Below are 252,304 nucleotides of genomic sequence, written 5' to 3' on the forward strand. Positions count from 1 at the left end.
ACGCAGCTGGGTTAAAAATCTATTGTCATCTGACTGCAGAATTCACACAGAGACATTTTGGCTGGTGGCCTCCAACAGCTGGCCCCGCTACAATCAGGCCTTGTTAGCTCTGCTGGAGGGGTGGAGGCTATTTTTGTGCCCCTGTTTCCCTGGCTGGGATGCCTGAAAGGTGTCAGCATGTTGTGCTGGCCCGTCACCGCCTCGGGAAGGTGAGGTGTTGATGGATCCTACCCTGGGTGCCACCGCCACCATGGGACTGACACAGCTTGGGATGGCCTGAGATCCCTGAAGAGGTGGGTGAGATGATCACAGAGCATTTGGGATGGGAAAAGTGAAGAAAAGACCCTCTGCAGGAAATGTTTTAAGGCTGGTTGGTTGCTTGGTGATCTGCAGCAGAATTCCATGTGATTGCACGCTTGGGCTGCTCCAAGGCATCTTCTCTTTTGGTGTCTGTCTCTCCACTGATGACCTGATGGATAAAGCACTGTTTATCCTACATTTCCACCAAAACTGCACTGAAATGGGAGCAGGGAAGGTGGGATTTGGTCTCCTGTGGAGCTCAGCCCATTGAGGTACACACACAGCACCAACCAAGATGGGCAGAAACACACAAGGGGTGCCAGGGAGAGCAGACCTGGAATGGTCTCTGTGCTGTGTTCTTTAAAAACAAAGCAACCTCGTGGGTCTTTCTTCCAGAGCCAAAACCAGTTTCACAAGCACAAGGGTCCAAGATAATCCTGTTTAATTAATTGAGTCACAAATTAGCTGTTGTGGCCATGGAACACAGCTATTAAAAATCCCTGAGCAGTGACAAATCTTCTTCAATCTGATGTCCTGATATCACAGGTGCTGTGCCCTGTCCTACTTTGCATAAACTCAGGATTATATGGTGCCTTGGCCTTCAATATTCCCATCCTAAATTACTCCCAGAGCTACTCCTCTGAGGAAAGGTGTTTCCAGCTCACTATATATGTTAAACAAATTTCCATTTGGAAAAAATGGGGATGGAAAAAAATGGAATTCTTTGTTCAAATTAGCTAGAAAAGACTTGAAATTAATTCTGCAACTTAAAGACTACCAAAGTTAGAAGTACTTAGACTAGGGAATAGCAGTAGTTGGCATGTACTGGAAAAGGGACAAGGAAAAATCCAGCAAAAATAAGGAAGTTTTATAAAACAAAGAGCTATCCTGAAGCTCAGATACTAAATCTTTATCAGAAATCATTACTAAGGTCATAACAACCAAATATGGATTAAATTTTCTTTTTCCTAAATGAATTAGCCCTCCTCTTCATTAAATAATTATGGAGGATATTACTGCAGTATCAAGAAGGGTCTTTCTCTAAGTCAATGGATAATTCAATATGCAATCTCCATCAGTTCCTATGTTTACACATTTCCTTGCCAAGATGTCAGTGGAAAAGTGCCTGCCATTGTTTCTGAATATCAGCTATTAATTAAGTTGCTTGGATTTTTCTTTGAAGATAAAGTTTGCTCATAACAAATGAAATATTCCTTTGAGACTGAGAAGAGCTAGCATGCAAAAAAAAATCAACCCTGGTTGCTGAGACACAGGATGCACTGCATTTTCCCTTTCCTGTGTGTTCTCCCATGTATTAAAAAGGCAAAAAAAAAAAAAAATCCATCAAACCCCAAAGCTGAATAATCCACAGAGAACAAATTAATTGAAAGGCACCAACCATTTGTGCCTTTCCTCCCTGGCCAGTGATGTCGTATGTGGTAGATCCTTTAGCACCACAGTTAATTGTTTATACTACAAAGTCAGCCTTCCTTGCTGGCTGGGATAATCTTGCCAAGTGGAATTACAGGCCTGGTCCCCTGCCAGGCTTTGCTGCCAGATTTCATTATTTAACTGTTTCTTTGTGCAGGCCTGGCTTGTCACTGGGGCTGGCATCAGCCACTGGGGCCACTTTTGTGCACGGGGCTGTGGGAACAAAGTGAGGGACCCTGCAGTATAAAATATTACCAAAAAAAAGAGGCCTCACTCCCTCTTCCAGCATGTTAAAAGAGGAAAGAGGAGCTTGGAACTCACTGCTAAGAGAAACATGGATTTTGCATTAGCATCCTTAATTCCTTGCAGGACTTCCTAGAAGGTGGCTCCTCACTGGACATCTGGCTGTGGGACAGGTCCCCCTGCACGGTGTGGTGCTTGCAGACAGACAAAACAATTTATGGCATGAAAAATGCCCTTTGAAGAGCACAGAGGCCTGCATCCCACAGTCAAAACATGATCCTGGTGCCCTGCAGAAATCCCAAAAAGCTGCTGTGTGGAACCAGAGGGTCTCCAAGAGCTGCAGGGTTCATCACAGATGTGGAGTGAGTGAAAACTGCTGCCAGCTCAGAGGAATCCTCCGTGGTTTTAAATTGACAGAAGGGGGGAAAATTCTGATAGAAGGAACTTATGGGTGGCCAGAAGGATTTGAACAAACATTTTGCTTGTTAAGAACACAAAAAACCCACTAATCAGATGCATTGTGGGATGGATAAACAGAATACAGCAGGAGCATTATTTCTGCTTACTTCCTCAAACTTCACTGGCATTTCAAAAAATTCAGGGCAAAAAAAAAAATTCAGGGCAAAAATTCAGGGCATGAGGTTCCGCCTGAGCAGCTGAAAGAGAAGAAAAATCTTTTTCCCACTTCCTGCATCCTTTTATCACTGTCTTCCCCTTTATTTTCTTAACACTTTCCTTTGAATAACACTCAGAAAATAAAATCTTCAGTGGTTCAGTGAAACGTTTAGTGAACACCATCCTGAGAGTTGCTGCTGGTGCTGAGCTTTTTTTCCCTGGGCTTCCAAGGCCTTGTTGTGGTCTTTATGTTTCTGAAGGAAAACAGCACCTTTCAATTTATTTCTGCCTTTCAAGGAAATAAGGTGGTGATTTCAAGCCCTTTAAACATAAAGGGGAGTTTTTAAAATTTTTACAGAAACAACAAAGAATGGCTGAGGAGGACAGACAGGGATGAATGCAGAGACAGGAGCCAGGAATTCCTGCATTCTGCATCTGATTCTGATCTCTGGAGTCTTTAGACATAGTTCTCGTTGCTTGGTGGCCCTCCCTTTAAAACAGCACTTTTAAATTTGAGCAAAAGCCGCGCAAGGCAAACCATTGTGTGCTGAGGAGGAATTCACTGAGCAGATTACTGGGAGGTGGCCTTACAAACACCTTGTGGGGTGGCTGATTTAGCTCAGGAAAGGCAGCTAAACGGCCACAAAAAGGCTATTTCAGCTCACAAACTGTGCACTTTGCTTTTGCCAGGGCTGCTGGAGCCTTCTCTGGGCCTGAGAGGGTCTGAGGGCTGCTAAGGCCCGAACTTGTGCAGGCCGCAAGGCCTCATAAGCCTGGCACAGGAATTAATAAATGTGTCACTGCTGCTGAGTCCCCCTTTGTGAATCACTAGAGCTGCTGAGGACAGGAGCATCTGGAGGCTGAAGATTTCCTCAGACATCCCTCATGAGGGGTCATGCACAGTGGGGTAAAGCTGACCCCTCATGAATGCTCTTGAAAACCAGTGGGTGCTCTGGGGCACTGCAAGCAAAGGTTCTGACCACAAAATAAACATTTTAAAAATGCACCATGACTTATTATCATAAGTTCTCCTACAAAGGAGTGTGGCGTTTCGGCTGGGGCTCTTGGGAACTTGGAGCAACTCAACCCCAGGTTGTATGGGAAGGGTGAGGGAGGTGGGAGATGGAAGATGATATTTCCAGAGCTCTTGTGTAGGCAGGGAGCTGAGCTGCAGCTTTTCCAGCTCCCTGAACCATTGCTTAACCTTGAGGCAATTGGTCCTGTCATGGTCTTGCTCCACAGCTGCATGCACCATCAGGGAGCTGTAAACCTTAGAATAAATCTTAGAACAAACCTTAGAACATACCTTTCCTTACACAGCAAGCTCCCTCTGAGAGTTTGCTTTAAAAAGGGCCTTAAAATATCTCTTGCTTCATCTCATTGCACCTCTTTCACCACCCATTCTCCATCTCTCCCTTCCTGAAGCTCAGAAAATGCTGATTTTCCCAATATCAGTTTTCCTTAACTTTTCTCATTTTCTCTTCATTCTTCCCATCACATTTCAAAAAATTTCTACCCTCTTTTTGCTGATGCAAGTGCTCAGGAGCAAACCTGTGCTCCCCATTCTCCCATCCCACCCCTGAAGGGTGCAGCCACAGCTTCCCTGCCATTTCCAGGAAGGATTGCCACGTCCCAAACCACAAAAACAATTTGGCAGACAACCTGGCAAGGCAGACACTGTGCCTTTTCTTTGTAGGTCTCATCCAGGCTCCCCCATCCCCTCCTGCCTTGCCTGCAGATGGCAGCTGCTGTTGCTGCAGGAGGAGATATTTCCTCCTCCTCTCTGCCTTGCCATTAATCTCTTCTGGAAGTTGTGGCTGCTGCTGCTGCTGCTATCTTTGGTGAACCCAGGAGCAACGACAGCTGTTCCTTCAATGAGCCTTCCCACCATCAAAGGAGTCTGGGAATCTGTTCCCAATTGTGGACTGGAAGAGGCTGTGCTCAACAACTTCACCACTCCCATTTTTTTTTTTTTTAATTTTTTTTTTTTGCTCCCTTTTAGAAGAAGGAGGTATCAAATAACTTTCCATTTTAAACCATCAGGAAAATTACATATCCTCTGCTTCAAGCGTATGACCCTGGAAATCACAGGGCAGGAGGCCTCAGGGTTGTGGCTGTCTAAATGTAAATTATTCCCTGCCTGACTCCACAGTTCTGGAGCTGCTGGATGTGGCACAGGAGCGGCACAGCATCCCAACACTCCCGCAACCAAAGACCTTCCATGATGAGCCCCACGGCTCCAAAATTCCAGTTTGTGTGAGGCTGTCCTGGAGCAGAGCTGGGCAAGCAGAGGCACGCTCTAAATAAAGGAAATTTGAATTGGAAATACTTAAATGTTTCACATTTAAGCAAATCAGGACCTTTTTTTTTTTTTGATGCTGGTTCCTCAGAACACTCCTGCTAGCGTCAGCTCAGAGTGCTTGCACGTGCACTCTGCAAGGTTGTGAGTATTGGAAAATCACAGAGTGGAATCACAGGATCCAGGAATGGAAAATCACAGAATGGAATCACAGGATCCTGGAATGGTTTGGATTGGAAGGGAAATTAAAGTTCTGCTCATTCCAATCACTTTGCCCCATGAGCAGGGACACCTTCCACTGGCCCAGGCTGCTCAGGTCTGACCATGAGGTTAATCCCATCAGTCATGGAAATAATTCATTGTTGCTTCCATCACCTTTCTCTTATTTATCCATGCTAGAGTATGGTTTCCAGTTGTGAGGTTTTTTTGTCTGGTTGCTTGGTTTTTTTGTAAGTTGTCTCCCTGGGTGTATTGCCTGAGCCTGGAGCACACTAAAACATATTATCCCTTCACTGAAAACAAGAGAAGCAGCTCTGTTCCAGGAGTATGACAGATACGGGTGAGGTGCTGCCACAATTCACTCCATTAACCTTTTGAGAAAGATTTTCAAGATTTATTTCGTTCCCCTGCTTCTGTTCAGCTGAAATATCACATTCAGCAATGTCACAACACAATAACTACCAAAGGAAACCAAATGCCTCTGTGGGAATATCCAGGGCCTGATCCTTGAGCTCCTTCATGTGCAGTGACACATTCTGTCCTTACAGATGGCTCCAATACTCTTCAGAAACAACACACTGGGTTTTGGTTTTTTTTGTTTTTTTTTTTCTTCCCCCCTAAGAATAACGAGCTGAAATTTTTCTCCTGTGCTGAGGAAGTCGCACAACTACAGCCCAAAACTTGTTTAGGCAAGCTGTAGAAAAATGAGGTTTGAACTACAGACAGAATAAATAGAACGAAAGTGAAATGACAGACAATCTGTTTCAGTGGATTTCCCATACTACTTGTTTACTTTTTTCCCCAAGTTATATGCTCTTGCTGTTTAAATATCCGTGGAAGTGGAGCACTTATAGCTGAGACCTAATTCAAATGTGCTGCATAAAGCAGAAGGCTGGAGATCTGGAGCTCTGGTTGTGTTTGGCAACAGGTCACTCAGGTAGTTAGCTTCAGATCTGGGCTATAAAACACTGAATTCCTCAGTTTGCTTTTTCTATTGATATTTGCAGGATGCTTCTCCTTGGCTTCAGTTTCCTAAAGGAGGTACAAAATTATGTCCCAAAGTCTCTTTCTTCTTCTCTGCCATCATTTCCTTCCTAATCCAAACATTGTATAAGGGTTAATTTGAATGAGCTGGACTTTTAATAATTTTCTTATAATTTTTTAGAATTTTCTTTATAATTTTCTGTATAATTTTCTTGCATTTTTGATAATTTTCTCATAATTTTTATTCATTTTGTATGCGACCACGAGCATGAAGTTATCCTAATATTGCTGAAACAGAATCTCAAAGTCTGTTAATACAACAACCCCATTTGGCACCAAAATGAGCTCAAGGAAATTTTGCTGTTTAGGAAGTTTGGGAGACTTGAATTTTTTTTTTTGGTATGCCTGGATTTTTACTAATGCTGACCTCAAATTCCACTTTTCCTGAAGACGAATCTCTTTCCAGCACATTTTCCTTGCCCTCTTTGGAAGTGCAGATAAATTTGTTAAATTAACACATGTTAATGTTGTGTGGGAGAAGGGGATCAAAAGTACCTTAAGACTGAAAAGTGAGACTGAGATAAGAAATCTGTTGGAATTTTTTTTTTTAATTCAGATTTTTTTAATCCCTTAGGGTGTTTAGTTTCCTTCTGTTAGATCTTATTGAGACATTTCCCTTTAATCATAGCTTTTCAGGCAGCATCCTGCTTCTAATATTTACTTCAACCATTCACCCTTAAAAACAGCTTAGCTGAAAGATCTTTTTAGAACATATCTTTTGAATCTTCTCACTCAACAGAAGCTATTTCTGAATTACTACTCTTTTCCCTCTGGGAAGATATTGTGGTCTGCAAAGAAAGCAGGATTCCAGGGCATGAAAAGAGTTGTCTTCTTTGTAGCTCTGCTATTTGTAGGGCGTAGTATGTGCATGTATTTAGGGTTCACCCTTTCATTCTGATATTTCCATACCATGACACAAAAAATACATATTTTCTTGCTCACTCTCCTTCCTTCCTTCCTTCCTTCCTTCCTTCCTTCCTTCCTTCCTTCCTTCCTTCCTTCCTTCCTTCCTTCCTTCCTTCCTTCCTTCCTTCCTTCCTTCCTTCCTTCCTTCCTTCCTTCCTTCGTTCCTTCCCTTTTCCTTTTCCTTTTCCTTTTCCTTTTCCTTTTCCTTTTCCTTTTCCTTTTCCTTTTCCTTTTCCTTTTCCTTTTCCTTTTCCTTTTCCTTTTTTTCCTTTTCCATCTTTTTTTATTTCCATTTTTCCCCTTGTCTTTTTGCTTCCCTTGCCATTCATCTCTCAGGTCCATCCCTGTCTCTCCTTTTCTCTCTCCTCTTTCTCTTGTTCTTTCTCCCGTTTCTCTTTCATCCATCCATTAACAAGAATAAAAAGTCAGAGGAAAAAAAAAAAAAGAAAAAAAGAAGAGAGACTCAAAGCACTCTTACACCCCCCAAACCCTCCCAAATTACAGTACAACACAGCTGAAACTTGAACCTGGTTAGGGAGAATATATAAACTTTGCAAGTCTAATATGAAACAGATTCTGAGAGCTTTGTACTTAACAACTACTAGGAAATTTAATGTAAGAAATATTTAAGAACAACATGAAGATTTCAAAAGCAATGTTAACCTGATCATATTTTAAAGCCATTGTGTGATATACTATGATAAAGGTTCTGTATGTTAGTCAGGATTTAAGTTAAATATGCATTCTAAGGCTGAAAGCACAATCTCCTTACTGACTCATCCTACATTATAGAACTTCATTACTTAATTTCAGTTGGCTACTAATCATAATTTTAAAAGCATTAGGAGATTGACAATCTATTTTCAATGTAATAAAGTCAGAGTTAAATGGCATAAGACCAAAGCAAACCAAGAAAATTACAGTGTGAGAACACTAACTTTTCAATTTCCTTTTCAATGCAGAGCTTACATTGCCCCGTGAGCTTCACCACACATTTTTCCTTTCACAATCCTTGCACAATTCATCAGGAATTACAGTTCTGGAAGAGAGCATTTTTCAAGGGAAAGAACCAGGTGACTGGACAGGCTGTGAGCGTGGAGGTTTCAACACCCTGCTTTCAACACCCTCATGGTTTTGGGGTGGATGGGGAAGAGCTTGAGCTCTCTTGCATCCCTGCCACGTCAAGAACGTGAAGCAGAAGGAGCTGCACACTCATTGCTCTGCAGGAAAAAAGCAGAATATTATTCTTGTCCTGTTCCTGGAGAGGAAAATGAGACCCTGAGAACAGAATCGAGCCCAGCCCCTCTCACTGTCACCCACACTGGAAATCCCCACCCTGAGCAATACGTCCCCAGTCACTCTTTCCAGGACTGAACAAGATGATGGCAGCTGCAAAACTGTCAAAGAACACAAAAATAAGGTGATTTTGCAAAAAGCAAGAGAAGATTGTCTGATTTTCAGTGTGTGGTGGGAATGGTATTCTATCTTATTTACTCAGACTAAGAGCAAATCAGAATGGTACTTTATTATTTTATTTTACTTTATTTTACTTTATTTTATTTTATTTAACTTTATTTTATTTTATTTTATTTGACTTTATTTTATTTTATATTTTATTTTATTTTATTTTATATCTTATTTTATTTTATTTTATTATTTTATTTTCTCAGAAACTAATATTTTCTTTACAACCAACACCTTTCCTTTATCCCTGTATCATTTTTGACCCAATCCTCAAGGTGCTCAGCAGCCCTGCACAGAGTTCAACACTTGGTCTGTCCATTTCAGCCTGTGCTGATTTAGCAAGGTAAGCCTGTGCTGGAGGCAATTTTAAAGCTTTTTAATCTTAAAATGCTTGATTTCTTAGACACAGGAAGAACTGCTGTTTGAAGCTGATCCAAGGAGGGGGAGGAGAGACCTGGCAGATGTCAATTTGAGCCCTGGTAAAAAACAATCTCCTCCAAGCAATCTAAGTCATCAGGCTAATAGTTACTCAGTCTGATCCTGCAGGGCCTTGTGTTTTATTTCTGTTTGGGTCTTCCTGAGATAAGGCTCTAAAAAGAAAAAAGAAAGAGAAAAAAAACCACAACAGTGGAAAGCAAAACACACGCAGGCAACCGTCTGCAAATTTCTGGCACGATCAAGGCTGCAGTGGAAATAAGTGATGCACTGACATTTAGTGTGTCTCAAAATTACTGTGAGAGGTGCCTGGTGTTAGGACACGACTCCACACAGCCCAAAATGCCCAGGTTTGAGCTCAGTGGCTGCAGCTGGAGCAGGAACTCGAGGGACATTGGTCAACATTCTACATAAATAAACTATTCAGAATAAAGAGAAGCAACCAATGCAGGATGGTTGTGATCTGTGCTGCTGAGACCAGCACGTGGCTCCCTGAGAGACATCAGCGTGGCTGATTTTTGTTCTGTTGGGTGGGAAACAGTCCTTTCCTGTTTGGTGACATCAGGGAGTCCAGTCTTGGAGACCATGGGGAAAAAACCAAATAAAACCCAAAAACCAAAACCAACAACAACAACAAAAAAAAAAAAACCCACAAAAAAAGCCCACAAAGAAAACCCCCAAACCAAAAGCAAAACAACAAAACAAACAAACAAACAAATCCAAAAAACAAACAAAAGAAACCCCAAAAACCCCTCAACCCCCCCCCAAAAAAAGAAAAAAAAACAAACAAAAAAATCAACAACAAAAACACCAAAAACAAACACACACACACACACACACACACACACACACCCCCAAAAAACCTAAAAAAAAATGCCAAACCCCATCTAAATTCAAAATCTTAACTCCACCAAACTACCTGGGAATTTTATCCTAGAGCACCATGTCCAGAAATTTGGTATAATGTAGAGCACAGGGTGTTACCAGCTCCTTCTGCAGGAAGGGAACAAAGTGTTTTAAAAAACCCCAGTATTAAAACACTGCCTCTTTCTTCCAGACACAAGATGCCCAAGTTCATAATTTCACTTCTGATGAACTGTGGTTTTTCCTGACCACATCAAGCACAAAGCCTCTGGGAGTTCTCGCTGGGTGATGGCACAACCCAACCACACTTATTCCTTTGTGGAAAAGATGCCCCAAAGATTTTTCAGACAGTTTTTTATATTTTTAAGAGAGACATGTGGGTCTGTTGGTATGAAATAACATCCAAATACTTGTTAATGATGTTATTTCATGTGAGTACTTCCACTGGCCTTTAAATGATACCTACCAGCATGAGGCAGGATGCAAAGACTAAAATCTGTAACCTGACTTGGCACAGGTAAGATTTGTGGTGAAATCAGATTCTGAATGTGTTTGCAGCTGCACACAAGGTTTTCCACTCCCAGATTTGACAAGTTCTGGAGGGAACAGACTTCAGGAGTCTTCCAAAGACTCTTAAAAAATTAAGTCTGAGATTTTATATATTTATATATTATATTATATATTTATATTCATATATAATTATATACAAAATTATATATATATTTTATATATATATGATTTTATGTATAACTATATATTATATATAAAATATATAATATATTTATATATATTTATATATATAAATATATAATATATATAATTATGTATAAAATTATACATAAATATATAATTATATATTACATATTTATATATTTATATATTTATATGTTTATAAAATATTTATTCTATATTTATATATTTATAAAATGTAAAATATATGAGTATTTATATATTTTATATTATATATTTTATATATATATATATAAAATATATGTATATTATTTGTCTCAATCTAGTCCTTGGGAGCTAAATCCAGCAAAATCAATTAAAATCATTACACACTGAAAAAGGGCATGAAGAGCAAAGCCTGACTCAGTGGCAGGGCCAGGGAGAGGGGGACACAATGAGCTAATTCACAGTGCTCACGTGCATGGATCCAAATTCCTACCAAAAACATTTATGTTGTGGGTTTCGGAATAAAGCATTCTCTGTTTTGTGAGAAATAATAAATTGGGTGGCACAGGAGCACTCGCCAAACCTGACAGATCAGTGACTGCTCCCTCACAGCAACATCCATCTCCCGCAGAGTTTGAATTTTTGGACAAAGAAAATACCACTGAGGGAGAAAGGGAAAGTAAATCTGACCCCACCATCCTGCTTTTAAAGCTTGGAACCCCTCAGCTGCACCATCCACTGTCCCCCCTCTGGAGTGAGGGGGTGGAGGAGGGAAGGAAAACCCTGTGGGAAAAGCACTTCATGGAGTGTGTTTTTCTCATGTCTCCTGCACAAAGGCAGTGCTCCTTATAACCAAAAATCTTTGTGATGGTTTGGCGTCCATCCACTGCAAAAGTTGTGAAAAATAACGAATATCACAGGAATAACAACAACAACGTCAACAACAAAAAACCCCAACAAAAACATGTAGGAAAAACAAGGAAAATAAAGCCACAGCATCGTGTTGCAGATGTGTGGATAAAAGACCCACCACAGCACCTGAATTTTAATTCACTTCACCTAGAAATGCACAACAGTGCTGCAGTTTTTTTACAGGCTGGAAGCAAAGCTGCTGGAGATATTGCTTCCACCCACTGGCAGGGAGTGCAATCTGTGTTTTTTGATCTTATACGTTAAAATAAAACAAAATTCTCCTGGCTTCTGGAGAGGTAGAGCTGGTGCTAAGGTTAAGCTAATGCTGTAGCTCTTACAGCCCAGGAATACATTCCTTATTTGTACTCGAGCCAAGTTCATTCACTTATATTTTCACTAAAGCCACAGTCTTTTGAAGATGTTGCACTTGGACTTCCTCCCTGCCAAGTTTCTAAATTACAATGTGCTCTGTCCATGAGAAAACTGAGGAAGATTTATTAGAACAAGGTGCCAGAATGTTTCTCCTGCCCCACATCAGTCTGGGGTGGAAGCAGCACATGAAAAGATGCTGTCAATTCTTTTTGTTACTCAGATATATAAAAGATTTTTTTTTTTGCCCTCTCCTTTCCCAAAATAGGTTGTAAAAACATTGAAAATAACTTCAAAGAGAATGTTTGCTGGCCTCTGAGATCTCCTGGTGCACTTCCATTCCTAAAGAGCAGCTGCCTGCATCTCCTGCCACTCTCTTGTTACAGGCAGCAGGAAGATTCACCAGTGAAATGCAAATTATCATTGATGGCTTCATTGATGAGAGTTTGACTAACTGGGAATTGGCCAGATGGGGGAAACAAAACCAGAAAATCAAACCCAAACTTTTTGTTCTCAGTTGGATTGGAGAAGAAAAATAACCCAGGAGGTGAAATCTATCAGAATGTCCACTGTGTTCCTGTTTTGGGGTAATGTGAGGGAGAACTTGCCCATTTTCCGGCTTTCTTGTTGAAATGCTGTGAAGGATCTCCAGCCTTTAGGAATGCCTTAGGGTAGAAGCTGTGCTGGGTTTGTTTTCAATTTCCATCTGTCAGAGGTGGGGCAGTTCTCTCCTGTTCACAGGGCAGTGTTCTTTATCTCTGCCACAGCCAATCCTCCCTCCAGGAGCTCTCTGCTGCCCATGCGCCCATTCATTATTAATCACCTTCTGTCCATGGTCCATTCATTATTAATCACCTTCTGTCCATGGCCAGGGAGTGTCCCTGCAGGGCTGATCCAATCCCACCATCCACGGGGAGATGCCCCGCCCAGGGAGGAGCCAAGCATTCCTGCCTGGATCCAATCTGAGCTTTGGGACACCCCAGCAGCCTCTGCCCCTGCACTGCCAGAGGAGCAGCTTTCTGCTGCCCTGCGTGGCCAGAGGGAGCCCAGGCCCATCTGCAGCAGCCCTGGAGCTGCAGAGGAAAGCTCCCCCCTTGTGCAGTGGTCCCTGCTGCAGCAGAGCCACAGCTGGCACTGCAGGAGGGCTGAGCCCCCGTGGGATGGGGCTGGGACACCCCCTGGCCCTCAGGGGGGCAGGGACTGTGATCGCTCTGGCTGTGGGTTGTTTCCTTTTTGTACTATTGCATTTTTTATTTTAATTTTCCTAGTACAGAACTGTTATTCCTACTCCCATATCTTTGCCTGAGAGCCCCTAATTTCAAATTGCAATAGTTTGGAGGGAGGGGGATTGCATTTTCCATTTCTGAAGGGGGGGGTGGGGGAAGGGGTCCTGCCTTTGTGCAGTGGTTTTCGCTCGCCAAAATAAGATTTTCCCCAATTTGAGATTTCCAACCCGAAAGGCAGGAGTCCTTAGCAGAACCTGTATTTTCACACCCAGAGAAGGCACAAACCAACGCTTGCACTGCAGGTCACACCTCACGGTGCTGCATGATATGGTGTACCTTCCGAAATGGGGGCAAGGCAGTTTTTTCATTCCACCCTCCTTTTTCATTCCATTTCCATTCCTTTTTTCATTCCCCTGGGTTGTTTGTGTTGATAACTAACCTTTCACAAAGTTGTTAAAATACCCATAAACACCACATGGTGCTGTTGGTCAATACACACCATGACTGATATTAAGAGATTAAAACCGACAATAATTTGGCTTGAGACAGCACATTGCCCCTCGTGTGGGATGTAGAGATAACCCTGCACAGGCAGCATTTTGAGTGGGAAGTTGGATTCATCACAGACACCACGCTTCATTAGTGATCCCTTCTTCAGCAGAACATTCTGCCTTTACCCCTGACAAACGTGACAAGCTCCACCTGGAAAGGAGAGAGTCTGAGTGTAGGACGCAGGAAGGAGAAAGAATTCAGATTTTCAAGGGACACAGGTCAGAACAGTGTGTATTGCATGTCACACACACAGCTTTCACCCGAGGGCACAGTGGCAGCACAAACTGAAACCCTCTGGAGAGAATACAGAGGGTCTTTGAAAAGCTGGAATTGTTAAACATTTGTTCCTAATCACCCAGATGACTTCACCCACTTTCCTAAACACAAATTGTGATTATCCTCTTCGAGCCAGAATGGGGCTCCGTGATTTAATGCAAGCTGGTTGGTGTCCCACAGCACAGTTGGGTTTGAGAGAATGAGGATTGAGTTGCCTCTCAAAATGTCAGCAGGTAAAATAAATCTGCCAGGAAATTTATTAACAATTGCCACTTTCTCCTCCTGGGTCGTGAAGGGCTGAGTGGGGCTGTCACAGTGTGAGCATGCATGCTGGATGTGAATAGTTCCTTATTACCCTATCAGCATCATGCAATAGCAGAGCTAGGAAAATCAATTTTCCTTTGAAATATTAGAACACAAGCGCAGGCAGTGTAGCAGAGGGAGATTTGTCACAATTTCACAGAGGCCAGTATTCCAACCTGTTTGTTTGAGTTTTGGTTTTTTTTTTATTTCTCAAGGCTGAGCTCTGCTCCCAGGTTTTGAAATAGATTCCCCTCCTTTTCAGTGCTTTATTTTGGTACATTTTTATGTTCTGCTTAGAGAAAGTCCACAAGGTGATTTCGAAATCCACTAGGAGAGATCACCAAAGTCTTCCCTCAAAAGGGTGAAAAGGGTGAATTTTTTCTCAGCAGCATTAGCACATCAAACACAGCAAATGACAGAATTTCTGTGTGCTGAAGTGCAAATTGTTCGTTCACTAAAATGGGGAGGGGGAGGAGATCCAATTTCAGAACGCTGTTCCTGCAGACCATAAATGGGGAAAAATATCAGTCAATGAATGCCTAACTGCCATGAACAGCTCCTGAAATGGTCTCAAAGAGTTCCTTTAGGCAGGCATCCATTGTTAGGCAAACTTGAGCAGATTTCCTTGATTTGGAGGTTTTTTGGAGCCCTGGGAGAGCACAAGACTCAGGGCTAGGCTGGGGGGGTGTGGGGGAGCCCATCAGTAAGGTGCCATCAGAGAATTGACGTAACCACAGCTTTATGCCCCATCTCACCTCCTTCTGCCTGCCTGCAGCTCCTTCTGAAGGTGTTCCTGGAGGAAATATCCTGATGTCCATCATCAGCCCCAAACAAATCACCCACAGCTCTCCCCTTGCAGGAGCTCCAGGATCAGCAGGGGTTGGGTTTTGTGCACACACAGAATTTCCCTTCGGGCATCTCTCCAGGCCATCCAGCAATGCACAGAGGTTATCTCGGTGAAGAAACACATGAAAAACACACAGGAAGGCACATGCCAAGCTTTGGTTCTGCCCTGTTTAAACTGTGAGCTCTGGAAGTGCCCTGGACAAGGGATGTGTTTAGTTGCAGCTCGCCTCACATTCTCCACAGAGAATCCTGACAAAGTTGCAAATAATAAATTATCACAAACATCACAAATAATAAACCATCTAACAAATTGTCAAATAAATGAAGGTCCTTGAATGATAAAATATTATTTTCAGGCTGTGCTAAGGCAGCAGTGGCCAGGTTAGTTGTGTCCCATGTGTCAGGTAGGTTTGGGGAGGGAAATTCTGAGTGGCAGACATAAGGAAGGAAAAGCCAGCGTACAACATTCACACACACACTCAATGGTACCCAGCACCACAGGTCTCAGTTAGAAGTGTATTGAGTAAAACATCATTTTTGGAATCCAACAAAATGACATTTATTTAAAGGTAGCGCATATTAGACAAGTAATATTATCTTTACCTTTACCGTCTTTATTTTACCTTTACCTACTTCATCTCTCTTTCTCTTTCTCTTTCTCTTTCTCTTTCTCTTTCTCTTTCTCTTTCTCTTTCTCTTTCTCTTTCTCTTTCTCTTTCTCTTTCTCTTTCTCTTTCTCTTTCTCTTTCTCTTTCTCTTTCTCTTTCTTTCTCCTTCTCTCTGTATCTAATTATATTTTTACTTAAATATCTACTGGGAGTCAGAAAGAATGCAAAGTGTTTTTAAAAATATCACTGCCTTAGTTGTCTCTGAGTCCCCAGTACTCCCAGGGCTGGTTTGGATGATGAGCAGAGCATCTTTTCCACCACTTGGGTGAATTTGAAGGAGTCAATTCTGTATTTGCTGTTAACGAACACAAATTTTAGGGCCAGACTTGCTGCAGAATTCAATTCTGGTTTTAAACCTCCTCCTTTCTCTCCTATTCTTTCTCTGGTAATAAACTTAATGCATCAATATGGGCACTGAAATTCAGAGAAATGGATCCAGGTGCTGCCTATTGATCTGGACCAAGGGACAGAGAAGGAACCTGAGCCTTGATTTTCAAAGTCTTTGGAGGAAATTTCATTACCAGATCCTTTGTCTCACTCCAATTTCAGTTCTGCCCCAACATTAAAGACATGAACTTTTCTCTGGTTGGCTGAAATATTTTCCTTTGTCTCATCTTTGCAACCACCTCTTGCTGATGGGCAGGAAAGAGTTTTCCATGGCATTTTACGCCCAAAATTCACAAAGGAATCCTTTCTGGGATTGGTGACCCCACTCTGACTGTGCTGCACCAGCCAAACCGTGGGATACACAAGATTAAAGCTGATTTTAGCTGCAGGCATGCATTTCCACTTTTCCCTTGTGCATCACATGGCAATTCACTTCTTGCTTGCCCGTGCAATGCAGCATGGCTGGAGAACCAGTCATGTATTAATGATAAGTATACATATTTACATGTCCATCCAAATATAATTAATACATAATTCAGAGTATAATATTATAGTCATATGAGGGCATGTCTTCATGCAGAGCCCTGGAGGGAGGCCTGGATAAGTTCTTCAGGTTGAAAAGGAGATATAGATGCAAATGAAAAGAAAATATCCTTGTAAATACATGGACACATTTGCATGCACTATTTACAGATTTATGGAAATCCACGGATCCAGGAACACCTCCCTCACCTTGAGATACAGGTGGCACAAGGCACAGGCCTGAAGGGTGAATGGGAACATCTGTTTTCAATAGGCTGGGAAATTGGGATAAAGAGGAGGCCGCATCCTCCAAAAATGTGAGAGACCCCAGGGGATGCCCCATGGCCTCTCCCTTTATTGGAATAAATCCAAAGGGCTCCTGTGTCTCCTTTTTGGACACAAACCTCTGCTGTTTGTGGGTTAATTTTCCTGACAGGTGTCTTTCCTCAGGGGTTCAGGCAGTGACCTGGTGCGTGGAGGGCAGAGAGAGACACCCTGGCTCTGTGAATTTTGGGTCTTCCCTGATTTTCCCTGCCCTTCTCCCTGGTGTGCTGCCCACACCTTTGTCCCCGAGAAGACGTGCAGGGCACTTTTGGCCAGGCTGCCACCACTGCCAGAGTTACAGAGTCACAGAATGGTTTGGGCTGGAAGGGACCTGAGGAACCAGCTTGTCCCTGCCGTGTCACCCTCTAGGCCAGGCTCCTCAAAGTCCCACCCTGCCTGGCCCTGAGCATCCCCTGGCATCCTCTGGCACTGTCCTGGCATCCTTTGCATGGCAAAACATCCTTTACATGCCAGGGTCTTCATTGCTTGGCTGCAAATATTTGGATGGTTCCGTTGTGGCAAGCTCCTTTTCCCTGCTGACACTGGGAGGGAAGGCTGACTGCAGGTGTTTCTTTTAAAATTTTAATTTAATTTAATTAATTTTAATTTAATTTAATTAATTTTAATTTTAATTTTAATTTTAATTTTAATTTTAATTTTAATTTTAATTTTAATTTTAATTTTAATTTTAATTTTAATTTTAATTTTAATTTTAATTTTATGTAATTTTAATTTTTATTTAATTTTGAATTTTAATTAAATTAATTTAATTAATTTTAATTATTTTTAAATTTAATTTTAATTAATAGCTGTAAGAACACAGACGCTGTCCACAAAATAGTAAATTGCGTTCCTTCAAATCTGTATCTTGCTATTTATCTATTATTTTTTTTTTTAAAGGCCTTAGCTTTGTTTCCTTTTTCTCTAATGAAGTTCAGGGTCAGCAGAAGTAAAACCTTAACTATTGGAAAGTGCAGAGGTAGCAGCAAATTAAGTGGGTGGGGGAAAAATGCTTTTTCTGAATGCTCAAGTCAGGGATTTAAAGAGGAGATATCAGCATGTACTACGTGAAAATCCTTGGGCCTGTCTGTTTCTCTGGCCCAAGGTGGTGCAGGTGTGCTGATCCCTGTTAGTGACTCAGATTTGTTCCACTCTCCCCTGAAATGCACTTAAAAAAGTGTAGGTGGTCTCCTATGGAAATGGCGCTAAGCTTAGACCTTAAAATAGCCACAATCTTCATTAAGGAATTATCAGGGACCATCTGCATCTGGAATTATTTTTCTTCCTGAGCCTTTTAATAGACTTGCGTAGATTGAAGAAAATGCAGGTTCCTGGATCAACACAACTCTGCAGAAAGGGACGAAGTTATACACAGGGCTGGGGAGAGGAAGTTGGGAAACAAATCTGTCGAGGAGCTGAGCATCACCATGAGCCTGAACAACTTCAAATAAACAACAAATGTGGGAAAAAGTTTCCCTCTTTGAATGCATCAGGGTCAGAGTGCTGGGGAGTTTGTGGGATGAAAAGTTTACGGGGCCGGTGGAGGTTCAAAAGTTGTGCCCAGATGCAAAAAAAGAGAGAGAGGAGGTTCTGGCACCCAACGCCACTTTGTGGAAGGTGAATTAAAAGACCTTAGGTATGAAATGCTGGTAGAACTGGTGCAGCATGAACAGGTAAAATTGTGTACAAAGGAGATTTATTTGTTCTAGTAAGCTCAGGGATTGCATTGTTGGTAGGGCCAGAGGAACAGAAAAGTGGCTGGTTCTGCTCTAGCCCTTGAAAGAACTTCAGGGGATATCCAAAAGAGGAAGCCTGATGTCTTCATTTGCTCAGTAAAAACAAAATAATGTGACTAAAGCAGAATAATGAGGCAGAAACAGGATAATGAGACAAATCCTGGCATCGAGGGAGTTTTTACATGGTTTCTTTTTCTAACAGGGCAGAATGGAGCACAAATCCTCTGCAGTTAACCAGCATTTCACCCAAAGAGGTCGAGTTAATACAATCCACTTGCATTAGTGCTGGGCACGGGCCAGGGACATTTGGTAATCTCACATCACAGGATTTTAGAGAGAGAAAACACTGAAAAATGCACAGTGTCCTGCTCCAGAACAATCTTCCAGCCACCTGCACTTCAGGCAGTTCCTGAAGCAAGTGTGGTGCCAGTTTTCTGTACATTTGAATTTATTTATTTATTTTTTTTAATTCCAGGAATACATTGTTTTCCTGTGTCCACAAACACTTCCAGCTTACGAGGTTTCTTGTGGTTCCACAGCTTGTCTGCGTGTTTGTTAAGAATTTATTGAGCCTGAGAGGCGGCTAGGTTCATTTGATGCCCTCTCATGTTCTCAAAAACACGATTCTTCCACATCAGGTATGGTGAAATGCAGTCTGTCCTGTCAGCTTCCTGTTGCCTTATGCTGCTTTCCTCCAGTTTCAAAACTGCAGGGTTTGGTTACTTGCCTTGCCAACATCTGATTGATCTCATTGCTGCTCCCTGCAATTTTTCCTTTTCTGCTGTTATTGAAGACAGAGGACTAAAAGTACTTGGAGCTTCAAGCTGGAAATTAACATGGATTTATGCAGTGTCAGAATAAGGGTTTGACTTCTCCAGCTTTGCTTCCCTCCAATTTTTACTCTGTGAAAAACCTTTCAGGTGCCTATGTTACAGCATTTTTTTTTCCTACAAATTGGATATTGTTAAGTTTTAAAATTTGCTTTTCCAATGGTCACAGCTTACCCAGTCAGGGAAGGCATACCTCTGACATGCACTGAAGCAAATTATCCAGATTAAAATGAATTTCACAGAGGCAAACCTGGAGTTTAATGTTGCATATCTAATTAAGGTTCTGTGGTCATTTTGTCCAGATGAAAAAAATTCAAAATCAGCCACAGCATCTGGTTATTCTTGGGTTGTTTTCATGGGATGTTTTTCCATGCTATGATTAAGGCACAGGAAGCGTTTTCATAGTTTTAAAGCTAAGATGGAATCTGGTGTCTGGGACCTTCATGCAGCAAAAGGGTTTAATCTCTTTTTAACCACTTAAACAGAAATTAAACACATCACTTCCAAACTGCCCTGTTTGCACACCCCTCCATCTGAGATTAATTCTGTGAATTTCAGGGTGATGGAAAAACCTGTGAGTATTCAAACGTTCAGTGGTCTTAAATGCACGTGCCTAGAACCTGCTTTTGGCTGTTGAAATAAAACCTGCACAAATTACTCTTCTTATCAATAAATGGCGTAAATGCTTATCAAAGCCACCCCTCCATGGTCCCTGTGCCGCCACGAGGAAGAAGAAATGCTTGTGGTGAAATTTTTTATCTGTTGGTCAAACCTTTTCCCCCAGGAGTGATGAAAATCTGCCAGGAGGAGCAAGTTCAGCCCTGTGTCCTTAAAATATCAATATTCACATTTTAGAGACAGATCTGAAAAACAGCTAACTGGAAATGACAGCATCAAAAACTCTAGCTGGAAATTGTAGCATCAGATTGTTCCAATAGTGGCTCCTACTGTTGCTTTAAATGAAAATCAGCCTGGCACTCTCCATTTGCCATCGTGAGGCACAGACAGAGGGCTGCACTTGTAGTTTTGGACAACAGACTGATAACGCTCAGTTTTCCTGAATTCTCATTTCTTTGTGGGGGAAAAAAAAAAAAAAATCAGAAAATCTCAAATGACAGAAATTCTCATGTCTTCCATCTGAAAAATAAAACAAACCCAACTTAGCTAAATGTCCAGTCTACCAGCAGAGCCAAGCTTCCCTTTGGTTGCTTTAGGACAAGAGGAAATGGCGCCAGGGTGGGATCCAGTGGGAAATTAGGAGCAATTTATTTCTCCCCTGAAATGCTGGTGAGGCTTTGGAAGGGGCTGCCAGGGGAGGTGGAATTGTTCAAAACACATCCCTGGAGGTGCTCAAAACCAAAATTAGGAAGGTGTGGCACTCGTGATAAGGATTATTGGGCAAGGGAGAAGGTTGGACTTGAGGATCTTGGATGTCTTTTCTAACTTTTATTCTTTTATTTCCAACTTTCATTCTTTTATTTCCAACTTTTATTTGTTATAAATAGTCTCAGAACATTTTATTGTGAGATTCTGTGATAATAAGGTCCGGCATTCCAAGATGTAGCTGGTCTCCAACATACACCAGTTAAAACTTCAAAATAAGTTTTGGCTTGATTCTGTAATTGCTGTTTTCTCTCATTTCCTAATTTGTTTAATTTTTGCTTTTCCTAATGTCATGCAACTTTTAATTGGACGGATTCAGATTTTTGTGGGTTTTTTCAGGTTTTTTGGTGTTTTTTGTTTTCAGTTTTTTGTGGTTTTTTTAGTGTTTTTCTACCCCCAGGCTGGAGAACCCACCTTGAGCTGCTGAGGGAAGCCAGGTACACCCTTCCTGCATGGGGAATCCTATCAGGAGCGGGACTTTTATTATCATTTATTATTACTTGGAAAAGGGGGTTCCCAAGGAAATGCTTTATCCTCGGCATGCCAGTGTCACAGCAAAGGAAATTGATGGGGGTTTGTTGGTTTACAGTTAAGAATCAGACAGAGTTAAGGGATAAAATTTCAGATATTTCCGTATTTAATAGGGATTTTTATGGTGCAATAATTTGTCAGGGTGGAATATGCCAAAATGCACACCCATGGTATATTGTGTGTATAAATTTATGGACTTTGCAAATTAACATATCTGACAAGGATTCTCTAATGAGAGGTTTAAATGAATGGTGTGACATTCCTTTACTCTAAAGTATTCTCTCCTTGATGGGTTTAATCTTGGTTTACAGAAGATGTTCCAGACAGGGCCTTGATTTCTTAAATTAGCTCAAGGATTTTTGGTTTTTAACTGTGAGGTTTTGGGGGTGTTCGGTCCTCTGGGTTAGCAGGATATTAGGACTGGTTTAAGATGTCAGGTTTAAAGAATTACAAGCGTGTACAGTAAGAATACTGAGGATACATGAAGGTGTAAAAAGATAAAAGGCAAAAAAATCGTCCTGGCATCAGCTTCACATCAGCTGTGGAGGCACCACATTGTCATGGGCAGTCCCAAAGTGGCTTGGAACACCCCTCCCCTTCCAACACAGGGTTTTCTCCGAGGAAAATTCAGCATCTCAGGGGTTTTGGGGTTTTGTTTGGGTTTTTTTCCTGGTGCGTTTGTGCTGAGGATATTGGTGTGAGGACTGGTTCAGCCTTTGCAGCTCCTCCTCCTGTTCCGCAGCCTCTTTCAGCAATTTAAACAAACAAAAAAAAAACAACAAAAAAGAACACCCAACAAAACAAACAAACAAAAAAAGACAGCAAAAAAACCCACCAAAACCAAACAAAAAAACACCCCCAAAAACCAAACAAAACATAACATAACAAAAACCCCCCAAACCCCCCCCCCCCCCCCCCCCGCCAAAACCCCCAAAAAACAAGAGTGAAAGAGATTCTCAGTTCACTGCTCTAACTGGAAGTTGCAGCAGCAAATTGTTTCAATAGTGGCTTCTACTGTTGCTTTTACAATTAAAATCAAGCCACATTAAAGGACAAAATTTGTCCTTTCAAACTCCTGTGGACACAATTTTTCTGCCCTGCCTCAGCATGCAGCTGACCTGGGGTCACTGAATGGGAGTGCATCAGGCACAGCAGTGAAAAATTCCAGTTTGTAGTCAGACAATTGCATCACAAAACATATTAGTGTGACGTTATCAGTAAATAGAGAATTATTTCTCAAATTTCCTTTTCTTTCTTTGACTTCTGACGTGCCCAGTTCTCAGTTTCAGCACCACAAATGTGCTAGGTATGAATATGACCACTTTGAAAAGAACAAGGGGAGAACCTTCAGAAATTGTTTTGTAGACTTGGCAGAGGAAAGATCAACATTCAACCATTCACAACAATTTTATTTTTAATAATTTGAAAATAAATGTCTAAAAAAAGGGTGGGAAAAAAGTGCCTAGATTCTGATTCAGGTTTGCTTGTTTCCATAAAGCCCAGGTGGATTCTGGCCTCTCTGGATATATGATATCATGTATCATCTATTATGTATTATATATTATATATTATGTATCATCTATCATCTATTATGTAATATATATTATATATTATGTATCATGTATCATGTATTATATATTATATATTATGTATTATATATTATATATTATATATTATATATTATATATTATATATTATATATTATATATTATATATTATATATTATATATTATATATTATATATTATATGTTATATGTTATATATTATATATTATATATTATATATTATATATTATATATTATATATTATATATTATATATTATATATTATATATTATATATTATATATTATATATTATATATTATATATTATATATTATATATTATATATTATATATTATATATTATATATTATATATTATATGTTATATATTATATGTTATATATTATATAATATATGTTATATGTTATATATTATATATTATATGTTATGTGTTATGTGTTATGTGTTATATGTTATATGTTATATGTTATATGTTATATGTTAATGTTACATGTTATATGTTATACATTGTATGTTGTATGTATATTGTATGTTGTATATTGTATGTTGTATATTATATAGCTGTACCATATGCCGCCTCAGAAGCCACAAAGGAACCACAGGGGTTTTGTGGGTGTGAACAGGTTCTGTGTGATGCCTTTGGTCCTTTTAACTCAATATGGCATTCAGGTTTGCTTTATCTTTCCTGGAAGTAGATATTTTTTTACTGTGTAGACAAAAGCAAATGAGGCTGGTGAGGTGTAGTTGTAGGGAAATTGTGCAGCTCCCTGGGGTAGCCTTGTCCAGGTTTCTCCAGAAGTGATGAATCCTGAAATCTCCCTCTGCACCACTGCTCACTGTCATTTCTGTCCAGACGGCTTTGCTCTGGTGAAACTCCAGCCCAAGTGGAGAAAATCAAATGGAAACAGGAATTCAAAATTATCATGAGATTTCACCTCACCGTCGAATTGCTGTGTTTTGTTCCCTTGGTTTTATGCTGCTGTTGCTTCCCCTTGAGTGACTGAAGAGTCAAAAATAGTGGATTGGGAAGGAGGAGGGGATACCTGAGCTGCCAGGCCAGGTTTTCCTCAGCCAGGTGGGGTTCCCTCATTTCCACACCTTGCTGATGTTCCCTCACTCTGTAGAGGAAAATTCAGGGCCAGCATTTCCCCCTGATGCTCTGGATCCACAGCTTTGCATGGCTGACACGCTCCTGGAAACAAATTCCTGGTTCTATTTCATGTTCTCATGCTTTACTTCCAGCTAGGATATGACAAATTAGGATTTAAGTTAATATTTGTGTTAAAATGCATAGGAAACCTGGCTGTATTTCCCACCTGTGACTGTTTGGGGTGTTTTATTCCCTGTGGTATGCATGTGGTATTGCCAGGATAAGTGATTTAGAGAAAATGGCAAAGGGTTCTGAAGGTTATTTTGGGCTTTGCTGAAAGATAATATGCAATATTGTGACAAATTCTGCAAACAATGTCTTTCATCAAAGTTCTGGTTAATGTTCTCTTGGGTGCTCGTGCTCATGACTTGAATGGGAGTCACAGATTACATAAAGAAGAGTGGAATTTTCTCTGAGTCACTAAAAGAGAGTTTAAAAAAAAAAAAAAAGGTTTAAAAGATAATATTTTTACAATTAGGCTTTTAAAACTTCTCTGTGAGTTTGTTTGGACTGTGGTTCGTTCCACCCCTGAAACCCTGAAACTGAAATGCCAAATTCAATAGAGGCAGGGAATCAGCTTGCAATCTGGGAAAATATTTCAGAGTGAATCAGGGTGAAGAGTCAACTTAAAAGCTTTACCAGGATTCCTCCCCAAAGATGATTTCACATGAAGATTGCTTTTAAGTGATTTTTTTTTTTTCAAAGGTAGGAGGAAGGATGGTTGTAGTTGATTACACTAACCCAAGGAATTTGATGCTGAAATCGAGACAGGCTGAACCAGCGTGACCCAACAGGATGCTCTGCTGTGATGTGATTGCAGTTAATTTCTTAGAATACGTTTAAAATAAGTTTTTAATCTGGTTGTAATGGAATGAAACCCCGGGATTTGGCTGGTGGGAGGTGCCTCTTGCAGTTTTGAATTAGCTGTTCCTATTGAACCAGTGATTTTAAATGCCAAGAAGTTCTTTTTGCTACTTGATTCCATGTGCTTTGATCCCTCTCCAGGGCTGCAGTAATTTGGATAAATCTGTGTTTGGAGAGAGAGGTTTCTGAGCATCCAACACATGCCAGAGTCCCCCTCATGGAGGGACTCACAATGGTACAAACAGCAAAGGAAAAAGCTTCATTCTGGTAATTTCATTTCAGAATGCAAAGCAAATAGAGACGAATCTGTGTAGAAGAGTGCCAGCTTCATAAATTTTTGCAATTGTGCTCTGCAAAGCTGGAAATGAAAATGAAATTGTGGGTTTTTTTCTTTAGCGTGTTTCAATGTTGTTTATAAATGTTATAGCTGACTTGTCAAGTGAATGGGGAGGGAAAAAAGATGTGAAAAATTCCAATTTGGGCAACTTGGAAACTCAGTTTGATTCCTGAGCATCAAGCTTTTTTGATCAACCTTCATTTATTATTTCTGAAGTGTAGGGGAAGTTCAATATGCAAAACAATCCTGCAGTTAAACATGAATTGAAAAGAATGTTTCTAATTTCAGTGGCTTTGTGCATTGGTAGTCAATAGAGACCAGATTTCAAATTGATATAGAAGAAGTGCTCATAATTTTAGTTGGCTGAGAAAAAAGGATCCTGACTTCTAAATTGTCTGCAATTGCCACATTGCCTGGAGGGGGACAGAGTTTTCCTTCCTGGAGATTTATGGTGTTCAAAAATTCAAGACATTTAAGCCCATGGGAGTTTTGCATGTTTAATAATAATATTGCTTCCAATCAGAGTAAATTGAGATGCAGCAAAATAGTCCCCTGTGTTTTCCATGCTACAAAAAAAATCTGTTTCTGTTCAGAGAGCTGCTCTGAGGGGTTCTCATTGAGACTCCGCAGGAAGACAGGATCTGAATCAGCAACACAGAAATAAGTTCTGTTTGGGGAACTGATGGAAGTAAGTTTTGTACAGGAAACTTCTTGAAATTATTGCAAATAATTGTATTTGTATTGCAAATAAACTTATTTTTCCAGAGTACTCTGGACAGCCGTGGAATTTCACTGATCTAGAAGCTGGTTTTGGGGTAGAGATGGTTTCTCTTTTATTCCTTATAAGTAGCTTTTACCATGTCTAATTGTCTGGCCTTGACTTCTTGTGCTTGCTCTGATTTTCCACATCACCAAAAGAGAATGGAGTGGCCTGTGAACTCCTGTTTGGTCTTTTTTGGACATCAGGCCGTTGTGTTATACGCAGTAAATTACTTATCATCTCAGGGGGAAACTCTTATTTGGATTTTGATCTTGGCCCCAAACTGAGATTTCTGCTTTTACATGGATTTGGAACATTTGGAGTTAGCAGGAAAGTGATTTCCCTCTCTGGGACCAAAGCGTGGTGCCAGACAGGGAAGTTGCTGATCTAAGTTTTTGATCTAACAGGGGAAGATTTTGATCTGAGAAGTTGTACATTCTTAGATCAAATCCTTATAAAATCAGGCAGCTGGATGCTGCAAAATTAAAAAAAAAAAAATTAAAAAATGGTTTTTGGTTTTTGTTTTTTTTTTTTTTGATTTTTTTTTTTTTTTTTTGTGGTTTGTTTTATTTTTTCTTTTTTTGTTTGTTTTGCCTTGGTTTTGGGTTTGGGTTTTGTTTTTCTGCTTTGTTTTTTTGGTTGTTTTTTTGGGGTTTTTTTGTTTTGTTTTGTTTTTTTGTTTTTTGTTTTTTGTTTTTTTGTTTTTTTTTTTTTTTATCCCTGTACTGTTTTTATAAAAAGATAAAAAGAGGGTGCCCCCTTTGTTCGATTTTTGTACGAGCACGACGGGGCCTCCGTAAATTTAACCTAAAAACCACTTGGCCTTGAGAGCTCATGAAAAACTTGCACTCAGATGATCCAGGGAGGATGCAACATAGAAAACACAGAGTTCACCAGCCCTAGATGCTCTCTGGGTAAAACACTATTTTCAGACAAAAAGCAAAATGATACCCAAGCTGCAGCACACTCAGGAGAAAGCAGATGATGTTTCTGAGTTTTTACAACAGACACGGTTCTTGGTAATTCCTGTGTTCAATTTGCAACACCCAGAACCTTGACCTGAAAGCAAAAGTCAAAATTAAGACAATTAACATTGAAGGGGAGACTGGCTGCAGGACAGTTTAAGGGTGTCTTTATTCCCACTGCTTGCTTTAAATTCTGCTCAGAATTAATCATTTGAACTTCGTTTTTCCAGGTGAGATGTGTGTGCCTCGGGCTGACTGTAATTATGAGGAAAATACCTGCTTGGGTTTTCTTTTTCCAAAACCAAGAATGAATAAAAGCATATTATTTTGTTCTTGCTGGAAGGAATCCTGGCAGATATTTCTCTGAGAAGTTGCAGCAATCTGAGTGCTGGCAGCAAAAGCTCCTTTCGTGATGCACTTTTTTTGAAAAGCTTTTATTAATTATAAGCATTTTAAAGAGATTGTTAGTATAACTCTGGAAATTACGGAGATACTTTTCCATGCTGGACTTGGCAAAGCCAAGAACCCAGCAGGACTTCTGTTGGAATTTCACCTCTAATCCTCTATACAGCTGGATTTTGGTTAAACAGATATAAAATTATACTATATTAATTATTATATATAATTATATCATTATAAGTATTATAATATTATATATAACATATTATATATGTATAATATATAATATATTATATATTATATACTATATACTATATACTATATATTATATATTATATATTATATACTATATACTATATACTATATATTATATATTATATATTATATATTATATATTATATATTATATATTATATATTATATATTATATATTATATATTATATATTATATATTATATATTATATGTTATATATTATATATTATATATTATATATTATATGTTACATGTTACATGTTACATGTTATATGTGATATTATATAACATGTAACATATAATATAATATATATAATATACATTATATTTATTATTATTATTATTATTATTATTGTTGTTTTGTTGTTGTTGTTGTTGTATAATTATATAATTATATGATTATATGATTATATAATTATATTATGTACAGAATGATAAAATTAAGGGGAGACTCTCCGCTGTGATTCCTTGATGTGCTCCAGCATTTCCAGGGACTGCTGGATATGGATGGTGATGTAAAAGTGCAAAGAAAAATGTTGATTAGGAGCCCAGGAAGGAGGGGATGGAGTTGGGAAAGTGAAACAGTGAAAGGGAATTGGATCTGGAAGTCAGTGGGTAAGAAGGGATTAGGAAAGGAGTGGGAAAGGTGACTCAGGTCCAGACTGGGCAACAAAAAGGCTGAATCTGCCATGGTATGGAAGGGGAGAAATGTGGATGATGAGGGCCAAAGGCAGATGGAAAACAAAATAGAATTTAAAAATTCAGGATATGTTATATTTTATATATGTAGGATATAATATTATGTTATTATTATAGGATATAATAATTGTATATATAATATTATTAATGTGTTTAATATTATTACATATAATATTACATTATATTGTAAGGTATATATTGTATCACAATGTATGGGATAATAATAATAGTAATAATAATAATAATAATAATAATAATAATAATAATAATAATAATAATAATAATAATAATAATAATAATAATAATAATAATAATAATAATTATATATATATATATATATATAATATATATAATATATAGGATAGGTAATAAGTTTTTGATGGTGCAAAGTTTCTTTAAGGACACTAGTGTTACTCATAGCATCTTGTATATTATTGTAGATCCTCCTAAACTCAACCTAAGTTGGCGTTACGGTTAAGGAATATGTGAAACCATAATCTTGCTCTAGATAATCAGAGCTGTGAGATTTCTAAACAAGCCATTTATCTGATGGGAAACTGTAGCACAGAGAGAGGCCCAGTTTTATCAGGGACAAAACCCCAACATTGCTCACATTAAAGCATTACTGTGTTACTGTAAAGGCTTACATGTCATGGGGAGGTTGTTACCACTCCATTAATTAAATGCTGAAATAATTAATTTGCCTGACTGGAAAAAAAAAAAACCAAAAAAAAAAAAAAAAACCAAAAAAAAAAAAACAACCAAAAAGCACACAAAAAACCAAAAAACCAAAAAAACAAAAAATCAAAAAAAACCCAAACCAAAGCATCCAACCCAGGGCAGGATCCACAGCCCCACAGAAAGAATTTCAGCTGGAACAGCAAAAGGAAACAGCACTGCTGTCCAGTCACTCAGCAAAACTCAGCCCAGGTTAATCCTTACTGTGATTTTCTTTTTTTCTTCTGAAACAGGAAGAGGTTGACTCTGCAGGCTACTCAGATAAAAAAATAAATAAATAATACTGATGAAATAAAAATAAAATAAAATAAAATATAAAAAATAAAAAATAAGATAAAGTGAAGTAAAACAAAAATTAACATAAAATATAAAATAAAATTAAGTAAAATAAAATAAATAATAAAGTAAAATAAAGTAAAATAAAATTAAAAAATAAAATAATATAAAATAAAATACATTTAATTTTATATTTTATTTTATATGTTATTTATTTTTATTTTATTTTATCATTTATTTTATAAATAATAAAATAAAATAATAAATTAAAATAATAAAATAATTAAATATAAAATAAAATATAAAAAGTAAAATAATGTAAAATAAAATAAATAATAAAATAAAAAATAACATAATAAAATATTAAATAAAATAAAATATAAAAATGTAAAATAAAATAAAATAAAATAAAATAAAATAAAATAAAATAAAATAAAATAAAATAAAATATACTGATAAAACTGCATGTGCAAGCAGAAAATACCACTCCATTGCCATGGAGATGGGTCTCCTCTGGCCACTTCACCTACTCCTCCCCCTGCTTATTTCTGCTGGTGATAGATATCTGTTTCTCTGGGATTTTTTTCGTCACCCACGTCACCAAAGCCTCCCATATCTGAAAATCTGGCCTGAAAAATCTCTATTACCTGTGTCCTGCTGCTCAGCAGACTAAAATACATTAAAGGAAGCCCTACACCCATTAGGGAAAGGAAGGGAGAGAGGGGGCAGAAAAGATTCCTGTCCCCAAATATAAACCTCAGGGAAAAATGGGCAATACTTTGGGATATTTTGTCTGAAATATCCCAACTTGTTTGTGCTTCCTCCTACCTTGCTCCCAGTCCTCTCATTCCTCCCCAGCTGCTGCCAGTGCTCAGCACTCAAAACCCAGGCAAGAATTTGGGATAGACTGTCAATGAAAGCATTACTAGTCTAGATACCAGGGATTAAATCAAACTGTTAAATGTTATTGATGGGCTAGGAGGAGTGTAACAAACTTCTCAAAATTAAAGGAAAAAAACAAAAAAAACCCCCACCTCTCCAAACCCAACAAAAACCGTTTGATATCAAAACAAATTAATCTCGTGGTGGGCCACAAATCAAACGAGCAAATTTAATTTGTGGGGAAAAAGCCCAAATGACACAATTTCACTTTGTTTTGCCTCCCATGGCCTCAGTGGAACCATTCCCTTTTTCCAGGGACCACCAGAAGAGACCACTGCTTTCCTCATCAAGCCTGTGCTGTGAATCTGACTCCCCGAGTGGCTCCTGAGAGTCACTGGCAGTTGTCTGCCTCAATAAATCTCTGGAAAAGGAAAACAAAGATGCATTGTTTGAACATGCACTGTCACCAAGGAGTAAATAAGCACGATTAATGCTTTACTTTAGAAAACGTCTGGTTTCTGTACCCAGGGAGAAAAAAAAAACCCCACCAAAACCTGGAGTGTATCTGTTGTTCAGCTGAAATGTAATAATACAAATTGGTTATAAAGAAAGCTGTTTATACAAGCCCCTCTCTGCCATTATTCCTTTCCTCTCTTCTCTGCTGTTATTTATTTTAAATTCCAGTTTAAGTGGATTACATTTCATCCGTAACCAGTATGTGACTACGTGCTGCCACAATGCCAGCTCCTGCTAGGACCTCACTGGGAACAGCAGCTCCCCACCCTCCTTCTGGATCTACAAGAGACTTTCCAGGGTTTTCCTTTCTAAAAATGATTAGGAAGGCATTCTGGTTTCATTACGCTGAATTTCTAAAGGGGTATTTCACAGCCAGTATCAAATCACCTGTGCATTGCACAAACCTGCTGTAAAATAACATCAGCCAGGTTTTGTGCTCAAAGATGGGCAAAAGAAGACATAATATATATTATATATGTATTTTATTATTTTGTATATATTTATTTTATTTATTATTATATATTTATTATTATATATTGCATTATTTATTATAAATTATATATTATATTATATTATATTATATTATATTATATTATATTATATTATATTATATTATATTATATTATATTATATTATATTATATTAATACATTATATATAATATATTATATATATTATATAGAATATATAATATATATTATATAATTATATATAACATAATTATAATTAAATAATACAATTATAAATTATATATAATTTATAATTATATATTATAGATTATTATATTATTATATAATATTTTTCATCATATAAAAATATTATTTATGCACAATAATAAAACCAAACAACGTTTTATAAAAGAAGCCTTTTTCTGGATGTCATTGGTACTCAGCATTGGTCTTCATGTGCATTACCTGAAAAGCAAAAGGAGAAAAAATTTGGCCCTCAGGCAATTTTCTGTAGAAAAACACTGCTAGCAAAGTATGAATAAGTCAATTACAATAATTCAAATACTTTAATTTTGAATTTTTTTCTTTACAAAAATAAAGAGAAATAAACCAATAATTTTTATGTGCTACAGTATTCCGTAAAACTGCTGTTGCCTATAGAGAGAATTTGAAATTAGTTCACTTTTCACACAGAACAGCGCTCAAAGCCTAGTGTTAACAATGAATTTTTTATGTTTTAAATTCTTCTGAGCTGTGGTGAAATGACTGACAGACCCTACTGGTATAACTGCAACCCTGGAAATATTTTGTTTTATTTTCCCCTGAATCACATGCAGAGAGGAGTTACTTTCACTCTCTCCCACGTTAGCCCCAATAAACTTTAAGAGCTTCCTGTTCTGATACTGTGAGCTGCTTGGGCTAAGTCCTGGGTAACATTTATCTGGTTTGGAGCTTTTTCTGAAGGCTCTTAAATGCTACATCTCGGGTCCTATTTCATGTATTTAATTTTAGGGTGTTCCCTGGGCCTCAGGAGCCTGACAGTGAAATTTTTAGTCACTCTGAGAGTAATCAGGAATTGTATAATCACTTTTTATTGCAATTTATATTGTATGTCACTTTATATTATGTTATATAAAGTGATATCATATATCCCTTTATATAATATATATTTTATATTATTTTATATTATATTTTATAACTATTTTATATAATATTTTAAATTAAAATTGTAATAACTTTATATTATATATTTTTCTAATAACTTTATATTTATATTACTTTATATTATATGGTCTCTATTTGGCCATGCCTCTTTTATCTCAGCTGAGTGACACCCAAGAGCTCCCCATCTTTAATTTCGTTTGGTAGGCTGGCACAAGGGAATTCAAACCAAAACTGAATTAATTTGGCTTGGCAGCTTGGATTTGGATTGTTAGGAGTAATAAAAGGAAGTAATAAAGAAAGTAAAGTAATAAAGTAAGTGAAAAAGGAAGTAAAGTAATAAAAGGGAGTGACAAAAAGGAATGATTGTCTGTGGGGCTGGAAGATCCGTGGGATCCATGGGATTGCCATGGAATCTGAGGGTCCTGTTTGGATCCAAAAGTTCTAAAAAAGACATTTTGTACGTCCAGTCATAAATAACTTCACAGGGTTGCAAGTGTTTACTGTAAATAAATTCACTCTGTCTAACTGATTCTTCTGGAGATCTGTGGGATTTAATCCTCATTGCTTTGTAACCTGTGACAGCAATATTCGAAACCTAATTGTTCTGTTTTTGTTATAACCAGGGTGCAGGGAGAGGTAAAACACTTCTATATCCACATCCAATTCTTCCCCTTGATCTGTGTGTGAATATTTTCCTTAAGTCCTTAGGACTGAACCTGGTGCCTCTCATGACACCAATTTTGCAAGAGGAATTTTCATTTGTGATTTTAGGGGCACACATTTAAGAGGAAGAATTTATTTTTCATACATTTATATATTTTTAATATGCATATTTTGGTTCTTGATACAGTCATGATTATTCCCTGCCTCAATCAATAATGAATATACACAGTAAATCAGTAATTTATTTAATGGTTTTATAAATGCTTTGATTAGCTCAGCACTGCCTTGCAAATAAAGTTCATGCTTGTGGTGGATGGAATGGGATAAGGGAAAAATTTCACAGTAAAACTGATATTTTTTTATCCTAAAGGTAGCATAACTATCAAAATTCTTGGTGCCAAATTGTTTCCTTTGCATAAAGAACTTCAGGATAGTTATTTGCAGAGGGAAAAAAGCCAGTGATGGGTGAAGGGACCTATTTATTCCACAAATATCAGTAAAATTACCCAATGTCTTGTGGGACTGCACCATTTTGGTCACTCTGACAGCAGAATTCCTGTTGGTTTAAACTTATTTTAGGTTTGCCAAGGGGAATACAACACAGATGAGGCTGGGGTGTGAAGGGCCCAGCAGTCTCCCTCCTGCAAAACATTTCCATTTTAAAACCTGTGAAAAGGACAGAATGCGTGCTCACATATTTCAAAAAACTATAGGAAAAATGGTGAGGGTTTTCTTGGTTTGTTTAGTTTGTTTTAGTTTGGCTTGGGTTTTTTTTTGAAGGTTGTTGTTTTGTTGTTGCAGTTTGGTTGGGTTTTTTTCCCCAAACTGTACACTAGAGTGCGATTATTGCAGGAGATGGTACTAAAGCTGATCCAAAATTATTCTGGAGGGGTTTGGTGCAGGCAGAGCACGCTGGCTCACCTGGAGCCTCCTCACAGAGCAGCAGAGCAGGAGCTTTTCCCAAGCAGGGAATTGATGCTGGAAAGGCCAGGGGGGAAGTGGGTTAGGGCTCCATGCACTGCCTCTGCTGTGTGTGGGTGTCAGCTGGGACACCAGAGACAGGGTGTGATATCTGTCAAAAATAAAAATAAAAAAGCTAAGTTTTAGGATGGGAATGTGCTGGTGTCACCTTATAGACACATCTTTGGGAACCCGCTGTGTCAGGTTGAAAAATTTAGCTGGGGGTGTGTATTTACTTTATTTTATTTTATTTTATTTTATTTTATTTTATTTTATTTTATTTTATTTTATTTTATTTTATTTTATTTTATTTTATTTTATTTTATTTTATTTTATTTTATTTTATTTTATTTTATTTTATTTTATTTTGCTTTTTGTTATTTTATTTTGTATTTGTCATCCGCCAGAGGTGGGGCAGTTCTCTCCTGTTCACGGGGCAGTTTTCTTTATCTCTCCCACAGCCAATCCTCCCTCCAGGAGCTCTCTGCTGTCCATGGCCCATTCATTATTAATCACCTTCTGTCCATGGCCAGGGAGTGTCCCTGCAGGGCTGATCCAATCCCACCATCCCACGGGGAGATGCCCCGCCCAGGGGAGGAGCCAAGCATTCCTGCCTGGATCCAATCTGAGCTTTGGGACACCCCAGCAGCCTCTGCCCCCTGCACTGCCAGAGGAGCAGCTTTCTGCTGCCCTGCATGGCCAGAGGGAGCCCAGGCCCATCTGCAGCAGCCCTGGAGCTGCAGAGGAAAACTCCCCCCTTGTGCAGGATCCCTGCTGCAGCAGAGCCACAGCTGGGGCTGCAGGAGGGCTGAGCCCCCCTGGGATGGGGCTGGGACACCCCCTGGCACTCAGGGGCAGGGACTGTGAGCACTCTGGCTGTGGGTTGTTTTTGTTGTTTGTACTATTTCATTTTTATTTTATTTTTTCCTAGTACAGAACTGTTATTCTCACTCCCATATCTTTGTCTGAGAGCCCCTTAATTTCAAAATTACAATCACACAGGGGGAGGGGGTTTGCATTTTCTATTTCAGGGGAGGCTCCTGCCTTCCTTAGCAGACACCTGGCTTTTCAAACCTGCTCAGCTGAGATCACTCAGGGCCCAGCCCTGGGTCCCTGCTCTGCTGGAGCTGCCTGGAGGTCACCCTATTCCCATCCCCATTCCCATTCCTGTCCCCATTCCCATTCCCATCCCCATTCCCGTTCCCACATCAGGGAATATCTCTGCAGACAAGGCAGAGATTTGCAGTGGAAATGTTATTTTGAGCAGATACCCTCATTACCACTGATGGGCTTAGCCCCAACCAATCCCTCTAATCCCTCCTAAAACTGCTCCTGCTCTTGGTCTCTGTGACATCCTGTGGCAGCCAGTACCACAAATATAACACCATGTGACAAAACCAGAACAGACAAAAATCTTGTCATCGTGTTTGGGTTTTTGGGGGTTTTTTTTTTAGCTCTTCTGAGAAGCTTTACATTTTTTTTCCCTGAAAAATTCCCTAGGTGACCTATCTAACAACTTTCATTTGTGACATGTCCCTCAGCAAACACTTCTTTCCCAGGGATTTTAAAGCTAAAAAATTACAGCAAATCTTTAGATGCTCATCCTTAAATGTCACAGTTTGCTGGTGAGCACAGCAGTGCTGGGTTCACAGTGGTGGACTCAAAGACCTTAGAGGTATTTTTCCATCAAAACAGTTATATTATTAAATAATATATTAAACAATAATATAATTAATATTATTTAATTAAATAATAATATAATTAATAACAATACAATCAAAGTTAAAATATTAATATTAATGCTATATTTAATACATTAATATTAATAGTATAATAAACTAAAATGATATATGTATAATAATGTTATGAAATTAGCATTAATTGCTAGATTAGCAGCTCATATAGATGATTTCTAGGTTTTAATAAAGCTTTTTGCATGATAATTGTTTCTGCAAGGAGCCCTCCATGTAGTTGTCACTTTAAGTAACATTTTGAGGACTTAATAACACACTTTGAAAGAATCAGTTTTGAGCTATCCCAGAATTCATTCTGTAGCTTATAAACATTTAATCTTGCTTTCCAGCTTCTCCTTCTATTGGGAGTTTATTAAAAACAATGAGACATGCCAAGCTCTCCCATTACAAAGTCAGTAATAAAATGTTGCATGTCCATCGTTGTCACTCCCAAATAATTCAGTAAAATGGGAAAGGAAAGCACTTTATTTTTTGATGAATTTCACTTGTCAATGCTTTGGAGACACTGCTTTTCTAAAAAGAAATGAAACTGGACTAATGACTATAACTGAGATTGCATTTCTCATCAAACAAAAAAGAATCAGAACATGAGGAGATACAAAGAAATCAAGGTTCCAGCCAGGTTTTCCTGCCTGTGATGGTTTTTAGCTCCACAGATCCCTTCTTGTACAACAGCCTGTGCTTAGGTGAAGCAAATCATCATGATTTGGGCAGAGAAAAATGGAAATTTTCTGTAAAAAAAAAAAAAAACCAAAAATGGGAAATTTCTGTCTGTAATGACATCTTATGTTCAAACTTATGGGCACTTTTGCCTCAGAAGAGCTGCCTGGAAAACAACTGCAATGAAAAAAACCCTCCAATTCATATTCAGCAAGAGGTGGTACCTGGAAATATTCCAGTTCGTTGCTTGCTATCTACCCCACTACAGGAGGAGAGTAGATATTCCCTTTTTTCTTCATGTATTAGAAAAAGAATTTTTAAATATTCCATTATTTTTCCTGTGATCTTAAAAACAAATAAATGTGCTATAAATAAATTTGCATGCAAATTTCAAGAAACCCATGCTTGCTTGTCTTTTTTTAAAAAGTGCTCAGATAAAACCATTTTGGAGTTTTGAGTGATAATCAGTGAATAGATATTTCTAGGTAAAGGTTCGTTTTTGCAATAATGCAAGGGGAAGTTGTCTTTAATGAGGAAAATGAGAAATGCTGTCATTTGGTTTCTGCATTTCCCTGGAGTCCAAAGATTATTTCTTTTCTGTCATTCCCTTTGACAATTTTTCCTTGGGCTGATGGTGCATAACTACATCATCAGGGGGCAAAACAGGATCACAGGCTTTTCAAAATTTGTTTTTCTGTATGTCTTTGTTGGGTTTTTTGTGTTTGTTTTTGTTTTTTTTTTTTTTTTTTTTTTTAATAGCAGTAATATACTTTAGGTTTGAAAGCACAGTCTCCTTTTTTAGAAAAAGAGGCAGGAAGTGTTTCAAAAGTAAAACAAACAGAAGAATCCATACGCTATTATCTGCCGGATACATGGGGTTTTTAACACTTATTGTTGTGCTGTTTTGGAGATGAACAATTTAAGTTTTCTGGCATGAGCAGTGAGCTGGGAGCTGGGGAAAACTGCCCTGATTTTGGTTCCAGTTGGGGTAAAGAGGCTCCCATTCCTGCTGTGCATAAAATAAAGAGCCCAGGACCTCTCCTGTGAAGATTTCAGAGCAGGCCCAGAGTGGCTGCATTTTCAATATCTGAGCCTTGCATTTCAGTGGGAGGTTCAAAGGACACTGATTTTTTTTTTTTTTTTTTTTAATATAGGTTTTAATGTAGAGTTTGGATTTTCCTTTTGGAGCATCTCTGGGCAGGACTTGGACTGCGAGGCCTGAATATGCAAAATCCCACCTGGGAAAGTGATAGGTGAATTAATGCCAAAGACATAATCAAGGAGTGACAGGAAACATGAGCAAGGTTTCACGTGTGGACCTCCCCAGTACCCCCAAGAAATGAGCTCAAGCTGTGGGCTTGATATGGATTCATATTTCAGCCCTGCAACAGTCCAAAGGCTTTCAGCTCCAGGGATTCCATTTGTGCTGTATCAAAGGCAGAAGTCAATTGAAAAAAAAAAAAAAAAAAAAAAGTTAGATCTGGGCTAAAGTTTAAATCTAAACAGTCACAGAGTTGAATGGGGCTGGAATTGGGAGCTGTGGCTGGAGGCAGTGTTCACCTCTAAATACAAATTCACTTTTAGTACAACACACACACACAAAAAGTGAGACACAGCTGAGAAAGAAGCTGCAGCTGAATGAGAAACAGATTTGCAGCTAGCACAAATGAAATTAAGGGGATGTGGGTGAAAGCCAGCCAGTGTATTCTGTTGTGAGACAAAATGTTTAATTTCCCATTTGTGATAACACCGAGGAGCTGAGCAGGGCTGTGCCATGAATGTTCCTTCACGCAGCACTGATTGCCAGGAGCTGGCAGTGCATGAAGCCTTCCCACTGCAGGCTGCTTTCCCCAAAAACCTCCTACCCCTCTGCCTTGACATTGCAGCAGCCCTCTTGAAAACTGCCAGATATGCCTTGGAAAAAAGGGGTCTGAAAGAGAAAATACTGGGATTTTTGTATTTCTGTGTATTTAGGATGCCAGCCACAACATGTGGGCAATTTGCAGTTAGAGTTCTGCATCTCTTTTAGCAGTGGGTGCCTTGAAGTTTCAGATTGTGAAGAGCAGAAGTAAAAATATTTGTTCTAAATGAAAACATTGTGGGACTTTCAAACTGGTAATTTTTAAGTGGTAGAGATTTACCTGACCCTCATTAAGGAGATAATTAGCTTTCAAGCCATAACCAAGAACAAAGGGTGATATTTACTTCATGTTCTTACTCCTGTTTTCTACCCCTCCTTCCATGTTACTCCAACTATTTTTTTTTTAATTACTTTTTTTAAACCAGTGATTAGACCAACTGGACTCGATACTTAAACAGCACAGGGTTAAAGTATAGCTTCCCTTATATTTCTGAACTTTCTTCCATCAAAATCTTGAGGAAGATGATCTCTAATTTCACTTCCTCAGCATGAAAAGCAAAACATCTGCTTGTCTTAGTTTCCCACCCCTGGCAGCTGACTTTCAAGGCAGCGAGTAAGCAATGACATGCCTAAGATTAAAACACAGAAATCTGCTGTGTTCATGCTGGCATGGGAGAGCAGCAGTGCAACAGGGGGGAAAGCACCGAGTTTCTATCACACTCATAATTACAGAGCACAGATAACAGCCTGCACTTAGCACTCTAATATACCCTGGCCCCTGCTCTGTTTTTTCTGGCCATCGCCAGTGGGAAGGGGATGGAAGCAGCTGGTTTGGGATTCCCCTGCAGTGAGCAGAGCCCAGCTGCTGCTCAGGGGTTTTTGTGTCCCCCCCTTTTCACACACACACAGACCCCAGACACCTGCCCAGAGCCATGGGGATGGTCAGGATGGAGCCACCAGAAGGGGATTTCAGCAGGAATTTGGCCAGAATTCTCTGGAAATGAACTTTTCAGTGTCCACAGAGCCCTAAAAAACAGGGAGCTTGGGATGAAGCTCCATGTCTTCCATGCTTTCCACATCTTAGCCAATATCTGGGCCCAGCAGAGGATATTTTCATTGAGAAAAACTGTGAAAATGACAGAATGTGTACTCACATATTTGAAAAAACTATAGGAAGAAATGGTGAGGGTGTTCTTGGTTTTTTAGTTTGTTTTAGTCAATTTCCCCCCTTCATTTTTGGTTGAAAGTTGGACCTGATGGTCTTGGAGGTCGCAATAATTCTATGACTCTTTTCTATTACCTGTTCCACTCACTTGCACAGTGAAATTGAGCATTTTTCCCTTTCTTATTAATTTTCCATGTTCTCTTCAATGGCCAATATTATTGTGATGATAGACATAAGAGGATGATCTTTCTATTTCAAGTTATTTATTTGCAATGAAGTTCAGCCGTACTTCACCTGTGTTCAAAGGCTTTCAGACAGAAATTAGGGATGGAATAGTGGTACAGCTGTTCCATTTCTTTTGTGCAATGGCTGTTAATTAAAAAAAAAAAAAAAGTTGATCTGGGATCCTCTCAGTGATGTCTTCTGAGCTATTCCTTGCTGACTAAAAACGTCCTTCTGGTCTCTTCTGGAGTGGAGAATATTCCTCCACTCCTGAGGGGCCTCTCTCAGTTTCCAAGAGCTCTCAAACATGACAGAGAGCAGCCTTAGGAGGGCATTGACTTGGATGAATGTGCTGTCACCCATCCCTTCTCCAGCTCCCCCCTTCACCAGGGAATTAATACAGGCAGGGGCTGGTCTTCATGCTCCACAATACAGCCAAAGAGCCTGCACTTATCCATCATAAAACTCTGTATTTCAAGAGCGTTGAGTGGCACCAGGAATAAATTTGTCTACCCTGCTCTGGTTTATTTCCTTATCTTGCTTATATGTGTGATAATCCAGTCACTCTGGAATTCTACAGGGTCAAGCAAGTAATTTATTAATTGTTTTGCTCTTCCTCCTTTCCCACGTGAATGGTTTCTTAGTTATAAAAATGAGACTTGAAGGCTTTTCTGGTTTTGCACTAATTTCTCCAGGTTCTTACCTCCACAGCTGATGGTATTAGCAGTGATAATAAGATTATTACTAATGATTTTGGTAGCTTTAACATTATGCATCCTCCTGGATCTGCCAGTACACACCAGCATGCTTTGTACTGCATAACTAACCTAGAATGTAGGAAAAATATATTTTAAACTCAGAGATTTTCCTCTTTATTTGTGTTATCTCCTCTGTTTTGATCAAAACCAGAAGCCACCATCAGTCTGAAAGGGAAACTGCAATTACCTATGCTAATTTGTAGCTGAATTGGAAAGTTTGGGGTTTTTTCTTATTATTCCACCATTTTCAATATGCAGGGTGGGTTTGGTGACATAAGTATTGTTCCTCTTCAGTCCAATAAAAATTCTTGATTTATGCAGCCATGCAGTGGGTTTAACATAATGATGGAATTGTAATAAATCCACAGAATAATTTCTTTGTCATTGCTGTCACATTACCTCTAGCCTTCTTATCCAGAGTAAAAATAGACTAATCATGTGAGAAAAGTTGATCTCTGAATTTTTTTTTTTTTTTTGCAAACCCAGAAATTAAAAGCTATGGATTTACTATATCCTCACAGGCTAAAACCCTTTGAATTCATGAGTGTTTTGGCTCAGTTTGCCTAGGCAACAAAACTTTCAGTCCTGACCTAAGCCACTCTTTCCCTCCCATTGTGATTTGCCATCCCTAATGATAATGTGAGTAGACAATCTAGGACAAAACAGGTTTAAATCCACTTAAGCTGTAAAAAAGAAAGAGAACCCAGGGATGTCTGGGCTGGTTTCTTCATCAGAGACAGAAGGTACACACCCATCACACAGCAAAACATCTGGACAGCATCAAACTATCTGGGTGGAGGGGGCAAAAGTCTCTGCTGAAGTCTTTCATGAAAGATTAAATCTCTGCCTGGTTTTTTCAAATACAGTTGTTCAAAGGTGCCTTAATTTCATGTTTCCAATTAGTCTGAAAACTTAAGTTACCCATTTTTAGACACGGCTATAAAACACAGATTTGGTTTGGCAACAACATAAAGAAGAGGTTTCAATATTTCATTTTCACTTTGAGGAGGAATGAATTCTAATCTTGAATATGGTGTTGTAGAAAAGCAGGTCTGCAACAAAACTCATGTCCCCATTGTGACGGCTTCACAAATGGCAAAAACAGAGGTAGGAACAAACGGAGCAATTTGATTTCTGTGAATGAAGAGGGTTTGACCATTATCCTGCTGTACTCAGAATTACACTTTCTTACATTTCTTCTCTGGTCTGTGATGTGGTTTCAGGTGTGGTTTCCCCTAGGGTGGTTTTATTTGGAGTGATTTGGGGTAGCAAGGAGAAAGGGAAGGCTCTGGGGTAGGGGTGACACCCAAGGCACACCCTGGGCTGCTCCCTTCTCTCCCAGGGACATTCCAAGGATTTGTCCCAGCCATCCTAACAAACTCTGGCTTTTCTGCTGATGGTGAGCAGCACTGGCAATGTGAGCAATGAGGCAAAATAAACCATCTGCCCGGGTCTGGTGTGCTGAGACCTCATGATTTTGCCTTTTGACCCAGAGGTGATTCTGTGTGCTGTAGGGTACCCTCCACGAGTGGCCCAATTTTTCTCAAATAATTTCAGTGCTCCTGCTTCCTGCTGTGTGGGTGTAAGCCCTGCCTATCAAAATTTTTCCCAGCTGTGAAGAGGCTTTGCTGCTCCTCCAGGAGGACCTGGACACAGCAGAAGAAAAGACCAGCCTGGCCATTCTTCCAGTGTGACCTTGGCTTGGGATGTTTAATCTCAGAGAGTTTCCTCTCCCCCTCACAGCCCCCCAAAAAGGGGATAATAATAGCTGCCCATATCATCAGGGGGGTGTGAGGATTAATGAGTTAATGCCTTTAGGGCTCTCTGCTGACAAGGAGCTGCCTGAGTGCCGTGACAGAGCACAGGAGCTGGCAGGGCAGGAGTTGTTCATCCACAGTGTTGATTAGGGGGGCAAAAAAACATCCAGGGCAGAGCAGACAACAGCCATAAGAGCTGAAGGAGCTGCAGAGGCCCAGCAAGGCTAGGAAACGGCTTCTGGCCCACTAGATGAAGAGGTTTGTGTTAAAAATTTCATCCCACACCCAAGGGGGAGGCCTTTGGCACACCCATGTGGCATCCTGCATGGGACAGGAGCAACTCAAGGCAGATCATCCAGGGAAAAGGGGCCAAAACGGTGAGAGGAAAGGGGATGGACTAGCAGAAGGAAAAAAGAGCCACATTCTCAAAGTCTGTAGCAACAGGAGTCCCCCAAGGGTTGTGCCTGTATGTGCCCAGCCCTCATAAGGGATTTTGGATGCTGAGAAGGTACCAGGATCAGTTTAGGTCCTGGATTAGACGCTGTGATTCCTACAGGCACAACCATGTGTCTTTCATTGCCCCACTGTGATTCCCTTTATTTTGCTTTTTCTGCTTGAAGTTTTTTTTCCTTCTTACCTCCTCCCCAGTAACTGATCCTAAAGGGAAAACAAGAACTGAATCCATTAGCAATCAGCAGCATGGAATAATAGTTTAAACTTCATGAGAAATTATTTATATGAAAAATCTCATCTGTCAGAGCATTTGATGTGAATTTCAGCTTTCGCAGTAGGCTTCTGTTGCTCAATTCTCGCAGTTACTGACACATTATTGTATCTGTGTGAGCATGGTCAGGACTTGAGGTGAGGTTCTGAGTGATCTAAAGGAGAACATTTGAGAGGTTCTCCCTAATGAGGGTACAGACTTAGAGATGGACAGGAGGGTTGGCAAATCTTTATGCTGAAAAAAACCCTCGGAATAAGCTGGTAGTGTGTGCTGGGACCCCAAAGCTCCGTGCCGGGCCCAGAGCCCAGAGCCCAGAGCCCCGAGCCCCGAGCCCAGAGCCCAGAGCCCCGAGCCCCGTGCCAGGCCCGGAGCCCAGAGCCCCGTGCCGGGCCCAGAGCCCCGAGCCCAGAGCCCAGAGCCCCGAGCCCCGAGCCCCGAGCCCAGAGCCCCGTGCCCGGCCCAGCCCAGCGGGGGCAGCAGGGCCGGGGCCATTCTGCCCCTCTGCCCCTCAGGCAGAGCCCACCTGCAGAGCTGCCCCAGCCCCGGGCCGGCCCAGCAAGGAGCCGCAGCTGCCGCAGCCGGGCCAGAGGAGGCTCCGGCACGGGCACGGGGATGGAGCAGCTCTGCCGGCAGCAAAGGCCGCCACGGCTGCCATCGCTCACCCGGGCACCAGAAGCTTCGGCCCGAGCTCGGGGCGGCCTCGCGGGGCCCGGAGGGGCCGCGGCAAAGATGGACACGGACAATTGCCGAGGGCCGCGGGGACGGCGGCCGGGGAATGGCTCCCGGTGCCGGAGGGCAGGGCCGGCCGGGATCTTGGCAATGAGGAATTGTTCCCTGGCACAGGGTGCCCAGAGCAGCTGGGGCTGCCCCTGCATCCCCGGCACTGCCCGAGGCCAGGTCTGGAGCAGCCTGGGGCAGTGGGAGGTGTCCCTGCCATGGCGGGAGGGTTTGACAGAGCTGAGCTTTAAGGCCCCTTTCAACCCAAACAGTTCCATGATTCTTCAATACCATTAGATTGTCATTATTAGCTCCTCCAGGTGTTCTTTTCCTGCTCCTTGACAATTTTTTCTGTAACTGCTCAGTAGGATGATGTCCTACTGCTTTTACTATGCTTAGTAAAATCCAGCTTGACCCAGGTGGGACTCAAAGGCATTTTTACAAAAAAACCAGAACAAAACCCAAAAAATTTTTAAAAAAAGCCCCCCCCCCCACCAAAAAAAAAAAAAGCAACAACAAAAAAACACAAACCCACAAAGAAAAAACAATCAAAAAAAAAAAACCCCAAACAACCCCAAAAATCTCCAAAAACCAAACCCAACCAAACCAACAAACCAAATACAAAATCAACCAGAAACAACCAAACAATAAAAAACAGCCAAAAAAACCCTCCAAAAACAATCCCCAATGAAAACCAAAAGAAAGAGAGACAAGTTTTAGCATTTGGCTTTAACGACAAATGGCAATTAGACAACTAGTACACTTACTCTCTTTCTAAAGCCTATAAAGATTTTATTTAGAAGGTAACACATTTTAAGGAAACTGTCCATGCTTTCACTGTGTTCTTGGTTTTGAACATCACTGTAGAAATGCCTCTGCCTCAAGGCAGGGATTGGCTACATCCATCCTGTTGCAATAAAAAATCCTTCTGACTGCAAGTAGGGCAATACCTGTACTTCACTCAGAAATTCTGCTGCACAAACAAGCTCATTTTATTCTAGAAACAAGGCAGAGCAAACCTTACTTCTTGTAGAACTGCCAAATCTCAGGTGAGTCCCCCACTTTTCATGCCTGAGACTTTATGTCACAACCAAGACGTTTCAAAAGGAAAAGTATTTGTGCCAAGGATACACATCTTCATGGCACGTACCACCACCAAGTGTAATTGCCCATTTTTGTGACTTTCTTCATCTGCTTTACAGCTCTGTGATTCATATCTCCAGGGATATGTATAAATTGCTTCTATCTCTAAAAAAAAAGCCATATGCATTTCAGCATTGCTATCTTTTTGCTCTGGAGACTTCATAATGCAAATAACTCATCAACAGTTGGGTTCCTTCCCATGTAAAGTGTGATAAGAAATGATTAATTCTTATGCCAGAGTCTTCTTTTACTCACATCACAATTTTACAGAAGTTTTGAAAATCATTTTTTTAGCTGAAGCTGTACAGGAACTTAAATACAGCACATAGACTGAGGATTAGCATTCTACCTTCACAGAATTAAGGTTGGAAAACACATTTAAGGTCACCAAACCACACACCCCAGTAATTGCAGGGGGAGATGTCACAAAGCTACAACTTATTTGGTGGGAATTACTGTCCTTATAGAGGAAAATAAGCTCAGGAGGATCCATCCTAATTCACAATGCACCCCACAGAAGATATCTTATCTGCACCCTTCTTCAGGGGCATGGCATGACCATCCCAATGCCCAAAGGTTTTGTGGTAAAAACCTGTGGATTTGTGGATTTTTCCTTTTCTTTTTTTGAGGAAAAATCCCCTCACTCCCATTTCTGTGTTGAGGGGGTGGGGGGTCACTTTTGGGGCAGCAGAGCCCCAAATGCAGAGTGGGTGCTGGAAGATGGGGCGATCAGCAAAGCTGGGGATGAAAGAAAGGAGAAGAGTGGTGACAGGGGAGGGGAGTGGCACCGTTGGTGTGACACAGGACACACTGAGCCAGCCAGGAGCAAGGTCTGGAGACCCTCTGGCCTGCAGCCAGCCTGGAGTTCTCCTGGGTGAGGCCTTTTTCGGCTCATCTGAAAACAGAGGCCAGACAGAACTAAGAGAATAAAAATGGATATACTTAATGAAGGGCCTTCAGGTACACTAAGGGCAGACGAAGCCTCCACAGGGTTACGCTCAAAAATGGACAACAGTCACAAGTTTTTCACACAATTATGAGTTTGGTCCATTTACATATCAGGAGTTAATCCTCCAATCACAGATTCAGGTTATGAAGTCATTTACCCCCAGTTTTGCTCCCCCAAGTTCACTTTTGTTTATACTGTCAGGGCCTGAGGCTGTAGGGTATCCTTGGACCACAGGCCCAGAGGAATTGTTTTGTCTGTGAAGAGAGTAACTAACACTCCATACGGAGTTTAGAGTTATACCCTAAAGCAGTACAGGATTTGAAAAATATAAAAACCAAAACCCTAAGGCATCAAGGGGGCTGCTGGCAGCCTGGGGGCACCTGTTGGACACAGCAGGGAAAGGAGCCATGGTGGCAACTGCCAGGGGCTGATCCCCAGCACAGAGCATCCCTTGTAACCCTCACACCCTCGGCCCCATGGAGCATCCAGCCCCTCCAAATAAGCAGGGCTTGGCCACAGGCACGAGAGTCCCAAAACCTGATCTGTGTGAGAGTGGCCGGCCGCTGGCTGGAGGGGTGCCAGCCCTTCCTGGGATGCTGACCCTGGGTCAGGCTGGGTTTGCAGCCACCACCCCAGCCCTCCCATAAATCCCCCCCTGGGCCAGCAGAGCCTCCCTGGCAGGGTGACAGCCCTGAAATCCCTCTGCCCATCTCCTAACAGCCGTGATGAGGTGCTGAAACACGGGAGCCAAAATCCCGGCGTTATTGTTCTCCAGCCTTGCAAGGGAACACGCCTTGGGAACATCTGGTGCTGGGCTGGGAATTAGGAGCAGATATGGGTTTACAATGGCCAGATTATTGCACATGACACCGCTGCCTGCAACAGGGAAATCCTTGTTTTAGCTCCTCCAAAAACAAAACAAAAAACACGTTAATTTATTTCTTTATTTTCCTAGCGAATGTGCGCCTTTGTCCGCATCCCATTCTGGATAAACTGGGGAAAGAATCAATTTTCCGTGATAAGCCTGGAATAAAAATAAATTAGGATTTCCTATATCCTGCAGAAATTACATGGCTATGAATGCCAGGGTAGCAGTTAACATTTGCAGTTCTCCCTCCTTCCAGGGCTGGGTCTCTTTACCACCAACAGCTGGGAATGGGAAAGATGACACACACAGAGCTTTCCTCTATTCTGCTTAATGAGTGAGTCTCTAATGAGAACAATTACTCTAACGAGTATCAATGGTCCCTGCAGGAAGGAAAGTACTGATTCCTCTTCTCTGTGCTACTACTTCTCAAACAAATAGGGTTAATAGAGAATCTACGTAATACTCTGCGCTCTTCCTAAATGGATTTGCACCTTTTTCTTGTAGGTTTCTTTTTTCTCTTCTCTTCTCTTCTCTTCTCTTCTCTTCTCTTCTCTTCTCTTCTCTTCTCTTCTCTTCTCTTCTCTTCTCTTCTCTTCTCTTCTCTTCTCTTCTCTTCTCTTCTCTTCTCTTCTCTTCTCTTCTCTTCTCTTTCTGTCAGGGAGATTTCTGAGTATTGGAGAATTTTCTTTTGTGGGGATGAATTTTTTTTTTTAATATTTTTGAGTTTTTTACAGGCATCATCAGCCTTGCTCTGCACAAAGACTGAATCTCTAAACTCTTCAGAATTGACGTCCTTTAGGTGCTTGGAGCTTCCCCCTGCCAAGACCTTATCTGATGTTGGGAAAGACTGTCTGACTCTGAGCAAGAAGTTTTCTTTGGAACAAAGGACCTGATATTTGTCCTGGAATTATTTTCTGCCTCTGCCTGGTGATTAGCTCATCTACCTCAAACTTTCCCAGTTTTTCCACCTCCTTTCTTGACAGCCTCCCTTGCCCAGCCAGCCTTTCCCACTCCCAACTCTTCCCAGAACCCCAGGGCTCAGGGAGGGATGGTGTTGGGAAACAGGAGTGAGTTGCCAAGGCAAAGTTCTTGTCACATAACACGTGTTAGATGTTCCCAGAACTGGGAAATGCATTGGTGCTGAGGAGCTCAGGAGCTGCACTGAGACCTGAAATGAGGTGTCTCCCCTTTCAGTGACCATCTGGCCCTGTGAGAAATTAAGAATTCTCCCTGAATTAAATTAGCTGGGATTTGTCTAGGAGCCTGTGGGAGACACCAGGGTGCGGCTGATACCTGTGGAGGTAATGCCTGTCAAGCCATGAAGGTTTAATGGAAGCAGTGAAATGCTCTGTGGCCAAGCTGAGCCTATTTATATGAATAAATAGGAATAAAACAATACAGTATATGCAATATGAAAACCTCAACCCTTTTAAGAGAAGGGTCAGATGAAAGCTGACTCATTTTTGCTCAGTTTTAATTGCTTTGTTCCAATCATGCTACTATCCCATTTATCCTTGCATTACCCGGTCCAAAATTCACCAACAGAGGATTAACAGTAAAATAAAATTCCCATTCTCACTGTCAGTAAAACCTGTGCCACAAAGAGTTTTCATGCTGACTGAATCAGAACAAAATTCCTCATGTGTGAACTCAGTGATCACAATTAACTCATAGCAGGCCCATCTTCCACCAAGGACAGTGGGAAGGAATGTCATAAAAAATTCCAAACAATGCATACCTTCTGAAAAGGATCACATGCTTTGGGTGAAACCCTGGTTTTTTTCCATGAAAATGCCTCTCCTTCTCCCACTCCAGGATTTTACGCTTTAGGAATAAAGGTGAGTTAATTTTTGAATGTTCAGATCAATTTCTGCTCAGGATCAGGTGAAATGGTGAAGAAAAGGGGTGTTGTGGAGGATGACTGTGGATGGGAGAGAAATTTAATTTGTTTATCTTGACTCACGGTGACCATCTACCAATAAGGGCTTCACCCACCGGGAGTGGCATGGAGCAGAATTTGGATTTTGGATTGTGGCACTGGAAAGAATCTCCACAATCCATGAGTGCAACTCCAGAATCAAGGAAGTTTTACAGCAAGCAATTATTCTTCAGAAAAGCTGTGATCAAAGCTGCACATCATACCTCTTCATTTTTCTACTGCATTTTAGTGACAATAAATTGTACAGTACAATTTGATGAGGAGGCAGGGATTTTCCAAGCACACAATGTCTGTGAGTGGCACTACTTCCCATGATATTTCTGTGGGAGTCTTCCAATTCCATCATGATCCTTTATTTTTAACTTTCAGAAACCTGATTTGAAGACACTTTGTAGTGCACTGCTCTATTCCAGTACAATACAAAACGGAGATAAAGAAGTTATAATGTCATTTTAGTTTTGTCTCCAGATTTCTTGTCAAGCATTATTATGCTAAGGAAGAAAAAGAAGACAAAGAAAGAATTAAAAAAAAACCTCAAGAAACTGCTTTTATATGTAATAATACAAAACTTTGATAAAAGATGAAATGAAGTTTCTGTTCAGGGAATAATTTTTAGAAATTACTACTTGGGTATTACATATTGCACAAAATATTAAGAAGCTCAAAGGTGGAATATTTCTCTCATGTTTTGGCCTACATGGAGGAACTTTCTTGAGCAAAGTTGGTTAAAATGAGCAAAATAATAATAATTTTTTGGGTTAGGACAAGTGTAAACTGCCAGAGGGCAGGGCTGGATGGGATCTTGGGAATTGGGAATTGTTCCCTGGCAGTGGGAGGTGTCCCTGCCATGGCAGGGGGTAGCACTGGATGGGATTTAGGGTCCCTTCCAGCCCAAACCAGCCTGGGATTCTGAGATTCTTTCATGGCCATAAACTGCTTGAAGACCCAGAGTGGACTTCTGGGAGTTGTTTTGGGGAAAGAAATTTCCTAAATGCAGAAGGCTGCACGCCTGCTGTAAAGCGTGGCTGATCTTGAAAAGAAGGTGGTAGTTTTAAGCTTATATTTCTTTAGGCTGCATTGAGATAAAATAGATGAAGATGCATTAAATTTTTTTCACTGTCTTTTCTGAGATGTACCTATACAAGAAACCTTGAAGACACAGCAGCTTTTGTAACCCTGAATTAAATGCACATAGTGTTTAGATGAAAAACAGGCATGCTGCAAGCTTCCCATTTAATTTGTGCAGAGCCTTCACTCCACCAGCTGGGTTTCTTTTCCTGAACATTATAATACTCACTAATGGGAGGGCTGGAGCCAAGAACAGGAAAAATAACTGGCCCAAACAAGCAAGTTATTTAGGCTGAGAAAGGGAAGATATAAATACCTTTTACTGCTGGGTGAGAATCAAGTCAGAGCTGCCTGGGATTGTCCAAGTGTACCACGAACTGACGGCCAAGATTTTGTTTCTTTTACCACGTGCATGCCAAAGTTCACCTGTAGGGTCTGGAACTTTTCAGGGGCTCAGGAGTTAGGGCAGGACTGGCGATGTGGATGTAATTCCTGTGGCAAAGGAAGCTCTGGAAGGGCTCAGCCTCCTCTCTCTCTGAACTTTCTGGCGAGCAGCTCAGGTCACGCCTCCCAGCGCACCTTTTACTGCTTGTGCACTTGGCCCGCCTGAACCCTCCTGCAGGCACACCAGTGGTGTTAACGGGGGTAAAACTGAGGTAACTCAGTGTGTTTTATCTCCTGCCTGGCTCTGGTGGCACCGGGGGAACTGACCCTGTCACTCTCTATCGCTGGTGCCTGCGGATGCTCGCGCGTCTCCGTCCCTGACCCATGGCCCTGCTGTGCCCTTCCCCTCGTGCCCACGGGGGTCTTATCAGCAGCCTCTTATGGGGGGTCCTGTGAAAGAGCTTCTGACAGTCCAAACAAAAAAAAAAATTCCCAGCTAAAACTCCTTTAGGACTTTTTCTGTGCACGAGAAAATGAGTTTCGCCTTTAAAGATGGCGATTTTTCGCTCGCTGCTATGTTTGGAATATTGGGCTGTTTCAATTTGCTTGCAGCAATAAGGTAAATCCTGGCACAACATTACTTAATTTCAGACATTTTCTTAAAATCTAAGGCTGAGTCATGTTTTTTAAGTGAGGAAAACCATGCAATTGCCTGTGCTAGTGTGACATCGTGGGTGTCGGAGTTAAGAGAACAAAGCTTCATGAAATATCTTTTTTTCCCCTTAAGAGTTTGATTTAAGGGAATTTATTAGGTCTTGCCTAGAAAAAGGTTAGATCTGGACTTGAATTAGACTCTGACTTAGAGTCTTGGCATGGTCTTTTCTCAAACCCTCTCATGAGAGCAGTCCAGTTGACACGGTGGCCACAACAATAATGCAAGTTGCTGAGACATCCTTCTCTGATCAGATGCTAAAAAAACCATGTATCTATTGCTCAGTGAGGAGTTTGGAGCTAGTTGTTTCCACTAACACCTTGTCATTAATTAATAAATGCTCCATACATGACTGAGAAAGCTGTGTCACTGCTGAGAAAGCCAAGAATTATCTCATGAGACAAAGTCTCAACTCATGCCAAACACATTTGCCTGTAGACTGTAGTAATTTAGGGCAGAAAATTTAAATATTCTAGACATGAAATTCTCCAAAGTAGTTTTTTCCATCTCATACCAGCTAACAATATATTAAAAATCAGTTTATTCACTGACTCAGAGGATCACTGTGCACATGCTAAGAGGTTTCACTGAAAGCAGGCTGGAGAAATCGTGATTAAACTCCTTGTCCCTGCTCCCAAATTGTCTTTTAGATAGCAGGGTTATCTGTTTTCTTCACCAGGAAATATGCTTCATAACAGACAGCCCAAGAACATCACAAAGCAGGTTCAGGCTGCAGATACCTCTGTTTACATCTGATTCATTGCTTTGTACACTTCTGCCCCTCTATTTTTTGAGGCAAATGCTTTAACAAGGCAGATAGAGGCAGCAAGAAAGTAGAGATAGGTTGTAGTTTTAATGAGGACCTGGAATAAGAACAAATAAAAGAATGTAAGCCATGTTTTGTGGTTTTAAGGGGGCTGATGAACTTGACTAGAGTAACAAAGAGTAGGTACACATGGTTTTCTTGATAGTTAAGAGCAACTAAATAGTGAAGTTGTGTGTGTGAATAAAGGTTCATCTGCATGTAAATAAATGGACTTTCAGTGCTGGTATATGAGACTGACACCTTTGTCATCTGACATTAGCATTGGCATGAACTTACATTCTTTTGGGAAAGCTTAAAAAAAATTTTTTTTTGGACACATAAACCTCTGGTAATGTGTCCTAGCGGTGGCTTCACACAATTTTTCACTTTAACTCATACGAAAACATCTCCTCAGACTTTTCCCCAACCAGCAGTTCTGTGGTGGGTTCACTCTAAAGCTCCATATCCTGAAGCTTGCTATAGTGATTTACACTCCAGAATGCTTTTCCTATTGTTTGGAATGGGATTTACTGTAGGAAAATAATTGAGAAAACAACCCACTGCTATAAAAATGGCCATGAAAATGCTGGCAATAGAACAGTCTTAAATTCTGCAGTTTGGGATTACCTGAAGGTTTGTTACACAAGGGGGTTTTTTTCCAGTCTTGCTGTGTGCATGTCCATAAAAGGAAAGGAAAAAGGAAAGGAAAAAGGAAAGGAAAAAGGAAAGGAAAAAGGAGAGAAAGCACAAAGTATTCTGGAATTTTCTTTTTTCTTCAAGTGCAGTGTGATCCCAATCCTACCTTATTTCCCTGCACCAGAAATGCCTCTGCTCGACAAAACAGAATTGAAATGGGAATCAAAACTGTGGTTTCACACCACGATTATTGGTATGTTTAGATTTAATATGTCAGCAACTCAGGGCTGAAGTTTGGCTGTCCTGTGGCAAAATCCCACCACGGTAAAACTGAAAAAAAACCAAAACTGAAAGGTTTTATGATGGAGGTATGGCTCAGATGCTCAATTTCAGTGCTGCTGCCTTGCTCAGGCTGGTTCTGAATGGCAGCTTTCATTCCTGGAGCTCAGCTCCCTGGATATCTGGAATTTCCTGCCAGCCCCGTGCTGCGGGGAGGAAAGGGGCTGTTAGGCACTCTTAGGTGGGGATTCTTTTATGTCAGCAGCATAAATCAGAGCAGCTTTGTTTGTGCTCCTGTATGGATTTGCTGTCCCAAGAAAAACTGGAGTTTTACCTGTCGCTTTCATTCCTGTTGTTTCCCTTCCCCAGGCACAGGTCTGCATTTTGCAGCTGGGGCAAAAAGTCTGAATTTGATTTTCCTGCAGTCACCCAGACTTTGGGCAATGGCATTTATGAAAAATTACTCTCAAATGTGTGAAAGGTGTCTGAGAGTTCCCCATAAATTTTCTGGGAGTTCTTTTAGGCTTCATCGTGCACCAAGATAAAGCACAGGTGTGACTTCCTGCTGTTCCTCTCCTTCTGCTGAGGACTTGGACCTTGTTCCTCACCACATTCCCCATCAAGACACTCTGCCTTGGGTAATCAAGGTCAAACTAAGGTTTAATTTCAGTGGGATTATTTTTCCTGACTGCTACCTCACCGAAACAGAAGTGGCTTTTCCACTAAAATTCTGTTTTCTCCTTGAAACATTGACTCTGGGAGACTTCCCTATAATTATCCACTTTCCACCCAAAATTGCCAGGTCTCTGACTTTGTCTGTCTCTTCAGCTGCTCAGATTTTTTTTTCAGATTGTTCCAATAAACTAACAATTGTATTATAAAAAGGTATTTTTGAACTTTTATTATTGCTATAATAAATAAAAGCTTTTTTTCCCCAAACTGTTGTTCTACCTCAGAACAAAATACACTTTAGAACACAACTTTTTCCACAGGAAAAGGAAGAAATGTAGTTCTTGTCACCTTGACCATAAATAGTGTTTCATCAGCACCTGCCCTGGTTTGGGACACCTTGTGTGGCTTGTGTTACCCAAATTCCATGTCTTCCCCAGGTTTATTAAGTGGTAGTGGGATTAATTGCTCCCCTTCCATGGAAACCTCTTCTGCTGAAGACTTTCTCTATATCTTTTGCAGTTTATATTGATCTATATTTTCTAGCTGGTCTAACTAGCATTTTCTAAATTTTTTTTACCATTTCCACTATCCCAGGTTGTTCCAACCTGGCCTTGGGCACTTCCAGGGATGGAAATGTTTCTCTGTAGAATCCAGCATTAGCAATTCTACTGGAAACATTTCAGGTTTAAAATATTTCCTAGATACAAAATTCATGGAGGGTTTATGCCAGTTTTGCAGGGTGAGAAACCCTAAAGGAGGGCAGAGTCCTGCTCTAGCTGAGATCTGTGGGAGTTTGGTGAAAATTCTGGGTTTTGTGGTTCCTAATCTGCTGAAGCACTTAATCCAAAGTTTGGGTATAATTGTACCTAGTGAAGAACTAGTGGTTTAAGAACTGTGTACTTTGGAAATATGTATGAACTCTTATCTCTGAAATTGTTTGTCCTAATGCCCAGACATCCAGAAAAATGCCTATTATAAGTAAATGTGATATCAATCATAGAACCCCAGAATGGTTTGGGTTGGAAAGGACCCTGAAGATCACCCAGTGCCACCCCTTCCATGGGCAGGGACCCCTTCCACTACCCCTGGAAAATGTCAAGGCATGTTTTAACTTAAAAATGTGAGGATTGAGGCATCTCTAAAATGACAATTCGCACTTTTCCCTGAGGGACAGCTGGGGACTTGCCTTCTGAGCTCTCCATGGGAACACCACCATTTGCACATCCTTCATTATTCCGGGGGCAGGTGATGAAACCTTCTGGCAGCAAAAGGACAAGGTGGCTTTTGTATGGAGAGCAAATCTAAGATTTTTGTCCTGGTTGTGCGCAGTGTGGCAGCCAGTTTGCTCTTTGAAAAGAGCCTGGGGCTGGAGAACCAGGGCGAGCCACATTCCCTCTCTCTAATTGGTGCAAAAAGCACACAGAGCAGCAGAAATGAGATGTTTTTTCCTGGGAAAAATATCCTGGCTGTGCCTCTTAACTTTTGCTGTCTTAACTGAAAAAAAATGGATGTTTTTTTGTCCTGTGCATGGGCAAGGAAGATGTGCAGAGGTGGCCCTGTCAGACTCTGATTAGGGACAAACAGCCTGGTGTTTCTTCTCCTGCGTAACTGAATTTTGACAATCAGCCATAACATTTGTGCAGGTTGGCAGCAGCTTTTCCTCATTTGATTCATTCCCTACTACTTCCATAATCATAATCAACCTGGGTTTTTTTTTTTTTTAGTGGAGAACTCCTCTTTCATCTCCATTTTCATGCTTGCCTAGAAAAACATACTCTTTTTAAACCAGATGTGATAGAAAAGAGAAATATCCTCCTGTTTCTAGTTTCTTCACTTTTCTTACCATTACGAAACGGATCTACTTGACTTCTGCAGAATTGACTAGTGATGGATTTAATTAATCCTAGCATTTAAATCACCCAAGCTTTAGAAATGTAAACAGCCTGAGGAAGGGAAGACACTCATTTACTGCTTTGTGTCGCTTGCAATGATTCCATTTGATTTCCCTGGTGGCCCCAGAGCCTCCCTGGACTCTTTCTCCCAGGCTGCTTGTGGAAAGGAGCCACCAAGCAGGAGCCAGAAGAACAAGAAAAAATGGTCAAGAAAAACTAACCCTTGAGAAAACAGACCTTTCCTCCAGTTTCTTTTCCCAGAGAACCAAAGTGTCTATCCACTTTATGCATTTCAACTGCTGACTGGGTTTGGTTTTTTTTTTTCTCAGAAAGGGAGGAAAAATCACTGGGCAAATCACCTGGCAGGTGTGACAATTCCAGGTGAGGTGCTATTTCTGTTAGACTTAGCAGAAATAGTGTCATGTGAGCTATCCTGCAGGAGCAAATGGGCGACAACCCAGTGTTTGAGGAAAAGGGAGTTGTAAGTGAAAAAGAAATTGTGAGGGAAGAGAGGCTTCCAAGCTTAAGCATAATGGGCAATTACTATCACAAAATAGAGCACTGTTGTGACAAAATAGCATGAATGATGTTGGGGCAATTTTGGATCAGTTGAAAACATCCAAGTATGAGGCAATATTAAGACCCAAACAGGGCAAACCATTTTTGCCCTGTTTGGGTCTTAATATTATCAACATTTTTTAGATCAGTTCTCAGTGCCAGTAAGTCTAATTTATGTAGTCCCCAATGGATATAAAGCACCACGGAGGAAACCCCAGAATGTTTTAATTCTGTTTGTGTGTTTTTCCATTGACAGGATCCTTCTCCCCTTCAGCAAACACATCCTCTCCCTCCAGTGTGGGATATTTCTCCCTCTCCCTGGTGCACATGCTCTTGCTTGCCAGAAAATGTTGCTAAACTGCTTCCATTAGTGATGCTGTAAATCACAAGGACAGCAGAGATTAGTCTGCACTTTTGGAACAGGGATAACATCCAGTTGGACACGCATCTATTGTTATTCCCTATGAGTATCATCTGGTAGCATCATACACATTAGTGAATTGTAAATTTTGTAGACATTCTGAGGCATTATTCTTTACATTTACATAGAAATCTTTATTTTCCCTCCAAAACAAGAACATTTTATGTTGAAATGGGGGCTAATCATGTCTTTTCTGAGATAGAAAGTTTTGATAAGAGTCTTATTTCTAAGAATAAAGCTTTCAAGAGAATAAAACAGCAGTCTGTTGGAACAGGGGTTTTTGGAAGTAAAGATTATTTAGTCATCCCAAGTGACTTTGTTCCAGGTGGGCATGCAATAGAGAAATAATAGTTTGGAAGGTGGAGAGGGCCAAAATCTGTATCAGCAGCACAGCAGACTTGCACAGGCCTGAGAATTTCAGTTATAATTTGTGATAAATTTATGAAACATCATAGAGATGCTGGAGTTATAGTTATTTATACAACTGAGATCTGGATTGCAGTTTAAATCACTTGGCTGATTTAAAGTCTGAGTAGGTCCCACTCTTTCTGCCTCTACATACAATTTAGTGAACATCCTTCACTATAATTAATAGTTCATCAATAGTCTTGGTTCTCTCAGAACACAAACAGGATAAGGTTTTCCTTATCTGCCCTGAGCTTTTCTCACGTGCTGAATGCTGCTCCCCATAAAGCTGCTGGGTGTTCTGGCATGGTGGAAAGAGACAAGGTCTGTGTTCTCATCTGGGACATGTCCACAGCTCCATTAGTGAGCAGCTGAGCTGCCCAAGTACCAACAGCATGGTATGCTCTGACCAGGAGTGTTTTTATGCTGAATAATTCTGTCTTCAAAATGCTCTGTATTTCTGTATATCCATTGGTGAGTGCATAAATTATTGGCACTGAGAACTAATCTAAAAAAGGGATGTGACAGACTTAGCAGAACTTATCATTATATCTTGCCTAGATATATTTTTTCCTGGTATTTGCTCTTCATGTTTGAAAGAGATGGTTTGACTATGAATGAACAAAAAAAAAATGCATCCCTGGCAGTGCCCGAGGCCAGGCTGGACACTGGGACAGTGGGAGGTGTCCCTGCCATGGTGGCACTGGATGGGCTTTGGGGTCCCTTCCAGCCCAAACCAGTCTGTGATTATATGAAAGTGAAGGTGATCAAACCAACCAGCCAAGACATGACCTGAAAGCAGCTGCATTTCAAAGGACTTGCTCTTCCTGGTGAGAAGAAGAGGAGGAAACAGTTTTTATTACTTCCAGAAGCCAGGGTGAACTCAGAGACGCAAATCTTTTCCATGCCTCCGGTCTGTGCAGGAGGGGTATCATTAAGTGATCAGACTGATGCCAGAATGTGTCCCTGGGCAGGCAGAAGCATGTTTTCTGCAGGGCAGAGGTTGGGGGGAGAACTCACTGAATCTCTGGGTGTGCTCAAAAACCCCTCTGGAGCAGGGAGCCCCAGCCCCAGGCAGGTCTCCAAGTGATGATGATAATTTCAAGTGCCATCTTTGGTATCAGGGTTTTATGTCCTCAGTAAATGACAAACAATTCAAATGTCAAGAATGCCTTATCACTGGGAAGTTTGTGGTTTTTTTTGTTTTTTTTTTCCTTGTCTCCTGGAGTTTTACCAATCCAATGATCCAAGTTGTCTGAATCAATCGTGAGAATTTGGAGGTAATTTGTTCCAAAGAGACAAGGATCAGTGCATTCCCTTGGCTCCTTATTAGCTGGAAAGGGTGGGGGAAAGAAAATGAGCATGTAGCTTAGTAGGAAATCAAAAATGGTCTGTGAGTGTGTGTCTGGACTGGCTTATTCATGACTGTGATACACTTGTAAAATATGCTGGTGGTGCTGCACAGTCGAGAACACAGCTTGCCAATGCTGTCAAATTACTATTTATTTCCTCTTAATTCCACTGGGTGTGACATTTATACATCCAAATGTCCAAATACATCTATCATTTGGTCGGAGGTTTTGTTAGCCCTGCTACAGCTCTGAAAGGTTATTTAAGTTTTTGCATGTGGGAATGACCAGCTGTGGAGGTTTTGGAATTGAAAAGGGTATTTCTACTTTTTGACCTGACTTGACTTCTTCTCTTTAAAACAAGTCTTTTGTGTTTTAAAACAAGCCCCCACCTTTTCTTTTTCTCCTGGAATAAACAGAGCCATATATAATGTTTTTCTCTTTTAAAACCTCCTGGTCTTCCTTTGGGGGAAAATACAGTATTTTCACCACTGAGTTTGTCAAAGGTAAGAAAATACAGTATTTTAACCACTGAGTTTGTCAAAGCTAAGTGTGGTGTGAATGATGTGATAGGCTCCTCTGAGTATGTAAATGGGTGATGCAGAGGGCGTCAGTGCAGTGTGTTTAGATTTTGTGTTTGTGTTATTTTGAAAAAGAGATGATGTGGGTTAATTGGGCCTGCACAAACCGGAGGGTTGTTCCTCAGCTGAAGCAGTCTGCACAAACATGGCCATTCACTGACATGCTGTGGCAGCTGGGGATGGGCACTGCCTGCTGCCCACTCAGAGAGCTGGGTTTGGAAGGAAAACCTCTTTTCCCGTGGCACAGCTTCCAAAGAGCCCATTTCAAACAACATAAACGATGATGAGATGCTCTCATAGGAAGTTCTGAATGTGACAGGAACTTCCCCAGTCCTTAATGAAGTAATTATCTCCCCTCCTGATGTCCCAGGAGCAGCAGCTCTTTCCCTGGAAATGTTTATAGCCAGGTCCTTGAGGAAATGTTGGCATTCCCTCCCACACTAGAGGGGGTTACACCAGTTAGTAACACTCTTCTCAAGGTGTTTCTCATTCAGATTAAGGAAACCTTGGACAGCCTTCCTGCAGCTCCTGGTGAAGCAGGAGGAGACAAGGCAGCTGCAGTGCCAAAGGTGGTTTTATTTCAGAGTTCTGAAGCTTGGTTGATGTTCCATCAGAAGAACCTGGGCTCCATCTGTCACACAGCCAAAGGGAAGGGAAGGTACCCTGTGAGGAGACAGGTCATGCTCGAGTCCCTGTGCTACATGAGACAGGGAACAGCTCCTGGAATTTAGGCAAAACCTCTGGACACGGGTGATAGCCTGACTGACTAAAACCCGCAGGTTCTTCAGTGCCTTTGGCCACACGAGCCCTTCAGGTTTGAAATGGAGCAAAAAAACTTACCACAGAGTACAGGTTAGCTGTGGGACACTGGTCATGTTGCACCTGGGGAGGATTTTCCCCAATTTTTAGATCCTGCAGAATGAGTATTCCTCCACACCTTTTGCCTTATGGCCTAGAGGTGTCATGAAAAGAGGTGCTATTTATAAAATAGCCAGGTAAACAATTGAGGCCTTATGCTCAAAACCTGTTTTTCAGTGTGGATCTCCCATGCCTGGCATGCAGATTTCACTGCAGTACAGGAGCTGAGGGGAAACTGCTTCTCCAGGCAGCCAAGTGCCATCAAACACATGTGAAGCCCTCTGACAGATGCTGGGAGAACTGGCCAAACGTGTCTGGAATGAGTAAAAAACAAGAGAAAAGGGGAGGGAAAAGAAACCTGGCTGGAAAACTTTTCTTTGCTGGGAATGTTTGGACTAAATAATGTAAAGTTGCTGCCTGAGTATGAGAAGCAGGTTTACATCACACTTTCCTGGCTTCTGGTGGGTTTCACCATGTTCAGCATTTTAAATCATTAGGAAGATGCTGGTTTTGTTTCCTTTTCTCTAGAAGATGATTATCAAAGGGAAAAGGAAGGAAGGAATCAATCATGATGAGCCTTCCTAGGCTTCAGAGAGAGGGCTCTGCCCCAGATGCCAGGGGGACAGAACTGGAGACAAACTGGAATAGTAACAGCCTCAGAGCACTAACAGAGCATTTATTCCCTCCATCACAGAGCAGCCTCACCTCTCGGTGACACTGTATTTCCACTGCTCACTGCTGTGGTCACGGAGGTGGAAAGGGCATTCACAGAACAAGGACATTGTTCCAAGAACAGGAAATCTTCCTGTCATCCTTGGACTCCACTTTGTCTTTCCTCCTCCACCAGCCATGTCTGCCCAGCTGCTTATCAGTCCCTCCAGAGCATCAGAGCTCCACTGTGATCCCATCTCTTACTCATGCTTTACTCATTTCCCAACATGGCAATTACTGCTGTTCCATTCAGCCTCCCTAAATCCCTGCTTTGAATATGAGGCCATTTAAAGTGCAGATGTGGATGGAAATTAATATAGTATTAATCCATACCAAGTACATGCAAAGGTATAAAATACTCTGTGTGTTCCAGGAGCAGCACGTTGTGTTTCAGATGTTTGGGCATCAACAACATCCACGATGCTGTTTAGGAAAAAAGGATGAAGTCCCAATGTGGAAATACTTTTCAACAGTAGCAGGCACAACTAAAGCTTCAGTCACATTTAATCACTGTTCCTTTTGCTCAAAGAAATGTGCACAGACCTGCTGTGGGTGCAAACTCTTTTGCAGGACAAAAACAAAGCCAAGAAAGCAAAATGGTTTTAAGATTCTAACCTGGGAAACCAATATTTACTCTATAACTTACTAAAAGACATGAGGTATCAATCCCTTCAAAGCTAAAAACCAAAGACCCTAGTCCTGAGGCAAACACCTGCCTGAAGCAGCAATTTCAGAACTGCCGTTTATCAGTTTAAAGATCTTGTTTCCAGACAGTTTTGTTGAGCAGCCATGCAGTTAGCACCTAATGAACAGCCTGAAAATGTCATTTATGGGGAAAATTTAAAAAAAAATTCCAACTAAGAAGTATCCATCACCCACATTTAGGCCAAGAGGATGAGATGCCATATAACAAATAAAGTCTGAACAACAAATAACAGCCAGGAAGAGGCCTGTCTGAGCTTCTTGGATGATAAAACCTTAACAGAGAAGGTTTTTGCAACACAGTTCCTCCATATTATTAACTTCAGGCACTCAGAACAAAAAATTTCATTGGGTTCTTTCACTGGTATTCCTACCTGCAGCTAAACCCCAGGGACTATTAAGAATTCACCTGGCAATTAGAACATCTTGGATGACTAGGAAATGTTTGAGTATCACAAAAATGCCATTATTTATTAAAAGCAGTAATAACTGGAATGTAAGTGCTCAACATAAAAAGTTTCCAGATGATTCTCTGCATATTTTGAAAAGTCAAAACCCAAGACTTTTTAGGAATCTCCCTTACCCCTCTTGAGGAACAGCTCCTTTGAAACCCAAACCTGAGTTGCTTTGATGCCCTGTTTGGAGCAGCATCCACATGTGAAGTTACAGAGCAGCAGATTGTGCACTCCCCATATGCCCTGCCCAGTCCAAGCTTCTGTGTGTGCACAGCACGGTTACAGTCCTACAGCTCTGCACTGCCAGCAGGATTTACTGGCCCAAATTGGAGAAATCTATCTTTCCTGAGCCCAGAATACAAAAGTTTGGATGGCTGCTTCTGATGGTGATTTAGATTCGCAGGTACACGTGAGACAACACAAAGGTCATAACTCAAAATCACTTTTTTGCCTAGTTGCAGGATAATTTGGATTGATGAAAATGAGGTTTTCAAACAAGAATGACAACAGGTAACATACCTTTAAGTGTGTTTTACTGTTCAGCTTTGTTCCTTCTGATCACAAGCCTTTCCAGAATACAAATACTGCAAACACACAACTCTCCCACATCCAACCAGTATGAAGCCACACAGGTGTCTGATACAACACACACCTGTCAAGCATTATTGAAGAAGTTGCTAGATCACTGAAAGTGTGCAAAATTAAGAAATATGTGCTAATGGGAGGTATCATTAAAAGTAATTAATCTTGACTACTGGTGAGCAAAATTTAGTTGCTTCAACCTTTGTATTACGACATGCAACTTCCTTATCTGCAGCTAACTGTTCATTCTGATAACTGAGAAATCTTTCCATGCATGCAACAGCAGCAGCAGAGTGTTTTCAATCCTTTTCTCAACATTTTGGAATCTCTAAAAATGAGTACATGTGGTTTTTTACAGAGAATAATCCAGGTGTCTCAGATCCCCATCTCTGCCTTATCAGCAGCTAATCACACATGACTACAATTATGGTCCCTGCCTTTATTTCACATCTTAACAACAGAAATATTAAGAGTTTATTTGAGAAATTACAAGTTTAGAAACAAACAGCTGAGTGTAACTTCGGTCAGAGGTCATATTTTTAGGATGAGAGTGGAGACATCACTTACAAATCAAGAGGAATTATTTAGGCAGCAAGAACTAAAAATACTTTGATAAACATCCCCTAGAGTCAAAACACTCTTTATTCTTCAAAGGGTGGTCTTATTGCTGTGGCTGATTTACCATTTCAGTGTTTCATTCAACAGGTCTACTGGACAAGAAATTTTGAAGAATTAGAAACAGCAAGCCTTTTCAACTGCATGGTGTTTAAAAAGGAACAAACACAAAGAGCTTCCCTGAAGCTCAGACACACACCAGACACCCTTCCATGAATTACTGCAGGAGTGTCTGTGCTGACCTGGCTGAACAAGCACATCTCATCTGGGTTGTGATCACTAATGCTGGTCCATCTGCAGGGGTGCCCACCAGGAGAGAGGTTATCCATCGTGTGAGAGGAGACTTGCTGAGGCTTCCCATCCTTTCTTGACACAGGATCTGCTGTTGGCTACCTGGGGACACTCTCCAGCTGCTACTGCACAAACAGGATGCTGAAGGCCATCACCACACAGCACACAGCCACGTAGGGGCTCTTCCTCTCACCTGCCAGGAGGGGAGAGAACCCAGAGCAAACAGAAATTCAGGCGTGGTTAAACAGGTTAAACAGACAAACCTGCTCCTAGTCCAGTGTAATTCTGCCACAGCACGTGCAAACTAGTATTGAACATTTTCCAGCTGGAGGAAGGCAGGCAGGCAGTACAGCTGCGTATTCACAAAGAAATGCAAGGGCAGTGGGGAAACTCGGATGCAGGACACGTTGTTTGATACATAAAAACAGAGTTGGGGCTGTTTGCTTTAAGAGAGGGACTTGTAAACATGGCAGGGAGTGACAGGACTATGGGGAATGGGCTCAGGCTGAAGGAAGGCAGCGCTGGATGGGACACTGGCAATGAGGAATTGTTCCCTGGCAGGGTGGGCAGGCCCTGGCACAGGGTGCCCAGAGCAGCTGGGGCTGCCCCTGCATCCCTGGCACTGCCCGAGGCCAGGCTGGACACTGGGACAGTGGGAGGGGTCCCTGCCATGGCACTGGGGTGGCACTGGGTGATTCTGGGTCTCTGTGCCAGGCCCACGTAAAGGCTTCCATCTCACTACAACCCACCTTTTCTGAGGTGCTCTTTTATGTTGCTGCTACCTCCTAGTGCCAAAGTCAGGGGGCAGGCAGTGGAAGGTTGCCGAGGCACCCCACTTTTGCTGGTTCTGCTGCTGTGTGTCAGCGGAGGTGCAGCTGGTGCTGCCTGGTCCCAGTACCTGCCACTTGCAGTGTGAATCTCCTGTGCAGGGTGTCAGGCAGCAGCCAGAGCTGTGAGCTCACAGCTGCCCAGACAGAGCCAGATGCCTTTTTTTTACTTTTTTAAGAAGACATAACATTGTTAGCATGTGGAGAGGGTCTGGTCCACAGATTTCCATGATAAAAATTGTCACAGAAGCTGCACAGACACCTCTATTTTCTGACTCTTTCAATTGGTGTCAGAGTTTCCCAGGGCAAACTGTGAAAGAAAGTTAATTTTACTCCACTAATATACTTTTATCTGTGGATGGAAATACACATTAATATACTTTTATCTGGTGGCAAAGGCAATCATGAGAGATCTATTCCCACCCATTTGGTCCAGGACAGAACTTTACAGAGGTCTATTTTTCTTGTTTTTCAAGAAAAAAAAAAGCTTCTCAGGTGGGAAACTGTAACACAACCAGGGGAACATCAGTAATGTTAATCACACTGGTACCTGCTTACATGAGCACTTTCTACATTAATTAGCAAGATGTTCTTACACTTACACTTTATTCTTCATGGTTCCACTGAATTCTGCTTGGAAAATTCAGCCTACAGAACTGCCAGGGAGTGTTAACACTGAAATGTGTCTTTCAAGTGAGAAGATCCCTGTTTCTACACACCCAGGAGTATAAAGACAGAGCTGGGGCTGTTTGGTTTAAGCAAAGTTCAATTTCCCTTTGCTGTGTGAGGTTTTTTGTCTTTACAAACGACCTTTTTTGTCTTTACAAAAGCCAAAAAACAATTACCTTATCAGAGACAGTTTTCAGAGAAACATTAAAGAAAAAAACACCAAGGCTCCCAAGTCTAGCATGGTGCAATTTTTATGAAAAAAAGCCTTTTCCTTTACCAGCAGGACCTTTAAACACACAGGGAACAAACTTTCCACAGTAAAAGAAAAATAAAATACTCGCAGTGACATCTCCCATACACAGGATTGACTGTCCAGTGACATTACAAGATTCTGTCATGATCTGGCATATATTTAATTAAACTTCAAATAACTGAACGAATTAATGTCTGCAGTTTCACATCTGTTTAAAATAAATTTTGAGGAAGTCCAACTCCTACGGTTCAGGGTATTACAATTTTCATACGGGTTATGCTTTTCTGCTCTTTATTTTCTTAAAAGAAAAATCACCATGTGGCAGGATTAAACATTATTTTGCACAACTTTGTAAATATGTAACCACTTGCCGGTGATTAAGATCTTATGTACATGTGAAAAGGTTGTTTAAACATACCAGGGATGTGAAATGTAAAGGAAGCCAGTAGACATTTTCATTTTTAAAACCTACACTTTCTACTTGCCTTTGTGACTAACACACATAAAAGGAATCATGTCCAAAGCCCTTTCTTAGTCTACAAGAAAGTCAAAGTGGTCGACTCTAGATGCAAGTTGCAAAAGAAACATAGCTAACTGAAAAAAATATCCTTGCACTTAACTACAAAGAAGATGGCAATGTAAGGTGAGGGGCTCTCTTCAGCTCTGACAAACCCTAATGCAGCTCAATTTTTTACATTTGTTTTCACTGGTATAGCTCAAAATTCATTTCTGACAGCTGCCACCTTCCCAGTATCTTTCAATTACAGCACTGAAATTGGTTCTGCAATGTCTATTATCTAAATAGGACAATATCTGCAATCATTTTAACAACCACTCTTCACCAAAACCCTGTTTTTTGTGTCAATGCTTTTCTGACATCCTGTAAAATGTTCTGCCTGGGAATGCAGAAAGGGAATCATAAAGGCTTTCTTTAGGTTCAGTGACAAGTAGGAAGCTCTAGAATTACAAGTTCAAAGTTTCTGCTCTGAATTAACAATGCAATTTGGACACTGATGACGGGTAAGTAGTTTGTTTTTTTTTTTCCTAAATTGTGGATATACCTTAATGTTAAGACTAAACTTCTGTTGCATATTCCAATTTCCTTCTCAAAATAAATTCAGGATAAGGATTAAAATAAATATAAAACCAATGTTATGGGAAAATGTCAAGAATCAGATAGAGCTGATCAGCCTGTGTGCAGATGTCACTTGACACGAACAGCTTTGTGTAATTCAAAAGTGCACAGAAGCTGCGCAAAGAAGGGAAAGGAAGAAAACCACATTTATGCTTAAAGAGAACCTTAATGCATTATGAACTCCACGTTGTTTTATTACTGTAAGGTAAATATCTGTGTTTTTTTTAAACAGTCCATTGCAATTTCAAACAGACTGCAGTTTATAAGAAATCATTGACTTCTTTGCATGTTATAAATGCACCCTTGGTTGCTTCACCTGGCAAAAAGTGCAAAAGACTTTTGAAAATGTAACATTAGATATATGAACTGACATGAGAAGATGCAGGATTTCCATTATGCTAATCTAAGAAGGCAATATCCTGCCCTTTATTTCATGGAGGTAAAAACTTGTATTTTTGAAGACAAAGGATGTGTATGGTTTTCATTGCTACATGGCAACATAATCCTAATAAATTGTGGTAGAAATAGGATTGATCTTAAGGATTTGAAGGAAAAAAAGCCAAAAAACAATTACCAATCCTGGCGCATTTCCAGAATATCCCCAACAGTCTGTAAAGATAAAAATAAATTCATTAGGGTCTTGGTTAATACATCCAAGTCAACTGATTCTCTTTATGTTAAAGTAATCTGAATTGACAGTAATTTATCAACATGATTCCCTCCTGAACACCAGAAAACAGCAGATACCTGCACATAAGGGTACAGAGTATGAATTACAGAAGTGGCAAAGTTGTAAGTCTAGCAGAGGTCTTTTTGCATGAAAAAATCCATTTAACTTGTTCTGTGTTCCAGATCTAGACTTCACCAGAACCCCATATTTATCTACAATACAGTATCCCAGACAGAAAGTTTTGTGAAGAAAAAAATCTTCCCAATTCTTCTGGTTCTTTCTTATTCCTTTACCAATGTTTACCTTGCTCATTTCTCTGCGGTGCTGCTTGCCCAGGACTTTACCTCTCACAAGTGAAACGGCAGTGGAGAAAAGCAGAATTCAACCCAGGGAACACCCAAAGGGATGTCACAAACCTGTAATTTCTCTGTGTAACTAAAATGATCTCCTACTGACAGCTCCAGAGGAGCAGGGCCTGCTTTAGGGTCTGAGGAAGACAAGGGGAACAACACCGAGGTGTCCTGTGTGAGCAGACAGATTTCAGCCCTTCAAAGCTTGTCTGCAGGAAGGTTTCCTTCACACATGGCACAGAACACTGTGGGAGCACGTGGAGAGCTGCCATCCCCCAGGCAGTAAATACAAACCCACAAATAATGTTCGGAACTCACACCCACAAAGGTTTGATTGTCTTTGCCCTTTTTTGGGCTCTGAGAGTTGCTTACTTCTAACACATCTAAATGCAGACAGGTAGGCTTGGGCCACTTGCTCCTGCTTGCTTGAGCAGTCAACGTATCTTTTATTTCTCTTCTACTTCCATTTTATGTGCTCTTTTATGGTCTTGCTTTACTTCAGCATCTCTCTGTCCATTTAGCAGCCTCCTCTATTTCTGAGACAAAGATTCAGGGCTGGGCAGGTGAAGACCAAGGGTGGCAGCAAGCGATCGAGGTGTTCAAACTCAAAGTAAAATGCTTTTTGACTTATGTACCCCTTGCTGATCATGAACAGCATTCCAATTCCATTTTTAGAAAGCAGGCATTTCCATCTGTGCTTCAGATTTTAGTTTTATCTCAAGCAAAATACATATACACACATACATATTTAGGTTTGACTATATTTCTGTACTGCCACAGCTCTTTTTTTCCTGCTTTTATGCAGCTCCACAAGCAGAAGTAATGATCCCTGCATATAGAGCACCACACTTTTCCAGGCTAAGAGGTCAGACAATAAAGTAACCTGAAGACATTTATGCACTTTTTGAAGATGTGTGCAGGTAGAAAGGCATTCATGTGTAATTCTTAAGTGCTCCACTGATAGCACCTCAGGTTCCCAGAACTGTTGCTCACTCTCTGTAAAATTACAATTTACAGATTGCATGCTGCAAAACCAACAGGAAAACTTCCACAGCCCTGCTTCTCATTTTGCCATCTCTCAAAAGCTTCCCCAGGAGCTCAAAGAAACAAAACACTAACATTCTGTCCATACGCTTTTGAAGAATCTTGCATGGGAAAAAGAATATTAACCATTTCAGGCAGCCTAGAAGTCTGTTGAATTTGCCTCACCATCTCAGCAAGGGTATTTTTTCATCTTCTCAGGGATTTGAAGTCACTACTGCACATTTCCTACAAAGCCCCCTTGGTGAAAACAGAAATTTTTCTGATGTGCCAGTTACAAAACAGAGGATGGGTATCACCAGCTGTCCTTAACAACTGCAATTAACAATTTATGAGCAGTGACCAGCCTTCCCACGATGACACCAGAACATCTTAAGAGGCTTTTGTGCTACTGGAACAGCTCATTACCTCTGTTTGCTCACACAAGCTGCTGCTGAGCAGAAGCAGACTGAATTCTGGACCTTCTGATAATGCACACTCTGGAAAAACTAGGGAGCTCTCTCTGCAGGAAAAGCCTGTGCAGAGCTCCTTACTGCTCCTCTGGTTTTTAGTGCCCATCCCAGGTCCACAAGAAGGACCTATTCAAATCAAAACCCGCTTATTACAGAAGTGATGCTGCCTTGAGTAACTCTGCTCCAAAACAATTCCTCCTGCAGCAGCTCCTTGGTGGAACTGCACCCTTTGTTCTTCACCCTTTGTGTTCTGCTCCATCCTTGCTTGGAAGCAGGTGAAGGTGTGGATCTGGCTTGGATCCCTGCTCTTTCTGGCACCCACAGCCCAAAAGTGCAGGTCCTGCTGCAGATTCCTGGCTCTCAGTGCTAAATGCTAAAAGCACTCATTGTGAAAAGTGGATGCGGTTACCTGGAGGACAAAAAACCCAAATAAATGGAACCTCTTAAGCAAAGGAGGAGTTGGTGGAGCCTGAGACAATGACTGCTGAGGCTGTGTGCGCTGCAAAATGCCATGTGTTCACCAGGAGGAGCCCAGTGCCACTGCAGGATGGAGTGTGAGACATCCCCAGTGCAACGCTGATGGAAAATCAAAGGGGATCTCTGCTGCACATGAGCTGACACATCCTTCTGGTTAGCAGGGAGGAGAGAATTACATCGTGGTGCACATTCTCCTCTAGTCAGCATGAAACAGTAAATCTCCACTTGCTTTCCCAGCCTTTAACACTGTTGCTCAGGACTAAGCACATGGAAACATTCAGGGAAAATGAAGGTTTAAGGTTCTCTTTGGCTTGGTAGGAAAAGACACACTTTGGCAGAAATGAGGGGGAGGAAATACAGAGTTATGAGGACGGGTGACATCACTGTGCAACAGCATCTCTCAAACAACAGAAATACGTTTCTTCACTTATTATTAACAGATCTAAATCCCCAACAAAGTTACCATTCGCTTAGAAATACAGTGAATAACTACCAACATTCCTCCTCTCCGTCACTTTGGTATTTTATTGCTACTTTTTTATGCCTTTTATTTGGAGCAGGAATGATGAGGTAACAGCATCTCTGCAGCAAAATGAAACATCACTAGAATTTGCTTTATCCCACATGTCCAGACATTTCCACTGGAGCATGGAGTACATTAGAAGAGAGAGAAAGGGGTTTAGCACCACATGAGCTCCATGTAAACATCTACCACACAGGAAACAACTTTCATTGCTTCCAGGCCAAGGTTTTATTCTTCAGTACAAAGTAGTCTACAGATATATATATATATATAAAACAAAATGGCATGTCCTACATCTACATAAATACAAACCTACACATCAAACGCTCAACTCCTCCACAGTGTCAGCACCCCTTGGAAACGTTTTATGAAGAGAGTTCTATTGTACTCCAGACAGATTTGCCTCAAGAATAAACAGAGTAGCTCCAGATTAAAGGAAACACTCCTTGCCAAGAACAGCACTAAAATTTTAATCAGTAAAATAAACATTCTTACTTCTTACTGTGTATACCTCATTGACTATTGTGTTATCTTCCACCACCAGACACCCAAACTCCCCTGGTCCCCCCACTCCCTGTCCTTCATGAAGTCATCCTTTCTTCCATCTTTACTTCCATCCAAAGAAACCTCTCACGTCAGTGACAATTTTGTGGCCTCATATAAAAGAACACAAGTGTTTTCATGTCAGTACTCCAAATTAAGAAATAAAAAAGCTGGTGTAATTTGGGTACCTTACACTGCTAAAATTAAAAAACATGAATAAAACAGCAACCCCAGAGGTTAATTACAACGAAGGTTTCCAGAAAACAAACACTCAGGTGTTTGGTGTTCTTGGTCACAACACTATTTAAAACTGGACACTTCTGAATTTAAATGCCAAAGTGATGGAAGACACTGAGGGAAGAAGAACATTTTATTTAACAGGAAATGACCTAATGGCAAAAGTGGAGAAGTCAAACACTCATTATCCAAAAGCCTGTCTGTTTTTCCACCTAGAATTACCTCCTGCTTCTACAAATATCATCTTCTTTGCACTAACCTGAGGTGACAGCATTACTGAAGTTCTGGGGACAGCCCCAGACATTTCTGTGTCACAAGTGCCCAATGGTTACTCAAAACCCACCACACTTAAATCACAGTTCTGCTGATCACAGCTAGCATCCATAAGACTAAAAACCAAAAAGTTAGGTTTGTAGAAGGTTTCAAAAACTCTTCTAGACATTCCCTCACCTTAGAGAACACAAAATCACGATTTGAACAGACCACACAAGAGGACTGCGTTGCTTATTTTAAAAAGTATTTTTAGTTTTCTTTTAGTTACAGATTATTGCTAAAGCTGTGTTTCAAACTTCTATCTGCAAAACACCTATCCTGAAAACAAGCAAAAAGCCAGTTTCTGCAGGCTCCTTATGCATCCTAGGAATCAAAAATAAATCATTGCAGCAATAGCCACACGTAGGAGAATGTTTTATTTCTGTCTCTCATTTCTGTATCTCTAATAAGCATCTAACAACAGAGCTACAAATCTAGAAGATTAATAACACAGTATTAGCAAGGTTAGCAAGCCAATAAATTCTTTCAATAAAATTTCAACTAAGTGCTTGCCAATACCTTATTGCACTCTGTTGTGAGGTACAAAATTAAGATTTTTATCTTTAAAGAGAGAAAATTTTCAAAGCAGGATCTGCATTATCACAGACCTCATCAAGAGATGCTGAAAAGCTGCAGTTGAACGCACACAGCTTGTGGATGTTAGAAATGAATGATCAGGCCACATACCCGGATTTATTTTTGTCCAGTAAGCTGGGAGCCAAGGATCTGATGTAGGCACAGGTACATATGAGCAGCAGGATCACAGTCAGCAGACTCTGGAAGTTGAAGATGGCAGACTGTGGAAGAGAATCAGGGAAAAACAAAGAATTACATCTCTGCAGTGCAGGAACTCCTCTCAAAGTGGAAATTCTGGAAAAAACAGGTGACTCCTCAGACAACACCAAAAATGAAACCTACAACGAGCCAGAAAACCTTTCCATCAATGGAATAGGGCGGTGGTAGTGAAAATAGAGGTGAGGACTGAGTGGCAAGGAAACCAGCGGTAGCCAAGACAAAAAATAACACAAAATGTGCAGTAGGGTTGTTAATATACCACTTTTTAAAAGCTACAGGCCAAATTCAACAGATTTGTACAAAATTAAGCCCACCTGAACTATGATAACTGATTACTTTTATTTTCAAACAACGTTCTGATTGTAAATTGAAACATCTTTACTGTAAATACACTTTCAGAACTGCTAGTTCTTTGGAAAATTCTGAAGAAATTTATGAAATTGTCTTAAGAAAGTTCTGTTGTTGACAGCAAACACTGATCAGCCTAGTGGCAGTGAGAAGAGACAATTCTTGAGAAACTGCTGCAATATCTGGCAATTTACTGAAGTGTGAAATAACACTAATAAGCAGAAACTGCAACCCCATAAACTTCTTTTTTAACCTTTTTTTTTTTTTTTTTTACGGTTTTTGGGTTTCTCTGAAGTGTCTCAACTGACATTCTGGTCAGTGTAACAGCACAAGGTGGTGTAAGAGGCAACTGCTTATTACAAAAAGCTTTATTTTACCTTCATGCTTCTACGCTCATTTGCAAATCTGATTTAGTGTGAGCTCAAAAAAAGCCAACCAAACAAACAAAAAATGTCAAGACAAATGCAAGAAATTCACTCTGTTGTTCTGGAATTCTGATGAACTTCTCTCTCCTGTGTTCGTACTGCTCAACCCAGCTGGCCGAGCAGTGGTATTTAATTAAAGGTAAATATTTAGCACTTAGGAAAGGGTAATACATTGGCATTTCCTTCTCCAAGCATATTTTAGGGCACATCAGAGCCTTCATTTCCATGCAGCCTGAGGCACATCTCTGTTGGTGTGCACGTGCTTTCTTCCTATGTCACAAAATTAGAATGTTTTGAATCTATGATGGTCAAATCTATCTAGCTAATGAGAATTATAAAAGAAAACCCCACTATTCTAGTTCAGTATGGCACTAACAGGAAATTAGGAGAGAAAAATGACAAGTTCTAGTAGAAGGAAAGCCACTGGAACACACACAATTGCTCCAATACCGAGATCAAAAACCTGGCGACCAAAACCCACCAAAATCAACAGCAAAACAGAATAAAATACTTTATCTTATTTAGAAGTCTCCATGGATCATATGGACTCCAGAACACGGACAGAGCTGCCAGTCTGAACACATGCTTTAGGTAGGGTTAGCTACCTAAAGCAGTTTAACTTAATGGGGTCCAACAGGCCACTCTGTGAAGAAGAATCATTAGAGGTGCTCTTACTCTGTACCCTGCATAGGAGGGATTTCAGCATCCCTGAAACCCACCCTTTCTGTGATGAGGGAACAGCGATCCCACATCCAAAGCCAGCCTTCCTGTCCCAGCCACGAGGCTGTGCTTGGTTTCCTCTTGCACCACAGCCTTCTGTCAATCATATTTAATTTAGCATTTCAGTCCAACCAGCCACCCCTTCTTGTGCCCCATCAGGTCACAAATAATGGACAGACTCTTCACCAAGGACAACACGCTGCCATGCCCAGCCTCTGGAGCCCTTGTGCTCAGCAGAAGTTTCTGCCAGCTCCAGCAACCAGGCAAGTCTCAATTCCCCCTGGCTCCTGCGGGTCTAGGAACGCGGCGGGGCCGGATCCAGGAGCGGCTGCTCTCAGCACAGCCAGATACTGCCTATCAACTGATTAACTCCGTCAGTCCTGCGGGACAGACAGACAGCTGCTCTGACAGCTCGCAGCCCCGCGTTCCCATGGACGCCTGCAGCTGCTTCCCGAGGCGGCACCGCGCGCTCCGGCACCGCAAAATGGCACAAGGGCACACTTGCTTCCTCCAAAGCAGGGGCTGTAAACGTATACTCATGAAATGTGCTATCAGCCAGCCAACTGGGGCAGTATATAATTGTATATAATTGTTCTTTGTTGGGGTCTTCACGTGTTTCCCCAGATATTTGTGGCTGTAATTGCATCTGCCCTTCCACGGAAACGCGCTCTGAATGACACGTTTATCTGCACACCCGCTTTCAAAGGGCAGATGTGAGCGTTCCAAAATTTGCCTACAATTTCTGGAAATGAGAATTTATCCCTGAATTAGACGGCTTCGCTCTCCACATCTGAAGTAATTCTCATAGCCCAGCTGAATTCACACAGAGCAGCAACCTACATCTGGCTGCTCCAACTGATGTAATTAAAAGCTGCTGCAAGAATTATACATGGCTCAGAATCCTTTTAAAAAACTGCATTCACATAGCAAGCTACTTGCACAATGTAGATGTGATGCTGTTCATTTGTTTAGACTGGGTTGCTCTGATGAAAATGTATTAATTTCAATTTTTGACTTGTGTTGACTGGCCTAGATCCTGTGAGCCTCACTCCCACTACAAAGAGATCTCAGCACATGGAGAAACTGGTGCTCTCTCTCTAGGTGTCCCCATGAGGGGGAAATGACAACTAACTTCATGAGACCTATGCTGCAATGCCAAAAAGAACCAGCACTGGCATTTTATTCTGGCTTTAGACAGTGCAAACTTTAATTCCACAGGCTGAAATTTTCTACATCTGCATTTCTGACATAGTGGGAACACCTCAGTTGCTCCATTCTGTCTCATTCCCCCAATGTCCCCTCCTGTGTGGAGCATCACCACATCACCTGCAGCACCAATGAGATATTGTATTCACCTGAACTTGAAAAAGACAATTTTTTACCAATGTCTTTAGAAATTTAAGACCATGGACTTCAGCTTTGAGAGCTACATGCCCAAAGGCTGCTTTAAATCCTTTCCAAAACCAGGCCTTTAAAAAAAGCCTCAAGATTATTTCCTGATCATAACATATCTCAGTGAAAACTCCATATAATAAACCATAAAGAATTAGTACTCCTGAAATTTTTATTGTGTTGGGATTAACAGCAGTGGCTTGTACTAAAATAAACACTCATGGGAATATACTGTAGTTGGAAATCCAGTGGTACAGCCAGAGTTGTCTGAATGTACTCTCATCTGAGTATAAACTGAAGTGTTGATTGAAAGTTAAAAGTTACCTGTGTGGCTGTGACAGGGAATCATGACAACAACTGCATAGCTCCTGCAAATCTCATCATAGACAATGCTGTCCCTCAGCATTAAATTTACTACACTTGGGCAGAAGAAGAGGAAAAAAAGCAGCAGCTCAGAGTTGTGGTTACCAACAGTTCTTGCACTTCACAGGAGTATTTTACTCAATATGCACAAATAACCATAAGAAATGCACTAATTCCAAGCACTTTGCTGCACTGACAGCACCCATAGACAAGACACTGTAATTTATCCATTTCTGCAGTTCTCACTCACTCCCTTAGCCCAACATCCTCTGCTTCAGACACGTTGTTGCTCCCTGTCCTTGCAGGCAGCACCACACTCACAAACCACCTTGGTTACTGATGCAAGCCCTGGGCAGCACAGCAATAAATCACACCCTAGGTTTTGATGAAACTGTCAGAGTCATGAAGGACCTGCTGATTTTCCCCTTATCTAACAGACTTTTGTTTAAAATAAACCACCCAGTATCGTGGTTCCAGGGAAAATGAAACGTGCAGGAGGAGAACACAAACCCTATGCTGCTATCCTTTCAGGCTGGTAGAAAGCCTAACACAAAAGCTCTCTGAGTTTATCTCTGCAGACTTAGCACTGAAACCAAAGCTTAACCTTCCCTAGACTTAAAAAGTATTTACAGAATGATTATTTTATCTCTGATTGCAGCGTGACCATGATGATTTTGTCCATCTGTGCTATAAAAGCAAAGGCCACTGTAGTGCCAGCAAGCTGCAAAACTTTGCCCTGTGGTTACTATTATAACAACCAATTTATGTAGGCAAACACAGATAAATAACTGGAATATTTTAAAGAAAGTACAATCTCTGTGTAATATGCTTCAGAATATTCAGTCTTTCTAGAATGTTTTTATTTTTTTTTCTCCCCAGTATAATAAAATTGATGAATAATTATGTTTTCTGTAATCAAATATGGATACCCAATCATTCAGCTGCCTTCCTCATACTGGAATATGAGCAAGAGCATACATCCTGAAGTTAAACTCTAGTTAGGCAAGAGGTGATAAAAATTTGATCACAGAAAAGTTAAATCAAGCTATGAAATTTTAATGAAGAGGTCCTTACAAAGCTGAAAGAGAAAATGCTTATTATCTACCGTTTCCAATAGACCCTGCAATTCTTATTTCGTCAGTAAAATCAAATTTTTCAGAATATAATATTGAGAAAAATAATAGGATATAAATCACCTAGTACTACTCCCAACCTGAAGGCTAAAGCAACTGGTAAAAAGTAATTAAAACATGCATCAAACTGTATTATTTTCCAATCTATTAAAAAAATAATTACTTTTCCCACTGCTGCCAAATGCAATCTGATCCAAACAAACGGAAAACAAGCATTTGTAAAATAGGCATGCTAATTAGCATAATAAAAAATTACAAAAAGTGCAAATTAGTGAAGTTTGAAGCAATTATTGCCAAAAGTACAACAAAACTAAGTTGTTAGTAAGTATCCCAATACCAGCCCGATGTAGTTGTTCCAGCACAAATATGGCTTTTTACTTTGGATTTACAGCATGTTCTCCTCAGTATTTCGTTTGCAAAGAATTTAAGTACTCTATTTAATGTTCATTCAGATTTCTGTCTGTTGTATTTTTGCACTCATGGAATGTAAGCTAAGGCTTGATTAGAGAAATAGGGAATTTTTTTCCCAGTCATTTTCGGGAGAAGCACATTGTCAAGTTTAAATGGCAAGTACAACTAACATGTATGCTTTCCAGTCAACTGAAGACTAATAATACATCTATTTAAACCAATCTCCTTGAGCAATTAAACACTTAATTAAACATATGGACACAGCTGCCCTCCCCTATAAAAAGCTCATTTGACTTTAGCACATTTAGGATTTTTACTGTAATTCAAATCCACAGACCAGCAGCGAGAAGACACCTCCAGGCAATGATGCTGAAATTTCACACTTGCTTGAATTCCTCCCTCTTTGCCCCAGTATCTAGTTTGAAAACTGAACTTTTGCTGCAAGCAGCTAGCTGATGCAGCATTTCACCAAAATATCTTACTATAAAAAACAAAGTGACTACTGAAGTCTTTTACTGGGGTCACTGTAGTGCAAAGGTGGGTATGTCCACATATTTACTAAACAATCAAAGAATAATGGTGGATATGTCAGTAAAAGCTTAAAATACCTTTACCCCCAGGCCTTTTCTGTACGTTATGCAGTTTTAAATTTTACAGAGATATTTTTTCCTCTTCTGTCTTTCCCCATTAGATAAACGCAGTATTTTAAATAGCCCCTTTTTTTTAAAGGAACTCTCCTGTCTGAAGTTGCACATCACACTGTTTAGTTCACCATAAATTTACTACTGAAACTGTAAAAAACAGTAAAACCTCTGTGTGTGAATGGAAGAGGTAAGAGTCATACTAAAGCACACTTTGAATCAGGTGACATCCTTACTATAATAAAAGTAGCTATAATAAAAATGCTAATTACTATAATAAAAATGCAAAAAACGGGAGTTTGGAACAGAAGTGCTACAGGAATGTGAACATGGCCATAGAAAGAAGTCTAACTTCTCAAAAAGTAAGATATACTCTAATTTACCTCAAAACTACAAAACAGATCTGTAAATACTTTATGTATACTATTTACCAAATTTTTTTTTTTTCATTGATAGTCAAACCATCTCTTTCAAACATGAAGAACAAATACCAGGAAAAAATATACTTAGTTAAAAAACAGTGACAAGTTCTGCTAAGTCTGTCACGTCCCTTGGCCCTGGCAGGTCCACAGCACCTCTGCAAGTCTCTTGTTTGGCAGAGGTTCAGGCGCATGGTTTGAGTATTTAGCATCTGGAAGACAGGTAGTATTTTTCACAGCTGTTCCCACCTTGTTTCCACAGTCACCAGGTTGAAAATCAAAAACTTTTGTTGAGTTTGAACGCCTGGCTCTGTGCATTAGCAGAAAAACATATTCAGAGCTGCAGCTGTTACAGTGAATGTGTGTGGTGTCTAACAAAAAAATTAAATTGTGGCATTCACTTTCTTATGGCACTCAGCTAAGAAATGGTTTCTCATAACCAGCATCATTCTGGGTAAATCTCTTAAAGCAGACTCACTGCATCCTGCTCTTCCAAAAAGAGGCCATCTTACCTTGTCACAATAATTTCCTCAGTTCAATAATCACAGAAATAAAACACTTACAATGTATTTTCACTTCATCCTCCAAGATGACAGAAGTATCAATACTAAACACTTGAGGTGAAATAAATTCACAATACAAAGATACTTTAAGACTGTAATACAACCTAGAAGATGTTTTTAAACCTATGTACCTTTAGGTCATGATAAATACAAAGCTGCTAGCAAATCTGAATGAGGATGGATTCATTCTTATAATTTTGAATAAGACAAACATAAAAATTAGTACTTGAAGACTCCTGAAAGCTCCTTTTTCAGAGCAGTGTCTTGGGTTCTGGTGTGTTTATATCCGACAGCTTGGTTGAAATAATATTTACTAATGAATGTTTTTACATTTGGCTCTATGAGCAACTCCCTTTCCTTCTATAAACACCACACTAAGAGAGCAACAAAGATTATGACAGAAATGTTTGTCCTTGTGGAAAGTTCCCAAACCAATTTTTGTGCAGTAATGTGGGGCCAGGATCCAGCCCCAACCAGAGGGTGACAGGGAAAAAGCCGTTTTTGTCAAGTTTCCTGCGCTTTTTAAAAATAATCTCTATCACCAAATTCCGAGTGTAACTTCACATTTCTGCTATGAAGGAAAGTGAAGACCACCCATCAGGAGGGGAGAACCTCTTCACTCATTTTAATATTACCTTTGGCTTCTTCCCTCCTTCCTACCATGCACGTGGAAAACTTCTGTCGAACTTCCAGATGCAAAATCCCAAAAGCTGTCAGGACAAACTGACTTGTGGAAGCCAGCAAACAACACACCTTCTCCTCCTAAATAAATGAGGGAGCTGTGCATCCCTTCCATTCCCAGCAAGTTTGGAATCCACTGAGAAGCTTCTGCTGGATTCCATAGATGATTAAAGTTAAAATAGTGAAGGGCTTACATATATATAAATATATATATATATATGTAAATTTCTTTTTCTGCTTGGCAGCAGCTGGCCATTCACCCAGCACAAGTTCTCATCTGCTTAGCCAGGAAGGAGATGGTAAGGGATCCTGGAAAACAATGGGATGAAAAGTTTCCAAGGGATAAAGTCCTTTGGAAATCATATTCAGAATAATATAGAATACTCAGAGTGCTGCTAACTTTCCAGAACTGCAGCTCTTACTCTTTGCACAAGGAGAATAAAGTGGAGATGTAGCTCTAATCTTTCCATTTCATGACACACAGACAGCAGTTGTTGCCTCTCTCACAGACAAATGTGAGCTCAAAAATTATCCTTTTTTCCCCTAAAGTGCCTTGACACCAGAGGTGGCATCATGGAGGACCCAAGGTCCTGGAGGGCTGCTGCTCTCTTGAAGAAATTCAAACATCACAGTAAGGCTGAAAGAAACTTATTTTCAACATGAAATCATAAGCAAACCATCCTTACAAGAATGTCTTGCTTCACACAAAGTAAGCAACAGGGACAAGTGGAGAAGATAATCCTAACAGAATCTCATACACTTGCCACAATCTTCTTAAATTTAAACATTAGCTTTGTTTTTAAGTTACCGTTATGTGTTTCTTACATATCTGTAAGAAAATATATAAAATATAAATGTCATAGTGATATAATACTAAATAATTAGTTTCATTTAATCATTACACTGAGCAACCCCAATGTCCCACCAAGTTCTCTTGCCTTTTTCTATCACCTCAAACCCTTTTAAGTACAATAAAAAAGAGCAAGGTTCTGCTGTAATTCTCTATATTCACCTTTCCATGGCACTGATTAGAGATCTCTTACTTTCTGCACATGTGTTTTAGATCTCCTGAGATAATTTATGCCTCTCATTAATGAAAAAACCTCCTTTGTTTTGTGCTTGGAGCCCCAGACTGAAGCAGGTTGCTCTGAAAGATCTGCCAAGGAATGCACAGGTGAGCAACTCCCAGCAATTTCCTGCTGGTGACAAGATCTGGAGCCTGGGAACCCTTTTTTTGAACTGAGCCATAAGGAACTTCAAGTGATATTGATCTTTTCTGTAAATGCACAGGAAATACAGCAATATTCCATTAAACTGCACAGCAACCCTGCTATGACAGATGATCTCTCCATGCTCATGGGAAAGGGGGAACCAGGTGATCTTCAAAGCTCCTTTCAACCTAAACCACATTCTGATTATTAGAAAAATGCCAAAAATTCCCATCTTTAAACAAGCTCTGTGCTGAACGTATGGACAAACGTACTTTGTACAGGAAAAATTTATGTTAATTCAGTAATTCTTTTGGTTTTCCTTTTAATTTTAAGTTCATGTATATGCCCTGCTCATACAAATGTCATTGATATATAAATATTTAATGTACAAACCTTGACTAAGAAAAAGCATTTCACTGCTCAGCTTTAACTGTGACAGAATGCAAAACCTTATTTTGTATTACCTGCACAGACTGGAAAAATGGGAAGAAAACAAGAAAAGAAAAAAAAAATGAAACCCCCAATTTGCCTCTTGATAAAGAATGTATATATTCATACACTTCTATTTTATATATATATATATATATATATATATATATATATATATAAGCACAGTCTATATGTGTGAGGTATATAGAAAAAGTATGCTATTAATATATGACACATAATTATTAAAATATTCAATTAAATATTTGCATACACCCAAAAAATAAGTATCTTTATATCCAAAAATAAGTATCTTTATATCCACAGATATTGGTAATACACATAATATATTCAAACATAGGCACAGATATTCTATTCCAGATGTACTTACCTGCCTTTTGCACATTTATAAAACTAGAAATAAATTTTAGAATATGTATTTATATGGTAAGTTATATTTCATATACTCAAAAATTAGAACATGTTGTGAATGTATGAACCTCTAAAAAGACCGGGAAAAGGCAATATATATGTAGACATACATATCAATTTTTCTATACACATACATATCTATAATTTATATATACACATGCATATATATAATTTATATATATGCACACACATATATATGCATCTGTATAATATGTAGTTTTTAATATAATCCAGTTTTCACGAGTAAATGGACCTGGGCCTCTGATGACACCCCTGAAAAGTAGCCAATGACACGGCTCAGCGCACTGCTCTGAGCATGACGTCGCCTAACACCACCGTGACGTCACGCAGCACAGAAATGACGTCAGGAAGCCGTGACAGAACCGCACAGCACCTGACCGACCTCGCACCAGCCGCTGATGCCCCGCACAGCCAAAAAACGAGGTTTTCTTCCTGCCACCGAACCCGTGATGCAAACACGCCCTGCACTACTCCCACCAAAGCCCTGAGGCGGCTCCGCTCCCGCGGCCCGCGGCTTATGGCATGAGCGACCTCTGTGGGCACCGCCCTGGCCGAGAGGCGCCGCTGGGGACCGTTCCGGGCGGCGGAGAGGCAGGGGAGCGGGGAGGGCCCGGTCCCGGCGCGGCAGGGCCGTGCGGGCCCCGCGCTTACCATCGCGCCGCGCTCCGCCACATCACCTTCCGGCCGCTGCCACGGGCGGAAGCGCGCACCGCGCGCCCTCAGAGCGCGGGGGCGGGGGCACGGTCGCCATTGGCTGGCGACTCCGCAGCGCGTCTCGATTGGTCGGCGGTGCCGGCGCGGGGCGGGACGGAGGGGCGGACGTGGCGCGGATTGGCCGGCGCGGCGCAGGAGGAAGTGGCGGCGCGGGAGGTAGGTCGGGCGGCCCGCCCCGCGCGCGCCGGCACGGCCGGGACTGAGGGGAGCGTGGGCGGGGCGGAGGGGCTGTGTCCCGCTGTGGGGATAACGGGATAACCGGATAACCGGGATCCGCCCTGCTCTGACCCCGCCCCGGCACTGAGGGGAGCGGCGGGGGGCTCGTGTCCCGCTGTGAGGGCAGCCGGGATAACCGGGGTTCACCCCTTCAGTGACGGCTCAGTGGGACCAGGTAACCCGCCTAGTGGATGCAGGGAAGGCTGTAGATGTTGTTTACTTGGATTTCAGCAAGGCCTTTGACACTGTCTCCCACAGCACACTCCTAGACAAACTCGCAGGCCGTGGCTTGGACAGGAATACTCTTTGCTGGGTTCAGAACTGGCTGGATGGCCGGGCCCAGAGAGTGCTGGTGAATGGTGCTGCATCCAGCTGGCGACCAGTCACCAGTGGTGTCCCTCAGGGGTCTGTGCTGGGGCCAGTTCTGTTTAATATTTTTATTGATGACATGGATGAGGGTTTAGAGTCTTTTATCAGCAAATTTGCAGATGACACTAAACTGGGAACGTGTGTTGATCTGTTAGAGGGACATAGGGATTTGCAGAGGGACTTGGAATGGTTGGATGGGTGGGCAGAATCAAATGGGATGAATTTCAATAAGTCCAAGTGCCGAGTCCTGCACTTTGGCCACAATAACCCCCTGCACCGATATAAGCTGGGGACGGTGTGGCTGGACAGTGCCCAGGTGGAAAGGGACCTGGGGGTGCTGGTTGACAGTCGGCTGAACACGAGCCAGCAGTGTGCCCAGGTGGCCAAGAGGGCCAATGGCATCCTGGCCAGTGTCAGGAACGGTGTGGCCAGCAGGAGCAGGGAGGTCATTCTTCCCCTGTACTCAGCACTGGTGAGGCCTCACCTGGAGTACTGCATCCAGTTCTGGGCCCCTCACCTTAGCAGGGATGTTGAGATGCTTGAGAGTGTCCAAAGGAGAGCAACGAGGCTGGTGAGGGGCTTGGAGCACAAGCCGTATGAGGAACGACTGAGGGAGCTGGGGTTGTTCAGCCTGGAGAAAAGGAGACTCAGGGGTGACCTCATCACTCTCTTCAACTTCCTAAAGGGTGGCTGTGGTGAGCTGGGGGACGGTTTCTTTCTCCGGGCAACAACAGACAGAACAAGAGGACACAGTCTCAAGCTGCGCCAAGGGAGATGCAAGCTAGAATTAAGGAGGAAGTATTTTACAGAAAGAGTGGTCAAATACTGGAATCATCTACCCAGGGAGGTGGTGGAGTCATCATCCCTCAAAGAGTTTAAAAAAAGACTGGATGCGGCACTTGGTGCCATGATCTAGTTGAAGTGTTAGAACATGGGTTGGACTTGATGATCTTACAGGTCTCTTCCAGCCTAGAATTTCTGTGATTCTGGGATTCTGTGACTGAGGGGAGTGAGGGAAACCCCCCGGTCGTGTCCCAGTGCGGGGACAGCCAGGATCACCGGGATAACAGGGATCAGCCCTTCAGTGACCCCCACTGGGACCGAGGGGAGCCCCGACCGTGTCCCGGTGTGGGGACAGCCGGCATGACCGGGATAGCCGGGATCACCGGGATCAATCCTTGGCTGGCCCCGCACCAGCAGTGAGGGGACCTGAGGGGAACTCGTTCCTGGCCCGGTTTGAGGACAATCGGGACAACCAGGATGACCAGGATCAGCCCTTCATTGACCCTGCACCGGGCCGTGGGGGCTGCGTGTCTTACTGAGACAAAAAAAAAAAAAAGGCAAAAAACAAAAAAACAACCAAAAAAAAAATAGAAAAAAGAAAAAAAACCCCAAAAAACAAGAAAAGCCCCCACAAACAAACAAAAACATACAAAATACAAAACCCCCCACAACAATTGGTTCTTTTGGTGTGTTTTTTAGGTGTTTTTTTTTTTGGTTCATTGTTATTCGGCTCCCAGCACTGTTGCCTCACCCTTGCGTCCCTGAAGTGCGAGCCACCGGCTACCGAAGCCTTAGTAACATAAAAAACGCCTCAATAACATCATGAATGCCTTAATGAGGCTATTTCTTAATTAGGGCCCTCTTATTTCTGTAGTTATATAGGGAGAACCCAGGCTGTCATCCCCTGGTCTATTGTATTTTGGATTTTGTGCTACGTTGTTTCTCTTGGAGCTTGTCATCATCTTTTCTGTAGCTGCACCTGCCCCAGAATTTCCAACTTTTTTTTTTTACTCCAACACTCCAACAGATTTTTTTTTTGTTTAGTTATTTTGTTTTGTTTATGTGTTTTTTACAGAGTAATCTTTGATGCTGTGAGAGCTCAGTAAAATGAAGAAGTCGTCACTGTAGAAGAACTTCACAGTGATGACTTTTGGTGTTTAGGTGCCTGTTACTGTAATAACAAACACCTGAACCTGTTTCTCCTTATAAATGTGGTTTTAAAAGCATCACCCCTTCACGAGGTGGTGGCTTGGTTTTTGGGATCTGTGTCATTTTCTGTGTTTCAGCACCAAATTCGTGCCCTCTGCTGAGTGCGGGACAGTTTCTGCTTTTTTTTCTTTGGTGAGGGTAAACAGATTTTTTTTTTTTCTTTTTCTTTGGTGAGGGTAAACAGATTTTTTTTTTCTTTCTCTAAAATGACATTTTGAGGTAACATTTGACATGCCTTGTGCAGCTGCTGTGGGAGGCTGAGGATTGATGTACGTGTATGAAATGCATTTATCCCATGGAATTGAGGCCGTGATTTACTGAAGGAGTTTGGGCTGAATGAGACCTACACAGCCCACTTAAAATGCTGTTTATGTCTTCTACAGAGCAGCTTCCTTAGCAGTAGTAGATTTGGTGACTGTCAATTGACAGATCTCTGTGAAACCGTGGTTTCAGATTCATAATCACCAAAATTTACCAGAATTTGCTGGGATGTCACCAGCACGATCAGGTGTAGGGTTTGAGGTGGGTTCTCTTGTGTGACTGTTTTCTATCCTGTGCACTCCAGGCACTGTGTAGATTCTGGATTTGCTCTGATTCTTCTCTAGATTGTTTAGTGCTATAAAGGTTCTTTCCATTGCAGATTTATCCATCTGTCTAACAGGTAGTGTGCTCATTTTCTCACATTCATACATCTTATTCCTGTCACTGAATTAAATTCATTGGATTGGTTTCTTTCCATCACGTGTCCAAGTTCTGGATTAAAAAAAAAAAAAAAACAACAACATTACATTCATAAAGACAATTCTAAAAATAGCCTTTATTACCTAGGATAGCTTCACTTTGAAGTGTTTGAATGATGTTACATTGAAGTATGTTTGCAAAGAGAAGTAAATAGTATAATCACTGACTGGTTCAGCCTCTGATGGTCAACATGATTGAAGACTTTAAAGGCAGGAATACTTTTGAACTTTTCTTTTTTGGAATGCCAGAGATAGAAAGCGAAAACTGGGTTCTTTTGCCTGCTTGGACTCATTTCTGGATGCTCAATATGAATTACAAACTCAAATTGAAAATACTCTGTAAGGTCCAGGCAGACTCTAGCTGTCAGTCCTTGTTCACACCATAGCCAAGCCTGGTTTCAGGTGGTCATCTACCTTGCTCTAGTGTAGTTTTGTTTGCAAACATGCCATTTTATGATTTTCCTACTTTGACAGTTTCTGGCAGGCTCCCACCTGAAACCCATTGGAGATCTTTGCAAAAAATGCTCTTTGTTTACCCTAAACGTTTAATTTCCCAGTGATGTTTCCAGCAGTCTCAGCTATTCAAAAGGGAATTTTTACTGATCATGTGCTGTATTGAAATGATTTCAGGTGAACAATTTGCTGTGGTGGGAAAAATGCCATTTATAGACTTTGTGGGACCCTTGGTGGCATAACTGAAAATATTGGTGCACCTGGCCTGGAAGTGTTTTCTGGGATACTGTGTGATAGGCATGGGATATGGACTGGAATATCAGCTTTCAGATGGTGGTGTTCCAGTTTCCCTTGTACTATCTTCCTCCTCCCAATTAATATCTTGTCATGGAGCTGGGCCAGACTGGGTGGTGTTGTCTGCAGGAATGGGCTGGGTGAAAATCAAAAACTAAATCACAAGTTTAAACAGCTACATTGAGCTACATAGCAATATTCAGATATTTAAATAAAAGCTTAGGATGAAGACTGGATTTTCTGTTGTTGTTGTTAGGTCTCTTAAGAGCAGTTTTATGGTCGTGGCTGTGTTTCCTGGTGTTGAGAAATATTTTAGTGGTGAAAGGTTTTCATACTGCTCTGTGGAGCAGAGCACACCAAGGAATTTGTGTCTACAGTGAAAGGTAAAAAAGGTTTAACCTCTAGGCTGTTCCCACATGCAGGAAGAATTACCACAAAACAATGACAGTTGCATGTGGAAGCCTGGCTTTTATCTTCTGTGTGTTTTACCTTTTATCAGGAGGAGGATTGGAGGGAATGGTTTTAAAGATATCACAGGCAGGTGACTGGCACGTACATCCACATAAATAAGTTTTTCTGCTTAACGCATCCATGTGCGTGTATGAGGTGGAAAAAACATTTGAAAATAAGCTATAAATGCAGTCATTTGGGGTTTTTTTGAGAAATGCTGGTTTGAGTGACTGGCAAAAAGCTGACACTGCTTTTCTTTTCTTTGGCTTCTGTGTGGTGCCCACATCTGTTATTCCCAGGATCTTCAAACACGGGCATGAATACTTACAAACTTATTTGCATTTTTGCTACTGCTACAAATTTTTTTTTGCTACTGCTACAGATTTGCTGTGCTCTGGGTCTGGAGCGAAGAGGCGGTGGAACACGAGGGGTTTGCATTTTGCAGGCAAGCCTGCTGTGGGTAGGCGGTGTTCTCTGTGCTGACAGTGGCAATTGGAGCGTGGTGTTTTGTTTGCTAACATCATTTTGAAAGGAAAAAAAAACCCGGAAAACAAACCCAACCACAAGCAAAAGACAATCCCCCATCTACATGTAGGTTTGGCTTCTCTTTCTCTTCATTTCTGTGCCTCTGCCTGTCACCTAGCAGAAGTGCACGTGATATTCACTGTGGTAGGATGGGTCTCAATAGCTGTGAAAGGCTTGGAATTTGCAGCTGTTCTGAGCAGGAATGAACCTCCTTCTTCATGTCAGGGGTGCTTTGGCCTGTTATTTCAACCATACATTTAACTCAAAGTTATGCACAGGGTGATGCGTGGTGGGGAGTGTTCCTACTGCCCTGGGAATTCCTGCACCTTAAAATTTCTGCTTTTTGTGGCAGATTTCATGTGTATACAACTGATGGGCTGATGCAAAGGGTACGCCATCACTTAGAAAGATAATCCACATTACAAAAGCACCCAAGGTGAGGTGGCCTTGATGCAGAAATAGTGATGCTGTGCCTGACATGGGTGGCCTCAGTGCCCCTCTGACAGAGACAGTCCCTGCTGCTGGTGTAGAGCAACACTGGATGTCTTGCAGTGCTCTGTTTTGACCAAAACCCACCCATTTCTGTACAGATGAGATAATGTAGGTGGTTTTCTATGCTGCACGTTGGCTTCATTAAAGCAGTATAGCAAATATTTGTGCTATGTGCTGTGGGTGTGCCATGGGCCTTGCAGGGTCACTTGCTGTTTTGTCTCAGTGCCTGTTTCTGATGTGCTCGTTATCTTGCAGTGCTGCCACTTGAGGATGAGAAATTTTAATCCCTAACTCTTGTCACCTAGGGCTTAGCAGGAGGTGGAGAATGTTTTTCAGGGGTTGTGTTAGAGCTCAGGAGCCCCAGATGAAAAAGCAGCACACGTCCTTGAGTGAGTGGAACCACCCATAGCTGAGGGTCAGATTTTCAAGGACTCAAAACCATTATCTGATTCTTCAAGGTTAGTGGGATGCAGCTGTGATTTCTTCACTGTTACGTTTGGCAGAAATGTAACACAGTGCTTGCTGATGTGGGGAATGCATAAAATCGTGCATAAATTCTGAACCAACATCACTAAATTACCAAGATTCCACTTTAGACAGCTGTTGTCAAATAGCATTAAATGGTTCTTAAAATCACTTCTTTTTCCACCAAAATGAATAATTTCTCTAGTTGTATCCCTGACTTGAGCTGTGGCCCTTTCCTGGGTCAGAAAACAACGGCCTTCATCTCCTGCTCTTTGTCATCAATGTCTTGTGGATCTCAGTCTTCCCCACGTCCCTTCCCTCTGTTTATGAGATGGAAAAAAGGGAAAGGTGGCAGAAACCTCCTGTGAATTTGAATATTATTCATAGAACATAGTATCAGATAGTGCAAATGGTAAGGACTGCTTTCCAAGATATGTCAAGGTACAAAACAGTCACTGAATTATGTATGGTGTCATGTTGACACAAGCTAAGGTGAAATTTAGGAGATAATTACTAAACAAATTGCTGCTGTTTGCTAATCTAACACAGTCAAATCTGATCAACGCAAAAGAACATGTCTTATAGTAAAAGTTCCAATGGGGAAAAAAAAAATCATGCTCAAGTGTGTGTCTTGAGCAAAGGCCTCCGGTGCTATTGCTTTCTAAGGTGTACTGGTGATTGCATAAAACATTTTTTTATTAAATTGTCCAAATTTACAGAGCTTGGAAAAGCCTTGGAATATTTCTGCATCTGCTCTGCAGACTGTTAGGTGGCTTTTCTGGGCAGGGATGTCCTGCGGCAGAGCAGACAGCTAGAGTACAGATTGTAAATAAACAGAAAAAAAAGGAGACTGATCAGATGTGACTTTTAGGAGTGCAGAGACTGAGAACTTTTGTGCCCTTGATCTAGACATCAGCCAAATTGCTTGCTATCTTGGGACAGAAAAATTAATGGAACTAGAGGAAGAGTGAGGCTGTATATCCTATCACAGGCTCCACTTGTTTGTTTTTTGTGCGTTTGTTTTTTTGATTTTTTTTTTTTTTTAATAAATGATTCAAATAATTATGAAAGGGATTGTTTGTTAACAGGTCTACAAAGGGGTTTTAGAGGCCACCCTGTTCAGTACAGAAGCTGGACAGCATAGAGGGAGCCTGGGGCTTTCCAAACGCTGTCAGCTGTGTCAGGCTTGGGGTGAAACCTCACAAAATCCCGGGGAGAGATTTGTGCTGGCTGAGCCAAGCAGGGGAGCACCAGACTCTGGTGTGGAGGCTTGTATTAAATTACTCCAGCTGAGAAAATTAACCTTAATTTTCACAGTCCAGCACACAGCAGGCACGGACTGGGAGATGGGGCAGAAATGGTAATTTCTCTGAAAGCTGACGTGGAGGATAATTGTTTTAGGAAGCAAGAGGCAGGGAACTAACATCTTGTGTGTCTTGGAAATACAGTACTTGAGTAATGTTTTATGATCTCCTGAAGGCAGTATTAGAGGGAAGGGGTTTTTCTCCCTGTGCCTTGGTCAGACAAGTCTATAGATGAAAAATGTGCCTTATATGTTATAAATTTTTTACTCTTGTCTGTTGCAGGGATTTGTTTTATTTGCCCTGACTGTCCTCAAACGAGATGTTTTTTTTCCTTTTCTTTAAGTAAAGAGGTAGAGGAGGAATTTTTTAGTATGTAGTCTTAATTTGAGGTTATTGTTTTGAGGGTGCAAAATAAAAATACTCAAAATCCAATAAAATAATACTGCAAAATCAAAATACTTTTGAGGGTGCAAAATAAATAAGGGCATTTGTAGTGCTGAAAGAGAGGAAGATGCAGAGGCGGGTTCTTTATCTAAAACTGCACTGGAACAGTTTGTTGGAGCTGTGGAGAGGAGACTCCTGTGTTCAAAGGCTGTTTTTTTAATAATCATGTATCTGCATTATTTCAGGGCCATTGTGATTGCTCACTGTTGTGTCTCAGGTACTGAGGTGCAGCTGCAGTTAGGAGCCAGAAACACAAAGGTGAAGTGCCCCCCTACATAAACTGAGACGTGTTTTTAAATATTTATCCCTTCTCTGCTGTTTCTGTGCCCCACTCCCCGTGTTTTATGTCGTCATTAACTTACCTGGGAAAGCAACAATTTACCCTGAGACCTCTGTGGTGTTTCACATCTCTGCTTTGTTGCAATCTGAGTGTTAGGATCTCCGGCTTGCGTCTGCCTGGTTCAGTGCCAAAGCAGTTCTGTGCTGTATTTTCCTAATGAGTTCTTAATTGCCCTCTCAGCTCAAGTTCCAGTGGCATTTTTGCACTGGTCTGCCCCTGCTGTGCCCTCATCTCGGCCTGCAGGTTTCCTTTCACGCCTGTGCAAGCATTCTTTAGGAGTTGTAAGGGAACACTAATAGTGAAAAGCTGCTTTCCTAGAGCAGACCCCCTGCCTGGCATCAAGTGTCTTGGGTAAGGGTTAAATTTTCCAGTAGGGTTTTGTTCTGGTTTTTATTTTTTTTTCCAGTCCATAGTAAGAACCAAAACAAAACAAAAAAACAAAACAAAAAAAAAAGCCCCCAAAAAACCCAGAAAACCCCACATGAAAAGAGTCAAGTAAATTGCTTAGAAAAGCAGTGAGCTGATGAGTCTTGAGAGGCTTTTTTTTTTTTTTTTTTTTTTTTTAATGTACAAAACTTGTGATGCTGAACATAAAAGTGACTCCTGTGAAGGTCTTTGTGCCCTTTTCCCTTTCCAAATGTGGTTTGTAGCACAAACCAGTAGATTTGTAAGTGCTGGCTGAGGGTGTAGAGTGAGTGGCTTCAGAATTTTGGGTGGAACTGTGTCCTCATTTATTTTATCTATTTTTTTTTCTTTTCTTTTTTTTTTTTTTAAACAAATCTACTTGTTTGCTCAGAGATTGGTGAGGTTGTGGGATTTGTCCCCTCCTTGTTAAAATCTTGTCACATGCCATGATAGGAACTGGTGCTTCTGCCCTGCTTTGATTTGTCAGATGTGGATTATCACAAAGCCTGAGCTAAACCCAAGCTGAACCTGTGCCCATGTGTGGAAACAGCTGAAATTGGTGCTCAATATTGGTCTTTTTGCCTTATCTTCAAGCTCAGCCTAATCCATCAGCAGAGTAATTAATGTTGAATGCCAAGTAATAAACATAGCTGGATAAAGAGCTGCAAAATTGAAATTTGGCTGCATTGAAAGTGAATGTCTCAGTTCCTTGGGAATTGTTCTTGTTTTATGAATTATTTTTACGTGAGGGTCAGGTGAAGCAAAATTAATTACAATTCTTAAATTAATAAATTCAAGCCATATGAGCTCTTTGTTTTCAGGGATTTTAGTGTTGCATTTTCTAATAGATAAACAGCAGATGGAAAGAAAAAACATAATAAAACTTGGGTTAAGTGAAGACTGGGTAATGCAGGAATTTTCTTCAAAGAAAATGCCTGAGGAAACTGTTTAGTAAGATAAAGCAATTTGGAGCCTAGGCCTATTTTTTATTATTAATTTGACAGGGACGGGAAATTAAAATAATCCATCTCTTTGAAAAGTCTTGGGTGTAGAGGTGGGAGGAGAGCAAGATATGTAAGCTTTCATATTTATACCTGCCCTTGTCCCACTGAAGTGGCAACATTTGGTGAAACTTGTTTTTCCAGGTTACTGGGCTCAATTTTTCAAAACTCCTCAGAAAATCCTACACACAGAATTACATCCATCCGTATCTACCTGACACTGATTTCTTTGTTTCACTTGTCTTTGTGTCAGACTGGGCGCTCTTGCCGGTGGATCTCTTGTGGATTTGACAGTACTAAATTTATTTAACTTTAAAAAGAAGAAATAAGGGGAAAAGGAGCAAAAAAAGCCAACAAACTCAGTGGAATCCGTTGCTCAGTGATGTCAAGTCAGACATTTAGAGAAACACATCAGACTGAGTGGAATTGTATAGGTCTGTGTGGGGACTGAAAAATAGAAAACAAAGGAAATCTGTGCGACAGATTTGTATTGAATATCCTGATAATATTTAATCCTAAAGAAGGCAGTGTTTTGGAAAACAGATGATACCTCAGCCAGACTACGTTGTTATCCAAATATACATCAAAAACACATATGTATTGGGGTATTTTTGGATGGACGAAGGGTAATTAAAACATGCTGCTTTTTTTTTTTTTGTTTGTTTGTCCTCCCCCCAAAAATGTCCTCAACTTTACTGTCCTCAAAGGGATGATACTAAGGTACTGAAAACTGCAGAGATGCTTTTAAAAATATGACTAAGAGACTTGGAATTCCCAAATCTTTGTTCTCACTGACTGCATACATTGGGCTCAAAGGTTGTGGCTGGCACAACTTCCATTTTCTGTTTTATATCTGCACAACATACAGCAATTTTAGTGCTGTCTTTTCAGAGAAATTACGTGGAAAATGATATATATTTGGAATGTGTGTCTTTTTTTTTTTTTTTCTTTTTTTTTTTTTTTCATTTTTTTGAGGAGGAAGTGAATTATTTTTCTTAATAAGTACCCTGTGGTTTTCAAGTGAAGGCACTGTGCCACCACTGGCTTTGGTAGGACCTTGTAAAGCCAGGGTGTTCTGCTGCCAAGTTGGAATTATAAAGTATTTGTTGGGACTTGTATCTTCCAGGAGCAGCAGAGAAAGGGAGTCTGGGTCTCTGAGACACGCCTTGCTGACTTTTCATCCCCGATCTATCCTCTGCAGGCTGGGCTGGTTGTTGCCTTTGATCTTTGCTGCCTTCCATATGCACTTTTTGGTAAAACTTCACTACTAAAACTCACTTTTTCAACAGGAAACATGACAGTTGCATGACTTATTTTTATTTTTATTTTGTTCTTTTGCAGGTTTGTAACATTCAGTTGGTGTAAGCTGGCTTATCCATGCATCTTGGAAATTGAGGATTTGCTGTTAGTTTTGGGAAGAATTGTTACAAAAAGGGTGAGAAAAAAAGGGTCTGCCCCTTTTATAAATCTGTCTGCATACTTGCTAGTATATACTAGTATAATTGCCCACTTTGGTGTTTATTTTAATACACTGAAGGCCTTTTTTTTAACCTTATTAGAGCTTAATGTAGATGGTTGTAAGTGAGCTTGGCAAGGCTGGATGCCTGCAGTGGGTAGTGGGTTAGGCCTGAGACTTCAAGGGGATGAAAGACACCAGGGTGGGCTTTGCCTCCAGGCTACAATTAAGATCAAGGCTTGTTAGTAAGATTCCTACTATAAAGGTTGTTGACTGTCTGCTTCCTTCTGTTTCTCCTCATTTTTCAGCTGGTGACTGTAGTAAATAAGCCTGACAAGGGTTGTTCCTTATCGTGGATTCCACATCTCCTGTGGCAAATCTTCCATATACTATTGTCCCCATGGAGCCTGACAAGCTCAGAACTAATTTGTTTTTGGTTTTTTGGTTTGGGGTTTCTGTTGTTTCGGGGGGACACACACAGTTGCACAAAAAGCATGTGCATGTTTCCAATCGTGCTGCGGCTGCCATGAAGCAGTGAGAAGGCAGCAGTGCAAATGGGAGCCATGTGAGCCTCCTCTCTGCGCTTGGGCCCATGATCTCCTCATCAAATGTTGCCATGGAGCACTGAATTTCTTAAATGGCCCACTTACCCCTCTGCCCAGAGTTAGAAAATCATTCAGTCTCTTCCTCATATCCAAGTGCTAGTTTTTTTTTCATTTCTTTTATCTCTAATACGAAATTGCATTATTGGCGAAATTGTGTGCTTTTAGGACAGAGTAAAGTTAAACAAAAGAGCAAGTAAATATTACTCAGGGTGCATGTAATACAAAAATGTCTTAGCCCCCTAAATTGCATTAGGGAACAAAGCTCTTTCTAATTTTTTTTTCTTCTTTGGCTTCCAGATTTATCTGTAAGTTCCACATGAAGGTTATTATTGAACCATGCTTCATTGTCAAACAAGTATTGTGGCCAGAAGAGTGGGAGGATTATTGTGAGATGGGACAGGAAAGATTCTGTGTTGTCTTCATGTTTGTTGGCCCAGTCATGTTCCTCCAAAAAGAAATGAGAAAAGAGGAACTCCCTATTGGATCAGTAGTAGTTCTAAGATTAATGGACTGAGAGTTGAGGTTTTTGTCAGGTATTTTAATGTTTTTACTCCTGAAGTATAGGAGTTAATGGAATTTTAAATTAACACGAGAGAATATCAATTTGTATGAAATATATCACTGGAAATATGCATAAATATAGGCATTATCTTATTTCCTTCTGTTAGAAAATGTGGTAATAGCTAGTTTTAATCTTTAAAAGCAATCTTGAGCTTTTCTTGACTGGTTTAAATCTCCAATTATCTACTTATGAGAACATGTAGCATCTCCTGAACAGTACCTCTTCCTTGATTGTGAATTTACTATTAACTTTCTTCTGATTATTAGGTTATGATCTGTAGTTTGGGCAGTGTCAGAAGGAAGCAAACGGCAGACTATAATAGCAATGTGTGGTCTTCTATTCTGAACTCCCTGTGGATAGCTCCCATTTTTCCTCAGCAAGAAAGCACTTAGGTTAATTGCTTCATTTCAAAGACATAGTGGCTCTTTCTGGTCTGTAAGTAGCCTTCCAAGCATAGCTGCTGAGGTTTGGAGCACCTGCAGTCCGACCAATTTGGGGGAAAAAAAATAAAAGCCATTAGTCTGCATGGGGAAAAAAAGAAAAAAATGAAGTGGTGAAGTTCAGAATATTATCAATGATGCTGTGTTGGGGCAGCCTGAAAGATTTGGCTTTTGGTGTATGCCTGGTGCTATCCAAAACAACATATAAAATTCTTTGTGGGCCCATTTTAAGAGTGTCTTGTTCATTCAGAAGGGCCTGTGTGCGCTGTTTGTTCCGAGGGCAGAGGCACCAGCCAGCAGCCGATTCCTCCTCAGAGGGAAACATTGCCTAATGGCGCTCCCGGGAGCCAAAGAGCACGGGGACAAAGTGCTAAAGATAAACAGCTCAATCCCCGACTGTTCAAAGGCCTCAATGAAGCCTCTGATTTACACATTCGGGGTGGGACCCTGCTGTCCCCACCTGCAGGCTGGCCCCGGGGCCCTGGCGTGGAGAGGGATGGAACACTGCCTTTCTGTGGCCCCAAGCCCTAAGCTTGCCTGCGGCTTTGCTTTGTCACGACGATGGCAGGGAGAGAGAGCCGGCTGCTCTCATTTTGCGGAGGCGGTGAATGGGAAGAGCCCACAGGGGCTGGGTGCTGAATGGCACTTGAGGGTGCTCCTGTGGTCTGATGGACTCTGAGGGGCTTTTTAGGCTGCCATAGTGAGAGGCTGCTTCCAGTAGTTTGGGTAGCAATAAAAATACAGTCTACTTTTGTGCAATGGTTGTATTTTACTTTGTTTTAACAAGCTTCACCAACAGCTGGACTGCTGAATAGTGACACTTCAAAAATTCAGGGGGCTGTTTTAACCTTTCTGAGCAGAAACACAGTTCCTACCTTTATACCCCAAAGATGTGAAAGAGAAAATAAGGTTTCACCTCTTTTATAGTTTTGTCTTTCTTTCATAATGAAATTTTTGTCTGGCAGAAGTATTGTGAAAGGTACATAAGCTTGACACACTGGAAGCTGGTGGAGTGATGAATTTAGTGAGTAGGTGGGTGCACTGAGACAGGTTAGTTTGAGGAGATTGTTTTATTTCATCTCTTGAAATACAGAGCAATGCACCTTTTTGGGAAATACAGTGCTGTACATCTTTATTAAGATTTGCCTTTAGAATGAATGAAGTGCATGCAGTCACCTTATAGTGAATGAATAAGGAATACGCCCTCGTTTATTGTCTGTATTTTCAATTTCTTTAGTGGTAACTGGTAGTTGTTAAATAAGTAGGGAACTCCTTTGGTCTATTTTGCTGTGTTTAGGCTTGAACTGTGTGGGGTTTATCCATTTACTGAACATTGCAGTCAAGCCTCTGTTCTCAGGACATGAAAGGGATGAGGGGAAAAGGGATTTGGATTTTTAGTTAGTTGTTGTTGCAGTTGTTTTGCTTTCAAAAAAGCAGTAAGGTACAACATTGCTGTTTGCAGTGATGTTTTTTTGTGCTGTGTAGGTCAGACTAATTTTCATGGAGGTGGTTTTCCCCTCCTCTTGAAGAGAAGCATATAATAGGCATTGTACACAGCCAGGAGTCCTTGAGCTTTTGCTGATGGGTTGGAGGAGTTGAGTGCTTTGGAGATGGAGTCTGGCTGAGCTCTTCCAGAGGCACATCCTAAACGTGGACTAATAAGTAATACACTCCTTTGAAAAGGACAGCGAGCACTGTGGAGGAGATGAAAGCTGGGAGAAAAAGCGTCTTCATTTTATGCTTCCTTTGAAAATGCTGTTTCTCAGAGCCGCACAATAAAATGTGGAAAAGCAGGAAAACTGTATTTTCCATTTGTTGTGAAGTTCAGGGTATTATTCTTGGTTGTGTCTCCTCGTTCTGTTGAGGTTGTGTTTTACCACAGGGGTACCAATAGTGCTGTCTAAACAGAACTTTCATTTTTAGCTGTGCTACATCACTGTAATGAAATACTGATGTGTGCATGGGAAACTAGCATCACTGTATCAAATGAATTTAGTCTCAGGCCTCAGAGACCTTGTTAGTGCATCTTTAAATGCATAAACAGGCTTCTTTCCTCTGCTACTCTTGACCTTGCTTTTTCTGACTCACACTTCATTCGCTTCATCGTTACATAAATAAAAACTGTAATTCTCTTGCTTTGTTTTTTGTTATAAAAAGTCTGGGTTGATAAGAAAGCCTCTAGTGCATGTATTTCTCACTGAATGCTGCTCTACTTTGTGATAAAAATCACATAAAATAAGCAAAACGTTCCTGGTGAACTATACATATATGTATCAGTACCCTATGTGCTGTCTGTTTGGGTTGTCTGGTACTGCTTAACAGTCTTTAACTGAAATATTTTTAAAAACATTGTCTTTCAGAGGAGGAATTCTTTGAAAATATTTCATGAGAGACTGTTTTATCATAATTAACAAGCAGCAAAAGGGAATCTGGCAGGCAGAGGAGAGTGCATGTATGTGTGCTTGAGCATGCATTGCTTGTGTTTCCTGCTCTGTGCTCATTACTGACCCATGGCCAGGCAGTTAGTGCCCCACAAATATTTAAAATGCCTTAATTTCTGGAGTCACTAATTGCAAAGGCGTTGTTCTAGCTGTCCACACCCAAATATTAAATTTTTTTGTTCTTACTTACAGGTGCACAGACACACTGTAGATTTTCATAAATGGCCAGCTGGTTAGTGATGGAACTAGAAAACTTTTTTTTTTTTTTAAACTGAGATTAATTTTTCTATGTATGTTTTGGTAACATTTTCATTTCTGTTGCATTTTCAGGGAATAGAAAGGTGGAGTATGACATCTGTAATAGTAAACGCCATTGTGGTTTAGAGATGTAAATATTAAAGCTTTATGCTTGAAAACCAACACTTAAATTCATATATTTTGCTGCTTTTGAATAGGCATTTTGAAATGTTACGGAGTGCAGAGTTGAGCAAGGGTTAGGAACAGTTCAGTCAACTGCAGTTAAAGCTGCTTCTCCTAACCTTAAAATGCCAAATTTTTGGGGAAGCCAAGGTAGTTAAATCTGTTCCTAGATTTATTTCTCCATGTCCAGGAGCAAAGAAAAAGCTTTCTTTTACTCCTGCTTGGAGAGCAGAGTCCCTTCAGGGCCTGAACTGATCCTGGTCAAGATTATTTACTGCTGCACTTGAGATGGAAACCTCCACAGAGCATTTAATCCCTGTCCAAGCACCATTGTACCATTGTACTCAGTGCATGTAGTTTAAATTTAAATGCCTCATCTGGGTTTTTCTTCCTTTTACGTGCTATTTTTAGTCTGTGAGTGACCATGTGGCCTTTTCTCAGTCACTTCACTTAGGTTATGTATAAATACATGAGATTCTTGAGAAGATCTTAAGGCAAACACAAGTTGCCAAGTTGCTTTCCCATAGAGCAAAAATATTCCCTGTAACATCATGTATTTTGTTCTCTGCAGAATCCAGTGCTTAAGATACTTACGTTGAGTTGCTGGCATTTGCTGTACCCTCTGCTTTGCTGTGAAGCTTAGTAGCAGCTTTCACGTGGCAGTCTTCCAGATGAATATTGATTATTTTGAATTATGTTAAATATTCTGTACTTTGGGTGATAGCAAGCATTGCGTTAAAAACGTGGGGAAGAGCTTGTGTGTAGTAATTTCCTGTCCCCCAGCTTCCTGACAGCTTCTTAATTTGAGACCATTCAAATATTTTTAATTGTTGACACTGAAACCTTACGTATTATAATCCAGTTTCCTGTTTGCAAGTATCACCAGTTCTCTGACAAAGTGAATTTGGGGAGGAAAGTAGAATAAAATTACAAGCATGCTTGTATTTGTATATTCCCCACACACACAAGCCCCAAGCTAGTTATGCAAAGCTGTTAATCACCCCACTGGTTATAACAAGATTATCTTGCTTTTTAAACAGGTGTTGGGAAGATGGAGAAGGCTTTGAACAGAATTCATCCAGTTTCTGATCCAGAAGCAACCTATTTTGTACAGGTGTCATGGGAAAAGGATTTAGGCACTGGCTTTGGTTTACTTCTCAGTGACTGTCAGTGTGCCTGGACTGGGACAGGTAATGGAAAGAAAAATGCATTAATTTAAATTATTGCTGCTCTTAATTGCTCCTTTTCAAACACTTTGTAAGCTGTCTCCTACAGCTTGTGTGGAAATTCCAGGGGCGTTTTGTCCCCAGTGATGGAGGAGGTGGGGTTCATGATCTTCTGGGATGCGGCCAGAGAGCTTTGAAATCTGGAGAGATTGTGTGTCAAAGCTAAAACTAATCCATTCAGCACATGGATATGCAATGTTTTGTTCTTTCTCAAGAATGTATAATTTCTTGGAGTGATGCTGAAGTAACACTTTTGTGTGTTCTCCAGATTCTCAACAAATGTGTACACAAGTTCCATTTTCAAATTGGAGTCCATAAAGCCTTTAATTGCAGATGTTTTTTAAATGTTTTCATGCAATTCAAATAGACAAAGGTAGCTGTATTTTGTGGTGAAGTGAATTTTTGGGAAGGAAAAGGGACAATAAATTATCAGTAGGAAAAACTCAGCCAGTGGGATTTTTGTCCCCCCTCTGAAACCTCCATAAGAGGATGGGTCTTTGCATATGTGCCTGATTCTCTCATTCATGCCCAGTTAGATTTGTGTGTTCCTTGAGAAGTGTCAAATACTTGATCAAAATCCCTTCTCTCAGTAGCAAAAATATTTCAGAGGGAGAAGAGATTGATGTATTTTAAGCAAATAGTAGGCAAAGCTATTTTCTGGACTCCTTGTCTGAATGATAAGAAGTATCTATGTAGCTCCTTTCCTCCTGCCTTCTCCTTACCCAGTGGGTGTTGTTCTTCCTCAGTTCCTGCACAAGCCAAGCTTTCATACAGGTCTGAGATTAGATAAATGTAAATTAAAATCAGCACATAAATTAAATCTGCTCTTCCATATTCCTGTTAGCATTTCAAATGCTCCATTGATCCTGCACGAAGCACATACATGTATTACAATACTGATTCCTGGAAATGAAAGATTTTTCTTTCTTGCCTTGACAGGAGTAAAGTCAAGTTATTTTGAAAACAAAAAAAAAAAAAAAAAGGTTGTTAACACTGACAAATATTGTTTTTTTCTGTTTGAAGGATCTTCTCATTCTTAGGTGACTTCAGAAATCCCCAGTTTAGAATTCACAAAAAGATGATTCTTATTTCTGCAAGTGAAGGCTTTACCACTGTAGCTGGTAGTGTATAGAAAAAATAGGTGGACACAGTTCTCATTTTGTTGAGTTCCTGCATCTGGTAGAATGGAGGATAATGATTTCTCAAAAGAGAGGGGCAGTGAAAGCAGGATGACCTCACTCCATTACCAAGGAAAGAAAGAAGCCCACAATAGTTCTGCTGTGAGCATTGGGTGCTCATCCAAAGGAGAGTTTTTTTCTCTTCTGGAAGAATCTGATCCCTTTCTAATAAATTATTGCTGAATTTCTATTTCTATTTTTACTGAATTTCTGATTTCTTACTGAATTTCTTCTATTCAGTCCCTTGAATGATTTCATTGTGTTTGAGGTTGTTGTGCATGAGGCTTTCCTACTGTACTGATCTGTGCTTTCGTTCAACAAAACATTTTGGTCACTTTCTAAAGTTATCACATCATTTTTGAGACTGCTTCCATTTTAAATTCAAAACCTGGAGGGAGGGAAAGCAATGGTCAGAATATTCCTGCTGTGGGAAATCCCTTTCAGGTTTCTCATGCTGTGGATTATTTTCCTTGGCAAGACCTACCAGGGAGAGAGTGAGAGCTGCTGATGGAGTTGTCTTTCATGGGTTTTGTATGTTTAATGTGATGATGAAATGTGTTAGGAGTCATGTTTAAGGAGAGAGGGAAAACAGTGAATGTTGGAGGGGAGGAGAAGCACACAAATACACAATGTAATCTAGTGTGTTACCTTGGTATTGGGTTAAAGAAATACATCTGTGAGGATTTATGCATATCATATTTCCCTCATGATTGATCAGTTCTACTGGTTTTAAATCAAAAAGGAACATGCAGCATATACAGGGAAAAAACCCCAAAACCCAACAAACCCACAGTGCTCTGTTGCAATATTTTAGTGTCTTTCTTTTTATTACTTTCTTACTGTTATTAGAAGTTTATCTTCTCAGTATTGAAATTACTGTTCCAGACAAGTGCTTCCTTTATAAATACTTCAGACTTTTCTTTTTCTACTCCTTTTTGTCTTTTTGCTGCAAGGGATTCCACATTTCACTCTGTACTGTTTTGGGTGATTTTAGGCAACTAGAATTGTGGATAAGTAGCAATAAGGAAATAATCAATTTTCAAATGGGGAAAAAAGGAGACAGAACTTCTGAAAACCCCAGTATTCCTGCTACATTTCCACAAGTGGAAACAACACACCAATGTGTGTTCAAGGGAAAAATAATCTTGTAATATTCCATGAAATCACAGAATTATAGAATGCCTTGGGTTGGAATGGAACTTTAAGGTCATCTAGTCAGTGTGTGTCTGTATATACATATATATATATGTAAATATTTTCTTAAATTATATATATCAATATATATATATATACTTTAGGATATATATCTTGCACTATGTGTGTGTATATATATATATATAGTAAATATATAAATAGAGTATTTTTTATATATATATATGTAAAAGTATATTAATCTATGCTTTGTATGTAATGCATAATGCACATGTTCCCACACATATGGATATTTGTTCCTCACATGTTTTTTTCTGGTAGTGTCTGAATCAGATATTTCTAGGGAGGCTGCTGACATAGAAATGGACAGAGAAAAATATGTGGAAGAGCTGAGGAAAGCACTGATAGCTGGAGAAGAGTCAGCTGGCAGATACAACTTTGTGATTTCGAGGGATGAGCAGAATAAGGCCTGTCACTTCTCCTATGAAAGGAACCTGAGAGACGGCTCTGTAAGTAGATAAATGTTTAAATTTAACTTTTAAACCATGAGAATGAAATACATTTTTGTATTTTATTATGGTCTTTAAAATCAGATGTGTGATACTCACTCCACATTGAATGAGTGTTGTGAGCTCTTGCATGGGCCAAGCTAGAAAGAAAGTGAGTGATTTGGGGTGGATGCTGCCCTTTTCAAATTGCATCCTCCTGTGCACTTTTGTTTTCCTTGTTTCTTTATCCTCTCTGCATACTACTCACCTAAATTAGAAAAAAAAAATAAAATTCAGGCAAAATTATTTTCAAATGCTCAAACATAATTTTAAAATTAACATAATTTTAAAACTAATGCCTACAAATAAAATTACCAAAGCAGTTGTAGAGAATTAAATAGTAGAATTAAGTATCAGAAATAGCTTTCAGGTGTGTAATAGAATATGTTCTAAACATTTTGCAAACTCTCTGTGGAAGTATTTGTGATCTCTCTCTTTCAGCACCACATTAGGAAATTAATCTTCCTGGGCTCTGTATATCCGGAGGGCTGATATTCAGCTAAATGTAAATTCAGTGCAGAGGAAGCCTGGAGAAACTCCTCTGCAGCTTAAACGCGACTTAAACTCAGTGCTTATCTATTATCAGTTTAACAATTAACAGTTTTTAGTTTTAAAAAAATAGAAAAACTTCTGAAATGCATTGTCACACTTTGCGGTATAAAATGCTTATTAATCCATGTAAGTAAAAGTTACTGCAAAATCTTTTAATGAAATTGGTATATGGGTGCCTGAGAGTAAATTTTGTAGTCTTAGAAAATCAGTAACATGCCGTGCCTTATTTTTTAGAAACATATGCATGTTTATATACACAAATTTGATTATTTTAATTATTTTTAATGGGACCTGTCTAGAACATGATGCTGATCACCGGCAGTCACCTGTGCCCAGTGATTTCCAGAGCTGAGCTCTGTCATAGTTCTCCATCCCACGTGGGACTAATGACTGGCAAATCTCTGATCTAGATCCTGATTTATTGTTTTCATGGTTGTACCAAACCGTGGTATTTGAAATAAGTTTTACCTTCTTTGTAGCATCTTGCTAAAGCTCTGCTTCCATAAAGTCTAATGATGTGCCAAAACTGTGTTGGGTGGTCTGTAGGAGTGCAAATGAAAATAGTGGGGTGATGTTAAGCAAAGGAAAACATAGGCCAATTACTGGGAAATGCTTTCTGATATGGAAATTTGTTTTACTGCCCAGGTGTTTTCTGGCAGAATTGGTGGCAGCCCCATTGTGCCCCTTGGTTTGAAAGGGACTGGAATCAAAAATGCACTGTAATTATCTGCATTGCCAGTGTAGTACATTTGATGACTTAACAAGGTGTTTGATTCACCTGTTGTTAGGGTAACGAGCAAAGAGGTTCCTTCCATGAACTGTAAAAGGATGTTACACCTACTCCTGCACTGCTTTGATGGAATGAAACCAAACCTGTATCTTCATATAATTTAAAATGTGTTTATAATAGTCTGTATATAATAATGATGTGTATGTAAGGTTTATGTAAGGGATGAGTGCTGGTGGTTTGGGTTTTGAATGGATGGAAAACTTCCCCAAGTCATGAAAAATTCCTGTCCGATTTAAAGGGAGCATTGTGTAACGTTTGTTTTGTAGTGCCCTGTCTGCCTGTAATTCTTAGAAGTAGGAGAATAAGAAAAATAATTTATCTTAAGGAATGTTCATAAGGGTTTTACTACTTATTTATCTTGAAGTGTTGGTCGGGAGAGATAGTGATGCCTGAGCTTTAGAAACACTGGTTCTGGCTGTGCCTCAGGATGTGCAGCTGAGCCAGAGAAGCTGTGCCTTTAAAAATCCCCATGCCTTTGGTGAAAATCCCGATGGGTCCAGTGAAAATCCCGATGTGTTTTTGTGAGGATCCCGGCGCACTGGGTGAAAATCCCGGCGTGTTTGCGATTTACCTCCCTCAGGACAGGTGGGAGCCGTGTCTGCGGTGCCTGGCGTGTCGGGAAGGACCCTGGAATAACAATGTCCGCGGAGCACAGCGGGAATTGTGTGCGGATCCAGCTGCAGCCCCGGCCGGGCCACACACACACACGGAGACCGCGGCGAGGGGCCGGCGAGGCTGGTCCGGCTCAGCTGCTGCCACCTAAACAAACACCAGCCGCAGAGGCAGTGATTTAGTGCTTGATCTAAGTAGGTGACCACTGGGAAGTAAATCTTTCCAAGTGCTTCAGCGAGTCACTCCACATATAATAAATAATGGAAATCCGGCAAGCTCTTTCTTTTTTTTCTTTTCTTCAGGGCTGGCAATTAAATAGACTAAATAGCCTTTATAAACAATTATTTGAGTGCTAGCAGTCTCTTTTTTTACAGTAATGTGACAGGCTCTGGTTTTTTTTTTCCCTTGCCTTTTGCTTAAGTTTGTAAACAGGGAGGGTAAGAGCTTAACAAATTCCACCTTAGATGCAGCACTGTTGCTAATTAGGATGGTGGAAGAGATGCTGTTATTTGTCTCCCCCGTTTCCTGTGGCTGCATTTCTCTGGTCAGGCTGTGAGTTCATTATAAGTTTAGTAAAAGTTGAAAAAAAAAAAAAAAGCTGGAGAAGCTTGTGCTAACCAAAACTTTTCGCAGCATGCTAACTGAGAGAAATGCAGTTGGTAGAGCTCTTTGTGCTGTCCAAACTATCTTGGTTCAAGGTCTGAGTAGCTACTTTGCTCCAAACCACTGAGGATGTGTTGTTTGGTTAGCAAAGGTCACTGAGAGTTCAGGTTGTTTCCCAGGCAATTCCACCAGCTGAGGAGAGAGGAGGATGAAATGATTAATCCCTGGGTCAGTGTGAAAGTAATGACTCTCATATCACTTCTGTCACTTAATGTCTATGTACTTCAGGACCCGAGAGTGGACACTTGAATGGATTTCTTGGAAGCCCATTTTAGAAATAGCTGGCTTCTGATGTGCCTTATGTAATAGAAACATTAAGTGTTATCTTGTAAGTAATCTCAGAATTCTGAGTGCCACATGATTTTCCCCATCTCACCTCGGGTGTTCCTTCAGGTATTTCAAGTACACTGGAAATGCAGTGCATCATTTCTGTAGCCTTAAGGTAAGAAAAACAATTTCTGAAAGTGATTCCCTACCATATTAGTAGGTGTCCAATTCACCTACAAGATGTATCTGTACAAGGTGTGACAGAAGGTGGTGAGCTATTTTCCTTGCTTAGCTATTAGATTATGTATTTGATAGCTGCTTCTGATAAGCAGTAGTTTGGAGAAATTAATTTAAAATACTGGCAATTTATGCCTTTAAAACTGGTATTGTTGAAAAAGGAGGAATCAAACACTGTGATGTATAAATTCTCTTCATTTTTTTCTCAACCAGTTAGGATCTGTGTATTTCACTAGACCTATCCAATTGGAGAAAAATGGTAGTTTAAGTGCATTAAGGTGTACTGTAAATTACACTGTAAAGGACATCTTTGTATTTCTTGAGTACAATGAGAATCTAAACATATTTCAAGTATACTTAACGTGTTCATAAAATAACAGATTTGGATTTGTGCAAGAAAAATTGTCAGTTATTCTTTCTCCCTCTTGGTATTATTGTGTCATCTCCCCTCCCTTCTTCTCCTCTCAATTTTTTCAGATATTCTCTTTTTGGAATACCTGCTGAGCATTTCAAATCCCTGTGAGGACATCAAGGCTTGCTTTCATTTGCAAATGCTTTCCTTTTAGGACGAAGAAATCTTTAAATCACAGAATATTGGCAAGCTTTAGTTTCCCAAACACAAATTACAGAGGACAGTAGGTGCTCTGGAAAAGAGATTACTGTGTGTGGGCTCTAAACCTTCACTGCAAGACCCCAGTCCTGTATTTTCTGCGAGGATGAGCAGCAGCCAGGGCCTGGAAACCAATGGGAATCTCACCAGTGGTTTCTCTTCAGAAACTCTCTCACCTCTCACAGCTCCAGAGGAAGCATTCATCTTTCTACCTGCAAAGGCATAGGAGAGCTCTCAACCTCATGTTAACTCTTAGGTTCACTAAAATAACACCTTTTCCACTATATAATATTGAATGGATATGTTTAAACTCAGAGTAACTTCAACACCTCTATTACTTCTGCTGCAGTTACAGAAAATGTCTTGAAATGTAAAAAAAGGGCAAATTCAGGATGTCCTGCATTTTTTAAAAAGTGAAAAATATGGAAATAATGTGAGGTGATGGGATGAAGAAAAAAGGGAGCTGCAGAATGTGCAGTGAGGAAAGTGCTGCACTTCCTGTTGATTTCTTTCCTTTTGCTGCAGTGATTTAAAATACACATATCTTTGGTTTTCCACTGTGAAGTCAGTATGTATTAGTAGACACAGATAAAAATGAAATGTTCTTTTAACAGTGAAGACAAGTCCCTAATTTCTGTGTCCTGTTAGGAGAGCAAGATCAGCTCTTTTTCTGGTGGAACTACCAGCACTACCATAAGTTTAGTATGGTAAACTTACCATACTAACTTTGGTAAGTTTAAAAAACCTAAAAACCCTGTGAGGTGTTGTGCCTGCCCATAGGATCTGACAAAATGCTAATTACTGCCTGTTACACGTCAGTCTGTGGAATGAGTGTTCTTTATCATGAGGACAAAGTCTAAGCATCTTTGTGTTTTAAACTTTAAACACCAGATTGCACATGGATTTGGAGCTGGTGAGTAGAAGATTCAATTAGAATTGTTCTGAAATATTTTAGTCTCACTGGAAAATGTGGTTCTCTTGAAAAAAATATGTTTCCTAGAAAGGCAGGTACATCACACAATTTTGAGGGTATGTTTCTGTGTAGTATCATTCCAGGAAAAAGCTCTTCCATAGAAGATTATTTGTTTCATTCTCTTTTCTTGTTCCTCTCAGGTACCTCTGCAAATAATGCCTGACATTTCATTAAAAATTAGATGTCAACCACTTTGTTGGGTACAAAGTGTAACTGTTTTTTTCTTATTTTTCTTATTTTTTTCAAATCCTAGTCCTTCTGCATGTGTTTTTCTCAGATAAGTCCCAAGCTTTGGGGTTTTTTAAGAGTTTGAGGTACTGTTTTTTGTTCCATTCATAAAAGCACATTGTCTTTTCAGTGCGTGAATAATACCTGTAGGTTATTAGCTTAACACAGATTTTTAACAGAACATTGTCACTACTCTTAGGGGCTGCAGAGGTGCCAAACACTGGGATTTGGAAGCAGTCAAGTTTTTTTTTATACCAGTTCTTTGCTCATTTAATTGATGGCTGTACATCTTGCAAAACAATGGGAGATTTATTTCCATTAATTTACACTGAACTTGTTGCCTTGCAGTTGTGTATTGTACGTGTTCAATTCCAGCTGGAATGAGAATTTGTTGTTCTGTATAGATAATCCATCCCAGGAACATCAGGGATGAATTTTGCTATTTAGTTGGAATAAACCTGACTGTACTCTTTCAGTGTATCCTGAATCCATATTCTTCTCCTCTCAGCTGAATCACTCTAAGGAAAGGGAAGGAAAAAAAAAAAAAAAACCAACAAGAAAAGGATTTATCTAATGTAGCTTTTAGAGACTAACTTGAGCTGCTGATTAGCAAGTTCTGATTTAGGTGAGTGGTCTAAGCCTGAGGTGATGTGGGGAAGATACACAGTTATGAGAAAATGTGAACTTGTCTAGCCTTCACAAGCACTGTTTTATTTCCAGTTTTGGTGAGGTTTTCTTTGCTAATAATTGAAAACAGAAGAATTCACTGTCATCTTTTACTTCCATGGGCTCACAAAGGAGTTAAAATTGTAGTCTTGTGACCTGCTGGGATTTTCTAAATCAGCCATTCACCACTGCAGTTTTGGTTGTGCCAGTGTTACTGACTTGGTGGACTGGAATACATTGAGCAATGCAGGTTTCATCTCATTAAGAACTGGTGAGACATTGCCTAGGACATGGGTCAAAACTGGGGAATTAAAATAAGGACTGCATTAATACATACAGTATTTATTTTGGTTTTATATGCACTGATTTGTATGCAAGAAAACTGTTAGGTTTCTGAGACCACCTGAAGGTTTTGCTAGCTGTGATGAGGGGCAAACCCCCATGTTTTCCTTGATGTAAATAACTAAATATGAGTTGTCTCTTCAAGAGATTGGAGAAATAATGAGCCTGCTCTTATGTGGGTGTGCTAGCTTCAAAAGCCAGTAAACTACTATAACTAAGATGTTTTGTTCCAAAAATCCTTGCAGGCCGTGGGTAAATCACTAAAGATGTTTGGGAAAGGGATTTTAATAGGGCCCTTCTGTGGACATGCGGTAGCAGAAGTGCTCTGCCAACCAGTGGAAGGGGGGCTGTTATCTCTGTTGGTTACCTGACATAATTACAGTTCAGCAGTTCTCTTTTCAGGGATGTAATCTGGGGATAAAACCAGCATGACTGCAAAAAGGACATTCTTTCTGTGGAAAAGAACTTGCAGATACCAGTCCTTTAATTTTTCCTGTTTGAATGTGGTCCTCCGGAACTTTTTAAAATCAATTTTTCTATAACGACTATTTTCTTTGTTGAATGCCAAGATGTAAACTTACAGAGGATAAGACTCACCTTATCCACTATCACTAAGGGTCTTCATTTGTAGGAAATAATCGGGACAGATAAAATGTGGCGAGAATAAGATAATAAAATAGTATTTTTTTGGATCAGGGTCTAGTAAAAACTGAGCACTCCCCCACTGGAAAACCCAAACACGAGATGAAAGACAGATAACCAGATACTTAATTTTGGGTTTCATTTCTGTGAGACAGGCTAATACCTAAGACTGAGGAGTGTGACATGTATTCACACACCGTTATTACCAACTGTTTTCAGGCCTGGGAGCGGGGAGCTGCTGCCTTTGCCCCTCGTGGCTGAGCTGTGTGTTTTATCTCAAGTTTGTCAGGCCAGGCTTGCAGAACACAAGCTGGGGCTCTGCCAGGGCTGCATGTGCTCATCAAACATTGTTTAGTCACTGCAGCATGTTTATGCCATCTGCAAATGCATGTGCTCCCCTTCCTGAACAATGCTCTTTAATCAAGACCACTATTGTGGAGAGGCTAGCAGGAGCAGTATACATAATCAGCAGGATGCCAGAATTAGAGTTACACGTGCATTCTGCCTAACCCCACCACGTCAGCTCTGGGTAACAAGCTTCCAGAGGGTGCCACTTCTCTGGAATTAGTACCTTTATCCATAATCTCTCGTACTTCTGTGTATATTATTCAGAGTCCAAGTTGTTTAAAGAGCTTTGCGGTAATAATAACAAATCAAGAGTCGTTGTGGAGAATTGTTAAGCCTGTAGGAATTGCCTGCTATCTTTTATTTGTTAGGAGACTCCATTTTCCAGGTCTGTCTAAACAGAAACATCCACTAAACCATTTCACATCTGTTGTGCTCCTTTCTTCATATTACAAAAGCATGAGCTTTTTGTTCCACATATTTTTCTGAACAATTTCTTCATTGTGTTAAAGCTTCTGTAATTTCTTGCTGGTTCTTTTTCTTGGGTACTAAAAGAGCTCTTAGAGAAGGCAAATGTGTTTAAGATGGTGTTAATTCCCCCTGGTAAGAGCCAGGTGAAGTGTGCCAGGCAATGGTCTGAGCAAGTGTGTGCTCAGAGATGATGGTCATGATATTTGAATGATTTAGATATAAATCATGTGTGTATAATGATATATATTCATAAATAACACTCAATTTTATCTTTTTCATTTCTTGCAAAATAAGAGAATAATTAGGGCTGGTATGGACCTTAAAGACAACTTCTGTTAAATTCTTGTAAATTTTTAATGGCAATTATGAAAGGTGTTTTGCTTTAACAATAACTTGTCTTCTCTTGACGGCTTAATGTTTTGTTGTGGGTTTGCTTGTGGTTTCTTTTTCCTATGAAAGTCAGTAGTGTGGCAGGAAGAAATATCTCTTCTGACAGTGCTGAAGTGCTTGACAAAGCTGAGCTAGTTAATCCCAGTATCACTAGAGCTGGTGAGACAACCACCCTGGACTTTTCTTCCTTCTCAAACCATTTTTTTTCTTATAAAAGATTTTTAGATTTTAAATTTAATCTTCAAATTTTTCTTAATTGCAATTTTAAAGGTTGAAACTAGATTTGGACAAAATATATCTATCTAAACTCAGAGTTTCTCTGCTCCTTCAGGAGTTGTTAGAGTTTCCTTATGGAAAAAGAGAAGCTTAAAACTGAGTCAGTGACATGTCTGTCTGTCTTTCGTAGGTTAAAATTTCACAACACCATCATTTTGTAGTGGAGGCTCTCTCTGTGATTGCACAGCTAATGCAGAGGTCAGCAAAATTCTGCAACTGCTTTTTCTTTCATTTACCACATCTGACATACTTGGTTTTGATTCATCAAAACTGGGTGCAGTGTAACATTTCTCAATTACCCACCAGTCTTGGACTTTAGTCAATTAATTTTCAGTTCTCTGCTGCTTTTACCTGAAGAAACTCTTGTATTTCATGGTGTGTGAGTGACTCGGCAGGTTTTGCTCACTGACAGTTACAAAACTATTTTATGTACTTGAGCATGGAAAATGATGTCATTCAACAAATGGCAGCTCCTTTAATTAAAAAAGAAATTAAAGTCCCTACATGTCAGGTCACATGGTTTAGGAAAATAACATCAATTCCATGACACAGGAGTGTTTTCCTTTCAGCTGCAACTTTAAACCTGATCCAGACCATGACATTGGAAAGAAATATATTTCCATATGGTAAAAGAAATGTAGTAATTTTTGTTGAAAAATTCATGCGGGTTTCTTCATAATGCTGTTAATGCTTCAGTAGTCTGGTGGGTGACAAAACCCCTTTGTTCCTTATTGTTTTAATGCTTTGGGAGAGAAAATGGCAATCGGGGGAGAGTGGTCTTTATCATAGACACTCTTTTTAAAATTAGATATGAAATGTTACAACTTACTGGTATATGATGGCAACCTCAGGTTCTCCAGGCTATATTGAGCTCTCTGTAGCCTTAGATTAGGGGGCTGTGCATTGATTTGAAAAGAAAATTTGTATTTTGCTCTAAGGCTACAACAGCAGCTAAGGAAAAAATATTCTGAAATTGGTTTTTGAACGTTGGGATATGCTGTGGGAAATGCAGGGGAAAATGTGGGAAAGCATTTTTTTTTGTGTTTCTTAGAAATCAGCAAAGTAGATTTATAGTGCAGGGGTAACATATAAGTGGTGTCAGTCTGTGATATTTGCTTGAATCCATCATGAGTGTTGTGTAATTACTGTTTTCTGAGTACTGTGTGACAAGATGGAGACTGTATTTGTTCTTAAAACTTTTGGGTAGTACTCAAAAACAGCTTATTGCTGACAAATGGCATAGATTGGCTGCTGCTAACACCCAAGCTACAGAATTTTGGTACTTTAGGAAATAACCCTGTCTCTTACATTAACACAACTTGGATTGCACAATGACCTTATTAGCTGAAATGTTCTGGTATTTCTACAGGAACCCCACTGGAAACTCACAGCAAGTTTTGAAAAAGTACATTTAACCTGTTAATTGGCTTACATGGCCTTTGTTGAAGGAACATGCCTTTTGAGAAGTGAACATGCATTTTTACTTTAGAAAAAGAAGGTGCCAATAACACCTGAAGTTGTAGGTAAGACATAGTTGACATAGGGCTTTTTTTTGTTTTGTTTTTTCAGTAATTAGGGATTTCCCAAATGATGTCTGAATGGACTCTTGGTTTTTGCCCTGAAGTTGGGCATTTAATTGGGAGCTCATTCTGTTACAGGTCCCAGCTGCTTTCCTTAGTGAAGAAGAGTGAGTATTCATAGCCACGGGCTAAGGAGGGTTGTTTGAGAGATAGGATCTGGTTTCCTTCAGTGTTTGTTTTCCAAGGATTATCTTCTGGTTGCAGTAGATGCCCAGCTGTTTAGCAGGTCCTAAATTTTCCATTCATTATCAGCTTGACACCTATGGAAGATAGGCAAGATCTTGAGTTTCCATCAGGTCTTTCCCATGGGCATGGAAGCTAATTTTAAAACATTCTGTAGATAAAGCCTTCAAATGATTGTTTCAGAGCATTTTAGGTCATAGAATTCTTTTATTTTACTGTGTGCACCATTGTAATTGGTGGGGATGGTAGCAGTTACAATGGCACTGGCATGGATACTAGATAATTTTATAGTAGCGCTGTTGTAGATATTTCAGTTTGGACACTTCTGTCCAAATAAAATTATCATTTTTTCTAGAAGTTGCACGGGGATTAACACTATGAAAATGCTGGTTTTTCCTGAAATCAGTTTTTCATAGTCCTCTCTCTGTGGTGACTTTAAAAGCTGATCTGTCTGTCTGTTGGCCTTCCCGGAGATTTTGTGTACATATTCTCTGAAAAATTTCAGCTGTCTTTTTTGTTGTTTTACCTTTTCCAAGTGTTACACGAGCAAGTTCTCACTGCTGAGAGAGAGTGATGTGCAGCACTTAAGTCAGCAGTACAACGGATAGCCAAGAAAAAGAACCTGGAACTTTTAATTTATTTGTCAAACACAATTACAAGTGAGTTTGGGTTTCAGAAATACTATTTATTGTTCAGTCCATTAGCTGGATCCTGTTGGAGCAAACAATCAAACACAGCTGAAGCAGCAGCTTTTCAGTTTGAAGCTTCTAAATTTTGATCATTTCAGCTATGTGGCGTCCTCGTAAGTTGAAAATTATTTCTCAGTGCAACTCAGAAATTTCATTTGTTGAAAGGGGAAGTGTGAGATGTCAAGGGAGGGCTCAGTTCTCATATTTGTGCTAAGCCTTAAAAACTGGCTACTAGGTCAGCCAATTTATGTCTCAATAGCTTTGGACTTGTACAGCAGTCATTCTTTACTGTGCCTTCACAGTGACTCAGCCCAGGCAGATTTCCATCCCCCTTTTCCACCCCACTCCCCTGGATTAGTCATATGCAATTTAGGAGTATTAGAGAAGCTGTTTCTGGGCTCTCTCTGCAGACAGTTCTTGATTATCAAATGACAAAAGGACTTAATTCACAGATAGCTTGTAACTTGGAGACTTCATTCTGAACAGAAGTGAAAGCCCATTCCTTTCCTTAAAAAAAAAAAAAAGTCACTGTGATAAAATCAGTGTCTGGATTTGTAAAGAAAAACATGATTACATTTTTGCACTAAATTCTGTTAGCACAAAAAATCAGCTAAAAAAATCTCAAAACTGATTCTGTCTCTCATGGTCTGTTTCTAACTTTCATCTTTTTTGCAGTGTTTTCGCTTTAATTTTCTGTCACTTTGCTTTTTTGATTCCCTTCCCTGAAGCTTATTGCTGAGTACAGCTATAAAATTATCAAGATGAAGATTAAAACTGCTAAGACGCTGAGTTTGGTGCATGTTACACCTTGGAACTGCACGAGTACATTACAAGCAAAGAATTTCCATGGCTCCCCTTCAGCACCACGGTCTCAGCTGCTCATATGGCATCCATCTGTGGTCTTTTGGCAGCAGCCTGGGCTGCTGCATGGGAGTTTTTGGAGTTCAGAGCTAACCTCATATCTGTCTTCCCATCACTCTGGAAGTCATGAAAATCCTTCATGGCTGCCCTGAAGTGAGGTATTAAAATATTACAGAAACATGAGATGGAATTAATAAAGCTGCGAGTTAATAATGGGAATGTAGGCTTGGGGTTTGGTTGGTTTTTTGCTTTTTTTTTTAATAACAAAGCCAATATCTTTGATTTAGCTTCTTTAGCTGTGTGTTCTCTATGTGCAGATTATGGTGGATTTCCTATACACAGACGTAAAGGGTGATTGATTCTTTGTTTGATTAATTTGCTTTATGCTGCCTTGCTTTAGAAAAGGTAATAAAGACCATACAGATGGTTGAATCAAGTACATAGATCTATATCAACAAGATTTAAAACATTTAAAGGATCAAAAGTCTCACTGTTTCTTTCTTAAGAAAGCACATTTAAATGAGGCTTTTCCTGCTTAAGTGGGAGTGTCAAAGTACAAAGGACTAGATATAAAAAAGTGAGTTTACAAAAGATAATCAGAATAATATAATGAAAAAAACCTGCAACTGATAAAATTAAGAGAATAAATGCTTTCTTTTTGAAAAACATTCTGCGAATTGTGCTAGGCTTATAGTCTTGTTAGGCTTATTGGGTTTCTGAATAATGCTGAAAAAAGTTGCCATCACTTCAGAGCAGACCAAGATGTTCCATTAGTATTTCTCCTCTGAATCTGAGAAGCAAAAATATTTGTGTGTCACAAAGACAATCCATTAGTTACTAGGGAAGATATTACATAGATGAAAACATTTAAATTACCATTCTCCTCAAATAAATGGTGTCCAAGAGAGCAAAAAGAATTGGCTGAACTCACTTCTGGCTTGCTCAAGTCTGGTTTTAATGCTAAATCCATGGGAAGTTATGGAAGACTTGAAAATGTGCTACTGTTCTGTCAGCATGCAGTGGGTATCCTATCCCACTTGTTGGTGTTGAAATCTGAAGCTGCCTGTGCTGTAGTCAGTCTGGAATTAAAGTAATAGGCAAGTCTGCTAAAACACTAAAGGGATTACAGAATGAAAATGTAATTCTGGCTGGTAAATTTCCTTTACAAAAACAAAAAAATCCCTCTGCAGGACAGGATCAAGGCTTGCATCCCTATAGTTACTCATGTCCAAAGAAGAGAATGTCAGGATCACTTAGACTGACCTAAAAGTGAAAAAAAAAAAAAAAAAGATTGCATCTGTGGATGAAGAATATCACAGTAGATTTTTTTGAGGTAATGTTGCAGAGGTTTCCATATTCTACATGAAAGCTGGATTTAATTATTTCTATTGAAATGTCTGAGGATTTGAGACTCAGTGAAATAAGTAATGGCTGTGGTTCTTACATCTGTACTTGTTGTTCAAGCCTAAAATAAATGTGGTACATGTTTCATGTCTACTGTAGATAGAAAGTCTCCATGAAATCTGAGGATTTAATCCCTGCACGTTGTGTCCTTGAGGTATCCACTACTGTGTTTTCATGAGTTCAGAGAATAAAATGTCAGTGAATTCCCACAGTAATTTTTTATATCTTGTGTTACTCTTGGTCTTGGTTCTTGCATTGCTCTGAAATGAGAATCTGCCATGCAAGTTCTGCATTTCATTCCCCTGTTTTGGTGAGTTAGGTAAGGCAGAATAAAATCCAGGCATGGAAGTTGTATCAGAAACCAAAGATTTTCAGAAGTGCCAGGGCAGTGGTGTGGCTCTTGATTCATGTATCTGTGTTTGGGCTTATTATCTGCAGAGTGAAGAAATGAGGTGTCACTCTGAGATGGAGAGCAAAAAAAAAAGTGTCTGAGTGCATTTTCCAAGTGGTGGAAATGGTTATCATGAGGAAACCAGGCAGCTTCTTGATTTTTATAATAAAAGCAAGTTGAAAGATGTGATCTCTTCAAACCAAAACATGAGAACAACCTTAGAACCTTAGAATTTAGCAGGAAGAGTTGCTGGAAATTGGAGAAATATTTTAAAATGTCTTCAGAGGAACCCTCTTTAAAGGGTTTGAGGGGAGTTTGGGCTCGCAGCTTTTGCCAGCAATTTTCCATATTGGAGAGACTTGAGCAAAGGTCAAAACTTAGACACTGGAAGTGAAATGGGTATGTTTGATGTCTTGAATTTAGTGCTTTTTGAGACTAGGAAACGCAAGTTACTGTTTTCTCCCTGTAAACTTTTGGTGGTGGCAGTTCTGTGAATGAATAAGAATAGTTGTGAGGTTGTAAAATCATGTGAAACATTTTTTTTTTTTGGATGAAGTGGTTTGTGCCTGTGTGGAGGCTGGAGATGGAGGTGAGAAAAGAAGGACACAAAGCAGGAGACCTCTGGGTGAGATTCATACATTTGGTGAGATAAACTGACACAGGGTCATCAGCCTCTCTCAGGGGGAGATGGGGAGAAGGAGTGGGTTAAGCTGGGCAGTTTATTAAGGCAGAACAGCTGTAACTTGACATTTTGGTGCTCTAAAACTGGGATTGGCCTGAGTTCATTTTGGATCCTTTTGGGTTTTGTGCATTCGGAGTCCTGCGTCTCCTTTGGCCCAGGACCATCAGTGCACATACAGTATAAAGCTGAGAAAATAGTGCCTTGAACAAATGTGCTCTCCATGTCATGTTCAAAACAAACAGGCAGTGTATTGCTGTGGAAACCAGACAATAAACAAGTGAAAAAAGAGACAATCTCCCTTAAATTCACAGTGTGCGAGCAGTTGGTTCATTTAACAGGATTATCTTCTGCAGTGTGTGATCACCACTTTGTAGCAACACTGAGTATCTGTATAAGTTGTCTGATGTTTCTCAGCCTGCTTTTTATCCCTACAAGTTTATATTTTAATAAAGCTTAAGAAATATTGTGTGAATATTTAGGATGATTGCATAATTAAAGAAAAACTCAGCACGAGGTTGGCTCTAATGGTCTTAGAAACCGAACAGAGAATGGTGTCTTGTTTCATTTTTGTTCATTTTTTTTCCCCCCTCCAGACATCACTCCAGGTTCACAAACAAGCAAACAAAGGGAGTTCAGCTCAGTCTTTACTCCCTGCCTATGTACCTTAGCAGTGGATTTTGGAGCTGCTGTGGAGCCTGAGCTGGCAGGCGGGGAGGCAGCGCCGGTCCAGCACAGGGTGGTTCCTGCTGGTTACTCACCCACTGGACAATATGCTGGAAAAGCTTGCAGCACTGCTCTTTTCACCAAGTTCCTGAGTTATGAAGGGCTTCTGTTCAGCCCTGCTTGCAGCCCATCACTTTCATTGTGTCTCATTTGTTTCTGGAAGCGTCTTTCAGAACTCGCGTTGGTGGGTTGCAGTTACTGTAGTGGTCTAATGCAGACTGCTTTGGAAATACTCCGTGGCAATCTTTAAAATAATTTCCTGGGTATTTTTAAGTCTTCTAGCAAATCTTTAGACATCTAAGACTGATCCGTTTCCTCTTCTGAATCTGAAAAGCAAAAATATTTGTATCACGACAACAGTCCTTTAGTTACTAAGGAAGATATTACATAGATGAGCGCACTTAAGTTTGTAACGTGTTGAATTTTATCATGGAATCAAGACTATTAGATCAATATGATTTCATCATAATTTTGTTGGCACCTTGTTTTATAAAGTAAAAATTATGTTCGCTTCTCAAAAGGAGAAGTGAATGGGTGTATTCACTTCACTTCTCTTTTGTTACTTCAAAAAAGGCCACGTAAGTTGATTAAAATGTTACATATAACTTTTTAAAATTTGGTTACAAATTGGTAATATCCTTGCAATGTTCATTAACCTTCCTGGCTCTGTTCCTGCTGATCTGGGTAATGAAGAGAGAAACTTTGAGTGCTCCTTGGGTCGCATTTGCACCAGCTTTATTTATTTGTGAATAAAAGCACAGCCCTGTGACAGCCCTGTGCTGTAGATGTGGTGTTTCCTCAGCACTCCCAGGCACAGGGTGGGATTGTGGGGGCTGTCCTATGAGGGCCAGAACCAGGACTTGGAAGGGACCCATCAGGATCATCAATCTTGGGATATTCCATGATTCTAATAAAGTCCCAGATGTGGTAGCCCTCCTGGGCCCCTTGCTGTAAGCATGCAGTTCATTTAGGAGTATTGGGTCACTGAATTAATTAGGAAGTAGTCTCAGCTCCATACCCAGACTGTTTTCTCCCTCCTGAGTTGTATGACAAGTGCACAATCTTATGACCCGTGGGAAGGCAACTGTTTTAAATATTAAAAATCGTTATGTAGTTGGTCCAGATTGGAATTGTTTTAAGGCCTTGCCCTCCAGCTATTTCAGTTTCAGGTTGGCAGTCTGAGTGAATAAAACTTCCAGTCTTCCCTTGAAAGGAGTTTCTTTTAACTCTGGTACTAAGGCTCATATAAACTTACATTTTATTTCTTTCTTGGCCCGACTGGAGAACCACAGAGACAGGACTGTGCTCTGAGCCTCAGTGGGGCTGAAATGGGGTGTAACTCCTGAAACCTAACTGCTGTAAATAACAGCTCCAATATAAAGACATTGCTAGTTGTGAGTGAACAATGGAAGCATTGTGTATTTACATCAGTTTTGAAACAGCAACCAGAAAAAACCCCCACACGCAGGAGCGCCATTTTGGTAAGCACAAACATCAAAGTGATGGCTGTGTATGGCTTGCTAACAGAAGTGCACATCCCCTGAGCTCACTTCATCAAGAAAGTTGGTAGTTTTTTTACAGGTATCTGGAATTTTAGGCTAACAGTTGTTTTCCAGCTCAGCCCTGCAAGGACAGCAGTCTCAGTATCTGTGGGCAAATGGAAAGGTGATGCAAAAATAACAGATGCCTTCTGAATAATGACAAGTCTGGACTTGCTGAGGCTTCTTCCACAACCCTACTGGGCAGGAGGTGATTTCTCAGGAGAGTGATTCTGCCTGTCAGGGAGGAGCTGACCCACTGGGAGGGGCAGAGAAGGCTGAGGGGAAGGTCTCAGCTGCATCACAAAAGTTCCACTTTTACAAATCCAGTGATTCACTGGCGCTGCCTGCTGACCTGACTCAGAGCGGGTGGTGACAGCAGCCAGCCCCATAAAAGGCCATTAATTAGCTAATTGCTACTAAAAAGAAAACTGTTAATAGCTCTCACTTTTCATTCAGCCCTACTAAGTGCAGAGAATAATGCAGGCTGAGTAGGAATATTGAGGAAAAATTAATTAATTTTTTGGTTTTTCCGATGTTATTTACAAATTGGATCAAAGCTGCTCAGTGCCACCATATTGTGATGGAAAGGCAATTAATGGACTTAGGACAAGTTTTCTGATGTTGGTAACTGGATTATTATACAGGAAAAATAGGTTTCAGGCTGTTCTAAGGGGTGAGGATGAATTTAGCTTTACTGGGCTGGCATATGATTGTTGGCAGTGAAACTTGTTCTGAAATTAAATGCTACAAAGAAGGAAAAAACTATGAAAAATAATGCTAATTGTAGGGCTTCACTTCCTATAGTTTATAGATTACTTCCTGTATTTGTTCATCAAATATAATTTTAATTACATTTCACATTTTTTGCATGGAGATTCTGTATATATCAGTAGCATCTAGACCCCTTTAGGTCACGTCTTAAAGAAAAAGAAGTGGTGGTATGGGAAACATCCAATCTAAACAGTAATATACAAGATTTGAAGGCTAAGTGGATGCATTTTACTGATTTTTTTAAAATTATTATTTATTTGATACCTACCACAGTTGTCTAGCTGAGTCAGAATTTTAGCTTTCAGTCAAGTTTTGGCAGTGCCCATTGTGAACATTAGAGGAAAAGCTTAAAAATGCATGGTTTAAAAGCTTAAAAATATCAAAACCCCTATGGAACAGAAGATAACAGTTAATGTATTATGATTTTGGGACAATGAAAGAGCTTATGATTTTTTTGTGGATTAGAGTCATTAGAGTTGGAGTTTAACTTGACAAAAGCAAACAAGTATTTGTCCTCCTTGTGCCATTACTGACCCCTTCCTTTACATTTCTTTCTGAATGACAGCAGTTTGAAATGTTTAAATTAGAAAGGACAAACCTTAATGACAAATCCTTAAGAGATTGAGGATTTCTGAGTCCAGCGTGTGGAGAATGTGAGTAAAAGCTGGAGAAGTGCTCATTAGCCAAAGGCCAGGAGAAGTGGATGCTGTGCTTTGTTAATATCCCTTTTCAGCAGTGGCTGAGATTGTCTAATCCAATTTTGTGTTATTGGAGGAAAATCTGAAGGCGTGTGAATCGTGGGCCATCTGCACTCAGGAAATGTAGCTTTTAAGTTAAATAATGGTGATTTCTATGTCTCTGGAAAGGAAGTGGTGTAAACAACTGATTTGTCACTCAACTGTATACTGCAAAAAAGTGTCTAGCTTCAGGTTGAAATAGATTTGTTCTTGTGTATTGCCACTTTTGCAGGTGTTACAAAAGAACAAACAGAAGTTGAGAACTACACTTATTTTTTTATTAAATTCTGTTTCTCTGTTCACTTTTCTTTAAAAAAAATGAAGTGGCTTCAATTTGAACAATGCTTCAGACAAGTAATCTGAGTTAAAAGAACTACTCTCAACATTGGACATCCCTCTGTACTGATACAAAAAAATTGATGAAAAATGGATGGAAGGGAAACAGTCTGTGGCAAAAGGGGTTGGGTTTTGAAGGAAAGGAGAAAAACAGTGGAATAGTGGAAAAAACAGAAGGCAAACTCCTCATTTTTGTGTCTCAGTTCACAGTGAAGTGATTTGTAGCAAAAAGGCACAATGAAGCTCACACTTGGAGAAGAGCATTTGAGTTTTCTGAAGCTTTGTGAGGCCTAGAGAGTTTTATCCATTACAAGATATTTAAAGGATGAGAGTTTTATCCATTACGAGATATTTAAACCCACTGAAATTGTGCTGAAATTTGTCATTTGCTGTTTTCTGTTTTCTTTTTGCTGAAGACAGAGTTGGCAACTCAGAATACAAGAGGAAAATGTTTTGGGATAGGTGTGATGATGCTGAAAATGAAGTATTTCAATGGGCAGACAAAATGCATTTGTAATGCTCTGACATTAATTTCTGCTCAGTCTGACATTAGTTTCTGCTCTGCCATCTTACCAGTTAACACCCTAATAGCTGAAACAGTGTAAGAAAACACAATAACAACTGTCAGTGTGTGACCACACCATTGTCTGGTCACAAATTCAGTAAAACAAAGACAAAACAGTGAAAAACTAAAATTTCCTCATACTTGATGTGAACTTGTAGGCAGTGGTTCTGCTTTTCAAAGCATTGGCCAATACAGACATTGGACTATTCAAAGAAAAGAAAAGGTCAAATGAAGAATAGTTTTTAAATTTGCATTTTATCCCCATTTTCAGAGGATACACTGTAATCCAATTTCCAGTGTTCATCCTTATCAAAATTCTCCTCATACTACTAATTTCCCCAACCTTTCAATTAACATAGGCAGATGCATAGTTTTTCATCTGTTTCTTCATAGTCCTTTTGGTTGGACAATATGCAAGTGAAAAGGGAAAACACATTTTTTGTTTGTTTTAAAGAAATTGTCACATTACAGTCAAACAAGAATAGAAACCCTGAGCTGGAGTGGAAAACCACCTTGACATAATTAGAGCTCAGTACTATTTAGTCTTTTGAGTGTTATGTAATTGCTTTTAATTTTTTTTTTAATTCACAAGTTTATTTTTTATTTTCCATTAACAGGAAATATGAAAAAAACAGCTCTGTTAATGGGAAAGAAAAATAAAGGTAAAATGCTGGGTTTGCACAGGTAGTTATACTGTATTTAAAAGGTGCTGTAAGCTTACATGAATGATTAAAAAGAGAGCTTACAGAACTTGAGTATTTGCTGATACTTTAAGTTGTCTGTGAATTGGAGTAGTGCTTGAATTGGAGTAGTGCTTGAATAGTATTCCTTTATTTTCTGTCCATGGTAACCATGACAAATTAACCCAAAACATTCACTGTCACTAGAGAACATAAATCTTTCTTTTCTAACATTTTTGCTGTATGCAATTAAAATAAACAGCTTTATTTCCTGTAAGCCCTTGTGAAATAGCCATTATGAATCAAACATTGAGAGTTTCACTCTCAAGCATGAAAGTCTCTGAACAATGTATATTTTGGTACATATTGAACATTTTCTGTAAGCTCCCATAAATAAATCCAGGAAATGTCGGTCCCTTGAGTACTACCTTCATTAAATCTGGAGCAGCTGTTGTTGAACTTCCACCCAAACATATAATGGAGTCCTTGACATCAAAAACTCTTCCATGGCTGGCATATTATTGTAAGTCTTTGTAAACACGCATTTGTTCTGAAAGAGGGCTGATTCTGTCGAAACTACCAACTGGTTCATGCTGTGGAAAATGGAACTCTAAACCCGTAAACCCATTATGCTCTGGAAGATGATTAATGGTAAACAAACTTGCATTAATTGTTTATTTGGGTTTTTTTGTTTCTTTTTTTTTTTTTTTTTTTTTTTTTGTTTGTTTGTTTGGTTTGGGTTTTTTTTGTGTGTGTAGGGTTTTTGGGGTTTGGGGTTTTTTTGTTTGTTTTTTTTTTTTTCCTGGTTGTATGGTTTTCTTGGTGATTTTTTGGGTCGTTTGGTTTTTTTTGTTTGTTTGTTTATTTGGTGGGTTTTTTCTTGTTTTGTTTTGAGTTCATTTTTGTTGGTTTTGGGGTGGAAAGGTTTGTTGCCTCAGCATTCTCCAAGATGAGAGAGTGGCGGAGAACCTTGGTGTGATAATGGACAGTGTTAGAAGAGCTTTAAGATACCCAGTTTAGAATTGCAGAGGTAGAAAGTCTTCCCCTGAACTCAGAAGTGTTTTATTTTTCACTAGGCAGAAGTTCTCATGCTAGGAGGGATTGTTTCATGTACTCCAACACTGCAACTTCCCAACTTTTCTGCCAGGAAGTGGCTGCTTTCTGGACAAGTCAGCCATCACGGTTGATTTGTGTTACTGTTTGTTTTACTTACAGCTGATTTAAATACAATGTTATATTTAAATATTGCTCCCTATTTATCAAGGAGAAAAGTGAGAGGAGTCATCCTGTTTGGATTTTGCTTTTCAGTTGCTATTTTTTAACTTGAGAACCAGTGGAAAGGAAAAGGAAGCTTGTGTACAAGACTTATGTTACTGGTTTAAAGAAGAGAGGCAATAATCATGGCATGATAGACAACTTATATTTACAAATAAATCCATCCTTAGCTACAATTAATGAACTGAAGTAGAGGAGCACTAAGTATCCTGACCTCTTGCACAATGGGCTCCTCCCAGTGGGTTTTGAAATACAGTATTTGTTTTCATAGTAGTTAGGATTCCTCCTCGTTTTGACGTGAATTATCTTGCAGCTCTGCAGAGAGCTGTCTTTCCTCTTGGGAGGGGTATGACAAAAGTGTTTTGTTCTCCATTGATGAGATCTGCCTCACTATGTGTGGGGGGAAGAGAATGATGTCCCTAAAAACAGTTTTGCAATTGCACGGTTTTAGCTGCAGTCCTATTATTTGTGTAGAAGGCCACCCTAAATTACTAATCTGTGCAATTTATATAAAATAAGACATCAGTTAATTGTTGTAGAATACTGCCCTAAGTTACCAATCTATGAAATTTGTATGAAGGTAAGATACTACTTAATTCATGAGACTTTGTTAAGATGATAACAGAAGCCTGATTTCCTGGACATGTTTTTTTTATATTCTGTAATCTCTAGAGACACAGAGAGTTTATTCAGTTGGTGGTGCATCTTCTTTTCTGGAAGGAGCTCTCTGAATCTCATTCAGACATGACACAGGTGGTCATGACTGTGATATTTTGTGGTAAACTACCTTTAACTTCAGATTTAAGAAAGAGAAATTGTGATTGCTGCAAGCTGTAGCTGCTTAATTCTGCACACAATAGATGATTCTATGCACACCAGTGTTGGTTCTTGAGATATCTGATAAGATACCTATCTCATAAGATTCTGCTCAAATTTATTTAGAGAGAGGTGAAAAAGATTGATTTGCTGCTCTTTGTTTTGTTTTCCCTCACAATCTTCCAAATATAAGTACTCAGATGTGTGAGATACAACCTTTCTGCTAAGAGTGTAAAAACTTGGAGAGGCAATGTCCATTTTCCAGTAACTTTTTAACATCCTTCTCCATTCCATGCATTTTGGAAGTAGCTGATCTGTAGTTCTTGTTGCAGGAGTTTTGCATTTTGGGTTAGGCCACTCACTATTTCTGAGCAACCCCAACTTGCTGGAAGTTGGGTTGGGCAGATGGTGGAAGAATCACACTTATTTTTAAAGTTGAACTTCTGGATTTTGAAGACCCAAGTATTTCCAATGTATTTTTAAAGGCTTAACAGTGGAGGTTCCTGCATCTGCTGTGGAAGGCTGTGTTTCTGGTAGATTACAACACATAAAGGTGATGAAATTATTATCAGATCTCTTTTGCTTCTTGGAAATTTTATCCCCACATTCAGTTAGTATGGCCTCATTTTTGTTTTAGTTTCCAGCATATTTGAATTGCTACACTCCAGTAGATAAAAGCAAAATGTAGAGACAATAAGCATGCTGCTTTTGCAAGTTTCAGTGTGCTCTGACATAATTAATGTGAACAGAAATTTGCATGGTACTTACCTGTTTTCTTTTGTTCCTTGGTACTATTTGCAAGCAACATTTGCTGTGATTACCATCACCACTTTCCAATGGCTCAAAGTAAAGTGAAAGAAATTATTTAGTAATGTTGAGCATCCTTACTTAACTTTTATTCATTTTAATGATTGTTTAAATGTTAACAAGCCAGAAAAAATCCGGTGAGCTCTGACGTTGGTCTGAGTGGTGTTGGCCACTGGCTGCAGGACTCTGGTCTTGCAAATCATGGAGCATTTTCCTTGTACATCCCTAAGGAAACCCTTGTGTCACTCTGGTGGGAAGCAACTCTAGTGGTCAGTTTTGTAGCTTCAGAAACGGTGGTGGGTCTCTCCTGTTTGCTCAGGCAGGGACGGTTTTGGATGTTATTTGGGGCCAGGTTTTTGCAGGTCTGTGGCTGAGCATGCAGTGCAGGAGGCTGCTGAGAACCCCAGTGAAGTTATGTTTAGCAAAGTGCAGGTAACTGCTTGCCCGAGGACAGCTCAGACCATGCAAGTACTTGTTTTATCCTCATCAAAAAAGGAACCAACATGAACATGTCAGGCCTGTTTAGCACTGGACATGCCATTGTCTCACCAAGCACTGTCTGTTTGACAGTGAAATATTGATACAAAGTCAGGAAAATGGTAAAATTGTACTTCTCACCACTCTGTCTGTGCACAGGGCTCTCTGTAGGGTGGTCCTGCAGTCAGGTATTGCATCAGGGCTTCCCCAAACCACCAGAACCAGAACCTGCCCTTCAGAATGGGTTCCTGACAGACACATCCCTTTAGATCTTATTTGGCCCATCATTTTAGAATAGTGGGTTTTTTGGGGGTTTTTTTTTTGGTTTTTTTTTAATGCTGATAACTGGTGGTTGACGTTTGGCACTGAGACATTTTGTGCTTTAAAGGAAAAGTTACCTCTCTATCTTTACCTTATATTTGCTGTTGTGTATCTTCTTTCCCAGCTTGTTGCTGACAGGAATATATGTTTATTGATTTTTGCCTTTTTTATCACCTCAATTTATGCATTGTTCTCTGGTTGTTGGTTTTTTCATGGGCTTGTTTGTTTGTTTGTTTGTTGGGTTGTTCTTTGCTTTTTGGGGTTTTTTTTTGGTTGGTTGGTGGGATTTTTTCTTCTTATCAGTTGTGTTAAACAGCACTAGCTCAACCAGATGTTCTTTAAGGTGATCACACTGCTAGTATTTTATTTTTCTGTAGTAAATAAGATAGCAATATTAATATCTTAATATTATATTATTATCCTAATAAGATAATATGAATGTTTAAAAATTGAATGAGCACAAAGCAAAAACCAAAGCCAAACAAAACCACAAAATCCCAGCATTTTCTGGTTCATAAGAAATTTTTAGTTCTACTGCTATAGATTTCAGAAAATCCACGGATTCTCCCTTTTGGGCTGGTTTGCTGGCAAGTAAAAATTAAGAAAATAAAACACGAACAATGATGTTCTCCCTCCACTGAAATGACTGCAAAGATGAAATTAAATTCTGAGGTTCTTTGCCATTTCTGTGATAAGTGTTCTGCTCTTGGCCTCTGACAAACTCCTGGGGCCTTCCAGAGGAAGCCTGTCCCTGCCTCTGTGCTGGGAGACTGCAAAATTCACTCATCTTCTGCAACTGCAACTTCACTCATTTCACTTGATTCCTTGGAAATTTTTGCCACTGTTTTGTGGCTTTTTGGTGCCTCGTCTGAGCACCTCATGTTCTAACACATGATCCCATGAAGTCTCCAGATGAGCTCTATAGGATCCTAATGGTGAGAGGAAAAAATGCTTTCCTTCATCCAGGGTTGGCCTGGCTTAAGAAAACATTAATTCTTTAAATACTTCATCACGGAAACTTTTGAAAACGGTATTGTGCAGAAAAGAAAGTAAATGTTTTGTTTGTGTTGCTAGCAACCAGTTTAGTCTAACTTTTTTATCTATGAACTATATTTCTTTTGCAGATGAGAATTTATAAGATTTCAGGGAAAAATATTTTCTAATTGAATCCATTTCAGCTTTTCATCTGAGTAGAAACTTCCATTGTAAGAAGACGTATTACAATTGTGTTCATTTAAAGCATTAAGTAAGAGATTTAAGAGATTTAAGATAGGAAAGTTTTTTTGTCTTCAGATAGATTCAGGTGATTTGAATTTTCAGAAAATCTATTTTTATTAGAACTATTATTAGAACTTAATACAGATTTCTTGAATGCAAGGATTTTGATGCCTTTTATCATTATAATAATCCATATAGAAAAATTTAAGGCTGGAGTTGAATTTGTAGTGCCCATGAATGAGTCTGACATAGAGCTTAATAATCATATTATTCAAGATGAAGTGGCATTTGATCACTCAGGAATGACCTATGATCAGTTAATGCTCTGAAATGGCCTTTACCTATGGAATAAAAATGTCATATTTTAATTATTCTTACATGATAGAATGTGTAGCTCTGACTGGGGTCCAATAATGGTTCCTCCAGACATTTTTGGGGAGAATGGCCCCGTGGACAATCAGTTTAGAGTTCAAGATGTTCTCCTGCTCCTGCTGAACCTGGGAATGGCTCGAGTTGGAGCTGCCCCCCTGTGTCATTAATTCCATGTTGGGACCACTGTGGTCACAAACACTTCACTGTTCTTCAAGGGGTTATTCTTGTGACACAAGAAGGGGCAAAATGCGTCCCTCAACCCACCTCCCACCAAATAAGAATCTCTGTTAGCTGTAAAAATATCCATCCTGCTATTACCAGAGTGTGTAGGCTAGAACAAATGTTTCTTGTCAAATTTCTGCCTCTCTGACAGTGAAACAAAGTGAGGTACTCCTTGATTTTTAAAAATACTCCTTTCATTCTTATTTATCTTAAAGCTTACTTAAAGAGTTCCCTAAGGGGTGGGGGGGATCTTTTTCTGCTGGTGAAATTGAACAATAAGAATAGGGATGTAACAGTAGGGAGAGAGAAATCAGTAAAGTTTTTTTCACCTGCATTGCATTCCTGAAGCTGAAGTTGCACTGATTTCTTTCTATGCAAATAAGAAACTAATGAAAATAAGATTTGGGTTTTCTATGAAAATAAGATTTTGGCCTTTTTTTTTTTCTTTGTAGGTTTCTTTAGGTTCTTGAATGGAAAGAAATGTTCTATTCATGTCTTGACAATTTATATAAGTGTTTATGTCCTTCTATGAACTCAGCGCTGCTTGGAATTTTGGCTTTGCTGGAATTTTTTCATACTCAGTACATATATCTCATGATGCATTGAGTTATTTCCACGTTTGTGGGTGGGGCACAGCACACACAGATGTTCAGATTGCTCAGGTTAGGTGAACAGTCTTCAGTATGTTCCTTTTTTTTTTTTTCTGAATGGGATAGAATAACTTCATTCAATGAAGTTTTTATTAAGTAGTTAGGTGTTTGGATATTGAAGGCTTCAGCAAGTGGCTGTCAACATTCTGAAGGGATTTTTTTTTTTCCAAACAAAGGGTAAAATACCATCCTGAAAACAGTCAATGGTTGTTCTAAATGAGTGCAGTGTTATTACTCACACTGGAAAATTATTTGCAGCGCTTAGCTGGGAACACTTTTATATTTTGCCTCGGTCTAGGCATTATCTCATGCTTATTCACGTGGTTATACATTTACTTTCCAAAGAGGGGGGGGAGAAAGAAAAAAAAGTCATGTGCAATCCTGGAGCTGTTCACTGCCAGCATATTCAGGGGGAATCAGACCCAGATTACTGCAGAACGTTGGCACGTCAGCTCCAAGGGTGTATTCACCCAGCACTTTATAGTTTCCATTACTTCCCAAAGCCTAAAGGTCAAGTGTTTGAAGGGAAGCAGCTCCCAAGACAAGTTGTCTTCATATCTGACAGTTATTACTCCAGACATTTCAGTTGTGCTTTATTATATTTTTTTAAAGGAAAGCTGCAGTCTGGGCTTCACATGTAGGAATAGGATCAGTTGACAGGTAGAATTAAAATACTCCTATTATGCAGCACGTAATGTGGTGGTGTTTTTTTTAATCTTGGAAGTATTAATCATTTATATTTTGTTACCTTGGAACCTTTACTGACAGTAATATCACCAGCACTCCTGCAAGTCTTGCTTTTATTTTGTAGATTTTTGGCTGAAAGCACATTTATATGGGTCTACCTTTCATAATGTTTGTAGAAACTTCTCTGGAGGTTTTTAAAGGCTTGCATGGTGCTTTTTGCAGTGTTTCAGGTTCATACCACATATGCTTTGTGACTGTTCAGAAAAAGAGCTTCACACTGCTCCTTCAAGCATTTTGCTTAAGTTTTTTTAAAAAATACTTAAATAAGTGGTTTTTTTTTCTGGATTAATTTTTGATTTGGAAACCTGAATATAAGTGAAGAAAACAAACAAAACAAACAAACAAAAATGCCATCAGATTAAATTAAAAATCCTTGGCAGGAATCCTTTCATACTTTGAGGGAGGCTCAAGCCTCAAAGTGAAGGAAGGTGCTGTGTGATAAGTTTGTGTGGCGATTGTTTTATGGTAATGGGCCTATGTTCTGTTCTTTGCCTCTAGGAAATAAATCCTGATATAAGCTATCTCATAGGGCTTTCCCTCTGAAATCTAAATTAACACAATTGGGAACTGCTCATGCATTTTAGCCCTGAGATCTGAATCCAGATGTTATGTCTAGAGTCTGTTGTATTATTGCCACACTATAAATAACATGAAAAACAAGGAAGAAAACAAGTTTAGATCTCTAAGTAAAGCTGATTTCCTAATTCATTTAGGGCAGGTTTTAAAAATAATAAAAACTGCAAGTGTTTTACCCTGCTTCCTAAGGAAACAAAGCTTACATGGTCATGCTGTGTGCCTCTGCTGACTGCCAGCCTCTTGCCTCCTCCCTTTCCCCCCAATAACTTCTGAAACTCCTGGACAATTTCAAACAGATTTGACAGGAGTAAAGGTCTCAGAGATATCAGGTTCCTACTAGTTTCATGGAAATAGGTGCCTGGATGGAGAAAAAGAGACCCTATTCATGTGCCTGCTTTGGAAAAAGCTGTGGAATGAGATCAACTGTATTATTAGACACTAGCAAATCCTCATGGGGGAGGAGAGAAGTTATGAATGCATTAAATAAGGGAAAAGCTTTGACTGGATTTCTCACCTTTTTAGACATTAGGGGATCCAGGACAAGAGTCATAGCCGTAGGAAACCAGCCTTCAGTAGTTCCATTGCTCACAGACATTGCTCCTGCTCGGCGAGGTGGGAACACATCTGATCCTGCCTGGAGCCGTGGAATTAATGAGGGAAAAGGTGAAAAAAAATAAAATAAAGGTCCTTTAAGGGTGTGCTGCTTCACTCGTCTTTGTTAGCTCCCTTCAGAGGCAGAGGGGTAGCAGGGAGGTGAATGATGTACAGTATTGCCTGAAGTACAGAAGGGAACGATAAAAAGAGGGGAAGCATACAAGAGGAATAAAAGCACTTGGGGTGCATGCATAAAGTGCAAACCTGATGGTTTTTGCGTGGTGAAATAGTAATTTCAGACCAAATCTAACAAAGTGCTGGAATTGTTGGTTCTTCACAGAATGATGTCATCACTGTTTGTGGAATTATAAGGTATACTTGCCCGTTCCATATTTATTGTTCTAAAAAGTAACTTCTGCACCTGATTTTTATAGATTTTTGCCTCTGGCTTTTTTACTCCTATTGCTTTGATTTTTTTTTTTTTTTTCTTGGTGAAGGGAAACAATTTATGTGATTACCATTGGGGGAAAAAAAGGAAAAAAGTGGAAGAAATACCTGATGTTACAAGTGCTGAGTATTACCACTGCAGTTCATTTTAGTATTCAGTGTATTTCTAATTTTAAGGGATTCACTTGCACTGTGGTCAAAAAATGGGTAAGTGGGGTGGGGAGAAATTAGGGGCAACTTTCTGTGGCTTAGCACCTTGAGAGATGAGCATTTCTGTGGTGCAAATGCTCTGCAACTTTATTCAGTTCATGCCTTTTTTGGAAATGCATCTCACTTTTGACAAAGATACGATTTGTGTCTTGCAGATATATATACATATATATTTATCTCTGTGTGTGTGTGTGTGTGTAGGTTTAAGGTCAGTTAAGAGGAAGTGCTCTCGAGCAATATTTTTTAGAGTAAGACTGAAAGAAATGGTTCCAGAGCCCTTTGAGGCAGTGGAATCCCAGCCTGGGTAGATCCTGACCAGACCATGCCACAGCTGTCAAAATTCAGTAGCTAAAGACCCTTTCAGCCTGGGTGGGATTAAGCTTCACAGAAGTAGTTGATGGTACAGATATGTGAAATACAGTGTTTCTGAGGAGTGTAGAGATTAAACAAGGAAGTTTTCCAAAGGCTTTAAGGAAAGACATGTAGATACAATGTTTTTTATGGAGGACGTCCACTAGTTACTTACTCAGTACATGTTGTTGGTACTCTAACCTATGTACATGGCTTTCTTTTTTTTCTTGGAGGGGGGTATTTAAGAATTATCTGATGTTCGTACTATTTTAATTTACCGTTTTTAATTCCAAGACTATCTGTAGAACCAGACATCCTAAAATGTAGATAATTCCTATATCCTGATGATTCTTACACAGGGTACATGTGGCAGAGTTAAAGGAAAGAAATGAAACATTCAAATTGATTTATGTGACATTTGAACACTATCAGTATTAAAGTCTGTGCCTGTTTTCTGTGGATTTTCACTGTCTACTTCAACATAGTTTATATTTGAAATCAGGTGTACAGTTCTGGTCATTCACAGTCAAGAAATGCAAGCTGAACTTGAGAGGAAGGTTGTGTGGTATGAGGGATAGAGAAAGTAACATGTATGTAGCCAAAGCTACATGGAGCTTTAGTCCAACAGAAAAAAATACTGGCTGAGAGATTTATTTTTCTATAAATTATGGAGTCTGAACATGACAGAGGGAAAAGAACATTCTAAGCCAGGGAATAGAGTATGTCCTGGAACAAATGGATACAAATTGGGCATGTGTGTATGTGTTTAGGAGACAAATTATGAAAAAATATGCAAGCTACACTAAAGAGATGAAGAAAACCTTGTGAAAAGTTATATTCCTCTATGAGGGGGTTTATGTGACACTGTTTGTTGTGATTGCACAGAGCTGCAGGTCCCACGAAAATGATGTTCACACCTCCAGTGCTCCTTCCCCGTCAGTAACTCCATCAAGAGCTTTCAGGATCAGAGCCTGCTGCCCCCTCTGAGCACGGGCTGGATGAGGGGTGGAAGAAGGATCAGAGCCTTCCTTGTCCTTGTGGGGATGGCTATCAGTGTGTTTGGGCACCTGGGGATGTTCCCAATTTCCCTGTGGTTTCCCTCCTTGCACCCCAATCCTTACAGGGCCCGCAGTGCCATTGATGTGTGAGGAACAGTGGAGCACTCTCCAGAAAGTACTTGGGAGCTGCTCCCATGCAAAACAGTGAATCCAGAAAGAATTTAATTTCCAGTGGACATGGAGCTAATAGGATGGCAATTCTGAAGGTTTCTGCAGCATGTGGTAAAAACCTGAGAGAAATCTCAAATCACGTCAGCTGTTTTGCTCTAAGAGTAGATGCAATGCCTTCGTCAGGGGGCAAGTTTGTTGCAGGCAGAGTTTTGGTGTTAAACTTGTTTTTTTGGAGTTGGTGATCATATTTTTACACCGTCTGATGTAACCTGACAGATTTCCTGGCTTCCATGGTGCTGTGTAATTTTTTCTAGCTTCCTAGAGTCTGCTGTTACAAAAGCAACTTCTGCTTTCACGTTGTCATCACTGTATTGTGCAAGTCTAGTGTACTCCTTTTATTACCACACCCAGGGATGTCATAGTTACTGCTGAATGATTTCCCTTGAGATAATAGTGGCACAGCTTTAAAAAATCAAGACCACTCACTGATTGACTTAAGAAATAAAAATGGTATAATGCTTTCCAGATTCAAGCTTGTAACAATACTTTCTTTGTGTAAGTGTCAGCATCATTCATTTGTAGGTCATATTCTTTAACCCTGTACATGAATTTTCATTAACATTTTTCTCCTTTAAATTCTTAGGTATTTTCATAGTGAAAGCTTATTTTTATTCAAGTGTTGATTCTACCTTATTTCAGAGCTGTGGAATAGGAGAGGTAGCTGATATTTAACAGGGAATCACAGCCTGTCTGTCTTGCAAGAGCTCCAGTTCTCAACAGAGAAAAGGAAAGTTGCTGTATCTCACAGGCAAGGCACAACTTCCTTTTGTAACAATTCCTCTGGAATTCAATTAATTCCAGTTTAATTATCAGACTCTGTAGTAAAGAATTTGCTTTCAGCACCAGCAGTACACAAAGGTGTTGTAGGGGGTTTCAGGTTAGCTCACCTGTACAGCTTTTAACAGCTTCTCTAGCAGCATTTCTCTAGGTGGCCAACAGAGCTGGTGAGCAGGACTGGGGCACCTCTGCTATGAAAACAGGCTGAGAAAATTGAGTTTGTTCACCCTGTGAAGGAGCAGGTTGTGTGGAGACCTGAGAGCACCTTCCAGGACGTGAAGGGGCTGCAGGGAAAGGGCTCTGTGTCGGGAGCTGGAGGGACAGGACAGGGGGCAATGGGTAGAAATTTAAATAGGGGGAATCTAGCTGAGATATTAGACAGAAATTGTTCCCTGGGATGCCCTGGCACAGGTTCCCAGAGCAGCTGTGGCTGTCCCTGGATCCAAAGCCAGGTTGGACATTGGGTCTTGGAGCAGCCTGGGACAGTGGACGGTATCTCTGCCATGGCAGGGGTGGCATTTAGGGTCCCCCCCAACCCTTCACGTTCTCTGATTCCGTGATTCTGTGCTCAGAGCAGGGCAGTGACAAAAGGATTTGTTGTTGTGTGGATCTGCAGGGCTTTCCTGCTGCAGCACAGGGGTCACAGCTGCTTCCACAGGCTCCAGGCAGCCGGACAGGGACTGCACAGCTGCTCCACAAATTCCTCTTTGATGTTTCCCCGGGGAAAGGACATTGCTTGGGCAATACCTTGCAGGAGGCAGCGTCTGTGTGTGAGGATGTGCTAGCTCAGTCTGAAATGCTGTTTTAGGGGCAGAGCATGGGGATCTCTGGAATAGGAATAGGAGAAGTTCTCTCTGTCTCACTCAGAAGCAGGAGAAGTGGAAGCTGAGTGAGCTGAGTTAGAGCCTGTAACAGCCTGTGCAAGGTTGGCTTGTGTGATTAAACCTCTGTAATTCAGCTCACACTCTGGGAATATTTTCATTTCAAAATCAGACCTAAGTGTCTGTGAAGTGTGCTCTCTCCAAAAATTACTTGTTAAATAGTTTTCAAAACAGAGAAGGAAAAATTGAAATACTGTGGGTTAAGATTTAATAGGAGAGAGATATCTCACAAATATAATATACATATCTATCCATACATCTATATCTATATATCTGCTATAACCTGCCAGGACAACAAGGACAGAATCTATCTAATTTCATGGTAGTACAGAATTCCTTAAATATACTGTGGGTAAAAAAATATTGTTAGAAAAGGTTGTTAGAATATTTTACTAATACAGAGAGAAATCACAACCAGCAAAGCAGATGTAATGAGAGTTTCCAGCATGATTTCTTTTTTCAAATAGACACAGTGAAAAGTTGTTGTTATTTGAAGTAAACTCACTGTTAGTGTTTAGTTTCAGATTCTGCCTTAGAAAAGAGGCATTGCTGTGTGAATGTCTCCTTTCAGTGCATAACTTCTGATAATTATTGCCTTAGATATCATAACTCTCATAATTAGTGAAGTGATGCAAAGATTAAATAGCAGATTAAGTGTTACTTAATAAAAAATTAAAATTCACTGTCTCTATACAATAATGAAACTTTCAGTTTTGGAATCTTGTATGAAAAATGTGTTGTATCATTTTTTAATACCTGTTATTTCCTTATGTGAAGCACATCTTCCCATAAGCATTAGCACCTAGAAGAAAAACTGAGAAACTTTTCAGTTATTTCTGAAATATTTTGTCTTATCATTATGATCATTTCTTTCTTCATCCCTAGAAGGGAAATAGTGGGCAGGGTGAGTGGTCAGGGGAAAATGAGATTTTTTTCATAAGCTTCTAATTCTTGTTTTTATTTCTTAAGCTCAAAATACAAGGTCTGGTGGATACATGATGACTGATTTTTGATTAAGAGAACACAGTTTTCTAAATGCTTGTGTCTTCATCTTCTTACACCTTTAAAAAAAAAAGATTGAAAAAATAAAATTCCAACAAACAGTAGAACAGATATTGAAGGGCAGCAGTGTATCAGTCACAGTCAGTCTGTTGTCCCCTGGGACCTCTTCCAGGCCTGCTCCCTCTCTGTATAAATGAAGTGTTTAGTGCTTCAGTGTTTTACATAATGTTTTCTTGAATGATCTGAAAGGGGAAGTAGAAAGCACATTAGTTACATCTGCAGATGATGCAGAGCCAGAGAGCTACAGCAGCTGTAAGGATGGTGAGAAATTTAAATTCATCGGGGGAGCAGCAAAGTGCAGGAATTTACAAAGCTAACAAAAAGGAAAAATTTAAAATTCACCGTTACAAATTTACCAGATCACCTCGGAAGCGTGATCCAAACCAAAGACACGTTGCTTGTCAAATTAGCTTAGTGAGGTGTTAATGATGTTTTCTTTCACTCCTGCAGTAAGCAGGAGCTGTTTATCTCGACGTGCCACCCGGTTAACTGTTTGTTGTGGCGTCCTGATCTTTGACCGCTTCCACCGCCTCTCCCTGGGGCTGTTTGCATCTCCCCTGCCGTGGCTTTGGCGGTGAAGGACAAATAACTGCGCTGATTGTTGCTTGAGCTGCGAGGAAAATCTTGGCGGTGTGTGGGGAAAACGAGCATCTCCTTTTTAATGATGCACTTTTCCCCCCCCACAACGCCTAATTTTAATAGAGTTATGTCTGCAATTCACACGCCCGTCCCAAATTCAGAATCCTTGGACGTAAAATTGTGTTATTTGGTCATTTTCTCCTCTACCAGTCCACTTTCCAGTTCAGGATGCCAGCAGGGCTCTAGAGCAGAACTGCCTTGAGATTTCTTTTTTTCCTGACGTTGTTTTTAGCGCTGCTTTGGGAATTCCGGGGGCCTTTTTGGCTTATCAGCCTCTCAGCACCGGGCTCCTGGTGGGGCATACACCACTCAGCTGTAATTTGCCGAGATAGCAGCGTTGCTATTGTTAGTGCTGACATCCCTGCCTGTTAAAGAGCTGGTGTGAAACAATTCCTTGCTGGAAGAACGGCCTCAGGGAAGGGGATTTTGGTGCACTTTGTGTGAGGGAGGCAGAGCGCGACCACGCAATCCGGGATCACAAGGCACCACAAAGCCCATCTCGTTCCACTCCTTTCCACGAGCAGGGACGCCTTCCACTATTCCAGGCTGTCGCGTTAGTTTTGTTTTAATCAGGGCTGTATCCAAACATTCTGTGTTTTCCTGGAGGTAGCTGGATAATGTGCTCCCCACAGCTATCCTAAATTAAGATTAGATGGCTACTGGAGGAGGAGAGATAGAGAAGAACGCTTGTTTTGCAGAAAACCTTACTATTTTTTTTTTTCCTTTTTTTTAGCTGATTTGTCAGCACCTGCATGATAAATTTAGGCCTCCTGGTGATGGGCTTGCTCTGCTCACCTCTGTGGTCCTCATAGAAATGGTCCACAGGTTTCAGTGTCCAAGACAGGAGGACAGTAAATTTTATAGTGAGAGAGGAGGTTATAGTCAGTTGCTTCACATGAAGCCTGAGCTAAAGGCTAAATTAAAGATTTAAATGTCAGTTCAAGTCAGTTTAGAAGTCAGTTAAAGTCAAATTAAAGTCAGTGTTGGACTTCAACCCCTACAAAGATGGACACATATTCTGTGTCCCTGTAGCAGTGTTGGGCTTTTTTTTTATCATTGCAATTGCATTTGGAGTGTCTGCTGTGATTTTGGTTGTGCAGGTTTTCAGAATAATTCAACTGCTACTCTAACTTATTTCAGGATTATGCATTTTTTTATTCTTTCTGTGCAGTGAAAACTGCAATTTGTTTATCCTGATCAAATAGATTTGCCTATACCTGATCTCAGTTGAATGTATTAAGGCAGAAGACAAGGATGATGTGCTCTCCTTGCTATTTCCTTCACGGTAAAAGGTTGTGATGCTATTTATCTGTGCTACCGTGCCTCTCTATCTCTGTGAATTCTTTATCCAAATAGCATGGTGGTGGCTTGCAAGTGATGAAAAACAGTTTCCTTTACACAAACGTGCATCTTTGTTACTGCTGTCAGACAGCAAGTGTGATATTCAGGGGGTGCGCGCCAATCTGCGGGCTACTGATAGCGTAATCTAATTTCCAAAAATAAATTAAAAGCATCTTTTCATCTGTAGCCATCAGATGCATGCCTGCTAAAGACAACAAGGCTTTAGAGACAGCACATGTGAATTTGGTGGCTAATTGGAAATTAAACCTTGGTGTTTTCCACGTTTTCTGATAGGCTGACCTTGCTGAAGGAGGTCAGGGTGGTATCGTGCGTTGGGGCAGAGACTTCCACAGATAAAAAGGTCCACGTGGAAGGGCTGTTGCTTGTTTCCAACAATCTCTTTGATAGCTTTGTGAGCAGCTCTTACCGGGCCTTTTTCAGCCAAAACTTATGCATGGCATTAGTGAAACTTGCACTTTAAAAGGGTAACAAGCAATAGGCATTTTTAAATAGGTGTCTTTTATGTAATTTTCGATGCCCTCCCAAGTAAATAGGGAGAAAATCAAATCAAACCGCATTTCTATTTTTCATAGGTGAGGTGCCACAACACAGAGTGAACACTTCCCTAGTGTGTACCACTTATATTTCTGACCTTTTTAAAGATGTTATAGCTATGTATTCAAGTTGGAGAGAAGGGTAATACTTCCCTCCATAGGGAAATGCCATAAAATATATGTCAGTCTTTTTGAAGATGAGAGACAACCCCTCCTCCTTCTTCTACTCCCTCAAACTGTTGTGTTGGATATTAATGGGTCTTCACCCAGGCTTGCATGGTTATAGCTCAGCTGGCACTGGTTTCTATGCATGGCTGAGCTATTCTTCCTTTAATATGACTAAAACAACAGTTTTCTGTTGTTTATCCCAGGCAAAACAAATGTGTTCAAACCTCCTGTATATCCTGTACAGCATCCCCACTGCTGTCACAGTGGTTCATTACAGATCCTTTCACCTCACTGGCTTGATGAGGCTGCCTGTTTAACTGGGGGAGTCCTTTTAAGACTAAGAACTTGCTGTCTGAACCCTGGAGGTGACAACTTACTGGCTAGATTTTTCAGATTAGCTGCATAAATTACAGACTAACAGAATCCCAGGATATTTGGGGTTGGGAGGGGTGTCTGGGGATGATGTGGTGCATCCCCACAGGAAGGTGCCCAGCTGGGGCTGGGATGGCTCCACACAGGGACACTCCCGGCCCTCCCTGGGCAGCTGTTCCAGGGCTCTGCTGTCCCTCCATGCACACAAGTTCTCCCTCCTGCTGCCCTGCCCCTCGCTGCCCTTTCTTCGATGGCCGCTGCTGCTGCTGCTGGCACTGGCAGCGCCGAGCAGAGCCCGGCCCGTGCTCTGGCAGCCCCTGCACATGTTGGGCTGCGTTGATGGCATCCCCTCGGCACGATCCCTTGTGCAGCCCGCCCAGCCCACAGATGCTGCAGAGTCCTTCTCGACATTGTGGCCCTCTGGAAATAATTACCATGTAGATTATTCCACATATTCCTCCATTCTCTGCATGACAAAATTATTATCTCCCTTTAAACTGGAGGACTGTAAGGTATTTCTTATGCTTGTTAAAGATGTATTCAAGTTTACTGGGGGGAAGCCTCGGTGAAGTTTCTTGTTCAGCTGAAATAATTCATTCTTTCTTTGTGTCTCAGTTCAGACTTGGATCTCTGAAGCTGCAGGAAGTCCCAAACCCAGCAGAGGTGATCAAGGAACTCATTGGTTACTGCCTGGACAGCCTGGGGAAGCTGCAGGCCAAAACTGAGCATCTGCAGAGGCAAAATGAAGGGCTTTTGAGCAACTGGGGCAAGGCGGAGAAGAGGTGAGTTCCCAGGCAGATTCACAGGTGACACCTGAGAAGCTCAGCAGCAGTGGTCAGAAATTTTTATTCATTTGAGACATGTTTTGAGCTCAGGTAACCACAGCCCATGTGGTTGTAGATCTCCTTCCTTTGATAAAGATGCAACTGATGCAAATAATTTGCAATTAAAGGTGGTTTTAGCTTCTGTGTTTGAAAAAAGTCCCAAACACCTCAAAATCTGTGGAATTAGCTCCACTTTCCTTAGGAAGCCTTTTCATTAATATTATTTCCTATGAATCTTAGGACTGGCAGTGTAAATTATTTACATTTTTGAGTGGGGAATAAATTACTGTTTCTTTCATCTCTTTTCTTTGTTGAGGAAGCCGGAATTGAAAGATGAGTGCAGTATTATAGGAAAAAGCACCATTATTTTTCAAGAGATTTTTGTAATTGCTGCAGCATTTACAATCTGAGTTGTCTATCATTCTGTAGTGAAATAATCTGTGCTTGTTTCAGTAAGCATATAACTCTTTGAGGGAGATTTGTCTTGCTTTTCTGTAGCTTTACCTGAAAAAACGCACAATCTAGGAAGACTGATGAAAGAATGCAGCTAATTTGCGTTAATTTACCTTGAAGAAGAGAGCCGACTTTTTGGGAGGAGTTAGTTTTGTTTCCCTCTCATTAAAATGAGTAACAGTTTCTCCTGACAGTCTCCCTGACAAGCAAAGGGCCTCCCTAAGTAGTGTTTTAGTGCTTAACAGTGTAATTGAGCAATAGTGTATTGTATAACCTGCGTTCTGTGCTGCATTACACGCTGATGTGTAAGAGGCATTAGTGCTTGTATCAATTTCCATGGTGGGGTGGCACTTTTACAGAGTAACCCCAAAGAAAAGGAGGAATAAGGAAAAAAAAAAAAAAGTCAGAGTTGTGTTTGTTCTCAGAAGTCAGACTTTGTTCTCAGTGCAAGCTGGTGGATTTCTTTAGCATGTTTATAGTTTTGAGTAGATGAAAAATGATTTTTCAGAATATACACTGAAGGTTTTATGGTCACCAGTCTTTAGTCATGTCTGTTAAATGCAGAATGAAAATAATTCAGAAATCATTTTCATTCAAGAAGTATTGGGCTTTTTCATTTGGTTCTTTGGGGGTTTTTGGGGATGGTTTTTTGTTTTGTTTGGGGGATCTTTGGTTTTATTTTTTGGTTTTATTTTTTGACTTTTTTTGTTTTATTTTTGTTTGTTTGTTTGTTGTTTTTTATTTTATTTTTATTTTTTTTATTTTTGGTGTGTTTTTTTTTTTATTCTTTTTCCCACAACCCCGTTCTACCCTGCTGCCTCCCTTTGCTGTTTGAGCTCCAAACAGCAGCGAGTTGCCCCGAGCTGAACAAAGCTGTGCCTGTCTTTGTTCAGGAGGCAGGAATTCAGGATTTACATCCTGCACCACTCACGGTGCTGAGTGCTGGAACATCAAATACAGAGCGCGTGGTGTGCAGAACTGCAGCCAGGGCACACCAGCCCCACAGCCCCTGCAGCTCCCTCTGCTCACAGCCTCTCTCCTCAGGGCTTGGTTGGAATTAAAACATAGCAGGCAGGCTTCTGAGACCTGCTCCTCTGCCCCTCAGTCGTGGGGCACTGGGTGGAATTATTCAATAATCCCCTTTCCATTTCCCTGTTTGAATTCTGTTGACCGTCACGGAGGTTTCGGTGAGCAAGTGGCTGCCTGGATTTGAGTGTGTGTGTCTGTGTGCGTACACCTCAGGGATGGAAGAGTTAAAATATCAGAGCACAACAGCTGTTTTCTTTACTTCTTATAGAAAATTCAAGGCCAATAGCTATTTTCTTTACTTCTTATAGAAAATTCAAGGCAAATTATTTCCAGGCCAAGTTGGACACTGGGCCTTGGAGCAACCTGGGACAGTGGAAGGTGTCCCTGTCCATGGCAGGGTGGGACTGGCTGGAGTTTAAGGCCCTCCAACCCAAGCCAGTCTGTGATTCCATGATAATGGAGGTGGCAAATATTAAGTAATAATAACCTGTTGCAAAATAATTCCTTGAACAATAAAAATCCAATTTCTGGTTTGGGCGCGGGGTACGCATTTTGGTTTTGGACGTCCAAAATTTGAGAGACAAGCCAAATTCAAAATAGCTGCCAGTTTATGTTGTGGTCATCTGCTGTGACAGTATATTTAAACCACAAGCAGGTTATAAAAATGCAAGCTAGGTACTTTGGGCTTGAAACTGAGTCTTTAGCATTAGCTCATCAACATTCCATACCATTTCCAATGCTGGGGGAAGGGTGAATCTGAAATGCAAGGGAGAGGTGCCGTGGGATCCAGGAATTATTTCAGAGCACTGGGAACAGGGATGAATACCAGAGATGCTGAATTATTTCCTTCATAGTGTTGGATTGTGAAGGTTGCCACTAATAATTAAAGAAAAGCCATTAAGTTTCATAGCTCACGTTCACCTCTGTAGAGCATGTGTGATTGTTCTGTGTTGGGTCAGCACCAGAAATCTTGTTTTTTATAATTAATTTCTCAGTTTATTGTTTGTCATAGTCCCTAGCAGTGGCTGTTTGACCATTGCCTTTTACTGGTTTCTGCTAAACTATCAGATATGCCATATAAAAGTGTATTTTAAAGGCATATAAGCTGCAAGTACAGCATTAATGTGAAGCTTTTGTAATATTCTGTGTTCTGCCAAATTAATGCCATTCTGTGTGTGGAGAATGTATTTGGATGTGGACAGCTTTGAATAATGGGAGAGAAAAATTTTAAAAAGGTGTTCATGTAAATGAAAACAATCATATAAGATTAACTGATGGCCTACTACTAATTGGTTCTGCCCAGAGGGAAAAGTTAATATTCTAATTCTAATATTCAAGATGCTAATTTTTTTCTCATGAGACTGAAGAAATTGGTTAGTCTTGCAGTTGGTTTCTCCACTGTACTACTCACAGCCCAGGCAGCATCAGCTTCACTTCACTGAAGTTTCCTTTTAAGTGGGTTTTCATCAGGGGATGTCTTTGCAGCACTCAAGGACGTCACTGAAGTTATCTTAAATGGCATTTTTTTGGCCAAGTCAGCCACATTTCTCAATATTTGGACCAGCCTCAACTCCTCCACCACAAACGAGTGCCTTGTCAAAGCAAACTTTCCCTGGTTTATGTGTGGGAGAGGGGATTATTCTAAGGGATTTGATACAGACAAGATTAGCATATTTTAGACAAAATCCTTTTTCCCCCCATTTTTATGTATACAGAAATAATTAGTATCAAGCATGTCCAGGCTCTTCTGGGCCTTGCATTAGGGCTTATGGTTCTTTGTGAATTGTCTATTTATTCCCCACTAAACAGTTAACTTCCCTTTTGTAGGTGGGAAGTCTCCTGGTAGTTGATTAGTACCTATGATCTTTCATTTAGGAATTATTGAACTGATCTGTATGGTAATGATGTTCTGCTATTTGCATTTAAATTAGATGAATTATTTATCAACTATCAAGCATATCCCTAAAGCATTTAACAGTAGGCTTAATACTTCATGAGATTTCATACATTTCACGGCAACATAAAAATGGTGAGATTTTTTTTTTTGCTATTGTCTTGCTTCCTACATCATGTATGGTTTTGATCTGTGAACAAAATAATTAGTATTTATGTAGGAAGTCTGTTGAAATCTTTTGCCTTATACATTAATATTTTTAAAGTCTGTTACATGTCTGGGTTTAATAGCATAACAAGCATTCTAAACTTTTTTACAGCCTTGCACAGGCTGGTGAAAAATATGATTTTGACATGACTACTATACTTACTATGATAAGTAAAACTATCAAGATACTTATTTGCTTCTTGTGTACACAGCTAATAAAATGTTTGTGGTTCAACCCAAGGACTGAAAGGTTTTGAAATACAATAATTAAATACAGAATTACATTTGCCACAAATCACTTGATTTGCTGTGCTCGGGTTTGCTTGTATTCCAGTTTTGCTTATGAGAGTTCAAACACCCATATTCTTATTTTAGTACTCCCATTGTGCTTCCTTTTATTGACATTAATCTACCCACATAGATCAATACTAAATTTTTTTAAAAACCTGAAGTATATTTTCCTCTGAAGATATTAAGAGCTTCTAGGCATTTTTTATATTTTGAAATTTTCTTTTCCTCTTCAAATATATTTCACACCAATGTGTGGCACAGATTGAAGCCTGTCTAGGTGAATCATATCTGTTTATAATCTCATTATGTGTTTCCTCCTAAGGTGTATGCCCACTGTTGTGATTCAGCATTGAAAATAAAGAACATTTGCCTGTTTAAATTTTAGTTGTCTTGGGTGGAGGTGTGCAAGAACATACCAAAAATAAAAAAAAAGTTCATGAAAAGAAAGGTTCACATCGGGGAACTTCTCCCTTTTGGAAGCAGAGCTCATTGCACTTCTCTGTGGAAAAACAACAACAAAAAAAAGCTTATTCAGGCCTGTTTCAGACACAAGGGGCTGGACCAGTCCTGCGTGGTTTGGAGTGGGGATTCCAGGCTGGCCTCAGGACAGAATTGTCTTCTAGGAAACAGAGGAACTGGTGTAACAGTTAATTTTGTGCTGCAGGCTGGAAAAATGCGTGAAAGCCAAAGAGCAGCTGGAGGCAGACCTTTACAGGAAGTTTATTTTGGTGCTGAATGAAAAGAAGGCAAAGATAAGGAGCTTGCAGAAGATGTTGAGTGAAGCTGAAGAATCCACAGCAGATGCCAAGTGCTCCAGGTATTTAATTTCCCTGGGTTTCTTGGTGTGGTGCACATGTGAGTTTAGCTTAGCTCAGGTTCCATCTCCCTGGCCCTGACAGTGAGTGACAGTTCTTCCTGGCTGAGTGCTGGCTTATCCAAACCAATCCTGCAAGTCAGGGGAGAGGAGGATTCTTTCTGGCATCCCTGCAAGCAGCAGCAGATTGCTGTGGGTGCTGTAGCCAAGAAGTGAGTGTTTGATGGAGCTCTCCTGCTTTCTGCTGGGCTGCAGTTGATTTTCCAATAGGATCATGACCCTGCCCTTTCCATAGGTGGTGATTTCGCACATATTCTCCCTGAATTATTTAATTCCTTTGAGAAGCAAAAATACCTTCATTTCTTTCCCTTTCTTTTGTTGTTTTTAGGGATATTATAGCTGATGCTCAGGTGGTTGTAAAGAAAGAAAACTATGATGCCCGCACTGATGAGGAAAGTGAAAATCCAGCATCGGCCTCGTCGTCATCAGGTAAGACAGAAAGCATTGTCTTTGTGTTATATCACAGACAGGCTTTGTGTGAATAAACCTTAAGGAAGGCAAAATGCTACCTGACAGATTGCTTTGTGACAAGCCAGCCAGCAAGCCTCAAAAATACCTCTCCTGGAGCAGAGTACAATACTGGCATTTTCAAATTAGAGAGGGGAGGTTTAAAAGCATGTTGCACGAGTGAAGGCACTGTCATTTCTTGCAAAGTGACAAATTACACACTTTGCAGAACTAATGACAGTCTAACAGTATCCGAACCATCAACAATTCCATTTTAAATTCTAGGAATCATGATGTGTGTGCCGTGATTGATAAAGTGTAAAAGGTAGCTCCTGACAGTTTCAATAGTGTTTAAAAAGGGGAAAGAGGGGAGGTTTAACAGCTATAAAAAGAGCTGTGTGCATAAATGGAATGAAAGTGTATTTATAGCAGAATCCACTTATTTGTCAGAGAATTTTTGGCCTTGTGAAGATGCTCATGAAACTTAATCTGATGAATTCTTCCAGGACTAGAGCCTTGTAAAGTGTGTGGGATGCAGTGATGGCACATTATGCAGTACAAAATATTTAACTGTGAATCAGAATTTTGGCATGTTTGTGATAAACTAGTGGGAATACCCAGGGCAAATGCTATCAAAGTTTCAAAACTGCATTGATAGTTGTAATATCGTTTGTTTATATATTTGTATAGATATATACACATATGTGTATAAAAATAGATACAAAAACTTCCCTTAAGGTCTTCAAAGGTTGCTGTGCGTTCTCTCACTGGAGCTTTTTATTTCCACCACAGGTAAAGGTAATCCAGACAGCAATGTTTTCCTGTAAAACAGCAATTTTGTGTGCTTCCCATTGGGAGCTGGAAGTGTTTGGGACCCTGGTGCCAGTGGCCAACACCTTGGTCACTCATGGGGGTCTGTTTGCAGAGGAATTTCTGGCTTTATATAAAGTGGGCAGAGCTTCAGACAAGAGGAGGAAATTGTGATCACAGAAAGAAATAATTTAATGCTGCACTGAGGTCTCCAGAAGTCTTTGCTGTCAGGTGCTAATTGTTCAGTTCAGGTAACATGATGAGAAATTTGTTTTGTGAAAAGGCAGGGAATAGTGGAAGGTGTGGAGTCTTCTTCTAAATTCAGTGGGGCCTAACTAGCTCAGAGGGAGTTTTGAGACAGAGATATGGATTTAATAATGAAAACAACAACTACTGCCCTGCTCAGGCAACCACGAGGGACTGGACTGGAAAATACACCAGCTGTGTTTTTATTTTAGGTGCCAACAAAAAATGTACTTTCTTTTGTCTTTGAGGGATGCAGTCCTCAGGGTTTTGGTCCTGACTGGAAGAGTTCAGATGCAAAATTTGCAGACAACATGAAAAGAGCATAAAGTCAATGCTCTGGGTAACACAGTTGAGTTTTTCAAGGCAATGGCACTGGTGGGCCCTCACAGTGAATATCCCTGAGGTCAGTTGCTGCTCCTCCTGTGTGCACAGCTTTCTCTCCCAGTGAACAATGGGAAAGCACAGCTGGGTGATGAATATCTGAAGTCTGTCCTAGAATTTTCACACTCAAAAAGAGGCAGATCATGCCTTTATGCGGAAAACAGTAATTCAGGGATGAATGGAATGAGTGGATAGTGAAGCTCAAAGCTACATGAAGCATCAAGGACTGTAAGACATAAAAGATAAGACAGATAATATTTGGGATTTTTTTTATGTTTATCTTAGTTTTCCTATATTCTACTTCATCACTGTATTTCTTTCCCTTTTGGACTTGAAATGTCATTGCAGGAGTCAATGAGAATTAGAAGATTATTGAGGTAGTTTCAGTAGATATTGGTGAAACCCACAAAAGAGAGGTCATAATTAAAAAACTTCTTTGAAGGAAAGTGAAAGCAGGTGTGTGTATGCACACATAGATGCACAGTAAAAGTGCATTTGTATATGTGCATGTCTAAATAATTCACTATTAATTGAAAAAGCAGCAGTGCTCAGCAAGTGATTGGGTTTGTGTTGGGAGGGGAAAACGTGGTGGTTCCATCACAAGATAACTCTGTTCTAGCAGCTCATAGGAATGTTACACAGAAGCTATGAAATTCAGACAAAATAATTTTCAAAATCATGATCGTTTGCAAAATCAGCAAAAAAAAAGATCAGGATTTGTTGAATTGCAGAGTTTAAAACTCTGACAGTTTTTCTTAACCACCAATAATTGTTCTTCTTGAATTTTTGGGGCATTCAAATGCCAGGGTATTTCAGTGGATATGGAGGAAAAACCAGCTGATGTTTATTAAAAGAAAATTGAATACCTTATTTAGTTATCAGTCTGGTGTTAATCTGATGGAGATATTGTAACAAGATGCACTGAAGAAATATATTAAGAAAATTAGTAAGAATGATTAATTGCAATCTTTGTAAAGGGGCAGAATCTGGAGCCTAAAAGTTTACTTAAAATTTCTTATTTTTTTGGCATTTCCAGTGTGATTTGTGTGTTTGATTTATGATTTGCTTTCTCACAGCAATTTCCGCTTCCTAGCCTAAAGCAAAGATGAACTGAAACATGGTAGTTTTTGTCTTGCTTACACACTAATGTAGTTAATGCTTGCTAGTGTAAAGGGAGAAATTAAAATGGAATTAGTAAGTATTTTAAAGCACTCAGAAATAAAGCTGATGATAATTACACTCCTTAGAAATAGTAAAATGTTTATAAATAATAATACATTTATAAATAACACTGTGTGTGATTCTTCACAAGAGCTCTGCCTGCCATGCCATGAGCATGGGAGGAATTTATTTGAAACCTTGCTTAGGGCTGTGAATGTGAGGATGAGACAGGCACAGAGCTCCAGCTCTCACTGCAGTTCAATAAATTCTGAAGCAGCAGCTACAGATGCTGTGCCAGGTCCTTGAAATGCCCGTGAGCTCCTGCTTGAGAGAGGAAGGAGGAGATGAGGGAAATGCTGCTGCTGCTCCTCGTGCATGGAGTGCCAGGGACGTTTCTGGGGAGCAGGACAGGGTTGGTTTGGCTTTGGCTGGTTGAGGTTTTGCCCCGGGGCTGGTGAGATTCCCAGAGTTACCAGATCCAGGTGTTTTCTGTAGTGGTGCTTCAGCAAAGTTCCCCCATCTGGAGCAGAGCTGGAAATCTCTCAGAAGGTGTGGAGTGGGGTAAGGCTGTGATTCCCTTGGTGCGCTGGTGCCAGCTGGACACAATTGTTCTTTAAGGGGAAAAAAACAAACCACAACCCCCAGAAATCACCAGCCTGAGCTCCTCCAGGCCCACAGGAGCGAGTGGGTGACTCAGCACGATGCTACAAGATGTTTCTGTCATTGTAGGATAGAGAAACGCCTATTCTGGTTAGGGACAGCCCAGTTGTTACAGATTCCTCTTTCTTCCCCTCTGCACTGAATTATACTGGTTTTGTTTACTGAGCCCTTCCTCCTCGTGATCCTGAAATCACAATAGCAGTCTGATAAATCATAATTTGATATCACGGTTGGAAGTAGTGGCTTTGCCCTGCAAATCAGCTCCTGTTATTAACTGAAAAATGTTTTAGTGGTTCACCTATGAGGAGGCTTTTAAAACAAGAGCAAGGATGGGATAAATGTTCCCCCTCTCTGCTGCCGTCCCAGGAGTTTGAAAGGGAGATGGAGGGTAACAGTTTACTCCTCACAGTGCCTGGAAAGTCACCAGAAAGGAGAATATTATCCCTCCTCCCAGGTATATGACAAAACTGCAGGGAAAGATTTAATTATTGCAATCTATTGTAGATCAGAAGGATAACATAGCAGGTGGGATGTAGGAAGAAATTGTTTAATGATTTATTGTTGTTATTTTATTTTATAAATGCCATTATATGTGTCTGCCTCTGGACAGAACAAGGCTGCTGTGCACCAATTTACAGTCAGCTTGCATCTCGTTTTATTTTCCTTAGTTATATTTCACATTATAATTGGTAGGAGTTACCTCTCCTTAGGGTAAGGAGGGATGTCATGATCTGCCCTGTTGGATCAAATAAAATTTTATGATCTGTGTTTCTTGCCGAGTTGTGTGGAAATATCCCACATTTCCCCAGACATTTAGTGCCCACACTTTTCTGCGTGTTTGATGATGAGGACAGGTTCAGAAGTGGTTCTACTAAAATCTCTGCAGAGCGCACAGTAAATAAGAGCGAGCACCTTGCCATCTCCCACTGCCTCACCATGCAAATGTTCTCACCCCCTCCATCCAAGCTCCTGCCTTGGGGATTGTGTGTTATGCCCTCAGGACTTAGTGGCACTTTAAATTTAATTAGCTCTCCTGTGTAGTCCAAGCCACTGATGGCTCGGTGCTGCTGGTTAATAAGCTTTGATCAAAGTTAATAATAATAAAAAAAGCCTGTTGTAACAGCACCCGGCTGTGCTGTGCAGTTAAAATTCCATCTGTGAAGACCTCTCTTTAAAAGTCTGGTTTTTAGGAGTTTTAGTACTTAGCCATCTTAATTTACCACGGGTTTAAATTATTTCTCTTTTTGTCAGGCTGTAATTGAAAATGGTTCATCCTGAGGAATAATCTCATTCCCCTTTCCCTTAAAGCTGTAGATACCTTTTCTTTTCTTCTCCCTGAAACTTGATACTGATTTTTCCCCTACAACCTGATGGTTTTGTGCCTCTGAAATAGTTGTGGTGGCCAAACTGGTTTCCCTCTGTGTTACAGCAGGTGTCATGGTCAAAATGCATTTACAGTAAAAGTATCATAATGTTCCATGCCCCTTTAAAAATCCTCTGTGAGTATTGTGCTAAGAGGGATTTACAACACATTACCTTGACATATTTCTATGAAAATTATCAAAATTTCTTCTATCTCTGCATATTCTCTACACACCTTCTTTCTGTTCCTTCTTCAGCATTTACAGTGATGCAGCTGAATGTGGTTTCACCAAAATGAGTCATTATTCGATGAAATTCTGTAACTGACAGAGTCAGATTTATACTTTGTTAAGTATATTGCTGTTGAAAGTTTGGTGATTGATCAAAAAAATTAGAGCAGCTAATGATGACACTGCACAGTTAGGTGCAACAACATTGATTAATGTAAAATTTAAAAATGTTTGTTGTTGTGTAATCCACATACTAATAAATGTCACACATGAAGGACCTTTTATTTCCTTGGTGAGTTGTAAAATGTTTTTCAGTGCTATTTAATTTCTGCATAAATCGTCAAATTAACTGCCTTTAGTATATTTAAGTTAAATTGTAAGAGCCTTATTTTAGAATCATTTTCAGACCCAGCTGTTGATTACAATCTTGATGCACATCCATGAATCCAGTGTTGTTTTTTTTCCTGTCCTCAACTGAAAAACCAGGTTAATTTCAACAGTTCAGCAATGTGCACTTTGAACAGAGGTGGAATTATTTCATTTTTGGGGGGGAGGGAGTTAATATGGTCACACAAAGGAGAATAAGTGACATAAAGTTCTTGAGTAAATAAGTCACAATTAAATCCATCAATGAAGCAGTGCCTTATCTCCTTCCATGAATAATGGAATCATTTCTCAAGCCTATTTTGACACCTGTTGGTAGAGAATTTACCTCCCCAGTTGTGAAACTGCAACTTGAGTGGAGCTGGAGCTGTGCCCTGCTCTGCCTCATCCTCCTCCAGTGCCCAGCTGAAGAGCCACTGCTTCTCAGGTGAGCAGGAAACTCCTGCCAGGGGCAATCCCCATTCCAGCTTCTGTCTCTGCTTTACTGCACAGTCCCTGCATTTGTTTAGCACCCAGGGTAATGCTCCTTTTGGGATCTGGTGCAATTAAAGGACCTGGCAGGGATTATTTTTATTACACCAAACTATTCTTCAATACTTGTATTATGGACCACAGCAGTGACTGAATTCAGTGCACAGTGAGATGCAAGCCTGCCCAGCAAACCTCTGTCACACAATTTCATTTTGAACTTTGTCCTCCCGCTGTCCCAGGCTGCCCCAAGCCTTGTCCAGCCTGGCCTTGGGCATTTCCAGCGATCCAGGGGCAGCCCCAGCTGCCCTGGGAATTCCACCCCGTCCCTGAGGGGAACAATTCCTTCCCAATTTCCCATCTGATCCTGCCCCCAGCCAGTTGTAATTCAGAAGAAACAGCATCAAAAATATTTTGGCATATTTCATGATATACTGAAAACCAGATAATTGATATGCAGAAAACACAGTGCATTTGCGTTCAGTTTTTGAGAACACTGTCACTTCAGAAGAGTTGACATTTGGTTTAGCACTGTTGGGGGATCCTTTCAACAAGGAGAAGTATTCATTCTTGAGGAAGAAAGGGTGGTGATCCTGAACACTGGGATGAAAACCCTTATTTTCAGCTGGGGCTGTCTGTCCGTGGCAGCCAGCAAGCCCTGGATGCTGCAGGTGCTGGCACACCAGGGAGCAGCACATTCCAGCAGACTCTGCTGTCACCTGTGGCTGTTCCCAGGTCTGTAGCAGCTCCTCTGATGCAGAGCTGGGTGTTTTGCAGGCTGCCTTCTCAAGCTGCCCATTTCTGTGTGTTTTGGGTGGGGAGACAGGCAGTGGGCAGTTCCCCAGTGCTGGGTGCACACGCCAGCTTATTTTTTATTTGGACTGTGGGGGCATTTGCTCTGGCCACCTGTGCAACACTCACTGCCATAATTACCTTAATGACTTCCCAGCTGCATTACAGTGTCTCATCCCGGCAAACAGCCCGTGTTGATCAAAAGCTGGGTTGCTCAAGATTGCTCTAAGCCTTGTGGTTGTTCCCTTGATTTATTGCTTTTCCAGGTTAAAGCACACATCCCTGTTTTTAAGTGGAAGTTTTCTCAGCCAGGCTGCACCTTGTGAGTCTGGTGGGTCTTGGCTGGATTTGAGAGTTGGTTTCCCTGTTTGGCTCTTTATTGTGTCTTTAAGCCCAGTGGAAACTTGGTGGGAAACAAATTTTACACCTAAGGAAATGTCAAAGTCATCACACTATCTAAAACAAGAATAGACAAAAATGTTTTATTTTAGTGCTTTAAAACACCTTTGAGTAAGAAGAAGGAAATCTCATTGCTTCATCTAAAAATCATGAATGTAATACACCTGTAAACTTTTTTTTTAACTTATTCCCTCCTCCTCTTCTCTACTGTCTTGCTTTTACTGGATATTTTTGTTATTTGTGTCCATCTAAGGTAAAAGGTAGTGTCCTAAAGTCACCTTCCTACCTTAAGCTTTTATTTTTAAGGTGGCACATAGATCAATCTAAAAGACACTGAGAATGAGGTGATAAAATTGCACTAGAAAAATTTGCTTTACTCAGTGGAAACCATAAACGATGGCACTAAACTGATACACAAATTCCACATAAATCACTTGGCATGTTGCCATACTTCCTGAAAAGCAGGGTTTTGCTTTTTTGGGGTTTTTTTGTTTGTTTGTTTTTGTTTTTTTGTTTGTTTGTTTGTTTTTTGTTGTTTTTTTTTTTTTTTGTTTTGTGGTTTGTTTTTTTTGGTCAGTCATTGTATTGAAAGGCTGAGAAGTTCCTTTTCATCTTTAGGATGAAAGGCTCTTCTTGAGGACCCTTTTCCTCAATATCCATGATGCTACATGCATCACATGCACAGATTTAATGCAGAATATTAGAAATCTGTGAAACTTGGAAGGGGGAAAATGGCTTCAAAGGGGAAAAATGGCTTCAAAATAATCCAGGCACAATAGGCAAATGCCATCAGTAGTTATTGTTCCAGATTTTGTTGTGCATTTTGCTGCATTCTGCTTGGTTTTGAAGCCTCACCTGAACTCGCTGGTTTATGTACACCAGGCCAGGTGACCTCGTAAAGGAGCTCTCGGTTACATATGCTGTGTCCAGGCAGGTCAAACACCAAATCTCACACTCTAAAAGAGAACTTTCCCAGGTAGCAACTGATAAAGGGGAGATATTTTCACATCTGGAGCTGTCAGCAGCATCTTATCAGCTTGTTTTAGTTTTTGGTTTTTTTTTTTTTTTGCTTACTATATAAATTAAAAGGAATAAAGGAAATAATACCAAAGCAAACATATTGTCAATGCTGAGTTTTGTTTTTTTTAATTAGGTGCAGAGAGAACTCCAGTATACATGAAACACAGTGTGCATTTCCTCATACAAATATCTCATTTATTATTTACTGTTTTTTTTCTTTTTAATATCAGATTAGTTTTATTCTCTTAAGACACACAGAACATGACACTTGATAACCTTACAGAGAGAGTAAAATCCATGAGGTTCACAGCTTTATATTTTTATTTGGAAAAACAGGTGCAAAACCATACTCTGTGCATTCTGAGTATGACGCCCCTATCTTAGAAACAAAGTAGCTAATTTTTGTTTTAGAAAGGTATATTTAAATAAAAAGAAGCTCGCAGGTGGATTCATTTTCATCTCCATCTCCATTTCATAAGGCTTTACCTAGCTTTGCTCTTGTTCCTGTGAGTTAATAGGTGTGATTGTGATCACCTGGGACCAATTGCACTGAAATCATTGGGCCCTCTTTGAAATTCTTCCCAAATTTAAACCAAATAATTCACTTTTCCAGAAAAGGTATCCCTGTAGTCAAGCTACAAACCTCTTCTTCCCTTGTAGCTTATAAAAATATTAATAATAACTCATTTATAACTCATTACCAATTCTGTCATGTGCAGAGAGGCACAATATCACTCTTGATGCAAACAGAAATTTGGATGCTCTGTGAACAGTTCAGAACATACTGTTCTGGAAATCTGGATATTTAAATGAAAATTAAAAAGAGTGACCATCTTTAATTATCTTTTTTTTTTCTCATAGAATATGGGGTAAAATTTAAACCTTTTTGTGTAGATATCAATTATGTCCAAATTCATGATAAATAAAATGAAACAAAAAAGGTACATTAACATACATATATATGTACCAGTATTTTTAAATATAATGAGAATATAATAAGAATTAAAACTTGGCATTGATTCCATGATAGTTTTTCTTAGTCTCTCTTAGGTAGTAACTCCCTCAATCATTTGAAAGCCACAATCAAAATAAATTAATGTTCAGTGTTGATGTGCATGGCAGAAAACCAGTTTACTATGCCTATGTCAAATGGCTTCCAGGGCATTCCTTTGTTCAGTTTGAGAGCAGAGTTTTTGGAGTTTTTGTATTTAGTAAGGATATAAAACTTCCTCTACAAAAAAGTGAATAGGCAACTCTTTGGTGACTGTGTTGATAGTTAAAAATCTCAGCTTTCAAGAGTGCCAAAGTAATTTTCATTATTTAATGGGTTAACCCATCAGTAGCTTGGAAGGAAATTTGATGCAACTAGTTCAGGCAAGACCAAAAGTCTTAATTTTTGTCTCTGTAATGAACCTGGTTGTTTCAGGTGGAGAAATAAACTCAGCTTGTAGGAGAACACCTTGGAGCAGGGTTTTGTCTCAGCTGAGACTGGGTCTCACAGGTGTGCTCACCTGGCTGCGACGTTGTCCCAGCTCACACAGCCCCCAGATTTCCCTTTGCTGATCCTGCCACTGTCTCCAATTCCATACAGGAAAAGCAGGGTTTATTTGGGATTAGCCATACTGTGAGCTGTTGTCTGAGTCAGGAGAAAAACATCTCTTTAATCTATAGCCAGGTGTTGGATTCTCACAAGGATATTCATTACCTGGGTTACTGGGAGAGGAGGGTCAGGTCAGGAGTATCTGATTGCCAGCAATTTCCTTGAGACCTTGCCTGGTTAACCTGTCTGTCATCCCCAGGGGTTCTTTCAGGGCTGATGGTGGCATTCTGGCACTCTCCATGGGTTACTTGAATTTTGTCCCACCATCTTCACGTGGCGTTAATGCATTTCATCTGCTCTAAGCTTCAAAGTAATAAAAAAAAAAAAAAAGAGAGAAATTTCAAATATAAAAAAAAAAGCTGTTTTATACTCCCTACTTGATTGTTTACTTCATTACACCTCAACAAATATTAACTACTTTAGTTAGGCATGAAATTTGGTCTACTTTGGGAACAGTATCATTAACTAAATGGCTCATTAGTACAGCTTGTTGCTCCTTCAGGAAGCATCAAAACACTTTGGGTGCAATCTTTGAATTCTAGCAAGACTCGGAGAATTTTGATGGAGGTGAAATTTTCTTTTGTTGTTTTTGTTGGATTTGTTTTTTCTTTTGTTTTGTTCTAGAGGTGAGGAGAAGAAAGCCAAAAGCAATGCCTTCACTCCGTGGAGCTGCCCTGCGGCCCAGGGGAGAGGGAAGGAATATGTGATAGGATTTGGGACACATCTGCGTGAAGGGAGGCAGTGGCTTCTTGCATCATTGAGCAGTGTGTGAGTGAGGGGAATGAGGATGAAGCAGGTGCCAAAATGTGTGTGTGTGTGTTGGAAACAGCATGCACGCAGGGTGTCACCTGACGGAGCCCCTAACGCATGCACAGGGTGCAGTAAGCAGCCTTGAGGAAATCTCCTGGGAATGCTGATTTTTCCAAAGCAGTTACATGTTGTGAACCCCTGAATATCACTTTTTAGGTAAGACACTTTGTGCTTGGTTACCAGTGACTCCTGTTTTCCATGTGTGGAAGACTCACAGGGTTTTTTGTTGGGATTTGCAGGAATACCCCCTTGGTGTGGGAAGGAAAAGAAAAAAAAAAAAAAGGAAAAAAAATTGATGTGCAAAATGACAAGGATATTTGGTATATAAGTAATTTTCTTGGCCAGTCTCTAGAAGTCCCACATAATCCATGAGATTCACGCAGGGTTGAGTGTAGACCACACAGACTGGTTTGTGTTGGAAGGGACCTTGAGGAGCACCCAGTTCCTTGGCAGGGACACCCTCCACTGCCCCAGGCTGCTCAAAGCCCCAGTGTCCAGCCTGCCAGGGATCCAGGGGCAGCCCCAGCTTCTGTGGGCTCCCTGTGCCAGGGTCTCCTCACCCTTCCAGCACCCATGCTTTTCACCTGACTGCTTTTATTGCCGTGAATTTCCTCATGGCACGTAACACGCAGTTTATTTTTTGTTCAGTCCTCGTGCTGAACAGAGCCTTTCCTTAGATCAGAATCAGCTCCTCTCCATTTGCTGTGAGACACTGCTTGCCATCAGCTTCCATCTGTGTCCAGAGGTGAATCCTCATCCTTACTCCAGCACTGCTCCTAAGAGCACTGGGCTCATTACCTGTCCTCCACAAAGTCTGTGCCTTGCTCAGCCCTGGCTCTACCCAGCACTGCCTGAAGACAGAGTTCCCCCATTCCCTCACTTGACAACAACAAATCTGAGTCACAATTCCCAGCCATGTCTCCAGGTGTGCTGAGCAAACCTCCCCACAGAACTGGGCTGCCTGTTTGTGTGGCTGCTGCCTGCAAAACGAGCCTTTGTGCAGCAGGTTCAAAACATGTTGATGCTCCGGTGGAGGCTGCTTGTAAATTGCACCTGGTTTGATTTCAGTTCTGTAGAGCAAACAGGTCAATTCCAATATCATCACCTACCTTGGCTGGTGAAGGAAAACAAAATCTGGGGATTGATGTGAAATGTAGATGGACTTTTAGGTTAAATGGATTTTCAATCATTTCACTATACTGTCATTCATTTTTGATGTGAGCTGCTCTATTTTTACTTCACCTTGCTGTTTTTCTGTCCCTCCCATGTCTAAAACTATGTCATTAACCAGTGAAATTTAGGAACATGTTCTGCCAAGCTTCTGTAACTTCTGAGGACATTAACAAATCACTAACCAAGCACAAAATGCCATCAAGATGCAGAAGAAATTTAAATACACCTCCTCTCTGCATGCCCAGGAGGGATAAGCTCCTATTGTGCACTTAGCTTAACTTTTCATCAAAGCGGAGAACAGAGAACTATTTTCTTTCTGGAAATTGTAGTTTAAACTTCCCAGAAATGATTGAGTCTCATAGCTTTTAGGGAAATGTAAAAAGTGCTTCTGCCCACCAAGGACTTCATAACCATTTTTGGCACTTCTGACATGAATGCACCTGTCTTTTCCTTGTGATCGGAAACGGAGGCAGGCTGTGACTGATGGAAATGTGATTTCCAATGCCCCACTTCCCTCTGCCTAAACTGAGGTTTTTTGGGGGGTTTTTTTGAGAGACAGAAAAATGAAAGATGTTGCACAGGTAGCCACCAGACTGAGCAGCTGTGCTCAATTATTGCAGGCTGATGACACTGACCACATCACACCAAAGGTAAAATCAGATTTCTGCCATGAGTCCTAACATCTTGGGCGCCTTCCCCATGAAGCAGGGCAGGAATTAGAAGGTTCCCAACAGAGGATTTTTGAGGGCTATGAGTGCTTTCAAGCTATCCTTACGATATTTGAATAATAGGATAGATGGCAGTAATTTCCATGAAGCATCATCAGCAAGCTCAAAGCTGTGATTAGCCTTTGGTTTGTGAATGAATTATGTCACTTTCTAGGCTACTGAGCTGCTTCCTGATGCTTTATTCTTTACTCGGTTGCAACACTTGGTTCAGGAGCTGCCAAATGAAAAAATGTACTCTCTTTCTAGGCATATGAGCACCAAAAAGCTGTTTCAATAGCTGAAAACCTCCTGGTTAGCTGCATAGCACAGCTGAATTTTGATAATCTGAGGAAAAAATAGGCAGAAAATCACTGGAATCAGGCATCATTCACACTGCACCCTGAGAGAAGGAGGGTCTTGTCCACCTCACAGAAACATGGAATTGCAGATTCATTGATTCCCTAAGATTGGGTGAAACATTGAGTCAGATGGTGAAGCCAGCACTGCCACATCCCTAAACACCACATCCTCACATTTATTGAACACTTTAAAGGATGATTCCACCACTACCCCAGTCAGCCCATCCACCATTTGAAAACTCTTTGTCTGAATAAATTATTCCTAATATCCAAACTAATCCTCCCCTGGTGCAACCTGAGGCCATTTCCTCTTGCCCTGTCTCTTGTCAGGGGACAGAAGAGATCAACCCCCATGTTGTCAACCTCTGAGTTTTGGAGAGCCAAGGAGAGGAGATGGTTTATTTTGGATAAACTAAGGATGGAAGACATGCAGCCATCCCATTGTAGGCACCTTTATGTGCACAGGAGGTATTTCATATGCAGAGGGAGGCCAACTGTGCCACTGAAGTGTCACAGACACTGGAGGGCTGCACAGAGCATCCAGACAAGCCAGCACTTTCAGGAGATACTTATATTTTATGGCTAAAAGACATTAAATAGTTTCCTAAAGCCCCAGCCCCATTAAGGATGTGTCTGTAGCCTACTGAGGAGAATTTTTACTGCATGAATGATGGAAAATTGCCTTAAAATAAATCACTGGTGAGTTCCCCCTGTTGAGCTTGAGGGAAAGGAATAGGCACAGGAGATGAGCCTTAGTGGGGTAAGGGGATATAATCACAGTTCCTGTCTTCTGGTGGGAGAAAAGCTGTTAAATTCATGGTACAGATTTTGCAGCTCTAAGGTGGGAACAATGTCTGTTTCACTCTGTGCTGCTCCATCCTTCTGCAGCAATGAGTAGTAGCAGTAAAGGACATAACAAGATGCATTTTCATTTAATTTTTTTTTCTTTACTTTTTGAAAAATGGGACATCAGACAGGAAGAAGTGGCACTGCATTTTGGTGAGATTAAGGTATTTCCCACTTCATTCTCCTCGCTGTGGCTTGCTGGAATTACTGCAGGAGAGATGTGACATTTATTAATGGCAGCCAGTGGCTCAGTCAGTGGTGACCCTTATCCATATTGCAGTGAATTAACCGTGCTGTGTATCCATGTCCTTAGTCTGGGGTGGGGAACTGGAAGGGAAAGCAGCCCCCAAATCCTTCCTTGCAGCAGCCTGGTGTTTCAGAGCTGAGCTTCCCCCAGTGGCCCAGGCTGCTGTTCCCATTCAGGACAACACTGACATTTTTAATTCACGTCTGCTTCTCAGAACAAATCATCCCTTTGTTGCTTATGGGCCTGAGGAACTTTAAAATCCCTGTCTGGCAGACAGGAGGTGGCTTTATTTTCCTTAGATATCCTTGGATAACTAGATCAACACAGTTCTTGTTATCAGCTGGAATAGTTGTTATTAGTGAAAACAGTGTTAGAGGAAATAACAGGTATTTTTGTAGCGAGGGTTCCTGAGGGTAAATAGTGAAGGCACAGAGCATTTTCCTTTTTTAAACCACCAAAACAAGAGGCTCTGATGTGTGAGCATGCAGGCTAGCATTAGTGTGTCAGCAGTTTAAAAATGGATGTTTTAGTCATGGTAGTGTTTTTTTCCTGCTACTTCAGGGGAAAGAAAGCAGCAATGGACCTTAAGCTCTTTCATATAATTTAACAAAAAAGAACAAAGCTGCTGTGTGCAGGTTTTGTGGGAGAGGGAATGGTCAAGAAGGATTCTAGGTGTTTCTCAGGTAATGGTATTACTCAGCTGCCTTTTCAGGAAATACAATTTGAAGTGACTGCGTTCATGCCCAGCATGCAATTAGCCTTTTTCTTTGTTTTGTGCATTTCACCAGCAAGCTCCATCCCAGAATAATACCCTGAATTCTCAATTGGTGTAATTCATGATGGTTCCATTAACTTCCAGAGAGGCTGCTCTGGCTTATTCTGGCCCAAAGTGTTCAGTTCTGAACGTGCAATAAAAGTGTTACTCATCTGAGCAGCCGCTATTCACATCAGCACTCTGTGCCCAGTCCTGGAGGTTTTAATGTGTTTTTTGTTGGTCAACAAAGAGGGTGTTGTGTGCACAGGCAAAGATGAGATGTATCTTTCTCTGCTTTTGAGCTCTGCTCTGACGCTTTTCACTCTTCTGCACAGTGCTCTCCTCCACGAGGAGTCAGACCAGACTGGCCTTCCTGGGAGGCAGTCTGCCAAAATAACACCCAGTGCCAGCAACCGTGGGACTGAGGGCAGCACTGTGGGACTCCAACTGGAGCACACTAGGAAAATATTTCTTTTAAAGTCTGATTTGGAACTCTCTGTGATTTCTTTTTTTGTTTTTCTTTTTTTTTTTTTTTCCTCCCTCCTCCTTTTTTTTTAATTTATTTTTTTTATTTTAGGTATACCAATATAATAATGATTAATCCATTCCGACAAAAGAAAATCGCAGGTTCTCAAACATCTTTTTGGACAAGTATTATGATGGTTAGAAACAATGTTAGTTAAAGGCAAAAATTCTAGCTTTAAGTAATATCTGCATTGTTTTTTTCTAAGGATCAGGCTGTCAAACACAGCACTACTCAGGACAGCTGGAGTACTTCTAAGATGGAACCTTTCACTTGGGAAAATGTGATATGAAGATTCTCTGTTGTACATTTTTTTTTTCTGGAAAGAGTGGAAGAAAATCAAATTATGTAATATTTTCTGGTTATAGAACCTTGATATGCCTTTATATCATCCCACACATCACCTGCCTAACCTAGTGACTTTATTCTGCTTTTACTGTTAGTGAGCTTAATCCTTCATGTCTTTGTAGCCTGCCACATCTTTTTCCTCTTGGTTCTCTAGAAAAATTCACAAAGTAATTCATACTTTCCAACATCTTCAGCAAATTTCTCTGGAAATAACCCACTGACATTCTTCCTTTGACGACATTGTGTTTTTACAGTATTTCATCACTAGGGTTTAGCATGTGGTTTATATCACAGTGATCATCCCTTGATATTTTTTCTGAAGCAAGGTGCCAGAGGAAAAACTCTTTTCAGTCTAAACCAGTCTGTTTTGTTGTGGTGGGAAAAGGAGTGTGTGTTTACACACCCTTTGTATTTAAATCCCATTTTCTCTAAGCTTTATTTAGTTAGAGGGAGACTGTATTACTTTTTGTAATCAAACCTTACCATTACAGTAACTGTTGTTTTGGAGAAATGTCAGGAAGTGTTTAAAATTTCCACAGGGCCTTAATAATTTAAATGAATTTTTGATGGTAAAGGGGCATGAGAATTGCCCAGTGTAATGAAATTACAAAAGTACATTAAATATAGAAAAGCATTTTCTTCTTGCGTATAGATATTTTGAGCTTGCATGAAATATTAAGCAACCATAAATTATCCCTATATATAGATATATTTTTTTTTTTAGAATCACAGCACTTTGATGGAGGGGTAGAGGAATCGCATCAAGCTCTGCCAGTCCAGGCTGTGTTTCACCCTTCAGTAATCCCTCAAGCAGCTGATACTCTGCAAATTTCAGCAAAACTTAGTAGGGAGACTCTTTATCAGAAGAAAATACCATGTTTCCTGAGCTTGGGTGTTTGGGGCTTGTGTTTCCAAGCGGGTTTGGGGGTTTGGGTGATCAAGCCCCTGTCATTCTCATGTCAATAAACAATTCTCCTGGTACCTCCTGGCCCTGGAGGCTCGCAGGGACGTTGGCTGGGGGAGGATCTGTGGAACATGAGCACAGCCCAGGGCGTGATCCTGTTTTTGCTCCTGCAGCTTTTGCCATATGGAAAGACTATCCCAGAGTTAGTGGTTCCCAGGGGAGCAGGGCCAGTCCTGTGAGGAGTCTGGCCATCACACACGCTGACCTCACCCTGCATCCTGGCTCTGCAGCCCTGCTGTCTGGCTGACTTGTTTGCCATGGTCTTCTGCCATCCATCTCCGCCACAGCCCTCCAAAAAATCCCTGAGGATGTCCCAGCTTGTCCATTCCCTGTGCACCACAGGTGTTTTTGAGGTCCTGAAGCTGAGCTCCTTCCTGACTGTGCGCTGTTAATGCTGGGCTTTGCTCATGGTCACAGCCCAGCCCGACCAGGAGAGCCCTGCAGATGTCCAAGGGAAGAAAAACAGCCCAGGTCAGGGTACAAACACAGCTCTGGGCTCCTGCCACAGTCCATTCACAATCAATAATTAATGGTGGCTGTGTGAGTGTTTAAGAGCATCTAAACACAGGTTGTTACAGTTTAAACCAACTTCTCCATTATGATTGAGACCTGGTGATTGATAATTTTCCGTTTGTCGTGTATCAACGCCCGGGCTTCACGTTCATTGTTCAGTAAGTGTTGTAATGAATATTAATGTGTTGCTGCTCTCAAAGTACTTACTGAGATCTTTAAAATTCTTTAATGTGCCCTCAGAGCCTCTTAGGGCAACCAGAATTACCTGCAGCATTTTCCAAAGCAGAATTATCCCATGATGTTGATTGAGATTGTGCCAGTGCATCTGCCATAAAAACATTAATGTCATGTCTGACTGAGGCACCTTCCATGTTCATCATTTCTGAATCCATTTACAAAGACCTTAATGGCAGCTGTATATAAAGACATGCCATAATGACATCTTAAATGCTGTCTTTAAATTCACAGCATGAAAGGCCTTTTAGGAATACGGTATGACAAAAAAAAAAAAAAAAAAAAGCAGAGAGCTGACAGCAATTTGTAGATAATACTCATGGTATGTCTTTTATTTAGTGGAGGTTTTATATTGATTTCAAGAGAAATAAATGGGTCCAGAAAGGTAATAGTGTAAATAGAACTTTGTTCCTAGTGAATGACATGTGAGACTTCAGTTCATCTTCCACATTTCACAGGAAATACACGAAAATGCATGGCAGAGTTTGGAACTGTATCAGCTGGTTATACAAAATTCAAAAATACACAGTAGAAGTAAAAGATCTAGAGCTTGTTACATTCGGGGGAAAAAAATGTCTATACGTACAAAAAGCACAATATAAGTATACCAAAAATCACTTCTACAGCAAAGGTTATTTCGAAAGGGCATGAGCTTCTCATGGAACAGTCTTTGAGAAGGAAGGGGTTTGAAATAATTCTGTCACTTTCTGGGCAATGATCTGCTTTTGCCAGTCACCACAGTCTCCTCAGTTTGTCTCAAATTTTGCTAAAGGCAGGGAAAGAAAAGGAGAATGGATATAAAAGAAGGCAGTACAAAATCTCACAGGCTTCACCCCAGCTTTTTGATGATCATCACTGAAGAGTGGAGGATGCTGGGGCAAAGTTTGGCCTCCCTGAGGTTGTCATGTTGAACTTCCCGATTTTTCACTTCATTTTTCAAGACATTGAATACTTTGGGCAGTGGTTTAATCTTTAAAATACTTAAAAATTTTGAAAAGGCCAAATCACATTTATGTCTGAATTTGCTTCCTTAATTAGGTCACAATGTCGACGTCATCTTTGGTCCTGTCAGAAGCTCTGTTTGGGGCATGAACTGGGGTTTTCACTTTCAGCACTGGCTGAAGGGTGATGGGCAGGCACACTTTATAATCTTTTGCATGCTGAAGAATCACGTTGGCCATCAGAGTGGCTCGTGGGCCATTAGATCCCAGATTTTCTTGTGTCTGAGCCTCGCTGAACAGCACTGGCCTTCTCCTCGTGCCTACCCACCCCAGGAATCACCACTTCCCTTTTACTCATCCCAACTTTTGTCCTCTGACAATGACATTTTGAGTGATTGGGCTCTGTGCTGTCATTAATTCTGTGTGCTCACATGTAAGGACAGTTTTAAAGTCGCTGGTTTGTGTTCCAAGGTTAAAGCTGTGTGTTGTTTTGCAGGGGGCACAAGTCTTGTGTCACTGACTTATTTGACAGTGGGTTATTTTAAAGCTTTAAATCTGTCTTTTTCTCTAAAAGATGTAGTGCCACATATTTATGTTGCTATTTTATCTCTAAAATAGCACCACATATTTATCTTGCTGTATAAATAAGTAGCAAAATCCCTTCTGTTCTGAATGTAGTATTTGTTTAAATATTTTTGTGCTTCCTTACAAATATAGAGTGAAATACAGGCAACCAAAGTTCCTGTTCAAATAGGTTTCTACTTTAGATTTATTATTTTAGATTTTTCCACCTGAAATGTTTTCTGTACTTAAAATAGAAATACCTATAATGCAAAAAACTGTAATGTGAAATACAAGTGAAAAAAATCTTAGGCTTATAAGTACAACATGATCAAATTATTGGTAAAGGTTACAAATTTATCCGCCAAAAAATGCCACATTATGAAAACATAAATTTTCCAGAGTTGTGGCCTCCCTTGAGTTGTATTGATTTCCTCAAAGGTTGTTTAATGGGGAAAGAAATCATTTTTGTGGCAGAGGAGTCTGACCTCCAAGGCCCTGGGGGGGATGTCCCGAGTGCAGCTCACACTTGGGTTTTAAGGCTGCCTTTGGTACACAGGGGGAAATCTCCCAGTCCATTCTCTAGGAATCCCATGGGGTTCCCAGGGAATTTACTGTCTGTCAGGATAGTGATTCTCCAAACAAGCTCTAATCAGGGAGACCAGGTAGTGCAAAGCCTGCTGAAGCACCAGGGCGACCCAGTGCCTTATCCAAAGGAATAAGAAAATAAATTTAACAAGTGGTGGAATCACAGAATCATTTATTCAGGTTGGAAAATCCCTCCCAGCCCATGGAGTCCCAGCTGTGCCCGATGCCCACCTTGTCCCCAGCCCAGAGCTCCGAGGGCCACCTCCAGGTGCCACCTGCAAGGCTGGGCACTCCAAGCCCCCCTGGGCAGTGCCAAGGCAGCTCCTGAGCCCCCTTTCCATGGGGAAATTCCCGCTGTGCCCACCCTGAGCTGCCCTGGCCCAGCCTGAGGCCGTTCCCTCTGCTCCTGTCCCTGTTCCCCCCGGCTGTCCCCTCCTGGCAGGAGCTGTGCAGAGCCACGAGGGCCCCCTGAGCCTCCTTTGCTCCAGGCCGAGCCCCTTCCCGGCTCCCTCAGCCTCTCCCGGGGCTCCATTCCCTTCCCAGCTCCGTTCCCCGCCCCGGCCACGCCGCAGCCCCTCCATTGCCCGTGTGAGGGCCCGGAGGTGCCGCAGCCCTCGAGGGGCGGCCTCAGCAGGGCCGGCCCAGGGACGGGCCCTGCCCCGCTCCCGCTGCCGCCCCAGGCCGGCACAGCCCCGGGGCCATCGGCCCCTGGGCACTCTGCTAGCTCAGAAAGTCAAAATAAAGCTGAATAAAGTCAAAAGGCTTTCTTGCCTACAGATCTTGCAGCGGCTGTTGTGTATTTCTCCATTCAGGAGAATCACAGCAGCTCTCACTACATGCATGAGGGGTTTGAGACAATTCAGAAGCATTATACTGTTTATTTTTCAATAATGGTCATGAACAAATATGTTACTTACTTTCACATTCCTTATAGCCACACAGGTGACTGTTACCTGCAGAGGTTGTAGAGTCCCCAAAAGGGTCCCAGGCCAGGCTGGGCAGGGCTTGGAGCACCGTGGGACAGTGGAAGGTGTCCCTGTCCATGGCAGGGGTGGGACTGGATGCGCTTTAAGGTCCCTTCCAACCCAAACCATTCCACAATTCTGTGGTTTCATGACTACATAAAGGTTAACAAAATAATCACTGGCTTGAAATCAGTAAATAATGTTGATTGTTCACGTTCTTCTTTAGGACTGACTTTCAGACCTTGGACTCCACATTCACACAGCCTGAGGTTAGGGATAATACCGATTTCTGACGTGGGTCAGAAATCTTTAGAGGTGATCATTGGAAGCCCTACAATTGCTGGTGCCAGGGCCTGGATCAGCTGGGTGGGCCAGAGCCACATCAGCTCAGACACCAGAAAATCCAAGTCGAGCAAAAAATGATGGAATTCCAGGCATGAGGTTTATGCTTTACGAGCCTGGTGAGGAATTACTCTGGGCTCCACTACCTCACATTGAATTGAGACATCACAGCCCAGAAATCTTTCCCAAAGCGGCCTCATGATTTCAGCCCTTGTGTCTGCCTGCTTTGTTGTTTTGCTTGCTCGACCTGCGTGGTGCTTCATGCCTCCTGGGAGTTATGTCCAGAAGCCTCCTACCTCCACCCTGGGTGGTACAGATGATCCAAACGGGACATCCCGGGAGCCCAGAGGATGACTCCAGCAAACAGGCACACCCGGGACACTGAGCTCATCCAAACCTCTTCAAACCACGACCTTTCTGGTGCTGATGCCTGAGCTTGGATGTGCTTGTGTGCTGGATGACTGCATCCAGCCATGGTGCACAGAAAATTAGCCTTAATTCAGAGGTTTGAGGAGATTCGAGGGCCAGAGAGGGAGGAAAGGTCCGTGCAGTAAATCAGGAATTGCAGTGGATTGTTGAAAAGCTGTTGCTGAGCAGCCTAAAGCTTTGTCCCCAAACAGCCCCTGGCCAAGCCTAAAAGCACCACAGCATCTGAGCCACCAGCTTTGGTGCTGCCTCTGTCAAGCACCTGTGGAAAATAAAGCAGGGAAGACATTGTTAGATTTTTATTAGGGGATTTAGACTGGTAAGGAGATTTTTAGGTGTCAAAATTGAAATTGCAAAATGTTGCCTGCCTGATACACACAAGGAATGATCTGAGCATATCCCAAAGCTTTCTCTTTGTGCTCTGAGTGAGGTGCTAACCTCCAGGAGCTACAGGCACTATAAATTTGTAGTATTTTCAAACAAAATCATAACCTTTAGCAATGCTTGTAAGCAGGGATTTTTTTTAGAATTATAGTAGTACTGCATTACTTTTTGGCAAAACACATTGATATGGATTATTGAAAATTAGTATTTCTCTTCCTCAATGTGGTTCATTGAAATTTCCCTTCTTAAGGTATTTTGTAAAAGAGGCATTTCTATTACAGATCATAGTTTTGATGATTAAAATTAATGAGCTCCCTCAGAGTCTCTTGGATATGTGTAAAATGCATTATGTTTTTATCCTCATGTGTTTTGATAGATGGAAAGAGACTTTTTCATGCTTCATGACCAAACCTATTATTTGTGTGTCAAATTTACCCAAATTTTTTTTCCCAATGTAGTTTCAAGACAATGTGAGATGGCAACAGATGAGCGCCTGAGTGATCCCAAATAAATAAGCAATGAGAAGGAAACGTTATGGCAAACAGATTTTACCATAACTTGATTGGTTTCCCTGCAGGTGTGAAATGAGGGTGTTTTGTGGGGGATTTTTGTTTGGTTTGTTGTTTATTTGGTTTTATTTTTTTTTTTAATAAAACAGTCGTATTTAAAAATATTTTAGAAAAGGGTGATGTCAGGAAAAGAATAGACTTTGCAAATTGAAAACTCAGTGGTAATACAGCCTAGAATGGTGAAATGTAAACTTCCTTACTGAGCTGAATACAATTTATAAATTTTGTATAGCTGGAGCTAAACTTCTTGCTGGAGTTGTTTTAAAATGTGTCTTCATAAACACTTCCCATGGAGATATTCTTTGTAAAAATAAATGTTAATAACCAGCTGACAGAGAATTTATGGAACCTTGGTCTCAGCTGCCTCTTGGCCCCAGGGGATTATGGTACAGTAAACCCAAATTCATACAAAGAATTAAATATACAGTAGGGCAGGACAAAAGGAACAGGGAATGTCTTTCACTATTTTCCTAAAATTAATATAGTGACATATTCCTGTTGCTTTCACTGCAGCAGATGCATGGACTGTAAATAGCCGTGTTTAGTATCTCTGAGTGATCTAAACAAGTCAATTTCCCATGAGAAATGCCGGGATCTGTGCGCACGGGGTAACTTCAGAGTAGGCAGGAATGGTGTTTCCTCAGCTGCCTGTCAGGAACGACTTCATCCTGCTCTGCAGATATTGCCTCTGCATCCCTGGGACGTGTTAATTTCCATACCCGTTCATTTAGAAGGCTCTGCTGAGACTGTCAGAGAGATGCTAATTATCGGTGATCCCTGGGGAATTATGCTGGGATTGAGGAAGCAGGGAACGGCTGGAGTTACAGTCAGGAATTAAAGTGATGAGTTTTGCTTCCTCTCTGCTTTTGCTTTTCTCTGGTGGCTTGGGGGACAGCTCTCCGGGTGACTCTCAGCCCGTTTTGTCTAATATTGGTGCTGATTTTAGGTTAAATCTGCAGCTTTATTAAGGAGCAGAACGTGGGAGTCCAGTTGATTAATTCCATGGAGCAACACATGCTGCCTGGAGTTAGGCAGAATTCAGCCAGGGAGTCCTGCTCTGCTAACAGGAGGGCTCTAGGAGGAATTTAGGGGAGTTACAGTTGTGTTAATGTCTGAAAATCTGAGCAAATTCTCCTAAGTCAGATGAAAAAGCTGAATTTTCATTCAGAAGATTAAAAAAATTGTCAGAATTCTGTGCTGCTGTTGATGAAATCTCCAGGATAGGAGATAATTTTAAATGAAGGTTTTTCTTCAGGATAAATGCCTGTCCTTTAAAAATATTTCCTGTTCTGTACCAATCTGGAGAAGCCCTTTTTCTTTTCTTTTTTTTTCTTTTTTTTTTTTTTTTTAATAACTGCGAGTTCTTTATTGTGATCAAACTAAGTAATTTCACTTAGTGATGCAGGCTGAAAATGTGAATGCCCTTTGAATCCGTTTAATCATTTGTTATATCTTGACTATATAACAGCAAAGTGAGGAGAAGTAATGCCTGTGATTGAGTTTCCTGTAGGTAAAATCAGATTAATTGCAGCTTTTTTTTCTTGCTTGTGGTCCATCACTCATAATTTGAACATCAGGGCTGTGTATTCTGTCTGTGTGAAGTTAGGTCATTGTAGGCAAACAAATTCCTCAATTTTGAAAAACTTCTGCCTGCTTTTTGCTTGCTTTGGTCCCTGTTTATATTTTTTATGGCAAAACAAAGCTTTTGGTGCTGATTTTAGCCCTTTATTGCTGTACTGAGAGGATCTGGATCCTGTTTTCTCAGTGACACTCTCATGAATAATTAGGCAAGGCAAAGCTGTAGGATTTTGCATTAGAGGTGATGGTGTACTCAAATGAAGATTCACAGAGTTACTGCTTTTCTCACACTGAAAGGTGGATATGGCAGATTGGAAGGTATTTTTTTTAAACAATTGACTTCTGTATATAAAAATAAAGTAATGCATAAGTGTATTGTAGAATCTAACAGGACTGCCTGCCTGTAACTAGGCTGCAGAAGTTAATTTCTGTACTTTCAGAGTTCCTTATGCTGTATTTCCAAATGTCTTATGAGTCCTGACATTTTTCTCTATTAAAGGCATTTTCTGTTTCCTGGTCCCCAGCATTGTGGGGCTGCACTGATTTAATTTCATCCTGGCTCTTCCAAACCAATGACAGCTATTTTTACTTTTCAGTTATTCTCTAGAATGCCCTATTGAAAAACTCCTTCAACCCACCAAATAATATCACTTTTCAAAATTACAAAAAAAAGAACCCCCAAAACAACATAAAACCCTCCAACCAGCAGGAGTTTTTATTTAAAGCCTTTTATCTTCTGGGCACAAATATTCTTCTAGTACTTGAACAATCGTTCCCTTCTTGCTCTCTTTATCAATCTCATTTCTTGCAGTTACTCACCTGCAGGAAATGTGTTATCTATTGGGAATATTTTCTTTTCTTAATCAATGTTTGGTGTAGGAGGTTTAATTACTATTTTTCGTCTAGCAGTACTCTAGTCTGTGTCTAAATTGCTACCATTCCTCTCAAAGGTATAACAATCATTCACATTGAATTACATAATATAAAAGTAAGAAATTTAATTTCACGAGGAGTCAAGGAACTTTCCTTCCTTAAAACGTTGCTTAAATTTGGTCAGAAAATATTTTCAGGATGAAAAGCTAGGCTTGTGCCTAAGACTGTCTCTCATTTTTCCAAAAGATTTTTACACTGAGCAATGAATAACATTTTGCTGAAGCTTTCTTTGGCTTTTAGTCAAGTGCTATAAATGAATTCATTAATGGGAATTATTTTTGGGTAGCAGTAGTGGGTGTTGTTTAAAGTCCAGTGGTGATGCATGGTACTGTGAGAGTCAAGTGCATTCCATCTTTTCTTCAGCAATTCTGATGGTTTTAGCTTGGAGGAAAGAAACAAACACAACAAAAATGTGATGGTCAACCCTCCCCCATGAGCCAATCTGCTGCTCTTTGTGAGATTGAATTCTGGCCTACTTGAATTCAGTCTTTAAGCCTTTCTTTTGGTATAATTAAAATAAATGAATATTTTAGAAACAGAAGAAAATAAAATCTTGTTAAAATTAATTTTAGACACAAAAGAATTCTGTGTCTAAATAGCAAAAAAACTGCTGAGCGCGAGGGCTGTGCTCACCAGTGCACATTGTGCAGGTGAAAACCCAGAGACATTTCTTTACCACGCTAGGAAAATTTAGGTTTTGTATATGAGGTTCACCTCTGGATCTACTTTTTGGCCAAAATAGAGGGTATGGGAGGAAAACAGCAGAAAGGAAGGACAGGAGTTATGATAGTAAATTTATTCCAATTTGTTGGGTTCTTGACAGCAAACTGTTCTGTGTGTATTCGTGATGAAGAGGCCAACTTTGAATAGTGATGTTGAAATATATAAAGTAATGTTTATGGAAATGTTGGACACACTGCCCTAGACAGGTAAAGAGTAACTATCATAAATATATTTTCAGCATTTAGCACTGGAAAAGCATGCATATCTGGTTAAAGTTTAGTGTGGAGCTTTAGAATGTCATTTCACCCTTCTCAGCATTTATTGTAGGAATGTATCCTGTTTGTGCTGGACTTTGGAACTTGTTAATTACCTTGTGCCTTGGAAATATGTCAGCTAATACCTGTTGTCACCCTGCAAGTATCTGCAAGTCTGTGATGTGGTGTAGTGCATGCTGGTGAATATTTAATATTAATAAATGTTAGGTTTGTGCTTCACTGAGGGCAGAGGCTCTAGGGAGCCTCTGATTAATTTATCAGTGTTCTTGGCCAGAAACACGTGTTTCTTTGAGAAATGGTGAAAATGCCACTTGTGGGCTGTGTGTTACCTCCCCGCTTCATTTTCAGTACACATGGGTAAGAATTCTGAAAGGAATGGGGAAAAAGGATTCGTTATTTGCTTTCTGTGAAAAATGTTTGTGTTGAATCTCAAATTATGGCATCTTTCATCTACATGAGGATTAAACCACCTTAAAATGCACAGAAATGTAATAAACAGGAAAGTTACCCTAACAGCTTCAGCCTCAGTCGCCACATTGTTATTGAATATATTCCAGCTATTTGTGCTGTTCTGGATATCCTTGTCTTGAAAATTATAGGTAATTTATGATTTCATTTTGAAAGCAGGCATACCAAATGAAAATACACTGTAGGATGTTGATAGCTGGAATTAAAATGTCTTTATAACTTCTGAATGCATTAATAGGGGACTTTATTTTTTTTTGTTTTATCCTTCCTTTAGCTTAAGGAAGGATCTGCTTGTCTTGACATTTGAGTTTTGAGTATGTAGTTGTCAAAGTGGAGAGAGGTTTGTTGTTTAAGGGTAGATAAAGCATATTTTATGAATTTACATGGCAATTTAAATAGGACAGAGCCTGCTTCACTCAAGTTCTGCAAAAGAGACAGTGAAATTCCAGACAGATTGTCCAGTTTAAGGTTGGTGGTGTTTATCTCCACTGGTTACAAAGAGATGCAGAGGGAAGATTATCTTTCTAGTCTAAATTAAGTCGTTTTGAACATGCCTTTATGTCACAAACTTCACCCAATTCTGAGGCCATTTTGTGACTACAGACATTTTCATAAGAAAGGCGCAGAAAATAAATATTTTGAGGCTTGTCTTGAAACACTTCAAATGTCAGATTCCCTTTGACCTTGGCTGTTTTTCCTCTTGGCAGCTCCGGAACAAAGGGATTCCTCCCTGCTGGGCACCCCAGACACTGTGTGCGCAGCTCCCAGGAGAAAACGAAGGCAAAGGATGACAGAACCTGGAGGGACAGGAGCTAAGGTGGCTGCTTGCGAGGCAGAGCAGCCAGCCCAGGAAAAGTAAGTGTGTTTTAAATATATTGGATTTTATGCTCACAGACCTCGTCGGGGTCATGGGACTCCAAACCCATTTTGGCATGGACAGCCTCTGGTTGAGGAGGTTCCAAGCTCACCACCTTGAGATTCTGCCTTTGGGATTCCAGTGCAAAGAAATTACCTCTCAATTCCATCTTTAATAGATTTTTTTTTTTTCAGGACATGGAGTCTCCAGGCAGCAAAAAGTTTGCTCTTACAACACAAAGTGGGTCAGGATTTGTAACACTTAAAAGTATTTTTCTTATGTCCATTTCAACTTCTGGAAATCTTTCCAGGTGTTCTGGGAGGTGCTTATAGCTATGCATAGAGTTGCCTCAGAGCTCTGATGGGGTTGGTAGCATTTTCTTCAAAAACCTGGTTATTTTTCCTAAATACATGGTAAATTACATTTGAGAATACATATTTTCCATTTTTATCTGTAATATTCCATGGATTGTAAACTCCTTGAACAGCTATGGACAGAAGTAGATTACAAAGACGTTTCTCATGATTAGCAGAGATTTCTGTTTAAATCAGCAGGAAAATTATCTTATTTTGACGTAAAAGTTGTGGTTTGACGCCAGCTAGGAATGTTTGAATTTACAATCCTGTTTTATTAGGTTAAAAATTGCATTTTTTTCAGGATGGTTTAGAAATATGTCAGGCCTTGCTTTTTTTGTTCTTTTACATCCCAGTCCATTGCAATGGAAAAATCCCCTTTCCCCATTGTTTTTGGTCAGTTTGATTTTGACAGCCTGCCTGTGCTTGCCTGAAATTCAGGTTCATTTTATTTCATATTGATTGTTGAAGGAAAACCTATGGAGGCAAAGTATTGCAAATATACAGAGGCCATGGACTGAGTAATTATCTTTTTATGAATATCTGAGTCCTGTGTGTAGGAGGACTAAGAATATAGTGATATTTTTGTTTTAATTCTTTGAAATAAGGGCAAATTTTAGTAGAAACAGAGCAGCATTATGATTTTCATATGTGCGAAGAATTTCTACTCTGCTTATAGATTGAGTCGGGCCTGAATCTAAAGAGTGGCTCTTCTTATTGGCAACAACATAATTAGTTATATTTTGATACTGGGCATATGGAGCATCCATTCTATCAGTCTCTCTCTCCGTTTTTCTTTCCTGCGCTTCATGTGGCAGTGGCAATTCTTGGATTAGATAGGAGGATAGGAAATATCCCTGTTTACCTGAAACCTTACAAAATCTGAGCTGAAATAATTTCCACTTTGCTGGTTATTTTTCTCAACATCACTGAAGTTTTTGAGCTTCACCTAAAGTCTTTTGCCAGCTGCTAATCAAGTTTTCAGTCAATTTACTTGGCTAATAATTTTCAGTTGTCTTCAGCTTGTCAAAAGTGGGGAGGTGGAGAATTAGCATGGCCAACCAGTTCACAAATATAGGTGTTCTTTTTGTGGAGTAATTTGTAATTACTCCAGTAATTTGTGCTGATGGAATGCCAAATCCTTGGTGCTGCAAAGGGCTTTATCTTAAGTTGACAGCACACTGGGGTCCTGCCCAAAATGTTTTCCAGTACTGTGTCACTGAGCAAAAACAAAACAAAACAAAAAATTGAAACTTATTTATCCAAGAAGAAGGGGTGTCAGTGGGGGAAGTTAACTTGGAAATTCCTTCAGCTCTGGAAGTGCTCCATCACAAACAGGAGATGGGGAGCATGTTCTGGGATCACGTCTGCAAATGCACCAACGAGTCCTCCCTCCTTCGTGGGCACTCCTGCTCAGACCTGCAGCCAGGGCTGGCTCCTTAATGCAAATAAAAATGTAAATGCTTCGGGGCCAAGTCGCACAAAACCCTTCTCCCTCAGTTCTTGCTGTATCAAACAGAGCTTGTTTAGGGTTGTTTCCCATGTGGAATTTCTGATGACATCAGCAGTGCTCTCCAGGCCAGGGAAGGGCTGCCACAAACCCAACACCTCCAGCCTGATGCTGCCCTAAAGCTGCTGCATCCTGAGTTCCTCGGTGCAAGATCTTAAAAAAAAAATGTCTCTGCAGCAAAGGAAATTACCCAAGGTTTTATTCTCCCTTTGTCTTTCAGATTGTTTTTTGATAATTAAGTGTTTTTCAGTGTTTTCGCGTAAGAAAAGTTGTGTCTTAACTTCCATCTATTTTTCATAAAATTTTACAGTGTGGTAAGAAAGTAGCATTTATCCTAAACTCGAGAACATTAAGTCATCAAAACCTAAAGGATTCTATTTCTGCAAATATTTCAGATTTATGGATGTCGGGGCTAGTTGTGTGGCAATTCTCTGCTCCTTGTAATGAAAATATATTCTTGGATATGACCAAAAATACTCAGAAGAATGCAAATAAAAATCTGTTTGACACAGAAATTAGAGCAGAAGGAGTGCTGCCTTTCTCATGCTTTGTGTGTGGGTGCAGTGGCAGGAAAAGGAGTTGAATTGTATTTATCCATACAGACATCTAGTATTACTGTGGCAATTTATTCAAGGGCTAAATCAACATTTTTAATGAAACTTGGCAATGTGCTTTGGATAATATTAAGCTTAGTGAAAGTAGCCATGAGAGCAGCAAGGAACTGAACTAGGATTTGTGGAACAAGGTCTCTAAATGATCTGTTTAATTATTTGCTGAAATAAAGATGTACTTTAGGATAAAGTAGAAATTTAGAATAATTAGTGGGTTAGCCAACTGCCAAGAATGAGGTTTATCCAGCTCTCTAGGAGGTTGTTCTTAAATCAGAGATATCCAGTGGAAGGAAATGCTTCTTTGGGCAGACAGATGTTACTTTCAATGAATAACATCTGACCTATGGCTCTTAATTTACACATTTTAAAAATACGTAAGGACAAAAAGTAAATCTTACTTTTGAAAACACAATTGAGCCAGGAAGTAAAATAAAATTATTCTGATTCCAATACACCGTGATGGTCTTGGTGCAGCTTTAACTATAACGTAATATCTGGCAATTTCCTAAGGTGCAAGGCAGAGATAATATATAAGTCAAGTTAAGATGCAAATTCTGCTTTTCACAATTTGCATTTCGTAATTGGAGGAGAAAAAAAAATTAATAAGAGCATTCTCAATCCACAGTTAGAAGTTATGGTTATTGAGGCATTACCCAAATCTCTTTGGGGGCTGCACATGAATGGCGCTAATAGCTGTGTGGAATATGCATTCAATATAGAGGCTTAGCTCTGTGGCCTGTCAGCCTGAATCCTGTAAATAACTGGATGTTTCCTTAATATTTTCAGTTTAAAAGTGCTGGAACCTACTTGAGAGCAGACAGTACCTACCGAAGAAGGCAATTTTTTTAATATAATTTTAAAAATGGAGTGTAGTCATTGAACAAAACCTGCAGTCAGAGACTACTATGTAACAGAGATGGCGTCTCTATAGCTAAAATAAAAATAAATCAGGAAAAAGCTTCCATTTCTAGTGCAAGTTACATCTTTCCACTTTGATTTATCAAAATTGAGGGGGTGGTTTTTTAATGAGTTAAGACTAACAAAACCTTTTCATTTCTGTCTTTCATTTTTTTCTAATAAAGGATCTTTTATGGTCCTCATTCACACATGTGTTTCCTAGGAGAAAGACTTTGCTGGATAAGGCTCAAAATATCCATAAGTTATTCTGTATATTTCAAAATATAATCCATTCCTGCTGCTCGAGGGTATTCATAATTTCTGTGCTATTTAATGCATGCCTGCTGTTGAGTGGATGTACAATTACAGTAGTGGTTTGGGGAAAAGCATCTTAAATACAGGAAAAACATTCTTATGGATGCAAATACACTGGATTCTCCTGAGAAAAAGACCAGAAAAATAATTTTAAGAAAAGTTCTTACAGAGGAAGTGTTCCATAATTCTGAGAAGCAAGTGTTAACAGATACTCTTAATCCAGCTGAGAAGTAACATGTATTTTTTTTTAAAGAGGAATTCCCTGTTTACAACTAGCACTGTGACTCTGACTTACTAGTTGTTCTGTGTGCCAAAAATTTCAGTTTCATAAGTCTAGCTCAGTCCATTTGATGTCACTGTTACTGCCTTTATTATTTATTTTTTTTTCAGTTGAAATTTGACTTTTGCTGGCTTAGTGCCTCCTGCTTGAGTGATAGAATGGAGTGACTGTCAGAATCAGGCCTACATTTAAATTGGAGGAAAGAGATATGTTACCTCACTATGTTTGACTTGCTGAAATTTCAAGGTGCAGGTCAATTTGATGGGACCTTTGCTACCAGTAATGAAATTATTTCTTTTTTTTTTTTTTTTTTTTGACACATAAACACTGCTTCTTCAGAGAGCTCTCAGAAACACCCAGAAAAATGTAATCAGGTTTCTGAGAGTGTGTTTGAGGGTCCCAGGAGCTGCCAGGTGGAGGCTTGTGCCACCTGCCTTGCCATCCCTTGCCCCACCAGAGGCCAAGCAGGGAATGTAATTTTTACTTTAAACACGATTTAAAGTTACGGTGCTCACACTCCCTGATTGTTCCTGGCTTCAGGGCCCGATTAAACTTAGTCATGTGTGTAATTGTGGATAGAATGAGCTGCTGCATGGTTTTTACTTGTTAATGATAAATGTGGGGTTTTTTTTTTTTGCCCATTTTTCATGCTCTCCTCCCTTGAAAAGTTTTTTTTTCGAGTCTTTGCAGGTATATGTAATTTATTTGGAAAGAAATCCTCCAGCATTGTATCCCAATACTGTAATAAGCTGGACTTGTCTTTTCTTTTGATAAACTTCCACCACCTTAAAAGTACTTGGAGCCTGTGGTTGAGCCCAGGGCTCCCTGGGGATCCTCTCTCTGCATTTGTTTAATTCATTGCTTGCGGTTCACATTTTTGGAGCTCTAATGCAAAGTTTATCTAAAGTGTGGTCTGCCACCACCAGTGACTCAGGTAGGAGAAACCACAGATCTGTCCTGGAATCTGGCATTCTCAGAGGGTGACAAACCAGACTTTGGGTTTTCTGTCTCACACAACAACTCTTTCTTCTCGTAAAAGTCCAACCAGGCAAAAATTGTCATTTTTCTGCTGAAAATGACACCAGAACCTTCCAGAGGGAGTATGAAGTTCTCACCACAGTTATCTTTTTTAGGGAAAGATGTATTTAAGAGCTCAGGATGACCTGTCACTTCTGTATTCTCCTAAGTGCATTTATTTAATACAATAGGAGAGAAGTTTCCTGGACTGGCAAACACTGCGATCACTGTGATCTTCCAGTCAGTCAGTGCAGTGAATGTGTACAGCAGTGAGAAGCTCATTCCTGCCATCATACATTTATGGAAGGCAATGTTTGGAAAGTTTTTGATGATTACTCGTTCAGGCTGAAATGTAAACAAGTTAAGAAATCTCTTAGAAGTTGATGGTTGGGTTGTATGAGCCTTTAATGTATTACACCAAAAAAATTTAAATACTGAGATAAGACATCTTTGTGATTCATACAGGCTTAACATTATCTTCCTTCCTTCCTTCCTTCCTTCCTTCCTTCCTTCCTTCCTTCCTTCCTTCCTTCCTTCCTTCCTTCCTTCCTTCCTTCCTTCCTTCCTTCCTTCCTTCCTTCCTTCCTTCCTTCCTTCCTTCCTTCCTTCCTTCCTTCCTTCCTTCCTTCCTTCCTTCCTTCCCTCCTTCCCTCCTTCCCTCCTTCCCTCCTTCCCTCCCTCCTTCCTTCCTCCCCTTCTCCTTCCTTCCTCTCCTTGTCTCTTTCTCTCTCTCCTTTTCTTTCTTTTCCCTTCCCTAACTTCGCTGAATTTCCCTTCCCTTCCTCCTTTTTCCATCTATTTTTGCTCCTCTCTCCCCTCCTTTGCTGTGACACTGGCAGCAGCAGTGTGCCATCACTCACACCAGACAGTTTTTCCCCACCTGAGCCAACATCAGAAATGTCCCAGCCCCTTTCTGTGCCCAGGGGGAGCTTTGATAAGTGACCATCATCACCTGAACACTCACCTGCCACTGTTCCAGGCTGGGCTGGGGGGGAGAGCTGTGCTGTGTGAGCTGTGCAACAATGGGGGGCTGCCAGAGCAAAGGAAAAAAAATTACACACATATATATATAAAGGCTTTGATGATAAAATTGCAAAAACTGTATAAGACGTGGATCACTGGGGGGAAAATGTCGTAGCAAAAGATCTAGAGTAATTCTTTCTGCTCAAATGAATAAGGCAGAAATAAATGCAACAAAGCACAGCTGGTTTTCTCCTGGTGTTGGTACCTGTGCAATGTCTTTTTAGATAGTAGATCAATGGATAATTAGGCTTCTGCATCCACGTGGGAAGGGGTGATTTATTTCCATGGGAAGTGGAGGGAATTGGGATCCGCCGTTTCTCCCAGCTCCCCAGGGAAGGGTGGGATAATGTGAAGGCTGAAGGGCCGGGGCAGGAAAAAAATGAGCATTGTCTGCTGACCTCAGAGGCTGCCATTTCTCCCGGGAAAAGCCTCTCAGCTCTCCAGTTTGGAGCACATCTCACAGGTTTTGTCACTGGTAATAGCCCAGTAATTGACTGCTGATGGAGGAGTTATTACTCAGTGAGACTGACAGGACTCTACCCTCTGCTGTCTCAGGGCATGTTCCTTGGGTCAGGGTTTTATTGCTGTGACAAATCTGGTGAGATATGTGTCTCCAATGATTCATCTATAATGCATTTCGCTGAAACGCTTCCAGAACATTTATTTCATATTTCGGGCTGTGAGATTACAAGAGAAGAGCTTAAAAAATAGAAATACCTTCTTCCTCCATTACCTTTCTGGTAAACTTTTTTTTTTTTATGCTTTTCCCTTGCCTGTTCAAGAAAGGTTTTTACTGGAGTTGTGTTTTACCTGAGCTTTTTAAAAAAGGCCCTCTTTAGGTAGGCTGTGGGTTGGAATAGTTTAATTTATCAAACTATGCATCAGTTTTGTTAAATACTGGGAACCTCAATGGGGTGTTTTAATGTGGGAGGCCAAAGAATTTCTCCTCAGAGGTAAATTACACTGAGAAGGAGGGAAGATTGTGTGTGGTTGAGGCAACCAGCAGTGCTGGAACACTTGTTGGCTTTTGAAGTAGACCATGCTCCAACATTTTCAGCCTTTGAGGGTGAAGGGTGGGAAGCTGAGAAAAGGAGACTGTGTTAAAAGCAACAAAGAAGGCAATATTTGAAATTCCACATGCATCCTTGTGATCAGGGTGCAGGAGCAAACGTGCACTTTGTGTGTGAGCACTTCTGCAAGGGGCTCTTGATGGTGCCATTAAACCTCAATTTCCCAAAGCAGCTTCTCAGGCAGAATTATTTGCACATTATTTGTGATAGGAAGGAGCAGGTAATGCAGGGGCCTGAGATTTTGGTCAGGTGTTGGCAGAAGATTGAGATTAGGCTGATGGATGGCACCTCAGCCCTGGTGTCAAAAATAGCATGGCAGAGAAAAAGAGGAAGGCTTGGCTGTATTAATGACGTAAAGCTGCCTCAAATACCTGTTTCTGCTGTTCTTTGGACTGAACATGAAGTCAAGTCTTCTTTACTGCACTGAATTGGGGTATTCTGTGTAGCTGAACTGTCTGGGAAGGCCAATAATCCCTTAAATCATAATGGACCCCAGGAAACCTGCTGGAGAAAAGCCCTGTGCACAGAAATACACCAAAACTCATGGTCTGGGAATGGATTTCCCCAACTCTTGCAAATGCTGCTTGCTCTGCTGAGGTGAAGTCTCAGTTCAGTGCACTTTTCAAAATTCACGTTTGCTGCACAAAGCTATTAATCTTTCTGTTTTTATTTCTCTTCGTCCTTTTTCCTTTACTTAATTTTTTACTTTTTTTTTTCCTCCCAGAAATGTCCCACCTCAGCAAAGCAGGGCTAAAAAGCTGCCATTTAGATTAAGCAAGACTTTCTTGAATTTCTTAATGCTAAAAAAAGTGCTTAATCCGCTGCTTAAAATCCATAGAACTACATGCATGGGAATTACTTTTCCAGTGGTGAATGTACTGCTCTAGCAGTGATGGCTGTGTCTGTTTTTCTTCACCTGCTTAATTTCACTGATTATTGTTGATTGTGAAGAACTAGGTCCAGCCAATGAGAAATATTTTATTGTATTTGGGTGTCCTTCTAGACCTCTTGTGTGTGATGCATAAGGATGCTCCTGACACTGAAAAGGATACAGATTTTCTATTCCAGAATACTTGAATTCTGTTGGCAAAAACTGAGGAAAAGGGAGAAAAAGGACTTGTACTGAATTTATTTTAATCCTGCTCCTGCCTCAGGATGGCTTGGAGAAGGAGCAGGAGGAGGTCTGGAGCTCAGAAATGGGTGAGATGTGGCGCTGGACATGTCTGTGAGCAGAGGCAGGAGAGGGAATGTGGTGAGAGGCACTGATGGTGCATTTGTTTTCCCATTTACCATGTACCTATGTCTCCCCAAAATCAGTAAATCAAGCCCTTGACGCCCATGGCAATGAATTTCTGATGATATTTAGAGCATCCCCAGATCTGGTCAGAGGGGATAAATATTCATAAATTTATGCACTGTGACTAATACATACGGCCTGAGCAAATGCACTTTCATGGTTGGGTGAGGGGACTCATCTGTTTCTGTCAGGCTGTGTCAGAATTCCTGTGGCATTAATCAGGACCCCTTCCTGATGAGATCTGCCATCTGTGGCAGGGCACAGAGCCCATACTCATGCATCAGTCCAAAAACTTTGAGAATTAGAGACAGAGTTGCACAAAACAGGTCTCTCTTAAAATTATTTGACTACGTTTCACTCTCCTTGAGCATAAATAAAAATGCCCTTATTAGAAGCTGCAGGAGGTGCAGCATTAGATTAACATGAGCCTTGTTAACACAGAATTTGCTGACACACTCCCTTGATTGCTTAATAACACTTAAAATAATTCCTTACTTTATTCATCCGTCAAACCATTCATAACAATTGTCATGGAGCTGTTGCATCACTCAAGCTTGAACATACAACCAGCAATTTGGAAGCTAATTGCATGCTTGTGTTTTCCTCAGATGGTTTTCTGCATATCAGCTGTTATAAGTGGACTCGGTGTAAAACTGAGGGAAAATGGTCAATATTCAAAAATGATCAGCAGCAGAGTCAGTGTTGTACTGAATGCTAAATAGCAGAAGTGAAATAAAATGAAAGGCTCTTTTCAAAATTGTTTTGATGATTCAAAGTACTGAGGTGAATTCAAATCTAACATTGGTGTAGCTACTGGCATCAGTGTTTCATCCTGTACATTCAGAATGAGCAGAATAATAATGACTAAAACTGAGGAAATGGGACAAATGTGCAAGAAAACTCCACTGTTGGTGAGGGTGAGTTTCATTCCAGGTCTCATGCCAGAAAGAGATGAGATTTCTCATGTGCTTCTTTAAAAGGTGTTAATTATTCAAGAGCATAGAAATAAATATTTTATGTTCCACTTATATAGATCCCCCAAGGAGTATTTGACATCAAAGTAAGAGACCTGTCTGTTAAGTTAAAAAATGGTACCTCTGGCCTTGTGTTTACCTTGAAAAGATAAAGAAGGTATTTAACTTGAGAAAATAATTTATGAGAGGGTTGAAACCTTTGTTGGAAAAGGTGCTAATTGTAGAAAAAGGTTGAAAGAAATTTGTTTTATGTTGCAGAAGCTCACAGAGATGTGATTTTCTAAAGCCATCACAGAACACAGAGAATATTCACTGAATTCAGCAGGAGTATGGAAAATGAGGGGGTTTTTTGTTGGTTTTTTGGTTTTTTTTTTTACATTTTGAGAAGTTCTCCACATAGTAATTAAAATCACCAGGTTCTGAACTATGATTTGGCCACAGGAATGAACTTTCATCAACACCTCGTTCATATTGTGATCTTCCCCACTCCCCAGATTCCTGAGCAACTCTATAAAACATTTTCACAGGGGTTATTTTTTGCTCACAGAGGAAAATGGTTCATTACTCATCACTTCAGTGTTTTGCCACAACTAAACCTTGAAGTTGCACAAGTGTAAGAACTGGAGTAAAGTGGTGATAAATCATTTCGTTTCTGCTGGGGATGTGAACCATCCAAAGAGTTTCTGCTTTATTCCTTCTGGAGCTGATCCTTGGGTAACTACTGAACTACCTGAACAAAATTCTGCTTTTATTAAGCTATCCTGAAAAAAGATATACTTTTATAAAGAAAACCTTAAATCCTTTAGGCTAAAACTCACCCCTGAATAGGAAAACATTTCTCCAAGGAGTGAACCTCCTGGATTTGCTGTATGTCACAAATACAAAATTGTTTTTCTGTTCAAGTGCTGTGTCAGTGTCAAGCTGTTCTGCAGCACCAGGTTAGGAAAGAATATCTTGGTATTAAAACTCCTCTCTAGTTGTATATCTGTGTAGCTGCAGCAGTGACTAAAAATGTTAAATGAAAAAAAAACCAAACAGAAAAACAGATTATACCCAGTTGTGTTGATAAAACTGCTCAGAACCTGAGCAAGTGTTTCAATTGAAGTAAAAACAGATTTGAAGACACAAACCAGAAGGTGTCCAAGTAGCAATAAGACATTGTCAGGTTGTGTTGAGTTGCCTGTTGGCTCTTTAAGTGCTTCAAAATATTTTGTGAGCTCCAAAGTTGTAAAAAGAAGCAAAACCATCAAATTGTTATCAATGATACGGAGAGCCATCCTGGAGCAAAATGTGTAAGCAAAATGTCCAGGCAAAATGTCCAAACCAGTGTCCCCCAGGCAGTGATGGTGGTGAGGGAGAGAAGCAAGGGCAAGAACAGGAGGGCAGGAGAGAAAAGCATTTTTTTTAGAGATACATGAGGTTTGTGCAGCTTCCCTTTGTGGTGAGTGTTGTCCTTCCCACACCTGGGAACTCCTGGGGTCGTTTGGGAGAAGGAGCTCTGCCCATGGGAGAGCTGAACATAGGGAATGACACAGCAGGAGCTTTGGGAACATCATGTCAAGGCAACCCTGGAATGAGCAGGGCTGGGATTGTAAGAGCTGGAGGCTTTGAGGTGGTGTGAAATTCAGCTTTGGAGGGATGTGCTGCTGCCCAGGTGAGTCTTTATCCGCTCTTTGGTGTGACCTCTCAGCCTCCTGCTTGCCCTGCCGCTTTCTGCCCTCCAGCACAACACTTGAGAGGCACAGAACTGAGGCCCCTGCATGCCTGGTGTGCATTTACACCTTTTCTGCTCTAACTGACACCAAATCAGCCATCACATCTGAGGGCAGGGCGAGGAAGGCTCGTCAGGCTGTTTGCTCAGCATGACAGGGCGCAGGATGCTGCCAGAGACCACAATCCTGCCTCCACAGCTTTCTCTCATGCAATGGTTTGCAAGGTTGAGGTGTTCCTGATGCTGTTTTAACCTTTCATTGAGCTAGATTTACAGAAAAAAAAAGCCAGTTTCTCGTGTTACCCTGAGGCAGTGTTAGCCAGACACTCCCCTTCTTCATGGTTTTGTTCACACCACTCCCAGCTCTGCACCAACTCCTGTTTCTTGACGTGTTCTCATTTTGCCAACCTAAAAATAGAGATTCGTTATTTCTGACTTTTCTATTTTTAGGTCCCTTTGCAAAACCAGCCCACAATTGGGTAGGTCACATTGAATATGGTGACACTTGTAATTTTCAGACACCACTGGAGTTTCGTGATGCATCAACCAAAATACATATTTCTATTCCAAAGAGAAATACGCAAGTGAAAGAAAAAAAAAATCCAAAGAAAAATATGCAAGTGAAATTAAAAAAAAATAAGGGAAATTTGTACTACTGAAGTTCATTACTTAGATGACAGATAGTAAACAGGCTTGGATGTTGTTGGACAGGTGGGTATGCATGTCCTATCCAAGCCTTCCCAATTGCTTGAATCACCCTGAATCTAAGCTGGCTATTCATATTTTTATTTCTCATCTTCCCTTTTTCTTTTAACCAGGTATTCCTGTCTTCAGTAGTATTTGGTGTTTATTTTTAAGCATTTGCTTGATATTTATTTAAATGTCATTACCTTGGCATCAGAAAGTTGAGTCTCAGTTAGGGCTTCCAAATCATTAACCTCAAAACTTGTGTCACAGCTGAAATTGCTGTTCCCTAGCAGGGCACCAACATTCCAAATGTAATTGAGTTCTCTGCTTTTACATATATTTCTTGGCTGGGTCATGTTGACAAGTGCTTTTCATCTTGAAAACCTTCCAGTTGTTAAGGCTTAGCTAATTTGAGCTGGAATTCAGAAAATGAATCCAGGTAGAGCCCGGTGCTGCCTGCATAGAGGTGCACCTGTGTGGAGGTTCACCTGCCATCGCCTGACATCTCCAAATATTATTCTTCCATTGTGTGTTCTCACAAAAGTAGGTTTTCTCATGTAACAACGTCTCCATTGTCCCCTGGAGCAGAAACGTGACTGCCTCAATGTAGGTGAAGAAAAGAGGAAGAAAAGAGAAATCAGATTGTTTCTTCTGAGCAATTTCACCCGAGCATTTAGCTGATGGAAACAGACACATAGGGCCCGCAGCTGTAGGTTTGGTTTTTTCTTTCCCTTGAGGCAGTTCACAACCATGGCAGCAGCATCCTAGAATGGGTTTTGGGATCCTCGTGTGGTGTCTAATTCAGGTAATTCCCTCAGCCCAGGTTTGGGTCTGGCAGAGGTGCCGACCTCAGGGTGCTGCAGGACACAACAATTGCAGACATTAATTTGTAGGTTATTGGTTCCAGTGCTGCTTGTGTCACAACAGCCCTGAACTACAAAATTCCAAATGAATAGTGGGGATTATTTGTAAACTATGGCAAGATCTACAGTCTTGAAAGCCTGGTGCTCTGCCTGCTTAAAAACTCTGTAGTGTAGAAGTTAACTAAGGGCAAGAGAGTGACAGGACATAATCAGGGTCCTCAGTCTTTAATAATTTCTTACAGGCATTATTAACATGTCATTCCTCATTTGTGTTTTTGTGGCTCTGTTAATGGAGAAGGATTGGCAATTCTTAGATGGGAAGGTAGATTGTGGGGTTTTGTTTTGTTTTGTTTTGTTTTGTTTTGTTTTGTTTTGTTTTGTTTTGTTTTGTTTTGCTGGGGTTTGTTTTCCAAAGACAGTTTTGCACTATGCAAAATTAATTTTCAGTGAGCCAAGGAAGTAATCAGTGCTTCAGGACAGGATATTACAGGGATATAATTGAAAAATTAAACTTTTATTACAAATGTTCAAGCAAGACACCTCCATAGACTTCTGTCTTTTTCTTCTCAGCAACAGGAAAATTTTAATGTATACTGGTTTTTCTCTTTCCTTATTTTACCTTGTTTTCAATGTGGTGCTATATATTTTTTCTCATTTTCCATCTTTCAGCAAAATGAATTTTCCTGCCACTAACCAAGCTGTCAGATAAATGATAATAAAATGTATTTATTAACCCGAGAAAGAAACCAAAGGAGTAATCCATATTAAAGTAGACAGTAGCAATTCCATATTCCATCTGTATATGAAGCTTATGTGAGAATTCCTTGATAATACCAACTCTGAAGTTACTGGTTTTTATTTTAACACTCCTTGATTTAACAAGCATTTTGCTGTGGATACTATTGCACAGAAATTAAATGAAACAGTACTTCTCCACTGGGTACATACTGAAGAAAAAATGTAATATGTTGACAATAAATACCTTTTTAATTAGATAAATAAGACAAGCTCGTGGATGAATGATGACTGATGGGTGATAAAGCTTTCTGGTGTTTAATTATAGATGAACCAACACCATGAGGATAGAGAGCAGATGTATGAGAAGGGCTTAGGCAGCAGCTTCAGTTTTATTAAAAAGCGCTTCAGAAGAAAACTTAATTATACACAGGCAGTGGATGGATATAGGCAGGGGACAGAAAAATTCCTGGTCTGTCGAGAGATGGCATTAAGCAAAGTGGCAGCAGGGAAAAGGTTTGGAGAATGATGGTTTTCTGCTCCTTTCCCGCAGCTCAGCATGGCGCTCTCCATCCCTCTCTTCCCACCAGTCCCTGGCACACCTTCCTAAACAAGGCTGTCAATGTTCCACCTCACTGTGAGGCTTCCAAAGTCACAGTTTGTGACAAAATCTGAGAGGTGTCCCCCTTGTACAACATCATGTTTTCTGGTGCTGTGAAGAGAGCAGGAATATCAGCCCCATCCCCTTTTTCCCAACAGAATTCCTTCTTCTCCCTGCCTGTTTCAGGCAGTATGAATTATATTTATGAATAAACAAACAAACAAATAAATAAATGTTCTGTATCAGCTGTAGGCTGTGCTCTGGATTTCTTTGGAGGGCAGGATGATGAGCTTTGTCTGGTTGAAAGAAGCCAAGGAACGAGGACTGAGCCGAGCTGTGGCTTGATCTTCTCCCTGCTTGCCAGATCAACTCGAGCTTGGATGATTTTGGGGCTGAGGAGGTTGGGGCCGTTCAGCCTGGAGAGGACAAGTTTGTGTGGAGACCTCACTTGTCCCTTCCAGGACCTGGAGGGCCTGCAGGGGAGATGGAGAGGGGACTCCTCATCTGCAAGTGGAGTGACAGGACCAGGGAGAATGGGGCAGGACCAGAGGGCAGGGCTGGGTGGGATACTGGGAACTGGCAATGGGGAATTGTTCCCTGGCAGGGTGGGCAGGCCCTGGCACAGGGTGCCCAGAGCAGCTGGGGCTGCCCCTGCATCCCTGGCACTGCCCAAGACAGGGCACTGGGACAGTGGGAGGGGTCCCTGCCTGTGGAACACATATCCCAACAGGAACTGCATGGATTTGAGGGTCCTTTCCTACCCAGACCATTCTGGGAGTCTGTGATTCTGTGAACTGTAGGGAAATAATCCACTCCATCTTTTGTGTCTTTACCTTTGGCCAGTCAAACCCTCCATCCATCCTGCTAGAGTAGTTCTTAATTCTGAATTAAACTTTATTTTTAAACTGTGAGGCTGTCACTGGAATATTTATGCATTTTCCTTTTTGGCTCACGATCTATTAATTAACAGCATGCACTTTGAAATAGACACTTTTTTCTTGATTTTCTATTTTAATCCTTATCTCTTCTTCCTCATACCTCCAGCCTGCTGCGTACGCCCACTGCTTCCCCCTGAAGCTAATGTGAGAATTTAAATTTCAAATTACTGACAGAAGTGGATTGCTGTTCAAACAAGGCATCTCAATGTTCTCAAACACCTTGATGAATTATGCATTCAGAGGGCGTTTGATCAATGAAATCTTTAGTGTGTTTTTATTTATAGTCCCTCTCCTATCAGTGGAGTTGCCTTCTACTTAATCTCTGGAAGCCCAGCCTGACAATTGCTGTGGTTGTTGCAGGTATTTTATGCACTTACCTCTGAAATACAAAGAACAGATTAATAAATATTGCATGATAACAGTGGTCCCTGGACTTATTAATCAATATGGAAGGTTAACTGCTTGCATTCAGGAAAACACAGATATTTTCCCTGACAGGCACTGAAGATATCTTAGATTTTATTGTACCATCTATTCAAGTACTCTGTGCAGCTAATTGTGATATTAAATGATGGAAAGCTGTTTTAAAGGTGTCTTTATAGCTTTAAGCAGAAAGATAGATTTCTTAGGCGTCCATTTGATATATTAGTAATGAAAAAAACCCCAACCCAACACATTTAGCTCATTATCTGAATAAAATATATATTTAACAGAGTTCTAAGCATAAAAGAATGAGTCCATAGAAAGGGGATCACTTCGATTGGGGAATAAGTTCTTTATAATGGACATATGATCAGTACAGTGTGATTATATGGATGAGTGTAGATATCTACTGAGTCTGAAATAAATATTTTCAGGTGTATGGGCCCAGCCTCCACACTTAGTCTCGTCAATTGCAAAAATCATTTGGAAGTGGGATACTTTTTTAGCCTTTGAATGGCTTGTTTATGCACTCATCAGTCAGGAGGTACTACAGAGGGCTCACCTGCCAGAGTCCTTCCTCAGGGCCTCCAATTTCCTGCTTTTTTAATCACCCTGTGTCATTGTGTGTGTGGCTTCCTGAGGATTTCAGAAAGAAAGCAGGTGAGACTCAAAACTCTAATTGTGGCAGACTGAATTCGCTGGTATTTCAGAAGGCAGCTCTGATGTTGGGCAGCACCTTAGGTACATGGAGCTGCTGTATTTTCACTTGTGTGGGTTGAAAGATGAATTTCCTATTGTACATTCCTCAGGGATTACTTTTGGCAGGTGGCTGTGCCGTGTAAGAAAACATCTGACCAAAACTGTAAATTTGCAGTTCTTGGACAATCTGCAGGGTTTTTGTAAAGATCTCCTTTGGTTAGGAATTACAGAATATCCTGAGCTGGGAGAGACCCATCAGGATCATCCAGCCCAACCCCTGCCCCTGCACAGACCTCCCAAAAATCCCACCTTGTGCCTGAGAGCATTGTCCAAACCCTGCTGGAGCTCTGGCAGCCTTTGCCCTGTTCAAATTCTAAGCAAAATTGCATCTGTTGTTTCTTTTGCATAGCATGAAATTTTTTGTTTGGGAAATAAAAGAAGGCATTTTGGTCTCCAACGTGAAAGAATAATGATGGAAAATGGAATTACTGATCTCCCTTCCTGTTGTCACAGCAATGATCAGGGCTTGCATCAGAAGATAACTTCGTGAAAAGGCAGTCTGCAAAAGCTTAAAGCCGACCCAAAAGGCAGTGGCAGCAACATAAATTCATCCCAATCTGGAATTTGGCCTATGGCATCCCTTCAGGTGGGTGGGAAGATGGGAAGTCCCTGTAGGACTGTGAGGACCCAGGGATGGTGCAGGTTCTGTCTGTGAACAATTGTCTCCATTTCTCTGAAGGCTGATCTGGGCAAGAACGTGTCTCCTTTCCAAGGGAAAGGTTTTGATGGCACAAATATTGAGGCACAGGCTGTGTTTTTGGTGTGGATGGGAGCAGCTGTGGTGACATCCAGGGCAGGAGGATGGGATGGTGCACGGCGAGGACATCGGCACCCCTGTGATGCTCTGCTGGGCCCACCAGCTGGAACTAAACTGGGCTTAAACATTTGCATTGCTGCCTTGGGTCAGTGGAAGCAGAAGGACACAACAAGAGATGCACAAAACATGCTGGTGACAGGCAGGCAATGCTTGTGGTGCAGCTGTGAGGAAGCACTGAGTTCTCAAATATGGATTATCCTTGAATTTGTGCTCGCTGGTAATCCACTGTAATTCCCATTAAACAAGCACTGTGAGCAGCCTGTTGTTTTTAGAGGAGTTAAATGAGGGTCTTAATGAATTAAAAATGTACCGCATTTATCTGTGGAGGAAAAGCTTTCATCTTCACTCCCTCAGGTCCCAGTGCCCTCTTGGGGGGAATGGTCACCTGCTGAATTGACCAGAATAAAGTGCTGAAAATTGCTTCATAGGAGGAGAAGCAAATTTCACTAATCTGTTTCAGGCTTGCCAGAGGTGATTTCTCCATCTGAGCTGTGGCTGCTGGAGCTCAGGGGGATGGCAAGCAGAGATGGGCAGGTGGAATTATTCAGCACAAAGCCTGCTTGCCAGGAGCTGCTGCCTTCCTAGCAGGGAGGTCCTGGAGGGCAAAAGTGCTGCTCAGGCTTTTATCTCCCCTTGGCTATCAGTGGAAGGAAGATGTGTAATCACCCATGACTGGCAAATTAAAAAAAACAAAACAAAACAAAACAAAACAAAACAACAAAACCTCTCTTCCTTCACCTTCCGAACAAACTGTCGGAATAGGAAGTTTGAATTTCAGCAGAGTGAATATAATGAGGTCAGGGCAGCTGCAGAGCACTAATCATTCTTCAGAAAAAGGCCACTCTGTGCTCTCAGTGTGAAACATTTCCCGTCCTCAGACATGCATTTTATCCCCTTTTTGTCTGGCTTTTGCAAGTGGACGGCTTAGTCACCCTGGTATTAACAGTTCTTGTATTCTAGGCCTTGCTATAAGCTTGATTACATAGGCAAATTTTTGCAAAATAAGCTGTTTGTTTAATCAGTGAATTTAAAGGGCAGTGGTATTGCACAAGTTCCTGAATTACACTCTGACTCCACAATTATCCCTTTTTATCCTCCCCAGCTCGAGAGGAGGCAAACCCAGACCCTGTGGATGCTCCCTTAGCACAGGGGTCTCCATCTGACGAATTGTTCTCCTCTTGCTCTTCCTGTGTGTTTGAAAAATGGAAAAGTCTTGACTGTCTCAAGACCTTAGAAAAATGTTATTTTATCCAGTGCATGTCCTGCTCCATTAGCTTTCCAATACTGTTAATTTCTGGGGGGTAGTTCAGCCTGATCATTTTTGAGAAAAATTGCCTCTGGAACAGAGAAACTTGATAATTTTTCTTGTTGGGAGCCATAGTAATCCGATTTCAACTTTGCTTTATTTCATGGGCTGGGTAACATTAGTAAATTCATCTGGGTTTTGAGTAAACTGTTAGCATGTTTGGCATTCAGCTGTCTGATTCTGTGCTTTTTAATAGTTCTGCAGCTCAGCCCACAGGGTTGCAGCAGCAGCTGAAAGCGAGCAGCAATGTAACAGGGCAGGATTTGTGGTGCTGCTCAGCCCGTGCGCAGCACAGCTGGAAAATAAAGCGAAAAGTATTGAAATTATTATGGAAAACATGAAGAGCTCTTATGGGAACTGCAGGCTGCTGGAGCACGAGAAGCTGTATCACATGTGGGGCTGGCAGAGAGAGGTTTTTGGGGGAATGTAGCCCTTGGAGGAGCTAATACTGACAGTTTATCAAAGGCACAAAGCGAGACAAACTGGGAAAAGTCAACAGAGCGACAGAGCCGCCTTTGTCGGGACAGGTTTGGGATACAATGGCTCGTGTTGTTGTTGCTTCCTGAGTGATCCTGCCCCATCCCTGCCAGCCAAGAGCTTTTAGTGTGCCTGATTACCCCTCTTTCATCTCACTGCCCCTCTCCTCAGGTGGGGCACGAAATAACAGAGTCCCACCCGGAGCCGAGGCTGCTGCGCTGAAAGCTTTTCCATAAATCGCCCATTTTCTGTGTCTGTCTCACAGATGTACCAGAATTCTGGTCAGGACCAGTAAAGCAGGAGGTTCACCAGCCCCTTAAGACTGGGGGTTTAATGGTGTTTCAGTCCTGTGGATGCAAGGAGATGTTTTCTGGGATAGTTGAGTGTGCCTTGGCTTGCGAGGCCCCGGGGGGATGATTTGCTGTGCTCACTCAGCCTAGAAGGAAAGAAATAAACCTGCAACATCTGCAGAGCCGTAAACATCTTGAATTTTTAAAAAAATAAATTGTGTTGCTAAGTATCAGGAGTGAAGGTTTCCTTCGCTCCTGTAGGCCTCATCTCACACAGAAATGACTGCAAAGCCTCACGTGCCCCCAGAAATGTGCCTGTGGTCGTTTCCAGCCTCTGCACACACATTCTGTAATGGTATCCATTATTACAAATGTTCTGTTCTCAATATAGAAAAGTCCTTAAAAAGGCAGAAAAGAGCAAATTTAGATAAGCGGAAAAAGCCAGCATACATTACATATCATTTACAGATCATGTGGAACATCTTTGCTCACTCCAGCAGGAGTTAAGAAATTTTCTTCCAAATAACTTTGCTGTTGTAAGAATTCTTTCAGGCCATAAAAACCTTGAAAAGCTGCTTGTTCCTATTCTGCCTGCAGGCAAATTACAAAACTTGTTGCTCTGAAGAGAAAGAGGACCTGACACTTTCATGGCTTTGGTAATGGATTGTGTGTGGGGGATGCAGGGAGGATAAAAGGAAGAGGTGCATTTCCATATTTTCTTGTAGAGTTGAAGAGTTGAAGGCAAAAATCTAACATTCTGAGAGTCTGCAAGGCAGAAAGAAAATTTAAATTTTCTTTATATCATTAATTTACTGTATTACAAGCTGCAAGAATTGTGGCAAATCCAAAATTCATAAAAAATCTTGTGCCTAAATGGTTTGCTAGGAGAGCAGGGAGTGCAAGTACTCACAAACTGTAACCTTTGTTTTTCTCTGTGGAAAGGTGCTTTGTTTTAGTTTTTTGGTTTTTTTTTTTTTTTTTTAATCTATTGCCTTGAATGTTACCAGCTACTTATAATTAGAAACTCACATTTGCACAAGCAGTAAACTGAGTCCAAGCAGAAAGTGCAGCTCTGGAGGGAGGACCAAGCGCGCAGCGGCGCGCACAGAACGGAGGTGGGTGATGCTCCAGAGCCCTGTTGTGTTTCCTGGCGGCGCAGGTGGAGGCTGGGAGCTGCCTGCTGCTCCTTTCCCTCCCCAAAGAGCAGCGGCGAGCTGTAAAACCCATCCAGGGAAAGCCCTGGAGGTCTGCTGGGCAATCACCAAAACAAAAGGTGCAGTTTTCTCTCAGCGCAGCCAGCACAACGTTTCTTTGATTAGACAGCTGAACCTCCGAGTAAATAAAGGAAGAAGATCATCACTTGCTCTTACTTTGGGAGCAATTAATAGTCCTTTGATAACAGACTATTTCCTTTTTTCCGGCTTTTGCATTGCCCTTCCTTTCCTTCTGCTGGTTAAGCACTCTCAATAGAGTTTCCTCTAAAATTGTGGGCAGTTGAAGTCCTGGTGGTTTTTATCTTTTCCAGGTGATTAATTTTGTTTAGTTTGGTTGGGGTTTTTTTTCCTTTTGGTTTTGGTTTTTTCTTTTTTTTTTTTTTTTTTTTTTTTTTTTTTTTTTTTTTTTTGTGGGACACAAAGGTTACCTTTCTAAAGCAAAAAATATGAAAGGTTTTCTCATGATATTTTTTGTTTTCCTCCCAGACTAATACAATTAGGCTGAAACGTCTTGTATATCCCGGATGGAATATTCAATAATTTCATTTTGTTCTATTAAGCATTTATTTTTATTTCTTTTGACTGTTAGAAAGCTCCTGTGTATCTCAGTTGATTAAGAAAAAAGGAGGGAGGGGGTGAAGGAAGAGAAAATTCCAAGTAGATACGTTTCTGGAATCAAGAATCATTCTGGAAACTACATGTTTTTTCTTTCCAATTGAATGATGTTTTTTTTTTCCCCCTCAAATTGTGCTTCATATCATGCATTAGAGAATTTCATAATTGCAAGCACCATAAAATTAGATAAATTGTTGTTCTCCTTATTACTGGTGATGACACTACTTTAGCAACAAAATTGATAGTTAGTAATCATGCATAATTAAATTTGTAAGTTTCACTCTGCAGCTGTGCATTTGTTTCCAGTCTTCCTGTCCCATTTAGATACCCATTCCAGGACTTTTTTTTTTTTTTTCCCTTGGAAACATGGGAAATTTTTTTTTCAATGTTTCAAATAACTCTAGAACTGACAAGGTTCTAATCCATTTGCCTACAGCTTAAATTGACTTGTGTGATTTAGACCTGGCATAAGGGCTATTTTCCTCTCATGGTAATGGTGTAGAGTTATAAGCTTTTAATTTATTTTATTGGTTCATTATTTTCCTAACCTTTTTAAATTTTTTGTTAAGGCAGATAGCTCTGAATCTGTAATTCCATGCGGGATACATTTACAAAGTCTTTCTGTTATGTATTTTTATTAAGAGGGAACCATGGAGCAGCCATACACTAACTCTCAGGTTTGTGTCTATGTTGGAACAACGTCAGAAGTGGCAGCTTGTTATTGGTGAGAGGGAAATGCAAGTAAACAAGGCTCTTCAGAGGCAAATTAAACTGTGCTCCTGCCAAACTCCTGAAATTATGCACAGCAGAGCAGCCCTTGGGCTGCAAATGGGCATTTTGTAACCATTTTTGCTCCATTTTGCCGTCTTTTGCCTGTGAATTTGTGAATTTTTGGCCATTCTCTCAGTGAGGTGTGCTCCAGGAGTGGAATGTGGTTCCCCCACCACCCTCCTGCAGTGCTTACCTTGCCTGAAGACATGAAGTCACAGGAGCAGTCTGGTTTTCCGAATCAGTAAATATCCATGCTGCAGTGACAAGGCTTTTCACCCAGGGGTCTGGGATCTGTCCCAGGAGCCAGCTGATGATGCTGAATTTAGCACAAAGTGTGGGGCTTTGGGCTGGCAGGTGATCCAGGTGTGGCTCAAGGCCTGTGCTCAGGTTTGGAGGTGTCCCCTGCCCACTGTTTTTGTGTGCAGGGGCCAAGCAGCTTTTTGAAAAGGTTCATGTCACTCAAGAACATCCACATTGTTCCTCCTCCTTTGCTCATTGATATATATATAATTTCTTTTTCTAAATTCCTGTTTCTTAGGCTTTCTGCCTTTATGGCAAAGGGTTTTTAGTGTTCCACGGGTTTATTGCTGTGGGATGACTAATGCTGGAGCAGGGCAGGGACCAGATCACCCACTTTGAGGGTAAAGCAGAAGGTGCCTCTCAGTTCCCCCTGCGCCGGCGTGACAGGGCTTTGAGTCACCCTGACTCATCCTTCACCCCCTCAGAAAGCCCAGACCTACAGAATCCCTCGTTTGTTTCTTGTTTCATTTTCTCGTTTCTTCTATTCCTTCACTACTGATCAGGCCTGGAGTTACTGGTCCCATAGAAGTAATAATTATAAACAGATTTGTTCCTTCCCGCGGTGAGCGCAGCAAACCCTGCCGCCGCCGCCCTCACCTTGTGGCAGGGGTGTAAAACAAAAAAATCAACACTGAATCCTTCTGTTTTGGGGGGGGGAGGGGCCGGTGACTCCCACCCTGTCTCCTTCTTTCCCTAGGACAGAACACAAGCTCTTGCTGATAGCCTTTATCAACTTCATCAGAAGCCTTTCCAAGCAGCTTGCCTTTTTTCACCCCCTTTTTTTCTTCATTTTTCCCCCCCTTTCTTCCTTCTTTTTCCCCCCCCCCTTTTTTTTTTCTTTTTTTTTCTTCTTCTTTTTTTAATTTTGCATGTGTATGTGTGTGTTGGTTTTGCTGTTTCCTGGATTAAACCCCAGCCAGCAGCTTTTAACCAAAAGCCCTGCTTCCCAAACACCACAATTCACCAGCTCATTGCAGTGACACACCGATTTTTGTCGTGCGTTTTTTAATATTTCTTCTGCGAAACAAGGCTCAATTCTTGTCTCTGTTCCTGACAGGTAACATCTGATACCTTCAGGGAATGAAATGGTTCCCTTAATCAAGTGGAAGGAACATTTTTTTAACCGCTGCCACAAAAACTGGGTCTTTAAAAGGATTGAATGCTTCAGGGAAATGCTGGAGCTGAAGGCATATATTTGAATGCCTGATGATATTGAGTTACTGCTGGATGTTATAAATAGCATGTGTTTCAGTGTCCCAAGGTGTTACCCAGCAGCAGTTTTGGTGAGGAAAACTACTGTTTTCTTTAAAACACTGAGCATTTATGAAGCAACTCACAAAGATCAGTGTTGGAGAATTAATTAATTGCGAAGTTTTAAAACTCGAAATGCTGGCAAGGAGTTGATTGTGTGTGTTAATAAGGTCTTGGGGGTGCTGCTTAATTAATATTTCTGAATTTAGGCAGACTGAGGTTTTGTCGCTACTGTGGTGTTTTGATGCTTTCCAGGAAAGACACAACCTGTAAAGATAAGGACTATTCTTGTGTTCCAAAATTCTGTGAAATAAATACAGCACCCTGAGAAAAACCTATCTTAGCAACTGAGAGGGCATGTTTCACTTGAGATATTCTTCTTCCTTATGGTGGTATCAATAAAATCACCACAAGATCTCCACAATAATATTATATTATCTTTATATGAGTGCTTTTCTCTCAATTCTCTGGGTTATTCCCCAGTTTCACATTCAAAAGTTAAGAAGAACATACTTTCCTAGTCCATAAAAAGGGCAAAGTACACCCAAAATTTTGGTTTTATTTGGTTTTTTGTTTATTTATCAGGAAATCAGTAGGACTTAGTCCAATCTAAGATTATTTTAAAAAACCCAATAACACCAGCTTGGTTTGGTGGAAGTTTGGTTCTTGCTTGGCACTTTTTATCTCACTTTTCAGCAGGCAAGAAATTTCCCTCTTCTGTTCTTCCTGGGAAGGGACTCCACAGCTCCAGCCCTCCCACTTATCAAATGTGATATCAACATCAGGGAATGTTATTCCCATCAATATTAGGAGCCATATCAGCAGCTTGTAGTTCTGCTTTTGTCATCATTGATATCTATGTTTTTCTCCCAGTTTTTATTACTGGAAAACCCTGCAAAAGTAGGTCACTCCTTAGTTTCACAATAAAAACTTTTCCATGAGTGTATAAGAATTTGAAGTAGCTTTGCACTTTTCTAACAATGCCTTTACATGTAAAGTGCTGAGGATTAGTGTAACAGTGGTGGTTCATACCAGTATTTTGTATTTTCATGCTGAAAGATGAGAAGTATGGAGTGCCTAGAAAGGTGAAATGAAGGTGTTAACAAAACTCATGTCAGTCTGCACGGGTAATTTGATTTTCAGAGCTGCCATGTTGGTAACACAGGACATTTTCACTTAAATATATTAAAAGAAAGGTCTGTTTTATTTCTATGCCCTCACTGGATCTGATACTTCAGCTGATGTTAATGAGTGGAGCTGACAAGTATATTAATTAGTATCAAATGAATGCCCTAATGTGAATCTTCAAATGAATTAAAAAAAATAAATATTGGACTAATGAGGCAAGCAGATAACACAACTTCCAGGCCATTTTATTTTATTTTTTAATATATGGCAAATGGAGACCCTCCCATGGCAGGGCCTTCAACTGAATAACTAGAATAAAACTCCATTCCAGCCCCAACCATTCCCTAATTCTGTGATAAGTTATTCACAATATTGCACACCTGGCAGCCAGTCAAAACAGATACAGGCATTAATTCCCTCCCTTTTTCTGCTGTACTGTTTTATTTCTTTGATCATCACCCTGCAGAACATTATTAAAATTGCATTTCTTCAATTTGTGTGTTCAATATCTGTGATAAAACTTGGCTTCTTCGTGGTAACTTTCCATCAGTGATGCAGCTCAGGTGCACACTGAATTTTGGGGCAGTGCACCACATTTTGTATATTATCCCCATCTTTGGGGATAACATAAAGGGAAAATGAAACTTAAATTTCAAGTGAGCAGTATGGTCAGTGACTGTGACTGACAACAGAAATTTCTCTGGTTTCTCATAAGAGTGGAAATACAATTAATCAGGTCACATTATGTATTATAAGGAATCATTGTGTTGCAATCTTCATTGTCTCAGGTTAATGCCATTTACTGTCTGCAGATGTTTTTGAGCATCATTTCCATCCCTCTGAGACCAAAATGTCTATTTCAGTGTGAACAAAGCCCACATCCAGTATAAAAATGCTGTTTAAGGAGAAATTGCCAGTCGTGTTGGTTTGGATAGTTTGTTTTTTTGTTTTTTTTTTTTTTTTTAATCTTTAATTTCAATTACCATTGTGCTTTTAACTTACATTTTTTGTAGCATGGAAATATTCAACCATGCTTTCTAGGGTCATGAAGCTTGTATTTAGTAGCAGCACCTCTGGGATTGGGATGAGTGACAGCTCATAAAATTCAGAGTCACTGGAGACCTCTGTGTATGATTGACATGGAAAGCATTGGATTGGTTGATTTTTAAGAGTGTTTTCAGAGGCCCAAGGCACGAGGCTGTGCATTTTTAAACTGGGTTCTCTGATACACTGTGTGAAAATACTCTTATTTTCATTTCGCTTTACATCACAATCATCTGTATCCCTTAAAATAACTAATGGAAGGGATAAAAGGGGTGTAGACTGCACGTATTTCCAGGGGGAGGGGAAGGGGGGAAAAAAAGAAGGGACAGAAAGAAACTCCCTTGTGGAAGGTGCTTCTGTTTTGTTGTTTTTATTATTCTGGAGTGGGTAATTGTTTCATTACCTGAATTCTGCAACTTCTGTGCTTTGCTGGGCTGTTTTTCCTGGAGTGACACCTGAGGGGCCTCTGTCCCCCCATCAGAGGCACAGCCTTGGGGAGAAAGAGGTGCTGATGCCTTGGGATTTTTGCTTTTGTAATTTTATGATTTTGTAATCCTGCAGTTCTTTAGTGTGTAACTCCAAACTCCACATTCAGTGTCAGCTGCTGCTGTCCCATTTTGGGCAGGCACAACAATTCCTCTCCAGGCCTGGCAACCGAGGGCACCTCACTGCCCCAGGGCCCAGAAATGCAAACAAAAGTGAGTTGGGTGGGCAAACTTGGGGTAAATGACTCCATTAGCTGAGGCTGTCAATGTTAGATTAGCCCCCAGTGTGCAGATGGACCAAACTTACAAAAGTCGAAAAAACTTGTCACTGATTGCTCATTTTGGGTGTAGCTTCTGGATGGGCGTTGCCTGCCCAAGATGTACCTGAAGGCCCTTCAGTAAATATAATCAAACACTTTTTATTCCCTTAATTTTGTGTGGCCTTTGTTTTTAGGTGGCCCAAAAAGGTCTGTGTGGATGGAGAGCCTTGGCTGTCTCTGAGCACCCACTGTGCCCAAACCTTCCCCCTCCACCACTTCCTGCAGGACTTTGGGGAGATCCTTCCCTTTTTCTCCCCCCCAAAATGTGTTCCCACCCTGCTGATGGTTTCCTGACTGTCACAGTGAGCAGTGAGAATCGTGGAAGATGTGCTGCTAAAATAATTTCCAAGTTGAAGAGTCATGGCCAGCTGCTTAAAAACGTCAGCCCTCGTAAACAAACCCCTGTTTTATGGAGTTTGTCATCCACTGAAATGTCAACAGCAGCAATTCTCATTAGAGACCGTAATGACAGAGACCTGGAAATGTGGTTTTGAGTTTTTTTTTTACTGTCATGGTTCTGTTTTGGTTGGTCTGGATTTGTTGCAGATGCTAAACGTTTGAAAATAAATAAATGCCATGTATTGTCTCACCTGGCCATGTGAAATCTGAGCTGCAGGACACTGCAAAGCTGGCTGTTTATGAAGCCTTTGCCTTAAAATTCTGTGAGAATATCCCCCTTTATCCATGGGTCTTCAGAAATGCAGTGTTTATTCTAAATACTAATATGACAGCAGCTGAATATGTAACAGATCTGTATTACAGAGCATGTCAGCAGTGGAATTAGTGGGAAAACAGCAACATTTATTCATGTTTGACTCTTCAGAGCTGATGTTTGTCAAGGGGGCTGGTGCATTTTGACCCAGCACTGAATTTTCCTCTCTTGGTTGACAAAACCCACTGCCACTGCTGGTCAGGACAGCACAACCCCAACAAAATTGGGACTTGAATTGAGGCGCAGACCACAGCACAGGGAAGAGGAGGATGAAGGAACTCACACTGCCCTTTATTAACTGTGTTTGTTCATTTCAAGTCACTTCACATCTCGAAAAGTTGGGTGGTAGTATAAGGGAAGAACTTCATCATGTGCAGGAAAGGCTGTTTTGGATTTTGATGGGGTTTTTTGCTTCATGTAGTGCAGAAATTTATGCCTTTTGGAATTTGAAATGGTTTATGATCTATCCTGCCAAGTTACTTTATGGAAAGATACCATCCTAACTACAGTGTAGATATCTCAATTATTTATGTTTTGGACTTTAAAAATCCACCATCTGTTACCTCGATATTAATGATACTTTCCTAGTAGGTGTAAGCAAATTATAAAATCTGTTCCTACAGGTTTTGTGCTTATCAGAAAACAAAATGCAAGAAAATGCATTGTTCCTTTATGCTGGAAACTCAGAGTTTTGTGTAGTTGCTGTTCAGTAAAAGTGCTATAATAAGTTTGTGAGGGGAAAAAGCAGAATTGAGGTGAGAATATCAACTTCTGTGGCTACCACATATTCATCTTCCACTTTGGTGAAGTCTTGCTTTCTTGGCCACAGAAATGTTGCAACTAAATCTAGTTTGTTTGATATGAAAATGAAACAAGTCGAAGAGCCAGAGGTGGGAGAAATATTAAAGCTGCATTTACATGTCCATAGCAAAGTATTTATAACAAAAGATAAATTCACCCCCAAACAGACACCCCATCAATCTTTCTGTATTCCATGCAGTTTCCCATTTTCACATCCCAGTATCACTGCAGTCCTGTGGGGAAAATTCAGCTTACTGTGGCACCCCAGTAAACTCCAGCTCCATAAAAACACTTCCAATTCAAGGCATTCCTCTTTCAAACGTGTTCCCTGTCATTTCAGCTGTTGCCAAAGGGGGAAAAAAAAAAAAAAAGTGAATTAGACCTGCATGAATGTGTGCTGAGAATGGTTATGTGGCAAAAATTTTTGGTTTTTTTTTGTTTTGGTTGGTTTGGGTTGTTATTCTTCTTGTTTGTTTTCACTGTTTTTATCGCTTAGCTAACAAAAAGAAGCTGTTGAAGAGGAGTTTGCAGGTTGCATCGTGCACCAAAAGCCATTTTGGTGTGAAATTCTGAAATCACTGTCAAGCCCAAAGACAAGCAAACAATTTTGCACAGGTTTTACTGCATTAATACAATCCAGCTGATACACAAACATGAAAATATATTTGCTCTTCAAACCACGGCATAAAAAATAGCAATTTTCAAGACTCTCACCAATTGCCAACATGATGATGCTCCTGCATGTATTATTTCAATTTGTCTGTAGAGGGAAAAAGAGAAAATTGAAGCAAGTTTTAAATAATATTAAATCAGAGTGGTGTAAGTCTTTTGTTTGCAGTGCAGGGAACTACATATAAATGTCTCAGCTTTTTGCAGTTTATGCTGAATATTCCTGCTGCTCCCCTGTTGCTTTCAGGTTTAGCATGGATAAACCTTGCTGTGTGCAGTCTTGACAGGCCTAAATAAAATAATTTCAATATCAGGTAAATATCAGGTAAAATAATGTTCAATATCACGTGATTCCACCAGTATAAAAGTTTTTTTTTTTTTGCCCCAGCACTGTGCACCCAGTTCATTTTAGGGCATGGGGGAAGGACACCAGTGACCTTAAATAAATAATAAATCAATTACTTCAATCAGGATAAAATTAAGATGTTAGTGCTTCCTATTTGCATGGAAATTACTCAGCCATGAAAGCCACAACATTAATGAGATACGAGACTGTGACTAATGGTGCCACTGGAATTTATTGTGCTTCCCTTTGTCCAAACTCTCTGATTTTATCCTCATTCTTGTTCTGCAGTGCCTGGAGCAGGGTCAGACACAACCTGCTCCCACCTAGTCATGGTTCAGATCCGAGCCCACAAATGAGCTATCACTTCTCATTTCTTTAATTTCTCATTCTCATTTATCATTTATTATTTATTTTATGACTATCATTTTTCACTTATCGAAACCTTTGCTATTTCTGAACTGCCTCATGAGTGCAGGAAATAAAGGGATTTCTTCCTCATTGCTTTTCTGCAGTAACTTCTTGTTTTCACATCATCTGAGGAAGATACACAATCACATCTGGTATCAACCATGTAGGGTTCAAAAGGGACAAAAACCATCAAGCAAAAACGTATTGAAATGTCCTACTTGGACTATTTTTTTCCAATTTATGATTATATTTTATTATCTTTGCTCCTGTATAATCTGATTTTGGAGGGACACAAATGAGTTTTAAAATAGTCAGTGGATGAGGCTGCTCCACAGTCTCGCCATCAGTATCTTTTATTTTATTTCAAAAAATGCGTTTTTGCATTTTTAAAAAATTTTACATTTAAAATTTTTTTTTTAAAAGTACATTTATGTTTTACACTTTTAAAAAATTCTTTAGCACTGGCTGTGAGATCCTCAGAGATTGGTTCTTGAGTGTTTGGCTGGGCAGGATCCCCTGGGCTGGTACAAATAAAGTGCCCGTTCCAATCTGCCTTGCTCAAGTGTCTCTGAGAAACCCTTTGTGACACAGGAGGCAGAAATCAGAGGCACAGCCCAGGAGAAATGAGGTTTTTTTTAATAACTTGTGGGGACTTCCTTTGCAAAGATGGCAGAACGAGATGGTTGGATTGCTTCTGGAGCTGCCTTAGGGGAGATCAATATGTGAGCACCGTTCCCACGACGACTGCAAGGAAAAGCCTTGTAATTAATAATAAAGAAACATTGATTTTTGTGATGGTGGTGGTGGTTTCAAACCACAGCTCTCAGGCTGCCCTGTAGGAATAAAGCACTGCAGTGTTTGGTGAGAAAGTCCAGTATTGATTCAGTTTGATAAAATATTTTTCTTTATCTTTGTAGAAGCCTTGCTGCATGGATGCCATGAATTAAAGTTTGGTATTTCCAACACGTCGAGGGTCCCAGCAGACACAGTTCTTTTTTTGTTACAGAAACTATATTATTCTCCCTCTGTCTCCTTTGGTGTTGGACAATGTATGTGAGCAGAGAACTGCACACAGAGGCAGAGGAGTGCAATTCTGTGTTTTTCTGAGCTGCTGAATAGGTATCATTGTATCCGTGTGTCTTGAGGGGGGGAAAAAAGCAACACTGCAAAAACTTCTTGGAGCTCGGGTTCCCTGCCAGACCACCCTGCACCTCCCTCTGTCTCATATCATGCACCAGGTATCACCAATATGCTACATAAAACTCTTCAGATTTCTCCTTTCACAGGGACAGATGAAATCCCCTGTGACGGCTGTTAAGGTTGGAAGGGGTGGCCGCAATAACAAATCTCTCACTTCTTGCTAAACTCATCCTGATAGACACCTCCTTCATGAGCCGGGGAGAAATCCACGTGTATTCCATGTTCACGTTGGTTCCTTTGCCATTTGAAATGTTCGTTTGGGATATTTCACAACGAAATTGAAATAGGTTTCTCTTGTTGTAGGTAGACGGGAGAGGTGGTGATACAAGGAATTACAATTTCCCATTAACAAACAAACAAAACCCCCCAAAAAAAGCAAACAAAACAAAACAAAAAATCACAAAAAAAAAACCTCAAAAACCCCCAGAAAGATCTCCTGTAATGCATGTGAAGAGATGCTGGCATGTGTGGTCTGGAATTGTGATTACCTGGATTAATGAGTTAATGAGTTTGGAGTTTGAAAACAGAACAAACTTAGCCAAAAAGACACCAAACTGCACTGGTGTTTTTAAACTATATAATCTGAGTTATGGAGACTGATGAAAAAAATCTCCTTGGTGTGTGACAGCAAAGATTAGCATGAAAATCACAGATCTGTTTTTATTATCACATTGCAGGATAATATTGGTTTCATCTTAGGGATATTTAGCCCTGTACTTTGGTTCTTGCAGGGAATATTGTTACAGTTTGGGTTTTTTCTTTTTTTTTAAGAAAAACCATAACTTGGTAATGGGTGGATGTTTAAGTGTTATACAATATGGCTTTAAACTTTTCCTGCAATTAAAGCCTAATCCAAAACACTGAGGCACATTATTAATTTTATGCTTAACTGGAGCATTTTTTTCAACAGGCCTATTCATCTACTTAAAACTAAGCACATGCTTAAGTGCATTGTTGAACTGGGGCCAGAGTTGTTATGCTGAAGCAAAAGAGAGAAAAAAAGGATAAAAAATAAGGCAACAAACCACACACACACAAAAATTACGCCTAACAGATAATATTCACTTAAACCAGCTCACAGGCAATTCTTTTTTTTATTTTTTTTTAATTTTTTTTGCATATGAAGTTCAGCCATGTGGGATAAAATTGCTGATTTTAGGGCTTTTTTGTTGTTGTTGTGGACAGGTAGTGACACCAGCAGCAGCAAGAGCACCATGGTGGTAAAATTATTGATGGAATTGGGTTGGGAAGGACCTTAAAGCTCATCCCATTCCACCTGCCACCTTTCCACTGCCCCACATTGCTTTTAGTCAAGAGCTGTAAATTAATTCATTAATGGGAATTATTTTTGGGTAGCAGTAGTGGGTGTGTGTTTAAAGTCCAGTGGTGATGCATGGTACTGTGAGAGTCAAGTGCATTCCATCTTTTCTTCAGGAATTCTGAGAGTTTCAGCTTGGAGGAAAGAAACAAACACAACAAAAATGTGATGGTCAACCCTCCCCCATGAGCCAATCTGCTGCTCTTTGTGAGATTGAATTCTGGCCTACTTGAATTCAGTCTTTAAGCCTTTCATTTGGTATAATTAAAATAAATAATTTATTTAGAAACAGAAGGAAATTAAGTACTTTTAAAATTAATTTTAGACCCAGAAGAGTTCTGTGTCTAAACAGCAAAAGAACTGCTGAGCACGAGGGCTGTGCTCCCCAGTGCACGTGTCCAGCCTGGCCCTGGTGGTGACAGATGCAGAATAAAACGTTGATCACCGATATCTGTGGGAGCTGAGTGCAGCCCTGAGCAGAGTCCGGCTCAGGAGGAGCAGGATTCCTGCAGGAAACACTGAAAAATCAAACCTTTTATTGTAATAGAAGCGCAGTCTGGGAAAGGAGGGCCACCCCAAGCAAACAGATGTTCCTTTTTTGTTTCCACTTTTCCTTCTCTCTTTGTCCCTGGGTTGAGCAGGACACACACAGTGGTCCCCAGCACTGCTTTGGGGTCCCCCAGCTTTAAAGGGAAGGAGGTGTTAAAGTGGTTTGGAACATCAGGGAGCCCGGGCAAGAGGAGGAAGAGGCTGTTGTGTTGTAAACAGTGCGGTTGCTGTGGAAACTGGTGATTCTCAGAAAAACGGAGGGAGGGCAGGGAAGAAAACAGAATTATTATTATTATTTTCCTTTCCTTAATATTTAAATCATATCTGTGATTACTGACCATGCTTCCTGTATTTGTTTGGGTAACGTGGTGGGCAAATTGTTTTGGGAGTGCCAGGAGTCCTTGTGTGTTGTTGCATGCCTTGTCTGTGAGGCAGGGATGCTTGTGCTCAACAATTATCTACTGAAAACAGTTGACCTCATGCTCGTGTATCCTGAGCTATTCTGCAGATTGCCACGGTTCTCATAGGGAGCAATGTATGCTGTCTAATGATTTGTTAACTTTTCACTTCTTGGCCCAGGTTTGGCTGTAAAACCACAGTCCTGCTAATTACAAAGAATCCATGTCTGTGTTTTCTTTACTTGGCCGTGTAGGGGAGAAAGAAAAAATTAAATGTTAGGGAGAGGAGTTAGGGTTTTTCAATTTTTTTTTTCTTATTCATATAAAATGTTAAGTGACCTGTGGCAATTTCCAAAGTATTTCAGTGTGTTCTCTGATGTTTAAATTAAACTTTACATCATTTGTTATAGTGACACCTGCTGCCCTTGTAATGGTTAAGTGTATGTGAGTACACAGAACCCACTTTTCAAAAAAATTTATAACTCCACTGTAAAGATTTTATTCTGTGCTGAAACTTGGCACACAGGCTTTTTGACTAGGAACAAATTATTCTTTTAAAAAATGTGTTGGGGAGAAGTTGGTTATTCACAAGAGCTTACTGTGCAGTAAAAGCAAGCTGACTTTACTGACACATTTATCTGTTTGTGCCTCTGTAACTTGAAATATGAGGTTGAAATAGTGCATTTGTCCAGTTTTTCTGTCTTTAAACCTCAATTCAGGCTACTGCCTAGGTCCCTGGTGGAAATAGACTTGTTTTTTTTTTTCCTTAGTATTCTTCTTAATATTTCTCTCTGTCGCAGACAATTTGATTAAAGATTGCTCAGCAAGGAGCCCAGATGGTTTTCAGCCAGAGAAGAGGCATTCCTGGATGAAATCCTGGAAAATTCCTTTAAGGCTGTCCCAGTTTCTCGGTCTTTCAAACCTGCTGCTTGTGGAAACAGCAACAGGTGATGTTCTTTCATGTTAAGGCCGGATTTTTAATTTTTTTTTTTTTAATAAATATTTCCCCCAGTGCTGAAACACCTGGGAAGGTAATCACTGATGATAGGAACGTTTGTTTTATGTAGCATTTTCACCTTTCTAAAATGGCTGTTTGCTGGAGTCACCTCCAACGTGTCTCTGACAAAAATCCCTTGCACACCAACCTCATTGTCTTTCTGGTTGTGTTTTACTGGGAATAGCAATGGGAATAACAACTGCTTTTTTTGTTTGGGTGATCATGTGAATACAGGAAACATTTCTTTCCAAAGCAGCACTCTATTAGTTTATCTACACAGTGCCAGGAAACAAAACCTGAAGCAAACGCATGGAGGGTAATAGTCTAGGACAAGCATTGTATCAGTGTGTAGAAAATGGAGCAAATTGCATTTGTGCAATCAAGGCAATAGAGTGGAACTACAACAGAGCACACTGCACTCCTGAAATTGGCTGCCTGCACCCAGTGAAATGTGCACTTTACATTTTGTGGGTTCACCTAAGTTTCCCTTGTTTCAGTGAAGGAAATCAGGAATTCTGTCCTGAATTACTGCCTTTGCGTCCTGCTGCCGAGGAGACCGGTGTTAAAATCCAGAGATAAAATAGCAATAGTGACAGAGGTGATGCAAACCCTCCCGGTGCTCCAGCTGCCCCTCAGAGGTGAGAAATGCCCGAGGGAATCCCAAGGGAATCTGTGCTGAGATCACCTGCAGCACCTGCAGGGTGTGAGGGCGCAGCGGGCGCTGCGGCTGCATCCGTGCGGGTGATCCCTGGGCAAAGATTATCCCAGGGCTTCTCTGAGAGCTGCTCCTCATCCCTGAGCATGGCTGGCATCAGCCTGCCCCCCTGTCCCCGTGGTAACTAGTAACCAGCAGCAGCACCAGCGCTGGTGACTGTTTATCCAGAGTCTAGACATTTTATACGAGGTTAAGGGCTCTGTTCTCTGTTTTATAAGGGAGGCAAACACAACTTTTTTTTCTTTCTTTTTTTTTTTTTTCTCCTGGTCTTGTGGTAGCATGACGGGTGCTTTGGCTGTGTGCTGTGCTGCCCAGACCATCTCCAAAGTCAACAACCTGCTGGCTTTTTGGTTTGGGAAACCTGCAGTGTGCCCTCCTCCACCTGTGGAAGGGGAGAGTGGAAACTCACCTTGCACCGGGAGCTCAGCATCACCTCTGAGAGCTCAGCAAATGCCATGCAGAAGCATCAGGTGCTTGGATGGAATGGCTTTTTTAAGGTCTTTAGGGGATCAATCTTCTGCTTTGGTGTGATGTTTGTAGCGGGACTCTAGTTCAGATAAAGAGGGAATTTGGGGAAATGCCTTGTAGTGAACAGGCTTGTTGGAAAACAGGACAGGTGGCGGTGAAGATCTCCCATCCCCACTGCTCTGGGGCAATTCTGCAGGGAATTTATCACAGAATTTCCTGGGTCCAGGTTGGTACATTTGAAAAAAACAAACTGGGTTAAATGGTAGGTGAATCCTGGTAGATGCTGATTGTGCTGATCACAACGACAAACAAACATGTAAACGCAGAGATTTAACTTCCATATCTCTGCATAACTCCTCAGAGTTCTGAGGAGTTCTGCAGTGAGTGATTTATTGGGCCAGATCCAAGAATGCAGCCTTTTGGAAGAATAAACCTTGCCAGCCTATTTAATGCCTGCTTTAAGCAATTATCCGGGTTGGTTTCCTTCCTTTGTGTGCCCCGTGCTCATCGTCCCCTCGGGCTGGTGCTCTGGGACAGAAACCCAAGGGGTTGAAGTGTGCACAAACGTGTTCCACTCCTGTGTGGGACGGAGCGTTGGGAGTGACACCCGGCAGAGCCAGAGGTAGGAAATGAGGGCTTTTGTGTTAGTTTTGTTCTTCTGAATGATTAATAGCCAAGCTGCCTGAGCTCACCAAACCTCGTTTCATTCAGTATTGAACAATCCCCCTGCACCAGGGCTTGCTGGGCAGCCAATAACTCAGTGAGACAGTGTTTATACAGCAAAAAAATGAATGTAAAATACACAGGCAAAGCTGCAAAATGTTCTGAGTTTCTGTTTACATTCAATTCATAAACAGCAGAGTGGCTCGGGCTGTGTTTTGTGTGTGCAACACCCACATTGCAGGGCCCAGCTCTTGTGTGTACACAGCCCACACATAAATATTTCCCATTATTGCACCCAGTCAGCAGGGCATTGTCGGAAATCAAGTGCCCATGACCAAGGGCCATGCACAGAGTGTGTTGATGTGAAGTTTATGTGACAACAGGAATGGGCCACGTTTCCCCATCACAGATAAGGACACTTAATATTTATACAGCTCCTTCCACTTTAAAAGCGTTTTGGAAACATTAATTAGCACCGGGGAATTATTATAGGTTATTATCGAGGGAAAAATTATCCGAGCCACGGATTCCTGAGGGTGAGGGGAACCTTGGAAAGCAGCAACGCCAAAAGGGACTTACAAAAAGTAGTAACTGACAGCAAATTGGGCATGAATTTGGAATGCTGATTTGCCAGCAATGAGGACCAGTCCAATTTCAGCCCAATCAGCAGAGGTCCCCTGTCGCTGGGGATGCTGAGGTCTCGTTAGCAGGGAGGCCCTGACAGCTTCAGGGATGGAGGGAACAACTCACTCCGTGCACAGGAAAGGAATTTGGAGCCCGGATTTATGAGGGATGGGTTCAGGTTAAACACATACAGGCTGGCTGCAGGACAACAAAGGGAAACATTTGATAAGGCTTGAAGAGTATCAGCGCGGAGCAGAGGATGTAATATGAGAAACGGGATTAGGGAAGATGACTTGAAATGAGAAAGAGCTTTTCGGCAGTATATTAAGGAATTGTCAGTTATATTTATTGGCTTGCAAAATAGTGTTTCCAGAGGAAAAAATGAAGCAGCATCTCTGGCTGAATTTAACAGTGTGCTGCAGAAATGCTAATAATGAGGAGGAGTTCTGGGGAAAATAGATCAGTTTGAGAAACTCCACAGAGCTTGTTTCTCTTCACAGTCCTTTATAAGGTAAATAAAGACCCCGCATCTAATTCTGTACTCTGGAAAACCAGTGTAAAATGGAGAAATTAATTATTTTGTGCATGCAGGAATGCCAGTGCAACCCTAGATCTGTGTAAAGATAGATGAGCACTGAATTCTGGTGAATTGCTCTTTGTTGTCAGGGCATTCTGACTCCTTGTTGAGCACCTTGTTTTCTCAGGAGTTATTTCTATGGATGAAAGGCATGTTTTCCACTGGCATCACCTCATTTTCCCCGTGCCTCTTGCAATCAGGCTTTTATGTCCTGAGATGAGCTGAACGTGCTGCAAGTTGGGATTTCATTAAGGATACCAAGGCAACCAGTTCAAGGGACGCTTATTTTGCTGAGGGATGTCCCCAGCCACACTGAGGAGCAGTTTCAGCTGCAGTGACCTGCTGTGATGGGAGAGCTCATCCTTGGGCTGTGGAGAGGAGCCCTGCAGCGTTCCCAGTGCAGAGCTCCTGTGCAGGGAGGGTTTGTGCTACAGGAATTCTCCGCTTGCAGCCACAGCATCTCTGTAGGAGAGCACATTTTGCAAAGCAGGCTGCTTATTTCTCTGAACCTGAGCATTCTGTTTAATTGATTATTCAGTTTTTTAGCCATATCTGAGGCGGCGACGTGCTGTGGGGTTCAGATTTCCAGCTCCTGGGTGTTTTTATAAGAGGATCTGGGCTGTGCAGCATCTCTGGGCTGGGCGGGCTGCAGAAGGGATCGTGCCGAGGGGATGCCATCAACGCGGCCCAACATGTGCAGGGGCTGCCAGAGCACGGGCCGGGCTCTGCTCGGCGCTGCCAGTGCCAGCAGCAGCAGCAGCGGCCATCGAAGAAAGGGCAGCGAGGGGCAGGGCAGCAGGAGGGAGAACTTGTGTGCATGGAGGGAGAGCAGAGCCCTGGAACAGCTGCCCAGGGAGGGCCGGGAGTGTCCCTGTGTGGAGCCAACCATCCCAGCCCCAGCTGGGCACCTTCCTGTGGGATGCACCACATCATACCCAGACATCCCCCCAACCCCAAATATTCCATGGTTTGCAGCTCTTTATGGTGTTACACCCACTGCTTTTACCTCTTTGAACCTCTACAGGTTCCTGCTACCAGGAGGGTTTCTTTCAGCACGATTGTGATAGTCAAGTCAGGACTAGCAGAATGAGATTCCATCCAAAGTAATTTCTGTTTTATTTTTTCTTCAATGCACAAGATCCTGTTTTGCAGAATTACTGGGAAAAAGTCTTGACTTGAAGCGAGTGCTGTAATAAAAGGCTCCGAAGTTGGAGACCTGTTAGTGTGAGGGACCCCACTGACAACACACAAGTGTAATAAAGTAAATAAATGAGAAGAAAAAGAGGAAAAAATTTTGTCTTTCCATGACAGAAAAGAACAGGGGGGAAAAAACCCAAAACAACAAAACAAAGAAACATAGAAGCCAAAGGGAAAAAACCCAGCTGGGTTGCTATTCTGTTTTGGTTTCCTCAGAACAGGTATTTTTCCATCCCTCCCCCCAGGACAGGAGCATTGCTTGGAGAGATACTGGAGGGCTCAGCCTTGACACAATGACCAGGGGAAGCTGCTCTGCAGCCATGGCTTGGTCTTGCCTGAGCTCCTCCTGAGACTCAGCTCTGCTGGAAAGCGCCCCGAGATTCTTTCTTTTCTCAAGTGCCTTCTATGAAAGAGAAAAAAAAAAAAAAAAAAAAAAAAAAAAAAAAAAAAAAAAAAAGCTGTGTCTGATGGCAGCAGCAAAATTCCACAAATTCATCCATTCCAGGCATCACTCCTGCCAAGCCAGGCACGAGTTTGTGCCTTTCCTGCTTCCAGGGCCTTCAACAATGCGCCCACGGGGTGGAAAGCAGCAACGAGAACTCGCAGTCCTCGTGTGCCCCGTGCCACGTGCAGCCCCTTGGCTGATTTACTGCCCTGGCCTTTCCCTCCTGGAGCCAGCCTGAGTCATCGTCTCCCCAGCGAGGGGGGTTCTCCCCGTGTGAGATGGTGTTTCTTCCCTAACGCCTCGTGGCTGAGTGCACAGGAGATTTAGTGGTGGGTTTCACGTGGAAGCGAATTCCTCGCAGTGGTTTGCCGATCCCTCGCAGATCCTGCAGCAGCTTTCATTCGTTTAATTGCAAAATCCCATTACAAATGCTTTTCATTAGCTAGGAAAATATATGTTCTGTGGTTGATTGCCAGAGTTTAAGGCTTTGGGGACAGGAGTTAACTTTTCAAAACTTTTCCTAATTTTTTTTTTTTTTTCCTAATACCCTAAAGAAAATGCGTTGTCTTATTACTTGGCTAATTTCCTTGAAATGTGGAATTGTGGAATGAGGTCTTGTTTAAACAGCTTCAGACTGTGCATTGTGTTAATGCAGAAGATTTTAGGAGGAATAAACTCTGTTCCAGTAAAAACACAGCAATAAAATTTGCAACCTACGACTCCCCTTTGATCACTTGCATTCTTTGGGATTTGATTCCCAGCATTGCAGATTGGGTCAGTAGTTGACAATTCATTGTGCTGCCTTATAATTCATGGGGTTTTGGTTGGATTTTTTTTTTTTTTGGGTTTTTGGGTTTGTTTTTTTTTTTTTTTTTTTTTTTTTTTGCAAAACCACAGCAGAGGCAGGACTGCCTCCTGGCCAGGGTGAAAGGACTGATTAGGCAACAGGAACTTGGATCCCTGAGCTGCTTCTTCACGCTGGGCTCTCACACTCTTGGCAGGGCCTGGGCTGTGTAATCCTGGCTCAGCTGTCTGAGCAGGGCTGGGATGTGGAAAGCAGCATCAAAGGGGAGGACACTGGGGGAAGGCAGGAATTGGGCAAAAAAACCCCAAATCAGGCTTTTATTTCTTATTTTTGAAGTAAGAAATGAAACCATCATGATGCCTTTACGGAAAATTAACCAATCCAAGCAAGCTACGAGGGCAATCTGTCTTTATTTCAGTGATAATTCCTTCAATTAAAAACAGGCATTGATTACCATGCCATCAATGCAATGAGACTCTGTGGGCTGCTCTGAGGAAATAGTTATGTCGTTAGAATATGGGTTGGTTTTTGGGTTTGTTTGGTGTTTTTATATTTTCTGGGGTTTTGGGGATTTTTCATTTTGCTTTGCGTTTTTTTTTTTGGCTTTGTTTTTAGTTCTTTTTTCTTTTCTTTGTTTTGTTGTTGTTTTTGGGGTTTTTTGGGTTTTGTGGGGGGAGGGATGTGGGTTTTTTGGTTGGTTTTTTTCTTTTTTGGTGGGGGAAATCTGCCACAGTCTCATTAAAGTATTATTCCACAGAGCTGTAGACAAAGAAATAGCTCATGGTTCAGATCAAATCTGGTAAATCCCAACCTGGAATTACTCATCATTAGCTGTGTTAACGAGTGCTCGTTTTCCAAAATCAATTCTGTCGTTTTGGATTATTTTCTGTGCACTGTGTGTCACAAGTGTTTATCTTGACAGAAGGCAAGATACACTCCTCTCTGTTCTAAAATTAACTGTTTGAGTTGAAAAATAGCATGTAAGCATGAATTGCTATGATAAATGTATGTGAAGTTATTTTTCCATGTCTTTTGTGGAGGGAACTGCAGACTTGTTGGAAATTTCCATTAAACTTGAAGCCATGGCTGTCCAGATCAGAGGAATTAATATTCATTAAATACCCCTTTGACACCCAAGCATAGAGAGAAAGGCATGTTGGATCATTTGGTTTTAAGGGATTCTTTTAGTAGCTTTCTGTCAGAAATTCAGAAATTCAGGCCTAAACGATCAATGAACAGAAACAATTATCTTTAAGAAAAGGATTGTCTGGGAAAAATGCTCTTTTTCACCTTGCTGTTACTGGTTTAATATTTACCCCTGGACTGTTTTAAGTGTATTCACCCAGAAACAGGAGTTCAGCTGAGGGGCAGAAACTGGAAAAGCTGGAAATTCACACTGTCCTGTCCCAGGACTCTTCTATTCCCCTCGCTGGCAAAGCCTCTTCAAAAACAAATTTAAATTGGTGCTTAGTACTTAACCTTCATACTTAATGCTTAATTTAAATTGGTGCTTGCTATTTTGCCTGGCAAGCATACAAACTAAATGCCTGTCTTTCTACCAAGTGTTAGACAAACCCCAAAACCCAGCTGTGTATCTGGTGTGTCTTAAAAAGGGAAATATAAATATGTTTTCCTGTGGTGGGGAGGACACCTTTAAAAACTCAGGTGCAAAGGGGAATGTAATCTGAATTTCAGGTGGGGTATGTTGCAATATATTATTATATGAATAGAATAGAATTAATATAATATAATATAGCATAATATAACATAATATAATAAATATAATATAACATAATATAATAAATATAATATAATATAATATAATATAATATAATATAATATAATATAATATAATATAATATAATATAATATAATATAATATAATATAATATAATATAATATAATATAATATAATATAATATAATATAATATAATATAATATAATATAATATAATATAATATAATATAATATAATATAGAGGTATATATGAATTTCAGGTGGAGTGTGTTGCAATATATTAATATATATAATAATATATAATATATATTATATATATTATATGTATATAATATATATTATATATATAATATAATATATGAATTTCAGGTGGAGTGTGTTGCAATATGTTAATATATATAATAATATATAATATATATAATATATAATATATGTATATAATATATAATATATATAATAATATATATGAATTTCAGGTGGAGGGTGTTGCAATATATTAATATTCATTAATATTGGATGCAAGGCTTCTGCTGGACATGCCATTCCATTTTGCAAGCCTTTTATTTTTCCTCTCCCTTCCCAAAAGCGTGTGATGGAAGCTGGAGGGAGCCCCAGTGGCTCCCTGGCCATGTGTGTGGTTTTCCCTGTGGAACAGTCACATCTAAGGCAGAGCAGAGCAGAGCAGCACTGGTGACAGGAACATTGCACAACAAATTTCAGGAAGGGCAGCGGGGGTTGCTGAAGCGTTTTATCTGCTGGGAGTAGGAAAAATGCTGTGTGGGGATGAGTGCAATTAGGTCATTGCTTTGTGTGCCCAAAGCCCCAGTTTCTCAATGTTTCTTAGAATTAACGAGGATGTATATTTAAATGTGTGCCTTTTATTTGGCTGAAGAGCACAGCCAGGCAATCCCCCTGCTGCCTGTACGTAATTGTGTGTATATATTTATGTACAGAGCTTCACAGACAGAGATTATTCCAAGAACACCTCCTCAACAGCCTCCAGTTTCAGATAAAATCAGATTTCCAGGCTCTGGAGCACCTTTGGTGCTGCACAACTCCCTGAATATCTGTCATTTAAGGGACAAGCTCAGGGGGTCTATGGGCCACGGTTATTTCCTTGGGTTTCTTGTGGAGGTGGGATAATCTGGCCTTGCAAAGCAGCCGTGAGCACGTCATGCTTTATTTCTTTGTGCCTTTTGCAGTAGCAGCAGCCTCGCCAGCACTCTCCGTGTGGTTTCTCTTGGTGGTGGTGGCACCCCTGGCATGGCAGATGAGGGCTGAGGAGCCCACCTGTGATGTCCTTGCCCTCCTCAGGTGAGGATTGGGGTGCCAGGGCAGCTTTGGTATCCAGCCAGGATCATGCCACAGCATTCTTACTTCCACATTGAATTTTTTCCTTTTCCTTTCCTTTTTCCCCGCTCTTGGTTCCCCGTTGCACAAAGGAGCGCTTGTGAACACACCAGCCCAGCAGACCCTGGAGCTCACTTCTCCATTTAGGGGGCTCACCTTTGGCAAGGGCAGCCATGCATCACCACTGGGGTTCTGCAGGACTGGGGCGTGCTTAACTCCTCAAAAAACCCATTCCTGCCCCAAAAGCTGCCTGCGCTGCCCCTGGCAGGGCTCCAGCTTGGGAGCTGCTGTGCTGCTGCTCCTGTCAGTGCAGAAATTGGGGTTTGCCACCAAGGCAGTGAGGGTGGCACAATAAATGAGGTGCACCACTCGTTCAGTGGGAGATTGGGTGTTTTTGGCACTGTTTTGGGACGGGCAGCTCAGTCACACCCTGACCGAGGCCAGGGAACTTTGTGAGGTGTGCTGCGACCCCTTCACCCTGCCAGCAACGGCCTCTCCAGAAATGGGATTTTTGTCCAAATTTGGATTGCTCTGCAAGGTCCCCAGCAGTCCCACATCTTCCTCTCCTACACGCAGCTTTGTAAAACTTAAATTTTTGATCGTTCTGCAGGTATTACTTTAATTAATTCATTTAATCACCATTGAGGCATTTTCAGCAGCACCGTGGCCCCTCAGCTTGGAGCTGTGTGGAGAACAGTCAGCCCTGGTGAGGCAGGACAGTGTCTGTGAGGGAATTTGAGTCATCTGGCCTTTCTGCTTTGAGGAGAAGTGTCTTCAGGTTCATTATTCCCTTCATTGATTTAATTCCAGCCGCTCGCCTTGTATCGATCTGCACTGGCCATCAGAGACAGTTTCACTGGAGTTTTTGTCTTTTCAGGCAAATGCTGGAAGGAAAAAACCCACTCCTTTGAATTAAGCATCCTCTGCTGGGAATGTTTTCTAGGAATGTCAGTTTTTATCACCCTCCTGTTGCCTAATTTGTGATTTCTGACACATAATGGATGCACAGAAGTGCTCAAGATGAATGACTCTGTGTGATAGAGCAGCAACTTCCCTTCCCCTGCCCCTGAGGCTGCATTCCTTTTTTTTTGGGTGGTTTTTTTTTTGGTTTTTTTTTTTTGATCCAAACTTCAAAAGGATTGTCCTGGATGTTTATGCTATCCCATTTTTCATCCCCCCTGTGCTGTTTTCATCCCCTCTCATTTTTGAAAGCAGCAATACAGAAATCTTACAGGGGGCGTTTTCCTTTCTTGATTTTCTGCTGCTTAAAGCCTTGGGGAGAAAGAACTGTGTGGTTTTGATAAGCCCCCAGTCCCCTTCCAAACCTCCTGAACCTGCTGATTTTTGTAATGCTGGGATCAGGTCTGGGATGCTCAGAGGAAGAGAAGCACCTCACTGCATCAATTCTGCCTGGGAGCACAAGCACTGCTTGCTGCTCTGGCTTTGTACAGCTTTAGCAAACAAATAACAGGGTTTTTCACCTTTTTATCTTTTCTCCTGCCTGTTGAGCTGTTGCTTTATCAAGAGTCAGTTAAAGGCACCTGGTCCTGAAAATGTTGAGAGGGAAGGGCAGGAGGAGTTGAGGTTTGAGCAGCCTCCTTTCTGTAAATGCAGAAATCAGAAACATCACCACTGAAACTTCCCTCACCCCACCAAGGGCCCCCAGATCCCTGTCATATTTTTTCACCAGTAATATCAAACTTATTCCTCACATTTATAATTTTATTGGTGGTTTATGGAGCGTTGTGGTGTTCTGCAGTTAAAATCTCTTTCCTTGCATTCCCACCAGAAATTCTCCTCCTTCTAGGACAGGGAAAGTGTGGGCTCCAAAGAATTATGTTAGGCTTGAAACTTGAATTTTGGCAGCACCAAACCTTGTCTGAAATGGCTCCTGTTGGGTCCCACCAGGTTTAGAATGAGCTTCTGTTACGCTTGCCTGAATATTTCATTGCAATTAGTAATACTGAGGATGGAAATGTAGAAAGGATTGGAAACCTGGCTGGTAAATTGTTTTAAAAGTGATGTTGGTTATTTACCAAGTTAAGCTGAGCTCAAACTGAAAACCTGTGCTTCAGACTAAGTTCTGAATTTTTCCCCCCCTAATGATACCAGAAATGTCTTTGGTCTGCCAGATTTATTGGGAAACTTTTGAAACAACCATTTTTATTTATAATAATGCTTTAAAATTAATTCCAAAAAGGCTCTTTGAACTACTTTAAATTTTAATTCTTTTTTTTGCATCATTCTGTACTATTTTAACTGCCTACTCTGAACATGAGACTTTATCCCAGATTTTTAATTTATTTTATTTGGATCTGCTCTTTTAGATGGGAATTCCTGTGTCTTGCTCTTTCACCTTCCTCTCCTCCCTGTCCTGTGCAAAGGTGCCCATTTCAGACAGAATCAGGATTCAGGATGCTCAATCTGTCACAATCTCCATTAACAGCAGGCAGTGTATTCCCTGTGCTTGTGGGCCATGGACTGACTATTGATTCCGATTTATTTTCCTCTGGAAAGAAAACAATTGAGACATCAGGTGAGGAGGTGCACTTGAAAAATGTGCACTATTCTCCCCCTTTTTCCTAGTGCCACAGGGTGGATAAAAACCACGTGGGCTCCCACTGAGAGGACCTGCTCCCAGTGCCTCAAGATCCAGCTTCAACTCCATTTTCAGTGCTATTTCTGGGTTGTTTTACCCAGTCAGAAGCACCTATTTAATATGTGAACCATGATTATTCTCCTCTGATTGGCACCTGCCTTCTCTTAATAAAGTCCCAGTTGCATGGTGTTCCCTTTTCTCCTAAAGCTTTTAATGTCAGATGAAAAATTCCTTTACAGCACTGTGCTGAAACTCAACAGAAAGGCAAACTATTTAAATTTTTCAGTGGTGGTGCAGCACTGGGACCTTTTTCAAGGCTCTCTGTGGATTAAAACTGTGTAATGTTTGTGGTTTGGATGCTGCTTTGAAACAGAGCAGCACAAGAAAATTTTCTGGACGTGCTTTAGGTTTGTGCTAATATGTCAGAGCTGAAGGTAAAAATCTGGCTTGGGCTGGACTTGGGGCAGCTGTGTATAGAAAATTACTGCACAGTGATATCTAATGAATTTTGTCGCATTTTCGTTGCATTCTGTGCTTTCTGCTGCGGTTTTCCTGTTCCTGCACATTTGGTGTGGGGTGTCTTCAGGGCTCTGGGAGGTTCCCCTGGCCCTGAGAGGACACAGGGCCACGACAGAGAAATTCACTCCAGTTGCTGAACACACCAAAAGCAGCCTGGGCAGAGCTGGGCTGACCCAAGGACGGCTGTTCCCACATTGTGGACAGCTGGTGGGTCATCCCTTAATTTCCTTTCAGTTTTTTTGTTTTTTTGAGCCTGACACAGCCTCTTTCCTCCTCACTGGAAGGTGCTGATTCCACCCCAAAGTGACCCAAAATTGCTGAGTGATTTTTTGCAATGTGTGAGATGGGGCCTGCAGGTGTCCATGCAGGTGCTGAGCAGGCTGGCAGGGCACGGTGGCTTTGGGACACCAGTGTCACACCTTCCTTTGTGGGTTAATGCTCCTGAGGAGCCTCACAGCTCACCCTCAAATGCCTGAATTTTATCCCAAACCTGTTCTTAATGTCCTCATTCATGTCTCTGAAAACCTGGGGCCTGAGAAGGAGCATCTGGTAGAGGGGACATGAGGTGCGCGGGCTCCCTGAAGCTGTGCCTTGATCTTTGGAGAGGTGGAAATGAGAAATTTCTGTTTAAAATGTCGCTTTTTTGGTTCCTTTCCCAAAAGGTGGCTCATGGATGCAGAGCCTGGTGCCCCTCCTGGGCTCCTCTCCTCTCCACATTTGGGGCTGATTGCCATCCCAGCTGGGCTCTCACTGCTTTCCGTGATTTTGGCCATTTACAGGAATAAAAACCAGAGTGGCTCATGAAGAAGAAAACCCCTCATTTTATGGCAATTTTCACCAAGGAAACACACAAAGGAAAAACCCATCCTCTTGTTTTGCTGGGGTTTTGTTGTTTATTTGGAGGTGGTGCAACCTTTCCTAAAATTCTCAATCTCCAGACTCTTTAGCAGCATTTACCCAGCAAGTAATGAGCTTGTGTGTTTGGTCTAAATACACTCTGTCCCCTTCTTTTTATTGTTTTTTTTTTTAATTATTTTTAGTTTTTCCTTTCCTGTATGTTTGAACAGGTTTCAGCTCTCACAGGTGTCACTGCAGACAATTGTTTGATCTTCATTATCAAAGCTTTGATCTCATTTCAGAAAAGTATGAATGGATTCAGCTCGGTGGCTGGGGAGGGGTCAGCAGGAACACAGGGAGAGGCTGGATGGGAGTTTAGAGGCAGCAGAGAGGAAAGCACAGCTCTGAGATCCAAAAACAATCTTATATTCAATAGAGACCTGTTAGAGGGGGGGGGAAAACCCAGCTGCACTTCATCTGCTCTGCCTTAGGTTGTAAATTGAATTCTGCTCCCAGATTTATTAAGAGCTCGCCGCTGCTCTGTGTTACTGAGTGCATTTTGTCATTAGAAAACACCTACAGGAGTGGCACATCCAAATGCTCCACTGATCCAAAGTGTTTTTCTGCAATAAGCTGATTAAAGTGAACGATCCCAAACCTGCTGAGCAGATCTGTGCAGAATAGGTGATCTGGGCAGAAATGGGCTCCTCGTGGTGCCCAGGTGTGTGTGCACAAATTGTTCAGCAGGGAGGAGGAATGTGCTTAATTTGGTTGTGGGAGGTTTTAAAAGAGTCCGTGGATTCTCCTTGTAGTGGTTTTGGTTTGGGAATTTAAGATTTTTTTTAATTTTAAAATTTCCTGAAACAAGACCAACCCCACAACACTCCCTCTTTTACCCAATAATCAATAAAAGAACCAACAAACACACCCAGGAAAACAAACAAACAAACAAACAAACAACAACAAAAAACCCAAAAACCAAAAAAAAAACCAAGGTTTTTTTTTTGTCATTTAACATATATCTTCCATAAAAACATATCCAATTTCTTAATAATTCCACAAACTATTAATAATACAAAAACTTTTGATATTACTTCCCCAAATTCCACCCGTGTCAAACCACAACACTCCTAAATCAGAGCACCCCAGTGTGGCGCTGAGAGGGGAAATTTTCATCGCACAGATGCTGAACTGGTGCGTTTTTGTTCATTCAGAACACTTTGAATGTTGTTAATTTGTGGAGGGGGTGGCTCCAGCCTTCACCAGGCAGTGCAGAGGGTGGGCCTGTGCTTCAGGGAGGCTCTGCAAGCTCAGACTCCACTTCACACCAACTCCTGCTTTTCCCCAGTTAAACACTCTTTTGTTCTCTGTTTCAGTTGTGGCTGCCGTGTGCAGCCACCAGATTTTGGGGTGGGAAACTCCATCCCTGCACACTCCACCCCTTCAGGGATGCAGGCAGAGGAACGCCAGGGCACAAGAAATCAAACCAGGGTTTTTTAATTTGCCCTCTGAGATCTCTGTGGTCGCCCTGAGGGGTAGGAAAAGGTTATGGATACCCTGCATTTCCAGGATCTGTCAGCCTGGAGCAGGATTATGGCACAGCTTAGCCAGATTTGGTGTTGTGTAAATGTATATGTGATATAAATAGTGCTTGATGATTTTGAGAAATGTCTCCCGGCATTTGCCAGTGGATTTGCAATGCGCTGGATTTATGAAAGGCCTTGACAAAATTCCCAAACAAACCAAGTTTTTTCCCTTTGCTCTGTGCTTTTGTAGCTGTGGTGGAGAGGTTTGTGTTTTTCCCCCAGCGAGTGCAGTGGTGCTGGGGTGTTCCTCAAAGTGCATGTGGTGTAGTTTATTTAAGCAGGAAGGAGTTTAAGTGGAAATGAGCCACAGAAATGTGTGCCACTTGTCTAAAACAAACATGGTCTAGGCCTTTTCCTTGTAAGTGACATCTATTATTACATTTTTAAGTAGATCTTTGTTAGTGAGCATCTGTAAGCGTGTTTGATCCTATGGAAAGATCCAAGGCTGTATTTATATTGCTAAACCAGAATGTTCTCTTGACATAAGGACCTGCACCAGTGCCAGCTGAAGTTCATTGGGAATTTGCAACTCAAAGGATAGAAGTTTCCCTAAAAAAGTTTCTGCTTTGTAGGACTAAATAAATGCAGTGGATGAATATGAATGTTGAGAACTGATCTAGACCAATTACTCAAAATTAGATCAGATATTGAAAGTTATGTCATTAAGAGATAAATATGAGCATCTTCTCAATATGTAGATATATATTTGTTTGCTCTTGCTGTAGTCAGTGTGGATATATAGGATATTTGAGGGATTCCAAGTTTGCTTTCCTCCCTCTGGAGGATTCCAAGGATGTGTGAACTAAAACAAACCCCACGCAACTTGTGCAAGCATCGAACAAAACCATCCCACATTTGATGGTTTCCAGTCCCAGAGGAGGAAGAGCATCCTTCAGAGGAGCTGACGACAAAATTTAAAATCATCCTGGGTTTGAAAGTTTGGCTTTGTGTTTCACTGAGGGAACTGCAGGCTTGCCCTGCACTGCAGAGGTGGTGATGGGTGCAGGTGCAGGTTGGCCTCAAGCCAGAGGTGGAAGCTGATGAAGGAACATTTGATTCCCTGGTTGAACATTAATTTTCTGGTTGCTGCATTGAAAATATTCTTCATTAGCTGTGAAATTGACCAAGATGCTATTTTATTATTATTAATCCTAATAATATAATAATCTCTATTTTTTAATAATTATTATAATCAAATAGTATAATATTTTATTATAATAGTTATTAATTATTTTTATTATATTTTATTTTTATTTTTATTGGTGCTGTTGTCATTGTCTGTCTGGTGACCTCAGTGGAGACGGGACTTGCTCGCCACGCTGAGCTTAGGGGAATGCCAGGCATGGAATTGTTCCACTCAGCTGTTTCCTGAGTATTTTTCTCTACTTTCTATGAATTTGTCTTGGGGCCGGGCATGGATTGGGCTCTGATGATCTCTGACACCACTGCTCTCTGCAGATGCACACAAAAAAAATCTCTGTTTCTTCACTACATTAGGGAAAAATCCCTCAACTCCAATTTCAAGTCATGAAGTTGAATGTAGCCAGCAAGTTCTTCAGGACTTGGAGGGATTTACATTTTGCAGGATTATTTTGAAGTATATGGGCCTGCTTTCATATCATTTCTAGGAATACATGCCAGCAAAAACTATATCTGGAAGCTGAATACTCTTACTACTGCCAAAATGTAAAACATTTTCTTTTCTTTTTCCATTCTACATTGAATTAAAAAAGAAAAATGCCTCTACAATTTAGCTTATAGTGACTCTAGCATATCTCTGAGGGGGAATACCATCATAATTTTAATTACATGCAGCTCCCATTTAGCCTACACACATTTTTAATATTCTGTTTTAAAGAGGTCTGTCTACATGGAGTGTTCTCAGTGCATCACTTCATGTGAGAGGTTTTCCCCCCCTCCTCCATGACAGCATTTATTTTTCTTTTTATGGTTAACTTTCCTTTTTTCCCAGTAACCACGGGCAGACAGGATTTCCCTGAGCACCACGGGGCATTGGTGCTTCCAGGCCAAGATTTCAGCTGCACCCCTGAGCTTTAGTGGGGGCCTCAAAAATCCGAGATATCTGTGTTAGTGCTGTAATAATTCTCTGCCTGTGAGCTGCTGCTGACACCTATTTTTATGACACTGAAAAAAAGTGTGTATTAGGTTTTATCCTGTTATTATCTATTCATGGTATTAAGATTTTATTAAGATTCATGTCCAAATGAAGCAGAGAACCAAACCAAGCTGGGGAAGGATGAACACACTGAGAAACTCAGATGGTTAGAGCTGAGATTCCCTCTCTTGGTAAAATGCCAGCTCAGGGTTGGAAGCAATTATTTTAATTACTAAAAAAAATTAAGGAAATAATGCAGTGGTTCAGAGGCACAATCCTGGATTACTCAAGTTTCTTAGGAAACCTTTCCATCCACATGGCTGTGATGGTTTTTCTCTTTCCAAATCCCATGAGAGTTGCTCAAGGACAAAAGCTTGGGTGGAATCATAACCACAGCATGCCGGGCTGGCTCTGGAGGCAAAGCCAAGTGCAGGGACCCTTCTCATTCCAGAAAATAAAGTGGTTTTTGGTGAGCTCTGAGCTCCCATAAGGAGAGCCTTGGGTGTCTCCTGCTCCTCAGGAGCCCTGCTCAGCTCTGGAAGGAAATATCAAGTCATGTAAACCACTTTCTTCCAGTTTTGGGGCCAGCATCTCAGCTGGTGTAAGTCAGCAGAGCTGCAGTGACATTATTAGTGCTGCAGTGATTCACACCAGCTGTGGGTCTGCTTCTTCTGCCTTAATTTATGAACTAAATGTCAGGAAATATGAAATGATCTCTTATAGTCAGCAGTTCTCCAGATGTGTTAATGGAGTTTAAGTTTACCAAAAGGCAAGACTTCAAAAAGGGATCCAGCAGAGGGATAAACTTTGGGGGAGAATGCCTTGCTTACAGGCTTCCTGGCAAGAGGGGGCTGTGCAACTCACTGCAATTTACAGAAATTAACTCAGTTACGTTTCAGGATAGGGCAATGCAGCCTCCCTGAGAAACCCAAAATAATTTCACAGCCCAGAGCAGGCTGCTGGCGTTGTGCAAGTGGGAATCACCAAGCCCTAAAAGCAGAATGGAGCTGCTGATGAGCTTGGTGTGAAGAGCCCAATGCCTGCCCTCTGCGAGCATCGCATTTATTCAGGGCTGGGTTCATTCAGAGGCAGCTTTTTGGACATTCAATGAGGACCGTGTTGTTACAAGGACACAGAAGCTTAATAGTTCTCACAGTGCAATGTGAAAACTCAACAGTGGCTTGGCTTAAGGATGTGCTCTCGTGGATGGTGTTGAAAACTGTTATTTTAGCCAATGAGGAGGGAATGGTTGTTGACGTTGCTTAAGCCCTGTCAGGCTTCCTTGTCTAAATCAGAAAACTCTGGAACTGCTGAAACCTCACAGACAACAAATGTGGGGTCTCAGAGGACTTTTAATTCTTTTATGCCTGAATAATATATGAGCAAATGCTCCATAAAAAAGCCAAAAAACAAAAAAAAAACCCCAACTATACCTGAAATATCCCGTGGTGGCACAAAGGCCTCCACAGTCCAATTTATTTGCTAATGAGACCTTTCAGAATTAATTTAAATGATCAGCGGGTGGCTCTACACTGTGTGATTCACTGGGGATGGACTCACAGAGGTAAAAGGACAACACACCTTCAGTGATTGAACCTGAAATCCCTCTGCTGGGGCTTGGTGCCTGTATTGTATTTTTAAATAAGTTGATTTCTATCCACCAGAGCAGTGGGGGATGCTCTGATGTCACTGGTGAAGGACCCAGATCTGTTCCACAGCTAATCCCAGTGACTTTTTGGTGAGGCAAATATCTGCTTAGGTGTCACTGCCTGCCAAAAGGAATCCAAAAGATGCTTGGCACAATTTATTCAGGCCTGGAGAAGAGTGTTTTGGAAGAGTTCTCAGAGAAAGCTCGTTAGACTTTCAGAGAAAGTAATTACCATACTCCGAATATAGCAATATATTGAATTCAGAGGGGTTTGCAGAGCTGGAGTGGTGAGGAAACCCTTCTGGATCAGCATCCAACACTCAGCATTCACAGGGCTTCTGCTGATGGCCATGGAGCACCACAGTGGTGTGGAGCTCATTTCCCACCGCCAGGAAACACAGAATGCTCAGAGCCCTGAGCCTCCAGGGGCCCGAGCAGCTGCAAGTGGGAGCCCCACAGTGCCTGCTGTCTTAGGGAGCTCATTCCCCTTTGGAATTGGCTTTTTTTATAGAGATTTCAGCTCCCCAGAGATTCCTGGGTGGGAGTTACGGAAAAATTTGGTTCTGAAAATGGGAAAATTCATTAATTTGACCAACAGTGCTGACTGTACCACACGGAGCAGCTGAAGGCAGATGCTCAAATCAGTCTGAAAATGAAGAATTCATTGTGTGCCTCATTTCCCTGAGTCCTTACAGGGCAGCACCGGAGGGTAGAACTCTCCACCACTTCCCTCCAGCTTTTCCCATCCTGGGCAATTCGTGAAATTTTCACTTTTTTGTCAGCATTGCAGCAGTGTAATAAACCTGGGCATGAACCCTGTGAAGCTGCAGCCACGTCCTGAGCCAAGCTTAGGAGATCACAGCCTCTGTTCAAGGCAGGGACTGATGCTGGTCCCTGGAATTCCTCGTCACTGGGAACTCACAGCCCTGGGATTGATAAATCCCCTCTAAACGCACAGGATAAAAAGTCTCTCTGCAGGATTCAGTTGTTTTTTGGGGGTTTTTGGGAGTTTTTTTGTGGATTCAGACTATATAAGTGTAATTCCTGTAGGCACCAAAAGCTGTTGGAAATGCCACTTTTTTGTGTGTTTTTTGGAGACACAGGATACATCACCTTCCCAAGGCACAAGGGCAGAGCTGTCTGTACTTGAATCATGTCCTGGAGAGAGAGCAGAAATAGGGAATATGATTAGCATGATTCCTGCATCTGGGCTGCTCTGCCCAGCTCTCCATGTGGGAATTGGGCGTGAAATGGTCATTCTCAGGGTGTTCCAACAACTTCTAATGGTTCATTTATAAAATCTTTTTAAATATGATTTTTATATAAATATAAAACTATAAATATAAATATATTCTATTTATATATGTACTTATTTTTATAGTTATATATAATATATATTATTTATATATTTGTATAAAATATTAAAACACACTATATTAATAAATAATTATATTTTATAAATATATAAGAAATATTTATGTTTTTAAAATAAACATTTATAAACTCTTTTAATATAACTTTTTTATAAATATGAAACCATAAATATAATATATATATTATATTTATATAAAATAGAATTTATTTATATAAATTCTAAATATAAAGTATAATAATGAATATAAATATATGCTGTATATAAGTATAAATTTATAAACTTTTCAATATAAATTTTTATATAAAAATAAAACTATAAATATATTCTATTTATATATTTACATATAACATATAAAAATATAAATTATTTAGATAGTTATATAAAATGGGAGAATAAATATATTAATAAATATAAATGTAAATATATACTTTATATAAATATAATTTTATCAACTTGTAATAGAAATTATAATATAAATATAAAACTATAATTCTATTTATTTATAGGTATATGAAAAATATATTATGTATGTATTTGTCTAAGATATAGATATAAATATGCCTATAATTATAAATATATATATATATATTTTACATTAGTATAAATGTCTAAACTGTTTTTATAGAGAATTTTATATAAATATTGTGATGGTTTGACACTGGCACAGAGCCAGTGCCCCCATGAAAATACCCTGTCCCTGGTGTCTGCTGTGAGATGTGACCAGGAATAAGCAAAGCAGGCTCCTGCTTAGAAATAAAGAAAACTTTATTAACTAAACTACAAGGGAAAAGAAAAAAAACACACAAGGAAAATGAAAACTTCACAAATACATCTCCTCCCCACCAAATTCCCAATGCAATACATTCCCCCAAATCACCAAGGCTCGGTCCGGCACCACCCTTTAGGACACTCAATCCTCAGTCCATGAAGAGGAGAGGAGTCCTTCTTGCACCATGGGCTTCCCCTGGAAACACGCTGAACCCTCGTGTGCTTCCACGTCACTCGGCACCGCCCGGAAAGTCCTTTGCCATCGCGACACCTTCCTGCCATGCCCGGCGCTCTCACCACTGCGCATGGACCAGAGCTGCTTCCAGGGTTCTCTTTGAAGGACGCCTTGTCTCACTCCAAAAAAGGCACAGTCTCTCCTTCGGGACATCCGTCCCCCCAGATTTCACCCCCTGGGGCCGAGGGGTACCCACACTGAACCCTCCTGGTTCTGAGGCACTGCCTCCCCCTGAATGCAGTCTCTGTGTCACAGGAATAAAACTGGGTCAGTGTATGGCCACACAAGAAAAGTCCAGCCAAAAGGCCACTCCGTCATCTCTCCCCCACTCAAGAGCCTTCTGCACTTCCCTTGTGGCCCATCCCCTCCTATCTCATCTCCTATCTCTCTTCTCATTCAGCTCCAGGAGGATCAGCATTTGCAAGGTTTCTATCATGCAAGAAAAGGGTTGAACATCTCAGTCTCTGCCTGTCCGGAGCTCTGGAGCTCCCACGCTGCCCTGCCGGGCCCCTTCTCGCCGCTCTCCCCCTTTTCCTCCTGGGCCGGCCGCTGTCAAATTCAGGCACCTGCTCTCCCTCCCTCTCTGCCCTGGGTGGGGGAGGCTGCCCGATGTCTCTGGGTGTTCCTCCACCCTTCCATCCTCCAGGGCCTCCTCACTCCCATCTCTGTCCAGGCCCAGGCCTAGCGCAGGGCTGCCCTGCCCTGCCCAGCCCAGCCGGACGGGGAGGGAGATCCGACCTCTCTGCCTGGAAGCCCCAAGAGAGCCTCGCAGGGCAGCAGCTCTGCTTTTGACCCCTGTGTGTTCTCAGAGGCGTGTCCAAACCCCAGTGGCTAAACCAGGCGCCAATATTAAAATCTGAGCACCCATTGGTTTGAGCACAACCTCCCAGAAAACCTGTTTCCTGTCCATGTCAAACCACCACAAATATATAAATTATGAATTTATGCGATTTACAAACTGAATGTCCTCTGCCTGCTTTGCCACTGCCGCCCCAGCAAGTGATTAGGTCTGGAATAACTCCAAAATGAATTGGAATTACTGATATTTATGTCCAACCTTGTGTGACATCGCTCTGTTTGTTCCAGGGCCGGCCCGGCCTCCTCGGGGCAGCGCTGCCCAGACTGGGATGTGGAAACCCTGGAGAACTCGTGTGGGCCAGAGGAGCTCTTCGAGGACATGTAGCCTGGGCACAGGGACACTGCTGCTCCCTCCAGGGATGACTTATCAACTAAAAGGGTTTTCGTTACAGAACAAAGCCGCAACCTTTGCTCTGAGGCTCTGAACCCTCCAAGAAGCACCACGCTTCTTGCAGACCTTGGCCTGCTGCACCTCATTTGTGGCTGTCCAAAATTGAGTTCAGCCCCTGTGTGGAGCTTTTCTCACCTGCATGGGGGAATTGAGGGCACTGTGGATGTGTTTTTTCATCCTCACAGCCTCTGGTTGTGCTCAGGATCAACCATTTCCCAAGCACCAGGGCTGGGGTGATGCTAGACATGCGCTGAGCTCAGCCTTTCCCCTTGGCTTGGGTGGATAACTCAGCTTTATTTGCCAGGCTTGGATGGATAACTCAGCTTTATTTGCCAGGCTTGGATGGATAAATCAGCTTTATTTGAGGTGCAGGTGTGACTTTAGATTGGTTCTGAGTCAAAGAAAAAGGTCCTTTTACTTGCGGCACTCCAGCTTTTGGGAGTAAAGTGCTACTAAGGTTGATATTGACTCTATCTTAACTTTCTGTAGAAACCCACAGCATTTAAAATTGTGATTTTTGATACTTCAGCTTTTTCCTTATGGCAATTTCTTTAAAAAAAACCCAAGAAAATTAAAATGCATTTGAAAAAATAAATCAAATTTGTCTTTGTTTGTTAGACATTATGAATAAAGGTAGTAGTTACCAAAGTGTTTTAATGCCTGAGCTTGTCTTGCACCACACTGATGCATTAATTTAGATTTAAATCTTCACCAAATAGACAAAGTTAACATGCATTTACCTTTCAGTGGCCAAAATTAGGAGCTCAAGGTGGACCTCAGGATTCTGCTTTACATTTTCAGGACCTGAATCCATCCTTGCTTGAGACTGAAGGATCCAGTTCTTTCTGCAGAAGGAATCCCACTGAAGTCAGTCCTTGAAACTGTCTGTGGGTTGCAAAGTTCTTTGGTAAAATACTTGATATTTTTGAAGTGGCTGTGATTCTGCCAGAATTCCATCCTATACCCAATTAAAAGCATCCCTGTCAGTACTTACAGGCTTCACACAAGAACATGGGGATCTGGGAATATTATATTTAACCATTCCTCTCTGAAAATAAAACACAGTTACAGCGTTTTAAATTCACAAAGGGCTTTGGGACAGTGCTATAAATCACACAGCAAAAATAAGAATGGCCAAAATATTTTCCTTGCTAAAAAGGCTTTGTGCCTGGGAAGTGGCAGGGCCACAAAAGGGCCATTCATGCACCCATTCATAGGCACAGCCTGATTTAAAATCTTCCAGCGCTGATCTGACAATGCTTTCAGCAGAAGCTTGTATATGGTTTCAGTTTTAGAGTGAAAATGTTCCATGACTCAACCCAGAGCGCCAGAGCTTGGCTTGATGGTGCCTGCAGCAGAGGATGGAGCTGGACATCCCACAGAACTGCCCCCTTCCAGGAAACTGTTGGGTTTCTAATAGTAAAATGTTGTTGTTGCAAATAGGAAATGTTACACGCTGTTGGCACGTGTAATAAAGTCTATGAGGGCATTTATCCTTTTCTTTTCTTTTTTTTTTTTTTTTTTTTTTTTTTTGTTGGAGGGTTTTTTGGGGGTGTTTTGTTTGTTTGGTTTTGAGGTGCTTTTTGAATGTGTGGTTTTGAGGTTTATTTTTTTGTTGTTGTTTCTTGTGGGTTTTGGTGGGTTTTTTGGTTTTGTCTTGGTTTGGGTTTCTTTGGGGGTTTTGGGTTTTTTGTTTTTGGGGTGTTTTTGTTTTTTGGGGTTTTTATGTTGGGGTTTTTAGTGGCGCTTTGTTTTTCATTTTTTGGCTTATTTTGTTGGTTTGTTTTTGTTTTTTGGGGTTTTTTGTGTAGGGTTTTCTTGGATGCATTTTTTGTTGATTTTTAAATTTTTTGTCTTTTTTGGGTTTTTTTTTTGTTGTTGTTTTTTGGGTTTTTTGTTTGATTTTTGTTCAGTGTTGTTGATTTTGTTGTTGTTTTTTGGGATTTTTTTGTTTGCTTGTGGTTTTTGGGGGGTTTTTTGGTTTTTTGTTTTGGTTTGGGTTTTTTTGGTTTTGTTTTGTTTGGTTTTGGGGTTTTTGTTTGTTGTTTTGTTTTGTTTGTTTGTTTGTTTTGTTTTATTTTGCACACTCAGACACCTCCTCTCCCCTCCTGGCAGTGTCCCCAGCCTGGGGAAATCCTTTCTGAAGATTTATTTGAGAAACTACTGGTTTTTTGGGTTGTTTTTATAAGTTTCCATTTTCCTCTCGACTTTGACTGGGAAAAATCCACCAATCTCCAAATCAGTTCAGATCTGCGTGGGTCTTTCATTGTGTGAGAACAGAGGTAATTTTTTCCTGGAGGAAATCAGTGAAAATCCCTCAGGAATTTGTCTGTGAGAGAAGTGGGGATCTCTGCTTTGTGTTCCAATTAATTCCTCCCTGTGCACGGAGATGTGGCCCGACCCACCCAGACAGGTGAAACTTATTTCAGATATTTCAAATCAACTCCTGCTCTTTGGGAAGGGAGCCCTGTGGAAATGCCTCAGAAAATGACTTTATAAAGCTTACTAAATTAACACTTGGTGTTGCTTGGTTGTCTCTGAGAAAAGCCAAGGTTTTTGCCATCCCTGCACGAGCAGTTCTGGATCTAATCCTGACTCCACTCACCCTCCTCTTTGGCAGATTTACCAAACTTCGGTTTGTTTTGGTTTGTGGACAGGTTCTATAACTCGGTGTTTATAAGACACATTTTTCCAGGTGTGCCAGTGAGATGTCAGATCACTCAATTTCTTCTCCCCTACACTAAATCACAGGAGACAAAATAGAGAAAAATGCCCAGAAATGGGTTTTTAAAGGCAAGAACTTAACCAAAGTTAGGAATGACAGATCAAATTCCAAAGATTCTTCTTTATTTATCCTTGATATTGATCTACAAATCAATACAAATTAATTTCCAAAGTAATTTTTTTTTCCCACCAGCTTAAACTGTATTTTTGGGGGAAGACAAAACATGGAGTTGCTTTGCAGAAGGAAAAAACATGTTTTCTTTAAAGGTTTGGATTCATCTAGAGTTTTATACCTGTAACGTAACTGCTTGAACAGAATATGTATTTTCATGGAAAACAAATTATTATTTGAGGTCTGAGTTCATCCAGCAAATTTTGAAAAGCACACCTCAAAAATATTTATTTTCAAGAGCAGAAAAAGAAAGTCCTGGACCAAAAAAAAATCACCCAAAATACCCCATCAGTTCTTGAGGAAGTGCTGCATAAAGTGTTGCCTTTGGCATGATAATGCTAATTTGATTTTGAGATAATGTTTTGACTATCTGTATCCCTATTTTAACTCCCTTCTCACCATATTTCCTCAGAGCAGACACTCGTGTGTGTGACTGTGTGTGCATCAGAATCTCCCCCTCTTTGTGCCTGTGCTGTATAAATGATATCTATATGTGGATGAATGTGATTCTCCGCAAATGTTTAGTGGAGTATCAGTGTTTAGAGCTGGCTCTGACAGCTCCTGCAGTTTGATCCATCAGCCTGGAGGTGCTCGAGGAAAGGAAAAGTCTTCACACGTGGGGATCCAGGTGCTGGTAAATGCTTGAGGCAAAGCTTTTTTTGTTTTCTTCCTGTTTTTGTGTGAAAAATAAAAGATGAGAGCGGTGAAGTCAAAATGGAAGGAAAGCAAGGTAATGAAAGCATGTCCAGGGTGCTTAAGAGACAGGAGGTGACACACCTGAACTTCTCCTGAGCAATCCTGAGTGAGAGAAATGCCCAGGATTTGGTGACCCCGCTGAGAGAGGATGAGCCATCGATCCTCTCAGCCAGGGCTGCCCCACTGCGCTACTGAATATTCTCCTGCTTGAATCTTGTTCTCATTCCCTTCACAAAGTCTGCCTGCTCATCAAATAAATCTTACTCCCAAAGTTCCTTTGGGTGAGCTCTCGTCCTCCAGCTCATCTTTTTGTTTTTCCTTGTAATGTTGGTCAAATCTGAATTTTCATCCTTTGCTGACCATTAAATGATTTCACTGCTGTTATAATTATGCTCCGGAATCAATTCAGTTCATACATGTCCTCAGGATTAATCTGCTACTGCTAGGAAAATGAAACCATATTTTTATTTTTATTTTTATTTTTATTTTTATTTTTATTTTTATTTTTAATTTTATTTTCATTTTATTTTTATCTTGTGTTTTTATTTTTATTTTTATCTTGTATTTTCATTTTTAATGTTAGTGTTATTGTTATTGTTGTTGTTTTTATTGTTATTTTTACTTTGATTTTTATTTTTATTCTATTTTTATTTTTATTTTTATTATTGTTATTGTTATTGTTATTGTTATTGTTATTGTTATTGTTATTTTTACCTTTGATTTTTATTTTGATTCTTTTTTTTATTTTTACTTTTATTTTATTTTTATTTTTAATTTTTTAAATTTTTTTTTTTTTTTTAAAAACCAACATTTTTAAGAAGGAAAACACTGAGCTGGAGGAAGATTCTGTCTGGAGATCCTTAGAGATCAGTCCTGGGGTCAATCTCATTGGGCATTTTCACCAGTGGCATTGAAATAAAAAGTAAGAATTGCAGTGAAACCTCTGGAAGATGTGGATCTTGGAAGCCTGGCACTGGGTGGCATTGAATTTCATGCTGTCCCACTGGGCAGATGTGACAACAGCAACCAGAAATCACCTTTTTCTTTTTTTTTTTTTTTCCCTTTTTTTCTATTTTTCCGCCCCTGAATTCTAATATCCTCCAAGCTGATGTTTGTGCAAGCCCTGGATTAGAAGGATGACCATTCCACTGTAAGGCTTCTTCTTGGGAAGGAAACAAAGCTCAGTTTTGGTTTTGTTTTTTTTTTTTTTTTTTTTTTTTTAATGGCTCTGTTTTCCTGGTGCAGAAATATTTAACCGAGGAAAATCCTCCAGGTGATTTTGGAAAGGGACTGTGAGAGTAATCTCTGTAAATGTTTTCTTGTGAGCCTCAGCTTTTTGGGAATCCAACCAGTGGCTCCTTACCCTTCCTGGGTAGGAAACAAACATGAAACCACTTGAATGCTTTCAGTATTAAATGAAAAATGATTAAAAATGCTGTCCTCGTTATCTTCCTCTCACACACAGAGCTGCTGTTCATGGGAGAGAGTCTGAAGGGAATATTTGATGGTAAAGTTCATGTCCAGAGGTAGACATCCACCCTGTGAGGGGCATGAAGCCAGGAAGTGTTTAAATATCTGTTTTTATGCAGCTATTACTGTAGAATTCATTTAATAATCATCAGTTCAGCATGTAGCACCCATGTTGCTCTAGTAAATGATGTAATACCATATTGTCCTCCTTTTCCTGCTTAATTAACCATGACTTCAAAGCCCTGCATCTCATTCCTAGTGCATGGTTCTGATTCCTGTTGGTTCAGAGACCAGGCTTGAGCTCTGTGTTTAATCAGTTTAATCACCTACCTCAATATCCTCCTGCAGCCCTTTCTTTCTGAGATGTTGCCAGGTCCTCTTGGGCTCCCAAGGCAGTGGACAGATGATGTTAAAACTCAATTTTAACCAAAAGCCAGAGCTCTAGGCAGAAAAGGCTGGAGAAAAGTCTGTCCTCCAGACTCACATCCACATAAAGACAGAGAAAGGCAATAAAATATATTTACAGGACTATTCACAAGCCTGCTCAGCTCAAGTTTATAAAGACACTGGGAGAGCTTTTTATGCAGCAAAGAAACGAGGACATGGGGAAGCACAGCAGTTCTTACATTAAATAGTGCTTGAGAATTTATAAAAATGTGCAATATTGTGCTCAAGGTTTTTCATTCCTGCTGTATTGGGAAGGCAGGTATTGACAATACTCTGACAGCATTTCCTCACAGTGACCATATAGTTATTGCCCTTTCTGGGGAGGGGAGAAAATCATCTTTACCCTTCCTGGTACCTGGCAGGCCCTGATCAGGCAGAAACCATCACCTGATATCCTGTGAGGATGAATGAATAAATTATTCACATTTATTATCCATCAATTATTCACATGAGAGCAGAGAAAGCTCAGCAGCACCAGCCTGGCTCGGGCCAGGCCATTCCCAGCTCCTCTGCCCAGGAAATTGCAGTGGGATGATTCTGAACCCAGGAGAAAAATTCTGGGTAAAATTCTGGTGATAAAAGCTAAAACCCACCTTGGTGTGGATCCTTTCTGCCCCTGAGCTGAAGGCATCCCTGCACTCTGGTTTTTTTCAGCCTGTCTTAGCTGAGCTTTGATTCAGCTGGTGATGTTCCAGCCTTGCCTGGCTAACCACACTCATTCCAATTTATTTTGTTTCACAGGCTGTGGGGGGAGAGCAGCCCAGGGTCTGGTCCTGAGCAGCTCCTCGTGCTGGAGGAGACAAAACCCCGAGTGCTGCTTGCTGTGTCTGCCTTGTTTCAGCCCCATGACTCCATCCTTCCCTGCTCAGAGCCAAAACCCAGAGAGATGGGAAATGAAATCAGCTCTCTATGAGCTGCACTAATAAATATCCATAAAAAACAAGAGCGTCCTCCCCAGAACAAAGGAGCAATTGAGACGTTTTAACCCAAAACTCCGCAATAAATTAATCAGAGCTGATTCGGGGCGAGAAATTTTTTTTTTTTTTTTTTTTGCTGCAGAGTCATGGAGGAAGTGAAATAATTTCTGCCCAGCACTTGGCTTCTTGCAGCTTGTCCTGCAAGCCTTGGAAAGATGGGGCAGGGCTCCTCGTGACGGCTCCCAGGAATGCTGTGTCTCCCACTTTGCCTTCAGCCGAGCTCCAGGGCCAAACGGGATGATGATTTATTTACTGCAACTGCTCCATAGCGAGCTGCTGTGAGCCCAGAATGAGCTGCTGTTTTGCAATGCTGGTTTTTTTTTTTTTTTCCTCCTTCTTAAACCTTGATTTTGCTTTCAGTTGTGCAGGAACGAGCTGGCAATCTTCTCCAAGTGGGGCTGCTGCAAGGGCCCTTCCTGTTGCTGCCACCAGCCTCAATGGATGGCTCAGCTGCCCTCAGGGCAGGTTTTTTCATCTTTCAGGAGGTGTGTTTGCCGAGTGAAGCCTAACCAGGGGTGTGCATGGACCTGTGTTGCCCCTGAGCAGCACCATGGCCTCACCATGGAACCTTCAGGCTTGCTCGGGACTGCTGAGGAGGGAAACTTCTCAAGTCAAACATGCCAAAATAGAGAGCCCAAAGCAAAGTTTTGCGCACAAAAACCACTGGGCAAGGTCTGAAAACAATGAGATGTTTGAAACCGGTCCTGTCTGATTTTATCACTCCAGTTCAAGAGCCTAAAATGAGAAATTTAACTTAAGCAGCACAAGAGGATGCACAACCCCCTGTCCAAAAAAAAAAAAAAACCCAAAAAACCCACCATCACCAACAATTAAAAAACCCAAAAACCGTCCCAAACCCCCTCCCAAAAAACCAAAAACAACAAAACTACAAAAAAAAAAAAAAAAAAAAAAAAACAAAAAACAAAAAACAAAAAAAAAAAAAAACCAAAAAAAAACAAAACCAAAAAACAAAAAAAAAAAAAAACCAAAACCAAAAATCCAAAAGAAAACCACCCCAAAAATATAAAGATGCAGTCTCTGCAGTCTCTGGTTTCACAAAAAATATACATAGGTTCCACACCGCAACAGGTTCTTCATATCTTTTCCCTTTCTCCTCTGTACAAAAGTGATCTGGAGGGAAATTTTAAAAAACCAGGCTGGGCGCATTCTCGCCAGCTTTTTACTGTTTTTCAGTGATTTCTGTTTCCCAGCTCAGGGGAAAATTCTCAAATGGGTGCTCACACCTCACAGGCCTGGCCCAGCCCCTTTGTTCCCCATTGCCTGTGACTGTGGCACCCTCACCCTGCCCCTCACCAGCACTGAGCTGCCAAATAAGCTCCTCCACACCCAGCCCTGAAATTACAATTTGAATAGCGAACTGACACGAAACGAAATCCCTCTGAGGCCCTCGAAAAATGTCTCTATAAATTCTACTGACAGGGGTGGTTTTGGTTTTTTCTTTATTTGCCTGGCTAGATTTTTGCTGTAGCCCCTCTTGTTAATAAATTGCTTTCCATTGTGGAGAGAGTTTTGCTGGGGAGGGGGATGAGTGAGTCAGGTCCTCACCACACTGCAGCCAGCCCCAGCCCCTGTGCAAGGGAAGCAAGGTTTGGAGCTGTGCGCTCTCTTAAGTAAAAAATGGCACTTTTAAAGTGCATAAAACTGGTCACAGTGGCAGGTTAGGGTGGCTGGGTGATGACCAGGTAGCAGTGAAGTGGTTCACCTGTATAAAGACACTGGGAGAGCTTTTGTGCAGCAAAGAAATGAGCAGACAGAGAAGCACAGGAGTTTTTGTGATAAATAATCATTAAAAATATATCAAAATGTGCAATACTGCTCTCAAGGTCTTGCTTTCTTGCTGTATTAGGAAGGAGGGGCTCTGGGGACAGGAGGGCTCTGATGTTCAGGGTGATGTGTGAAAAGGGATCTCCCTTGGCTGTGCTCTGGAGGATTGGGGTAATCCTTGCAAAGCAGGAGGTTGATGTTTTTATTTATGGGTTGATGTTTCTATTTACCTGTGGCACCACAGGTGGTCCCAGCCCTTGAAATGGACACAGCTCAGGAGATCCTCCCTCCTGTTTCTGATGGCTGCAAACTTGGAGCTTTCTGAATTCAAGGGTGCCAGCCCTGCAGTAACACACCTCATTTGAGCTGAGACCTTGGAAAAGGCTTCAGGAATGGAGTGATGATAGCACAGAAACAGTGCGTGTGTGGTTTGGGTAGTGCTGTGTGATCTCACAGGGTGAAAAAAACATAGATTTGGGGTTTTAGTATATGGGAGTCAAGATGGAGAATTTTGGGTGTGGATTGGGTTTCTTTTTTGCACCTTCTTCTTCCTCCTTCACAAATCTGGGTGGTTTTCTCTAATTGGGTGAAAGATGTCCACATTGCAGGTTTAGGGTGATCATAATTGGGTTAGAAGCAAAAATAATTGAGATGTCAACTGTTTATTGGGTAACTGGGACTTAAACAGCCTTGACCCCATTTTACCTCATTTTCTCAATTTGTTAGGAAGACCTCACATCTCGTGGGTTTGTAATAGATCAGTATAATAAACCTCAGAGTGAGACTGCAAAAACGACATTTCCTGAGTATTATTCACCCTGACCTTGGAGCAGGGAAGAGCCTGGCATTCCAACACCCCCCTCCTGACCTCACTGCTGAGGGATGCTCTGCCTTGCCCAGGTGTGAGCTCACCTCTCAATGCATTTAATTTAATATGACTTGTGTCCCAGCCAGAGCCAGAAAGCTGATATTTAAATATTCTGATATTTAAATGTGACATTTTCAGGAGACCATATCATCCTTTTTAAAATAATATGTGTGTATATTTTCCACCGCAGCAGCAGAAAAGCCTTTGCTGTACAAGTGAACACCTGGGCAGCTGCTGCATGGGCAGGTTTCAGCCCAAAAAAGGTGATTATAGGCACAGGTGCAGGTTCTGAGAGCATCCTTAGGCTTCTTGTTGCTGGTCAGCAGAAGGAAAATTTGTTTTTTATTCCAAGAGCTGCAACCTTACAGCTGGACAAGGTCTCACTTGTGCTACAGCCTCTTGTCTGACAGCGTGTCTTATAAAACATCTTGGTCTCCACTTACCTGTTTACACATTTGCACCACACTGTCTGGCGCAAAAAACATTTCTTGTGTTTCAGCCTGAGAGACACATTGCACTGCTTGTGTTTGGTTCGTGTGGACAAGTGCTTTTGTGTGGCATTCACATCCTCTGGAAAAATCCCTTCAACCAGGGTTTTCCTCCTGGGAAGCTGAGAAGCCTCAGAGAAAAGGAAAACAATTCTTATCTCATTTGCTTCTCCTGTGTTGTGCTCATGTGGAATGTGTTTGGAGATTGTTGATCCAACAGGTAACTGTTTCATTGGATTCTGGTGAGTTGTTTTCACTCTTTGGCCAATCAGAGCCAAGCTGTGTCACGGCTCTAGAGAGGGTCAGGGGTTTTCATTGTTATCTTTTTAACATTCTGTAAGTGTCTTTTCTATATTCTTTAGTATAGTATATTATTCTTTAATATAATATAGTATCATAAAATAATAAATTAGCCTTCTGAGAACATGGAGTCAGATTCTTCATTCTTGCCTTCATTGGGGCACCCTGCAAATACAATATTTTTGGACTGCAGTGCAGTGTTCTAGAGATTTTGTTATTATGGCTGTTGATTTAATCACAGATGGGTAATAACAAGGCTGGTCCCAGGGAATCAGCCCCAGTAGCTGCCTGCTCCCTCTCAGAATTAGAGAATCACAGAGGCTGGAAAATTCCTCCCAGCCCGTGGAGTCCCAGCTGTGCCCAGTCCCCACCTTGTCCCCAGCCCAGAGCTCCGAGCGCCACCTCCAGGTGCCACCTGCAGGGCTGGGCACTCCAAGCCCCCCTGGGCAGTGCCAAGGCAGCTCCTGAGCCCCCTTTCCATGGGGAAATTCCTGCTGTGCCCACCCTGAGCTGCCCTGGCCCAGCCTGAGGCCGTTCCCTCTGCTCCTGTCCCCGTTCCCCCCGGCTGTGCCCTCCTGGCAGGAGCTGTGCAGAGCCACGAGGGCCCCCTGAGCCTCCTTTGCTCCAGGCCGAGCCCCTTCCCGGCTCCCTCAGCCTCTCCCGGGGCTCCATTCCCTTCCCTCCCCGTTGTCCCATCAGTGGGGAAGGTGTTTGCTGAGCAGCTGCTTTCTGACTCCACTGACATTCCAGAGCCAGCAGCTCGGGGAGGGGGAGGATTGGTCACGGTGCCTTGCTCTCCCCTTCGTATCTCACACGAGTTCATTAAAATTATGAACGCGTTGTGAAATGAAAATAAATATAATTCCGGCTTATCCGGTGTGAAACTAGCTTAGTCATGCCGAGATTGGGTCTGTTTGCATCTGTTAATTACACCCTGACAGGCCTCAGCTTGAGACTCCTGAGACATCACAGGGTTTCCTGAGATCCCCTGATAGAAACCTTCTTCCCCAGAGTGCAGGAGCAAAGGGGCAGGAGGATTTTTGTTTGTTCTTCAGCAGAAACAGAATTATTGTTGGGTCTCTCAGCTGCTGGGTGAGTTACACCTGACCACTGGTTTCTGTGCCAGACAAGTCACAGAACCTTGTGCAACCCACAGTCCTAACTCTGAGGGGAGTTTTCTTTGCAGAAACTCTGTGAAATAATATTATAATTTACTGCTTTTCTGCTGTTTTGATTTTAAAAATGCTGTAGAGAGTCCAACAAGTGTTAAACCTTCTGTAAAGACACATATGGGAGAGGATCTGCAAAGCACAAGCCAATGCTGGATACCTAAAGCCCAGAGAGAGAACAGATGTTTTACCACCTGCCCACTCTTTCCTACCAGAAAATAATTCAGATTTGGATGCTCCACATTGGATGAATTTTTATTTCTTATTTTTCCTTTTTTTTTTTTTTTGGGTTTTTTTTTTTTTTTTTTTTTTTTTTTTGTTGTTTGTTTGTTTGTTTGGGGTTTTTTTGTTGTTTTTTTTTTGGATTTTTTTGGTTTTTTTTAACTGACTTACCATCTCCTTGTACTTAAAGTGTAAGCAGAGGGGGTGGAAAAAAAAGACACAGGAAAATGATGTTAAAATAAAGTTTGGGTCTCCTGGGGTTAAGAATGTATGGTTAGTGCAGGGTTGTTATGAAAAGAACATAGTTACAGTGAGACAGCATATGGCCAAATAAAAGAAGGAATCCAGCCTTTTGGAGATGCTGTTCTCATGGAGTGGGAAAGGCATGGAAATGCTGCAAGCTGCTTCTTTTCCTCACAGAATATTAGGGTTCTGCTTCAGTTGTGGTTTTTGGTGGGGTGCAGTATTTCAGTGAGAGTTTTTAGGGAGGCCTGAGGGATGTGGAAGCAGGGAAACACAAAATCCCTGATCGGGATTTTGCTAAAGGGGTGAGGAGCAATTTAGGCTGGGGTGAAATCACACACACGTGTGCCTGCTCTGGGGGGCAGGAGGTGATGGAGATGGTTCCAGGGGGATTCCTCTCTGTGTGCTGGTGGAACAGAGCTCAGGGGAGTGTCAGGAAAGCCAGACACAGAGAGACTGAATGAAGGCACCTGTTAAGTTTACCGGGGCACAATCTGTGTGTGTTGATCCAGGCGAACGAGCAAAATTAAATTTAAATTTCCACAGAGCCACAGAATGATCCAGATGGGAAGGGACCTCAAAGGTCACCTGCTCCAGCCCCTTGGGGTGGTCAGGGACACCTTCCTGCCCGGCCCAGCACAGCCCAGCCCTGCCTCCCAGGGCACAGAGCTGCAGAATTCTCCCACTCCCAAACCGCCAGAAGAGAGTTTACTTTACTGACAGAGATGAGCAGAGGGAGGCAGCTGTTGGGAGAATCCCATTGACCTTGTAGCTTTCCCTAAAAATGCTGGCAGGATAAGTAGGACATTTAGATTCTGCGAAAATCCTCTAATATTAATTAATTCTGGGGGGTTGGTGCGAGGGCGGTGTGTGGGATGGGGAAAGGGTCCCTGGATTTCCAGGGTGAGCCACCACACGCTCCAGTATTATTATGTGGACAACTCTATTTTCCCAAACGAGCCCAGAGCAGATGCCCCGCCTGCTGCTGACTGTTCAAGGACTTCCTAAAGACAAATTCTAACTCTGGCATCAGAAAACAAGCCCAGACCACGCAGAGTAGGAAGATCCCATTTCAATGCCTTCAATAATTTAAAGTCTTACTGGCACAGCAGTAGTGTGGAAATACTGAGAAATGCATGTAAGAAAAGCAAACACGGAACTAATCCTGATTTTACTGATTTTTTGGGCAGGGATTGGGGTTTTTTTTAGCTTGATTTAGATCAGTTTTGATATATACTTAAGACAATTGTGTGAGAGGGTGTGTAAGTGGTTGCCCTTTTAGTCAATTCTGGTTTTCACTTGTAGAGACCAGAAATTAATTTAGTGATGCCTGCAGTTAATATGTGGAAATTCAACTGATAAAGTAGAGCTGATCTGTGCCTTTACAGCTAATAAAAGTAGTGGTTTTTTAAAATTTTGATCCTCCCAAAACACCTTCTCAGCAACAAGTACCTGAATTCAAACGAACTTCTTTTTTGGGTTATTAGGCTGGTAAATGGCAGATATCTTGGGCATTGGAGAAGATGCTGCCCTACAACCACAAAGGGAAATTGTTTTTATTTCTCCTTCCAGCTGCTGGGTTCATTATTAATGGGAAATAACCCCTTTCTGAGCTGTGTTTACTACAGCTGCCCACAGGGCATGATTTAGTTGGTTAGAACTGGCTACAAACTTTTTCTATGAAACACAGAGTTGTAGTGACATCGTAGCATTGTTGAAACTCAAATTCAATTTTTTCCAAGTCATTTGTCCTACCAAAAAAATTTTAAAAAAATTCACAGAAAGTCCAGGAAAAGGTGGAAGCAGGAAAAAAAATGGAAATCCAAGCATTACTTCAGATTATTTTGGGGATTTCCATTTAGGCAGGATTTTTGTTCCACATTTCCTTTAAGTTAAGAATCTGATTCCAAAGCAAACTCATCTTTTAGGAATGAGGACATATTGCTTAATCCCAAAGTAATTTTTGAGCTGACTACAAATGCCAGAATTTGGATCAGCCTTAAGTGAAGATTTTTGTTGTCATTGCTTTTGTTGTTATTTTGTTGGGTTTGGTTTGGTTTTTTAATTCGTCCTTTATTTTATTTGTTTCAAAGCACCAGGTAAACCCCAATTTACCCAAATGGAGCAGTGATTTTCCTGATTTTCCCCCTCCTCCCCAGCCACCCTGACTCTGCTGCCCTTGGGGACCTATGAATGCACTCAGGAAAGGTGAAGCACCAAAACTGCTGCAGAAGGGAGGTCATCCTTGAGAAAGACTTGCCTTAAAAGCTGCATCTTTCACCTCCAGCTTTAATAAGGTTTTTTCACAGTAATATTTTATTTTATTATTTTTATACATGAAAAAAGTTTGGTTTTGGCTTGGGGTTTTTTTGGGTTTGTTTTTTTTTTTTGGGTTTGTTTTTGTTTTTTTTTCTTTTTTTTGGTTGGTTTTTTGTTTTTGTTTTTATATCCTGAAGTATACCTTGCATTAACTAACATCCACTGATGGATATGCCATGCTTGTTGCATCAGGTAAAATGGGACCTGCTTGGATGCTTCTTGGTGGCAAAACATCAGATTTTTGGGACTTGACTTCCGTCTGGTTTGCCTCAGCAAGGACCCCTTTGGGACACCCCTTTTCATACTTTTCTTTAACTGAGCAGAGCTACAGAACTTTGGCTGGCACTATGCATACCTTTTCCACTGGAGAAAAAATATATCATCATGAAAATTAAAAAAAAAAAAAAAAGAATTCCAATGCTACCATATAATCCAGAGGCATTTTTGTTACTTGTTAGTAAGCTGGGTTTGCTTGGAGTTCCTTGAGGGTTTTTTGGGGTTTTTTTTCCATAATAATTCAGTCCCAAAGTGGCTGATGAATACTACAGTTGCTTTCAAAACATGGAACAAATGGATTCTACAAACATCGGCCAACAACTACACTCTGGTATTTGTTTTAAATGCAAGAGACAAGTGTGAGCTGAGAAATTAAAGCCCATAAATCTACCCTGTTCACATTGCCAGTTTATTTAAGTGATACACTGTTATGTTAGTTGAAGTGATCATAGGAGAGTGCTAATAGCAAGTGATTAGTTGCCCAGGCATATTTATTTAAGAAATATAATGGATTAAAAGTCTTCTGGTCAGAGTAGATACTCCATCATCTTTAAAGTAAAATAATTCCTGCAATTTATGGCTCCTTTTGTCATAATTCAGGCTTTAAACCCATGAATCATGACTGAATTGCTGTTGACTGGGCTGTAGGCAGAGAAATTTCTAATGACGATAAAAAGAAAAGGGAAATTTATGATTCCTGAGCCTATTTTCCTCTACAGGTTTGAAAAGAGAACACTGAAATGTTCATTTCTAATGTCCCCCTGCCTGGCTCTGACATTTTCAAATTTAAAATTACTCTTCACCAACTAAAAGTGCTACAGCACTCTATGTAGTAAAACCATTTACTTTGCATTTTCAAGTAACTCAGTGGAAAATGATACACATTAAAGAGGCAGCAGTACCATTTCTGTAAGCAGTGTGCATTAAACACGTTTTTGTTGCTTTGACATTCTACTTGAGGGTCATGAATGTAATTCTTGACCATAAAGTGGTGTGTGTGAGGCTAACTATAACAGCAGAGATAAAAGGGAAGAGAACAGAAATTGCAGGTGTTGTATGCTGGTGTTTCAGCACCCAAAGCCTGCAGAAATGGGGTCACTAAGGGATGGCTTTGGTCATCAGGAATTCAAGTATTTCCCTCATGTTTCTAATGGCAGCCTTTTTCACTTCTTTGCCACGACATGCCGTGGAAATGGCACCTCCACAAGGTTTATTATTTAATGTAGTTCTCACCAGACACGGAGCTCCATCAATCTCCAAATGGTTCTGTTTGATAATTGTGGAATCATGGAATGGTTTGGGCTGGACAGGATCTTAGAGCCCATGCCGTGCCACCCTGCCATGGCAGGGTCACCTCCCACTGCCCCAGGCTGCTCCAAGCCTGGCCTCGGGCAGTGCCGGGGATGCAGGGGCAGCTCCAGCTGCTCTGGGCACCCTGTGCCAGGGCCTGCCCACCCTGCCAGGGAACAATTCCTCATTGCCAAGATCCCGGCCGGCCCTGCCCTCCGGCACCGGGAGCCATTCCCCGGCCGCCGTCCCCGCGGCCCTCGGCAATTGTCCGTGTCCATCTTTGCCGCGGCCCCTCCGGGCCCCGCGAGGCCGCCCCGAGCTCGGGCCGAAGCTTCTGGTGCCCGGGTGAGCGATGGCAGCCGTGGCGGCCTTTGCTGCCGGCAGAGCTGCTCCATCCCCGTGCCCGTGCCGGAGCCTCCTCTGGCCCGGCTGCGGCAGCTGCGGCTCCTTGCTGGGCCGGCCCGGGGCTGGGGCAGCTCTGCAGGTGGGCTCTGCCTGAGGGGCAGAGGGGCAGAATGGCCCCGGCCCTGCTGCCCCCGCTGGGCTGGGCCGGCCACGGGGCTCGGGGCTCGGGGCTCGGGGCTCGGGGCTCTGGGCTCTGGGCTCGGGGCTCTGGGCTCGGGGCTCTGGGCTCTGGGCTCGGGGCTCTGTGCTCTGGGCCCGGCACGGGGCTCTGGGGTCCCAGCCCAGGCCTTGGGGTCCCAGCCCTGCCCCACAGCACCCCCAGGGCTCCTCTGCAGGGATCCCATGAAGGCAGAGAAGAGCAGGAGGAGGAGGAGGAGGAGCCCTCCTCGCCCTCCACCCATACTGGTTTGGTGGAGGCTAGGATGTTTGGGGCCTTCTGGGCCGTGAGCACACACTGTTGGCTCAAATCCAGCTTTTCACTCACAGGAACCCCCAAGTCCTTCTCTGCCCTCACTGAATTCTTCCCCCAGGCTGCGCTCATGTGTGGGATTGCCCCAGCCCAGGGGCGGCACCAGCCCTGGCCTGCTTAAAACCTCCTGAGATCCCCATGGTCACTTCTGGAGCATGCCCAGGTCCCTCTGGATGCCACCATGTCCCTCAGGAGTGTCACTGCACCCTCAGCTCGGTGTCATCTGCAAACTGTTGGGGGTGTGCTCCATTCACCTCCTTTGGTGCTGAGGGCCAAGGCAGAGCCCTGAGGACTCCCCTGGACACAGAAGCCACCCTGGCTGTCTCAAATCAAATCTCAAATCACCTCCTTCTCTTGCACGTACCCTAACATTGCTTCCATGAGGATATTTCCATGTCCTCTCCAGGCACAGAGGTGAGGCTCACTGCTCTGCAGCTCCCCAGGTCTTCCTTTCCCCCCTTTTCAAAAGCAGGAGTGATTTTCCCATTTTCCAGCCACAAGGGGCTTTGTCTGAGTGCTGTGACTTTTCAGATGTGACGGTGATGCCTTGGGAAGGCTGAGCTAGAGCAGAAGCTGGACAGAGTTGAATAAAGCTTGGATTTATTAAAAGGATCTCCTCCATGGATGCACCTTGGGCAGCACCAGAGCCCAGCCAGGGCTGCACCCAAGATGAACCAAAATGGCCCCAAAATGCACGGCCGGGCACGGGGTCTGTCTCTGGGATCAGTTCTGCTCCATTTGCACCTTGCAGTTCATTGTCCCATTCCAGCTTTAGCCCCTGCAGTCCCACCCTGCTTGTTTTTCCCTCTCCAGCCCATGGTGTTTGTGCTCTTGGGCTGAGATTTGGATCATTTGTTCCCCAGCTAGAGCAGGAATTGTTTTGTCTCCCTGCTCTGTGCACAGAGCTCACCATCCCCTCATATGAGGCTCACACACTAAAGCAGCACAGAACCTGAAAAATATCAAAGCTAAATCTTGGGGGAACCATGGAAGGTGGCTTGGCAACACCAGCCGTCTCCCTCAGGGTGCTGGGGTGTGTTTCACCCGGCCACAGAGATGTTGTCACTGTTCAGTTTCATCAAGCGATGCCCAAATTCTCTCTGCTAGCAGTGGCAGGGGCTTTGCCCTCTCCTTGGCCTTTCTTTCTGACCTGCGCACTGACAGAATCTCACCTTGTTATTCTTCACATTCCTTGCCAAATCCCGTTCCACCTGTGCCTGGGCTCTCCTGGCTCCATCCCTACACACCTGAGCCATGCTTTTGTTTTCTTCCCCATCTCCCTGCTCCCACTGGCTCTGCATTTCATTCTCACTCCTCAGTCTGAGGGGTTTAGAAATATTAAATTACAGTTGTTGTGGTCTTGATTTCTTTGTGTTGGAGTGGTGAGCTGTGTTTCGTGCCACATCCACCTCTGTGTTTCCACAAGATACTGGATATTTATCACTTATGTTTTGTCCCTGGAGATGGGTCACCCTTCCAGTGCCAGTGTGGGTGTAGGTTAGGGGTGCTTTCCAGTTTCCCACTGGAAGGGCTTTTAGGAATGAATGATAAGATTGATTGGACGATGCCTCAAGCCAGGAAGTGGCTGCAATATTAAAATATCTGCTCTTTTTTCATTTGTCTGGCTGCTGATAGAGTGTCTGTTGCTCTGAAAAAAGGGCTGGATGTACAAGTTTTAATCTGAATAGGTCATTGTGTGAGTCTCCCTCTGTAAGAGCTTTCATTTGCTATCTGGGACCCAATAATGGAAGTGCTCTGTGTGTGGGAGCACTTCTGGAAGTCAGGAGTATGAAAAACACTCTTGTCTGCCTTGCTGCACAGCGGTGTAAATGTTAATATACGGGCAATATGTGAGGAGAAGGTCTCTAATATCAAATCCTCCTGGATCCACGTGATCTGTGGTGGAACTAAAGCTCCTTTATGCTGAGCACCAGCAGGAGATGTGGTCATAGCTCCTCAATTTTGATCCCACCCATGTCAGCCCTTTGCTGGAGCCTGTGGAAACTTGTGGGACCTCTCCAGAGGACAATGCACAGCCCCATCTCCCAGCGTGAAGATTGCAGTCCAAAACTGATCATGCTACTGAGGTAGTAATCAGCAAAATGCCCACAAAACTGCATTCCTGTTAGCTTCCCTCCGTAAATCCTCCACTCAAAAAACACCCCACCTGTACACACAAAAGTGTGTTTGTAGGGTTACCTATGCCTCCCCTAACCACAAAAACTTCTTGGGGTTATCAAGGAATTATTAAATAGGGCTGTGTATTCTTGTGTGTTTAAAATAGTACCTATTTTTCCTGTCACAGGGACAAAAAAAAAAAAAAAAAAAAAAAAAAGGAAAAAATCAGATTTTGTAGAAGCAGCAAAGGCACCTCCTGCTCGTTCTGACAGGCTATTGTACACAAGCTATTAACACACTGATTTGTGGCCCGATAGGATGAATGCCCAGGTGGTCTCTGGCCTCCCAAAGGAGCTCCAGCTCCCTCCCTTCAGGCAAAAAGAACCACTCACTTAGATTAATGCTGCCTTATCTCGGCCTCCTTCAAAGCCAGCCCGAGTCAGAGCCGGGCTCAGCTTTCAGTGGCAAACCCGGAGCTGTGAGCTGAGCCCCCGGACTGGATGTGAATGCAGTTTTTTCTGGTTAATGCAGTTTTTTTGGGTTTTTTTTTGCCGAGGGTAACGTCACGGTGTGTGGTGAAGGCCTGCATGGGCACGGGTGCATGAACTCACACAAACCCCCTGTCCCGGCTGAGCCCTGTTAAATTAATTGTGACATTAAACGAGGAGCTTATTGCCGGCTTCTGGAGAGGCTTAAACGTCTGGCCTTGGAAACAGGCGTTGCAGAAAGATAGCATTTTTCTATTTTAAATGCTTGCAGGTTTCCTTTTATAGAAGCCCGGGCAGAGTCAACATATTCCTTTTGTCTGACCTTTCTGCAGAGCACAAAGCTCTTCAAAGTCAGTGGAAGATTCCTGAGAAAATTCAAAACGCTTCGGATTAAGACCTAGATATATGTTCCAAAAAGAAGCAAGAGATAAAAATACCTCCAATGTTTTCTTCTTTTAAAGAATTAGGCTGTTCTAATATTAAAGTCTAATACTAAGGTCTAATAATAAAATCTAATAATAACCAATACGACAGCAATGAAAACAGTGGAAATGTGGTAAAAGTGTAAGTTCTAACTGGTTACATACACACATCCCACAAGCAAAAAAATTGCAAAATTAAATCTTAGGAATCCTTTTGGCTTCTTGGGAAATGAAAAAAATTGAAGTCAAGACTTTGATGGCTCCTTGGCAGTAGTAGAGGGAGCACCCTCCTATGAACCAATGAATACTGAAAAATACAAGAAATAATCTTTTTTTTTTCTTGATTTAAAACTTTGCTGTCACTTTTCTGCACGAACCACTAACTCTCCTGCAAAAACTATGTCAAAGTGTCCAAGAAAGGTATTTCTATCCCTGTTATGAAGGTTGTCTTATCAGTCCTAAAAGTCAATGAGTATCTTTGTATCTTTTCAGCACCCAAGGATTCATTGGGTAATGAATACATTCCAGCAGCAGGACAGGAGCTCCCATGGATGACACTTATATATCCCACAGGCATTTTAACTGTGACCCAAACTACAGTGAACAGCTTATTATTACTTTATATCTTAGGGGGAATTTTTAAGCTATCTCCTAAATTTATCTTTATTATCTGTGCACCAGTTTAAAGACTTCCTCACCCTCCCTACCTAAGAAAAGAGCTTTATTGTGCTCAGCTTTCTTTGCTGAGGCGGAATTAACCCCGTGCTGGCGTCAAAACAAACATTTTCAGCACGAGGCAAGGCAAGTGCAAATCTCTCCTTCCTCGGTTTGCCCTGCCCAACCCTCCCCTCACATTTGCTGAATTCAGTGAGGGGGAGCAAGGGCTGTGGAGCAGACACCAGCAGGGGTTTCAGCACCCGTGAGTCAGTGCCCCTCGTGCTGATGGAAGCAACGATGGTCCCAGAGGCAGGGTCAGTGCTGCTGAGTGCCCCTCGGACACAATCAGCCCCTGGGGAATTCGGGGAACAGATGTTGGCAAGACCTGAGGTGCTGCTCTCCATCAGCACCTGGAGATACCGCAGGGGTTGGTGTGTGTGGGACCTCAATCTCTGCCCAAAAGCCAGGGTTTTCTCAGCTTTTGGGTCAAAATAGGAGGAGTGTTTGCCCTGGCAGAAGCAGGGGTGTTGCGCATTCGAGAAAGACGTGCATGAACAGAAGGGGCTGGGCAAACTCTGCAAGGAGAAGCAAAGCCCCATGGAAGGATTTCCACAGCTGCTGCTGACAAAGGCAGCAGGTTTTCCAGGGACTGACAGGGCTCCAGGACCCTCACTGGCCCCAAAGCACCTCTCCAGAGGGTCTGCTGATGCAGTTCTGCATCCCCACAACCCTCTCAGGCACCCAGCATCCCACTGCCTGCCCAGGGAACAATCACAATCACAACCATAACCACAAACAAATCCAAGCCTTCAGACCCAGAGCTCTTCCCAGGGACCTCACCTGTGTTACAGCCCTTGGTTTCAGCCCCATATTCACAATCTGGAACTCACTTTTTCTCCCCAGCTTTCAAATATTGTAGGGGATAAAAACGCCCTCACCTTTTATCCACCCAGCATTTTGCACCAGGCTTTTATTCCTTTTTTATTTCTCGCACACCTGGGTTGCATATAAGGCCATTATTGCAGAGTGTGGCTGCCGTGACATAATTAGAGTTTGCTAATAAGGCACAGGACCTGCAGTACAAAGTGGCTGCAGTGAAAGTCCTCAGCGAGATGCTGAAAGCAGCAGAATGGGCTGGAATATGTTAGGAAGTTTTAACAGGCATTAATCCTGGGGGATACTCGGGGGCAGGAACAATCCAGGCTTCTGTGAATCGGAGTGAAATGATTGCAAGGGAGCAGAGGTTACACTGCGTGGAGGGTTTAGCTAGAAACCACTCAGACTTTCAGGGAGCATGGAAAACAAAATTGCAGCAAAATGAGCAAGACCTGAGAGGAAATTTTCAAGCCTCTCTTTGTGTCGCTTTAAGCCTGTGAGAATTTATTAAATGGTTCCACAAGTGGGAAATTATCTTGTTCCGTTTTTTTTTAATTAAAAAACACACAAACATCTCTGTGAAACTGAGCATCTCAGGGCACTCAACAGAAAATCATGCAGACCCTGCTCTGAAAACAAAGGTCTCAATCCTCATGAGACAGCACGAGAATATCTAACAGAGCTAAACACGGAGGAAAAGGGCTGGGCACAAAAAACCATGCAAGACTTGGCAAATTCAAGTGTTGCAAAGTCTAAAGCTACAATTTCACAAAAAAAAAAAAAAAAAGAAAAGAAAAAAATTGGAGCTAACAAAGATGGATGGGATAAAAAGTGAAAGGGGCAATGGGAGTGTGCAGGTAGGAGTGGATATCTGGTTGCATAACAGATGATAAAGTACAAACACAGTTGTGCACACTTTAAAAAAAAAAAGGGGGAAAAAGAAGTAAAAATCCCCTCTCATGCCCTTTTCCCATTTGCATCCCACATGCTTCCGCTGAGCCACTCGGGGCTGTGTAAAAGAGCCCACTGTTCAGCAGCAACTGGGGAGCCAGGGGCGGCTCCTGGGCCTGGAAAAAGCCACATTTCACTTATCTTTCCTCCCCTCCTCGCGCCCAGATGCTTTGCAAAACAAACAAACTACATATCTACATATCATAGCCAAAACTGCGTATCAGACTACATCCACTGAAAGCCTCACTGTCTGGGGCTGTGGGGTTCAGCAAACCTTGGCTGGGCTGTCCTTTGAGCCTGCTGCTTGATTTATGTTTTCAGATGGAAACTATATGAAGCTCTTAGTTATGCCTGGTTTTCTGCCAAAAAATCAGTTTGACCTAAACTGGGCTTTACAGAAACCTAAAGTGCAAGGTGAAGTGTCACACAATCCACAGAAAAAAATGGGTCTATTTTTTTTTTTTTTTTTAATAAAGAAAGCGTACATTTTCTTAGACTGAACTGTGAAGTTTTCATTCATTTTTAGAATTTCTCTGTGGCTGCTGTGAGAGGAGTAGCTGGAAGACCCAAATCGGCTTTCCTGTCCTGTCTTTTTTTCGTGTCCCGTTGGTGGAGTCTGATACCAAGGCAACAAAGAGGGAATGAAATGGGACCAAAAATCGTCTGTTTTCAGTAACAAGCACGGTCTCTAGAGGGAAGGACCCAACTTTACACACGTGTAGGAGACTAAGGAATTCTAACAGAGGCAAAGAAATCACTGTGAGGCTCAGAGCATCTTTAAAAAACAACAAAGAAAAAGCAATGGGGAGAAGATAAACTGAGACAGAGAATATTCACTAGTCAGTCGCGCCTTTAAAAAAAAAATATTGTGCATCAGGTCCCGTGCCCTGCGGCCGATGAAACAGAGCGGGCGATGCTCATTAGCGGCGGCAGACGTGCGTTAATTACTGTAATTTGTAGGATGGGAAGTGCCACCTAGTGGCAAGGAGCGCGCCGCCGCGGGAGCGCGTCCCGCATCCCGCATCCCACACTCTGCATCCCGTATCCCGCATCTCACATCTCGCATTCCGCATCCCACATCCCGTTCCATGTCCTGCATCCTGAATACTGCACCCTGCACGCCGCATCCTGCATTCCACGTCTCACATCCCACAGCCTGCATCCCTCATTCCGCATTCCCCACCCTGCATCCCTCATCCCACATCCCACTTCCCACACCCTGCACCGTGCATCCCGCACCCCACAACCTGCATCTCCTACCCCGCATCCCACACCCTGCACCCTGCATTCCCAAACCCTGCACTCCACGTCCCGCATCCTTCATCCCACACCCACATCCTGCATCCCACACCCCACATCCCACATCCCGCACCCCGCACCCTAAATCCCACACCCTGCACCCCGCATCCCGCATCCTGCATCCCTCATCCTGCACCCTGCATCCCATATCCCGCATCCCACGCCCAGGATCCCGCATCCCGCGCTGCCAGGAGTGCCCCAAATGTGCCAAGGCCTCCCGACTAACGCAGGCTGTTGATGGTTTATCAAGTGCCAGTGGGAATCCCGGCTCCGGGCAAACACAAGAGGCCTCCTGGTCTAATTTAGCTGGGACAATGGGTCCCAGAGACCCAAGATGGATATCCCTGGTGCAGATGCATTCCTTTTGATTATGTTTGGTTTACCAAATAGGAATTCCTCTAGGAAACCTCAACAAAGAAGTGGATTAATGAGAACCCTAGCAGAGAGTGTTTGCTGTATAAGCAATTCCGAGCCTAAGTAAAGCAAGGGGCAAAGTCTGATCAGCGTTCAGTACCAAACTCAAATAAATTCTGACAGAAGTGGGTGAAAAATGCGCCAGCTGCAGGTCAGCAAGAAATGCTAACAACCCTCAAACACTCGCCTGCCTACTTTCATTAAAAAGCAAACAGGGAGAAAAATAAACACTTATTTTTCCCCCTGCCTTTTGTTGCTCTGTGGAGTTTGTTTTGACACTCGTCCTCCCTCAGCTGTAGTGTCTCCTGGTTTCCCTTGTTCTCATGGCATCTTGCTGTTCCTCAACCCCCTTTTCCTCTCCCTCTGCCAGGTCCATTCCCTGTCTCTGATGTTCCAAAGGCCCTCAAATTCCCTGTTTTGCTGTCATGCACAGAGGAAGGAAGACCCTTCCATCTGAACCTGCTTCCCTGGAGTCTGGCAGGGAGATCCTCTCTCTTCCTGGCCTGTCCTGGGTCTAAAACTTTCTGTGTGGAAAGATGGAGGTTGTTGTGCTTTAGAGAGCTTTGTTGTAGCAGCGTGGCCATGACCATCTTGAAATGGCAAAGCTGTTTGTTCACTGGGCACAAAAAAACAAAAAAAAAAAAAAAAAAGAGATATCCTGCAGTGCTGGTGGTGCTGAAGCTGTGGAACAGGGGAAACTGGGCACTATTACCACTGGTTCCAGTAGAAACGTTTCAATCCCACAGCTTCCCCCATCCCTGGTGCATTTGAACCAGGGGAGGAAAAAGACAGGAAGGTGATCAAACAGCTCCTTCCTGGAGTGGGGGAAAGGAGGTACCGAAGGCCAACAACAAGAAAATGAAATACATCACCTCCCCATCTGAGCAGACCCCTTCTCACCCTTCAAAATCGAACACCAGGCAGGTGGTGTTATCCATATTTATGGTTTCTTGGCTCATAGGACCATTGGGAAGGACCACGACAAAACTTCCTCGTGGCAGAAGCTTTTGCAGAGTCTCAGGGAGACCTCGTGCCCCCAGCCCCATGTGCAGATTCACCACCCCAAAGAGACATCAGAGGCTGCTCTCTGAGCACTCGTGGGCATGGAAATGTCCAAAGCTCCTGGACTGCAGTGCTGAAGGGTTGTGCTCAGCCCAGGGATGGGAGAACCCCTCTGTTGCACTCACAGCAAGAGTAGGTCCACTTGCATTACTATGGGGAAAGAATCTCACAAAAGTTTGTGATATTTCTGTCTGCTTTTATGCTAAAAATGGCATCTTTTAGCTCCTACAGCCAATGCTATGAATGCTAACATTGTTCCCGTTTTCCCTCATCCTGGGAGACCCAACTTGCTGCAACAGAGAAAACCTTTCACTGAATGTCTGGATACCAGAAACACTTCTTTTTATCCTTCCTTTAGCAGATAGAGGATAAAAATGGCATGTGTCTCACCAAAACTTGGTGAGAAACCCTTGATGGCAGCCAAGTCCGAGTTATAGCAGAGGCCTGGGAATGGTGTGGGGAGAACATGGAGCTTGAAGCTCTTGCAGTACATCACAAATCAGTTCTCATTCACTGACATTCCTGGGCTTCCCAAAGCACTGGGCACCTCTTCCTCACAAACAGTATGATTATTTGGCAAATCACTTTTTTTTTTTTTTTTTTAATTTTCTGTCTCTGATTATTTTTATTTGGTGTTTAGGTCTTCAGGGCAAAGTCACTTCCCCTTTCCAAACCTTTCTCTGCTCCCACCACGATTCACGTTCTGTGTAAAACTCAAACGAGTTTCAAGAATGTTACATTTCCTTAGCTGAGGTCTTCTAAAAACTAAAAAAAAAAAAAAAATCATTAAAAATCAGAGAATATTCAACAAAGCAGGGTAGCTTTCAACAGAGAGGGACTGAATTTTTCTCTCTGCTTTCATACCCATTCTTTCCCCACTGAACAAAAAAAGTTACCATTTCCTTTGTATGAACTAATAAGTTTTTTGCGGGGGGCAAATGTTTACAGCTACCCCAAGAGTATTATAAATCGCGTCAAGACATATTTGCAGACATCCCCAGCCCTTTTATTTTTATTTTTTATTTCGTTTGCTTGCTTTAAATGGCATTATGACAGGCATTATCTTGGACATATCTGAGAGCCAATCAAAAGTTGTGAGATTCCAGGGCAGGATCAGATCTTTCAAACCAAATTTACTCTCTTTTACTCAAGGTGGGCTATGACTCTTCCTGTAGACATGGATGTTTTCATCCTTCCTTGCCTGCTACCAAGATTTCCACCTTTCTATTTCAATCAACAAAAAGTAGTCCCCAAATAAAAGCAGAGATTTTCCAGAATGGTGGGGGAAGGGGCAAGGAAAAAGCCTAAACTCCCTCTTTCCTCCAATTTTTAGGATGTTCCTGATCTATTTAATTTCTTTGCTTCCCCTTCACACACAGCCGAGGAGAAGAAACTGTTGACTGACACTTGTGGAGTTAGCAGGATCTTTCCAGTGACTTCAGTAGGTTTTGGATTAATCATATTGTGAAGGTTTGTTATTGCTTTAGCCAAGGATGAGAAGGCCCAGGAAGAGGAGATTAGTTAAGAAAATCTCTCTTAATCCATTTCAAGAGTTTGCCCTATCAGTGTGGAACCAGACCCAGCGAGTTTATTCTTTGCACAATAGTGGTACCTTCGTATCATAAAGAAGAAAAAAGCAAAAAAAAACAACAACAAAAAAGGGTATGAAAGACTCATTTCTTTTGGTAACAGCAAGAGAACAAACCCACATTTGATTATTCAGGATTACTTCTGCACTCAAGTTTATGATGCAGCCACTGAGTTATCAAAACAAAAATAATGCATGCCCAGGATGGAGTTTATCAGAGGAAGCCCAGGACAGCACGGATTAGCACAACACTTGACTATGGCTCAGGACACCCCGTACTGATAAGTTTCTCAGTTTCTTTCCCCCTTTCTTGCCTTGGCTGCATTTGGTCCTCACAGGGATCAGCCCTGAGAAGGACCTTGGTGGTGACCTGCCCACAGTGACCACTCCCCTCCAAAAATCACAAAGCAGCCATTCTCTGAGGAGCCAGACCCAGCTGTGGGAAGCAGGCTGACCTGGAGACACTTACACCAACCAGAACCAAAAACCACCAGCTTCCTGACACAGCTTTGGGGGGGATTAGCCTTGGAAACATAAAACATCCCAGTCTGGCCCCTTGTCCTTGGAGTCAAGGCAGGAACACTGAGTCAGAACAGAAGGCAGCATCAGAACACAGGAAGAAAACATCACTGCCTTTGCCATCATCATCCAGCGCTGCTGAAAGCCTGGACCTTCTCCTGATAAATTCTGTCCTGGAAACCCACTATCTCAGTGCAGATAGTGCCGTGTCTGCATCATTACATTTAATGCAGAAATAATACCTAACCATCAATTGTGGCTTGTTCTGCTACCAAATGAAACACTCTATTCATGGTTTTTCATAGCTGAGTGCTCTCCCCTCTGCTGAAGAAATATGGAGTAAAAATAGGTGGAGAAGGGTTTTGCCACAAAAGAAACATTGACATAAGCCATCAAGTGTTTTGTTTGAGAAAGCGGTTGTGTACACTATGGTTACCACTGCTGCTAAGCCTGACTCCTTTGGAGAGTTTTAATTTGCCTCTGAAAACACATTTCACTCGAAGCATAGGAAAGAGAAGTACTGGGGGGGGGGAAAAAAAGCTTTTCTTAAACGTGGAATCTGAGAACTTGCAAAAAGTCTATTGTTTTGGGAGATTTTGTGGTTTCTGGAAACACATTGGGGTTTAGATAACTGAATCACTGCAGAATAAGGAAACAGCCTACATATCTGTACCTTTGAGAGGCAAACTGGGGCAAAATGGACTCATTTTCAGCACAGCTGCCAAGGCACAGCCCTTTGCAAGTAGATGGGAGTGGGAAGCTGGACCCTCAGAGCCACTGACCAGGTGGAATAACTTTGAAAGGATCTTTGATTTCGCTCAAACTGACCTTAGTGCTGCTGACATCTAAATTACATGAATTATTTCCCTTACTTTTAGGTAAAGTTGTTTTTCACACACAGCAGCTCAGGAGGAAAAAGAAAAACAACACAGAAGAGACAAAGAAAAGGTGATTGTGAAGCCACAAAAGATAGCTTAAGAGAACCTATGCCAGACAAATTAGATTTTCCTTGAGACACTGTTTCAGATCCACGATATTCTTTCAAGTGATGGGAAGCGCTTTTTTTCCACAGATGTTCAGTTTGATATTTGCACATTGACTGTAGCCATGGTCTAATTAATTTCAGATATTTGAAAACAATGGTTTCTCATAAAGAACCATTTAGGGCCTGTGTTTCACATTTAAAATGATAATCATTGTTGAGTCAGTAACATAAAACCTGTGCTTAAGAAGTGTGTAATGAAAATAGTATTTTTCCTCATCTCTGGACTACAATGTAGCTGGGAGGATTATTTTTTTTTCTCGAGTGATATTGCTTTAGGATGGAGACAAAGCCTAAACATTTTCCCTTTTGTTGGGTTTTCTCACACAAATCCGAACATCTGAAAACAATGATTTGTCATGGGAGACTTTGGCAGCCTGAGCAAAGGTTTACTGTTTCTACTTTGCCTAAAATATTTACAAAGAAAAGTATCTGACATTCACAGTAAATCAGACAACGTTTCGGGCCCCTGACATAACCCATGGAGGCAGTTTGCGTGGTCTCCAAGAGGAGGAAAGGAGATCCCCTTTCCGGACAGATTTTTGGTTCAGCGCAGAAAGCTTGGCTCCCGGAGAAGGTGGGGAGGGTTAAATATTAAATACAACGAGACGAAAACACCGAGGGGCTGCCGCGGTCTGTTTTTCCAGCTTGATCCGCTCCTCACTTTTCCCGGCCATCCCGAAGAGCCCCGAGGGTCTCCGGTGCAGCCCACCCTCCTTGCTCCGGGCTCTCCTCTCCCTGCCGGGCTGGGGGTGCCCAGGCGGAGTTCCTCATCCCTCCCTTCGCAGCCCCGCAGGGTCCCTGCGCCCACCCCCGCCCGTGCCTTTGTCTGGCCAGCCCCGAAGCCTGCCCCGAGCCCGGGAACCTCCGTCCCACCCGCGGGAAGGGCCGGGGCGGCGCGGAGCCCCCCGCCCGCTGCTCTGCCGGCGGAGGGTGAGCAAGGGCGGGCTCCGCTCCTGCAGCCCCGGGGCCCCGAGGCTCCGCGGGGGCTCCGGGAGCTCCGCGCCGGGCGGAGAGGAGGAAGAGGAGGAGGAGGAGGAGCTGGGGAGGAGGGGGAAGGGGGTGGGGGGTTCTGCATCCTCCGCTTTCTTCCCAGCTCCGAGACGGAGCGGCTTTGGCCGGCCGGTTCCCATCAGAGCTCCGGCAGCCGGGCGGTGGGAAAGGAAAGGGGAGGGGGGAAGGGGTCTTTTCTCTTTAAAGAAATAATCTATTTTCTTTCCCATCGTGGAAAAGAAAGAAAAGAGGTGCCAGCAGCGAGCCGACCCGAGGCTGGTTAGCCCCGGGCTATCACCACCGGTGCTTGTAGGGCAGGGAGCTGCGCTGCCCCCCGGCCCGGCTCCCTGCTCAGAATTCCGGTCAGAGCCAGGAGCTCCCCATCCCCTGGAGGGGCGGCCGGTGCTTCAGCTGGACACCAGCGCAGCACAGCGGG

At 41.2% G+C, this 252,304-nt stretch overlaps 2 protein-coding genes across 7 annotated transcripts; one reads left to right on the plus strand and one right to left on the minus strand.

Annotated features, from left to right (window-relative positions):
- Window positions 1–61,519: 61,519 nt before the first annotated feature.
- TMEM167A (transmembrane protein 167A) lies at window positions 61,520–80,672 on the minus strand. The gene is made up of 4 exons (XM_063180829.1): window positions 80,613–80,672; window positions 70,668–70,777; window positions 65,950–65,984; window positions 61,520–62,684 (listed from the first exon to the last, which is right to left on the minus strand). The coding sequence occupies exons 1-4, from the start codon at window positions 80,613–80,615 to the stop codon at window positions 62,614–62,616; spliced, it is 219 nt and encodes a 72-aa protein (XP_063036899.1). The 5' UTR covers window positions 80,616–80,672; the 3' UTR covers window positions 61,520–62,613.
- A 140-nt stretch (window positions 80,673–80,812) lies between these two features.
- On the plus strand, window positions 80,813–223,723 carry XRCC4 (X-ray repair cross complementing 4). Of its 6 annotated transcripts, XM_063180824.1 has the most exons (10): window positions 80,860–81,066; window positions 88,605–88,677; window positions 91,507–91,600; window positions 97,130–97,279; window positions 99,967–100,154; window positions 136,122–136,288; window positions 140,869–141,021; window positions 141,407–141,507; window positions 167,977–168,124; window positions 194,342–194,516. In XM_063180824.1, the coding sequence occupies exons 4-10, from the start codon at window positions 97,141–97,143 to the stop codon at window positions 194,499–194,501; spliced, it is 1,056 nt and encodes a 351-aa protein (XP_063036894.1). In that variant the 5' UTR covers window positions 80,860–81,066; window positions 88,605–88,677; window positions 91,507–91,600; window positions 97,130–97,140; the 3' UTR covers window positions 194,502–194,516. The 6 variants fall into 6 exon arrangements, with proteins under 6 accessions (XP_063036893.1, XP_063036896.1, XP_063036894.1 ...); XM_063180823.1 differs by lacking the exons at window positions 80,860–81,066; window positions 88,605–88,677 and adding an exon at window positions 80,813–80,831; XM_063180822.1 differs by lacking the exon at window positions 88,605–88,677.
- Window positions 223,724–252,304: the final 28,581 nt, after the last annotated feature.

The sequence above is a fragment of the Melospiza melodia genome, chromosome Z, assembly GCF_035770615.1.
Source record: "Melospiza melodia melodia isolate bMelMel2 chromosome Z, bMelMel2.pri, whole genome shotgun sequence".
Taxonomy (NCBI): Eukaryota; Metazoa; Chordata; class Aves; order Passeriformes; family Passerellidae; genus Melospiza; species Melospiza melodia.

Coding starts and splice junctions, on each gene's coding strand:
- XRCC4 (XM_063180823.1), top strand. CDS start 97,141: ATGGAGAAGGCTTTGAACAGAATTCATCCAGTTTCTGATCCAGAAGCA. Junction 141,022..141,406: donor GCAGATGCCAAGTGCTCCAG/GTATTTAATTTC, acceptor TGTTGTTTTTAG/GGATATTATAGCTGATGCTC. Junction 168,125..194,341: donor GAGCAGCCAGCCCAGGAAAA/GTAAGTGTGTTT, acceptor CTTTGTTTTTAG/GTGGCCCAAAAAGGTCTGTG.
- TMEM167A (XM_063180829.1), bottom strand. Junction 65,985..70,667: donor CTGGACAAAAATAAATCCGG/GTATGTGGCCTG, acceptor TTATCTTTACAG/ACTGTTGGGGATATTCTGGA. Junction 62,685..65,949: donor CTGGAAATGCGCCAGGATTG/GTAATTGTTTTT, acceptor CCCTCCTGGCAG/GTGAGAGGAAGAGCCCCTAC.